This window comes from Oncorhynchus mykiss, chromosome 5, assembly GCF_013265735.2.
Source record: "Oncorhynchus mykiss isolate Arlee chromosome 5, USDA_OmykA_1.1, whole genome shotgun sequence".
In the NCBI taxonomy this organism is placed as follows: domain Eukaryota; kingdom Metazoa; phylum Chordata; class Actinopteri; order Salmoniformes; family Salmonidae; genus Oncorhynchus; species Oncorhynchus mykiss.
The window spans coordinates 75160301-75448658 of NC_048569.1; the positions used below are offsets into that span (position 1 = coordinate 75160301).

General features: G+C 42.7%; 7 protein-coding genes and 1 long non-coding RNA gene across 23 annotated transcripts in view; 2 read left to right on the top strand and 6 right to left on the bottom strand.

Moving 5' to 3' along the window:
- The first annotated feature begins 1016 nt into the window (after positions 1-1016).
- On the top strand, positions 1017-11521 carry LOC110524571 (proteoglycan 4). Of its 2 annotated transcripts, XM_021604362.2 has the most exons (15): positions 1017-1163; positions 1283-1374; positions 1837-1953; positions 2173-2295; positions 4146-4220; positions 4522-4596; positions 5349-5408; positions 5540-5737; positions 6427-7311; positions 8162-8248; positions 8691-8827; positions 9050-9206; positions 9580-9687; positions 10123-10251; positions 10832-11521. In XM_021604362.2, exons 2-15 carry the CDS (start codon positions 1308-1310, stop codon positions 10948-10950), a joined length of 2337 nt encoding a protein of 778 aa, XP_021460037.2. In that variant the 5' UTR covers positions 1017-1163; positions 1283-1307; the 3' UTR covers positions 10951-11521. The 2 variants fall into 2 exon arrangements, with proteins under 2 accessions (XP_021460037.2, XP_021460038.2); XM_021604363.2 differs by lacking the exon at positions 4146-4220 and having other exon boundaries at positions 10832-11044.
- On the bottom strand, positions 10977-48762 carry LOC110524570 (nucleoprotein TPR). 8 transcript variants are annotated; one of them, XM_036978419.1, is made up of 49 exons: positions 48569-48762; positions 47527-47631; positions 47260-47333; positions 45638-45734; positions 45450-45553; positions 45156-45320; positions 44805-44978; positions 44489-44576; positions 44232-44372; positions 43862-43968; positions 43459-43656; positions 39921-40028; positions 39539-39765; positions 39120-39283; positions 38774-38907; positions 38323-38471; positions 37916-38078; positions 37633-37767; positions 37358-37498; positions 36998-37172; positions 31674-31840; positions 31181-31333; positions 30833-30949; positions 30365-30568; positions 29944-30131; positions 29706-29853; positions 29360-29497; positions 28999-29130; positions 28643-28773; positions 28170-28380; positions 27687-27833; positions 27309-27507; positions 21719-21915; positions 21556-21626; positions 21195-21394; positions 20654-20932; positions 20226-20470; positions 19926-20144; positions 18831-18974; positions 18168-18261; positions 17700-17839; positions 17507-17572; positions 16833-16924; positions 16625-16734; positions 16288-16386; positions 13140-13296; positions 12890-13008; positions 11588-11671; positions 10977-11326 (listed from the first exon to the last, which is right to left on the bottom strand). In XM_036978419.1, the coding sequence occupies exons 1-49, from the start codon at positions 48717-48719 to the stop codon at positions 11274-11276; spliced, it is 7104 nt and encodes a 2367-aa protein (XP_036834314.1). In that variant the 5' UTR covers positions 48720-48762; the 3' UTR covers positions 10977-11273. The 8 variants fall into 8 exon arrangements, with proteins under 8 accessions (XP_036834314.1, XP_036834309.1, XP_036834311.1 ...); XM_036978414.1 differs by having other exon boundaries at positions 17489-17572; XM_036978416.1 differs by having other exon boundaries at positions 17694-17839.
- Positions 48763-59905: 11143 nt separating this feature from the next.
- Positions 59906-69737, bottom strand: LOC110524572 (plasminogen activator inhibitor 1 RNA-binding protein). 2 transcript variants are annotated; one of them, XM_021604366.2, is made up of 9 exons: positions 69319-69737; positions 67725-67920; positions 64386-64529; positions 63958-64026; positions 63675-63749; positions 63331-63502; positions 63182-63241; positions 61924-62169; positions 59906-61762 (listed from the first exon to the last, which is right to left on the bottom strand). In XM_021604366.2, exons 1-9 carry the CDS (start codon positions 69572-69574, stop codon positions 61703-61705), a joined length of 1278 nt encoding a protein of 425 aa, XP_021460041.1. In that variant the 5' UTR covers positions 69575-69737; the 3' UTR covers positions 59906-61702. The 2 variants fall into 2 exon arrangements, with proteins under 2 accessions (XP_021460041.1, XP_021460040.1); XM_021604365.2 differs by having other exon boundaries at positions 63958-64029.
- Positions 65163-67718, bottom strand: LOC118964646. Its single transcript, XR_005051861.1, has 2 exons — positions 66142-67718; positions 65163-65859 (listed from the first exon to the last, which is right to left on the bottom strand). It is a non-coding gene; the product is annotated as an uncharacterized LOC118964646 (long non-coding RNA).
- A 7503-nt stretch (positions 69738-77240) lies between the features above and the next one.
- Positions 77241-136308, bottom strand: LOC110524573 (discoidin domain-containing receptor 2). Of its 4 annotated transcripts, none has more exons than XM_036978423.1 (17): positions 136059-136308; positions 108142-108277; positions 94507-94609; positions 89678-89909; positions 89334-89481; positions 89107-89209; positions 87881-88064; positions 87173-87413; positions 86970-87041; positions 86691-86803; positions 86244-86412; positions 85828-86066; positions 85150-85277; positions 84747-84944; positions 84393-84627; positions 80263-80412; positions 77241-80163 (listed from the first exon to the last, which is right to left on the bottom strand). In XM_036978423.1, the coding sequence occupies exons 2-17, from the start codon at positions 108221-108223 to the stop codon at positions 80032-80034; spliced, it is 2529 nt and encodes an 842-aa protein (XP_036834318.1). In that variant the 5' UTR covers positions 108224-108277; positions 136059-136308; the 3' UTR covers positions 77241-80031. The 4 variants fall into 4 exon arrangements, with proteins under 4 accessions (XP_036834318.1, XP_036834316.1, XP_036834315.1 ...); XM_036978421.1 differs by having other exon boundaries at positions 86244-86463; XM_036978420.1 differs by having other exon boundaries at positions 86244-86463; positions 86691-86827.
- Positions 136309-138794: 2486 nt separating this feature from the next.
- On the bottom strand, positions 138795-173176 carry LOC110524574 (UDP-N-acetylhexosamine pyrophosphorylase). Of its 3 annotated transcripts, none has more exons than XM_021604372.2 (11): positions 169101-171292; positions 167492-167829; positions 161732-161936; positions 155455-155630; positions 155197-155369; positions 146163-146356; positions 142007-142147; positions 141279-141467; positions 141048-141089; positions 139772-139838; positions 138795-139576 (listed from the first exon to the last, which is right to left on the bottom strand). In XM_021604372.2, the coding sequence occupies exons 2-11, from the start codon at positions 167772-167774 to the stop codon at positions 139484-139486; spliced, it is 1563 nt and encodes a 520-aa protein (XP_021460047.2). In that variant the 5' UTR covers positions 167775-167829; positions 169101-171292; the 3' UTR covers positions 138795-139483. The 3 variants fall into 3 exon arrangements, with proteins under 3 accessions (XP_021460047.2, XP_021460048.2, XP_021460046.2); XM_021604371.2 differs by lacking the exon at positions 169101-171292 and adding an exon at positions 173002-173176 and having other exon boundaries at positions 139484-139576; XM_021604373.2 differs by lacking the exon at positions 141048-141089 and having other exon boundaries at positions 169101-169894.
- Positions 172153-187596, top strand: LOC110524576 (serine/threonine-protein kinase Kist). The gene is made up of 8 exons (XM_021604374.2): positions 172153-173302; positions 178786-179105; positions 179318-179515; positions 181180-181274; positions 181492-181568; positions 182444-182542; positions 187014-187102; positions 187238-187596. The coding sequence occupies exons 1-8, from the start codon at positions 172993-172995 to the stop codon at positions 187382-187384; spliced, it is 1335 nt and encodes a 444-aa protein (XP_021460049.1). The 5' UTR covers positions 172153-172992; the 3' UTR covers positions 187385-187596.
- A 13739-nt stretch (positions 187597-201335) lies between these two features.
- Positions 201336-288358, bottom strand: part of LOC110524577 (carboxyl-terminal PDZ ligand of neuronal nitric oxide synthase protein) — a 166915-nt gene continuing 79892 nt past the window's right edge. For both annotated transcript variants that reach the window (XM_036978424.1, XM_036978425.1), the window contains 8 exons: positions 268793-268901; positions 255412-255556; positions 254447-254637; positions 239036-239197; positions 226776-226941; positions 222002-222196; positions 208278-208623; positions 201336-207341 (listed from right to left, as the gene is read on the bottom strand). In XM_036978424.1, coding sequence (XP_036834319.1) covers positions 206702-207341; positions 208278-208623; positions 222002-222196; positions 226776-226941; positions 239036-239197; positions 254447-254637; positions 255412-255556; positions 268793-268901 — 1954 coding nt within the window. In that variant the 3' untranslated portion in view covers positions 201336-206701. The remainder of the gene's footprint in view (positions 207342-208277; positions 208624-222001; positions 222197-226775; positions 226942-239035; positions 239198-254446; positions 254638-255411; positions 255557-268792; positions 268902-288358) is intronic.

Below are 288358 nucleotides of genomic sequence, written 5' to 3' on the forward strand. Positions count from 1 at the left end.
CATTAGTATTGAATATCCTGAGAACATGGTAACCACGTTCTGGGTAAGTTCTGTTTGACATTATTAAGGGAATGGCCTCTTGGAAACTGTCCTTGCACATCACTGGAACGTTTTTAAGAAAACATTAGGTAATGTTCTCTGAAGGTATGGGAACATTTGTTGTTAGCTGAGTTTGATGTGATAAGTAACTTGGCTATGCTACTTAAACATTTCAGTGACCGGTCAGCATTGAATCAACATCTGCATTGAATCAGGTAGGCCTAGGTTTTTAGCATTAAGAATAACATTGATCCCATTTGTCATTATGACACATTGTTTTCTTGGCCATGGGGCATGGATATGGTCTGACAGACTTGCCCTGCCTTTCAAAGGCAGTCTCACAGTCAAGTTCACTAAATCACACTTTTATTTATATGTGGCATGAGTAACAACCAGTAACCAGCCTGACCACATAGGCTAAACCACACCAATCATTCTTAGAATAAAAACAAACAGTCTTCTGAGTCCACCAGTCTATTAGTTTCTGGTAAAATATTACCATAATCATTGCATAATCACATAATCATGCAATATCCTAATCAAATTAAATAGGCTACTTCTTCCTGAAAAATACTGGCAAAATATATTTTGGATCTGAACACAAAATATTTATTCAAGCCTCCTTGGTTGAATTTTGAGATGTTATTTCCGAGAACAGAATTTTATTGAATTCAGAAAAAGATATAATAACCCTACCCATTTCACATTGCCACCTTAGCCAATATTCATAGGAATGATCTGAAAAGACTAAATAAATAGCATAAGCCTGTCTTGAGTTAATTTAATACCCTTTTGCTGAACTTCTTTTTGGAATCTTGTTTTGAAAGAAAAGGGTACACCAGTCTGTGTGATGTCATCTGACTGGCACAGTAAACACGTGTTGGAGCAGGTCCAACTCTTACTCAAAATGTGCAGGGAGAAATGTGCAGTCTAGGGTTCCCTCCCTTCATTGCGTAGGAGTCTAGCCTGCGAATCACTTGTGGGTTTTAATTGGACCAGATTCTCCAAATTAACGGGAATCCCTGTCAGAGAAGAAACCGGCAGCCTGCCTCTCTCTCAGTCCTTATAAAAGCAGACACAGTGCAGGACTCAGCAGGATTTGAACGAAGGGTCACTCTTTCAAGGTACAGTAAGACCTTTCACTCTCAAGTCATTGTGCATGGGCTATATGATTTATAATGGAATATAAATTAATTGAGTTGTGATGTTCTTTGTTCTCTCCTTTCTGAATGCTATTGCTCAGGTTGAAACAGAAGACACCTGTGAAGATGACTCCATCAGTTATTTCTGCTCTTCTTCTGCTGGCTTGTGCTCTCCCATTCAATTCTGCTCAGTGTGAGTATTTCTAATCACTGCATATGTAAATTACTTTGATTCGTTTTCTGATGTGTGGTGTTTCTGGGTTTTATTCTAAATTGTTCTAACCTCCGTTAGAGATGATAAGGATGCATGTTGTCACTATGTAAATTACCATGAGCGTACTGAATTTCTTTCTGTAAAAGTATAACAGACTGTATATGCTTTATATACACTGATTTATATTTACTCATTCACAAATGATTAACTAGGAGGGGAAAATAGTTTATTTCTGGCTTTGTAATGTAGGATTCCATCATTATCTTGTCAGTGTGACAAGTGACAAGTCCATGTGACAAGGCCTTATTGTTGGAATGATATTGATGCTGTTGTCATTGCTGGTGACTTGTGACTGTCTTTTTGTGGAAAGATCTCCATGACTGTGTGCTAGACTACTGAATGACACAAAATATTCTTTATGTTGTTGACCTTTCTGTATAGCAAGCTGTAGTGGGAGATGTGGAGGAGAGTATTATAGGGGTTACATGTGCCAGTGTGATTATGACTGTCTCACTCACGAGGAGTGCTGTAAGGACTACGAATCCCAGTGCACCACCAGTAAGGACTTTTCTTATCTATTTATTTGTGGTATCCGAGTGACATTACATTATGATAAACAAGATGTGGATCATAATAACCCATTAGAATGCTTGACATGTTTTTAGATGATATAGACGCACATGGGTGTACAGGTATTAAGCATGGGTTATAACATAACCAGGAGGGGACTGGTGTGATAATGGATGTACTGTATGTCTGACTGTGTCTGTGTACCAGGTGACTCGTGTAAAGGGCGGTGTGGCGAATCCTTTAAGAGAGGCAGGCAGTGTGACTGTGATCCGGACTGCGCTCGCTACAGCAAGTGCTGCCCAGATTACAAGAGCCAGTGTGGTATTGAAGGTTAGTAAAATGTCAAACACACCTAGCATGGTCTTCTGAAGTAAAATTCTACACTGAAACCATGCATGGTTTTTTTGCATGTACGGTACCTTCAGAAAGTATTCATACCCCTTGACTTATTCCATATTTTGTTGCATTACAGCCTGAATTCAAAATGGATTCAATAAATGTATTTTCTCACCCATCTACAAACAATAACCCACAATGACAAAGTGAAAACATGTTTTTAGAAATGTTTGCTAATTTATTGAAATAGAAATATAGAAATCTCTCATTTGCACAAGTATTCACACCCGAGTCAATACTTTGTAGAAGCACCTTTGGCAGTGATTACATCTGTGAGTCTTTCTGGGTAAGCTTTCCACACCTGAATTGTGCAACATTTGCCCATTATTATTTTCAAAATTCTTCAAGCTCTATCAAATTGGTTGTTGATCATTGCTAGACCTAAATTGTCAGGTCTTGCCCTCGAATTTTCAAGTAGATTTAAGTCAAACTGTAAATCGGCCACTCAGGAACAGTCACTGTCTTCTTAGTAAGTGTACAGTAGATTTGGCCTTGTGGTTTAGGTTATTGTCCTGCTGAAAGGGGAATTCATCTCCCAGTGTCTGGTGGAAAGTAGACTGAACCAGGTTTTCCTCTAGAAATATGCCTGTGCTTAGCTCTATTCCGTTTCTTTTTTTATCCTGAAAAACTCCCCAGTCCTGAACTATTACAAGCATACCCATAACATGATACAGCCACCACTATGCTTGAAAATATGAAGAGTGGTACTCAGTAATGTGTTTAATTGGATTTGCCCGAAACATAACACTTGGTACAGGACAAAGGACAAAAACAGGACAAAAAGTGAATTGCTTTGCAACATTGTTTGCAGTATTACTTTAGTGCCTTGTTGCAAACAGGATGCATGTTTTGGAATATTTGTATTCGGTTCAGGCTTCCTTCTTTTCACTCTGTCAATTAGGTTAGTATTATGGAGTAACTACAATGTTGTTGATCCATCCTTAGTTTTCCCCTATCACAGACATTCAACTCTGTAACTGTTTTAAAGTCACCATTGGCCTCATGGTGAAATCCCTGAGCGGTTTCCTTCCTCTCCGGCAACTGAGTTAGGAAGGACACCTGTATCTTTGTAGCGACTGGGTGTATTGATACACCATCTAAAGTGTCATTAATAACTTGACAATGCTCAAAGGGATATTCAATATCTGCTTTAAAAAAAATGTTTACTCATCTACCAATGAGTGTCCTTCTTTGTGAGGCATTGGAAAATCTCCCTGGTCTTTGGGGTTGAATCTGTGTTGGAAATTCACTGTTCCACTGAGGGACCTTACATATAATTGTATGTGTACAGATATGAGGTTGTCATTAAAAAATAATGTTAAATGCTATTAATGTGACTTGTTAAGCACATTTTTACCACTGAACGTATTTAGGCTTGCCATAACAAAGGGGTTGAATACTTATTGATGGAAGATATTTCATTTATTTATATTTTTTATTAATTTGTAAAAAAAAATAAAAATAATTATACTTTGAATTATGGGGTATTTTGTGTAGACCAGTCACAAAAAATCTAAATTGAATCCATTTTAAATTCAGACTGTAACACAACAAATTGTGGAAAAACTTTTCTGTATTGCATCCACAGGTAAAGATAGTATATAATTTAATGTATGAAATAACATTGTATAAATTATAGTATGACTTACAATGAAAAAGTGGTTCGGGTTAGTTGATTTAAAGATAGGCACGTTGGCACTATGCATGTAAATATGCATGTAAATGTTAAACTCATGCAGTAGCCTGCGTCAGTTCATTTTTTTCTCTTTTAATAATTACTACAGACACCAAACAACCAGGCAGCACAACACCACTGAAGACTAGCTCATGTAATAACGTAAATGATGAAACACCAAAAGGTATAGCTTTTATTTAAAGATAGGCATGCTGGCACTATTCATGCAGTATATTCATATCAATATCAATATGCATGTTAAAATGCAGAAGCCTGTCTGTTCATCTTAATTATTTTCTGTCTTAGTATTTACCACTACAAGCACAAAACCAGCCAGTACAACACCAAAGACTAGCTCATGCAATAACGTAATTGATAACAAACCAAAAGGTATATTTCATTAAGTATTAGATTTGAGAGATATTATAGGAAAGTTGGTTGCTTTTGGATACTCTGACTCATTTAGTACTTGGTTGACACACCAGAGCCAGAGCCTCCCCAGATCCAGCCAAATGAGGAGCCAGAGATGACTCCCAATCCACAGGAGGAACTAAATGAAGGTCAGTATCTTCAGAACAACCTTACTGAGGAGATGGATAACCAACACTTCAGCCCCAAATAAGACTGAAAATTGAATTTTCACAATTATTCACTCAGCCCAACATCTTCCAATGACAAAGTCAAAACATTCCCTGTAATAAGAGAGTAATATTGTCTAATGAAAAACACAGATCTTTTGAACCTTTCCTGACCAGTCAAAAATGGCAGAGTGTGTGATTCCAAGATGTTTTGTATTGGCTGCCTGTCCTGCTGCTGTGACATTCTCTCCAGCTGTGACTTGAGCCGGAGCCCGGAGGCCATGTCTCCTCAGAGGTAGCCAGGAGCTCTGTGTCCGGGCCAGCCCCAACGGCCAAGAGAAACATGGGGAAATAATGTCATTATGAGTGGGCCGTGTGGAGGAGGGCAACAGGCACAGTCTCAATCAAAGAGAGAAGTGAGGAATGGAGAGATGAGGCCAGGATGGATGAGGAGATGGAAGTGTTATATGTGGGTTGCAACCCAAAGGTCGATTCGGGATAAAACAGGGTGTTTTTGGATTGATGCACTCTGGCCAGCCCACTACAGACCCGTTGGCACTGTAGAAGTGTATTCCATCCTGGAATGTCATCAGTATCTGTGGTTTGATTCAAGACATGCCAGGATGAACTAGAAAAATAGGAAAATATCAGAGAGACAGAGTTGTGCAATTACACATGCCACCTATAACTCAGTTATGTTAATAAACAATTACATTCCTTTTCAAATTTGTCAGATGACCAGTTCATGCCATTGGTCACTCCAGAACCAGAACTCCAGGATGAACAGGGAGATGGTGAGATAAACTTTTTTCTCGTTTCTCAACATAGCTACAAATTCACTTTTTATTTAGCCTACGCTGAATTGCTAGTTAGAAGTTGTGTGAATGTGAATTTGACATTCATTTGCCCTTATTCCCTTCCACAGATGTAAAGGGTGAGACCTGGCCAGAACTCCCTGTTCCCTCTCCTGAGGCTGAGCAAGAGACCATTTTAGAGGGGAACTACACACCCTTCCCTGAGGAATGGGATCCAGAGGCAACACCTGGCCAAGAGGGGACCCCACCAGCAGAGGCCAACCCCTACCTTGCTGAACCAGCCAAGGAGGTTCCCACTGAGACAGCAGGTAAGGGATTCAATGAAATTCAATCTTTATTGTCTCAGTACGGCAATTAATTATGCAGGAGTTTACAAAAATGCATATATACTGTTAGGATCTTATTTTTCAGAGTAAATAACTCACAGACACTAGAGAATCTTAACTTAAGTTTAATTCTGCCAAAGGGTCTTTACAGCTGTAATTCAGACATTCAAACAAACATTTCTCACCATCACAGATGTATATATCCCACTTAAGACACTCCTCCCTCTTATGGTTCCACAGGAAGAGGGTAACAGGATACTAAACCCTTATTACTCCCTTCAGGGGATCTGACCTCACCTCCTGACCTCAACCCCTCCTTCACCTAGTCCACAGATGTCCATCTGCCTCCTCTATAGCAAACCTTTGATCTCCTCCCGTCCATCCAGCACAATCCACAGCCACTCTGTCTTTCTACAGATCTCACTCCTTAATATACTATGCGTCTGATCTATCATGTCTTTAATATCTCAATGTTCAAAATTTTGAATCCAATACACACCACAGCATTTGGGCACAGTGTGGGAGATGATAGCTGAGCCATATCACACATATCACTATTTCACTGTTCCTGGAAATTGCATTTGACAAGGTGTTTCACAATCTACTTTGAGTCATTTGGAGTCAAATCAAATCTGACACAGACATCAAATCTCATGTTTTTCTAACTCCAGACTCCAGTGTTCCTGAGGGACAGCCTGATTCCAGCAGCAGCCCGTCTGCATTAGACACAACTCCCCCTAGATCCTCCTCTGAGCCCACCCCTGCCTCCCCCCAGCCCTCCGACCAGGTCTTCCCGAGCTCAGAGCCCCAGCCTGGGCCTACTCCTGCAGAGGACACCCTTGAACTCCTATCTGAAGGACAGGGTGAATTGGACCCTGAGGGTCAGGAGGCAGAATCTGAGAACACACTGCCAAAGGACTCTGAACCCACACCCTCAAACCTAGAGAATGCTGCCACCACACCAGCCTCCGACCCAACCTCTACCAGCCCCACACAGGGTACACCCTCAGGCCCAGAGGATCCGGAGGCTACCCCTGCATCTCTAGACAGCACCACCCCCTCCACCAAGCCTGACCAGGCACCCAGTGCCCCTGAAGGAGCTACCCCAAGCTCAGAGCAGGATAGCTCCAAGGAGAATGCCCCAACAACCACCCCTTCAGACCCACAGGATCCCAATGCGGCCTCTGAGGCACCAGCATCTGATAGTGGTCCCGAAGCTAAACCTGGCAGAGTGGACACCCCAGAAAGTTTTGATGACAGCAGTATCCCCCAGACTGGAGATCTGGCAACGCCACCCACCTCAGATCCTCAGGCCACATCCACAGACCCAACGGGACATGAAGAGGAAGGAGACAAGGCCGCACCAGAGGAGACCACTACAGACCCCATGAAGCTCACTCTCGTCCCCACCATCAAACCCACCCCCAACAAAACCACGGAGAAACCCAAGCCCAGCAAACTCACAGGGAAACCCAAGCCCAGTCCTACACGGTCCAGCACCCTCACTGATATCAACAAAGATCTGGGCACAGACAACCCCAGGGACTACCAAGCAGGTAAGGTTAACCATGTTGGATCTTGCTTTGTCTTACTTTAATACTATCGCAACGAAACAGTCAAAGTGGTAGAGCACCTATTACTGGGCAATGGTAGAGTCACCAGCCGTATTACTGGGCAATGGTAGAGTCACCAGCCGTATTACTGGGCAATGGTACAGTCACCAGCCTTATTACTGTACAATGGTAGAGTCACCAGCCTTATTACTAGGTCGATTTGCCAGCCTATCCTTTCCTTAATCTGTAGCATTGGATTGTATTACTTCTCTTGGATGAAATGAGCTTCCTCTTGCCAAGTGTAGCGGCACTATGTTAACTGGTGACAGTCAAAGGTGACAGTTTTCCAATAGCCTAAGAAGACAGTCCAGCACTTTCTGTGGTTTGGAAAAAAGTACTCAGCTCCTTCACAGAGCAAAACAGAAAGAGGTCACATTAAAGCAGCAATCAGCAGTTGAAACAATAACAAAGTGTTTTCCCGCCACTGTTTAAGTAAAAAGCTGAGGGATGGGCCTGGAGAAATATAGACTATGGATACAAGGACTGACCAACCCTGATATCAAAATTATAGTTTTAACCATGTTGAGGCTATTTAGTGTTTGTTTACATTTACTTTGTTTACAAAGATTGGAGTAAAACAAGCTTATATTTTGGGTTCTGATAAAATACGACAGCTGAACTCAGCTCATGAACTGTTATATTCTTCAGGAATCAATGGGTACATGTCATTCATTTATAAGTCAAAAAAATTACTGTAGCAACTGCTGATTGCCCCTTTAGCCAATTAACACTTCAAATGGTCCTGGTTCACTTGTTTTTCTTATTAGTCCTCATGTGCTTCCTTTTTCTCCAGATGAACACAATGACACCAACATCTGCAGCGGTCGTCCCGTCGGCGCGGTGACTACGCTGAGGAATGGGACCGTGGTGGTTTTCAGAGGTCAGTGCCAGACCATAACACTTGGTCTAGATACTGTAATTATATAGTCTATGTACCAGACACACCAGATGTTGGGTTTGCATTCCCAGACTGCACCCTGTCTGCCTTTGTGATGTTGTGACTGGACTGTCCTTCAGCTCTTATCCACATTTTGTAGATGTGACACTGTTTTTCAAACCCAAGAGAACCCCAAACATGTAAATGTTTCACATTCATTTACAAGGGTAAATATGGTTAGCTACAGTAAGACAACCCCTGTATTATAGACTAGAAGATAGATACTAGAGGGTAGGCCATCATTGTAAATAATTTGTTCTTAACTGACTTGCCTAGTTAAATAAAGGTTAAATTAAAAAAATAGGATGAGGATGAAAAGTAATTGAGGACTCGATGCAGATGGACATACCATACCAGTGTTGCTTCCACTGTCCTCCTTCTTTAGGACACTATTTCTGGGTGTTGGACAGCAATAGGGTGCCTGGACCTGCCCGTGGGATCACAGACGTGTGGGGTGTCCCTTCTCCCATCGACACAGTCTTCACCCGCTGCAACTGCCAGGGCAAGACATACTTCTTCAAGGTACACCACCTATGTAACATTAAAACATAAGATACCCAAAGCAAATGGGATAATTTCCATTTTGTCATACAGTATTACTGACTTGAAGTGAAGGGTATCTGTTCAATAGGCCTAGAATGTAACTATCCCAAACATAGTGTTATAATACCTACTTTTATACTACATTAAGTGGAGTTGATAGAGAACAAAATTGTTTATCTATGTGCCTTCTCCCCTCCATAGGGTTCTAACTACTGGAGGTTCGAGAATGGCATGATGGAGCCCGGCTACCCCAAGCTAATCAGGGCGGGCTTCGATGGGCTGCAAGGACAGATCACGGCTGCCCTGTCTGTGCCAGAGTACCGCAAGAGGAGAGAGTCGGTCTACTTCTTCAAAAGAGGTGACTGACTGCTGTACACTACTTACCCAGTGGAGGCTGCTGAGGGGAGGACGGCTTATAATGTCTGGAATGGAGCAAATTAAATGGCATCAAACACATGGAAACCATGTGTTTGTTGTATTTGATACCATTCCACTCCAGCCATTATGAGCCCATCCTCCCCAATTAAGGTGACACCAACCTCCTGTGACTTACACCATAATGTGACAATATTAACTCTGATATAAATACATTAGAATATTTTTTATTGCTAAAGCCAGTGATAATAGATTTACTCATAGGTTTCGGCTGTCTCTGGTAAAGCACAAAAAACAAGCATGCCCATGTCACCCTGAGCTACCACGTCTGATATCTGTATGATTGTCTGTTCCAGGAGGCTTGGTGCAGAAGTATTCCTACCAGTCTGGCATCAGCCCTACATGCGGCAGGAAGGTCCACTACTCTGTTTATACCGTACGCAACCGTGTTGCTAGGCAAGCAGGTAATGAGCTGCCCAACTTGACATTTCAGTCCTTTCACTGAACATTTTATTAGACTGAGGCAGGCAGTGCTGAGAACCTGGAAAACCACTCACGGACAGGTTTTATTTGATCTGAGATCCATTTAGTTCTCTATAAAGACTCAGATGCGGCTCGGAAGGAGGGTAAGAGAAAGAGGAAACGAGGTTCACCGAATGTAAGCAGGTTATTCAGAGAAAACTATCACAATAGTCAGGTTGTGTGGGTGCAGAATCAGATTGTAGTGGAACGTCGCAACAATGTTTTTATTAGAAGTAAACCGACAGATTTAAGAACTACATAATTTCCTCAAACTGGAGTTTGTACTCCAAGACACCTAGACAATTGTTCCAGTTCAAATATCACACTCCTCAAATGACATTTTGTCATTCTCTAAACTGAACGGTCTCTCCTCTCAGTGCCTCTGCTGGGACAGGAGATCAACATCCGTCTGACCTGGAGAGGCTTCCCGTCCACCGTGACCTCCGCCGTGTCCATCCCCACCCACAGGAAACCAGAGGGATACAACTACTACCTCTTCTCACGCTGTAAGTATTTAGCCAAGATACTATTTTTATTACCCAAATTCGAGCCTGTAGCCTGTCTTTGATGAAAAATGGTTTGGTGGAAAACCCTGCACCTGTCAGTCTGCTGTAAAAATCCAGTCCTAGACCTTACACAACGTAATGTCGGACACATCTGAGCCCCATGTGTCTAGGCAGGGTGGGTCAGAGAGGAGGGTGGAGTAGATGGGTCTGCTGGCACGGCTTGGTCCTGACCCTGTCCTAGGAGTTTGTGTCAACAGCAGCCCTTCCTTACTCCATAAGGAGGGAGGTGTTTGTCTAGTCATTGTCATTAAGATACACTAAATTGGGGCTCAGGGTCTGCTGTGGCCAATTAAGAGGCCTCCCACAGGTCATGGTTCATGGTTCATTGTTGGTGGTTCTGTCAGTATCATATTGCTACACAAACTTAAAATTCTTGGACATATATGACGTGATTAACATTTTCCTTTGCCAGTTTTATATTTTGCATGGTTCAGTTCAAAACAAGGAAACTCTGCAAATGAGAGACCAAGTGAGCCCATATTTTCCTCAAATTAACCCACCCTCTTCCCGTGTCTTTCAGCCAAATACTACAACGTCAATATGGGAGATGAGCGACCTTTCATAGCAACTCCCCCGGTGAGCTCTGCTCCCCAGAAGAACTCCGCCAAAGACTTTTTCAACTGTCCAAAGGAAGTTTGAGGAGAAACAGCAGGGACATTCAAAAACAGATTCACTGACACCATTTTCCTAATGGATCTCATACTTTATTAGCATCATTATTCATAAAACCAACACCACAATGTTTTAGCAAGGACTCCACATAACAAATCAAAAAAAAAAGAAAAAGATGATTCATCATAACAATGAAATGATCAGTGATCACCATAACTACAGCAGATACATAATTTAGATTTATGGTAAACGCAGGTGTTCTCTTTGGAACCATGGTGACCAGTCTTGTAGCGGGAATGATGTCTTGTGGAGATGGAAATAATGTTGGGGCAGGAGCTCTGATCGGTTGTTTATCGTGCAAATCTCCTCCCAGTCCCAGTTACACCCCGTGATGGCAACGTCCCTGGTTCCCATCAAACGAGACATATTGGTACGAGACAAAGGTCTGCTTTATTAATGTAAAAACAAATCATTCTGATTCTGTACAGCGCCTGTATAATATATAATGCAAAGATGATGCTAATGTAACAAATCATTTTAGACGAAACATTTCTCTTCTGCATTTTTTGACTATTAAAATCGATTGAACATCAACAATGAATCTCGACTTGGTTTTATATGTTGTATTAAGAGCTGTGTACAATATAAATGTCTGTTCACTCACCTCTCCTCATGCGGTTCTCTGTCCAGCGTTGGAGCTGTCGGCTGTGTCCTGGTCTAGAGGGTTTGGGCTGAGTCCTACTAGTGTCTAAAGCAGAGAGACAAAGGGAGCAGTTACACACGGCTCATTCTAACACTACTACAGCCAAAACTGAAAGCAATACGGCCTACTAGTCAGAGACAATGGACCATTTAATTAAACATTCCAAGGAGGTCAGAGCCAAGCTCCTATAAAACCAGTATAAATACTCAAATTTGAGAGGAATCTCACAACTAGAATGTAGACCAAATACAATTCCAACAACCAGTATGAATGGAGGGGTATTGGTAAGGGTATAGAGTAGGCCTGTTGGCTTGGGTAGGGCACACTAAAGGTATTGAGGGTTAGCTAGTGGAGGTTAGAGGTTAGAGTACTGCAGACCTGTTCAGTAGGCTACCACAAAGGGAATCTGAACGCTGTTCGCTAGAAGAGTCCGCTGTTTCAGCCTATTGCATTTCTTTGCAGTGCATACATAATTTCAGATTTTCAAAATGTATAAAATCTCAACTCTAGTGCAAAGGCATTTTAGAAGCCTCTATAGCCAATACTGAACACTCGTCCATTTTTCATCGAGCAGTCTTCTAACCCCCCCGACTCCATTTAAGGCCAAGATGTTGAGATGTATTTTTTATTATTATTTTGTAATGCTTTTTGTGACGTGGATCATAATTACTGTTAATCAGGTTACATGATCCTCGTAATGTTACGTGGAAAATACAACTAATGGGATGCAGATTTAAACGTATATCACACGCACAAATGCGACCAGTTATTTTTTGTATACGCATTTAATTTCTTTCACTAGCAAACACGAGTGAACTGCTGGCACTTTAGAGCCCACTGAATGTCCATCTTATGTTAGCTTGAAACAATTAGTGTTGACCTTTCCACAATACACGGAGTCGAAAAGGGATTTGTCCATGTGTTTACGTACAGCTGACAGTCGGCAAACTCAGCATCACAACAGCAGACAAGGGGTAGCTATGTCCAATAATGATGTATTAATCTCCATGTCCATTTACACAAACTCCGTACATGTCTGTGTTGCAGCTCGAGAAATCGGGATGTTAAATTTACTCTGGATTTATTTTTTATTATTTTTGTATAAAAATAATAAAAAAAACTGTAAAAAACAGGCCCTATTAATTTCTGCTTACTTTTAACGCGGATCTCATACCTGCATACATCGACAGAGAATTGCATAGTTGGCACGCAAAATGTGTGCATGTTGGCGGGTCTGGTACTGTAGAGAGTTGGGGTCAGTACCTGCAGAGCTGGAGGAGAGTTCCTGGCTGGTAGAAGGCAGGCCGCAGTCATCTGAGGCCTGGGTAGGTTCCTCTATCTCCCCCGCCCGAGACATTACAGGTTCCAGAGACACCTCCACACTGGACACAACACACAGGTCATTCACTATGGAGATCACACTATTATTACTGTTGCGGTTCAAGTTCAGTCAGCTATACAATTTGAAGCTTTACTTTTGATGAATTTCATAGAGTAAGCAAAGTGGTCTCACAGGTCTCCCCCCGGCGCCATGAAGACATCATCCCTCTCGTCCCCAGGACTTGGTCCTTCGCCCACCACCAAGCCTGGGGTTGAGGTGGTTACCATGGGAACAGACTGAGAGGTGTGTTCCGTGCCGCCAGATGGCGGGACCTCTGCAAATATGGACACTGGTGGGAGGGGGAGAGAATTAGCAGACGCTTATCCAGAGTTTGTTGAAATGTCTGTTACTTGAACACAAACATTTATTTGGGATGCAATCTGAGGTGCAGTTAACTCTAATGAACCGAGTCGATTGACACACTGGTTGCATATAAAAAAAATCCCCATCAGTCTGTCAGTTTAAGCTAGAGATCTGTTTTTTTGCATTGGATGCTTCAATGGACTCCATCCACCAGTGTCGCACTTCCGCATCTGCAGTGAAAGGTGGCTAGAGCGGTGTTTGTTAGACCAAGAGGCATCCCGAAAAGTCCTCTCACATTAACGTCTATAGCGTCTGGACCATTTGGGCCACAAACGAATGGGACTCCACTCTACGACCCCCACAAGTGTAACAGGTCTCATCTGAAGGTTAACCAATACCGGTTTTAAGAAACAAATCAAAGTATAAAGTAGTTTTGTGCCTACCCCAGAAAAGGGGTTACATACAGTACCAGTCAAAAGTTTGGACGCCTACTCATTCCAGGGCTTTTCTTTATTTGTACTATTTTCTACATCATATAATATTAGTGAAGACCTCAACTATGAAGTAACACATGGATTAAATTAGTACCTCAAAAAAGTGTTAGAGTAAATATATTTGAGATTCATCAGTAGCCACCCTTTGCCTTGATGACAACTTTGCACACTTTTGGCATTCTCTCAACCCACTTCATGAGGTAGTCTGGAATGTATTTCAATTTATACGTGGAATTTAACCCCAAAGGATTTGACAAATGTGATTGGTTTACCATATAACACTGGCCTACGTCTCGACTTATGCTACGCAGAATATCAAATCTCAACGACTGGAAAAGTGTTCAGCGTCACCACATCCTTATGATATACACTACTGTTTAAAAGTTTGGGGCCACTTAGAAAAGTCCTTGTTTTTGGAAGAAAAGCACATTTTTTGTCCGTTTTAAAACATCAAATTGATCAGAAATACAGTGCACACATGGTTGATGTTGTAAATGACTATTGTAGCTGGAAACGTCTGATTTTTAATGGAATGTCTACATTGGAGTATAGAGGCCCATTATCAGAAACCATCACTCCTGTGTTCGCTAATTCAAGTTTATAATTTTAAAAGGCTAATTGCTCATTAGAAACACTTTTGCAATTATGTTAGCACAGCTGAAAACTGTTGTCATGATTAAAGCAGCAATACAACTGGCCTACTGTAGACTAGGCCAGCATCCCGGAGTCGCCTCTTCACTGTTCACTGAAGTTGAGACTAGCATTTTGCGGGTACTAATTAATGAAGTAGCCAGTTGAGGACTTGTGAGGCGTCTGTTTCTCAAACTAGACACTAACGTCTTATCTGTTGTGCACCGGGGCCTCCCACTCCCCTTTCTATTCTGGTTAAAGTCAGTTTGCGCTGTTCTATGAAGGAGTAGTGCACAGCGTTGTACGAGATCTTCAGTTTCTTTGCAATTTCTCGCATGGAATAGCCTTCATTTCGCAGAACAAGAATAGACTGACGAGTTTTAGAAAAAAGTTATTCGTTTCTGGCCATTTTGAGCCAGTAATCGAACCCACAAATGTTGACGCTCCAGATACTCAACTAGTCTAAAGAAGGCAAGTTTTTTTGCTTTTTTAAATCAGCACAACTGTTTTCAGATGTGCTAACATAATTGCAAAAGGGTTTTCTAATGATCAATTAGCCTTTTAAAATGAATAACCTTGGATTAGCTAACACAACGTGCCATTGGAACACAGGAGTGATGGTTGCTGATAATGGGCCTCTGTACACCTATGTAGATATTCCATAAAAACTCTGCAGTTTCCAGCTACAATAGTCTACAATTTATAACATTAACAATGTCTACACTGTATTTCTGATCAATTTTATGTCATTTTAAAATGGACAAAAATAAGTGCTTTTCTTTCAAAAACAAGGACATATCTAAGCGACACCAAACTTTTGAACGGCAGTGTATATATATTCATTGACCACAAGAGACAGGTTGGAATGTGACAAACACTTGACAAATCAACGTCTTACTTTCTAAATTAGTGCAGCTTGAATTCGTTGATTAAATACAGGACATTGTAAACAATAACGGAAGAATTGTGTCATACAAGTATGCTCAATACAAAATAACCAACTCATTGCAGCTCTGCCACAAAAATGGAAAAGGCAATTACTTAAAGGAGAAGGAAATTAAGTTTGTCATCCACCAATAAAAAAAATCATAAATGGCTTAAAATAACTAATATAAATCATAAAATATAGCAGTTTCACTAAGGGTCAAGAGGGTTGACAATTATGCTGCATAAAATTCAAGATAGTTGGGAACAGATTTTCCATGTCCATACCGTCGGGTTTATGAACTGACATACAATTGAGCATCAATTCATTATTTTCAATTAAAGCCATTATCTAAAATTCTCACTACAAAAACAATGCTCAGTATACGGGGTATTCAACAGTTAGACCGGTGCAGACTGCCATGCGGAAACAGAACAGAGCAGCTCTTTCGGTACTGTCCATCGGTGGCTTGTTTTTGAGTCAAGTCCAGGAATGCTTATTATGATATAATATCTGGGTGTGGTTGGACCTGCAAACTGTATTGCTGGGGGACTTTAAGGACCAGTCAGTCAACAGGAACATTGTGCACTTAGGTAAAAAAAAAAATAATAATAGAAAAAGCAGAAATGTTGCAGATGGGGGCGGATCAAGTCTCTATTGTGACACCATGGGAGAATGGAGGGATGCATTGCAAGAGAAAATGGTAGAATTATGATTTATTGGGAAAAATGGGTTTATCTGTGTCTATCTGAAGGGTGGAATAAGTATATTGACAAATTCACAGTGTAAATGTCTGAGGTCCTCCAATCATGGGTGAGGGTCGGGATTCAGGACACGATTGTTTGGTTGAAGGACAAAAGGGCCAAAATGCAGTACTGTCCCGCACAATCCAGGAACATGTGGTCACCCTAGTGTGTGTGTACCGTACCTGGGGCAGCCACCTGCAGGGGTGTGGTGGGAACACTGAGGCCCCCAGACTCATCCTCATGACCAGGCAGGAACAAAGGACTATCATACATCCCAAGACCTACAACATACACACACACACACACTTGACTTCACCAAAGAGAGATTGACATGGCAAAAGTAAGATCTCTCCTAATCAAATATCTCTAAAAGGTATCTGAGAAAAACAGTGAGAGGAGCATATAACTAACATGTTGATCTCAGTGGTGTGTATGAGGAAAGAGAGAGTGGGTGTGTCTCAATGGTAGGGTATGGAGAAATAGAAAAGAGATGAGGTGTGCCTAAGTACAGTCCAGTACCTCCTTGTGATGCCAGATGTCCCAGGTCAGAGTGGGAGGTGGTGGTCTGGGGCATCAGGTCTTCTGGGGTGCCGAACCTGAACCGGGGTACACCAGCCACCTGGGGAGAACTGGACCATAGAGAGCGAGAAGAGGTTAGAAGTACTATGGGGTTCCTATGGGGACTTTACTAGTGGTGTTTAGCGGCTGATGTGTGTGTGTTTCTCACTGGATAGCTTCTGCAAAGCTGTCAGAGCGGTGTGGCGCCACCAGAGTAGGAGTACTGGGAACCATCCTGTCATCATCGTCAAAAAAGTGCTGCTGTAAGAAGGCAGAGGGAGGAAAGAATATTACACTAGATCCTGAGCGGAATTTATTTTTGGGACCGATACAGTTTTTTTGGGGGGGACAAAACTCACCGATACATCTGCCGATATATTGTTTTACAGCGGGTAAATGAAAGTAATATTTTTACACATCGAATTTTCCTAAATGGCCATACAAAAGAAGAACTGTCCAAGAAGTATTCTTCAAATGGTGATTTATTACATTGTGACAATGACACATGAGAATGGTCACATTTCAGATTTCCTTTTTCCCCCATTTTATTTATTAAATATTGGTATAATTATCGTCCGATACCGATATAGCGCTAAAAGGACAACATCAAACACTGACAACAGAACAAATGAGTTGCAGTTTAAAAGGGATAGCGCGAAATGTTCTACATAACCAGATAAACTCGTGTATACCATTTTATATGTCTGAGGGGCAGTTTAAAGGAAGTTGAAGGACGTTTTCACGAGCCATTGCTAACTAGTGTTAGCCAATGCCTGAAAGTCTATGGGAACAGGTAGCATGCTACCTGTTCCCATAGTGACTTACTCCAATATTGTGACTTACTCCGCCGCTGGCCATCCCAGGGGTGAGCTGAGGGACTCTGCCTACCGACTGGCGAAGCATGGGGCGCTGTAAGGCACACACACAACTCGGTACTACACAGATAACCATACCACAAAAACAGCAGTACAATTGTCTTACGCACAGACACACACAGTGTAACTGGCTATATTGAGTCATAAGCACAAACCTGTACCTGAGCAGGGGGTCCCCGTTCCTGGTTGATGTTGAGGCGGGGGGGCAGCGGATGGGGTGCTCTCCGTGGAGACTGGTGCATTCTGGGAGCAGAGCTGGTTGGGTCACTTGAGAAGGCTTCCATACTGCTGCTGCCCTCGACTGACAGAACAGGAGACGACAACTGTGGTTTAGTTTGGCAGAGTTCCTACATCAAAATCCAACACAAACGTAATCTCTCCATTCAGACAGACACAGTTACATCATTGTCTGTTGAACTAACAGATACCCCAATAATATTGTAAAATAGGCTCATGTCTATCAGTTTCCGACATGTTGAATCTACTGGCTTGGTTAATCTACCAACAGAGCGACTAAAATGTATCTCTCAATCCAGACAGACACCAACATATTACATCTCTCTGTCACTCAAGTGTCAGATGTCTAACCGACTGTGGAAACAAGTGTGTGACAGTTTCCATCGTCTTACAGCTGTGTGTCTGGGAGTCAGCCGGGCGCTGGGTGGAGTCAAATGCTCCTAGACTCTCCTCTGTCTCCGTGCCTGGGTCTGTCCCATCAGGACCCTGGGAGGGAGGGAGGGAGGCACACACAGTGGGAGAGAGAGAAGACGAGGAAAGAGGGCGGAAAGAGATGTTACAGGATGCTTCCCACGCACTACCTACTGCCCTGCAGTGTTGTGATCATGCTGATCATGATTAATTTCCCTTGTACAGGCATTCCCTTAGAGGTCTAGTAACTTTAAAGCTAGCTAGACGGAGAGGGTGTGCCCCGCTTTCTTCTGCATCCACACCCTGACCACAAAGCCCCCACCCACCCACCCACCCACCCTTCTCCCCTGCCAACCTTCCAGGACCTTCAGTTCCCACACAGTCACTCTAGATCACAACACAGACATGAGGTAGCAGAGTGTAGCAAGAGCACTGGTGAGGCACCAATTCGTCACACAGAAAACACAACACAACACAACTTTGGTTACAACATTGCCTGGCTGTAACATCCGAGAGACATGACAGTTGGAAAGAATTAGGGAGTGGGTGCAAGACAGGAAATGAGAGAGAGTGGAATTACAAAACACATGCTGGAAATTACATCGTTAAGTTAGTAACCGCGCATGTGTGTGTGTGGATCTTACCTCTGTGTCGTCGCCTTCATATGCCTCATTGCCATCTCTGCTCCCTTCATTGCTCTCCTCCCCCTCATCCCCCATCCCTCCATCATCTTCATCCTCCTCCTCCTCCTCCTCCTCGTCATCCTCCTCCTCCTCCTCATCATAGTCCTAAAGAGAGGATGTAAAAGGTCTCAATGAACAGTCAAGTTGAATTTCAACATTGAGTATGGGCTGCATATCAACATTTTCATCCCATCAAATAGAGTTCCAGATTTCTAAGTGCCATATACTCTCAGATCATTTTAGGCAAGATTTTTGCTAGGATTTGAGGGAGTTCAATTGACCATTCACTAAGCCCCGTCCCCAAATGTTGGGCAACCAATTACAGAGAGCAAACACCTCAGGCAAGCTCACATTTGAAATGCATGAAAGCCATTGAGGGCATAACAAAAACTGAGTTTTCATCCAAAAACAAATTGTTTAAATGGCTAAACAATTTAACAGTACACCAGGGGTACTTGCTACTGTGATTCTGGAAATGCAGAGCCTGTTGGGAGTATTTTTAGAATACAGAATTATACTTGTGTTATTGTTTGCTAGCTCAGCCGGTAAAGAAGCCTTCACTTTATTGACCACTCAACATTGCTGACGCTAGCTAGCTAAGCTAGCCAGATAATATAACTAGGCTTTTTTCTAAATGTATGTTAGCTAGCTAAGTTATCCATGCTATGAATAGAAATTTCATCTGCTGTCGACATCTGGATAGGATTTGAGAGTGCTTGATAACAACTGACTGCATGCCGACAGTGCATTCAGAGCCATCCAGTGGCTAGCAACACAACAACTTTCATTTTACCAGGTTCCTGTGAAGCAATTGTAATGACAATCCACCATGACACACACGAGAGTCTCCTGATTAGCATGGGGTAGTCAGTTTAATTTCATTGTGTATTAGAAACACACTATGAGATCACTGTGAGGGGATTTCGCCAGTGGTTAGAAGAGGAAATTGGGCTTCCTGGGAAAATGTAACAGTAACCAAGGCTTAGCGAAGGATCAATTAGTGTCTAGCAACTAAAATATTCCAAATCGACAACAGTCGATTCCCTTTGTCCGTACCGGTTCCTCTTCCTCATCCTCCTCCACCTCCTCCTGCTGATCGTCCTCGCTCTCAGAGTCGGTCACTATGACGATGACATCGTGCTGGGGGGGTTCTTCGTTGGCGTCGTACGAAAATGAGATGAACGGGGTCTCAGACAGGAGCAGCTCTACAGGGACAGACTGAGACGCTGCACCCTCTTCAGCCTCCTCTAGTACTGGGTACTCCTCCACCACCTGCTGACACACACACGATTAGACACACAAACCAGACTGAAAGACCATATCAGCCTCTCGAGAGAATGGGTAGTACACACATACCTGGCTGGTCTCTGGGGCTTCCTGGCTCTCTCCAGGCACCAGTCCCTCTGCACTGCCCTCAGCCAGCACCTCCTCCTGGGCCTCTGGCTCCTCTGGGTCGACTCTCTGGATGATGCGTAGCTTCTTGGGGATGGGGGGTTCAGAGGGGTCCTCCTGGGGGGTGTCTGTGTCAGCCACCATAGAGCTGTCCTGCTCCTCCTCACGAGGTCTCTTGGACATGGAAGATGTTCCTGGGGTGGCTGAAACTGGAGAATTGAAAAATACACAACTCTAGCTCAACTTGGTAGATACGCTGTTCATTGAATTTAGAGGACCAGTGGTAATGCAGTGAGAACTTCACTCATTGTCAACCCTTAAGCTTAGTTAGACAACACTACTATACCCCAAATCTATAGAAACTCCTGGTTAGATTTAATCAAGACGCTCACCTGTCCCAAACACGGCTGTTGACGTCGACGGCCTCTCCATTTGCGAACTGGGTGCCGCTTCCATTACTGGGGCCGGGGGCTGCTCCTGATTGGCTGGTTCAGTGTGGGGCAGGCTCTGTTGCTGTGTTGGCTGGACGAAGGCTGTGGTCTGGGTCTGGGTCTGCTGGACCACCAACATTGGGTTGGTGGTCTGAACGTTGGGGCTGGTTGACCGTACTGAACCGCTGGCACTGCCGTAAACAGTCACATGCTCAGGCGGGCCCTCGGATGACTGCATGGCTGGAGGGGTCACAGGTGACAGGGTCAATACTGTTCAGAGATGGAAATACCATGTCTGCGGTCTGATTCTCGATCCTTCCGTCTGAAATGTGCTCGTTCTCCCCCCCCATTGATCTCATCTGATTCAAGTAATAAAGTGCACTTCAACTACCAAAACATTTCACAAACAGCCATCCTGCGCTTTAAAAAAGACCAATACTCAAATATTAATTCTATAACATTCACATCACACCAACAGTGATATTGGTTCCACAGAACTCACCTTCCTGGTTCTCCACCTGTGTGGTTGGCATGACGGTGGCAGTAGGGGTGGGGGTGGGCACGGTGGCGGGGGTGATCATGGGCCTGATGCTTGCCCGGGGGGTGGGCTTGTTCCCAGGGATGGCAGGGGGCTTGCTGGGGCCTTGAGCACCCAGAGGGGTAGGCTTGATGTTGGCAGTAGGGGGCTCAGAGGTACTGGTGCTATGGGGAAGGGGAAATACAGATGAAAACGTCATTGCACAAGTTACCCAAGTGTAGTGAGTGTGTTTGCGGGGGAGAGAGAGAGAGAGAGAGAGAGTGTGTGTGTGTGTGTGTGTGTGTGTGTGTGTGTGTGTGTGTGTGTGTGTGTGTGAATACTTTACCTGCCCCGGTCTGCAGCTTGGGTGGTCTTCAGTGGTCCTCGCTGCTCTGTGGTCCTCTGCTGTTCCTGAGCCTATAGGTAGGAGAGGAAAAATGAAAAGCAATCCAGGCTAGTCAGGTAAAAAGCACAAGTGCTCTATTGAAATCTATGCCTCCATCACTCACCTTGCTGGGACCCTGTTCAGGAGGCTCATCCCTCTGCTCTCCGTGTCTCTCCTGCTGTTCCCTCAGGTCCCGCAGCTCCCTCTCCTGGCGGCTCAGACGGCCCTCGTATTGGGACTTCAGAGCACTGACTCTGACCTCCAGCTCCTCCCTCTGCTGTTTCAGCTCCTCATTTTCCTTCTGCAGCTGGTCCTTGGAGCCTGGGGAGGAGGATGGGAGAGGGTCAAAAGGTCCCCCCCTTTTTTGCTAACATCTCATGACAGAAAATATCAGAGATCAGCATTCACATACCGTTGCAGACAAATAGATTTGCACCCTTGCACTTTTCTTAAAGCTGCAATATGTAACTTTTTGCGTGACCCGACCAAATTCACAGAAATGTGAGTGCACACTATTTCTATGCGTCTTGTTCTTAAGTTTGACTTTTGTACACCAGATTCAAAAAAATTGAGAAAAAAAGGTGATATTTCACAGCAGTTTAGATGTGACAATGATTCTCTACACTATACATTGCTTGTTTTGTCAAACTGAAATTAGGCAAACTATTCGATACCGGTACCCCTTGTACACTGCTCAAAAAAATAAAGGGAACACTTAAACACAATGTAACTCCAAGTCAATCACACTTCTGTGAAATCAAACTGTCCACTTAGGAAGCAACACTGACACATTTCACATGCTGTTGTGCAAATGGAATAGACAACAGGTGGAAATTATAGGCATTTAGCAAGACACCCGCAATAAAGGCCGCTCAGGTAGTGCAGCTCATCCAGGATGGCACATGAATGTGAGATGTGGCAAGAAGGTTTGCTGTGTCTGTCAGCATAGTGTCCAGAGCATGGAGGCGCTACCAGGAGACAGGCCAGTACATCAGGAGACGTGGAGGAGGCCGTAGGAGGGCAACAACCCAGCATCAGGACCACTACCTCCGCCTTTCTGCAAGGAGGATCACTGCCAGAGCCCTGCAAAATGACCTCCAGCAGGCCACAAATGTGCATGTGTCTACTCAAACGGTCAGAAACAGACTCCATGAGGGTGAGGGGCCGAAGTCCACATGAGGGCCCGACGTCCACAGGTGGGGGTTGTGCTTACAGCCCAACACTGTGCAGGACGTTTGGCATTTGCCAGAGAACACCAAGACAAATTCGCCACTGGCGCCCTGTGCTCTTCACAGATGAAAGCAGGTTCACACTGAGCACGTGACAGACATGACAGTCTGGAGACGCCGTGGAGAACGTTCTGCTGCCTGCAACATCCTCCAGCATGACCAGTTTGGCGGTGGGTCAGTCGTGGTGTGGGGTGGCATTTCTTTGGGGGGGGCCGCACAGCCCTCCATGTGTTCGCCAGAGGTAGCCTGACTGCCATTAGGTACCGAGGTAAGATCCTCAGACCCCTTGTGAGACCATATGCTGGTGCGGTTGGCCCTGTGTTCCTCCTAATGCAAGACAATGCTAGACCTCATGTGGCTGGAGTGTGTCAGCAGTTCCTGCAAGAGGAAGGCATTGATGCTATGGACTGGCCCGCTCGTTCCCCAGACCTGAATCCAATTGAGCACATCTGGGACATCATGTCTCGCTCCATCCACCAACACCACACCAGCACCACAGACTGTCCAGGAGTTAGCGGATGCTTTAGTCCAGGTCTGGGAGGAGATCCCTCAGGAGACCATCCGCCACCTCATCAGGAGCATGCCCAGGCGTTGTAGGGAGGTCATACAGGCACGTGGAGGCCACACACACTACTGAGCCAAATTTTTTACTTGTTTTAAGGACATTACATCAAAGTTGGATCAGCCTGTAGTGTGGTTTTCCACTTTAATTTTGAGTGTGACTCCAAATCCAGACCGCCATGGGTTGATACATTTGGTTTCCATTGATAATGTGTGTGATTTTGTTGTCAGCACATTCAACTATGTAAAGAAAAAAGTATTTAATAAGAATATTTCATTCATTCAGATGTAGGATGTGTTATTTTAGTGTTCCCTTTATTTTTTTGAGCAGTGTACACAGCGGATGCCACCCGTTAGATAAAATACAGAACCTAATGACCGAAGGCTCGAATTTCTGTGTGTTATTATGTTATAATTAAGTCTATGATTTGATAGAGCAGTCTGACTGAGCGATGGTAGACAGCAGCAGGCTCGTAAGCATTCATTCAAACAGCACATTCGTGCGTTTGCCAGCAGCTCTACTGTTTATGAATTCAAACCTATCAACTCCCGAGATTAGGCTGGTGTAACGATGCGGTGTGAAATGGCTAGCTAGTTAGTTGGGTACGCGCTAATAGCGTTTCAAACGTTACTCGCTCTGAGACTTGGAGTAGTTGTTCCCCTTGCTCTGCATGGGTAACGCTGCTTCGAGGGTGGCTGTTGTCGATGTGTTCCTGGTTCAAGCCCAGGTAGGAGCGAGGAGAGGGCCGGAAGCTATACTGTTACACTGGCAATACTAAAGTGCCCATAAGAACATCCAATAGTCAAAGGTATATGAAATACAAAGTGGTAGAGAGAAATAGTCCTATAATTCCTATAATAACAACATCCTAAAAACTTTTTACCTGGGAATAATGAAGACTCATGTTAAAAGGAACCACCAGCTTTCATATGTTCTCATGTTCTGAGCAAGGAACTTAAACGTTAGCTTTCTTACATGGCACATATTGCACGTTTACTTTCTTCTCCAACACTTTGTTTTTGCATTATTTAAACCAAATTGAACATGTTTCATTATTTATTTGAGGCTAAATTGATTTTATTGATGTATTATATTAAGTTAAAATAAGTGTTCATTCAGTATTGTTGTAATTGTCATTATTACAAATACGTTTTTAAATTTTTTTTTTTTTTAAATCGACCCATTAAATCGGTATCGGCTTTTTTTGTCCTCCAATAATCAATCAATAATTTGTCCTGAAAAATCATAATCGGTCGACCTCTCGTGGCCATGTACGCCACCAACTCAATCATCCCTGGCAGAGTGGTGCCAGGAAAATAACCTCTCCCTCAACAAAACTAAAGGAGCTGATCGTGGACTTCAGGAGACCGCAGAGAACATGCCCCCATCCACATCGACGGGGCCACAATGGAGAAGGTGAAAAGCTTCAAGTTCCTCTGCGTACACATCATTGATCATCTGAAATGGTCCACCCACACAGACCGTGTGGTGAAGGAGCAACTGTGCCTCTTCAACCTCGGAAGGCTGAAGAAATTCAGCTTGGCCCCTAAGACCACCCCAAACTATTACAGATGCACCATTGAGAGCATCCTGTCGGACTGTATCAACGCCTGGTATGGCAACTGTACCGCCTGCAACCGCAGGGCTCTCCAGAGATTAGTGTGGTCTGCCAAAACACATTACCGTGGGTACAGTGCCTGCCCTCCAGGACACCTACATCATCAGATGTCACAGGAAGGCCAAATAGATCATCAAGGACATAAACCTCCCGAGCCACGGCCTGTTCATCCAGCTATCATCCAGAAGGCGAGTTCAGTTCAGGTGCATCAAAGCTGGGACCAAGAGACTGAAAAACAGCTTCCATCAGACTGTTAACTAGCCATCACTAGCTGGCCTCCACTTAGTACACTGCCCTTAGTCATGGTCGCTAGCCAGCTACCACCCAGTTACTCAATCCTGCACCTTAGAGGCTGCTGCCCCATGCACATAGACATGGAACACTGGTCACTTGAATAATGTTTACATACCGTTTCTCTAATTTCATTTGAATATACTGTATTCTAGCCAATGCCACTCCGACATTTTTCATTCTAATATTTATACATTTCTTAATTCCATTCTTTAGATTGTGTATTGTTAGATACTACTGCACTGTAGCATTTTGCTACACCCGCAATATCATCTGCTAAATATATGTATGCGACCAATAAAATGTTATTTGATTTGACGCACAACCTTTGACAAAGACCACGTTTCTGGACACTGGGTTGAACATTGCACTCCAAAACATCTTGATATTCTGCTGATTCCATGTCTTGCACACGTTCAAGGTCCCCAGTACCATAGGCAGCAAAGCAACCACAGCATTATCAAACCTCCTCATGTTTGGTTGTAGGGAGGGGGTTATTATCTTTGAACGCTTCATTTGGTCATTGGTAAACATAGGAAGGCCCCACTGCTGCAGGAGACAAGGAAGCCTGATTCAACTTCTCTAAAACCCACCCAAACAAGCCTAAATCCTGGGGGAAATGTTCTGTGGACCAATATATCAAACTTACAGCTCTTTTGTAATACAGACCACTGCTGTGGGGATATCAATCACCTCTGGTGAGCCATCGGGGACACCGGCCCCCCCATGTTAGGGTCCTGTTAACTCAGGCTAGCTTGGCATGCTAGCCTGCGACGGAGGCTCTTCACAGTGAAGAGGGCACAGTGTAGACAGGAGCCAGGGGAGGCTAAAGCTTCCTGGAAATGTTGCAGCCCGAGGAAAGCGGAGCACACCGAGTGGGTGTCTTTGGCCGATGCCTTGTTTCCACAGGAGCAGATTCATGTCGGGAGCTTTTCCTCGTTTGGGGTGGGAGATGCTTTTGTCGCCATAGCTTGGATACTATGTTTTTAGCTGTCAGAAAAAAAAACTAGCTCGGTAGGCTAGTCCGATAACCCACTAATCACTAGCTCTCTCTGAAGGCAGCACTCGGTGTGATGGCCGGATACCGTTTCCGAAACAGGTCAGAAAATATAGCTCGGGGTGTAGCTGGTAAACTTTTCTTCTTGAAGTAAAACTACCAAAGCTAGCTACCGGTGGCTAGCTTGCTAACGACTAGTCACTGTTTGGATACAGCTAACTTGGTCGTAAATGAGTTACCCGTGTCACAGCTGTACCCATTCCTCCCTCAAATAATTTCCCTCTAACTATGGTGAAGGAAAATTGTCACTACCGCTCAGTCCTGAGTTGTAAGCTTACGTCTGTAAACAGTTTAGCTAGTTCTGGAAAACGCAGTCGTCGTGTTGAGGTAAGCTTTCTGATGAAAAGCGAGAAGAGGTGTTTGAATGACTCAGGTACTGGGTTGGAGGGACACCCTTCCCAGACTCACACGTCGTCTCGACATCCAGCCAATAATGGCTGGCGTAGTGTAATAAAGGCTGCTGACGAATACGCTGGGGGAATATCCCGTAGGTGAAATACCGAAACTAATACTTGAAAGAAAACAGCAGTTGATGTAGGGCACCTCTCAAAACTGTAAGAATTATAGCAGTTTGCTTCTGAAGAGTGGGCCAAATTGCTAGTGGAAAGGTGCAGCAGGCTCATTTGTCTGCAGTAATCTTGCCCAAAGGCTGTGCAACCAAGTACTAGCTCCAGGATGCCAATTACTTAAAAAATAAAGATAACTGGAATGGACTAAATAAAAACTCTAAACTTAATTTCACAAAAATAAAATTGGTTATGCAATGCTGAAAATACAATAACAAGGTGTGGAGACCAAAAGTGTTTTCAATTTCAACTTATTTTAGAAGAAAAATGGAATCATTTAAGAAAAGTGCAAGTGTGGCAAAATATTTGGCCGCAACTGTATACTTCGATGCAAACCTCAGCCACACTCAAGCTTGAGCCACAGTCAGGTTTGTCTGGCCTGGCCTCTTACCCATAAGCTGGTTGATCCTCTGCTTGGCCCCAACAAAGGCCTTCCTGGTCTTCTCCTCCTTCTCAGCCATCTGCTGTCTGAGGGTGTCCTCCTGGGAGGCCTTCTCCTGCAGCTCCTGTCTCAGCCTGGTCAACTCTGTCTGCAGCCTGGAGGCCTGCTCCTGTGACCCGCGCACCTCCGCCTCACGCTCACCCACCACCTGAGGGGAACACACCAAGGTCTGTGTTGGGAATATGGTTTCATACAACCAGGTACCTTTACCACCCTTTCTGAGCCTGTGTTTATCTTAACCCTCTGCCCAATAGGCATTTACAATTTTGGTGAAAGTCATCCTGGATGTTGCCTGGGAAAAAAGTATAGGGGAAACACTGCTCTGACCTTGTTGAGGTTGTCCACCTGTCCCTCCAGGTCTTTGTTCCGGGTCTCAGCCTGTCCCAGGGAGTCCTTCAGACCCTGGAGCTCCTGGGCTGAGGCCTGCTGGGCCTCCTGCTCCTGGGCTGGGGTGGACGTTGCCTCAAACACCATCTGGAGAGGAGATCAGTCCAACGCTGAATAAATTACGGCAGGATTCACACACTGAGAATGTCTATTTAAATCAAGGACATCAGGTTAGACATTGAGTGTTCAACTTGATCCCACCTGGACCAACACATTTGTTATTCAGTGACAACATGAGTAAGGGTATTATTAGTTTAATGAGAAAACAGTTGAGATGAATCTTGTTCTTGAATCTTGGGAGTCTGAGTGAATTCAAGGCTGGGTTTCATGAAACAGCTTAGTTACAAATCAATATATACACATTTTTTTAAAACTTTGCCCTGTACAAAACCAGAACAGGTACCAGGTGTTTCACCAACTGACCTTGTCATGCTCCACCTTGAGCTCCTCATACTGTGTCTTGTAGCGGCGTCCGATCTTCTTGACCTGAGTGATGGTGCGGAACTTCTCCTGGATGTCCAGGTTCTTGGCCTCCATACTCCTCCTCAGAGCATCCCTGTCAGAGCTCACCTTCCCCAGACCCTCACGCAGCATCTGCACCTGGCTCTGGAGGGACGTCACCAAGCCGCCACTCCTACAGGGAGATCATACATTAATATAAAACATCCCAAAATACTTTTTATAGTACAATCAGCAGATTCTCACTTTTTATGTCTTGCGTTGTTTGCCAATTCATTGTGTAGCATGGTGTTTTTACAAAATAGGTTCCTCATTGAATTCAGCTTCCTTACCGTCCTTGGTACCATGTAATAACAGAAAAGTCCAACTGAGCGGTATTCAGTTTTGGATTCCAGGCTATATATTCTGTTTATATTACAGCCTAGGCTAACTCTCACCTGGCCACCTCAGCCTTGAGTCTGCCCGTCTCCTCAGTGAGCTGCTGGATGCGTTTGAGGTGAGCCTCCTTCTCAGAGTGGAGACGCTTGTACTCCTCTGGGTCTGTGTCCTTCTGCTGGCTCACCAGGTGCTAAAGGGACACACAGGAGTTAAACAGAACACATTACGTTTCAAATCCAAAGTCAATAAACAGGCTTTCGGACCTTAGACAAACTGTGAGTCACAAGGGATCGTACTTTGTGAATGTTTTTATTGTTTTATTTGGGGTGGGGGTATTTGTTTTCTGTCATTGAGTAATATCTCATGGGTATGTTATAATATGATTGGGACAAATGGTGTAAGGAATAACACTAACCTGTGTTCTGGCCTTCCAGCATTTGATGTCCTCTTCCAGAATCCTCTTCTCTGCTTGCAGCATGCCGCTCTTCTCACTCAGTTCAGCGTTGGACTCCTGCATGGGCATTATGTCCGACTCCAGCTTACGCACCTGACAGACAGGGAGAGAGATATGAAGAAAATGTCAATCAAAACAGAAACATTTAAAATAAAAAAATAATAAAAAGTTGGCCTCTTGCCTAAAACAGCCCCCCCCTCCCGCCAAAAACAGGGACCAAATTCACACAAGGTTTCCAGAGAAAAATTACTTAAGATAGGGTTTTGTTATTATAACCAAAGGTTGGTGCTTTGACACTGAGAAAGTAAACCTGCTGTCTTACTTTAGCCTGTGTCTGCTGGAGCTCCTGCTCCATCCTCTCCTTCTCCTCCCTCAGCATCTTGTTGGTCTCCATCAGGACACTCATGGTCTCAGTCTTCTTCATCAGCTCATCGTGCTTAGCCAGGGTCTTAGCTGTCACCTGGGTTCAGGGGTTAAAGATCATAAGCAGCACTGAGCTATTATCATCTTAAACTGCTCTCTCACCCATACCCTCTTCATTTATGAACAAAACTATTTTTCCACTCTCCATTGAACGGGCATTTTAGTCTAGGAAAAGGCTTAACCTGGGTCCAGGTAACTACCCTATGAAGCCATAAATCATTGGCTGTCCATAGTGTCCAGCTCACCTGCATTCGCTCTCTCTCAGCACTAAGGCTCTCCTGTAGTTCTCTCAGCTCTCTCTCCAGGTGCTCCACTCTCAGCCTATGGCGAAGACTCTCTCCTTGGGCCACCTCGAATCGAGACTCCGCTATCTCCTTCTCTCGGCGCACAAACCTGCAGCGTGACAGGGAGGGGACAGAGGCTATGATGAGGAAAAAAGGGTGTTGTAGGAGTGAAGTAATTACGTGGGGGGGGGGGCATTACCTGAGTATCTCAAGGACCTGGTCCTGAGACTTGCCTTCCTCCGTGAGGGAGATGTTCAGAGGGCTCTCGTTGGCCTGGCGCTGCAGGGTGGCGGCCATCTTGCAGCTCATGGTCTGAATCTGTTCATGGAGGAGGCTGTTCTGCCTCTGCAGCTCTTCAGAACGAGACACCACCTTAGACATCTCCTCCTAACAGAGAGAGTTCATGCACATTACAGCCTTGTGGTGCACACCAACTATGTAAACTGTACAACCCTTGCAAAAGTGAGTGGCAGTTTACAATCTCTAGCTTCCAACAAGTATAAAAATATATTTTACACTATCACCATCTACACTTCTAACCATTTGCCACCAACACCATATCTATTATTCATAATATAAGCATCTCCTTTGATTGCAATCAATCAACTGCAAATACATACCTTGAGGATCCTCTCCTGTTCCTCCCAGGAGACTTTGGCCTCCAGCAGCTGAGCAGATGCTCTCTGGGCCCTCTCCTCCAGCTGCTGTCTGAGCGTGGCTGCCTGCAGGGCCTGGGCCTTGGCTGCCTGGAGGGACTCCACGTCTGCAGCGTGGAGCATCATCTCACGCTCATACTTATCTTGTGCCTCTGACGCCAGCTTGGCCTGGGAGGGGGGAGAAGACCAGCATTATAGACAAGCTTTAGCTGACCTTCTAGCTGGAATGCAATACATAATGTAGTTTATATGGATGTATGAACCAGTATCACAGTTTACATGGTTAGCGACAATCAAGCTAGGCAATGCTCTATACCAAGCATGCGGAAAACAAGGTAACAAATAGCTTTGTCAGATATGCCATATGAAAAGTTGGGACACCACTGCAACAAGATAAGGGCCAATTAGCCACGGCCCACTTCTCCATCTCACCTGCTCCTGGCTGTCCAGCATGGCCTGCTGTTCCTGGGCTGCTGCCACCGCCGCCATCTGTAGAGCCTCCTGGTGGTCCGCCTGCACACTGCTCAGACTCCTCCTCAGCACAGCCACCTGACACACACAGGGATAAGGAAAACAGGAATTTAAATATTAAATGTGTGGAACAATGGGGACCCCGGCATTGCGTGAACCCAGCACTTACGTGCGCAATGGATGTGGTTAAATAATACAGAACGCATCAGCTACCATTTGAGCTATACAGTGTGGAAATGTTTCCTTAATAGTCATAATAAAGCACTGTAAGAGAATAGATGTTTAGCAATGGTCCTCTCTGCATCATACCTGCTGCTCCACAGAGGCCAGGGCTTTCATCTTCTCCTCCTGCAGGCCCTGCTTCTCCTTCTCTGCCTCCAGGAGCTTTTTCTCCAACTGACGGTGCTGCTCCTGGGCTTCCTTCACACGCTCCTCAATGGCAGACCGAGCCTGCTCTGTCACCTAGAGAGACAAGGGAGAGAGTGCCAGAGGGATTTAGGACTGTACCGTTTACGATAGGGGTCTGAATAAGGGGTATGAGGGATATGGTTTGAGGACTAAAGTTGGAAGGTCATGTTTTAGTTTTTTTTACATCTCTGCATACATTATGAAGAAGTCAAAGTTTCGTGAGCCAATACTAACAAGCATTAGCGCAATAACTGGAAGTCTACTGGTACGCTAGCATACAGTACAATGGTATCCATGAGTATCCTACTTAGGGGCCAGGGTAGTATCCTACTAAGGGCTTAGGGGCCAGGGTAGTATCCTACTAAGGGCTTAGGGGCCAGGGTGGAGTCCTGACCTGCATTTCCTTGTCCAGGGACTCCTCTAGGCTCTGGGCCATGGCTCTGTACAGCTCCATGCTGGAGGTGGCTGTCCTCAGCTGCTCTGTCAGCTCCTCTGCCCGTGTCTCTGCCTGCTTCAGGCGGCCATGCAGATCCTCAGAGTCCCCTTCTGAAACCTGGAAACCTTAAGGGGTGGGGAGTTAAGAAGTGAGGGGGAAAGATGAGAAGATGAGCTGTTTTACTATAAAATGTCATGAGACAAACTAATGACAGCATAGCTGTAGACACTGACCTATAGCTACATGAAAGACTAGGAATCCCACAGCTTTAATAAGCAAACATGCTAACAAACGTTTCTGCTAGGAAACGAAATAACTGCACTCTGACCCACAACTTATTTTTAGTGAGGCACCGAAATTACATTTTTGGCCGATATGATACTTTCCTTGCCAAAAAACCCGATACTCGATATTTAATTTTAGCTGCCTTTTAAAATCATTCTACTGCAGTTAAATAGGTTACACACACAGGCAGCGGTCCAAGGCACTGCATCTCAGTGCAAGAACCAGTCCTTGGTTCGAATCCAGGCTGTATCACATCCGACTGAGATTGGGAGTCCTATAAGACGGCGCACAATTGGCCCAGCGTCGTCCGGGTTTGGCCGGGGTAGGCCGTCATTGTAAATAAGAATTTGTTCTTAAATGACTTGCCTAGTTTAAAAAAAAGGTTACACACACACACCCACACCAAAACGTAATTTTGTTGGCATGTACGCATGTCCCCATTACCAGTAAAACATAATCAAAACCTATTTCTTTCACTTGTTGTTTCGTTATTCATTTGTTCAGTCGTTTCATTCTCAACCAGGATTTCTATGGAATGCCGTTTGGGTCTTTACATGTCAAAAAAAGACCTTGTTGACTAATCAGGACCTGTCACAATTTAACGCATTCATTAATGTTTTACGTAGTTATTACACAATCACTCGTATTTCAAAAGTCACAACGATTCATCGATACGTATGCTATGATGTTGTCTCGCGCACCTACAGTGCTGGTCATTAAAAAAAAAAAGCTAGCTAGCTCATGGATGCAAACAATGTTCTTCCCCAAAAACGACAATCTGTTTCAGTAGCTATCCTAGCTAACTAGCTAGGTGTCATTTAAAATAACCCTAATTTATAAGACAGTTCTTATTTGATTAATGGTGGTCCGACTCCTCTATGTGAAGCTAGCCACAATAGGGATTAGCCACAACAGGGGAGTTTGCGGTTAGCCTTCAAAATAAAAGTATGTCATTGACAGTGATGCAAATCAATACAGATAGTAGAATTATGACATAACTAAACAGATCATGCTACACAAGTGTCTCAGGTAGTGCAGCTCATCCAGGATGGCACATCAATGCGAGATGTGGCAAGAAGGTTTGCTGTGTCTGTCAGCGTGGTGTCCAGAGCATGGAGGCCCTACAAGGAGACGGGCCAGTACATCAGGAGACGTGGAGGAGGCCGTAGGAGGGCAACAACCCAAAAGCAGGACCGCTACCTCCACCTGTGTGCAAGGAGGAGCACTGCCAGAGCCCTGCAAAATGACCTCCAGCAGGCCACAAATGTGCATGTGTCTGCTCAAACGGTCAGAAACAGACTCCATGAGGGTGGTATGAGGGAGGGCCCCGACGTCCACAGGTGGGGGTTGTGCTTACAGCCCAACACCGTGCAGGATGTTTTTAATTTGCCAGAGAATACCAAGATTGGCAAATTCGCCACTGTGCTCTTTACAGATGAAAGCAGGTTCACACTGAGCACATGTGACAGACATGACAGTCTGGAGACGCCGTGGAGAACGTTCTGCTGCCTGCAACATCCTCCAGCATGTCCGGTTTGGTGGTGGGTCAGTTGTGGTTTGGGGTGGCATTTCTTTGGGGGGGCCGCACAGCCCTCCATGTGCTCGCCAGAGGTAGCCTGACTGCCATTAGGTACCGAGGTAAGATCCTCAGACCCCTTGTGAGATCATATGCTGGTGCGGTTGGCCCTGGGTTCCTCCTAATGAAAGACAATGCCAGACCTCATGTGGCTGGAGTGTGTCAGCAGTTCCTGCAAGAGGAAGGCATTGATGCTATGGACTGGCCCGCCCGTTCCCCAGACCTGAATCCAATTGAGCACATCTGGGACATCATGTCTCGCTCCATCCACCAACGCCACGTTGCACCACAGACTGTCCAGGAGTTGGCGGATGCTTTAGTCCAGATCTGGGAGGAGATCCCTCAGGAGACCATCCGCCACCTCATCAGGAGCATGCCCAGGCGTTGTAGGGAGGTCATACAGGCACGTGGAGGCCACACACACTACTGAGCCAAATTTTTTACTTGTTTTAAGGACATTACATCAAAGTTGGATCAGCTTGTAGTGTGGTTTTCCACTTTAATTTTGAGTGTGACTCCAAATCCAGACCTCCATGGGTTGATACATTTGATTTCCATTGATAATTGTGTGATTTTGTTGTCAGCACATTCAACTATGTAAAGAAAAAATTATTTAATAAGAATATTTCATTAATTCAGATCTAGGATGTGTTATTTTAGTGTTCCCTTTATTTTTTTGACCAGTGTATATTCAACCTTATGTTCCCTGTAATATATATATATATTTATTACACCTGTTGATACAGGGCTCATGTGAAACTATTCTAAATTAACATTTTCTTTCACAGTGACACTGACTCCGAATGGGAGCCCCTAGTGCCAAGGTGTCCATCCCCCACTGAATCTGGTTCATCCAGCTCCTGCCACAAGTGGTGTTCATCTGCCCAAATGTATTTCTGCAGGCATGGATGTGCTATGGCACCTGGCATCAGCAGCATAATATTGTGTAGAGGACAGAGGGTCTTCCAAATATTGAAAGTATTATTTTGTAAATGTGTATATATTTTTTTTCATGTTTTTTCTCCAATTTTTGGGGGTGTGTGTTAGAATACCATTTTGGTATTTTGTATATAGTTATTCCATTCAAAATGTATAACTTCACCCAATTTGGCCACTTTGGTACATTTGGGCTACTTGTGTGGGACACCTGGGTGACTTCATGATAAATGTCATGTAGCACACTCATTTCGGAAGTTATCATTCTGAAACTTTGCACAAGTACTGTTGCCCTCTTATGTTTTTCACTGAAATAGTCCCCATCATCCTATCTGAATGTTTGTTTTGTCTTGTTCATTTTAAAGATGATACAACAATAAACATTTTTAAAAAATATGTTTTTTTCATTGTATTATCTAAACCAGATCTATTGTGTTATATTCTCCTACATTCAATTCACATTTACACAACTTCAGAGTGTTTTCTTTCAAATGGTACCAAGAATATGCATATCCTTGGTTCTGTGCCTAAGCTCCAGGCAGTTAGATTTGGGTATGTCTTCAAGCGGAAATTGAAAAAAGTAGGGGGGCAGCTCTGAGGTTAACGGACTTGCATAAATAAATAAATAAATAAATAAATAAATAAATATATATAAATATATATATATATATATTGTACAGCCTTACCTATGGATTGTGGATCAATGACATGGGGTACCAGTCTACTCAGTGATACACAGAACATTAGCATCATAGCTCTTATTGCGGGACTCTGAAACCACTGTGAATTGAGCCACATTTCTTGTTAACCTGTCTATTGAACACTATTCCTGAGGAAAAACAATACTGTGTGGACGTTTTGGAGTCTGATAACTCTGAGGACGACGTTGGGAAAAAGATATTGGGTATTGAGTAGACTGATACCGCATTTCATTGATCCCCAATCCTTAGGTAAAGCTGTACAGTGCAATATGAATGTCAACACACAATAGGATGACTGGGGAGGTGACTTCACATTCCAACCTTGTTTAACATTATCTAGTCTAAATATGGCATGATTCCACCAATTGTAACCGTCTGCATCACTTTCAAAGAGGTACTTTTATTTTGAAGGTAGCCAGCAAATTATACTATTGTGCCTAATCCTTATTGTGGCTAGCTTCACAAACATAACTTGGTCTGGTCAAGCCTCACTAGCCAGATGAAGCTAGTTGGATGCTTATAATGTTTGGGCTTTGGGCAACAGGGTTAAGTAGCTGGCTTGCTATTTATTTTCATGAACCGAAGTTAAATTTCAATAGGCGAACAACAATACTTACAAGAATTCCTAAATCATTGCTAAGAATAACGAAAATGACTGCAGTTTCAACTGGTCATTGTTTTTCCAGGCTGGTTGTACCAAGCTAAAGCTAGCCAGTCCAGAAGTTGCGGTCAAACAAATAATGAATCATTACAAACGCTGTATTCTTTAAAAAATAGTTTGTAGCCGGTGTTTGCAGACTTTTTTGTATAGCTTTGACAGTGTTACTGATAGCAGTGGTGGGGCTTGGCTTGCACATGCAATTTCAGAACACACATTCTATAATAGATAGAACTGTTTGACGTGTCAAACGAAAATCATATTTAAAAACACATCAAATAGTGTTATTTGCGTCTTTGACACGCAAAGACCCAAACAGCATTCCATAGTATGTTGTGAAGCTAATAGCAATGAAGCTATTACTGTCGTGAAAGCCAACATTACCCACGACAGAGAACGGTTGATTGTCAAGGGCAATGAATTCCATTACCTTGGCGTTAAATGGATTTCGCCTTTGAGCTGTCTCGCTGAAATTTTCTTACTCTTTCAAATGACTGCTCAACTTGTTGACTGCTCGATCCACACAGCAGACATTGTGGGCTAGGTTGGGAATGCTGCGTTGCACGTGTAGCGCAAAATTTTACATGGCGCCATTACGTCATGTACCTACGGTATATAGGTATTCGCGTCAGCTTTGACATCGTTTTTCACATCTGCGTTAAACTAGACATCGGGCCAATACCGATTTTGGCATTTTTAGCTAATATCATCCGATTCAGAAATGTTCACCGATATATCGTGCATCCCCCTACTTATTTGATAGATTCATGAGTGTTAGAAAAAGCAAGGAAATTTAACTTCAAAACATGTTTAATTGGAATGTGCAGCTGTTGTTGATAAGTGATGAATATGCTAGCTTCTGACATGACTGCAAGTCTGACATTTAGCTGGGAAATTTGAAAAATATCAGAGGCTATTTAAAGACAGGATGGCAAACTGGGATTTAAACACTCTTACAAATAGTAATTGTGTAAGTGGCTGTATTGAAGAAAACTCAGTACTATCCACATTCGAGCCATTCCAACATTCAGGCTACAAGAACTTCTATGGGTGGTTCCAAAACATTCTATGATGTCTCAGAAGGCAGTCAACCTGATGTGATTCTGTACGTTGTATGTACTCTTACCTCTGATGCCCATGGGAGTGGGCGGGGAGCTCAGGGACAGACGACCACCCTCTCCACTGCCCTGCTGCAGCCTGAGAGAGCTCACCTCCAGCTGGGCAGCACTCAGCTGATCCCTGGTCTTCTGGAGCAGGGCCGTCTGGGTCTCCAGCTGCCTCTTGGCATCCATCAGCTGCAACTGGATGGGGAAAGGCGAGGAAGGGTTGATTTTGTGTATGGTATGTGACAAAATGCTTGAATTCTGCCTTTTTGAAGCAAGTCTTGGGGGAAAAAGTATAAGTGTTATATTAAAGGAGAAAGAGGGATAGAATCGGTAGAGGTGGGGTTGTAGTTGGACTTGGGATGATCGTTGGTTAGACTTACATCTTGGTTTCTGCTCAGCAGGTGGCGTTGCTCCACCTCGTGCTCCAGTCTCTTCTGCAGCTGGCCGATCTCCCTCTCCTGCTTCTCTATCTGGGCGTTCAGACGCTGCCTGGTGTCTGTCTCGGAGCGCTCCAACGTGGCCTGAATGAGCACACAGGGAGAACAGTTAAAACATGACACGAACGCAGAGAGAACAGTGCCTCAACCAATTTATGAGTGGTTAGTGTGCGATGTATCAATTGTTTTGAGATTGGTGTGTGTGTGTCTGTAGGTACCTCTATGGTCTTGAGATTGGTGAGCAGCATGTTCTGTCCTCGTTGTTGGGTCTGCATGGTCTCCTTCTCCTGGGTCAGTCTGGACTCCACTAGCTTCAGCATCTCTCTCTCCTTCCTGAGGCTCTCAGCACGACCCTGGAGGAGGAAAACACTCAGCTCAACTGTGGCTTAGAAACTAGATGTAATACATGTATAGAAAGACCACTAACACACACATTACGAGAGTGAGACCAAGTATTGTCTTTTTTTCTAATACAATGAACAAAATACTTGGAACACACACCTCTGCCATGTTTAGTTTCTCCTGGGCAACCCTCAGGTCCTGGGTCATGGTGTGAACAGTCTGCTCACACGTCTGGGCTGCAGCAGCCATCTTCTGTCCCTTCTCCATCAGAGAGGCAATCTCCTTCCTGTAGCCCTTAACATTATCCTGAAGCATCTCATACCTGGGGGGGGGGGGTGTCACCAGGTAGGATCAGTAAGTTATCAAGCAAACTTTGCAAAAAAATTGTTGTTCCCACATTGAGAAAGACAAAATGTCCAAAACACTTTGGTAAGTGTAACTTACCCACAAATTCCAAGGATTTTTGAAAAACCAGGGAATTTGGGCAAAGTTCACAGAATTTTACAACCCTAATCATGTGCCATTGTGTTGAATAGTGACCTGAAAGTGATGTGCAATTCTCTTACCTCTTGGAGGTAAACTCCAGTTGGGTGGATATCTTGGCATTCTGGAATCTCTGGTCAGACAACTGCTTCTGTAGCTTCTCACTCTGCTCCATCAGGGCCTTGTCACTCTCAGACCTCTCCCTCTTATAGGAAGAGAACACTTCCTGCAACTAATAAACATACCAAACAAGATGTTCCTTTGGATAAGAGTAATGCAACAATTTTGTATAAAACTAATTGAAGGATATTGTTTGTGATCTACCATAACATGGCGGTTTGGTGGAACAAAAAGGACAGAATGTTTGATGTATCAAGCAATGCTGCATATACATGTACACTGATATGCAGACTTCCATTCTCAATGTTAAATGGTAGACATCCACAGAATTCCTGTAGTTAGTAGGTGTATACTGCCCTCTAGTGACTGACTAAGAAAACGTGTAAAACAGCACAGAAGATTGTGGGAGTTCACCTGTCGGAGGGCTGCCTTGGCCTCTACCACCTCGGTTGACTCGGTTGCCATAGTAATGATTCCAGTGGGTGTGGTGGGGGTGGCGGCTGGGGAGCGGCGGGGGGTGCTAGAGAACTCCTCAGCAGCTGCTGCATCTGAGACAAGAGGTCAATATGTAATTAATATATACACATCTCAAAGTTATCCACTGGGGCTGGGACAAAAATTACTTCTTAAAGAACCAAAAGCCTGCACACGGTATATGCTGCTCCAGTACTTTATTCATGCACCCACATATACATTTCTGCTACACTAGCCTCATCAGGCCCTGAAGAAGGAAATGTTTGTGAATTAATCTGAACCCGACCTTGCTGAGGGAAGCTGACTCCGGTGGCCTGGGCCAGCAGCACTCTGTACATATCTCTCTGCCTAACGATGGACTCAGCCAGCTGCATCTGGTGGCCCCGCTGCTCTCGCAGAGCCTCCAGCTCTGCCTGGGCCTTCTCCAGACTGCGCTCCAGCTCACTGCACCTGGGGGGGGGTTGGAATGACCTTTACTTATCCACAGACAAACATTTTACTGACACGGGGGAACCTAAGGGGAAGGTGGAGCAGGAGCTACTATCATATTGCTTATGCCAATCCAACAATGTCAGATCCACAAATGTATCTAGTGGGTTGTTTCTGGATAGAGAAAAGGACAGTCGGACACTTATCTTGGGGGCTTGGGTTGAAAGCAAAACATAAATGATCTGCAAAAAATATGGACAATTAAGTATATCACACTTGGTGCCAGTGGTCTCTTCCTCCTCCCTCTCCTGTGCCTCGCTGAGCTCTCGGAGGGCCACCAGGAGGCGCTGGTTCTGCTGCTGGAGCTCCTCCACCCCACGAAACGTCACCAGGTGCTGCGTGATGACCTCTGACGTGCTGCTGATGTCAGCAGAGCTCACCTCCTCGTCGTGGGCTACATGGTTACCACGCGCCTCCTCCAGCTCAATGAGTAGGACACGGATCTGGTGGGGGAGGGGGTGAAAAAGTTATGTCCCAAACCTGTATTCTTGAAACCATCACTTTTTGATCGACATTGTTATTGATTTTCCACACCTAATTCTACGACAATAGCGAGGTTTGTGGGGTTATAAGACAGGATGTTCTGTTTAGGCCCTACCTGCTGCCCCATGTCTGCAAGCTGCACATCAGACCTCTGGTTGTCTCTCTCCAGGACAGAAGAGCGCTTGTTGGCCTCGTCAGTCACCTTCTGCAGACGGTGAACCTCCTGAAACACAGTAACTAGTTATAATTCCACTGTATGGGTTCTGCCACACTATAAGTGCACATCATAGAAAAGTGCAGTGCAGTTCACGAATACCAACCAAGGCAAGCGGTACCGGAGCATCAAGTCTGACACCAACAGGCTCATGAAGAGCTTCCATCCCCAAGCCATAAGACTACTAAATAGCTAAAAAAAAAATGTCCACATACACTATCTGCATTGACCATTCCATTTTATATGCATATTCTACACCCACTTGATTTGCTCATGCACACACAATCATATACGCTGCTGCTACTCCATTTATCATATATCCCGTTACCTTACACCTATACATACAGTTGAAATCGGAAGTTTACATACACCTTAACCAAATACTTAAACTCAGTTTCACAATTCCTGACATTTAATCAGATTAAAAATTCCCTGTTTTAGGTCAGTTAAGATCACCACTTTATTTTAAGAATGTGAAATGTCAGAATAATATTAGCCTCAAATAAATAATGAAACGTGTTCAATTTGGTTTAAATAATGCAAAAACAGTGTTGGAGAAGAAAGTAAAAGTGCAATATGTGCCATGTAAGAAAGCTAACGTTTCAGTTCCTTGCTCAGAACATGAGAACATATGAAAGCTGGTGGTTCCTTTTAACATGAGTCTTCAATATTCCCAGGTAAGAAGTTTTAGGTTGTAGTTATTATAGGAATTATAGGACTGTTTCCCTCTATACCATTTGTATTTCATTAACCTTTGACTATTGGATGTTCTTATGGGCACTTTAGTATTGCCAGTGTAACAGTATAGCTTCCGGCCCTCTCCTCGCTCCTCCCTGGGCTCGAACCAGTAACACAACGACAACAGCCACCATCGAAGCAGCGTAACCCATGCAGAGCAAGGGGAACAACCACCCAAAGGCTCAGAGCGAGTGATGCTTGAAACACTATTAGCGTGCACTAACTAGCTAGCCATTTTACTTTGGTTACACCAGCCTCATCTCGGGTGTTGATGGGCTTGAAGTCATAAACAGCGCAATGCTTGACGCACAACGAAGAGCTGCTGGCAAAACGCCCGAAAGTGCTGTTTGAATGAATGTTTACACGCCTGCTTCTGCCTACCACCGCTCAGTCAGATACTTGTATGCTCAGTCAGATTATATGCAATGCAGGACATGCTTGATAATATCGAGTAATATCAACAACCATGTGTAGTTAACTAGTGATTATGATTGATTGCTTGTTTTTTATAAGATACGTTTAATTAGCTAGCAACTTACCTCGGCTTACTGCATTCGCGTAACAGGCAGTCTCCTTGTGGAGTGCAACGAGAGAGGCAGGTCGTTATTGCGTTGGACTAGTTAACTGTAAGGTTGCAAGATAGATCCCCCGAGCTGACAAGGTGAAAATCTGTCGTTCTGCCCCTGAACGAGGCAGTTAACCCACCGTTCCTAGGCCGTCATCGAAAATAAAAATGTGTTCTTAACTGACTTTCCTAGTTAAATAAATATTAAATAAAATGTGTAAAAAAATACCGATTTACGATTGTTATGAAAACTTGAAATCGGCCCTAATTAATCGGTCGACCTCTACTTTATGTACAGTAAGTCAAAAGGTTGGACACGCCTACTTATTCAAGGCTTTTTCTTAAAATGTTGAATATTTTCTAATAGTGAATACATCAACACTATGAAATAACATATGGAATTATGTAGTAACCAAAAAAAGTGTATATTACTTTATATATTTCAACAAAGTAGCCACCCTTTGCCTTGTTGACAGCTTTGCACACTTTTGGCAACCTCTCAACCAGCATCATGAGGTAGTAAGCAAAGAAAAATGACAGCCCATCAGTACTTTAAGACATTAAGTCAATACGGAAAATGAAGAACTTTGAACGTTTCAAGTGCAGTCCCAAAAACCATCAAGCGCTATGATGAAATTGGATCTCATGAGGTCCACCAGAGGAAAGGAAGACCCAGAGTTACCTCCGCTGAAGAGGATAAGTTATTTAGAGTCACCAGCCTCAAATATTGCAGCCCAAATAAATGCTTCAGAGTTCAAGTAACAACTGTTCAGAAGAGACTGTGTGAATCGGGCCTTCATGGTCTAAATGCTGCAAAGAAACTACAACTTTCTTTTATTTAACTAAGCAAGTCAGTTAAGAACAAATTCTTATTCACAATGACGACCTACACTGGCCAAACCCAGATGACGCTGGGCCAATTGTGCGCCACCCTATGGGACTTCCAATCATGGCCAGTAGTGATATAGCCTGGAGTCGAACCAGGGTTCGAACTACTTAAGGACACCAATAAGAAGAAGAGAATTGCTTGGGTCAAGAAACACGAGCAATGGACTGGTGCAAATCTGTCTTTTGGTCTGCTGATTCCAAATTTGAGATTTTTGGTTCCAATCGCCATGTCTTCGTGAGACGCAGAGTAAGTGAACGGATGATCTCCACATGTATGGTTCCCACCGTGAAGCATGGAGGAAGCGTGATGGTGCTTTTCTGGTGACACTGTCAGTGATTAATTTAGAATTCAAGGCACACAACAAGCATGGCTACCACAGCATTCTGCAGCGACATGTCATCCCATCTGGTTTGCGCTTAGCCTTGGTTGGTATTCGTGTTTTAAGAGGACAATGACCCAAAACACACCTCCAAGCTGTGTAAGGGTTATTTGACCAAGAAGCAGAGTGATGGAGTGCTACATCAGATGACCTGCCCTCCACAATCACCTGACCTCAACCCAATCAAGATTGTTTGGGATGAGTTGGACCGCAGTGAAGGAAAAGCAGCCATCAAGTGCTCAGCATGTGTGAAGTCCTTCAACACGGTTGGAAAAGCATTCCAGGTAAAGCTGGTTGAGAGAATGCCAAGTGTGCAAAGCTGTCATCAAGGCAAAGAGTGGCTACTTTGAAGAATCTAAAAAATATTTAGATTTATTTAACACTTTTTTGGTTACTACATGATTCCATGTGTTATTTCATAGTTTATTTCTTCACTATTATTCTATAATGTAGAAAATAATAAAGATAAACCCTTGAATGAGTAGGTGTCCAAACTTTTGACAGGCACTGTATTTTAATTACTTTCTCATGTTCTTATTTTTCGTACTACTTTACTTTTGTTTGATTTTGAAAGAGCAAGCAAGAAAAGGCATTTCACTGTACTAGTGCAGGTGACAAAAAAACTAAAATACATTGCATTGCAGTGCAGTTCACCAATACCATCTCAAATACATTATTTTCACTTACCCTAGACATTCTGGATGATACAGTTTAGTGCAGTTCAAAACCATCCCAAGCCATTGCATTTATCATGAGTTCACTGGATTGGTTTCTAATTATCCTTACATATCCTCAGATGTTTGACTAACAAAAGTCTCTTGGTCCTTTGTATGGCAATAATAAAATACACAAACTAAAACCCACACACCTTAACTGCCTGTTCCAGCTTGGATGAAAGGCTGGCCACAGATTTCTGCATACGCTCATGCTCATCCCTCTGGCGTTTAAGGATGGGACCCTTAGCCTCCACCTCCTGCACTATGTCATCCAAGTACTTATTCACCCGCTTGTTCTCCACACGCTCCAGCTGCAGTGCCTCCTGGGTCTCCACATACGCTGTGTACAACTGGAGAGAAGAGGTCGCTCAAACAGTTATACAGTCCCACCCTCAAACATCAGTACTATGAGCGTAATGTGTTTTAATATAACCGTTTTCTTTGCAAAGTAAATCTCTGTAGATGAATTCTGTAAATGTTAAGTAAATATGTGACATGAAAATGTGTGACATAGAAGAGTCCTCTGTCACCAAAGCAGTGCAACTGTGGCGTTACCTCAGTCAGCTTCATGCCAGGTTTGACTATCTTGGCAACGGCGACTGCGGTCGGGGACATGGTGGTAATCGTTTCCTCTGAAAGCACTGAGGCTGCACCGGCAGAGCCTGGACACACACAACCATGCACAGGGTCAAAGTTCATCCTCCATCTCAAACTGAGTTCTTCAGAGCATGACCAAAGAAGCCACATCAACCTAACACAAATCAGTCAGTGGACAGTTTATATTAGCCATCGAATGCTCATTCAAATAACATCAAACTTACTGGTAAAGAGGTTAATTCTGAGAGACATCGTCCAAAAATGAAGCAATTTCACAGTCCAGTCAACTGTTCAGTAGAATCAGGCAAGATTGTGTCTAAGACCTGACCTCTGAGCTTGGTGTCGGACAGCAGTTCGTTGGCGTTCTCCAGTTCTTTTTCCAAATTGATTATCCTCTCCTTCAGTGCAGCAGCCTCATTGTCCCGACAGTCATCCATCTCCTGCAACCTCACCTCTAGGGCCTTGTTCGCTGTAGAGAGGAAAGGAGAGGATAATGGTAGCCCACTTGTGACAAGCAAACCAAGTGCCCATGTCTGAAGGTTTTGCATTGAGATGGTGTCAGTGTGGTTTCTCTCTCACTCTCACCCTCTCCAGCATCTTTCAGCAGCTTGTGCAGCTCCTCTACAGCCCCACTCAATTCTTCACTCTTGGACTCAGAGTCTGCAGCAGCTCCCTGGGAAGACAAGGTAAAGGGTTGTTGGCCAGTGTTGGGAAAGAAACAATGTATTCAATGCTCCACATCATCCACCACAAAAATGTTGCATGCACCTGTTAACTAAAATGTTCCCCAAAAGCTTACTTACAAAAAAAACCATCAAGGTAGCAATGATGACCACCATTATTAGGGAGCTATGGACTATCCACTGGAATCCAAAACAAATCCAAGACTTGTTCTACATACCTTGTACAAGTTGGAGAGCTTTATGTTGGCATTCAGCTCATTTCTAAACTTCTCCTCCATGCTAGCCTGCTGCTCCTTATCCTCTTTCAGTTTGTTGATTATGTCTTCAGCCTGCTTCTGAAGGCCTTCATTTGAAGTCTTCAAACTGATCACTTGGTCCTGGACTCTGTTCAACTACAAAAAAAAAAAAAAACAGACAACTATAATGTTGACAGAGTACTGGGGGAGAAGCCAGTCAGGTAATAGTTTGTTTTTGATATGTGAATGACTCCATACTCAATAGATGAATATGATAACCAGAATGTACAGCTATAAAAAAAATATATATATTTTAAACTGTCATGTTCTTACCTCATCCTCTTTGTTCTCCAAGCTGCACTTCAGCTCCAGGATCTGGTTGCCCTTCTGGCGTGAAAGAGCCAGCAGCTCCTCACTTTTAGCCTTGAGCTCTGCGTTCAGCCAGGCAGTCTGGCCTCGCAACAGCTCCTTTTCCTGCTCCATACGCTTCTCACGGTACTGAGGGAACCGGCACAACAGCATGGATTACACATGATATATACATGTATTAGATCATTTCAACACCTTCCTTGAGAGGTGGGTCCTATTCAAGTGGCCACGAGCTACAGAGCATTGAAATAGGCTCACCTTGATGTTGACCTCTGAGGATTCAAGCTCATCCAACTTGAACTGCAGCCCCATCTTTGAGGCATTGACTTCCGCCACTTTGTCATTGAGGCGCTGCAGGTCCTCTGATTAAAAAAATGAATCCAATAATACATTAGATCAAGTGTGTGTCTGTGTGTTTGCATCTCTCCACATAGATTCATCCATACCACTCAGATAGGCCACTTCCTGGGATCTCCTCTCCAATGTACGCACAAGCTCCCGCTTCTCTGCCTCCAGTTCATTTTTGGCTTTACAGAGCTGGGCCTAGAATAAAGATGTTAAAGTCAATGTCAAGCTCAAAAAAGGCTGGGTGATAGGGCCTAAAAAATTATCAATGGTTTTAATGTTCTCTAAATAAGCTTTGTTGTAAAATTAAAAGGTCAAACACAGCATTTCAAAACAGTCAGCAATAAATCTAATGAATTCCAGGCTTTTGAAATTATACATTTTTAAAAATATATATTTTTTACCTTTATTTAACTAGGCAAGTCAGTTTTAAGAACAAATTCTTATTTTCAATGACAGCCTAGGAACAGTGGGTTAACTGCCTTGTTCAGGGGTAGAATAACAGATTTTTAGCTTGTCAGCTCTGGGATTCAATCTTGCAACCTTACAGTTACAGGTCTAACGCTCTAACCACTAGGCTACCTGCCGCCCCATATATGCCTTCCACAACCACAAGACCGAGTAATAATGTAATTATTTTATGAAAATAGTCCAGCATGCCTTTTCTTTGCAATAATCACTCTTCTGCCTTTCAAGTCTGTCTATGAAAATACCCTTTGTTGCAAATGTAACCAGAACCATGAATAATGCACATTCAGTAATAATGACTAACTTCTTGCAGCAAACATAGAAAATTAACACAGGTCTCATAAACAATCCCTTAAGCACAAGACCACATGCAAGTGAGTAGCCAGCTAATCTTTATTGTTCAAGTTTAGCCACCTTGGATCCATTTGCTAGCTAACAAGGCAGAAAAGTTTCATTGTTATGAATACACCCTTCTGTCTATCTCTAACTGTTTGAACAGCATGTTAGCCTGTCCACTTTGTTTAGATATTCAAATCAAGTGGCCTACCTTATTTCTCAGAATGAGAACAAGTTGCCAATTCCATATACAATTATGTGTTATGCTTATTTCACATTTAAAAAAACAGACTAGACAGCTAGTCGTCTTTGGTTGAAATGCTGCAATGCCATGCGTAACAGAAAAATAACATTAATTTCCAAAGGGTATCATTAGAAAGCTTAAATTCTCTATTACAGTAAAATAATGTCTCAATGTGTTTCGGCGTCAATATGACTAATTATGTTGTACCAAACTGCAAATAGCAAGTTGAAAATGCTTGTCAGAGAGGAAGAAGTTCTCTCTTATCTTTGTTGTTGTGAGTGGCAGGGTCTTGGTCAGGGTGTGTGCAAACAGTGAGAAAGAGACTAACAGAGGTTTCACTCTCACCAAAATAAGCCCAATGTTATTCTATGGATATAAGCTTGCCGCCTTAACAACGACTCCCATTGTTAGGGCGGAGGCATGCGCATCTCATCATTACATTCAGATCTCTGGTGTAAATGGAAGGTACACACAGCACAGAAGGAGCTTAGGAGACTTGACCAAAAATACATAAGAACATGTGGAGATAAACACTTATAAAAAAACAAAAAGTAGAAGTTGATTCATGTGATAGAGGTATTTGGAATATCGGGCAAAACAAATTTGAATGAATGTTATATATTACCTAGCCCTACACAAAGCGTTAAAGAGGTGACAAGACCATGAGGTTCTCACCTGTTCAGATGTCAACTTCTCTTGGTTGATTTCATACTCTTTATTCTTTTCTAGTACACTCTTGAGTTCTTCATCTATAGAAAAAATTGCAATTTCATAAAATGGTGGATCGTCATCCCCAATGATGGGATGTACTTGACCCAAGGTCAAACTTGGGTCATGGTCAGTAAATTGCAAAGAATCACATACCGGGGTTTACATACTGTACATGTACTGCAGTGGTAAGTAAATAGCCTTTGAGTGGATCAAGAAGCTAGTTCCACTTACCGATCTTGGTGAACTCCTCTCGGAGTTTGTGGTGCTGTTCAGTCTGGGTCACAAACTGTTCCTGACTCTGTTCAAGACGTTGCACTTTCTCAAAGAACTGTTGTTCTACAAGAGTGACAACACATGTTAACGTTGCTGCTATTGTCTCGAAGGCGTAATGATAAATCAGGTAGTTTAATAAAAAGTTATCTGGGAGTATAGAGAAGTTCTTAAACGAACTAGTCATCCACCACGTTGCCAACGTCAGCCAGTAAGCTAAACAATTTAGACATGGCTGATTAACAATGTTGACAAGCTACCCTAGCTAGCTAACGATTTTTTAATCCATCATATCACTATGCCTTGTGAGATAAACAGTTGTCGATGCAGCCGGGAAAGGCCATCCACGTTCTGCGATAACGAACGTACAATGTGAAATATTTGTTTAACTAAACCTCATTGTTCGATCTGTGATAAGATTATTATTTTTTTGTAACTAAACCAAGATAGACCACTGCCCGTCGTTTGAAATGGGAACAAATGTGTCATGGTGGGTAGAACAAGCCTAGAGGTGGGCGGAGCCATGCAAGAGCAAGCGAGATCCTATTGGCGCTTACTAACACGCATATTTCCGTTAGGGAACGCCTACTCTAAAGTGCAAGTGCGCAAAAACTACTCTTACTAAACAACACAATTTAAAAAGAACACTTTGGCAAAGAGAAAAGTCTACAAAACTTAGTCCACTGCGTAACATATAATAGTTTTAGGAACAGAACATTGTATGGAGATCAAATGTTTAATCAATGAGCAAATTAGCACAATGTCGGCTAAAATCCATCTCGTTCCATCTTCTCCCACTGCAGGCAACAGGGCTTCCTCTCACTACCATATTTGGTAGTGAGTGGAAACGCCACGCGGATATTTCAAATGTATACATCCGGTGAAAAAACAACGCGACAGATGTATCTGTGATTCTGTCTTTAGCTAGCTACGTAGCCTAGATAACGTTAGCTAGCGAGCTGGAATTGTACACATTACAATGACTTATTCGGATATAACTTACCGCTATCGACTCTAAATTGCTCCTGGTGTGACTTGAGGGAATCTATTTCATATTGCAGATCAGAAAATAACTTTTCCAGTTTATTTTGAACAGCTTTTGGTAGCTTCGCTATCTCAGCGCGCTCCAACGCTTGAAGTAGCACTGTAGCCATATTTCAGCCACACCAATTCTGCTCTGAGCAGGCGCATTGATGACTTGTTCGCTCACAACGTGGTGTATGATGGGAAAAGTAATGTTTACTCTTTTTTTGTGACTGGGAATGTAACTTTAAAGTCCTGATTGAAAGTGCACTTCAGTCCAGCAAAAGGTCTTATCTGAGTCTTTGAAACCAGCGCTGAATGTTTTCATCTCAGGGTTTAATAACTTTTATTCTCATTAAAAAACAGTTATTATATTACCGGTACAATCGCTAAGTCCAATACAATATACATCTCCTGTTACAATTCCCCCAGTTTACAGTGACTTTAAGCAAGGAGTTGCTCTTTTTTTATTTCACCTTTATTTAACAAAGGTAGGCAAGTCAAGTTCTCATTTATAATTGCGACCTGGCCAAGATAAAGCAAAGCAGTTCGACACATACAACAACACAGAGTTACACATGGAGTAAAACAAACATACAGTCAATAATACAGTACAAAAATAAGTATATACAATGTGAGCAAGTGAGGTTAGATAATGGAGGTAAAGGCAAAAAAGGCCATTGTGGCGATGGTGGACACCAAGGAACTTGAAACTCTTGACATGCTCCACTACAGCCCTGTCGATGTTCCTGTAGTCCACGATAATCTCCTTTGTTTTGCTCACATTGAGGGAGAGGTTGTTGTCCTGGCACCACACTATCAGGTCTCCGACCTCCTCCCTATAGGCTGTCTCATCGTTGTTGATGATCAGGCCTACCACTGTTGTGTTCGTCCGGCAAATTTAATGATGGTGTTGGAGTCGTGCTTGGCCACGCAGTCATCGGTAAACAGGGAGTACAGGAGGGGAATGGTATCCAACACGTGTTTGATACCATTCCATTGACTCGATTCCAGCCATTATTTATCTCTTTTGTGAAAATGTGTCAATTTCAAGATATGAATTCATAGTGCAATTTACATAACTCCCATGGTTTATTTAAGAAATACCTAGGTGTCTGGTTAGACTGTAAACTCTCCTTCCAGACTCACATTAAGCATCTCCAATCCAAAATTAAATTTAAAATCAGCTTCCTATTTCGCAACAAAGCATCCTTCACTTATGCTGCCAAACATACCCTCATAAAACTGACTATCCTACCGATCCTTGACTTCGACGATGTCATTTACAAAATAGCCTTCAACACTCTACACAGCAAATTGGATGCAGTCTATCACAGTGCCATCCGTTTTGTCACCAAAGCCCCATATACTACCCACCACTGCGACCCGTATGCTCTCGTTGGCTGGCCCTCGCTTCATATTCGTCGCCAAACCCACTGGCTCCAGGTCATCTATAAGTCTTTGCTAGGTATAGCAGCACCCACCCGTAGCACGCGCTCCAGCAAGTATATTTCACTGGTCACCCCCAAAGCCAATTCCTCCTTTGGTCGCCTTTCCTTCCAGTTCTATGCTGCCAATGACTGGAACGAATTGCAAAATCACTGAAGTTGGAGACTCATATCTCCCTCACTAACTTTAAGCACCAGATGTCAGAGCAGCTCACAGATCACTGCACCTGTACATAGCCCATTTGTAAATAGCCCATCCAATTACCTCATCCCCATGCTGTTATTTATTTTGCTCCTTTGCACCCGAGTATCTCTACTTCCACATCTATCAATCAAGTGTTTAATTGCTAAATTGTAATTATTTAGCCACTATGGCCTATTTATTGCCTTACCTCTCATATCTTACCTTATTTGCACACACTGTATATACTTTTTTCTATTGTGTTATTGACTGTATGTTTGTTTATTCCATGATTAACTCTGTGTTGTTGTTTGTGTCGCACTGGTTTGCTTTATCTTGGCCAGGTCGCAGTTGTAAATGAGAACTTGTTCTCAACTAGCCTACCTGATTAAATAAAGGTGAAATAAATAAAATCACCAACAAACTATCATGGTCCAAACACACCAAGACAGTCATGAAGAAGGCACAACAAATCCTATTCCCCCTCAGGAGACTAAAAAGATTTGTCATGGGTCCCCAGATCCTCAAAAAGTTCTATAGCCGCACCATCGAGAGCATCCTGACCGGTTGCATCACCGCCTGGTATGGCAACTGCTCGGCATCCGACCGTAAGGCGCTACAGGGGGTGGTGCGAACGGCCCAATACATCACTGGGGCCAATCTTCCTGCCATCTAGGACCTATATACTGGGAGGTGTCAGAGGAAGGACCAAAAAATTGTCAAAGACACCAGTCACCCAAGTCTGCTACCGCACAGCAAGCGGTACCGGAGTGCCAAGTCTTGGTCCAAAAGGCTCCGGAACAGCTTCTACTCCCAAGCTATAAGACTACTTAACAATCAAATAGCCACCCGGACTATTTACATTGACACTGCTGATACCCGCTGTTTATTATCTATGCATAGTCACTTTACCTCAACTTGCATGTACAAACTACCTCGACTAACCTAAAATATTCACTCAATGCACTCTGGGTTTTAATAAAGTGCAGGACAAGTCATTCCACCAGAATGTGCTATCGGACAGCTAATAGATTGCTTTTTAATAAGAGGAGACATAATCATTGCAATCAGAACATAATATTAACATGTAAATATTATTGGTAACATAATAAATAGCAGAAGAATAACTTCAGATTAAATAATGCTGTAATTGAACATTGAAAAGGCTACAGCCCCTTTAAGTGCTAGCATTGATTTAGTTCCCCTTGTGATTTTCACCAAATATACAAAAGTATATGAACACCCCTTCAAATGAGTGGATTCAGCTATTTCTGCCACACCCGTTGCTGACAGGTGAATAAAATCGAGCACACTGCCATGCAATCTCTATAGGACAAGCAATGGCAGTAGAATGGCCTTACTGAAGAGCTCAGTGACTTTCAAAGTGGCACCGTCATAGGATGCCACCTTTCTAAAAAGTCAGTTCAAATTTCTGCCCTGGTCAACTGTCAGTGCTGTTATTGTGAAGTGGAAATGTCTAGGAGCAACAATGGCTCAGCCGCGTACTGGTAGGCCACACAAGCTCACAGAATGGGACCGCAGAGTGCTAAAAAGTCTGTACTCGGTTGTAACACTCACTACCAAGTTCCAAACTGCCTCTGGAAGCAACGTCAGCACAACAACTGACCTCAACCCCATTGAACACCTTTGGGATTAATTGGAACGCAGACTGCGAGCCAACATCAGTGCCCAACCTCAATAATGTCCTTGTGGCTGGAAGCAATGTTACAACATCTAGTGGAAAGCCTTCCCAGAAGAGTGGAGGCTGTTATAGCTGCAAAGGGGGGACCAATGCCCATGTTTTTGGAATTCGATATTCGACATGCAGGTGCCCATATACTTTTGGCAATGTAGTGTATATCCTCATCATTGACAAGTAATTACAGCTTTCAGGCTTTAACAACAGTATCTTCAACTCATGGCACAGCAGAGAGATCATATTTATTCATGACCTATACTCAAACAATGTTCTTTATGTCTTTTACACATATCTAAGCTACATTTGGTATCCCGCAAAAATTACTATTATTGTTTCTTGCAAGTTGAACTGTATATTTAGAGAGACATTACCTCCAGATGCGTCAATGAGCGGTCCAGCTGATAAACGTTTCCCCAATTCACAGACTCAAAGGGTTTTATCTACTATTTTTGAGTCAATTCATACTTGGGATAGACACAATATAGATAATGTAGTAAGAATCTTGGAGGGACCTTGAGATGGATTGACAAGGAGGAATGGGCAGCATGTACATTTCTACTCATGCAACACCACATTCTGCTGTTCCAGTACAACATTTTACACAGACAACATAGAACCCCATACGTTCTTAATAAGTTTGACCCTCAAAGACCCCCAAAATGTTTAAAATGCAAAACAGGAAGTGGCACATACAGTTGAAGTGGGAAGTTTACATACACCTTAGTCAAATACATTTAAACTCAGTTTTTCACAATTCCTGACATTTAATCATAGTAAAAATTCCCTGTTTTAGGTCAGTTGAACACCTTTCTAAAAAGTCAGTTCACCACTTGATTTTAAGAATGTGAAATGTCAGAAAATAATAGAGAATTATTTATTTCAGTTTTATTTATTTAATCACATTCCCAGTGGGTCAGAAGTTTACATACACTCAATTAGTATTTGGTAGCATTGCCTTTAAATTGTTTAACTTGGGTCAAACGTTTCAGGTAGCGTTCCACAAGCTTCCCACAATAAGTTGGGTGAATTTTGGACAATTCCTCCTGACAGAGCTGGTGTAACTGAGTCAGGTTTGTAGGCCTCATTGCTTGCACACGCCTTTTCAGTTCTGCTTGCATATTTTCTATAAGATTGAGGTCAGGGCTTTGTGATGGCCACTCCAATACCTTGACTTTGTTGACCTTAAGACATTTTACCACAACTTTGGAAGTATGCTTGGGGTCATTGTCCATTTGGAAGAACCATTTGTGTCTAAGCTTTAACTTCCTGACTGATATACCCACATAATTTCCCCTCCTCATGATGCCATCTATTTTGTGAAGTGCACCAGTCCGTACTGCAGCAAAGCACCCCACAACATGATGCTGCCACACCCGTGCTTCACGGTTGGGATGGTGTTCTTCGGCTTGCAAGCCTCCCCCTTTTTCCTCCAAACACAACAATGGTCATTATGGCCAAACAGTCCTATTTTTGTTTCATCAGACCAGAGGACATTTCTCCAAAAAGTACAATCTTTGTCCCCATGTGCAGTTGCAAACCAAACTTTTGATGGTGGTTTTGGAGCAGTGGCTTCTTCCTTGCTGAGCGGCCTTTCAGGTTATGTCGATACAGGACTCGTTTTACTGTGGATATAGATGCTTTTGTATCCGTTTCCTCCAGCATCTTCACAAGGTCCTTTGCTGTTGTTCTGGGAGTGATTTGCACTTTTCACACCAAAATATGTTCATCTCTAAGAGACAGAACGCGTCTCCTTCCAGAGCGGTATGACGGCTGCGTGGTTCCATGGTGTTTATACTTGCGTACTATTGTTTGTACAGATGAACGTGGTACCTTCAGGCATTTGGAAATTGCTCCCAAGGATGAACCAGACTTGTGGAGGTCAACAATTTCATTTCTAAGGTCTTGGCTGATTTCTTTTAATTTCCCCACGATGTCAAGCAAAAAGGTACTGAGTTTGAAGGTAGGCCTTGAAATACATCCACAGGTACACCTCCAATTGACTCAAATGATGTCAAATAGCCAATCATTAGCTTCTAAAGCCATTACATAAGTTTCTGGAATTTTCCAAGCTGTTTAAAAGGCAGTCAACTTCGTGTATGTAAACTTTTGCCCCACTGGAATTGTGATAATGAATTATAAGTGATATAATCTGTCTGAAAACAATTGTTGGAAAAATTACTTGTGTCAAAGTAGATTGTGCATGACCTACTTGCCAGAACTATAGTTTGTCAACAAGAAATTTGTGGAGTTTTAATAACTCCAACCTAAGTGTATGTAAACTTCCAGCTTCAACTGTACAGTTCCAGTCAAAAGTTTGGACACACTCATTCAAGGCTTTTTATTTTTTTTATTATTTTCTACTTTGTAAAATAAAAGTGATGACATCAAACTATGAACTAAGTCATATGGAATCATGTCATAACCAAAAAAGGGTTCAATCTAAATATATTATTATATTTTTTTTTACCTCTTTTTTTCTCCCCAATTTCATGGTATCCAATTGTTGTAGTAGCTACTAACTCCCGTACGGGCTCGGGAGAGACGAAGGCTGAATTTCATGCGTCCTCCGATACACAACCCAACCAGCCGTACTGCTTCTTAACACAGCGCGCATCCAACCCGGAAGCCAGCCGCACCAATGTGTCGGAGGCTACACCGTGGACCTGGCAACCTTGGCTAGCGCGCACTGCGCCCGGCCTGCCACAGGAGTCGCTGGTGTGCGATGAGACAAGGAGATCCCTACCGACCAATCCCTCCCTAACCCGGACGACGCTAGGCCAATTGTGCGTCGCCCCACGGACCTCCCGGTCACGGCCGGTTACGACAGGGACTCTGATGGCACAGCTGGCGCTGCAGTACAGCGCCCTTAACCACTGCGCCACCCTTCTCTAAATATATTTTAATTTTTTATTTTTCAAAGTTGCCACCCTTTGCCTTGATGACAGCTTTGAACATGCTTGCCATTCTCTCAACCAGCTTCATGAGGTAGTCACCTGGAATGCTTTTCCACCCGTCCTGAAGGAGTTCCCATATATGCGGAGCACCTGTTGGCTGCTTTCCATTCACTCTGCGGTCCAACTCATCCCAAACCATCTCAATTTGGTTGAGGTCGGTGATTGTGGAGGGCAGGTCATCTGATGCAGCACTCCATCCCTCTCCTTCTTGGTCAAATAGCCCTTACACAGCCTGGAGGTGTGTTTTGGGTCATTATCCTATTATAAAACAAATGATAGTCCCACCAAGCGCAAACCAGATGGGATGGCGTATCGCTGCAGAATGCTATATTAGCCATGCTGGTTAAGTGTGCCTTGAATTCTAAATAATTCACAGACAGTGTCACCAGCAAAGCACCCCCACCTCTATGCTACACTGTGGGCAGCACACCAAAATTCGCAAATTTTACTCATCAGACCAAAGGACAGATTTCCACCGGTCTAAATGTCCATTGCTCGTGTTTGTTGACCCAAGCAAGTCTCTTCTTCTTATTGGTGTCCTGTAGTAGTGGTTTCTTTGCAGCAATTCAACCATGAAGGCCTGATTCACGTAGTCTCCTCTGAACAGTTGATGTTGAGATGTGTCTGTTACTTGAACTCTGTGAAGCATTTATTTGGGCTGCAATCTGAGGTGCCGATTTCCGAGGCTGGTAACTCTAATGAACTTATCCTCTGCAGCAGAGGTAACTCTGGGTCTTCTTTTCCTGTGGCGGTCATCATGAGAGCCAGTTTCATCATAGCGCTTGATGGTATTTGTGACCGCACTTGAAGAAACTTTAAAAGTTCTTGAAATTTTCCATATTGACTCCCCTGCATGTCTTAAAGTAATGATGGACTGTCGTTTCTCTTTGCTTATTTGAGCTGTTCTTGCCATGATATGGACTTGGTATTTTACCAAATAGGGCTAATCTTCTGTATACCACCTCTACCTTGTCACAAAATACCTGATTGGCTCAAAGGCATTAAGAATGAAAGAAATTCCACAAGTGAATGTTTAACGAGGCACACCTGTTAATTGAAATGCATTCCAGGTGACTACCTCTGCCCTTTGGTCTGATGAGTCCAATGAATGCTCTTCAGGAGGTTTTCATCAAGGATCTCTCTGTACTTTGCTCCGTTATTCTTTCCCTTCATCCAAACTAGTCTCTCAGTGCCTCCCACAGCATGATGCTGCCACCACCATGCTTCACCGTAGGGATGTTATTGGCCAGTTAATGGGCTGTGTCTGGTTTCCTCCAGACTTGGCATTCATGCCAAAGAGTTCAATCTTGGTTTCATCAGGCCAGACAATCTTGTTTCTCAAAGCCTGAGAGTCATTTAAGTGCATTTTGGCAAACTCCAAGCAGGCTGTCATGTGCCTTTTACTGAGGAGTGGCTTCCATCTGACCACTCTACCATAAAGGCCTAATTGGTGGAGTGCTGCAGAGATGGTTGTCCTTCTGGAAGATTTTCCCATCTTCACAGAGGATATTCTGGAGCTCTGTCAGAGTGAGGCCCTTCTCCCCCAATAGCTCAGTTTGTCTGGGCGGCCACCTCTAGGAAAAGTATTGGTGGTTCCAAACTTCTTCCATTTAAGAGTGATGGAGGCCACTGTGTTCTTGGGGACCTTCAATGTTGCAGAAACATTTTGGTACCCTTACCCAGTTCTGTGCCTCAACATAATCCTGTTTCGGAGCTCTATGGACAATTCCTTACACCTCATGGCTTGGTTTTTACTTGGACATGCACTGTCAATCAATCACATTTATTTATAAAGCCCTTCTTACATCAGCTGATGGCACAAAGTGCGGTACAGAAACCCAGCCTAAAACCCCAAACAGCAAGCAATGCAGGAGTAGAAGCAAGGTGGCTAGGAAAAAATACCTAGAAAGGCCAGAACCTAGGAAGAAACCTAGAGAGGAACCAGGCTGAGGGGTGGCCAGTCCTCTTCTGGCTGTGTCGGGTGGTGATTATAACAGAACATGGCCAAGATGTTCAAAGATGACCAGCAGGGTCAAATAATAATAATAATCACAGTGGTTGTCAAGGGTGCAACAGGTCAGCACCTCAGGAGTAAATGTCAGTCAACTGTAGGACATCATATAAACAGGTGTGTGCCTTTCCAAATTATGTCCAATCAATTGAATTTACCACAGGTGGACTCCAATCAGGTTGTAGAAACATCAAGGATGATCAATGGAAACAGGATGCACCCGAGCTCAATTTCAAATATCATAGCAAAGGGTCTGAATAAATCAGCAATAATTTATTTTAACCTGTTTTCACTTTGTCAGTATGGGATATTGTGTGTAGATTTGATGATGTAGATCCATTTTAGAATAAGGCTGTAATGTAACAAAATGTGGGAAAAGTGAAGGGGTCAGAATACTTTCAGAATGCATTGTACACGGTTTCTAGGGTTGCCCAACCAGATTCTGGTCATTAATCAAGAAACAAGGTTCTGAACCCTTTTAGACTGATTCTTTTAGAAAATGGAAACTTTTATTAGCAAGAACATGAATGCTATTTAATTGGATTAAGGACAAGCCACTAACGATTTCAGTGGTATGAGATTTTGCCTATGGAAAGACTTAGCGCTGTTGGATGAAAGGAAATTAAAACATTAATACGGAAGTGTGGCAGCCATAAAAGTAAGGACAGGAAGGGGAACTGTGTTTTTTTGCCGATGTGGAAGCTTATTGCATGGTGAAATGTGAGCAGAAAGTTCGGCAACGATGTGGAAACTTCATTTGTATTATTTTCTTCTGTTTTTGTTATTATTATTATAGGTTACTTAGAACATTGTTTGACTATAGGCCTATGGTATATGATTATCATTGTTCGACTATAGGCCTATGGTATATGATTATCATTGTTTGACTATAGGCCTATGGTCTATGATTATCATTGTTTCTTTCTATGTTGATGTAAAAAATATATTCATGACGGATTCACCACTTGAACAAAGGCTTTTGTCTGATATCTATCAATAATATACATATACGGTAGCAACCCATCATACAGGGCTACAAAAATATATACAGTACCCATCTAAAGTTTGGACACCTACTCATTCCAGGGTTTTTCTAAATTTGTACTATTTTCTACATTGTAGAATAATAGTTAAGACATCAAAATAATGAAATAACATTGAATCATGCAGTAACCAAGTGTTAAATCAAAATAGATTTTATATTTGAGATTCTTCAAAGTAGCCACCCTTTGCCTTCATGACAGCTTTGCATTATCTCAACCAGCTTAATAAGGTAGTCACCTGGAATGCATTTCAATTAACAGGTGTGCCTTGTTAAACTGTGGAATTTCGTAATGTGTTTGAGCCAGTCAGTTGTGTTGTGACAAGGTAGGGGTGGTATTCAGAAGGTAGGCCCATTTGGTAAAAGACCAAGTCCATATTATGGCAAGAACAGCTCAAATAAGCAATTTGTTTCTTCAATGCAGTCACAAAACCTTCAAGCCCTATGATGAAACAGTCCCTCATGAGGACCGCCAAAGGAAAGGAAGACCCAGGTGGTTACCTCTACTGCAGAGAAGTTCATTAGTTATAAGCCTCGGAAATCAGCACCTCACATTGCAGCCCAAATAAATGCTTCACAGTTCAAGTAACAGACAAATCTCAACATCAACTGTTCAGATGAGACTGCGTGAATGAGGCCTTCATGGTCGAATTACTGCGAAGAAACCACTACCAAAAGACACCAATAAGAGACTCGCGTGGGCCAAGAAACACAAGCAATGTACATTAGACCGGTAGAAATCTGTCCTTTGGTCTGATGAGTCCAAATTTGAGATTTTTGGTTCTAACCACCATGTCTTTGTGAGATGCAGAGTAGATGAACGGATGATCTCCACATTCGTGGTTCCCACTGTGAAGCATGGAGGTGATGGGGTGCTTTGCTGGTGACATTCAGTGATTTAGAATTCAAGGCACACTTAATCAGCATGGCTACCACAGCGATATGCCATCCCATCTGGTTTGCACTTAGAGGGACAATCACTTGTTTATCAACAGGACAATGACCCAACACACCTACAGGCTGTATAAGGACTATTTTGACAGTGAGTGCACGTCAGATGACCTGGCCTCCACAATCACCTGACTTCAACCCAAATGAGATGGTTTGGGATGAGTTGGACCGCAGAATGAAGGAAAAGCAGCCAACAAGTGCTCAGCATAAGTGGGATGTCCTTCCAGGCTGTTGGAAAATAATTTCAGGTGACGCTGGTTGAGAGAATGCCAAGAGTGTGCAAAGCTGTCATCAAGGCAAAGGGTGGCTATTGATGAATCTCAAATATATTTACTCGAACACTTTTTTGGGTACTAAATTAATCCATGTGTTATTTTATTGTTGAAGTCTTCAAAATTATTCTAAAATGTAGAAAATAGACCCTTAAATGAGTAGGTGTGACCAAAATTGGACTGGTATTTTTATGTAACCATTGCTTAACTAGGCAAGTCAGTTAATAACATTCTTATTTACAATGATGGCCTAGGAACAGTGGGTTAACTGCCTTGTACAGTGGCAGAACAACAGATTTGTATCTTGTCAGTTGGGGGATTCGATCTAGCAACCTTTCAGTTACTGGCCTCAACACTAACCACTAGGCTACCTGCTGTCCCGGTACTGTAGATCTGGAAAAGAAACATCTTAGCTTTCAATTCATACAGCCAAATTACACGGTTAGGGAGCTAAAACCTCTGCTATCAGAATTAAGTGAATCGGCCCCATGTTTAATTTCTTAATTCCACTATACTCAGGAACCAGTGCACCATTAAACTAGCCTGGCTGACGCAACCCACGTGGTACACAGTGAGTCAGGACTTCCAGTTAGGTTTTAGGACTTCATTTTGCATCAGCCAAACTACCATAACAAAGCAGTGGGACATACATTTTCAGATTTCACCATGTCGGTGGCAAGCAACCAACTCACATACTGGCTTCTTGTGTGTGATTCTGTATCGATACATGTGTCGGAATTTAAGTCAACAACGCAAAAATGAATCGACCTTCTTTATTTACCGACAGAGGTCTATAATAGCAGGGTTAGAGTTCACACAGATCTGTAGAGCACTTGGCTGATCCACACACACAACTGTATTTCTTTCAGAGCAATTACGCAGTAGTGCCGCAGTAGGGAACCAGAGGTAAAATCAAAATGGAGGATATTCAACTACCACAGGAAATACTGCAGGAGCAGGTTCACAATTGTATCAGTATACTGGGTCCCGTTCAGCAGGGTGCGATGTACAGTGTTGCAGATAGAAATGCCACAAGTAGAGCTGACATAACTCCTTACTCTACATTTCAGAAGAGCACATCTGTTCTAATTAAGTATATTTATATTTTTAACATTGCATGACACGGTGCCCTGCTGAACACGGCCCTGGAGTGGAGTGTTTAAACAGTGCAAGGCCTGATGGCTTCCAAATGACCAAGGCCACAGCTCAATAGTCTAAAATTGGCTTCCTCTTCTTTCCTTGGACCTGAACTAATATGTTAACTGTGTTTCCAGATCAGTATAGAGGAAACAAGGAGAGGAAGCCACTGTACACCATTGAGACACAGCCCAAGAGTGTGTAAATTAAACAGTACAATGGGACCTATCGATACAGCTCACTAGTCTAAAATTGGCTTCCTCTTCTTTCCTTGGACCTGAACTAATATGTTAACTGTGTTTCCAGATCAGTATAGAGGAAACAAGGAGAGGAAGCCACTGTACACCATTGAGACACAGCCCAAGAGTGTGTAAATTAAACAGTACAATGGGACCTATCGATACAGCTCACTAGTCTAAAATTGGCTTCCTCTTCTTTACTTGGACCTGAACTAATATGTTAACTGTGTTTCCAGATCAGTATAGAGGAAACAAGGAGAGGAAGCCATGGTACACCATTGAGACACAGCCCAAGAGGGTGTACATTGTACTGAAACAGTACAATGTTCACTTTTAGGAGTCACACGATCCAATGTCAGTGATACATTTTAAATAATTGAAGTATTCCTTCCCCCTGCAAGTGATCTATTGAGTCATTTGGAAACTTTTCTATACAAAATACCTTTTAATACATAAGTGAATTAGGCTCTACTCTAACAATTTGGGTGTAGGTACAATCACTAGATCAACGATCAAGGCATGTCCTTATCTGCACCATCAGAAATACAATCTCTTACCATGAAAAAGAGCTCTTACCATGAAAAAAAATGTACTTTTACAGGCCTACATCAGAGGTCTAGGCCTTACTTTAAAAAAAATATATAATACATAAAACCCCAGAACTAAAGCAGCCCTTAAAATCTCACTGAGTGATGATGCAGAAACTTCTTCAGAAATACCCAGTATGGTAAGAGCTAGTTGGCTTGGGTTCCATCCCTCCACAGCTATGGGACACCACAAGCTAAAATGATAACTCTTCTCATACCTTATATTTGGAAATGCATATTTTCAAGCAGCAATACAAAAAAACTATTCATGAAGAACGCATAATCTCTGAAAAAAATACCGTATGAAAACGTCCCTGCTACCTTGTTTCTAAGTACAAAACCTCCGGAAGTAGCAACAAGTCCTTTTCTTTTTTCTTTGTTTTTTTTCTTTTCCGTATTCCCCCCCCCCCCCCTTTTCCAAAATGGGTAAAATTCAGTCCTCAGATGCGAGTGTCATGAGCAATGACGGTCATCTCCATCATACCATTTTTGCTGAAGGATTCAGAAACATGCGAGCCTCGTAGAGTGGCCTAGGGGCCTGCTTGGGGGGACTGCTAAGGGCTCCTGGGGGCCTATGGGGCAGCCGCTCCATTTTAGGCCAGGGCCGGGAAGGCCTCTGGATCATCCACATTGGGCACAATCACCCCGCTCGGCTGAGAGGAGGGTTAGAGGGTTGGGAAAACAAGAGGAAATGAGATCGATCAGACATATACAGTGAAATGACCATGTATGTTGTACTTAATCCAAATTCCTTTTAATCTCAAATCCTTTCCACAGCAGCTGTAACAGACTAGTAGTAATTAGTATTCTTTACCTTGTCAGTGCGTCCTCCACGGGTCGGCCTGGTGGGGGCTCCACCATCACGCTCACGGGGCTCCCTGGGCTCACGCTCACGAAACTCTCCACGGAACTCTCCTCTGCCCTCTCCACGCCCTCGGCTCCCCCTGCCGCCACGGGGCCCACCACGACCACGGCTGGGGCGTCCAAGGTCTCCAAAGTTTATCTCCAGCTGGGCTGTGATGTCATTGGCCGGCTTCCGGAAGTGGTGATCGTCCTCAGCCTGAGAGATCAAGGGAAGAAAGAGAACATCATCAATGACAGAACACACATCTGAGCAACATTGTCATCTTATGGCACAGACAGACCAATAGGATTGTTAAGCATCTGCTGGTTTAAAAGTACTTAGTTGCAAACCAATTCTACATATAGAAATAGGCAAAAATGACAGCCTTCAGTTGCCCACCGGTGGGTAGTCCCTAAAACCACCTAGCCGACAGCAAGCGAACAAACGGCCCCTTACTGTGCACACTGACAATTGTTCTGGCGAGTTCTGCATTAAAGGGATAGTGTAAGATTTTGACAATCAATCTTCTTTATACTTAACCAGACTCGGATGAACTCATGGATACACTTGTAAAGTCACCGTGTGTAAAGTTTCAAATTGAGCGAACAAATGTTAACAATGAAGATGCCAAGGCCCAGCATGACTCGATCACCATTTATGATATTGTTTGGATGGATGACCATCTGTGGGCTATCACAGGGTTCAAGCACACCTTATCTGTGGCTTTCTCTGAGGCTGGATGTTCCCACAAAACCCTGGGAGAAACCCTGGGAGAAACTGTTGGAGGTGTGAAGACAGATTAAAATAATGTTGCTGTGTCAAATAAATCATCAAATTTGGATTGTTTCAAGAGTTCATAAAGAGCCGAGAATCATTTTTACATGTTTTATTGTACTGTAAGTGGTATAGATTTATTGTTACGGGGAAACTATTATTTTGTTGCCAGACGGCAGTCAGTTCAGACGGAGTGAAGCAGATGTGCGCTCATATCATTTAGATAAGAGTTGATGATTAGATCCAAGCATGTTAGCTGTTTCTGTGAACTTCAAGTCATTGTGCTAACGCTAGTTAGCAATAGCTTACAAAACAACCAACTTCCTTCCAAATGCTATCTATGAGTTCAGGGGGGTAGACACAAAAAGAGCCAGAATTGCCAAAATATCACACTCTGCCTTTAATTTTCATGGGGAGAGAGAGTGCGTGCGCTTCTGTCAGATGTGATACTCACCTTAGGGGCAACTGCCTCAGCCTCCACCGCAGCTTCAATAAGAGCATCAGCCTTCTTCTCCTTTATTGGAGAGGGACGAAAACATAGTAGGTCATGTAAAATAAAAAATGGAGGCTAAGTCAGTATTGTGGTTTTGACAGTCTACTCACGTCCTTGGACTTGTGCAGCACGTATCCTTTCTTCCACTGGCTGTCGGCTCCCTCGTTGGCCTTGCGGATGTTGAACTCCACCTTGGTTTTCTCCTTGTCCTGCTGGGCCTTCCATTCATCCAGAGTCATCTCCTTGGGTTCCACTTCCTTAGGTTCACCAACCTCGTTCTCCCTACAACACACAGCAGAAAACAGAACTGTCAGAACACACAACTGGCAGGAAAATATGAGAAATAGGGTGGAGAACCCATCCAGACCGTGCTTTTAAATTCCTGAGAGGTAGTGAACGAATGCACACTAGGCAGAAGAGGGAGAAATGGTTTAAGGCTCAGCCCTCAACTCACTTGTTCTCAGAGTCAGCAGGCCGAGGCTCCTCTCCCTCGGGGGTCTCCTCGGTCACGTTCGATTGGTCGTGCTCGCTGTGGAGAAAAAATAACAAGTTTCTCTCTCATACATTGAGTATGTTGACAGGTGACCAGGACAGTATAGAGACCAGGGGTCTTGGCTCAACACATCAAATTAGTTTACACACAACTGAACAAGGTAACTCAACAACACTTGGTTTGCAGACAGCCTTTGAGAAAGTCGAGAGAAAAAGTGTTGTGCTAGGTCGGCTGTGCTGCTCACCCCATCTCATCCTTGACGGTGCCCCAGTTGTGAGATCCACTTCCTCCACGTTTCTCCTCACCTTTCTGGCTGCTGAAACAACATGGGCTTTAGCGCACAGCTTCACATCAATAGTCTCTCCAGCAAAAAACATAGTTTATCACATTTTTTAAAAACTGGTTCTTATACTTCAAACAAGTAGTTCTTATGCACCAGTTCTCCAGACAAAGATGAAGCCTAGTGCTGGACTACAAATTCATCTCAATGGATAATGACCCTAAAAATTCTTTTTTTGCCCCTCAATCTGGACAAAAAAAATCTAGTTAGGATAGAGATTCTCCATTGAGCATGCCATTTAGATCCGGAGTAGGAAATCTGCCTAATAATGAGATACGACTTATCCAGCCCGGAGTTAATACACAATTCACAACATGACACAGAAGACGTACGATCGATCACTGCCGCTGTGTCTGTCGAATTCACGCTTTCCTCTGGCGTCAAAGCCGTCGCTCCTGCCCATGCCCCGGCCCCTGCCGCCACGGATACCGCCTCGGCTGCCTCCACGTCCTCTCATCTGCCTATCACCAATGGGCCTGGACAGACAAGGAAACCAACCAATCAACAGGCTGCTACAGTTGATGTGTATTCAGTGAGGTGAAACATTGTACATAGAAATGTAACGAATAGAGCAGACATCCTCAGGAACAGACCCCAGTACATAAAGGAAGAAATAACAAACATTAAGTGTTAGAATGAAGACCCCAAAACACTGTGTGAAAAATAACCAATACTGTGAACTACACTGAAACAGTGTTATGCCATAGTCATACAGATCTTACCTTTCCTTAGGCACTGTTTGAATACTTTCAAAATGCACTCTTAATTCCATCCTTCCTTAGAGTAGAGTCCTGCAGGGATCCGTTTTTTTGGAGCAGCATCCGCCCCGGCCACATAAATTCTGAGCCCCACCCAATATCAGGAAAGAGTTCTCTCTGCAACCCGACTCACCCAGATCGAGATGGATAGAATTGTTCCGTGAGCCGATCCGTTACCCCGCCATATAACATCAATATATTTAACTGTTTGTGCTCCATGTGTAACTCTGTGTTGTCTGCTCATACTGCTATGCTTTATCTTGGCCAGGTCGCAGTTGCAAACGAGAACTTGTTCTCAACTAGCCTACCTGGTTAAATAAAGGTGAAATTAAAAAAAAAAAAATTTTTTAAAAAAACTCCAGAGTAGTAGGCATAATTATTTTTAATCCCCTTCCCTGCATTAATTCATTTGTCTGCATGTCTATTCAACATTTGGATAAACAGAAACCATACCATGAATTAAGAAAAATATATTTTCATTTTCACAATGCAACAAGTCACTTAAAATACTGAAAGAGCCTTCTAATTAGCCTTCTTAACTGTGATGAAACCCAATAGCTGTCCTAAAACAATACCTTTAGATTAAATATTGTTTAGATGATCAAATAGTTTAGGCCTAATTAAACCATTCCCAGAACCGACTATAGGTTGCAAAAATAGGCTACATTTACTTAGTAGGCTTATCAAACTTAACAGCCGCATTGGTTTACACGTTATATAGCCTATTCTCACGTGAGGAGAGGGAACATGATCCCTGCATGTGGACAAATTAGAATTTTTTGGCACCACACAAATAAGGGACAGTTCCCAGCTCCACACACACTCAAAGCGTGCATGGCTGAAAGCCTTGTCTCAACCCAATAAGCTCCTGGGTTAAAAAAAAGAAGTGTATTATCTTGATTTAAAATGTTTTCAGCCGACAATGTAATTGTTCTGAACCACGACCCGACCCACGTGTTGACAGAATGTTCATTTCACCCACAAGTTGATATTTTTGCGGCTCACCGATAAGGTAGCCATGGGTATCCGACCCGATGCAGGATTCTACCTTAAGAGAAATCACCGTTGAATTGTGAGTATATAACCCCCCGGCTATTCATGATAGATCAGCAACTCTTTATACAACAGAAAAGGCGTATTTGAAATGTATCATAACAGGGTTTTATATGTTTACCGCCACTCTTTACATACACACCCTGCTGTGTGGTTACAGTTTAATATAAGTGGCAAGGCAAAGGTGAAAAACCATCAGTGAAAGTGGCATGACTTTGTAACTTAACAGTAGAGTGGTGGTGGCGTGGAACCCATAATTAAGGTATGTTTGAGTTACCTCTGACAGCCTGAGGGGGAAATTCCTGTCAAATAGAGAAGGGGGTCACTTTTGTTTACAATAAACGACTGGTAAGTTTACATTTTTTAAGCGAGAACAATACTGTCTTACAGAAGGCCAGTGTGGGTTCTGTCATTTGTATCAGTTATCACTAGAACCGCTAAAGCAGTAATTTGGACTGCCCATGAATTTAAATAAAATTATTACTCTGCCATCATGTCCCCTCCGTACTTGACATTTCCTAAAAGGTTCTACAACACACTGTCGCTAGAATCTTAATATCGCAAACAGAACTGGAGTTATAACCAGATTTAGGAGGGTATGTCATTTAAGTTTGTGGGTTTTTCCCCGTTGCCCCTACTTCTCCCGAGCATTGAAGGTGCTGTGCCCAGTTGGAAGAAGAGTGGATGAGCGCAGGGAAGCGAACAATGCATAATTATGTAATCACCAATTGTCAGTGAAAAACAGGGCAGGCCATTCTACTGTATTTATCTACTATTTATAATCTCTAAATGATATGTCCCCTATATTAGTCCACCAAATCACGCAGTCTTATCAGTCCACTCTGGCCTACTTGGAGTACACAGTGAAAGCGTGCGTAATGGACCAAGACGAATGGATGCACATGCTGCGTTAGCGTTGCTACAAAATCTGAATGAAAATGACTCCGACGGCAGGGAAGAAATTAATCATGACATCTCTGATGATTATTATTCTGGGCCTCAACCTGAACCTACACCCTCGAGGCTTAAGCGTAAAAAAGTCTGAACGGTGCACCCTGAGAAGGTGCCCGAGCCACCACCAAATGAAACTGAGACAGGAGAGGACAGCACCGTTTAGATAAAATAAGACTGTGACAATCTTAGAACAAAATGTCATCAGAAAGCAGACCCTACACAACAAGCAAAAAACAATATCAGCAACGTCTTGTTGTTTATATGACACCATGTAAGCGCGAGCTAACAATTTAGGACTGCGGTCATACTGAGAAAGTTAACATGCTATTATTGCTTTGTGACAATATTCAATATTTATCAATATTTATCAAGCACAAGTATGTTTAGGCTACTGATTATTTAGATTTAGGATGTTATTAAAACAAGTTGTTACCTCGTCCCAACTCATAGGCCTTCCGTTTCATAGTTGTAACATAAGACTACGAATAAAATGGATCGAACACTTAAATTTGTGTTGCGTTTTTACATAGAGCCTAAAACACTAAACTAATGAAAATGATATTGTGTTATAAAAAAAACGTATTCTAATGTTACCTAAGACCTGCATAAACCAAATTATTACTTTTTGATAGCATATATGAAATGTATTAATTACAATGTTAGAATGTGGCAGTCAGAATTACTGCTCATTAGCTTGAGGGGGGTCCTCCTCGAGGCCCAGCGGTTTTAGTGACTAATATCAGTTTGTGAAAACAGATGGGTTACTGCTAGGCTGCAACAAAGGTCTGCACCCACAGGGATCTGAGTCGTATTATTGTGGGGGTTAGTACCTCTTCCTTTCACTCCTTTTCAAAACACCCACGTTTGGTGCCAACTGAACACAGCCTTGCTCTACCCAGAACTCACTTCTCCACAGAGAACTCTCCTCCCTCGGCTGGCTTATCTTCTCCGCCGGGGGGCCTCTCGAAACGGCGTGGCGGCCGCCTGTCTGTCCGGGGGGGTCTGTCTGTAGGGGGGCGGCCCTCGCCCTGGCCCTCACGGGGTGGACCCCCAGCCGGGCCCTGACCCTCACGTCTGGGACCCATTCTCCTGGGACCAGGTCCTGGAGTAGGACAGGACAGAGGAGAGTTAGTAATTGATCCCCCAATAAAACAAGTACAATACTCATTTCCTCCAAAGATTCTTTAGCTAAAATAACTCGAACAGGAATTTAATGGAGACTAACTACAGTTAGAACTTTTCTCAAGACCCAACTCCAAAAGAGAGCAGGACTGATGTGCTGAACTGGAGTGTAAGGGCACACTATTAAAATACGGAGAATAAAAAAAAAATGTTATAAAACAGAGGTTGAGCTTTGTATTATCCACCATGCCAGTACACAGCAGATGAAAACATGCTCTGAGACTGGTCTGACAAGTCCCTCCCACTGTTGACCAAAATAGACTCCCACACCATGCACCACCAGCAGCTGAACGCACGTTGGTGCATGCACCTGTCTCTTCACCTGTCTCTTCCATTTTTTTTTTTTACTTTTGACTGCCGTAACTGGGCTGCTAACAAAATACAGGGGCCTCCTATTTTACACTAACCATGACAATGTATAGGCGAGTAACACTAGTTTACTCACGCAGACGTAAACGACAATTTAATTGTTTGGTCAATATATATCGCCTTCTCTAACCTTGTTCGTTTACCGAGTAGCAGAAAAAGCATACTCGTGAAGCTTCTTTATTTGACACTAACACAAAACGCCCATATTCACATTCACAACCGCGCTACGCAAGATGACATCATTCCCTGCCTTGTCGAGAACAATGTGCGCCACTTACCGAGTGACAGTTAGGTGACTGCCGCTGTTGCACAGTCCAAACCTGGGCCACGAGGTTGGTCACGACACGGGTTAATGCAACCAGGTAGCGAAAGACTAGTGAGCTACCTAGCTAGCCAATTCGTAGGTTAACTAGTTAGAAAACAATCCTCAATTTTAACCTAGCACGATTGCTTCACATGTGAAAGTTGGCTTACACCCCGGTGTGAATACACCGTTAGCTAGGTAAACAATTTATGTTGCAAAAAAAATGAATTCGCCAATCGTGCATTTAACAAGTATGCACAAATCAAACACTGGTCAACAGGTAGTTGGTAGCAAGCTAGCAAATGACTTTGGCTAGCTAACGTTGGCTAATTAACTTGCGGCTAACAATCCTGGCTAAACAAGGCCAGAGGCGTTTTAATATTGGCAGCAAAACAAGTTCGCCTGCAAGTTCGTTTTCAGGGGGCACAATAATGTACCACACCTAGTTACACTGTCGTGACTTTTTTGTGCAACGACTGTGATAAGCGTTTCAACTTTAGTTGACAAAGGGAATCATGTCGACCTCATGGAGGCTTTGAAAGCATTGCTAGCTAAGTTAGCTAACTTAAAGTTAATACTTAACTATCCAGGGCGAACTGCGATTTTGCAGATCAAGAGGACAACTATTGCGGGAAACAGTCTTACCATCTTTCTTCAGAGTCACCGGTGCCAGAGGCTCATCTTTCTTATCTGCAGGGACGACCTTCCTGTCTTTCTGGGACTCCTTTTTCTGGAGCTTGGCAGCTTGCGCCGCGGTCTTAGCGGCACCAGGGACAGGAGCCTCCTTCTTCTTGTTCTCCGCCTCCTTCAACAGCTCGAACGGGTCCGACTCGTCGTCAAATAGTTGGTCGAATCGGTTAGCTATGGCGCAGCCGAAACCTTCTTGCATATGTCCGGGCATGATGGCGCCCCTTCAGCAGGATTTTCCTCCGATTCTACGAGGCTTGGTGCGAACACTTCGCTAGATGTTGCCACAAGATGGCTGGGGAAAGAACCTTCTTCTCTTCCGGCGTGATAGACATCCGGGACAAAAACTTTGGCGCCGGGTGGGGCGTGTAGTTCTTTGATGAGGGAGAGTGTCGGAAAAACGTAAGGGGCGGCTCCCTCAAATAAACTACCATACCCACAACGAGGGACGAGTTAATCATTTAGTTTTTCTCCAGTTGACAAACATGAATGCTCATGCTGTCTGTTGTAGTTTTCAATTTGCATTCAAGCATTTACTTTGTATGAGGCTTGTATGGGAGATCTTCCCCACCCTTTCTATACTCTAAATCCACTGTATTTACACACACACACACACACACACACACACACACACACACACACACACACACACCTAATAGCCATATTCATTCTCAAACATTTTGCAACATTGTTGCTCCATAGAATGCCTCCACAGTTCTTTGCAATGTCAATTAGGCCTAGGCCTGACCAAGTCTGACTTACAAATCTAAAACACTGTTCTGGTAGTGACCTGAGACATCTATGCACAACTCAGAACAGTCAATATTTTGCGATCTTTTAAGTATCAGTATATGCTGGTTCGCTAAACTTGCAATAAGATCTGCTAACCATGTGTATATGACCAATACACTTTGATTTGATTTATAGGCCCTAGGGGCTATTGATAATTTCATTGGATATGGGTAGGAATACTGATCAGCAACTTAATGTGAGTGACACAGAAAGTGTGAGGGTCAGCTGGTATACGGACTCCTTTAGATGGGATGCTGCTAGCTAAAAGAGAACCAGGAGTCATGGTCAAACAGGAAAGGTCTGGAAAGATCATTTAAGGGCAGCAGATGGCAGCAATAGAGGAGTCAGAGGAGAAGAGCCAGCCAGCCACTGCCTAACAGATTTGTGTCTTATTATGTCTCTATCTTATTACAAAGAGGATTAATCAGGGTTCGAATTACTATTTGTAGCCTATGGAGGGTATAAACATTTTATTTGTGTGGAGTGGCCTCTGAAGTGCTGAGATTTGGGCCTATATTTATCAAGTGTCTCAGAGTGCTGATCTAGGATCAGGTCATGTCCATAATAATCTGCTTCATTATAAAAGGCAACATTTATCCTAAATCACCACTCCTACTCTAAGACACTTGGTTAATATGGACGCAGACCTAAATAGGTGTATTTTTCCTGCTAGGAGTGCATAAGGCTGATAACCTGATAACTCCTAAAAAATTAAGGTGAGAAATAATTATGTACAACGTTTCTACAGACAAGCTGTCTTCAACAGGGTATAATGACAAACACTGTGAGATTACTCATTTATATAGTGATAACCTCATAACTCGTACCTGATTGTCTGTCAACATTATTATGTACATTGAGAGACATAGTCTAGCCATGTCTATAGTGCAGGAATCAACCAGACTCTGAGAAATGGTACATATTTGACACCACAGATGAAAGGGGTTCGTTCCAGAGAGGGAAGCTCCATTTTACATCCCATTTTTCCTGTCTGCCTAGCGCCCACCCTAGCCATGACTGGTTCTGTTAAAGGTTTGACCTATCCCAGGATGCTGTCCTCTCTGAAATAAGAATATGATGAATCATGTTTTTGAGCCCTGATAGCAATTGCTCATGATCTCCACCGCTCTACAGACAGGACAGTAGTGACTGTCTTTGTCATTGAGCTGCCAGGACTTCACATCAGACTGCGCAGAGGGAATGCTCCTCCGAGGCTGGATCAAAGCCATTTACTACCTCTCCAAGTCATTTCTGGCGGGATATCAATGTTTGTCTGGATTTCTATAGCTCTCTATATCATTTTATAGCGGCGATTTATCTGCTTGCTTCAGCCTATTGTTGCTGGTGAGAGAGAGAAGTGTTTGTTTGGTGGAAAGTGTATGCACATTAATTACGCACAACACGATTCACATGAACAATGACATCTGCAGTTACGAAGGCGATGATCGAATCTTACGCTCTCATGGTCTTCGTCATGGGGTCGTTTTTCGTGTATTTCTGCGGCATGGTTTGGGCATTCTGCAACCCAAAACTCAGCGGTGTCGAGGAGGAGATGCTGACAGAGGCTCCGGCAGAGGACGACAGCTGCTGGGTGTGCGCCCAGCCACCCCCGGAGCAGATACACTACCACACATGTGCGCACCCCGGCGGGACACCACAGAGGACAGGGGACTGGATCACACAGACCACATATGTGAACTTTATGGGGGATAGTAGACCTACTGCTGACAGCCTCCTAACAATGGACCGCACAGGATTTGCATGTGGAGACAACAGTCAATCGTGGCGCAATTTGGATTGATTGACACTTTGCATTTATTTAGACAGTGATGCCACGTCATGTGAATATTTCTGTTTTTGTGTAGCCTATGTTGTGAGTAAGCTATGTGCATATTTGCTTTTATTTCAATGTCTGGTGAAACCTTTTTATTGATTGTTATCACAGCACTAAAAAACAAGCAAGCCAGAGAAACAATTATGTGAAGTGGATCATGCATTTACAGTAGTAGGCCCTATATGCTGGTTAAAATGAACAAAATCAATACAGTTAGCGTAGGTCTACCACTTTGAATCCACAAAGTCATTCAGGGCATCAGTGGGGCAGACATCATTAATAAAAGTCATATGGTTTATTGGAATGTTATAACATTATTTGATACATTAAATAATACACATACTTTAAAATGTGTTTGTGACAATACATGCAATACAAATACAATACATTAGTAGCAGCAGCAATGAGTGACATGGTGGCAATCAAATTAGAACATAATACCAGCACTCATTGTCTTTGAGGCCTCCCAATGTAGAAAAATAAGGCAAACAGTATTCATCACTTCCATCAATGACATAGTGTCAATCAGATTCGTTTTTTTATCGCCTCAGTCATCTGCAGCACATGATAGGAGTGTCTGTCCATTAGATAGGAGTTCTCTCTTGTCCAGTGTTCCTTCATTCAGGCTACTGTGGAGTTGCTCTCATACCCTTCTATTCCTACTTCAGTTTCCTGTGCACTTTGTCTTCCAGTTGCAGTAGTTTATCATACAAGGCATCTGACATGTCCTGTCAATATCCATCTGAGAAGGGAACAGAGAGGCGATCAGACACAGCAGGGGACTGATGCTAAACAACTAGCTGATACTGATAGTATGGTCTGGCAAATGGCTTTCTGGAGTGGATTTGACAAGGATAGAAACGCAAGTCATGACACCCAACAGATAGAACAATTACTTAATATTTATTCATTTGTACGGATGCAATGTTAATCTACAGTTACAATCCACCACTTCAAAATTATCTAACGAGTAATATAATCAGGCAAATTAATATCAATACTTGCCAAGCTGATATGACTGAAATTGAGATCTTGCTTGGTTGGTAGATTGGTACTCAAAAATAGTTAGACTGGTACTGTATTTAAAAAACAACAATAGAAATATGTGATGTTCATGTCGCAGATTCAGATAACCTGAGGTTGTTGTGAAAATGGCTTACAACTTTTAATGTGTACAGTATCTGTCACGTTCTGACCTTTATTTCCGTTTTTCTGTTTTGTATTTATTTAGTATGGTCAGGGCGTGAGTTGGGTGGGCAGTCTATGTTTGTTTTTCTATGTTTTGGGGCATTTCTATGTTTTCGGCCTAGTATGGTTCTCAATCAGAGGCAGGTGTCATTAGTTGTCTCTGATTGAGAATCATACTTAGGTAGCCTGGGTTGCACTGTTTGTTTGTGGGTGATTGTCTATGTTAGTGGCTTGTTTCAGCACAGGTCTCATTTTGTAGCGTCACGGTCGAATTTGGGTTATTGTTTTTGTTACTCTCTTGTATAGTGTTCAGTCTTTCTTTATTAAAGATTTTACCATGGACACTTACCACGCCGCATATTGGTCCTCTGATCCATCTCGCCTCTCCTCTTCGAACGAAGAGGAGGACGACCGTGACAGTATCACACACTTGAATTGACTTGGGTTTGTATAGCTATAGCCTAGCTAGTTAGTTTGGATTAACTGGATATCTGTTGTTTGTACAGCTATAGCCTAACCAGGTATCCAGTCAATCCAAGCTAACTGGCTAGGCTATAGCTATACAAACCACAGATATCCAGTCATGGATATCTGTGGTTTGTATAGCCTACCTTGTGAGGGTGTGTGTAGTTGTTTCCCGGGCTTGAGGTTAGACTTTGGTATTTAGCACAAGGATCCAGAATCAGGTGTTTGCATAAACAGCCAGAACTGCACAATTAAAATAGGTATAGATGAATCAAACCCTTAAATCACAGCATTAAAATACAAACAGAGATGAGCGCTAATATTGTGTGCGATATAAATACAGAAAGGTCATCTGTATCAATAGTTCACTGTGAGAGGTAGAAGTGCTATTGGTGCTTGTACACACCAGTGAGGGCATGTTATGTGTGGTAAATTCCAGAGCCTCTGATACATTTTGTGTGTGTGTGTGTTTGTGTGTGTACATACCAGAGCCTCCGCTCCATTTTTACAGAGTCAAGGTGAATATGTTGGTAAAGATTCTAATCTATCAAAATAAGCCAGAGAGATCAGACTCATCATCATGATGAAAGCAATACAGTGCATTCGGAAGTATTCAGACCCCCTCCCCTTTTCCACATTTTGTTACCTTAGAGCCTTATTCTTATTCTAAAATGGATGACATATTTTTCCCATCATCAATCTACACACAATACCCCATAATGACAAAGAGAAATCAGGCTTTTAGACATTTTGCAAATGTATATATATATATAAAAAAAAAAACAGAAATACCTTTTTACATAACTATTCAGAACCTTTGCTATGAGACTCAAAATTAAGCTCAGGTGCATCCTTTTTCCATTGATCATCCTTGAGATGTTTCTACAACTTGATTGGAGTCCACCTGTGGTAAATTCAATTGATTAGATATGATTTGGAAATGCACACACCTGTCTATATAAGGTCCCTCAGATGACAGTGCATGTCAGAGCAAAAACCAAGCCATCGAGCTCCGAGACAGGATTGTGTTGAACCACAGATCTGTGGAAGGGTACCAAAAACTTGCTGCAGCACTGAAGGTCCCCAAGAACACAGTGGCCTCCATCATTCTTAAATGGAAGAAGTTTAGAACCACCAAGACTGTTCCTAGAGCTGGCCACCAGGCCAAACTGAGCAATCGGGGGAGAAGGGCCTTGGTCAGGGAGGTGACCAAGAACCCGATGGTCACTCTGACAGAGCTCCAGAATATCCTCTGTGGAGATGGGAGAACCTTCCAAAAGGACAACCATCTCTGCAGCACTCCACCAATCAGGCATTTATGGTAGAGTGGCCAGAAGTAAGCCACTCCTCAGTAAAAGACACATGACAGCCCACTTGGAGTTTGCCAAAAGGCACCTAAAGGACTCTCAGACCATGAGAAACAAGATTGTCTGGTCTGATGAAACCAAGATTGAACTCTTTGGCCTGAATGCCAAGTGTCACGTCTGGAGGAAACCTGGCACCATCCCTACAGTGAAGCATGGTGGTGGCAGCATCACGCTGTGGGGATGTTTTAAAGTGGCAGGGACAGGGAGACTAGTCAGGAGCGAGGGAAAGATGAACAGAGCAAAGTACAGAGAGATCCTTGAGCTCCAGAGAGCTCAGGACCTCAGACTGGGGCAAAGGTTCACCTTCCAACAGGACAACGACCCTAAGCACACAGCCAAGACAACACAGTAGTGGCATTGGGACAAGTTTCTGAATGTCCTTGAGTGGCCCAGCCAGAGCCCAGACTTGAACCTGATCGAAAATCTTTGGTGAGACCTGAAAATAGCTGTGTAGCGACTCTCCCCATCCAACCTGACAGAGATTGAGAGGATCTGCAGAGAAGAATTGGAGAAGCTCCCCAAATACAGGTGTGCCTGTAATCGCTGCCAACGGTGCTTCAACAAAGTACTGAGTGAAGGGTCTGAATACTTATGTAAATGTGATATTTCAGTTGAAATGTTTTATACATTTGCAAAAATGTATAAATAAACCGTTTTTGCTTTGTCATTATGGGGTATTGTGTGTGGATTGATGAATAAAAAATATATATTTTTAGCAATTTAAGAATAAGTCTGTAATGTAACAAAATGTGGAAAAAGTTAAGGTCTGAATACTTTCCAAATGCACCATATATCTTGGAAACTGAAAGCATCTTGGAAACTGAAAGCATCTTGGAAACTGAATACATCTTGAAAACTTGAGCGTTGACATGCACAGTTTTGTGGAATAAATGATTTGAGTAAAATTCCCCTTTAACAAATACTATTATCACGCATGTACACACACACACACCAGCCAGAGAATGTGCATGAGCAGGTTCCAGAGGAGGGTAGGGAAAGAGTGCAGGATGCTTTAAGTCAGGTTGGTCATCAATACAGAAGTGATAAGAGACACCACCACAGTCAACTGGGCTCTCCAATACAGAGCCCTGAGGTCAGAAGAACCCTGAGGTAAGCAGAATAGTAGAGGTGACTCTGGAATCAGCAGTGAGCAACAAAAAAAAATATCCAGGGAAGAGGAGGACAGAACTACTGTCATAGAAACTGTGGTGTTAATTTTTTATGAAGAGTGTTGCTATGAAAAGGCAGTTGGTGAAGGGCAGATGGATCCAGTGTCCTCAATGTCTTTACAAAAACGACTATCTCAGGTGATGTATAAAACGTTCATGAAATAAGATTACATGACCCAAACAGATGTCTTTATGATTATCTATCTATACACTACATGACCAAAAGAATGTGAACACCTGCTCGTTGAACATCTCATTACAAAATCATGGGCATTAACATGGAGTTGGTCCTCGTTTGCCTCTACTCTTTTGGGAAGGTGTGCTGTAAACCTGCAGGAAGGTTTCAGGAAGGTTTCGCTCCAGGAAAAGGGTTGGTTTCACTAGCTACCACAGCCGCAGCCATAGCCACAAAGTCAATGTTGTATATATAAAATCAGCTTTTTGGTCTTAATTTAAGGTCAGGGTTAGGCACAAGGTTAAGGATACGGTTAGGTTTAAAATCACACTTTAAAGAAAATAAATTGTAGAAATAGGCGGGGGGGGGCTCTGGTAACTAGTGACGACGCTAATCTATTTACAGTAACAGCGCTGTCCACTAGTCTAGCAGAGAAAGAGAAAGTTGCAATAAACGTGTTTCCTTCACCGATAGGGTAAAAAAAACCAAGACGTGTATATTTACGTGTTCGCTCCGGTAACTAACACGTCCTTGGTAATTATCGCTTGTTTAAATCAATAGAATTATATATAAATACAGCAACAATTTGTCCACAAACTGTAGAGTACGACGACGTTGAAATCAGACTACTGCCCCTTGCTAACACCGCATCCTATGGTATGATTGGGCGACATTCTAGCCCCAGCCAATAGCGTTTAGACTACTGTCAGCCCAGATATAGGAAAATAAGAGTATATAGAGTAGAAAATCCTGTCTTTGTCTGGTTGAGTAGAAAATCCTGTCGAAGTCTGTCACATAGTCATATCCTGAACTCTGTGATTCACATAAACCTATATTCATTGGTCACATGAATGTAGTATTTATTGTAAATCAAAACAACAGACAATGCCTAATTTAGGTGATTTGTTTAATTTCGTCTGTAACAAATTATCTCCATGACAAATCAGACAAAATTCAATGTTTTAATTGATTAAAAAAACAAACATTTGAGTACAAAGATCTTATAAAACTCAACCACTATTTAATTTCCTTGTGCACTGACACACTAATAACCTCTATACAACTTCATTACTATACAATAAGTATGCCCTCATTTGCTTTATAGATGGAAATCTGTAATAATACAATAATAAAGCATTCAAACAAGCTGAAACATTGAGATGCTGTGAACGGGTCCCATTTTGGTCTTAAGGATATATATCAATGCATGCCTCATCCATATTACTGACTATCAAACCATTACTATGGACTACAATATATGTACAAATATACTTCCCACAGGGCAATATATCATCAGTTCGTGGTCAGGAGAGAACCTGAAAATGATAAATGAAATACAGAAATAAAACATTAACTGACTTTTTAAATATTTCCTGTATATAGTACGCTTACTAACTTGATCGTGTAGTTCATAATTCCTATTCTTATTTCTCGTGTTTTTTTTCTATTATACATTGTTATTGAAAGCCCCTTGTTGGGTTTTGAGTTTGCAAGAAAAGCATTTCACTGTGCTTGTGCATGTGACATTAAAACTTGAATAGTGTTTGATTTGGGTCTCAGCCTATAACTGAACAACCTATAAAGATGGCCCATAATGACACCAGAATGTGAATAATAAGGTCCAGGGGCGAAGGTTGCTGAGAAGAAGGAGAAGGCCCCTGAGTAAAGTTGCATCTGTGTGTGATTGTAGGAAGCAGGACATCAAAACTAAGCCTGTAGACCATGAAGACAGGAGACAGGTTGATAACATATTGAAGTCATTTAGGGTTCAAACCTAAAGCTAATGGTGAAAGAATTGCATAATCATAATAGCTACTATAGTAACGGTCTTGTTGTACAACAACTGTCCTTGTGTGCAGTTGAGATTGTCTGAAATCATTCTGACTGATTATCATCCTCACCTTAACTCTATTCAGAAACCCTCTAATCACCGTTCAGCTCTCACTCTCTTTCAACAGAGATACATCATAAACAGTTGTCCTGTTCAGAACAACTGTGCATTTTAACAAGTTCAATACAACACAATGATAGCTTAGAACATTTGTTGTATCAAGGTAGCAAACACACTAACCATTTAAAAAATCTTTCTTTCTAGAAGCATCGTTTCCTACAATTCCCTTTCCAAAGACCCATCAGAACTTAGTTAGCACATCATCTCCCCTCCAGTCTGGATCCTGATTAGCACCATAATCTGCTCAGTGTGGACTGAACATGAACCATGCAGTTTATTTATAATCTGCTCAGTATGGACTGAACATGGACCACCAGTAATGCAGTTTATTTATAATCTGCTCAGTATGGACTGAACATGGACCATAAGTAATGCATTTTATTTATAATCTGCTCAGTATGGACTGAACATGGACCACCAGTAATGCAGTTTATTTATAATCTGCTCAGTATGGACTGAACATGGACCAGCACTAATGCAGTTTATTTATAATCTGCTCAGTATGGACTGAACATGGACCACCAGTAATGCAGTTTATTTATAATCTGCTCAGTATGGACTGAACATGGACCATAAGTAATGCAGTTTATTTATAATCTGCTCAGTATGGACTGAACATGGACCAGCACTAATGCAGTTTATTTATAATCTGCTCAGTATGGACTGAACATGGACCATAAGTAATGCAGCTGATCTACGATCTGATTTGGACAGTTATTTGGTCACAAATATGAATGAGAACCAACATTTGTACACCCCACATTCCACAAAGCCTACTGTCATTTTCTGAAACTACTCTCGACTGAGATGTTTAACGAAATACAAAACTGAATCTAGAAAATTGCACAACGTACAACTTTGTACAAATTTTCCCATGCAAAAAGAAGCTGATCAGTACCCAAATATATAAACAGAAAGCAAACTGAAATATAAACAATACATAAATATCAATACAAAATATTACTATTTGAGATTTAACAAGATCTATTGAAGTACATAGACACCAATGTCTTTGAGCACTCTTGGTCAAATATCACTGGCAGACAATGTGGCAAAGTGTACTGCCAGAGAGTACTATAGCTGAGATATGGTCGAATGATGGTTATTGCCTGTTATGAATTTGTTCATCACTTGTAACTCTTTACTCAAAGCCAACAGATTAGATATGTGATATCTATATGACACATTGTCAACAGATTCAAAATGGATGATAGTAAGTCAGGATCATGTAAAGAGTCATATAATGCATTGACTACATTACCATTATCCCTGTTAGCTCTAAACAAAGTGTACAAAGAAACGATCAGTGACTGAGATGAATAACCTTGCAAAATAAAAATTAATGTATCAAAATTCTCCAAACTGAACACTGATGGTTTGCTTAATGAAGACATCTGATTTACATTCAAGTAGTCTTCTTAAAGAAAACACAATTGAATTCATAGACGTGGCATTACATTACACTGCACTAAACAAGGTGGAAACGTCATACTTATTTCTAGCACCATTTGGAATAAATGATACATTTTCAAAAGGGCAGAACTTTCATTGCTAGATTTCACTTTTACTTCTCTAGCTGAGACAACGGACAGCCATTTGTAATTTTTCTGTGCATCAAAAGTTGAATTGAGTTGACCCTTTGACTTATAGACCGATGCTTAATGTGTTGTTGATGCGTTTCATCCGTCTGTCTGTCTGTGTGTGTGTGTGCTGGCCCAGGGGTTCGGGCCCTAAGCTTGGCTTTCCAGCAGCACTCGGTGAATCTCCTGGAAGGAAGGCCTCTCCTTGGTGTTCCTTCTCCAACAACACAGCATGATCTCATACAAAGAGTCAGGACACAGCACTGGCTGGGGCAGGTAGATCTACAACATATTGACAAGACAATCAGGTACAATACAGTAGAACATAGGCAGGTACATCTGCAGCAAAAGAGAGTGAGTCAGTTTGAGTGTGTCTCTCACCTGTCGTTTCTGGTCCCTGAAGAACTCCCCAGTGTTCTCTATGACCTGTTCATCAGTCAGCTGGGAGTAAGGCTGCTCCTTACAGAAGGTCAGGGTCTCCCACAGCGTCACCCCAAACGCCCACACGTCACTGGCTGTGGTGAACTTACCCTGGGAGTGAAGAGGCAGAACAACAGACATTAGGCTACATAAGTTATTGAGTTTAGATGATTTGTAGGGGCTTAAAAAGGGGATAGTTCCTGTTAACCAAAGCCCTCATTCAAAGGCCCATTACAGTACACATACACTGAGTATACCATAGATTAGGAACACCCCCCCCCCCTCCCCCCTATGCCCTCAGAAACGCCTCAATTTGTCAGAGCATGGACTCTACAATGTGTCAAAAGCATTCTACAGGGATGCTGGCCCATGTTGACTCCAATGCTTCCCACAGTTGTGTCAAGTTGGCTGGATGTCCTTTGGGTGGTGGACTATTCTTGATACACACAGGAAACTGTTAAGTGTGAAAAACCCAGAAGCGTTGCAGTTCTTGACACAAACCGGTGCACCTGACACCGACTACCATACCCCGTTCAAAAGCACTCAAATCTTTTGTCTTGCCCATTCACCTTCTGAATGTCACACATACACAATCCATGTCTCAATTGTCTCAAGGCTTAAAATGTCTTCTTCAACATGTCTCCTCCCTTCATCTACACTGATTGAAGTGGAAAAAACATTATGAACAGACTATGTTTGATCCCACACTTGGGACTCTGACTCTATTGGTTACACAGACTTTTGACCTCCCATCCTATTCTAACCACCTCTTGTCGGGTTAGTATTCATGTTACCTGATGAAATTGCTGTACAATATGAATCTTGTTGCCATCTAATGCACATTCAAAAGTCATAAATCAGCACTGCAGAGCTCTTCCTGTCCTATGCCGTGATTCATGTCTGGAAATGTGCATGTACACCGTGGCCCATCTACTGTTGCTAGCCTCAATTCTGACTTGTGGTCTGATATCTGCTTCACTTATTTCTGCTCTCGTAAAAGCCTGGGTTTTCTGCACGTTAACACTAGAAGTTTATTACCTAAAATGTATCATTTGAAAGTGTGGGTTCACAGCTCCAATCAAGATGTGTTGATCATTACGGAGACGTGGTTAAGGAAGAATGTTTTGAATACTGATGTTAACCTTTCTGGTTCGAACCTTTTCCGGCAAGACAGATCTTCCAAAGGTGGGGGAGTGGCAATCTTAACCAAGGATCACCTTCAGTGCTCGGTTGTCTCCACCAAGTCTGTCCCCAAACAATTTGATATGCTGGTTTTAAGCATTAAACTTTCAAATAGCTCTTTGTTGACTGTTGCTGGGTGCTTTCGTCCTCCATCAGCACCAGCCTGTACACTACCTGCCCTAAGCTCTCTCCTGGCCCCTTACACTAAGTATGAATTTGTCCTGCTAGGTGACCTAAACTGGGACATGCTTAAACCACCTGACCAAGTCCTAAAGCAATGGGACTCCCTAAATCTTTCTTTAATGAGCAAGCGTTCCTTCATGACCTGGCCTCTGTAAATGGGTATAGAATCAGCTTGATCCCCTCTGTTTAAGACACTTGGACCTTCTTTTTAAAAATATTTTCAGCAGTATTATTAACAAACACACCCCCATAAAGAAAATGAGAATTAAAAACAGGTTCAGCCCCTGGTTCGACCGGGATCTTGCAGAGTTACTCCACCTCAAGAATTGCATTTGGCGAAAGGCTCGGCACACACATACTCAGGCTGACTGGCTATCGTTCAGGCAAATGAGAAATAAGTGCACTCAGGCTATCCGGAAGGCCAAAGTTAGTTACTTTAAAGGAGCAGTTCTCTCTCTGTGGGTCTAACCCCAAGAAGTTCTGGAAAACGGTTAAAGACCTGGAGAATAAACCCTCCTCCTCACAGCTGCCCATGTCCCTTAATGTTGATGATGTGGTTGTTACTGACAATAAGCATAAGGCTGAGCTCTTTAATCACCACTGACCACATTAAGTCAGGATTACTATTTGACTCAGCCATGCCTCCTTGCAGGTCCAACATTTCCTCATCTCCCACCCCTTCTAACGCGACTAGCCCCGATGCTGCTCCCTCTTTTTCCCCTGCCCCGCTACAAACTTTTTCCCCACAGGCGGTCACTGAGTCCGATATGCTAAAGGAGCTCCTTAAACTTGACCCCAAAAAAACATCTGGGTCAGATGGTTTAGACCCTTTCTTCTTTAAGGTTGGTGCCCCTGTCATCACCAAGCCTGTCTCTCCTCTCTGGGGAGGTTCCCATTGCTTGGAAGGCAGCCACGTTTCATCCTTTATTTAAAAGGGGGAGATCAAGCTGATCCTACCTGTTATATGCCTAATTCTATTTGCCCGGTTATCAAGTGTTGGAAAAACTTGTCAATAATCAACTGACTCGCTTTCTTGATGTCTATAGTATTCTCTCGGGTATGCAATCTGGTTTCCGCTCAGGTGATGGATGTGTCACTGCAACCTTAAAGGTCCTCAATGATGTCACCATTTCCCTTGAATCTAAGCAATGTTGTGCTGCTATTTTTATTGACTTGGCCAAAGATTTTGATACGGTAGACCATTCCATTCTTGTGGGCCGGCTATGGAGTATTGGGGTCTCCGAGGGGTCTTTGGCCTGGTTTGCTAACTACCTCTCTCAAAGAGTGCAGTGTATAAAGTCAGAACATCTGCTGTCTCAGCCAGTGGCTGTCACCAAGGGAGTACCACAAGGCTCGATCCTAGGCCCTAAGCTCTTCTCAATTTACATCAACAACATAGCTCAGGCACTAGGGAGCTCTCTCATCCATTTATATGCAGATGATACAGTCTTATACTCAGCTGACCCTTCCCCGGATTTTGTGTTAAATGCACTACAACAAAGCTTTCTTAGTGTCCAACAAGTGTTGGACACTAGTGTTCTCTGCCATTGACCTTGTTCTGAACACCTCTAAAACAAAGGTCATGTGGTTTGGTAAGAAGAATGCCCCTCTCCCCACCGGTGTGATTACTACCTCTGAGGGTTTAGAGCTTGAGGTAGTCACTTCACACAAGTACTTGGGAGTATGGCTAGACAGTGCACTGTCCCTCTGTCAGCACATATCAAAGCTGCTGGCTAAAGTTAAATCTAGACTTGATTTCCTCTATCGTAATCGCTCCTCTTTCACCCCAGCTGCCAAACTAATCCTGATTCAGATGACCATCCTAACCATGCTAGATTACGGAGACGTAATTTATAAATCGGCAGGTAAGGGTGCTCTCGTGAGGCTAGATGTTCTTTACCATTCGGCCATCAGATTTGCCACCAATGCTCCTTATAGGACACCTCACTGCACTCTATACTCCTCTGTAAACTGGTCATCTCTGTATACCCGTCTCTGTAGACTCACTGGTCGATGTTTATTTATAAAACCCTCTTAGATAGGGGGAGGCCTGAGATATTTACTGCAGCCCTCATCCTTCACATACAACACCCGTTCTGCCAGTCGCATCCCTGGGTCGCTCCTCTTTTCAGTTCGCTGCAGCTAGCGACTGGAACGAGCTGCAACAAACACTCAAACTCGACAGTTTTATCTCAATCTCTTCATTCAAAGACTCAATCATGGACACTTACTGACAGTTGTGGCTGCTTTGCGTGATGTATTGTTGTCTCTACCTTCTTCCCCTTGTGCTGTTGTCTGTGCCAAATAATGCTTGTACCATGTTTTGTGCTGCTACCATGTTGTGTTGCTGCCATGTTGTTGTCATGTTGCCTACCATGTTGTTGTCATGTTGCTACCATACTGTGATGTCATGTGTTGCTGCCATGCTATGTTCTTGTCTTTAGGTCTCTTTTCTGTAGTGTTGTGTTGTCTCTTGTCGTGATGTGTGTTTTGTCCTATATTTTTTTAAATGTTTAATCCCAGCCCCCGTCCCTGCAGGAATCTTTTTGCTTTTTGCTAGGCCGTCATTGTAAATAAGAATTTGTTCTTAAATGACTTTTCTAGTTAAATAAAGGTAAAAAAAAAGTGAACTAAGGTATCCATATTCCATATAAGACCACCAGGGGGCCACCACGTCTCACCAGCTTCTCCCTCCCTCCCTCTCTCCCTCCCTCCCTCAGTCCTACCAGCAGTATGCTCTCCCAGGACATCCATCGTATGGGCAGCACGGCCCGACCCTGGATGCGGTAGTAGTCTCCACTGTACAGGTTCCTGCTCATGCCAAAGTCAGCAATCTTGATGGTGTAGTTCTTCCCCACCAGACAGTTCCTCGTAGCCAGGTCTCTGTGGACAAAGTTAAGCGAGGAGAGGTACCTCATCCCTGAGGCAATCTGAGTGGCCATGTAGCGCAGGTCACTGTAGCTGGAGCAGAGGAGAGGCAGAGATGGAGAGAGAGAGAGTCAGCACCAGGAGAGGTGAAGAGATATACAGGATTACACACACACACACCCCTGCCCCAGCCTCCATCCCCTTTTCCCTACCCGACAGTGGTTACGTTGCTGATGAGTGCTATCTGTCCCTCAGGTTCATGGCGGGACAGGAACTGGTTGAGGTCACCGTTCTCCATGTACTCTGTGATCATGCAGAGGGGGTCGCTGCAGATACACACGGCCAGCAGACGGATGATGTTGGGGTCCTTCAGACGTGACATGATCTTAATCTCCTTCAGGAAGTCATTCCTGATTATAACACAGAGGTCAGCGGTTAGAGGTCATTAGGGAGACTGAGAGCTTTGAATGATAAATAGGAATTAATCCCAAAACACACACATAAAACATGTGCTGGAAAAATCACTCAAAACATGTCTACGTTGTCAATACATTTGGGAGCAGCAGAGGCAGACATTCACTGTGTTCTCTAATCAGGAGTGTGCTTCCCCCTCACCTGGCGTTTTTGTTAGCATCTGCTCTGAGCATCTTAACAGCAACCAGTACTGGCTGGTTGTCACTGATGTTGAAGGAGAAATCCTCATCTATAAACTCCTTCATGCCCTCTGCCTCACACAAGTGGACCTGTAGGGAGACGGAACATGGAGACTCTGATCAACGCACTACATCTAGTGGTCACTAACGATGGTTCTAAAGAGCCTGGAGACTCTGATCAACACAAGACATCTAGTGGTCACTAACGATGGTTCTGACGATGGTTCTGAAGAGCCTGGAGACTCTGATCAACACACAACATCTAGTGGTCACTAACGATGGTTCTGACGATGGTTCTGAAGAGCCTGGAGACTCTGATCAACACACGGCATCTAGTGCTCACTAACAATGGTTCTGAAGAGCCTGGAGACTCTGATCAACACACGACATCTAGTGGTCACTAATGATGGTTCTAACGATGGTTCTGAAGAGCCTGGAGACTCTGATCAACACACGACATCTAGTGGTCACTAACGATGGTTCTGAAGAGCCACAAAGGTTGTGCAAGCTTTTTCTTCAGCCTAAATCACCAGAATAATCTAATTAATGACCCTGATCAATATTGTGCATAAGAAATGAGTTGAATTAATGTAAATCAAACATGGCATTGATTACTATGTAATGTCCAGAGAGCACAAACCTCTCCAAACTGTCCCTCGCCCAGCTTCTCTTTGAAGGTGAGCAGTTTCCTGGGGAACTCTTCCACTGCCACGTCCTTCCCTGACAGCAGGTCCATGGTTAAAGCAGGGACCGCGTACGTGTTGCCCCCGGTTACGCCCTGCAGGTTGACGATGTCTGCCTCGGCATAGTGAGGGACTCCGTCCTGGGCAACTGTTGCAATGGGAGCCTTGGAGGCTGTCACTGCTGTGCTGGTCAAAACTGATGCCAGAGAAAAAAGTTGAAGGTAGATTCAGCAATATGACATCATCATACACAATGGGGTGACTTCATGCTTCCAGAATGAGCAGACATGATAATTTTTCAACCTCCTTAATTCAACTCTCTCATGTCTTTTCTGGTCATTTAAACTCTGCCTTATGTGTCTGGTCTACTCACCGGCATCCTTGGAGGTGTGGGAGAACTCAGGTAGCATGCGTATGAGTCGTGAGGGTTCCTGGTAGTCAGGGCCCAGGGGGAAGATACGCTCGTAGGTGGAGCTAGACTCCTGCTCGCTGGGTGCTGACGATGATGTCGGGTTGTTGTGGCTGTAGGCGAACGTCTCGCTCTGTAGTGACAGACTAGCAGTTAGTTCATCGTCCAGCATCCGCCGCGAGGCCTAGAATAAAGGATGCTGGGGTAAAGAGACACATCTGACCAGCCTTGATTGATCAACACGTGGTAGTATTTATTTACCCAACTTTTAATCGTATTTTACATTTCCGGATTGTAACAAACAGTCACAATAACTAACGTTCACAATTCAGAGAAATGGAGCATCAAAATGCTTTTTTGACTCAGGAAAAACTCATTTGTATGTATGTGTGACCAGGTGGCATCTCTCACCTTCTCCAGCATCTTCTGCCAGACCTGCCTCCAGAGGATGATGACAATGATGGCGACAAGGATAAGAATGATGGCCACCAGGCAGACAATCAGAATTCTGGTGTTGCTGTCATCTATTTTGTGGGTGGGGTCATCCCCTGGGGAGGGGATAGAGGAAGACATAATTTGATTGGATTACATAATTAAAGCAGGAAATGCTTTGCATGAAATGCATTGCTCACGGGTGGGAGTATGTGTTACAGCTTGTGTTTGTGTGATGCATGTGGAGTGGGCACTGACCTGGTTGAGTGCTAGTGGGGGGGCTGCTGCCGGTCTTGGGGGGTGCCAGGGTAGTGTTGTACATGGCTGTGTCTGGAAGAGCAGAGACAGATGTGAATCACAACAAAGAACAGATAATAGTTTACAGATTCATATTGAAAGGGGTGTTCTCTATACATGAGCTGGAGGTGATCTGAGGTGTGTGTACCGGTACACATGTTTACCTGACTGGAAGGTGATTTCGCTAAACATCATCCAGGCTTCAGCAAAGTAGAACTGGCACTTGATTGCACTGGCCATATGATTGGCCAGAGAGATGGTGACGAAGCGGGCGCTGAGATTGACGTCATCCACCACGGGACTAAAGGAAAGGGGCGTGGCCTCCCAGTCAGCCTCAGAACGGAAGTAACACACCACCTGGCGGAATGCCTTGACATGCTTCATGAACATGTTGTTACAGTGCACCTAGAAACAGAGAAAGAGAGAGACAGAAAGAGAGAGGGGAGAGCAAGAGGGGTATTTGTTGTTACAGTGAAACAGGTTATTACAGTCAACCTGCAGGAAAAACGTTTTAGGGCGATGGAAATAGGGTCAAGCTGAAAGATTTGGAAATGCAATGCCTGTTATTTGGGAGGTGGTGAACACTTGAAATACCAGCTGGAGTAGCAAGAAATGGGACTGCCGAGTGGCGCAGCGGTCTAAGGCACTGCATCTCAATGCTAGAGGTGTCACTACAGACCCTGGTTCGATTCCAGTCTGTACCACAACAGGCACAATTGGCCCAGTGTCGTCCGGTTTAGGGTTTGGCTGGGGTAGGCTGTCATTTTAAATAAGAATTTGTTCTTAACTGACTTACCTAGTTAAATAAATAAATAAAGGTTAAATAAAAAAAAAAGAGGTTGTCTGCCTCCCACCAATCCTTTCACACACACCTTCATGGTGGTGAAATTGCGAGTGCGGTCAAACTCGAACATGATCTCCACGTATCCATTGGGAAAGCTCTCATTAGTCCATCCCACATAGTCGTAACCAGGCCACACATTGTAGACGTGGCTGTGGGTGAAGTCATCTAATCCACACATTCCATCAGTCAGCTGGCCTAGCCCCTCCGTCATACTGGGGATGGAGAAGGAAAAGGAGAGAGGAGATGAAGATAGAGCTCAGCGTTGGAGTATTTTGAGGTAGTCAAAATACAAAGTAAAAATCTCTAGAAAACTTTGTTTCTGTGGTGAACAAGAGAGTCTGTGGCTGAACTATCCTTTTAAGGAGACCTGGCGACATGTAAACAACTACTTGACAACCTTGCTTGGCACACAATAATGACTAGTTTCATGTTTAATTACAAATATTTATTTACAATGCTAAATATTTATTTTGTGAGGAGCAAGGTGGAGAGAAACTATTTCACTATGCGTTTGTTCAACCTCCCTCCACCCACCACTAGGTGGTAGCATCATATTATCCACCACCCTCAATATCTCATCTTGGCTGTGGTATCAAAACAGCCATTTTCTCTTCTTGGATTACTTTAACAGACTCAAACTCAGAGAGCGAGAGGAGAAAGAAAGAGAGAGGGAGAGCGACTTCCTGACTACTATAGCAGAGACAAACTGATGGCAGTGTCATGGAGGATATTGTTCAGCACACAGTGACTCAAACACTAACACAGAACGGAAGGATACCCAAATAGTCATTTATGCTCCCAAGAAGTCAGGTTTAATTCCAAAGACACTTAATCAAACTCTCCCACGCGTTCATGGATCAGAAGCCATCCGTGGGTGTAATTGTTTGTGTGTGTGTGCTCCTAACACTCCATTGCATAACTGCACAGAGAAAAATGACGTGTGTGTGTGTGTGTGTGTGTGCGTGGCATAACCACAGTGATCCATGCCACGGTCTACATCCTGCCAGAACTATGGCAACCAGGCAACAACAGGGCCAGTGTGGAACCAAGGCTCAGAGGTTGGTGAAGGAAAGACAAAAGGAGGAGGAGGAATAACAGAGAATGAGGTTGGATGAACCGAGAGAGGAGGGATATATTGAGAGGCGGAATGAGAAGGAGGAAAAAAACAAGGACAAGGAGAGAAAGGAAAAGAGAAAAGAGGAGCAGCAAGATGACGAGGGAGGACGAGAAGGAAAAGGAGTTATGCACACCTACCTGTAGATGACGGCTCCATCATACACAGAGTCATTGAGGTGGACAGGCTGGCCCTCCAGACTCATCTGTTCTCCTGCTGGGGCGTTGTAGGACACCAGACCATCTGACATAGAGAGAGACTGCATTAGCCCACTGAGCTAAAGCCTAGGCAGCGAGTTTGCCCAACTCTGTCTACCTATGGCTGAGAGCTCCTCCTCATATCCCTTTCTCCTCTCCATCTGTCTTACCAAGCCACTCACAGCCGTAGAGCTCTACCCTCATGCAGACGTTCATGGAGTGGTCTGAGACGGGCATGAATCTCACGAAGCGGGCGATGATCGGAGGCTCCAGGTCCTTCAGCACAATGTCATATGCATTCCTGTTTCCCTCTATCACCTACAGCCATGAATCAATCAACCAATTAGCGTAAATAATAAGAAATAAATCACACATTCCAGTTCCCCTTAACCACCGGAGAGTGACGTCACAAATCACCAAAATTACCATTATCAATGTATTAACATTTTTATATCCCTGTCCTCCTTGTCGATCATTAATCATGTAAATCAATAATCAAAAACGGACTGATTACCTGTTTGCCCTGTCTGTTCCTCCAGGAAATCCAGCGGCTGCTGTCACGGCTATATTTAATCTTGTACATCTGGGCGAACTCGTTGCCGATGCCCCCTGCGTGGCGGCCCTGGGTGCCCACCAGGGTGATGAAGTGGAGGGAACGCAGGTCTATCTGGAGGAACTCCTTTAGACTGTCTGGTTCAACCGTTATCTCTGGACACCACGCACCATCACCCTCCTCAAAGTCTAACCTGAGGGTGGGAGATAAAGGGGTGGAGAGGATGGGACAGAAAGGAAGGGGTGAAGAGGGTGGGAGAGAGAGGAGGGGGTGGAGAGGTGAGGAGAGAGGGCAGGAGAGGGAGAGAACATGAATAAAAAGGAGAGTAGAGAGAAAGGGAGGCGGTGAACACAGATAGAGAGAAAGGGAGGAGGGAACAGAGAGAGAGAGATGGAGGGAAAGGGAAGAGAAAAGGGAGAGAGAGGTCAGTGGAAATTGTGGTGGGTGGATGTCAGTTCATACAGTCTGTTAAACAAACACATTTGTCGTAAATTAATGTGAAAGTGTTCATGTAGGGTTGAGCTGGCAGGGGAGAGGGGAGGCTAGCCAGAATAAAACTATGCTGTCCAGAACAGAACCTAGATTACATCAGTCTAAAAATGAGAGCAGGCCACCCATTCTCCAACAAGCACACATGTATATGCAATCACTCTCTCTCTGTTTCTTATTTTTCTCTCTCGCTCTTTCCAGGCTTAACCATGTGTTGTTTACACACAGGGAGCAGAAACTGATACCCAGTAAACTGAAAACACACACACACACAATCTTGAAAACTGTTTGTGAGTGTATATGAATGTGCATGAGTGTTTGTGTGTGTAGTTGTGGGGGAGCCTGCATGTGTCCAGTCCACAATCGAAATTGAGAGGTATTTATAGATGTATATGTGTGTTTGTGTGTGTCATTGGCGGCCGGTGCCACTTAAGATGAGGGAGGATGATAATTGTTGTTATGAGCATGGCCTTATTTCTATTACAGCATAATGGATGACTGTCATTCATATTCCATTCACCCAGATCAATGTAACATCAATAGGTTTAGGCTATTACATGATACTCTAATTTCCCCTATACACATTGTCGTGTCTCTGGCATCATTAAAGTGAAGACTGTTATTTTATCAAATCAATTCTCTGTAATTATTATTACGTGATTAAACTAATCATGTAAATCAAATTAACTACGAAGTTGGGGCACCAAGGAAAATCTTCAGATTAAAAGATATAATTTTCCTAATATAATTCTTCAGATATTTTAATATCTGAACAATTGGTCTTGTAATTAATAAATAATTATATAAATAATTATTACTTTAAAGGGAATACAATTATCTTTCATTGAAGGTTTAAAAATCACCTTACATCATTTCACAAATAGTTTCAGCTTTCCTCTTTCATTTTATACAAGAGACAGAGATATAGTCATGTCACAGCTTTTTTCCATCTACGTAACATTGCAAAAATCAGAAACTTTCTGTCCAAAAATGATGCAGAAAAATGAATCCATGCTTTTGTCACTTCTAGGTTAGACTACTGCAATGCTCTACTTTCCGGCTACCCGGATAAAGCACTAAATAAACTTCAGTTAGTGCTAAATACGGCTGCTAGAATCCTGACTAGAACCAAAACAATTGATCATATTACTCCAGTGCTAGCCTCTCTACACTGGCTTCCTGTCAAAGCAAGGGCTGATTTCAAGGCTTTACTGCTAACCTACAAAGCATTACATGGGCTTGCTCCTACCTATCTCTCTGATTTGGTCCTGCCGTACATACCTACACGTACGCTACGGTCACAAGACGCAGGCCTCCTAATTGTCCCTAGAATGTCTAAGCAAACAGCTGGAGGCAGGGCTTTCTCCTATAGAGCTCAATTTTTATGGAACGGTCTGCCGACCCATGTCAGAGACGCAAACTCGGTCTCAACCTTTAAGTCTTTACTGAAGACTCATCTCTTCAGTGGGTCATATGATTGAGTGTAGTCTGGCCCAGGAGTGGGAAGGTGAACGGAAAGGCTCTGGAGCAACGAACCGCCCTTGCTGTCTCTGCCTGGCCGGTTCCCCTCTTTCCACTGGGATTCTCTGCCTCTAACCCTATTACAGTGGCTGAGTCACTGGCTTACTGGGGCTCTCTCATGCTGTCCCTGGAGGGGGTGCGTCACCTGAGTGGGTTGATTCACTGATGTGGTCATCCTGTCTGGGTTGGCGCCCCCCCCCCCCCCCCCCCACCCACCTTGGGTTGTGCCGTGGCGGAGGTCTTTGTGGGCTATACTCAGCCTTGTCTCAGGATGGTAAGTTGGTGGTTGAAGATATCCCTCTAGTGGTGTGGGGGCTGTGCTTTGGCAAAGTGGGTGGGGTTATATCCTTCCTGTTTGGCCCTGTCCGGGGGTGTCCTCGGATGGGGCCACAGTGTCTCCTGACCCCTCCTGTCTCAGCCTCCAGTATTTATGCTGCAGTAGTTTATGTGTCGGGGGGGCTAGGGTCAGTTTGTTATATCTGGAGTACTTCTCCTGTCCTATTCGGTGTCATGTGTGAATCTAAGTGTGCGTTCTCTAATTCTCTCCTTCTATCCTTCTTTCTCTCTCTCGGAGGACCTGAGCCCTAGGACCATGCCCCAGGACTACCTGACATGATGACTCCTTGCTGTCCCCAGTCCACCTGGCCGTGCTGCTGCTCCAGTTTCAACTGACCTGAGCACTAGGACCATAACCCAGGACTACCTGACATGATGACTCCTTGCTGTCCCCAGTCCACCTGACCGTGCTGCTGCTCCAGTTTCAACTGTACTGCCTTATTATTATTCGACCATGCTGGTCATTTATGAACATTTGAACATCTTGGCCATGTTCTGTTATAATCTCCACCCGGCACAGCCAGAAGAGGACTGGCCACCCCACATAGCCTGGTTCCTCTCTAGGTTTCTTCCTAGGTTTTGGCCTTTCTAGGGAGTTTTTCCTAGCCACCGTGCTTCTACACCTGCATTGCTTGCTGTTTGGGGTTTTAGGCTGGGTTTCTGTACAGCACTTTGAGATATCAGCTGATGTACGAAGGGCTATATAAATAAATTTGATTTGATTTGATGTGTGTTTCTTGTCCTCTTGGAGGTCACCAAATGAAACACACTCGTCATACCCATCCCTTAAGTGTCCACGGACCATTCCCACAAGTGGACATTTTGTATCAAATCCTCATTTTGGGGATTTATGAGTTCGCCATGTGAAATCCTTTGTTCTCTCTGTGTCTCTTTCTGCATGGCCAGGGGGAGAGAGTCTCCTCCAGGAATGTACAACCTGAGATAACAGAACCTGGGTTTAGGAGAGAGAGGGGCCACTAGCTAAACCCAAAAAGGGCCACGTCATGACACCATCATGAGGTTGCTACAACCTAGCCTATGAATGAAAGTTTACAATGTAGCTGGGTGCACAGGTAGAGAGTAATCAAGGTGACAGACAGTGACACATTCAATACCGCCTTGCACACTCTTGCCTGCATCTAGACGATTTTGGGAGTAATCATTTGTCCAACAGTTGAAAATATGAATTTCTATTGGACAAATGCAGGTATTTTTTTATTCATTAAAAATCCTACAATGTGATTTTCTGGATTTTGTTTTCTCATTCTGTCTGTCATAGTTGAAGTGTACCTATGATGAAAATTACAGGCCTCTCTCATCTTTATAAGTGGGAGAACTTACACAATTGGTGGCTGACTAAATACTTTTTTGCCCCACTGTATATATAATTCCTTCCCACAACCATCTATGTGCTCTCCTCTCACCTTGTCTCTTTGCTTGTGGACTTGTGCACAACACATCAGTTGTCTGTAACCAGGCAAAAAAATACATTTCCAACGAAACCCTCATATCATGATCGCTACACAAATCCTACATCGTTGTCACATCATAGTAAGCATAGCTACTAGAACTAACTCATTAGTAAACCCACTACAATCATGCAGTACAGTGTACTGTCAGAAAGCAGATTAGCAGTTACACCGGTGGGCCGGTGGCAATTAATTAATAAAACCAAAAGCTTACCTTGACTTACAAGAGTTCCCGTGTTGGATAGCCATTGCCTGCTAGCTAACATAGCATACCTCTCTTTTTGAGCCAGGTGTTTGAGTAGGCTAAACTAGCTTGCTGCATATGCTAGCTAAATGAAAGTTTAAAAAAATACAACCAAATATAGTTAGCTCTATCTCTCTCTCTCTTGCTTCTCCTTAAATTTAGGAATAAAATAATTTGTTCAAAACTGTTCAACTATTGTCTTCCTCTCTCTTTGAGTCAACTACTCACCACATTTTATGCACTGCACTGCAGTGCTAGCTAGCTTTAGTTGATGCTTTCAGCATTAGATTAATTATCTGATCTTTTGATTGGATGGACAGCATGTCAGTTCATGCAGCAAGAGCTCTGATAGGTTGGAGGACGTCCTCTGGAAGTTTACATAATTACTGTGCAAGTCGATAGAAAGGGGTGAGAACCATGAGCCTCGTAGGTTTTATATTGAGGTCAATGTACCTAGAGGAAGACAGAAGCTAGCTGTCCACCGGCTACACCATGGTGTTACCCTACAGAGTGCTGTTGAGGATACTGTAGACCTTCAATGCAAAACAGTGTGTTTTAATCAGTTATTTGGTGATGTGAATATATTTAGCATAGTCTTATCTAAAAAGGATAACTTTAATGTTTCACTATTTTATTTGTATGAAATTCACTGAGGAGGATGGTACTCCCCTTCCTCCTCTGAGGAGCCTCCACTGTGGGTGTGTGTCCGCGCACATGTGTGTATACAGTACCTGCCGTATCTAGCAGCTGTAGACTCAGACCACTGACTGGAGGCAGAGATGTCTTCATCCTGAATTTGTCCTCCGGACATCCCCAGAGGGTACCGACACACACCTACAACACAACTCAGCTTTTAGTACAAGCATGCATGTGCGCACCCATGCAAATCCACACATATATGCAAAGCATATACAGTTGAAGTCGGAAGTTTACATACACCTTAGCCAAACACATTTAAACTCTGTTTTTCACAAACCCTGACATTTAATCCTAGTAATAATTCCGTCTTAGGTCAGTTAGGATCAGCACTTTATTTTAAGAATGTGGAATGTCAGAATAATAGTAGAGAGAAAGAGCTATTTCAGCTTTTATTTCTTTCATCACATTCCCAGTGGGTTCAGAAGCTTACACTCAATTAGTATTTGGTAGCATTGTCTTTAAATTGTTTAACTTGGGTTTCAGGTAGCCTTCCACAAGCTTCCCACAATAGGTTGGGTGAATTTTGGCACATTCCTCCTGACAGAGCTGGTGTAACTGAGTCAGGTTTGTAGGCCTCCTTGCTTGCATATGCTTTTTTAGTTCTGCCCAACATTTTCTATAGGATTGAGGTCAGGGCTTTGTGATGGCCACTCCAATACCTTGACTTTGTTGTCCTTAAGCCATTTTGCCAAAACTTTGGAAGTATGCTTGGGGTCATTGTCCATTTGAAAGACCCATTTGTGACCAAGATTTAACTTCCCGACTGATTTCTTGAGATGTTGCTTCAATCTATCCACATATTTTTCCTTTCCTATTGATGCCATCTATTTTGTGAAGAGCACCAGTTCCTCCTGCAGCAAAGCACCGCCACAACTTGATGCTGCCACCCCCGTCCTTCATGGTTGGGATGGTGTTCTTCGGCTTGCAAGACTCCCCCCTTTTCCTCCAAACATAACGATGGTCATTACGGCCAAACAGTTCTATTTTTGCTTCATCAGACCAGAGGACATTTCTCCAAAAAGTACAATGTTTGTCCCCATGTGCAGTTGATAACCAGTCTGGCTTTTTTATGGCGGTTTTGGAGTAGTAGCTTCTTCCTTGCTGAGCGGCCTTTTAGGTTATGTCGATATAGGACTTGTTTTACTATGGACATAGATACTTTTGTACCCGTTTCCTCCAGCATCTTCACAAGGTCCTTTGCTATTGTTCTTTTCGCACCAAAGTACATTCATCTCTAGGAGACAGAACGCGTCGCCTTCCTGAGCTGTATGACAGCTGCGTGGTCCCATGGTGTTTATACTTGCGTATTATTGTTTGTACAGATGAACGTGGTACCTTCAGGCGCTTGGCAATTGCTCCCAAGGATGAACCAGACATGTGGAGGTCTTCCATTTTTTTTCTGAGGTCTTGGCTGATTTCTTTTGATTTTCCTTTTGATGTCAAGCAAAGATGCACTGAGTTTGAAGGTAGGCCTTGAAATACATCCACAGGTACACCTCCAATTGACTCAAATGATGTAAATCAGAAGCTTATAAAGCCATGTCATTGTTTTCTGGAATTTTCCAAGCTGTTTAAAGGCAAGGCACAGACAACTTATTGTATGTAAACCTCTGACCTACTGGAATTGTGATCAAGTGAATTATACGCAAAATAATTTGTCTGTAAACAATTGTTGGAAAAATTACTTGTGTCATGCACAAAGTAGATGTCCTAACCTACTTGCCAAAACTATAGATTGTTAACAAGAAACTTGTGGAGTGGTTGAAAAATGAATTTCAATGACTCCAACCTAAGTGTATGTAAACTTCCGATTTCATCTGTAAGCCAGGAATCAACTACTATATTCAGCTGCGGGGCAATTTCTTTGGTCGGGGTGCCAGAACATAATTACAAATAATTTGTTGACTGCAAATTGACCACAAGAAGCCCAAACATATGTAATATTTGATTAAAACATATTAATTTCAAACCTTGCTTACATTTGTATATGATCACGTCTCTATTATGCATGGAAATACTTGGGAACAGATTCCCCAAATGAAAATCACTTGGAGCTAATTTCCTGGTGTTTTTACAGTTTATGTCCAACAATGAAAATGTAACCCCTCCAAAAAACGTTCTTTGGGGAGCCAAATAAAACCACACACAACCAAATTCGGCCCGCGGGCCGCAGGTTGGGATCCCTAATATAGGCAATAGCTCAAGAAATATTCAGGTCTGGACCACCTCCGCTACACCAAGTTGTGTGGTAGTAACTTTTACAGGCTGACTACACTGCTCGCATTGCGTGTGCGAGCGTTGCAAAATAAATGTAGAAATCTATATTATTCAATTATTGCACCCACACTGCTCGGGCTCGCCAACGAGCGTCTGCGTTGCCAAGGGCTAAAAGAGAAGTCAGTTCTATTTGTGACGCAGATCACGCTGCAAGTCCTGCCTCTCCCATCTCCTCATTGGTTTATAGAAGCAGGTACCCACGTGCCATCTCCTCATTGGTTATACCCACGTGGGTGACTGAAAGACGAACGAGGTCGTGGCGGTAATGCACCTAATTTATGAATGTTGCCAATCGCAATATAAAGTCAAAAAAAGAAAAGGCCTAGGAGGAGAGATGACTAGAAATGATTCGGATGACCATTTTATGTGTGGAATAATTGTCGGAGTAGAGGACCTTGTGTATTTCAACTCAATGTTTATATCCCAGGGCAAATTATCTAGTGACAGCAAGCTAGCTAAATTGGACAAATTAGCTAGCAACTGCAAGCTAGCTAGCTAAATTGCAATAAATGTTTAATGCTTTTCGACCTGTCCCCAAATTAATGTAATTGGTTAAGAGTTTGTTTTGATATTTTAACCTGCGTGTCGTGATCGCGTTTGGTGTGGGGGGTACATTAATACATATATGCACAATGGCGCACGGGCGCTGCCGGTTTGGGTTCTGTGTTACTGGTGGGAGTGCTGAGCTCTCAGACAAACCCATAGTCTGTATTGACCAGGCTTATCTGTCTAATCACAGACCCGCCTACTACTTTCTTCTACAATAAAAAAACTTTTATGTTTTGTCTTGCCTATTCACCGTCTGAATGGCACACATACACAGTCTCTGTCACAATTGTCTGAAGGTTTTATAAACATTTTTTAACCTGTCTCCTCCCCTGTCTCCCCATATACACTGATTCAAGTGGATTTAACAAGTGGCATCAGTAAGGGATCATAGCTTTCACCTGGTCAGTCTGTCATGAAAAGATCAGGGGTTCTTAATGTTTTGTACTCAGTGTAGATGGTATCTATTCACTTTTACAAGCCTGAAATAGAATATCCTTTACTTTTGTTGCTGTTTCTAAGAGTAAAAATAAAAGGTGATTTTCCATCAATATAATCCCAGCAGGGCTGAGTGTATATGGAGTATTTATTGAGGTTTATGGTTTATAATCACTGCTTCAACTGTCTTCTCTACTCAGTAGAAAACTGATGTTAACAATTAACAATTAATACAACCCAACCAATGTCTTAGATGATTTATGCAGAACATTTCAGCAAACTGTATAGATGTCCTGTTTGAGTGTGAGTGTGTGGGTGTACAGTGTGTGCGCACAGGGTTGACTGGTCAGTAGGAGAGGCAGAGGAAATGCAAGGGGACACTTGGTGAGAGAGATAGAGTGTTTCTGTAGTGTACAGTATGATGGATGTCACAGGGAGTAGAGGAGGTGGTGCAGGCCAGGGGGAATCTCCCTTCAGCATGGCCCCTCAGCTCAGCTCTGTCTGAGACACAGGAAAGTCTTTGTGAAACTGCCAGAAACAGCACACAGAACACACAACGCTCAAGGCCCTTTCTGTCCTCCCTCGCTTTTTATCCTTCCTTTCTGTCCTCCCTCTCTCTAACAAATATTTGCTTAAAAGTCAAGATATTGGGAAACCTTGCAGAGTTCATCCTGGCAGTGATGGTGAGATTCAATTCAGAAAGAGATCAGTCCCAAAACAAAAAATTATTCCTGATGTGACTGCCTTTTTTCTCCTCTGCAGATCCCTGATCCTGCCTTCCATCCTCCCCCTTTCTTTAACTTCCCCTGACCTCCTCCATCCCTCCCCTCCCTCATGCCCCAACAAACATCAGCCATAATCATCACACACTTCTCATATTTCCAGTCTATTAGTGGTAATCTTGGTAATATAATTGCAATCAAATGTGATAACATCTGCAATTGTATTTGGAAACATTTAATTGGCTCTCCAGGCAGTTCAGATACTCGATCCTGGCCCCCCAGCCTTGGGAAACCCTTCCATAAGTGAGAAAAACATCCATAACAATTTTACTGCAGTTTACTCACATCTGGTAAAATAATGTTTCAAATAAAACCACACTGCAGATTATAGTATATTTGATAATTTTTCACAGATCTGGTCTCTTTTGCGTGTTGAAAATATTTCCCTAATGAGTGGTGGAGGTTGGGCTAGTTGACCATGGTATTTCACCACTGGTCTGAGTGAACGAAGAGAAACATGAGTCCATTCACATACAGGTGTCTACTGCAAACAGAGGCAGGGAGAAAGAGAACCAGAGAGAGAAAGAGAGAAATAGGGGAAGACGAGTCCTGAATTTGCAGGCATTGATAGTTTATTGATTTCAGACTAAGAGTAACTGAAAAATCACACCATTTACATGTCTTATTACTTAATACTGCGTGAATGAAGCTCATGATATTATTGTCACAGCAGGACACAAATACAACAGAATGAAACTCTGAACAACAACATTATCTGCGATTCACTTGGTAAAAATAAGTAAACTGATCCATAATAAATATAACGTTCCATCAACTACAGCCAGACAGATCCAAATGCTCAGCCCACAGACAAAGGAGGAGAAGGCAGAGAAAGTGTTTGATATTTCCTGGGATGTAGTTGGTGAAAATAAGAGTCATTACCAGTGGCTAAGTCAGACTCCATCCTAAACTAAAGCATGCATATATATATATATATATATATATATATATAGGGAGGAGAACAACTATTTGATACACTGCTGATTTTGCAGGTTTTCCTACTTACAAAGCATGTAGAGGTCTGTAATTTTTATCATATGTACACTTCAACTGTGAGAGACGGAGTCTAAAACAAAAATACAGAAAATCACATTGTATGATTTTTAAGTAATTAATTTGCATTTTATTGCATGACATAAGTATTTGATCACCTACCAACCAGTAAGAATTCCAGCTCTCACAGACCTGTTTTTCTTTAAGAAGCCCCCCTGTTCTCCACTCATTACCTGTATTGACTGCACCTGTTTGAACTCGTTACCTGTATAAAAGACACCTGTCCACACACTCAATCAAACAGACTCCAACCTCTCCACAATGGCCAAGACCAGAGGGTGTTAGGACATCAGGGATAAAATTGTAGACCTGCACAAGGCTGGGATGGGCTACAGGACAATAGGCAAGCAGCTTGGTGAAAAGGCAACAACTGTTGGCACAATTATTAGAAAATGGAAGAAGTTCAAGATGACGGTCAATCAGCCTCGGTCTGGGGCTCCATGCAAGATCTCACCTTGTGGGGCATCAATGATCATGAGGAAGGTGAGGGATCAGCCCAGAACTACACGGCAGGACCTGGTCAATGACCTGAAGAGAGCTGGGACCACAGTCTCAAAGAAAACTATTAGTAACACACTACGCCGTCATGGATTAAAATCCTGCAGTGCACGCAAGGTCCTCCTGCTTAAGCCAGCGCATGTCCAGGCCCATCTGAAGTTTGCTCTGGATGATCCAGAGGAGGAATGGGAGAAGGTCATGTGGTCTGATGAGACAAAAAATATAGCTTTTTGGTCTAAACTCCACTCGCCGTGTTTGGAGGAAAAATAAGGATGAGTACAACCCCAAGAACACCATCCCAACCGTGAAGCATGGAGGTGGAAACATCATTCTTTGTGGATGCTTTTCTGCAAAGGGGACAGGACGACTGCACCGTATTGAGGGGAGGATGGATGGGGCCATGTATCGCGTATCGCGAGATCTTGGCCAACAACCTCCTTCCCTCAGTAAGAGCATTGATAATGGGTCGTGGCTGGGTCTTCCAGCATGACAACGACCCGAAACACACAGCCAGGGCAACTAAGGAGTGGCTCCGTAAGAAGCATCTCAAGGTCCTGGAGTGGCCTAGCCAGTCTCCAGACCTGAACCCAATAGAAAATGTTTGGAGGGAGCTGAAAGTCAGTATTGCCCAGCTGCAGCCCTGAAACCTGAAGGATCTGGAGAAGGTCTGTATGGAGGAGTGGGCCAAAATCCTTGCTGCAGTGTGTGCAAACCTGGTCAAGAACTACAGGAAACGTATGATCTCTGTAATTGCAAACAAAGGTTTCTATAACAAATATTAAGTTCTGCTTTTCTGATGTATCAAATACTTATGTCATGTAATAAAATGCAAATGAATTACTTAAAAACCATACAATACACAGTTGAAGTGTACCTATGATAAAAATTACAGACCTCTACATGCTTTGTAAGTAGGAAAACTTGCAAAATCGGCATTGTATCAAATACTTGTTCTCCTCACTCAATATATAGAGAGGGGGGGGGGGAGGGGGAGAGGAGAGGAGAGGAGCGAGAGAGGACCCCTGTAATGTCACCATTGGCTAATACACTCTTACAGGTCACATGCACGCACACAGCATACACACACCGATCCAGCTCCAAGTGGCTTCTTTCCCTCTCTCACCACTTATTTTTTTTCTATGTGCCCTGGCCAGTGAAAGGCAGGCTTGTTCCATCGTGTTTGCTGTCTAACCACAGGCTCCAGGCTCTGATATTATAGTAAATTTAGTTTGTGACCGTCTCGTGTAAACTCTCATAACCTTTCTATTGTATTAATATGAGAGCAATATCGCAGAGGCTCAAGATAGGCTAAAACAACTGGATGACCTGACCTTGGTGGGAGTTGAAGATGTATGTGTGTATGTGTGTGTGTGTGCGCGCATGTGTGTGCATGCAGATGATCCAGCTATCCCACTGGAGTCTGTGGTTAATGCATTCCAGACATTCTGACAGCAGGAATGTACATGGAAAGGGGCTTGCCATGTGTATTTGCTGGGATTGTTGTTCACCACTTAGAAGTGGTGGAGTGCAGAGTTCCAATGGATCGGAACATGGCCAAAGTTACTTTAAATTCATTCAACAAAATGTTCTAAATCCCAAATATGCCCCATTGTGGGACAATCATTTTGAAGACAAGTGAGGGAGAAATCATCATTATTTCAAATCCTCTAGACTAGACAAAGACTTCCTAAACGCAAGAGAATGGATGAGGGAATTGTGTGTCTGTCCAATAAGCTATATCTTTATGTCCTTTGTCACTCAACAAATTTGCTATGAGTCTTGTTGACTCCAGTACAGGTCTTACTGTGTCTAACTACCATTCTGTTGCATGGATGAAGAAAAATAAATATCAGAATGCCGAAAATTTGCATGGCTGCATTTAGTAGCACTGAGAGGCAAGGTGATGCCAACTTTCCCCTTTTTAAATTCCTTGAACAGTGCTGTTATACCATCTCTGTCTTTCCTATTTCCACTCTGAGTGGGCGACAAGCTTTTCGCTGTAGACTGGGAGCAATATAGAGACTCTGGAATAAGGCTTTAGTAGAGATAGATGGAGGAGAAATAGAGAGGGACTATGAGGCTGGAGTAGAGATGGAGCAAGAGAGAAAAACTGTATAACGCTGGACTATACATCGAGTAATAGAGATAGGTGAAAGCTTGACACTGTCAAGATGATCCACTCTGCTGTATATCTGGTAAACCAGATCAGAGACGTATATCAACTGTCATAACGAGATGTAGAGAGGCCTAAAAACAACCACAGCACCCACCACTGCCCTGTCCCTTTGGAGAGAACACCCTCTTCTTAAAACCTACTCTCTCGCTCAGCCTGCCATTATAGCAACATGCTAGTCTTAAAGATCAGCCACATTGTAGGCTGTAAAATACACACATGAATGGAGAGAAGGGCGTGTCAAGTGTGTGTGTCACTCCACTGAAAAATATGTTAAAGTTGTTATGTATGATCATGAAAGTCCACGAAAACAAATTGTCATTTTGCTGCACCAAGCTACAGATAAATACAAGTTTACAGCATATGAAACATAGCCTCTGTTTACTTTTAGGCGCCCCAGACGAGTTAGTGAAAAATGTTCTGGTGTGTTTGTAGTTTGCCTTGAGCAGGATGTAATTAAACAGCAATGTTAATGTGGAGGACTGACTGTACAATTATCTCCCTCAGAGTATAGACTGCCACGCCACAGCTGTAAAAGACCTCAAAGCACACACACACGTGCAGACGCGCAAGATCTCGTGTGCACACACACACACTCCTAGGTCATTGCTTGGCCCTGTGCCCTGCTCTTTTATACAATTCTAAACGTATATTTAATGAAAAAGCAGCTCTATGATGTTGTGACACATACTACAGTCCAAGGTCATTGCATTTCTCAGGACTTGATGATGGCTGTTGCCAAGGTGTTAGTGCTCCATCTCTGCACACCAAATGTTGCCACTGGGTATCCTAGTAAAATATAATTGGTCGTCTCATTGACATCACACTTTCCCTCAGTGAACCACCCCTAGAGTGGGAACAGAACAGTGGAGAGACCCATGGACAACAGAACAGTGAAGAGACCCATGGACAACAGAACAGTGAAGAGACCCATGGACAACAGAACAGTGAAGAGACCCATGAACAACAGAACAGTGAAGATACCCATGGACAACAGAACAGTGAAGAGACCCATGGACAACAGAACAGTGAAGAGACCCATGGACAACAGAACAGTGAAGAGACCCATGGACAAGAGAACAGTGGAGAGACCCATGGACAAGAGAACAGTGGAGAGACCCATGAACAACAGAACAGTGAAGAGACCCATGGACAACAGAACAGTGGAGATACCCATGGACAACAGAACAGTGAAGAGACCCATGGACAACAGAACAGTGAAGAGACCCATGGACAACAGAACAGTGGAGAGACCCATGAACAACAGAACAGTGGAGAGACCCATGGACAACAGAACAGTGAAGATACCCATGGACAACAGAACAGTGAAGAGACCCATGGACAACAGAACAGTGAAGAGACCCATGGACAACAGAACAGCGGAGAGACCCATGAACAACAGAACAGTGAAGATACCCATGGACAACAGAACAGTGAAGAGACCCATGGACAACAGAACAGTGAAGAGACCCATGGACAACAGAACAGTGAAGAGACCCATGGACAACAGAACAGTGAAGAGACCCATGGACAACAGAACAGTGAAGAGACCCATGGACAACAGAACAGTGAAGACCCATGGACAACAGAACAGTGGAGAGACCCATGGACAACAGAACAGTGAAGAGCAATGGACAACAGAACAGTGGAGAGACGCATGGACAACAGAACAGTGAAGACCCATGGACAGCAGAACAGTGGAGACCCATGGACAACACAACAGTGGAGACCCATGGACAACACAACAGTGGAGACCCATGGACAACACAACAGTGGAGACCCATGGACACCACAACAGTGAAGAGACCCATGGACAACACAACAGTGGAGAGACCCATGGACAACAGAACAGAGAAGAGCAATGGACAACAGAACAGTGAAGAGACCCATGGACAACAGAACAGTGAAGAGACCCATGGACAACAGAACAGTGAAGACCCATGGACAACAGAACAGTGGAGAGACCCATGGACAACAGAACAGTGAAGAGCAATGGACAACAGAACAGTGGAGAGACGCATGGACAACAGAACAGTGAAGACCCATGGACAGCAGAACAGTGGAGACCCATGGACAACACAACAGTGGAGACCCATGGACAACACAACAGTGGAGACCCATGGACAACACAACAGTGGAGACCCATGGACACCACAACAGTGAAGAGACCCATGGACAACACAACAGTGGAGAGACCCATGGACAACAGAACAGTGAAGAGCAATGGACAACAGAACAGTGAAGAGACCCATGGACAACAGAACAGTGAAGAGACCCATGGACAACAGAACAGTGAAGACCCATGGACAACAGAACAGTGGAGAGACCCATGGACAACAGAACAGTGAAGAGCAATGGACAACAGAACAGTGGAGAGACGCATGGACAACAGAACAGTGAAGACCCATGGACAGCAGAACAGTGGAGACTCATGGACAACACAACAGTGGAGACCCATGGACAACACAACAGTGGAGACCCATGGACAACACAACAGTGGAGACCCATGGACACCACAACAGTAGAGAGACCCATGGACAACAGATCAGTGGAGAGACCCATGGACAACAGAACAGTGAAGAGACCCATGGACAACAGAACAGTGGAGACCCATGGACAACAGAACAGTGAAGAGACCCATGGACAACAGAACAGTGGAGACCCATGGACAACAGAACAGTGGAGAGACCCATGGACAACAGAACAGTGGAGAGACCCATGGACAACAGAACAGTGAAGAGACCCATGGACAACAGAACAGTGAAGAGACCCATGGACAACAGAACAGTGGAGAGACCCATGGACAACAGAACAGTGAAGAGACTCATGGGCAACAGAACAGTGAAGAGACCCATGGACAACAGAACAGTGGAGAGACCCATGGACAACAGAACAGTGAAGAGCAATGGACAACAGAACAGTGGAGAGACGCATGGACAACAGAACAGTGAAGACCCATGGACAGCAGAACAGTGGAGACCCATGGACAACAGATCAGTGGAGAGACCCATGGACAACAGAACAGTGGAGACCCATGGACAACAGAACAGTGAAGAGACCCATGAACAACAGAACAGTGGAGACCCATGGACAACAGATCAGTGGAGAGACCCATGGACAACAGAACAGTGGAGACCCATGGACAACAGAACAGTGAAGAGACCCATGGACAACAGAACAGTGAAGAGACCCATGGACAACAGAACAGTGGAGAGACCCATGGACAACAGAACAGTGGAGAGACCCATGGACAACAGAACAGTGAAGACCCATGGACAACAGAACAGTGGGAGAGACCCATGGACAACAGAACAGTGGAGACCCATGGACAACAGAACAGTGAAGAGACCCATGGACAACAGAACAGTGAAAAGACCCATGGACAACAGAACAGTGGAGACCCATGGACAACAGATCAGTGGAGAGACCCATGGACAACAGAACAGTGGAGAGACCCATGGACAACAGAACAGTGGAGACCCATGGACAACAGAACAGTGAAGACCCATGGACAACAGAACAGTGGAGACCCATGGACAACATAACAGTGGAGACCCATGGACAACAGAACAGTGGAGACCCATGGACAACAGAACAGTGGAGAGACCCATGGACAACAGAACAGTGAAGACCCATGGACAACAGCACAGTGGAGACCCATGGACAACAGAACAGTGGAGAGACCCATGGACAACAGAACAGTGAAGAGACCCATGGACAACAGAACAGTGGAGACCCATGGACAACAGAACAGTGAAGAGACCCATGGACAACAGAACAGTGAAGAGACCCATGGACAACAGAATAGTGGAGAGACCCATGGACAACAGAAAAGTGGAGAGACCCATGGACAACAGAAAAGTGGAGAGACCCATGGACAACAGAACAGTGGAGAGACCCATGGACAACAGAACAGTGGAGACCCATGGACAACAGAACAGTGGAGACCCATGGACAACAGAACAGTGGAGACCCATGGACAACAGAACAGTGGAGACCCATGGACAACAGAACAGTGTAGAGACCCATGAACAACAGAACAGTGGAGACCCATGGACAACAGATCAGTGGAGAGACCCATGGACAACACAACAGTGGAGACCCATGGACAACAGATCAGTGGAGAGACCCATGGACAACAGAACAGTGAAGATACCCATGGACAACAGAACAGTGAAGAGACCCATGGACAACAGAACAGTGGAGACCCATGGACAACAGATCAGTGGAGAGACCCATGGACAACAGAACAGTGGAGACCCATGGACAACATAACAGTGAAGACCCATGGACAACAGAACAGTGGAGAACCATGGACAACAGAACAGTGGAGACCCATGGACAACAGAACAGTGGAGAGACCCATGGACAACAGAACAGTGGAGACCCATGGACAACAGAACAGTGGAGACCCATGGACAACAGAACAGTGGAGACCCACTGAAAACATAACAGTGGAGACCCATGGACAACAGAACAGTGGAGAGACCCATGGACAGCAGAACAGTGGAGACCCATGGACAACAGAACAGTGGAGAGACCCATGAACAGCAGAACAGTGGAGACCCATGGACAACAGAACAGTAGAGAGAACCATGGACAACATAACAGTGGAGACCCATGGACAACAGAACAGTGGAGAGACCCATGGACAGCAGAACAGTGGAGACCCATGGACAACAGAACAGTGGAGAGACCCATGGACAGCAGAACAGTGGAGAGACCCATGGACAGCAGAACAGTGGAGACCCATGGACAACAGAACAGTGGAGAGACCCATGAACAGCAGAACAGTGGAGACCCATGGACAACAGAACAGTAGAGAGAACCATGGACAACATAACAGTGGAGACCCATGGACAACAGAACAGTGGAGAGACCCATGGACAGCAGAACAGTGGAGACCCATGGACAACAGAACAGTGGAGAGACCCATGGACAGCAGAACAGTGGAGAGACCCATGGACAGCAGAACAGTGGAGATCCATGGACAGCAGAACAGTGGAGACCCATGGACAGCAGAACAGTGGAGATCCATGGACAGCAGAACAGTGGAGACCCATGGACAGCAGAACAGTGGAGAGACCCATGGACAGCAGAACAGTGGAGATACCCATGGACAACAGAACAGTGGAGACCCATGGACAGCAGAACAGTGGAGACCAATGGACAACAGAAAAGTGGAGACCCATGGATAACAGAACAGTGGAGAGACCCATGGACAGCAGAACAGTGGAGACCCATGGACAACAGAACAGTCCCACTCACATCAAAGAGACAGCAGTAGCAGTTAAGGCCTCCAAATGGAAACTGATAAGAGAATTATGTTCTCCAGGTACATAACCCAATTTAATTATATTACTCTCAGTCTGCAAACCAGAATGTGTAAGATCCTGGTCGAATGAAACAGACGGAGGCCCAGCTAAATAGTCAAAAAGGTTTATTCACGGAACGTTCTAAAGTCAAGAATACAAAACATTTATGTTATACTGACTTCCCACGCCCACACACAAACATACACACAAACATACGTACACACATACACACAGACATACACACAAACATGTCCTGCTACGCACACACTGTCTGTCTCACTACCCAGCCGACAGAGATAGTGACCTTGTCCTTGACGTACTCCCCTCTCTCTCCCAAATCTCTAGTCAGGACGGCACCAAGCTCAGACAGTCTGTGTTTAAAATACCATAAAGACATATTGTTTTACCCTAATTCTGACTAGGACTGCACATTTATTGATTATGATTTGATACATTCTAATCAATTCCATACAATAATATGGTCCAGGGCGGAATATTCTATTAATTCAATTAACAGACAATTCTCACCTATCAGAAACACACACACACACACACTCTCCATACCATTCCCATGCCAACACTCACCTGGGTTAACCTGTGAGGTGACGTCTCCTAACAGGTAGAGCAGGATGATCAGCGGAAAGTGGCCCCCCCACAGGCACTTCATCCCAAACACACACACACACACACACACACTTTCACACACAGCGGGTCTTCAAACCTGAAATCAATGAGAAAACAACCGTCAGAATATGTCATACAAGTTTAAGTATTTGGACTGTGGTGAAATGAAACAGAAGTTTTAGGGTCTGTATTTGGATCCATGTGGTATATTCAGGCAGTTGGTGCAGTTTCATGTCTTTCCTCCAGGGAACCAGATCATCTGAGAGGTTCAAGGGAAAGCTGCAGCTTTTACTGGAGGAATGTTTTTCATTTGCTCAATAAAGACAATAATTGCTGTCTGAAAGTGGAATTTCCATTCATTCATTATCTTACCACGAGTGAAGAGTGAAAGCATATTAAAATGGTGGGGATAATTTAACATTACAGTAGCCAGCTCTGAGTAATAAAACTGTACATAAAACTATATCCATACATCTAAATGTAAATACTTTAACATTCTTTAGTAGTTCTCCATCCCCTGGCCGTGTGTGTGTGTGTGTGTGAAACATTCTTTAGTAGTTCTCCATCCCCTGGCTGTGTGTGTGTGTGTGTGTGAAACATTCTTTAGTAGTTCTCCATCCCCTGGCTGTGTGTGTAACATTCTTTAGTAGTTCTCCATCCCCTGGCTGTGTGTTGTAACATTCTTTAGTAGTTCTCCATCCCCTGGCTGTGTGTGTGTGTGTGTAACATTCTTTAGTAGTTCTCCATCCCCTGGCTGTGTGTGTGTGTGTTGTAACATTCTTTAGTAGTTCTCCATCCCCTGGCTGTGTGTGTGTGTGTGTGTAACATTCTTTAGTAGTTCTCCATCCCCTGGCTGTGTGTGTGTATGTGTAACATTCTTTAGTAGTTCTCCATCCCCTGGCTGTGTGTGTAACATTCTTTAGTAGTTCTCCATCCCCTGGCTGTGTGTGTGTGTGTAACATTCTTTAGTAGTTATCCATCCCCTGGCTGTGTGTGAAACATTCTTTAGTAGTTCTCCATCCCCTGGCTGTGTGTGTGTGTAACATTCTTTAGTAGTTCTCCATCCCCTGGCTGTGTGTGTGTGTGTAACATTCTTTAGTAGTTATCCATCCCCTGGCTGTGTGTGTGTGTGTGAAACATTCTTTAGTAGTTCTCCATCCCCTGGCTGTGTGTGTGTGTGTGAAACATTCTTTAGTAGTTCTCCATCCCCTGGCTGTGTGTGTAACATTCTTTAGTAGTTCTCCATCCCCTGGCTGTGTGTGTGTGTGTGTGTGTGTGTAACATTCTTTAGTAGTTCTCCATCCCCTGGCTGTGTGTGAAACATTCTTTAGTAGTTCTCCATCCCCTGGCTGTGTGTGTGTGTGTGAAACATTCTTTAGTAGTTCTCCATCCCCTGGCTGTGTGTGTGTGTGTGTGAAACATTCTTTAGTAGTTCTCCATCCCCTGGCTGTGTGTGTGTGTGTGTGTGTGTGTGAAACATTCTTTAGTAGTTCTCCATCCCCTGGCTGTGTGTGTGTGTAACATTCTTTAGTAGTTCTCCATCCCCTGGCTGTGTGTGTGTGTGTGTGTGTGTGTGTGTAACATTCTTTAGTAGTTCTCCATCCCCTGGCTGTGTGTGAAACATTCTTTAGTAGTTCTCCATCCCCTGGCTGTGTGTGTAACATTCTTTAGTAGTTCTCCATCCGCTGGCTGTGTGTGTAACATTCTTTAGTAGTTCTCCATCCCCTGGCTGTGTGTGTGTGTGTGTGTAACATTCTTTAGTAGTTCTCCATCCCCTGGTTGTGTGTGTAACATTCTTTAGTAGTTCTCCATTCCCTGGCTGTGTGTGTGTGTGTGTGTGTGTAACATTCTTTAGTAGTTCTCCATCCCCTGGCTGTGTGTGAAACATTCTTTAGTAGTTATCCATCCCCTGGCTGTGTGTGTGTGTGTGAAACATTCTTTAGTAGTTCTCCATCCCCTGGCTGTGTGTGTGTGTAACATTCTTTAGTAGTTCTCCATCCCCTGGCTGTGTGTGTGTGTGTGTGTGTGTGTGAAACATTCTTTAGTAGTTCTCCATCCCCTGGCTGTGTGTGTAACATTCTTTAGTAGTTCTCCATCCCCTGGCTGTGTGTGTGTGTGTGAAACATTCTTTAGTAGTTCTCCATCCCCTGGCTGTGTGTGTGTGTGTGTGAAACATTCTTTAGTAGTTCTCCATCCCCTGGCTGTGTGTGTGTAACATTCTTTAGTAGTTCTCCATCCCCTGGCTGTGTGTGTGTGTGTGTAACATTCTTTAGTAGTTCTCCATCCCCTGGCTGTGTGTGAAACATTCTTTAGTAGTTCTCCATCCCCTGGCTGTGTGTGTAACATTCTTTAGTAGTTCTCCATCCCCTGGCTGTGTGTGTAACATTCTTTAGTAGTTCTCCATCCCCTGGCTGTGTGTGTGTGTGTGTGTAACATTCTTTAGTAGTTCTCCATCCCCTGGCTGTGTGTGTAACATTCTTTAGTAGTTCTCCATCCCCTGGTTGTGTGTGTGTGTGTGTGTGTAACATTCTTTAGTAGTTCTCCATCCCCTGGCTGTGTGTGTAACATTCTTTAGTAGTTATCCATCCCCTGGCTGTGTGTGTAACATTCTTTAGTAGTTCTCCATCCCCTGGCTGTGTGTGTGTGTAACATTCTTTAGTAGTTCTCCATCCCCTGGCTGTGTGTGTGTGTGTGTGTGTGTGTGTAACATTCTTTAGTAGTTCTCCATCCCCTGGCTGTGTGTGAAACATTCTTTAGTAGTTATCCATCCCCTGGCTGTGTGTGTGTGTAACATTCTTTAGTAGTTCTCCATCCCCTGGCTGTGTGTGTGTGTGAAACATTCTTTAGTAGTTCTCCATCCCCTGACTGTGTGTGTAACATTCTTTAGTAGTTCTCCATCCCCTGGCTGTGTGTGTAACATTCTTTAGTAGTTCTCCATCCCCTGGCTGTGTGTGTAACATTCTTTAGTAGTTCTCCATCCCCTGGCTGTGTGTGTGTGTGTGAAACATTCTTTAGTAGTTCTCCATCCCCTGGCTGTGTGTGTAACATTCTTTAGTAGTTCTCCATCCCCTGGCTGTGTGTGTGTGTGTGAAATATTCTTTAGTTGTTCTCCATCCCCTGGCTGTGTGTGTAACATTCTTTAGTAGTTCTCCATCCCCTGGCTGTGTGTGTGAGTGTGAAACATTCTTTAGTAGTTATCCATCCCCTGGCTGTGTGTGTGTGTGTGTAACATTCTTTAGTAGTTCTCCATCCCCTGGCTGTGTGTGAAACATTCTTTAGTAGTTCTCCATCCCCTGGCTGTGTGTGTGTGTGAAACATTCTTTAGTAGTTCTCCATCCCCTGGCTGTGTGTGTGTGTGTGTGTGAAACATTCTTTAGTAGTTCTCCATCCCCTGGCTGTGTGTGTGTGTAACATTCTTTAGTAGTTCTCCATCCCCTGGCTGTGTGTGTGTGTGTGTGTGTGTAACATTCTTTAGTAGTTCTCCATCCCCTGGCTGTGTGTGAAACATTCTTTAGTAGTTCTCCATCCCCTGGCTGTGTGTGTAACATTCTTTAGTAGTTCTCCATCCGCTGGCTGTGTGTGTAACATTCTTTAGTAGTTCTCCATCCCCTGGCTGTGTGTGTGTGTGTGTGTAACATTCTTTAGTAGTTCTCCATCCCCTGGCTGTGTGTGTAACATTCTTTAGTAGTTCTCCATCCCCTGGTTGTGTGTGTGTGTGTGTGTAACATTCTTTAGTAGTTCTCCATCCCCTGGCTGTGTGTGGAACATTCTTTAGTAGTTATCCATCCCCTGGCTGTGTGTGTAACATTCTTTAGTAGTTCTCCATCCCCTGGTTGTGTGTGTGTGTAACATTCTTTAGTAGTTCTCCATTCCCTGGCTGTGTGTGTGTGTGTGTGTGTGTGTGTGTGTGTGTGTAACATTCTTTAGTAGTTCTCCATCCCCTGGCTGTGTGTGAAACATTCTTTAGTAGTTATCCATCCCCTGGCTGTGTGTGTGTGTGTGAAACATTCTTTAGTAGTTCTCCATCCCCTGGCTGTGTGTGTGTGTAACATTCTTTAGTAGTTCTCCATCCCCTGGCTGTGTGTGTGTGTGTGTGTGTGTGTGTGTGAAACATTCTTTAGTAGTTCTCCATCCCCTGGCTGTGTGTGTAACATTCTTTAGTAGTTCTCCATCCCCTGGCTGTGTGTGTGTGTGTGAAACATTCTTTAGTAGTTCTCCATCCCCTGGCTGTGTGTGTGTGTGTGTGTGTGAAACATTCTTTAGTAGTTCTCCATCCCCTGGCTGTGTGTGTGTAACATTCTTTAGTAGTTCTCCATCCCCTGGCTGTGTGTGTGTGTGTGTAACATTCTTTAGTAGTTCTCCATCCCCTGGCTGTGTGTGAAACATTCTTTAGTAGTTCTCCATCCCCTGGCTGTGTGTGTAACATTCTTTAGTAGTTCTCCATCCCCTGGCTGTGTGTGTAACATTCTTTAGTAGTTCTCCATCCCCTGGTTGTGTGTGTGTGTGTGTGTAACATTCTTTAGTAGTTCTCCATCCCCTGGCTGTGTGTGTAACATTCTTTAGTAGTTATCCATCCCCTGGCTGTGTGTGTAACATTCTTTAGTAGTTCTCCATCCCCTGGCTGTGTGTGTGTGTAACATTCTTTAGTAGTTCTCCATCCCCTGGCTGTGTGTGTGTGTGTGTGTGTGTGTAACATTCTTTAGTAGTTCTCCATCCCCTGGCTGTGTGTGAAACATTCTTTAGTAGTTATCCATCCCCTGGCTGTGTGTGTGTGTAACATTCTTTAGTAGTTCTCCATCCCCTGGCTGTGTGTGTGTGTGAAACATTCTTTAGTAGTTCTCCATCCCCTGACTGTGTGTGTAACATTCTTTAGTAGTTCTCCATCCCCTGGCTGTGTGTGTAACATTCTTTAGTAGTTCTCCATCCCCTGGCTGTGTGTGTAACATTCTTTAGTAGTTCTCCATCCCCTGGCTGTGTGTGTGTGTGTGAAACATTCTTTAGTAGTTCTCCATCCCCTGGCTGTGTGTGTAACATTCTTTAGTAGTTCTCCATCCCCTGGCTGTGTGTGTGTGTGTGAAATATTCTTTAGTAGTTCTCCATCCCCTGGCTGTGTGTGTAACATTCTTTAGTAGTTCTCCATCCCCTGGCTGTGTGTGTGTGTGTGAAACATTCTTTAGTAGTTATCCATCCCCTGGCTGTGTGTGTGTGTGTGTAACATTCTTTAGTAGTTCTCCATCCCCTGGCTGTGTGTGAAACATTCTTTAGTAGTTCTCCATCCCCTGGCTGTGTGTGTGTGTGAAACATTCTTTAGTAGTTCTCCATCCCCTGGCTGTGTGTGTAACATTCTTTAGTAGTTCTCCATCCCCTGGCTGTGTGTGTGTGTGTGTGTAACATTCTTTAGTAGTTCTCCATCCCCTGGCTGTGTGTGTGTGTGTGTTGTAACATTCTTTAGTAGTTCTCCATCCCCTGGCTGTGTGTGTGTGTGTGAAACATTCTTTAGTAGTTCTCCTTCCCCTGGCTGTGTGTGTGTGTGTGAAACATTCTTTAGTAGTTCTCCATCCCCTGGCTGTGTGTGTGTGTGTGTGTGTAACATTCTTTAGTAGTTCTCCATCCCCTGGCTGTGTGTGTGTGTGTGTGTGTGTGTGTGTGTGTGTGTGTGTGCTAGAGAGGACTTCAGACAGGACGAGGCAGGAATCAATTAAGGCAGCATTTCAGAGAGGGAGACAGAGAGAAACAGAGAAAGACAGAGGGACAGACAGACACAGAGTGAGCGAGAGAGAAAGAAAGAGAGACAGATCGAGGGACAGAGAGAGAGAGAGGGAGAGAGAGACACACAGAGAGAGGTCCAGCACGCCTCCTCTCTTCAACAGACCCAAACAGCCAATGGTCTAATCTTCTCTTACCTTAGAGGAAATGTCGATGTCCACTCACAGCGATCTTTTAGTGATTTACTCTGGTCTCATGTGGTTGTCTGACCTACCACTATTAATGATCCAGTAAAAGGTGTGGGGGGAGAGAGTTGGGGTTGCACATGTAAATGCTTTACTGTCATTCTAACTGATTATTACATAATTACAAACAGTCTACAGATGTGGCAATCTCACTGTGTTAATAGCTTCTTATGTAACAAACACTATTTAAAGAAGGAGAACAACTGGAGCAGAATCATTAGTGGTTGTTCTATCTTTGTTAATATAAAAGTGAACATTTCTCTAGTAAGATTGTAATCTTTGGACAGCAATAGTTGGAAGTACCATGTAACAATGTGGAAATGCAATGTCAATACACTGCACCTATGCAACTACCATGGAAATTCATAGGGTTTCGGAACCTTAGGTAAAGTGGCAGTGTGGTTTTGAAGAGAAAGGCAGAGGGGTGAAGAGTGTACTATGGACTGTATAGAGTTAAGCTGGAGAGATCAGAAAGCCAAAGGGGAGGTTCCCTGGTCGTCATCCTAGGCCAAAGGGGCACGTGTGTGTGTGTGTTTGTTTGTGTGTGGGACATTTCCGGCTGTTCATCCCTGGCCAAACAACTTTCTATTGGCAGTGCGAGGCTGCGTAGGAGTGGCTTATAGATCAACATGTCAGGGTCAAGCAGCACAGCACTCCTCACAACCACACACACACACATACGCACACATGCACAGGCACACACACACACACAGTCTTGTATAACTGACCTTGTGGGGACACTCAATTCAGTCCCATTCAAAATCCGATTTTCACTACTTCCCTTACTCCAAACCTTACCCTAAACCTTACCCTAAATCTAGCTCCTATCCCTAACACTAATTCTAACCAGAACCCTAAACCCTCTAGAAATAGCATTATAACTTGTGGAGACTAACAAAATGTCCCCAGTTCTTAAAATGTTTTGTTTGTTTACTATACTTGTTGGGACTTCTGGTCTCCACAAGTATAGTTAAACATGACCACCCACCCACCCCCACACACACACTAAACCTCGCTGTGCCCTCTGCAGTAAACATTTACACATACTAACCATCCTCCACACACTCACATAGCTCTACACCCAGAGACCACACTTTCACACTCACACACCCTAGGAACCTCACAATAACCAGGCCACTGCCATATATCAGTGTTAAAACCTGGAGTTTCATACAATATAACAGAGTTGTATTCTGGCTGTGGGATACATATTCAGATCTGCTGCCCAATACCACTGCCAAGAATGAACTCTGATGACACCCGATGTTACAGAACGACTTCTTTATCTATATACAGTTCCTGTAAATCAAGACATTTATGATATCTTAAATTCCAGAATATAAGGAATCCTGCTTTCATGCAAGTCGTCAGACATTCGGCATACGATTTTTAAACCATCCTTACTTTCACAAATACAATAACATCACTGTAATTGTGTTTTTGTAATCAGCTAATCACAGAACAAAACAGCTGTAAAACTGTACAAACTCTCAACAGCTCCCCTTCACCAACACCCATCAACCTCTGAATGGCCTCATTGTGCATTCACCATCATCAACAAAATCATCTAGTTAGTTTCTCCTTCAGAAGTGCTCCATTTCCTGTTATATCAGATTACAGCCATATCACACTAAGACACTGGCCTCCTTATAAGGGTAAATATATAGGTGTTAATGCTGGGCTTAAACAGTTAATGAAACACAAACAGCTGGTGGCTTGTGTCATGTGTTGGGGAGGGAGAGTCAGAGAGGTATTTACCATGTGGCCAGAGAGAACAGCTCTCATGTATAAAAGTGGACATAGAGTTAGCATGAAAAAAACCCAACAGATTTTCCATTTACCAAGGCCATGTTCTGTGACTTTCAACACCGCACTGTCATAAGATTCCACCTTTCCAACAAGTCAGTTGGTCAAATGTCTGCCCTGCTAGAGCTGCCCCGGTCAACTGTTACTGCTGTTAAGTGCTGTTATTGTGAAGTGGAAACATCTAGGAGCAATAACGGATTGGCAGCAAAGTGGTAGGCCACACAAGCTCACTGAACGAGACCAACAAGTGCTGAAGGGCGTAGCACGTAAAAATGGTCTGTCATCGGATGCGACACTCACTACTGAGTTCCAAACTGCCTCTGGAAGCAACGTCAGCACAAGAACTGTTCGTCAGGAGCTTCATGAAATGGGTTTCCATGGCCGAGCAGCCGTACACAAGTCTAGGATAAAAATGTGCAAAGCCAAGCGTCGGCTGGTGTGGTGTAAAGCTTGCCGCCATTGGACTCTGGAGCAGTGGAAACACGTTCTCTGGAGTGGTGAATCACGCCTCACCATCTGGCAGGACAAATCGGACAAATCTGGGTTTGGTGGATGCCAGGAGAACGCTACCTGCCTGAATGCATAGTGCCAACTGTAAAATTTGGTAGAGGGGGAATAATGGTCTGATAGTGGGACTAAGCGCAAACCAGATGGGATGGCGTATCGCTGCAGAATGCTGTGGTAGCCATACTGGTTAAGTGTGCCTTGAATTCTAAAGAAAGCACTGACAGTGTCACCAGCAAAGCACCCCCACACCATCACACCTCCTTCTCCATGCTTTACAGTGGGAAATACACATTCAGAGATCATCCGTTCACCAACACCGTGTCTTTTGGTTGGTACCAAAAGGACACATTTTCACCGGTCTAATGTCCATTGCTTGAGTTTCTTGGCACAATCAAGTCTCTTCTTATTATTGGTGCCCTTTAGTAGTGATTTCTTTTCAGCATTTAGACCATGACGGCCTGATTCACACAGTCTCCCCTGAACAGTTGATGTGGAGATGTGTCTGTTTCTTGAACTCTGTGAAGCATTTATTTGGGCTGCAATTTCTGAGGCTGCTAACTCGAATGAACGTATCCTCTACAGTAGAGGTAACTCTGGGTCTTCCATTCATGTGGCAGTCCTCATGAGAGCCAGTTTCATCATAGCACTTGATGGTTTTTGTGATTGCACAAGAAGAAACGTTCAAAGTTCTTGAAATTCTCCATATTGACTGACCCTTCATGTCTTAAATGAATTATGGACTGCAGTTTCTCTTTGCTTATTTGACCTGTTCTTGCCATAATATGGACTTGGTATTTTACCAAATAGGGATATCTTCTGTATACCACCCCTACCTTGCAACAACACAACTAATTGTCTCAAACAAATCCACAAATTAACTTAAGGCACACCTCTTAATTGAAATGCATTCCAGGTGACTCCACCCACTCACGAAGCTGGTTGAGAGAATACCAAGAGTGTGCAAAGCTGTCATCAAGTCAAAGGGTGGCTACTTTGAAGAATCTCAAATATAAAACATATTTTGATTTGTGTAACACGTCTTCTACATGATTCCATATGTGTAATTTCATAGTTTTGATGTCTTCACTATTATTCTACAATGTAGAATACTAGTAAAAATAAAGAAAATCCTTGAATGAGTAGGTGTTCTAAAACTTTTGACGGGTAGTGTAAGTACAGTGGTGGAAAAAGTACTCAACTGTCATACTTCAAATTCCTTAAATAAAGCCAACCAGATGGCACGATTGAATTATTTTTAAAAAATGTACCGACTACCAAGGGCACACCAATACTCAAACATAATTTACAGACACATTATTTGTGTTTAGTCAGTTCAGAGGCAGCAGTAATGACAACACGTTATATTGATGTGTGTGTGAATTTGACCAGATTGCTGTTCTACTTGACCATTCCAAAAGTACTTTTGGGTGTCAGGAAAAATGGATGCGAGTAAAAAGTACATATTTTCTTTAGGAATGTAGTAGAGTAAAAGTTACAAAAAAGTCAAAAATACAAATAGTAAAGTACAGATACGCAGAAAAACGAATTAAGTAGTACTTCAAAAGTACTTTTACTTAGTAAGAGCTGTATTCTCCATCCAGGTAGGTATCTGCATGGAGCGTAGGGCTGTTGTCTCATAACAAGGCTTTGCTATGGTAACATCAGAGCAGGCTCTGACACACAGGACACAGGGTTATGGGCTGTCTCACGTTCACCATTATGGAAAACTTCTGCTCATTCTCATTTCATAGCAGCATGGAACACTTATCCACTCGCCAGTATCGTTTTAAACTCAAATTCCTTTTTCATGTGAAAAGTTACGATAGTTATCAAGTCCAAATGTAAATGTTTTTGCAATGTCTGTAAAAGTTTGCTGACATGTTAGGAGCTGAGATCAAGCTTTCAGTAATGATCAGTGAGTAACTCCTCTTGACAATGTTTTATTCTGATGCAGCAAACTATTGAGAGTAGTGTTTATACAGTCCAATGGTTGAGCTACTGTTCAGTTTCACTCACCTCTCACTGACAGGCTGTCAGGACTGGAGAGAGAGGGAGGTAGACAGGGAGGGGGGAGAGAAGAAAAAACGAGAGCACAGGTGCATAAGCCCAACCACTCACCTCACTGATTAAAATACTTCCTGACTAAAATGAGACTATTGATCAGACTATTCACCCCCAGCTCTTCAGGGTCCAACTAACTCTATCATTCTGCAGCTATACTAGAGGACCTATAGACAGCAGAGAGATTTGTTGGATCTTCTGATCTGGAGGTAAATTCAGGGGAGTAGAGGGAGACAGGGGAGGAACAGGAAGAGAGGCGGAGGTAGCTGGACAGAACGGGGTACATGAGGAGGCACAGGGGGAGTTAGGGGCCCTCCTAGGCTAAAGGTGAGGGGCCGGAGTGGGGCAGAGTGGACAGACAGGACCTGTGTCTTGCCATACACTGTCCCTCACATTCCTCCTCACACAGCCTGCTCAAGTAGGCTTGCTGCTAGGGGTCTACTGTTGTGTGTTAGTACACAGCCCGCTCTATGGGGCTGCTGGGGCCAACTATAGGGCTAATTTTACCCAGGAATGGGTTTCATACACTCCTATAGCTCCTGCAGGAATCAACCTAGACGTACTAAGTAGGGTCTCCCCAAAACCAGCTCTCAAAGTCTATATTACTCACTGGGCTCTGGTTGGAGTTGAATGTACCATACTGTGCCTAGTGTGCACATATGCAACCTAAGTTATACAGTTGACTTCTGATACATGCAATGGGCTTGACAGTGTGCACTGGAGCATGCAGGGAATAGAAGTCATGGGTAGAGGATAGGGTATAGGGTTAGAGGCTGGGGATTGATATTTAACAAAGCAAAGTGAACGGTTGTGCTTTGGTCCACTGCTGTCTGTCCCTCATTACTGCTGTCAAATAAACTGACATCATGAGACAGGGGCAAACTAAATGCTTGATCCTATTTCTGTACTAAATCCTGAAGGGGAATTCAACCTTATGGTCCACCCTACCATATATGCATTAATAACAGATGAAGCTGGGAGTCTCAGAGCATGGCTGTCTGACAAAGTCAAACAGTCAACAGAAAACTCAGATCAAAGTCAGCTTTAGAATAACAAACTAATGTCAGACAGCAAAGCACTTCTCAATGCTTTCACGGAGGCCACAAAGGAAAACAATCAGGCTTGAACCGGTCGGAGAGAAGTCAAACAAAGGGGGGAGGGCCATATCTGATACCTCGAGAGTCTGAGGTGTGGAGGTCAAATCACTGATGGGGTTTCAGAGAGAAAGAGTGAGACAGAGAGAGAGATTAAAAACAATTGAGAGACCACAGTTCTTTTTTATGAACTCCAAACTGCCAAATAAAATCCAAACGGGATCCTAAAGAATAAGTACAGATATAATAATTGTCTAAAATGGTTTAACCATTGAAGAGAAAAAAAGAACACAATATTTATTGACCTCTTAACTATTTTGAAAAAAAAATGTCAACACTACATGCTCATTTTTTATGATTTTACTGTGTTACAGTTCATAAGGAAATGGCTCAATTGAAGTACATTTATTAGGTCCTAATCTATGGATTTCACATGACTAGACAGGAGCGCAGCCATGGTTGGGCCTGGGAAGGCATAGGGCCCACCCACTGGGGAGCCAGGCCCAGCCAATCAGAAAGAGTTTTTCCCCACAAAAAGGCTTAATTGCAGACAGAAATACTCCTCAGTTTCATCAGCTATCCAGGATGCTGGTCTCAGACAATCCCGCAGTTGGAAGAAGCCGGATGTGGAGGTCCTGGGCTGTCATGGTTACAGGTGGTATGTGGTTGTAAGGCCAAATTCTCTAAAACAAATTTGGAGGCGGCTTATGGTAGAGAAATTAACACTCAATTCTCTGTCACCAGCTCTGGTGGACATTCCTGCACTCAGCATGCCAATTGCACACTCCGTCAAAACTTGAGACATCTGTGCCATTGTGTTGTGTGACAAACTGCACATTTTAGAGTGGCCTTTTATTGTCCCCAGCACAAGCTGTACCTGTGTAATGATCATGAGGTCTAAATCAGCTTCTTGGTAAATCACACCTGTCAAGTGAATGGATTATCTTGGCAAAGTAGAAATGCTCACTAACAGGGATATAAACACTTTCATGCACAACATTTGAGGGAAATAAGCTTTTTGTGCATATGAAACATTTCTGGGATCTTTTATTTTAGCTCATGAAATATTGGACCAACACTTTACATGTTGCGTTTATATTTTTGTTCAGTATAGTTCTATCTGCCCACAGTGCCCTGTCTTGTGCTCCCAGAGTAATACATTATGTCAAAAGGCTCATAAACTAAAGTTTTCCTTGTATATTTTTCTACCACAGAAGAGTCTACTCTCCCTGTATAAAATATGGACGTATTCCCCTTCAATGGACTCTTTGTTGAAGTGACACATCTGGATAATTAAAGGGACGTGAGACGTGGCAGTGTGTGTGTGTGTGTGTGTGTGGACTGTGTGTGTAGGCTGGTGGATAATTCCTACTGATGAATAGGCTGATGTGACTGAGAAGTCTGTCTGACTGACTCTCCCTCACACACACACACACAGCTGGTCAAAGCACTGCATAAGTATTCCTGTTAAAAACAAATATTTAGACCAATCATGGGAATTAGCAGTAGAATACACAATGGTACAATTTGGTAAGTTGTTTAAGGTTTGGACATTACAATGTGTGTAAAACAAAAATGGCTGTGAAACACCACAGGAACCCTCAATCCCACATCCCCATACAGCTTAACTTCCCATCCACTTCTTCCCAGCTTCACCTCATCCCACCTGCCAGGAAGACAGTGAGACCTCTCCTAGATGTCCCACCAGTCCCAACCACTCCCCAGTACTGGAAGTCCTCAGCCTCCGCCAGCCACCCCCTTTGCCCACCATGATCAGGTTCCCCTTCCTCCCACCCCTCCTCCCCGGACCTAACCCCACCGCTCCCCTGCCACCAGAACCCGACCAGTCAGAAATATTAACTTATCACACAGGTTCACAGTGGTAAAACCTATGGGATAGAAATATTACTTTGCTTCAAAGCTTTCATGAATGTTTTTACTTTTCATGAATTTTTTATTTTGAAGATTGGATCAGAAATGTTCTCACTATCATCATGCTCTGTCACTCCCTCTTGCTTTTATTTAACTCCAAATGTATGTTCATGTAAAGTGAAGTTAGTGGGTTGAAGTTGTACAGAGCAGCAACTTAGTATGCTGTTCCTAAATATGAAGACCAGAACGTTGCTTCTGGTGCTGGGAAAAAGAACGTTCTGCAAAACTATTGGTTCCCCCCAGGCTCAGAACAGGAAGTGGCCAAGGACAGATACTCCCGTCAGAAAACCACAGACTGGGCTTTGTGGGGCTGGAATTGGGAAATGGTTATTCAGCTACAGATATCATGAACTGGCTGCACTGGACAGAAACTTTTATGTTGACTGTGTGGAGACAGACACATATCAAGACGTGAGCACTGTCAGTGAACTGAAACGGTCTGCTACTACTGATCAAACCGTGCACACTGTATTTAGTACAAGGTGGGACTGAAAAGAGAGGGGATGTGGGTTTTATGCTGTTTGCACAGGGGTTTTGGATGTGCAGAAACAAATCATCTTCTCCTGGAAAGACTTCCTCTCCTTCCCTCGTCCTCTCACGGTCATACAGAGGGCTGATGGTCCTTGCACCATGGGGGAACCGGTAGAGTCAACACACAGAGGTGCCCTGCTCTGGTCCCCTCCTCTGCTCGTCTGCCTTGGTCCCCTGGCCCTCTGACCTGGCCCTCTGACCTGGCTCTACTGTCAGCAGCACTCACATGCTATGCCATGAGCAAGAGGAGTAGTGGAGAGAGGAGAGTGGCTGTGGAACAAGCCCAGGCTCAGAGTAAAAGTGAACTGCGATGTGAATAACATTTGCTCCAGACTTTTCATGGGGTGATCAGCTCAATAACGGCAAAGGACGACAGCAAAATGGAAGCAAAGTGAAAAATGTTTATGCAACTAAGATCATTTGATGGTGTAGGAACAACTGTTGAATATACTTGTAAGTCTATGCACAGTATTCTGTGCATGGAGGAGAGCTTAATGACAGTAAAGGAAGAGGAATGGAGAGGTTTGATTTACTGTGGAACCAACTGGGCTCTACAGCACAACCTGAGACCATTGAGTAAAGTCTGCAATGTGTGTAATTCTGTCTCTGTGTGTGTGTGTGTGTATGTGTGTGTGTGTGCGCGCGTGCATGCTTGCCTGTGTGTGTAGGGTCTGCCTTCCCTCAGCCCGACTGTGTAGTGCGCCAGGCAGGGTAGTTATCTTTTATAGTGGCCAATTACAGTGAAGTAAAGCTGTACAGACCAATGATAGCAGCATGAAATCACCAGTCAGCCTTGATTAAAGGGGCATCCCTACAACTTACCCATAACCTGCTCTGAAACACACTACCTGTCACTATACACAGCCTGCTTTGAAACACAGTCAACCACTAGGATGTGAGGTCCTGAATGTGCCTAGTTACACATGAACGAGGAGAAGGCTCAATTAATAAATACAGAATAATATAAACTGTGACCCCTTATTGTTTCTCCTTCCGCACCCCCCTCTTCCTCTTGTATTCAGGTTGTGTAAACCAATTTTTTTTTTTATACAGAATCTAACCTTTCCTAACCTATCATATGATGTGGCTTCAGGAAGTGATTGTGCATATCGGAGCTGAGATCTTTACCTCTTTCCCTGTACATTAATATACCATAGAGCTTGACTGAAAGATATCTGCCTCTGAAACAGACTGTTAGACAGAGAAGAGAAAAAGCAGAGAGATTATCTGAAAGCTATAATTTACTCCCAACTTCAGTCAGTGTTGAGATCTGGTAGTGATTAATGGGCTAAGAGGGTGACACCCACACACACACACACGACCGGGGGCAAACTACCTGCTCTCCAGGATACCTACAGCACCCGACGTCACAGGAAGGCCAAAAATATCATCAAGGACAACAACCACCCGAGCCAATGCCCGTTCACACCGCTATCATCCAGAAGGCGAGGTCAGTACAGGTGCATCAAAGCTGGGAAAGAGAGACTGAAAAACAGCTTCTATCTCAAGGCCATCAAACTGTTAAAAATCCATCACTAGCCGGCTTCCCCCAAGTTACGTAACCCTGCACCTTAGACGCTGCTGCCCTATATAAATAGACTTGAAATCACTGGCCACTTTAATAAATGGAACACTAGTCACTTCAATAATGTTTACATATCTTGCAGTACCCATCTCAAATGTATATACTGTATCCTATACTATTCTACTGTATCTTATTCTATGCCGCTGACATTGCATGTCCATATATTTTTATATTCTTAATTCCATTCCTTTACTAGATTTGTGTGTATTGGGTATATGTTGTGTAATTGTTATTTCTTACTTGTTAGATATTACTGCACTGTCGGAGCATTATGCTACAACCGCAATAACATCTGCTAAACATGTGTATGTGACCAATAAAATTTGATTTGACACACACACGCAGGCCACACAAGCACACACATGCGTGTACACTGCACACACGCACATGCAAACATACAATTATATCCACAAACTATTTTTCTCTGGAAAACATAAAAATCGAAACATTTGATTAATTCAAGGGTATGAAAGTACAAGCTATGGCTGGTAAGAGCAATGCAACCTGGGCAGACAGGCGGGGCAAATTAACAGAAAGTAAAACAATGCAGAGAGCATTTTATTGGCCATGCGTTCATTAGCTGGAGCTGTGTATGTGTGTGTATGCAGCCTTACGCTAGACAAGCTACCATGACCAGCCACATCAGCTTCTGATTACAGCCTCTCTAGTTTCCCCTTAAGCCCATAACATAACATGCCATAGCAGAGATTTCATTTTGATGGGAATGCATGAAATCCTAATCAAATGTAGTTGTTTTTTTATCCAAAACCAGAGCCAGGTGTAGGCATATAAAAAAATAGGCTGTAAAGTTTCAGACTGTGACACAAGCGTGCCACGCATGCACGCCACACACACGAGAGGTGGGAGGGAGAGGAAACACTGGAGAGCACAAGACTCCATTATGTGCATTTATGTGTAATGCTAATGTGTGACACATGGCAGGGAGGGGGAGAAGGGAAGATTATATACAATGGTGGCTGGTCCATGTGCTACCTAGGATGAATTCCAAATCAACAAGACAATTGTAGGGTTCTGTGTGACACACACTCAAACACTATACACTCTCATTTGGTGTCACTCCCAGCCCTGATACTAGTGACCCTCTCCCTGACTGTCTGGCTGGTAAGACTATCTGGACTGTATTCAGCGTTAATGATACCCAGCTGGGCTTAACGAGACCTGAGAGAGAGAGCGAGAGACTGAGGGGAAGCGTCAGAGAGGAAAAGAGAGAAAGTAGAGAGAGAAAGACAAAGCAAGAAAGAGAGAGAGGTTTTAAACTGAACAGTATTGGATGGAGTTTTTAGAGTTAAATGAAGCCCTGTGGAAACTCAACGGTCAGGTCCAAGAAGTTATTTTCCATTTCCCCCCATAACAGCAGCAGTCAGTCTGCCGGACCATGGTGCTTAAATCCTCTCAGAGCCCCAGACCCACTCTCACTCTGCCTTTCCCCATCCATCTCAATTCTTTACTACTCAACTAAATCTGTTCATGTCAATATTACCACTTAAAGTACAACTTCTTCTACTTCAATAAATTACCCAACTACTGCTGCTTCAATAAATTACCCAACTACTGCTGCTTCAATAAATTACCCAACTACTGCTGCTTCAATAAATTACCCAACTACTGCTGCTTCAATAAATTACCCAACTACTGCTGCTTCAATAAATTACCCAACTACTGCTGCTTCAATAAATTACCCAACTACTGCTGCTTCAATAAATTACCCAACTACTGCTTGCTTCAATAAATTACCCAACTACTGCTGCTTCAATAAATTACCCAACTACTGCTTGCTTCAATACATTACCCAACTACTGCTGCTTCAATAAATTACCCAACTACTGCTGCTTCAATAAATTACCCAACTACTGCTGCTTCAATAAATTACCCAACTACTGCTGCTTCAATAAATTACCCAACTACTGCTGCTTCAATAAATTACCCAACTACTGCTTGCATCAATACATTACCCAAATACTGCTTGCTTCAATACATTACCCAACTACTGCTGCTTCAATACATTACCCAACTACTGCTGCTTCAATAAATTACCCAACTACTGCTGCTTCAATAAATTACCCAACTACTGCTGCTTCAATAAATTACCCAACTACTGCTGCTTCAATAAATTACCCAACTACTGCTGCTTCAATAAATTACCCAACTACTGCTGCTTCAATAAATTACCCAACTACTGCTGCTTCAATAAATTACCCAACTACTGCTGCTTCAATAAATTACCCAACTACTGCTGCTTCAATAAATTACCCAACTACTGCTGCTTCAATAAATTACCCAACTACTGCTGCTTCAATACATTACCCAAATACTGCTTGCTTCAATACATTACCCAACTACTGCTGCTTCAATACATTACCCAACTACTGCTGCTTCAATAAATTACCCAACTACTGCTGCTTCAATAAATTACCCAACTACTGCTGCTTCAATAAATTACCCAACTACTGCTGCTTCAATAAATTACACAACTACTGCTGCTTCAATACATTACCCAACTACTGCTGCTTCAATAAATTACCCAACTACTGCTGCTTCAATAAATTACCCAACTACTGCTGCTTCAATAAATTACCCAACTACTGCTGCTTCAATAAATTACCCAACTACTGCTGCTTCAATAAATTACCCAACTACTGCTGCTTCAATACATTACCCAACTACTGCTGCTTCAATAAATTACCCAACTACTGCTGCTTCAATACATTACCCAACTACTGCTGCTTCAATAAATTACCCAACTACTGCTGCTTCAATAAATTACCCAACTACTGCTGCTTCAATAAATTACCCAACTACTGCTGCTTCAATAAATTACCCAACTACTGCTTGCTTCAATACATTACCCAAATACTGCTGCTTCAATAAATTACCCAACTACTGCTTGCTTCAATAAATTACCCAACTACTGCTGCTTCAATAAATTACCCAACTACTGCTGCTTCAATACATTACCCAACTACTGCTGCTTCAATAAATTACCCAACTACTGCTGCTTCAATACATTACCCAACTACTGCTGCTTCAATAAATTACCCAACTACTGCTGCTTCAATACATTACCCAACTACTGCTGCTTCAATAAATTACCCAACTACTGCTGCTTCAATAAAATACCCAACTACTGCTGCTTCAATAAATTACCCAACTACTGCTGCTTCAATAAATTACCCAACTACTGCTTGCTTCAATAAATTACCCAACTACTGCTGCTTCAATAAATTACCCAACTACTGCTGCTTCAATAAACTACCCAACTACTGCTGCTTCAATAAATTACCCAACTACTGCTGCTTCAATACATTACCCAACTACTGCTGCTTCAATACATTACCCAACTACTGCTGCTTCAATAAATTACCCAACTACTGCTGCTTCAATACATTACCCAAATACTGCTTGCTTCAATACATTACCCAACTACTGCTGCTTCAATACATTACCCAACTACTGCTGCTTCAATAAATTACCCAACTACTGCTGCTTCAATAAATTACCCAACTACTGCTGCTTCAATAAATTACCCAACTACTGCTGCTTCAATAAATTACACAACTACTGCTGCTTCAATACATTACCCAACTACTGCTGCTTCAATAAATTACCCAACTACTGCTGCTTCAATAAATTACCCAACTACTGCTGCTTCAATAAATTACCCAACTACTGCTGCTTCAATAAATTACCCAACTACTGCTGCTTCAATAAATTACCCAACTACTGCTGCTTCAATAAATTACCCAACTACTGCTGCTTCAATACATTACCCAACTACTGCTGCTTCAATAAATTACCCAACTACTGCTGCTTCAATACATTACCCAACTACTGCTGCTTCAATAAATTACCCAACTACTGCTGCTTCAATAAATTACCCAACTACTGCTGCTTCAATAAATTACCCAACTACTGCTGCTTCAATAAATTACCCAACTACTGCTTGCTTCAATACATTACCCAAATACTGCTGCTTCAATAAATTACCCAACTACTGCTTGCTTCAATAAATTACCCAACTACTGCTGCTTCAATAAATTACCCAACTACTGCTGCTTCAATAAATTACCCAACTACTGCTGCTTCAATAAATTACCCAACTACTGCTGCTTCAATAAATTACCCAACTACTGCTGCTTCAATAAATTACCCAACTACTGCTGCTTCAATACATTACCCAACTACTGCTGCTTCAATAAATTACCCAACTACTGCTGCTTCAATAAATTACCCAACTACTGCTGCTTCAATAAATTACCCAACTACTGCTGCTTCAATACATTACCCAACTACTGCTGCTTCAATAAATTACCCAACTACTGCTGCTTCAATACATTACCCAACTACTGCTGCTTCAATAAATTACCCAACTACTGCTGCTTCAATAAATTACCCAACTACTGCTGCTTCAATAAATTACCCAACTACTGCTTGCTTCAATACATTACCCAAATACTGCTGCTTCAATAAATTACCCAACTACTGCTTGCTTCAATAAATTACCCAACTACTGCTGCTTCAATAAATTACCCAACTACTGCTGCTTCAATAAATTACCCAACTACTGCTGCTTCAATAAATTACCCAACTACTGCTGCTTCAATAAATTACCCAACTACTGCTGCTTCAATACATTACCCAACTACTGCTGCTTCAATAAATTACCCAACTACTGCTGCTTCAATACATTACCCAACTACTGCTGCTTCAATAAATTACCCAACTACTGCTGCTTCAATAAATTACCCAACTACTGCTGCTTCAATAAATTACCCAACTACTGCTGCTTCAATAAATTACCCAACTACTGCTTGCTTCAATAAATTACCCAACTACTGCTGCTTCAATAAATTACCCAACTACTGCTGCTTCAATAAATTACCCAACTACTGCTGCTTCAATAAATTACCCAACTACTGCTGCTTCAATAAATTACCCAACTACTGCTGCTTCAATACATTACCCAACTACTGCTGCTTCAATAAATTACCCAACTACTGCTGCTTCAATAAATTACCCAACTACTGCTGCTTCAATAAATTACCCAACTACTGCTGCTTCAATAAATTACCCAACTACTGCTGCTTCAATACATTACCCAACTACTGCTGCTTCAATAAATTACCCAACTACTGCTGCTTCAATACATTACCCAACTACTGCTGCTTCAATAAATTACCCAACTACTGCTGCTTCAATAAATTACCCAACTACTGCTGCTTCAATAAATTACCCAACTACTGCTGCTTCAATAAATTACCCAACTACTGCGTGCTTCAATACATTACCCAAATACTGCTGCTTCAATAAATTACCCAACTACTGCTTGCTTCAATAAATTACCCAACTACTGCTGCTTCAATAAATTACCCACTACTGCTGCTTCAATAAATTACCCAACTACTGCTGCTTCAATAAATTACCCAACTACTGCTGCTTCAATAAATTACCCAACTACTGCTGCTTCAATACATTACCAAACTACTGCTGCTTCAATAAATTACCCAACTACTGCTGCTTCAATAAATTACCCAACTACTGCTGCTTCAATAAATTACCCAACTACTGCTGCTTCAATAAATTACCCAACTACTGCTTGCTTCAATACATTACCCAAATACTGCTGCTTCAATAAATTACCCAACTACTGCTTGCTTCAATAAATTACCCAACTACTGCTGCTTCAATAAATTACCCAACTACTGCTGCTTCAATAAATTACCCAACTACTGCTGCTTCAATAAATTACCCAACTACTGCTGCTTCAATAAATTACCCAACTACTGCTGCTTCAATACATTACCCAACTACTGCTGCTTCAATAAATTACCCAACTACTGCTGCTTCAATAAATTACCCAACTACTGCTGCTTCAATAAATTACACAACTACTGCTTGCAAATGTAACACTACTACTGCTACTACAAATATCTCCATGGACACACTTTATTTGGATCGTCCCATACAGATGGTCATACTATACAAACAAACTCTCCGTTGATAAGCAACTGGTTTAGAATTAGGGTTAACGTAAAGATTTAGTTTACAGTTAGTGTAAGGGTTAAGTTTAAGGTTAGGATAAAGGTTCATGTTAGGGCTAGGGTTAGTGGAGTTAGTTGAAATGTTGTTGACAGTTATTGAACGTCTACTGAACATCTACAAACATCTCCTTGGGACTATCCAAATAATGTGTTACTGCTCCACTTCTACTTCTAAAAACACCACCATGAGTACTGTTCTATTACTACGCAATGTCTGAGTGGTTTCAAGCTGTCAAGACATTTCTCCCAAGACACTCCAGTACACTCAGAGACAGTTTGGATCATTATGTTTCCCTGAATATCGTACTGCTTATTCATGATACTCAACAAAATGTTCCATTCTAAAGTAGTAGTCGAGAGAGAGAGAGAGAGAGAGAGAGAGAGAGAGAGGGAGAGGGAGAGAGAGAGCGAGCCGAGATATTTCTCTCTAACGTTTTCCTGTTGTTTTCAGGTTCTTGCCAATCCATCCATCTGTGTGAGGCGTTAAGAGACCAGCTCCGTCTCATCGGTCTTCCCTCTGTTTTTCTCTTTCCTCTCTCTCCATCCACTCAAGGCATTTTCCCACTCAAAGCAAAGTCATTATGTTTTATTCATCTCTTTCTTCACTATGTTCTCATCATGTGGACCTCAAAACGGAACCAGCAAGAGACAAACAACTTCAGCCTAGTTTGCTAAGCATTGATCACAAACCAGTTTAGACCTTTGGGTGGTTGTGATATTCATGTACACTGGTACTTAGAGTAGGACAAGACTGAGTGTGACTGTGCATACTAACCAGTAGTTCACCCTGTCTTTAAATATAACACTTTATTTGTATAGTCCATCTGTAAACGCTCTACAGACTATCAGTAACATTTTAACCAACTATCTACCAACCCTAACCTTAAGCCTTACCCTATCCTCCGCCGAGTCCCCAACAACCGGATGTTCCGGTTCTCAGGGGAAATGGAAATAGAGCCGGTGACACTACTTCTGCTTTTGGACATTAACAAGGGTCTCGTTTGAGTGGTAAGGTGAAAACAAACCAAGTTTGTCTTTGTAATGTAAAGATAAACATGTCTCCAACCCCCATATCACACACTCATGAAGTGAAAATATATGTGTGTACATTGTACAATAAATTGGTGTGAGAGACCATCAAACATCACATTAATTTGCTCATATCCATGTATACACGAATTGGGGAAAGTTGGTTCCTTTTTCAGTCACATTTTGGGTCACGTTTGCATGGGTCAAACAAAATCACCTCCAACAATGCAGGCGATGGCAGCAGGATAAGGTTGGTGAAGAGTCATGGCCTTTGATCTGCAGTCAAAACGTCATGGCCTTTGATCACATGATTTATGTAAAGCTCATGCAGTTGACATGTAGGCGCACGCCGGACAATTTTGAAAAAAAAATAAAAAAATTCTCCCCAATTTTGTGGTATCCAATTGGTAGTAGTTACAGTCTTGTCTCATCGCTGCAACTCCCGTACAGACAGGAGAGGCGAAGGTCGAGAGCCATGCATCCTCCAAAACACAACCCAACCAAGCTGCACTGCTTCTTGACACAATGCCCATCCAACCCTGAAGCCAGCCGCACCGATGTGTCGGAGGAAACACCGTACACCTGGCGACCGTGTCAGCGTGCACTGCGCCCAGCCCGCCACAAGAGTCGCTAGTGCGCGATGAGACTAGGATATCCCTGCCGGACGACGCTGGGCCAACTGTGCGCCGCCCCATGGGCCTCCAGGTTGCGGCCAGTTGTGACAGAGCCTGGACTTGAACCCAGAATCTCTAGTGGCACAGCTAGCAGTGCCTTAGACCTCTGCGCCACTCGGGAGGCCCTATAATGGACAATTTTTATCCCCATAATGCAACACACTTTGAAAAGGCGGTGACCACTGACTTGACAAAAGTGATCCGCTCGAACTCACCCAAGGCGACACTCAACTCCTCCTCCACATTTACTGGATTGGTTGAATAGTGCAGAAGAGAACCTCCCAGACATTTTTTTCCTAATTATTTGTAAGACCAGTATGTAGGGGATCTATACTGAACACAAATATAAACTCCCCAGTGGGTTGGCCTGGCTCCCAAGTGAGTGGGCCTATTCCCTCCCAGCCCCCCCATGACCTATTCCCTCCAAGCCCCCCCCCCCCCATGGCCTATTCCCTCCCAGCCCCCCCATGACCTATTCCCTCCAAGCCCCCCCCCCCCATGGCCTATTCCCTCCCAGCCCCCCCATGACCTATTCCCTCCAAGCCCCCCCCCCCATGGCCTATTCCCTCCCAGCCCCCCCATGGCCTATTCCCTCCCAGGCCCCCCCCCCCCCCCCCCATGACCTATTCCATCCCAGGCCCACCCGCGAAATCCATAGATTAGGGCCTAATGAATTTATTTAAAATGACTGTTTTCCTTCTATGAACTGTAACTCAGTCAAATCTTTGAAATTGTTGCATTTATATTTATGCTCAGTATAGTTTCAGTTGTTTCTTTTACCCCTGCTAGGTTAGGTTACCTATACCCTAACCCTAGTTTACCTATACCCTAACCCTAGTTTACCTATACCCTAACCCTAGTTTACCTATACCCTAACCCTAGTTTACCTATACCCTAACCCTAGTTTACCTATACCCTAACCCTACTTTACCTATACCCTAACCCTAGTTTACCTATACCCTAACCCTAGTTTACCTATACCCTAACCCTACTTTACCTATACCCTAACCCTAGTTTACCTATACCCTAACCCTAGTTTACCTATACCCTAACCCTACTTTACCTATACCCTAACCCTAGTTTACCTATACCCTAACCCTAGTTTAGCGATACCCTAACCCTAGTTTACCTATACCCTAACCCTAGTTTACCTATACCCTAATCCTAGTTTACCTATACCCTAACCCTAGTTTACCTATACCCTAACCCTACTTTACCTATACCCTAACCCTAGTTTACCTATACCCTAACCCTAGTTTACCTATACCCTAACCCTAGTTTACCTATACCCTAACCCTAGTTTACCTATACCCTAACCCTAGTTTAGCGATACCCTAACCCTAGTTTACCTATACCCTAACCCTAACCCTAGTTTACCCATACCCTAACCCTAACACAAGCCCCTAACCCTAAACCTTATTCAAAGGGTGTTTTCACACATGGTCCCTTTCGGCCAATTTTAGTGAACTACGTGTGGTTTGCTTAATTTTTTTGTGCAGTGTGAACACTCAAAAGGAACTACGGACTAGAGGTCGACCGATTAATCGGAATGGCCGATTAATTAGAGCCGATTTCAAGTTTTCATAACAATCGGCAACCGGCATTTTTGGACACCGATATTGGCCGATTACATTTCACTCCACGAGGAGACTGCGTGGCAAGCTGACTACCTGTTATGCGAGTGCAACAAGGAGCCAAGGTAAGGTGCTAGCTAGCATTAAACGTATCTTATAAAAAACAATCAATATTAACATAATCACTAGTTAACTACCCATGGCTGATGATATTACTAGTTTATCTAGCTTGTCCTGAGTTGCATATAATGAATGCGGTGCCTGTTAATTTATCATTGAATCATAGCCTACTTCGCCAAACGGGTGATTTGACAAGCGCATTCACGAAAGAAGCACTGTTGTTGCACCAATGTGTACCTAATCATAAACATCAATGCCTTTCTTAAAATCCTACACAACTATATATTTTTAAACCTGCATATTTTGTTAATATTGCCTGCTAACATGAATTTCTTTTAACTAGGAAAAGTGTGTCAATTTTCTTGCATTCTGTGTAAGCAGAGTCAGGGTATGTGCAGCAGTCTGAGCCTCCTGGCTAGTTGCGAACTGTGTGAAGACCATTTCTTCCTAACAAAGACCGTAATTAATTTTCCAGAATTGTACATAATTATGACATAACATTGAAGGTTGTGCAATGTGACAGCAATATTTAGACTGATGGATGCCACCTGTTAGATAAAATACAGAACGGTTCCGTATTTCACTGAAAGAATAAACGTTTTGTTTTCAAAATGATAGGTCATTAATATGGTCAAATCTGGAAACTACGGCTTGTATTTCTGTGTGTTATTATATTATAATCAAGTCTATGATTTGATAGAGCAGTCTGACTGAGCGGTGGTAGGCAGCAGCAGGCTCGTAAGCATTCATTCAAACAGCACTTTCGTGCATTTGCCAGCAGCTCTTCGCTGTGCTTCAAGCATTGTGCTGTTTATGACTTAAAGCCTATCAACTCCCGAGATTAGGCTGGCAATATTAAAGTACCTATTAGAACATCCAATGCCCATATGAATAACCCTTATGATGTAACTGGAATGAGATAGATGTTCTTCTCTGTTTTTGTTTTATTATTTCACTGCCGTACTGTGTTTGTTCTTGTCTAGCCATCTTGTCTCAAGAGGACCACAATGAAAATAAGTCCCAGACTATGTGTGTTATCCTCGATGATTTTATTAATGTGCATGTATGGCTTTTACATTTTATGTGTACTTGTTTTTTTTTTTAATTGTCAAATTAATAAACTAAACTAAAAGGTATATGAAATACAAATGGTATAGAGAGAAATAGTCCTATAATAACTACAACCTAAATCTTCTTACCTGGGAATATTGAAGACTCAAGTTAAAGGGAACCACCAGCTTTCATATGTTCTCATGTTCTGAGTACATTTGCTTTTTAAATTATTTTTTTTTAAAAGAGGACTGAGATCAGTTATTTTAAAGAGGAAAATATGTGAAAACACCCTTTAAGCCTAACCCTAACTTTAGCAAGCAGTTTGTTATCAACAGATAGTTTGTTAATAGTATGGCCATCTGTAGAGCACCTACAGATGAACTTTCCGGACTATCCAAATAAAATGTGACCCACAATAATACATAGAATACTTTTTCTATGGAATATCCAAACTAGCCAAATAAAGTTTGACCCATAAGAGTACATCAAAATGGTACACTATGGAATATGCTGCCAGCGAGGGGCCTGATCTGTATGGGCTCAGTCAGACATGGACCTACGGCAGGCAGGCAAGTACATCTAAGCACTGGGTGCCTCTGCTGTGTTTTGAAAGGAGTTGAAATTACACCCTGACCCTGCTGGTTCAGTAGTGTGTCATTACATCTCTACCTCTGTATCTGGACAGACTCTGAGGCCCCAGGGGGAAGGAGGGAGAGAGGGAGGCAGGGATGGAGAGATAAAGAGAGCGAGGGAGGAGTTGCTAATTGAAATGATATGTCTATTCCTCTGATAACTTAAAGCACATGTTGAGAGCTGGAAGAGAGATGTCAAGGCTGGCTATTACCATCAGTGAGGTCATGAACCTGGCTCAACACACTCTCACATACCCACTCACACCCTGCCAGGAATGGCTAAGGGGTCACACCACATGCCTCACCACCTTGACCTCCTCAGAACAACTGTCCTTTATGACACTGTGGTCATCTACACTAACCTGGTTCTGATGGCTCAGCCCGGCTGGAGTAAGGTGTCGGCAACACCAGACCAGTGACTATTAGATCCTGCATGAGTCATGACTATGTATATATTGATATTTATTTGGGATAAAACTGCCTGCTAAGTGATTGTGTTACGTCCCCACATCAAAATGGCTGAATTTAGCCTCTGTTTGGATTGGATCTGTCACCCACATACCACCTACGTAATACCTATATCCTGCCTGCATGACACAAGAGGACAAGGATAGACACACAAAGATGCATGGTATGTATGATAATACCGAGCCAAAATAACGTATCAAGCCAGGAACTTAAGTGGTCTACAGTTGCTCAGCTTTTCCATAACACAGTAAACAAATGTCCAGAAAAACAAAGCACAACAAATTCTCTCTGGGGTTTGAACTCGATGCACGAAAGTGAAAAAGCCTCAAGCTATTTCTGCATTAGTTCCACTGCTGCTTCTCCAGACAATAAAACAAGACTTACAATATTCCTCTATCAATGGGGAAGCACAACATATTTTTGCAGTCAACATTTATAAAGAGATGTCGTTTTAAATCAAACTAGACACAGTTAATACAGTATGAGTGTAAATGGCCTCTGTGTATAGCAGCTGGATTGCAGCGGTGCTTTGAGTGGATCTGAGAAAGGCTGCATCTCATCTCTCTGCTATCCTCTATTCTAGTCTGCCATATAAACAGTAGCTCTCTCTCACTCAAGAAAAACCGGGATATTGGGTTCAAAACTAGACTATAAACACGCTGAGACACCTAGACTAGTGTGAGGTACTGACACAATTCTAAGAAAGAAAAAGTATCACTATAGCTTCCAGTGGAACCCAAACCCTTCACCCTTGAAACACATTTAAAAAATTGTTATTTTTGAGAAAAAGTTTGAAACGTACTTTTAAAGAGTTTTGCCCTTTCAAACCATTTGTTCAGAGGAAGCGGTGGAGTATTCCAGTGAGTGTCCGTGTCCCCAGTTCTGTCAGAATCCAAGCCTTTTCGATCTTTTCTTCCTCGCTCCGCTCAGTTCCCTCTCATACTCACTGGGCTGATGCAAGACACCCTTGAAAAAAATAATAAAACGGAGCTTGGAGCGGAGGCAGAGAAAGAGGGGAATCACATTCTGAGAATTCTTGGGGGCATGCCAAAGTCCCAGAATTTCACATGCTACAAATAAGGTTTCAATTAAGTCAGAGCCCAGTACCCAATCAGAATGCCTTTTTCTCCTGGAGGAGAAAGTTATTTTGATAGCCTGAGGGAGCGATGAAACCACTTTAATTCACGGCAGCAATAATTCAGAAAGCAAAAAAACGTCAATTCAACGTTGCATTTTCTTGTTGTGTGGAAGAAATTACATTTGATACTGTTGACAAATACAGTGCCTTCAGAAATGGTTCATACCCCTTGAATAATTCCACATTTTGTTGTGTTAAAGCCTGAATTCAAAATGGCTTAAATATGGTCTCACCCATCTACACACAATACCTCATAATGACAAAGTGAAAACATGTTTTTGGAAATGTTTGCACATTTTTTGAAAATTAAATACAGAAATATCTCGTTAACGTAAGTACTCATACCCCTGAGTCAATACTTTGTTGAAGGACCTTTGGCAACAATTAGAGCTGTGAGTCTTTCTGGGATTGTCTCTATGAGCTTTTCAACCCTGGATTGTGCAACATTTGACCATTATTCTATTCAAAATCCTTCAAGCTCTGTCAAAGTGGTTGTTGATCATGGCTAGACAACCATTTTAAGGTCTTGCCATAGATTTTCAGTCAAAACTGTAACTCGGCCACTCAGGAACATTCACTGTCTGTCTTCTTGGTAAGCAACTCCAGTGTAGATTTTGCCTTGTGTTTTAGTGTGAATTAATCTCCCAGTGTCTGGTGAAAAGCTTACTGAACCAAGTTTTCTAGGATCCTGGCTATGCTTGACTACATTCTTTCTTTTTTTATCCTGAAAAACGTTCTAGTGCTGAACGATTACAATCATACCCATAACACAAACAAGCCACCACTATGCTTGAAAATATGGAGAGTGGTACTTAGTAATGTGTTTTATTGGATTTGCCCAAAACATAACACTTTGTATTCAGGACAAAAAGTGAATTGCTTTGCCAATTTTTTTGCAGTATTAATTTAGTGCCTTGTTGCAAACAGGATGCACAGGCTTTCTTCTTTTCACGCTGTCAACTAGATTAGTATTGCGGAGTAACTACAATGTTGTTGATCCATCCTCAGTTCTCTCTTATCACAGCCATTAAACTCTTTAAAGTCCCCATTGGCCTCATATTGAAATCCCTGAGCAGTTTCCTTCCTCTCCTGCAACTGAGTTAGAAAGGACAACTGTATCTTTGTAGTGACTGGGTGTATCGATACACTATCCAAAGTGTAATTAATAACTTGTTTTACAAAAACATTTTTGACCGATTTACCAATAGGTGACCTTCTTTGCAAGGCATAGGAAAATCTCCCTGGTCTTTGTGGATCAATCGGTGTTGAAATTCACTGCTCGACTGAGGGACCTTACAGATAATTGTATGTGTGGGGTACATAGATGATGTAGTCATTAAAGTAAAAAACGCTATTATTGCACACAGTGAGTAAATGCAACATGAGACTTGTTAAGCAAACTCATTCATTTATTTAGACTTGCAATAACAAAGGGCTTGAATACTTATTGACTCAAGACATTTCAGCTTTTCATTATTATGGGGTACTGTGTGTAGGCCAGTGAGTACACACTGCAAGTACACAGATACTTACAATTCATGAAGCACTTTTATACATTGATAACACTAGGACCACAGAATGAGCTCACCTTAGTGATGAGTAAGGACAGTCACCACCTGATGACAATATCACCGCCAGTGTTCCATAGCTGATGTGGACTAAAACACCAGACTCAGGAAATAAAAGGGATAATGAGGATTAAGGTGGTAAGGATCAACGTATCAAATTATGATAAGGGGGTGGAATTACCCTTTAAATGCACCCCTTCCTTCATGATGGAAAATCATGGTGTGGCTTAGTGAGGAAAGCATGCTCTACAGTAGTCCAGTTAAGGACAGTCCAGTGTGCTAAAACTCTATCGATGCACATGGTCATGTTTCATATCTGCCTGAAGAAATATAACATTCTACAAAATACATCAAGGTAATTTACCTCAGTAAATTCAGCATTTACACTTTACATTGAGGTATCCTTTATAAGTGTTACGTAAGCATATCCCTCGGTCACTGCAATACCTTCTGTCAGAGATAGAAGCGGGAGTGAGAGCAAATGAAAGGGAAATGAGAAGAAAAAAGGAGAAAGTCAGCAATAGAAAGTGAGAGGATTGTTTGTGTGTGAGAGACAGAGACAGACAGAGGGAGAGAGACAGTTAGCAGCCACAGAGTAGATTTCCTGAGTGGCTGCAGCAGTAAGTGTAGCATGCTCACTATGGCCCGTCTTAAAACACAAACCATGTGCTGCTTGTTGGAAACTCTGATTCAACACACCAGGACTTCTAATGCAAAAGACACACCCATCACACAAAGGACCGACCAATCTACACACAGGGTGCGCACGTGCAGACAACTACGCACACACACCATGCTAACCTTATGTTTAATCAAAGAAGACCCATACCTCTTCAAATTGGATATTTCTTTAATAAAGAAAATGGAAAACAATTCTTATGTGAACAGCTTCATTTGGAAGCCAATCAGGCAGAAGACTAGCAGTAGTGTGCTATGCAACCCAGTTATCATTAAAAACTCTTTCCATGAACCAACATTACATGTTAATAATAAATCAATCATTTATATTAGGTTCATCTGACTACAATTGCTATACCTATCTCTATTTGTATCGGTATGTACAAATCACTTGGTAAAATGCATAGGTGGTAATTTCCATCTACAAGACAGATAAAAAATATTGGACTTAAGCAAAATAAATAGCTTGATCTTCAGACTGCTTCATCCAGCCCCACAAGGCTTCTGTCCTTCATCCTGTGCTGCGGCCACGTGCTCCTCAGAAGAAAAAAAAACATTTGGAAAACATTCCAACTGGGGGTTGGATCTCATGGTACTGAGTTATAGTACGGGTTTCCCACTTATAATTCCAATTAAGAAGCTTTTTTTGTTTTGTTTTGGGATGTTGGAAATGCATTGTGTTTAAATTATTTAGGAAAGCAAATGAACGCAGCATTATTGCACGGAAACAAACATCACAGTTTCTTCCAGTTGTAGGGAGGAGGAGAGGGAGTGGAATAGGTCTTTGGCTCATCTCTGGTTTTTGCTCACTCGCTCTCTCTCCCTCCCTCCATTTTCCATCCCTCACAAGCCATTCTTCACCAGTTCGTGGGCTCCACTTTCATCGATGACCAGGGTAGGGCGGAACTCTCGCCCACTCACCAGCTCCTCCAAACCCTGCAACACAACAGGAAGTGACATCAGGCTATTATATCAACAACACTGGTAAAACTGAATTAAGTAACTATAACAAAGAATCACTTTTTAATATTTATTTATATTTGAACTGAATTAAGTAACTATAACAGGAATCACTTTTTAATATTTATTTCTATTTGAACAGGTCCCTACTGTTAAGTCCCTCCCCCTTACCTCTCCGCCATAGGACACCAGTGGGGAGATCTCACATTTGATTGGCAGGTCTGTTCCATCCTTCAGACTGTGGGGAAAAGAAGAGGAGGAAGGAATGAGAGAAGGAAAGGTTGAGTGCTTTTGTCTTGTGTATGGAGTAAGAAAAGAGGCAGCTGGATGTGTGATTCTCTGCTCCAGCTGTTCTTAGATGATTAGATGTTTGGAGCAAAGCATTAAAGCGTTCACATCAAAGAGACTCCTAGACCTTTTTCCTGGACCCAGATAAACCCTATTCCTGGGCTAAAAAGCACTTTCCGAGATTCCATTTAGTCCAGGAGTAGGCTTCATCTGGGTCCAGGAAGACTAAGTAGGCAGTTTGAAGTGGAAGTGAATGAAGTCTATATTGATTGGGAGAGAGCATATATCATACAGAAAGAGCCATTACACCTTATTGCAATCTAATGACACCACTAAGTAGCATTTATGAACATTTATGAATGTAATAAATATTTTTAAAAGGCTGTTGAATACACTACTTTAAATCATAATCTTTGAACAATGATTTAAATGTATTTAGTGTTGCCGTCACAATCACAGGTAACTGGCCAACATCAGATCTGAAATGGCCCCTCAAAATCAATTGCAAAGCATGCCCAGTGCCCATTACCCATGACCCAGCATGCTCCACATTCCATGGGTTAGTAGCTACTGTCCCAGTTAGCAAAAGGGCCTGCACCAATATCTTATCCTTCCCTCCTTCCTTCCCTCCTTCCTTCCCTCCCTCCTTCCCTCCCTCCTTCCTTCCTTCCCTCCTTCCTTCCCTCCCTCCCTCCTTCCTTCCTTCCCTCCCTCCCTCCCTCCCTCCCTCCTTCCTTCCTTCCCTCCCTCCCTCCCTCCCTCCCTCCTTCCTTCCTTGAGATAATCACTGCTCTAGGATGGTTTGATTGGTGAAAGCAACAGGATGATAAACTGGCCTACACTTACCTAATCACATGCAGACCATGTCAGTGGGCAGGTCAGGTACCCTGTGACCTCACTATGACTTTTGACCAGGGCCCTAGTACAGCTAAACCCCAGGCTGCATCTCAACACACTAGTCCCTTCCTCTCCTTCCCTTCACCCACACTGATAATAAACTGACCAGGTGAAAGTAGGACAGGAGACAGAGGAAGCCAGTATACAGAATTGAGACACAGCCCAGGTGTGTGTGTGACAGTGGGTTACAGTGAGCAACTGTGTGAAAGCCAAAGCCCCGTCACCATGCAGTAACTCAGTCAGTAGCACAGAAAATAGTTACTTCTGGTTGACATCAGCTGTGCCACATCCTGCAGGTCCATCTCTGGAAACATTTAAACATTACACAGGACACACAGGGTTAAGGGGAACCGTGAGAGGGATACTGTGAGAAAAAGTGCGATTGTGGAAAAGGTGTGACAGGGAGACTATATGGTGATGAACGTGACAAAAGTTGGAGAGATAAATAGAATGTATATTCACCGTGAGTGTGTTTGGTGTGTGTGTCTCTCACCTGGGTATAGCAGGCACACGTGTCCCGTTCTCGTCTATAAAGTGTCCTGCAGCATTGAGGACCCAGCGGTGATGCAGGGACATGAGGGCGTGTTTCACCGTGGTGGGCGTGTCTTTACCGTCCTGGCTGTCGGCGTTCTTCAGGGCAGAAAACTCGTCTTCACGAAGAACCTCATACACCACAAAGGCCCTGAGACACACAAAACACAGTGTGAAAATGCATCTTTTGTGCTACCGTTTCCAAGGTAACCCACCCTTGAACAACAAAACATATTTATCATCTTTATCAAAACAACCTGAGAATAGCAGAGTTCTAAAATAGAGCCACATAGAATTGCATCCTCATTGCAATGAGGAATCATTTGACTCCATGTAAAGTTCTAAAAGCAGCAACATGACACAGAGGTGATGTCATGAATCAACCGCTGAGAAAGAGACTGGAGCAGCTCGTAAAACCTACATCTTACAGGCCCCAGCAGCCGGAGGAGGAGGGCTGGGCTGGTTCTGGGACAGTGGCTATGGAGCTGGGGTTTGGGCTAGGTGTCTGAGGTCCTGGAACCTGCCAAGGAGATGGGGGATGGAAGCTGGGGCTCCAGAGATCTGGGTGTCAGGACCTGGGTCTTAGTAACGGATGCCTGGCTGTGTCTCCCCCTTCCTTCTCCACAGGTTAAGGGGAAATGCAGCCAGCTCCACACATGCTAAAGTCAGCTGGAAAATCACTGCACTTACTTGGCAAACTGGAATATGTCAAAGACAAATTTTTCCATTTTAATCCCGTTGGGTTTGTCGGGTTTGATTAGCCGTCCCTGCGTGTCCACATACAGGATTTTCTTCTGGGCCACGTGATGCTGCAGCTGAGGCTCAAACGTCCTGAGAGAGAGTTTCAAGTTTCAATGTCACATGCACAAGTAATGGCTTTTTTTGCGAGCTCTAACGCCAACAGTGCAGTAATTAATAACAATGTAATACAAAAAACAACAAGGTAGAACAAAAACACATGAGAAATAAAAACAAGAACAAGTAAGCGCACGTACACACACACACACACACATATATTAAAAGTCAGTTCCTGTACCATATTTACAATGTGCAGGGATACTGGATTGATAAAAGGTAGATCGTATTCATACCCCTTAAATGATTCCACATTTTGTCATGTTAAAGCCTGAATATGAAATGGATTACATTTTTACCCATCTACACACCCCATAACGACAAAGTGAAAACAGGTTTTTTGACAATTTGGAAAATGTATTGAAAATGAAATACAGAAATATCAAATTTACAAAAGTATTCACACCCCTGGATACCTGGATTGTACAATATTTAGCCATTATTTTCCAAATTCTTCAAGCTCTGTCAAATTGGTTGTTTATCATTAATACACAACCATTTTCAAGTCTTGCCATAGATTTTAAAGACGATTTAATTCAAAACTGTAGGTTGGCCACTTAGGAACATTCACGGTCTTCTTGGTAAGCAACTCCATTTTAGATTTGGCCTTGTGTTTTAGGTTATTGTCCTGTTGAATTTATTTCCCAGTGTCTGGTGGAAAGCAGAATAATCCAGGTTTTTCTCTAGGATTTTGCCTGTGCTTAGCTCCACTCCATTTATTTGTTATCATGAAAAACTCCCCAGTCCTTAATGATTACAAGCATACCCATAACATGATGCAACCACCACTATGCTTGAAAATATGGAGAGTGGTAGTGTGTTGTATTGGATTTGCACAAAACACAACACTTCATATTAAGGACAGAAATGTAATTGCTTTACCCCTATTTAGTGCCTTGATGAATGTTTTGGAATATTTTTATTCTGTATACAGAATAGGCTCCCTTCTATTCACTCTGTCAACTAGGTTAGTATTGTGCAGTAACTACAATGTTGTTGATCCATCCATCAAGCACTTGCGGTGGTATTATCACTCGAGGGAAGAAAGAGAGATGCAGCACTGGAAATATCCCTGGAGGATTTGAACAAGGATGACGGTATGGGAACTTTGATCAGAGCACTGGATTCTGTATTTCTTAAAGAAGAGAAAGACCGTGCCTATGAGGCATATTCAAACTTTGACAGTGTTACGAGAGATATTTCGGTTGCAATGACCGACTGTTCGAAATCAATGATGTAGAGGTACAATAAGATGCGCAAGTACGACATGGTTCTCCCGGATGCAGTGTTAGCTTTCAAGTTGGCTAGATACTGCCTGTCTAGATGGTAGGGAGAAACAGTTGGCTTTGCATCCATGAAGTCGGCACTAAAAATACTTTTTGATTATTTTTACAATTTTTTAAGTTAAACTGGAACCTTATCGTTGTGTCATTTCGAGTTAACAGGAATTACAGAAAGAGCCCAGGCCAGATGAATAGAAGTCAGAATTGAGGTAAGTAACTGCCGATCTGATGTTCAAAAGTTATTGTCGGTTGTAGGAAATTATAGCAGATACATTCCCTGCAAATAAAGTCAAAAATAAACAAAATAATCACAAAATAGCAAAATTGGATCGAGCTTCGAGCTTGCAAAACCACGGCCAACCACGGCGGAGAGAGAGAAAGGGGGTAAGAGAAAGACGGGGATGCAGAGAGCGAGAGAGAGCGAGAACAACAAAGACCCCACTGAGAGTACACAGTGGCTGACCACTGACTGACCCAAAAATAAGAAAATCCTTGACTGTACAGACTCTGTGGGCATAGCCTTGCTAATGAGAGAGGCAGACCTGGTTCTCAAGAGAAGACAGGAGGTGCCCACTGTCCACAAAATGAGGTGGAAACTGATCTGCACTTGCTAATCTCCTGCCAAATATATGACCATATTAGAGACCCACAAAGAATTTGAAAACAAATCCAACATTGATAAACTCCCATATCCAGGGCATACAATTAACACCTGCCAAATGCGGGTAGATTTAGGTATTGCAGGTAAGAATGTCTATATTACCAGCCACGTTGGCGGTTGGTCAAGTTGCAGGGCTCTACAGTGCGAGCCCCAAATTGAATAAAAATAGTAAAAAGTCAAGTATGAGTACATGCTGGGGTTAGAAAAAGGCTGCAGTAGCTGTTTTCAAAGTATTTCTGCTGTTTTGGTTCATAGCTGCTAAATTGCAAAAAGAAATAGAAATCCTAGACTGAACAAAAACGTAAATGCAAAAGTGTTAGTCCCATGTTTCATGAGCTGAAATAAAATATCCCAGAAATGTTCCATACGCACAAAAAAACATTTCTCTCAACTTGTGCACAAATGTGTTTACTTCCCTGTTAGTGAGCATTTCTCATTTGCCGAGATAATCCATCCATCTGACAGGTGGCATATCAAGAAGCTGATTAAAAAGCAATATCATTCCACAGGTGCAGCTTGTGCTGGGGACAGTAAAAGGCCATCGTAGATTGTTTGGTCGACCGAGATTTCTTTAGTCGAGCAGTAGCAAAAGAATGAAATACAAATATTGTGGTGTACAAGACACCTGTCTGATTCACATCTGTTTGAGTGGACTAATACATTGTGGAGGCCCTGGGGATGGTACAGTTCATCACTCTAAGACGTGCTACTGAAATTGTATATGGTTATATTACATAAGAACAATGGTAAAACAAAAGCGCTTTCTCCCGTGTTGGATAGTGATAGCCGTCTACGGTTCGGAAACACATCAGTGCATTGTTGAATTGGCGCCTTTTCTTAGACAATGTTGCTATGTGCATAATAGCAAAGTTAACCAGCACATTGGTCTTGAGAACAATAGAGCGTAGGCAGAAGCAGAATGTGGAGATGAGAAAACTGCCATAGCCTTTTCTACATAAAGTAAGGAGAGAGGAAATCACAACTTAATTAGGTCTATAATCAATAGCCTAACTGTTAAATGTGCCTGGCTTTATAAATCAATATACTGTATCTACAGAAATAAGACAGATCCTGCTTCTGTTGCCTGTTTGAGTTTTTAATAGCCTACTCATTCCATGAGCATCAAGCCTCACAACGACATGTCAAGTAAACATTTTCACAAATTTGTCTGTTTTAAATTTTTTCTTTGCTGTAATGAAGGCTTTACACTTTTTGTCCCTCAGAACAGCCTCCCTGGTATTATTTATGTAGTGTTGTTTACACTGTTTCAAATTGTCAGAAAAATATTACAATAATAATGCTCCTTTTTCTTGATCTACTTATTGTTATTACTATTATTACGGCACAATCAAATCAATTGCTGTCGGACTCCCGCTAACCATTTGTGTGTTAATTATTTAATCAAACAGTGTGCTTAAAGCATCAGACAAGCTCCGTGAATATGGTTGATTTGATTAAAACACATCAAATGTAAAAATATACACGTTTTAAAATTTTGACCAATTGATTGGTCAAAAGAACAGACGACTCCTGGTCAACTAAGATTTTTTTTAGTCGAGGACAGCCCTACTTTTGTTTAATGATTATTTCACTTGCTTTGGCAATGTAAACATATGTTTCCCATGTCAAATCAAGCCCATTTGAATTGAACTGAAAGGGGGGGGGATGCAGAGAGAGAGTGAGATCAGGAAATTTGAAACACGCACTTGGTTTTAACTGTTAAAAGTGAAGAGGAAAAAAAAACAACTTCCAAACTAAACTTCAGCTTTTTCTCCTTTCATTTACTTCACCTTAGATTCTGGATATTCATTAAAGTCACTGCGATGTTTCCAGGGATATATCAGCTGACAGACACTGTTCATTAGAAACCAGCTAGGTCCAAAGCCACTACTAAGCTCTCAGGTTATGAGACTCCCACTAGGCAGGTAATGATCTCAAATACCTGCTTAATGAGGGATACACATTCACCATGTAATTACTCACTTACTGTATGGAGGTGTGTGTGGCTGTGTGTTTGCATAAATGTTTGTGTGTGTTTGAGACTCACTGGACGATGTCTCTGAGGAAGGCTAGGGTGAAGAAGTGATTGGCCACGTTTCCTGCATTGAACATCAGCCGTCCGTCCGCGCTGCGCTTCTCAGCCGTAGCCAAGGTGATCTCGCTGTACTCTACCACCTGGTAACGTCCGTCGACCTTACAGACCACGCCCACCGCCTCCGTTGGATTGGTCTTCTCCACCACCTGGAAGTGATGCCACAGGAAGGGATTTAACCTGGGTAAAAACGTCTCAGAAATGTAGATATGGATGGGATTCTTAAAAATAGCATTTGACTCTACATTTGTCTGAATCAGAAATCCAGCCCTTAGCCCATCTGGTTGGTATTCAAAATGACAGAGCTGGGCTTGATGAGGGGGCTAGTATTGGGGCAAGAATCCACATCAACTGTAATGTTTGTCAGTTAATGACACGAGGGTGGGTCCCTGCATTCCTCTGATCCAAGCAGAACCGCCACACCACAGCTCTTAATCTGACACACAACAGGAATGGGTTTACTACAGCTCTCAACTTGGAGTTAAATACACTATATATACACACAAAAGTATGTGGACATCAATGCTCCCTCTAAACTGTGTGGTGCACGGGGCGAGACTGCTGTGCAGAAATACAGTATCCGCCCACGGAGAAGCACGAGATTAGAAAGTTGAGTGAAGTTCAGAGTTTTTCCTGTTCGTTAACAATATCAACATTTCCCTTTACTGTGGCAATTGTGATAGAATCAATGCAATATTAGCTACTTTCAAAGCAACATACGAACACAAAATTAACTATCCAAGACTTATTAGTATGCAAAACAAATGACACAAGACTTAGTTGTCGGCAGAACACATCAGAGTAGGTTTCTATTGCATTGACACGCATGCCTCAGCCCTACTCCACACAGACCGGTGCGGCATAACCAATAAGAGCTGCAGTAGGTTTATATGCAAATAGACCATTGCCATATATGGATCTGTGCCATTTACTTTGAAATGGACTGTGTTTACATTATGAGCGGTCTTGAGTAGATGCGCTTGTTTTGAGAACAAAGCGAGAGCTGCATGAAACAACCATGTGTGCACATTCTGTTAATATCCTTTGCTAGTTAGTGAGGAGTGGGGAGTGATTTATTCCTACAAGAGCACAAAACATGTACATTTCTAGAAATCTTTGAAAAGCAAGGTCAGGTAAAGATTTGTTTTAGTCTTAAAGGGAGAATTTTGTATTTTGAGACAGGCTTGAATAAGCAAAGTAGCCAATAGACAGAGGGTAGCATAATTTGTCTGATTCTCTGTAATAATAGTATGCGAATAATAATGCATTTAACTTTGTAATGTGTTTTCTTGAATCAAACAACACAGAACATTTTCAGTCACCTCCTTGACTGAAAGACAAGGGGATACACAGGTTAATGTCAAGCCCTGCATTTTTTTTTTTTAAGTCTCATGGAATGTAGGCCTACACAAACACTACACTTTGGCCTCGATTGTAAGCTGAACTACAAAACAGAAAGTTCCACGTTAAAATGTTATGGGATGCATTTTCTCCCTTGTTTTTGATGGTAGGCCACTCTGGTAGGCTTATATTATGATTAAATAGCCACAGTAGCCTACTTGGACACAGTTAAAACTAACCTAAAGCAGGTACAGCCTCAGTGTTCACAGTAAGCGCGCGCTGGAAGTTGCACAGAATATTCACAACTTTCAAGTTTGCGCTCAGCGAACATGAAATTTGCTCAGTACCCCCAAAAATTAGAGGGAACATAAGTGTACACCCCTTCAAATTTGTGGATTAGGCTATTTCAGCCACATCCGTTGCTGACGGGTGTATAAAATCGAGAAAACAGCCATGCAATCTCCATAGCCAAACAAGGCAGTAGAATGGCCTTAATGAAGAGCTCAATGTATTTCAAAGTGTCAGTCATAGAACACCGCCTTTCCAACAAGTCAGATTGTCAAATTTCTGCCCTGCTAAATCTGCCCCGGTCAACTCTAAGTGCTGTTATTGTGAAGAGGAAACTTCTAGGAGCAGTTCTCGGCTCAGCAGCGAAGTGGTAGGCCACACAAGCTCACAGAATGGGACTGCCGAGCGATGAAGCATGTAAAAATCATCTGTCCTCGATTGCAACACTCACTACCGAGTTCCAAACTGCCTCTGGAAGCAACGTCCGTGCAAGGGCTGTTCGTTAGGAGCTTCAGGAAATCGGTTTCCATGGCCGAGGAGCCGCACGAAAGCCTAAGATCAACATGTGCAATGCCAAGCATCGGATGGAGAGGTGTGAAGCTCGCCGCCATTGGACTATAGAGCGGTGGAAACGGAATCGCTGGAGTGATGAATCAAGCTTCACCACCTGGCAGTCTGGGTTTGGCAGATTCCAGGAGAACGCTACCTGCCCCAATGCATAGTGCCAACTGTAAAGTTTGGTGGAGAAGGAATAATGGTCGGGGGCTGTTTTTCATGGTTCGGGCTAGGCCTCTTAGTCCCAGTGAGGGGAAATCTTAACGCAACGGCATACCATGGAATTCTAGACGATTCTGTGCTTTGTGGCAAGAGTTTGGGGAAGGTCCTTTACTGTTTCAGCATGACAATGACCCTGCGCACAAAGTGAGGTCCATACAGAAATGGTTTGTCGACATCGGTGTGGAAGACCTTGACTGGCCTGCACAGAGCCCGGACCTCAACCCTATCGAACACATTTGGGATTAATTGGAATGCCGACTGCGAGCCAGGCCTAATCGCCCAACATCAGTGCCCCACTTCACTAATGCTCGTGGGACATTCTCATGGTCTGTCAAGTGACTGAGAAGAACCCAAGCCAATAACGCAGAACTAAAGCCTAAAATGTCAATTTAACAATCTGCTGAAGGTCTTGCAGAACATTGGTGTGTGTGTGTGTGTGCGTGTTAACTGCTAACTGTTTGTTCCTACAGGAGCAGGCCTGTCAGTAATAACTAACTAAAGGAGATAGGAAGGAGTTTAGGGGGAATACAGAGGGTGAGGGAGGAGTGTCCACTCATGTGAAGAAAGCACACTAATGAAGAGTAATAGCAGCGTCTAGTGTCAAACTGGGACCAGCCAGCCAAAATATTTCTGAGTGTATGCACGCGTGTTCCTGTCCTGAGACAGTGATGAGAGGATGTTAGACGTCACAAAGCTGCCATCAGGAGGAAATGGATGATAGAACAGCTAGCGCCCCATCTCTGCTCGTATTTCTCACGCCTCACCCAAGTCCGAGTCTTACTACTTCTATTCTCTTCACATTACTCATGAACTGGCCTCACGGTGTATGTGTGTGTGCGCGCGTGCATGGTGGGGATGCTGTACTGCTGAATTTGAGCCAGATCTCTCCAACATTAAGGTAAAATAAATACAAAAATACAAAAAGAAAAGTAGTTTAATAGTTAGACTGCCACGCTAGTTAAACAAGTCGTAAAAACTGTTGCTTTCCTGAGAAAAAAGAAGGAGTTACGTTTTGTATTTAACTTGAAAATTAAAAGAGAGCCGCACACTCTAGGAGCTCAGGTGCAAAAATGTAATTACCAACATTTCGACAGCCAAGCTGTCTCCATCAGGGTATAATCAAACACTGCGGGATGACTCGTTTATGTAGTGTCAAAAGACACAGGTGTCTGTAATCATGGCCAAGAGTGGCCTAATATCATTGGTTAATTATCAAATATTAAAATGGCATACAAAGAACAGCATAGAAACAACAAATGGATAGCATACGATCATAAATTCATTTGACAACTAAAGCTTACAAACAATTACAATGGCAAAGTCACAATAAATCACAATAATGGCTTCAGATCAAAGTCTACGTTGAGACGGAAGGGAGCAAGGGTCTAATAAATTACCAAGGTCACCCCCTCTCCTAGGGAGGGTGACGTGTTCGATGCCAATATAACGCAGAGACGAAATCGAGTGGCCTGCCTCCAAGAACGGGGCAGCAACTGGGTAAGTAAAGTTTTTGCACCTAATGGTGCTACGATGCTCTGAGATACGTACATTTAATTCGCTTTGTTTTACCCACATCATTTTTACCACAAGGACAAGTTATAAGATAAATAACTGCCTTAGTGGAGCACGTAATAACACCTTCGATTGGGATCAATTTTCCTGTTTGTGGGTGTTTGAAGGATCTACATTTAGAAGTGCCATTGCATTGAGCACAGCCATTACATTTGTAATTTCCATCCAGTAGGGGCGCAAATAGACGTTGTTCAGGAATATCTTGGGGTGGTAAATCAGAGTGTACCAATTGGTCTCTGAGATTTCTGCCCCGCGAGAATACGACCAAGGGAAGGTCCGAAAACACATTACTGAGACTATCATCGGATTTTAGAATGTGCCAATGTTTGTGAACAATCCCTTCATTTGTTCAGGGCACTTTGAATAGCGGGTAGTTAGAACACAAGAATGTGTATTTTTGAGAGACTGACCTTGAAAAAGGTCATGTCTCGTTTTGCTTTGAATTTTGTCAATGCCCCTCTCCTTGGACTTTCTTTGCGTCTCAGACATATCTGTCGAAATCGGATTGTTTTTTGCAAATTATTTTGATTCGACAGAAATAGCTGTAGGGCAAACTATTTTTCAAGGGAAGTGGGTGACAACTATCAGCCCTCAACAAACTGTTACGATCAGTAGGCTTCCTGTAAAGATCAGTGTATAGAACATTATCTTCACACAAGATCAGAAGATCAAGAAAACTGATTTGACATGTATCAGATTGCATAGTAAATCTCAAATGATCAGAACAGGAGTTAAGAATAGCATGGAACGCCTGGAGCTGTTTTGCATCACCCCTCCATAGAACAAAAATATCATCAATATACCGTTTCCAAATAATGATGTGAGGCAAGAAAACATTTGAGAGGATTGAAAACCCACATACAAATTAGCATAGTTAGGAGCCATGGGGGATCCCATAGCAGTACCCTTCTTCTGAATAAAGAAATAATTTAGAAACATGAAATAGTTGTGTGAGTACGACTTCAACCAATGTTATAATGCAGGCACTGGAAGGTAGTTCATTAGGGTCACGTTGCAGAAGAAAATGTTCCATAGCTTCAATACCGCCCTCGTGTGGAATATTTGTGTATAATGACTCAACATCAAAAGTAACTAACAAGGTATTCTCAGGGAGAGGATCAAGAGATTCAATGATAGAGATCATACTGCTGGTGTCCTTTTCAAAGGAGGGGAGCTGGTCTGCAAGTGGTCTAATAACAAAGTCAACAAAAGTAGATAGAGGGGTCGTTACTGCATCAACGCCCGCTACAATAGGGCACTCTGGAGGTTTTGTAACATTCTTGTGTAATTTCGGCAAAGTATAGAAAGTGGCAATTTTAGGGTGTTGAATAGCCAAAAATCATGTTCTTTTTTGGTTATCTGACCAGAACTTAAATACCCATCTAGGACAGTAAAGATAGTATTCTGAAATTGGGAAGTAGGGTCACTTCTGAGTTTCTTGTAAAAAAGGTGTTGTCAAGCAGCTGTCTATGACACTCATGTACATAAACAGTCCTATCCATGAGTACAACCGACCCACCTTTATCAGCAGGACATATTGGATTGTAAATCAAGCAAAGCTGGTTTTTCATCCTTGGGTAGATTATGGAAAGATTTGGACCCCTGTTTATTCTTAAGGAGATGTCCAACATCTTTTTCCACAAGTCTGCAATATGTCTCGATAGAGTGATTGCGATCGGCTGGAGGTATAAAATAACTATTGCTTCTAAAAGGAGTCGAAGTATGTGCAGGAGAGCAACCTACTGGTTCAATTGAAGTGTCAGAATTAGGGGAGCTAAAGTATTCCCTTAAACCAAGGGTTCTAAAAAACTTAAACATGTCTACCGTATCATCAAAATCGTTGCATTGGGTTGTAGGCACAAAATATAACCCTTTATTAAGCAAAGAGACATGGGCAGGGCTCAATATCTTGCTTGATAAATTAAAGACACTCAGTCCCGTGGGTTCTGGGACCGTGTGAACCGTCTCCTCTGCCTCCGATAGTCGTTTCTTCTTACCCCGTCGGGTGTGGCATCTCGTCGATGCGCGTGCCTGCGGCCACCTCCGCCCTTCCGTCCGTTCAGTCTCTCGTTGAATAAAACAACCACTGGAAGCCGATGAGGCGCTGGTTGTAGAGCGTTGATCAGACGGGGGTGGATCGAAGTAAGCGGCATCCCTCCTGCGTCTGCCATGGAAAGGGGGAGCAGGACCTCCCTTGTCAGGGTTTCTCCAGATGTAGACTATCCTCGGCCTTGTCTTTTTTGTCTTGGTTGATTTTCTTCGTAGACTTTGATCTGAAGCCATTATTGTGATTGTGACTTTGCCATTGTAATTGTTTGTAAGCTTTTGTAGTCAAATTAATTTATGATCATATGCTATCCATTTGTTGTTTGTATGCTGTTGTTTGTATGCCATTTTAATATTTGATAATTAACCAATGATATTAGGCCACTCTTGGCCAAGTTTTCTACTCCGCTAGCCAGCACCTCGCCTAAATAGGTGTGCGTTTATTTTTCTTCTAGAAAGTTTCGTATTTAACCACTGTTCCCTGTACATTTTTCTTCCCTCTCAAAAATAGTACACTGTGCCCAAACTCATTGTCTAGAAAAAACATCATATATCAGAGGCGAGTTCAACAAGGCTTCTGTTTGCGGCGAACACGTTGCCAGAGTAACAATTTCAGTTGAACATTTCAAATACCTCATTTTTTGTACGGATTACTGTAGCTTTGTAGCAACAATATTCAAACTGGGAATGACTTAATTATTCCTGCTAAATTCATTCTACTAAATGATTGAGGGGTTGGGTTAAATGCGGAAGACACATTTCAGTTGAATGCATTCAGTTGTGCTGGCAACTGACTAGGTATTCGCATTCACTTTCCCTAAAATTTGTAGAAAGTTTACAGTGGCCACTATTTTTAGAGGCAGTTTAGATCCGAAATAGACACCTGCGTTCGCTGCACACTAGCTTCTCAGACTGTTAGCTAACACAAAACAAATGGAATATGTTAACGTTCGTGAACTAGTTCCTTTGTTGAACGCACCTAAGAGGCTTGTGATACTATAGGCTGAGTGGGCCAAGCCTTGTCTGTGTTGGAGGGCTATGTGGTTCCCTCACTGTCCATAATGAGGCAGTAAAACCAGGCCACTCACTTCATATAGTTGCAGCAGTTATTTACACTGAACAAAATATAAAACACAACATGTAAAGTGTTGGTCCCATGTTCCATGAGCTGAAATAAAAATCTCAGAAATGTTCCATACACACAAAAAGCTTATCTAAAATTGTACACAAATTGTTTTACATCCCTGTTAGTGAGCATTTCTGCTTTGCCAAGATAATCCATCCACCTGAAAGGTATGGCATATTAAAAAGCATGACCATTACATAGGTGCACCTTGTGCGTGGGACAGTAAAAGGCCATTTTATAACGTGTAGTTTTGTCACCCAACACAATGCCACATTCTACTAAAGTTGAGGGAGTGTGTAATTGGCATGCTGACTGCAGGAATGTTCACCAGAGCTGTTACCAGATAATTTAATGTCAGTTTTTCTACCATAAGCTGCCTCCAATGTCGTTTTAGAGAATTTGTCAGTACGTCCAACAGGCCTCACAACTGCAGAACACGTAACCAGGCCAGCCCGGGACCTCCACATCCTGCAGGATCATCTGAGGGGGGGTGGGGTGGTGCAGAGGAGTATTTTTGTCTGTAATAAAGCTAATTTGTGGGGAAAAAACTATTCTGATTGGCTGGGCCTGGCTGTCAAGTGGGTGGGCCTATGCCCTTCAGGGCCACACATGGCTGCACACCTGCCCAGTCATTTGAAATCCCTAGACTTGGGCCTAATGAATTTATTTAAATTGACTGATAACCTTATATGAACTGTAACTCAGTAACATTTTTTAATTGTTGCGCTTATATTTTGTTCAGTATAGGTTTGTGTCCTATATAATCTCAGTAGCAATGAATGCGCATCCCTGGATGTGTTTTAAATGGAATAGTCCATCATATAGTTCCTTACATTGTCTGGCTAAAAACTCCACTGTTCAGACCTGAGCTCTCTGCTACTGAAATCCTGAATGATAGCAGACTACACCCCCACCTAGTGGTGAATTAGAAGTGCAGGTCTTTATAGAGGAAGTCGTGCCAGGGCAGTTTTCACTGTTTCAATAAGGGGATTCTGTTAAACTGGCCCAGGTTGCACTGGGGTATGGTCCATCATGTGACCAAGCAAAAGACTGGGGGAGGTGTATCTCACTTAAATGGTACAGTAATCTGAGCTGCTCTGTAATATTGTCAACAAGGTAGCCTGATGCATCGTACAGAAACATTCAACATTTATTTTCCATAAAATATACGTTTGAATTTCTAACTAGTTTTCATTGGGAAGGCAGGCAAAGCATTTTAATCACAAGCAATTACTTTTGCATGTGAAAGTACAGAATCCTACTCATCACTCCACATGCTTAACCTAAGTCACTTTTGTTTGAGTCTACTTCACCATCGGCCAGGGGGGCGCCAGGCTCACACCCAGGAGGCAGCCCGTTTCCAAAACAAATGCATTTTTACTAGTTGCAAACTCCGCCTACCCGGGCCAGTTTAATAGGATCCCCTCAATCACACTCTTATCGAAACACAATCAAAACACACCTTCACTGAACACATAGAACAAAGACTACTTCCTGGTCTGGTATTGTATAACAGGAGATGAATAAGAAGGAAGAAATGAAAATGAATTTAGACCAATCCTTGATCTCCTGGTTGTTCAAAAGTGACCAACCACATTGCTTTCAATTCAAAGCCTTTGTGAACATTGGCTTAGAGGGAGCAGGGAACAGGAGAGGAAACCAATTTAGGATATACTGAGAAAAGGAAGGAAGTCATTTAAGAGTATTGGATCAGATTTGGTGAGTCACCTTTGGCCCCCAGTTGAGAGAGAGACACAGACGAGGGCAGAGAGAGACAGCTAGAGAGAGAAAGAAAGAAAAAAAAAACTTCCAGTGAGAAAGAGACGGAGGGCTACTAACCTTAGCCCCACAATCTCCTCCTTTCTGGACACAGAAGCCAACAAAGGCAGGGTCTGCTACTTTAACCAGGATGTTGTCCACACAGTAGACATGGATGAACTTGACCCCCCTCTGATCCATGTCCTCCACGATCCCCTGGGTACCCAGAGCTCTGTAAAGACCCCCGTTACCATCTGAAACACACACACACACACGAGACCTCTGTTATCATCTAAAATACACAGACATACACGCACTGACACACGTTAGGTTATGTACCTGGGGCCATGGCCAGCTTGTTTTTGCTCTCCAGGATGATCTTGCCATTGTAGTCCATGGCAGGCAGCATGCCCTGCTGGAAGAATATCACGTTGTCTTTGCACAACCCAAAGTAGCTGTGGCGCGAAAAAAACGTTTTAGTTGACTCCATGGTCCGGCCGCTCGTCATGATGTACCTAGGGGGAAATCAGGAGGCACAATTCAGTTCATGATTAATTCATTCACTGGTCATTATGCACAGGGAGAAAGGGGTGATACATTGGGTTTGATTGAAGACTAATACAACTCTAAAGACAGTGCTTCAATTGTTTTTTTTTAATCAAAAGTTTGACTTTTCACTGTATCAGTGACATAAGTCCCATAAAATAACTTTGCCAGAAAGTTATTCATAATCCACATTGCCAGATTAGGCTAACATTTTCATGACTTTTAACATCTGAATGCTCTGATCTGACAAAAGCTAAAAATACATGTTGGCAATGTGGTTAAAAACCCACAAAAATAGAATGAATAGAAAGGGTTTCTCAATTCAAGTCAATGATGGAATAATGGTTGTACTGGCAGACATCTTGAGTGTACCCACACCTAGGCTGAAGGTGAAAGGTTAAGACAATGGGATTCTAATAACGCATAACGCTTTGCAAAAATGGGACCAGCTATGCTAGTTAAAAACAGCGCGGGTAGTTAATGCCGCTGATCCCAGATTTGTGAGGACGTTATCGTAACCGGTATATTTTTGACCTAGACCCATGCCAGGAAGTAAAAGCAGGATGTGTACCCTTCAATCTGTATTGTGATTGGTTGAATCAACTCAACTGACATTACTAAAACTACATTACATGAGCCACATCAATTAGCATCATTTGAATTAACATTCTACATTACCATGGCAATCCAGCATCAGTTGATAGACGATTCCAAAAAAGCATGCATATGATTGTATCACAATACAAGGCAGCCATAGCGAGTGTACCCATGAGTTTACCAGTCAAATTGGCAGGGTAACACGGAACCCAAACCGGTTGCGCTATCGTGCATAACTTTATTTTGCCCCCCCCATGAAACAGATGTGAAATGGCTAGCTTAGTTAGCGGTGGTGCGCGCTAAATAGTGTTTCAATCGGTGACGTCACTTGCTCTGAGACCTTGAAGTAGTGGTTCCCCTTGCTCTGCAAGGGCCGTGGCTTTTGTGGAGCGATGCTTCGTGGGTGACTGTTGTTGATGTGTGCAGAGGCTCCCTGGTTCGCGCCCGGGTATGGGCGAGGGGACGGTCTAAAGTTATACTGTTACACCCACACCAAACGCGATCACGACAGGCAGGTTAAAATATCCAAACAAACTCTGAACCAATGACATTAATTTTGGGACAGGTCGAAAAGCATTAAACATGTATGGCTAGTTAGCTTACACTTGCTAGCTAAGGTTAATTTGTCCTATTTTGCTAGCTTGCTGTTGCTAGCTAATTTGTCCTGGGATATAAACATTGAGTTGTTATTTTACCTGAAATGCACAAGAACATCTACTCCCGACAATTAATCGACACATAAAACGGCCAACCTAATCGTTTCTAGTCATCTCTCCTCCTTCCAGGCCTTTTCATAGTTTAACTTATATGGTGATCTAAACTTTAACTGAATTACCAGGACTACCGGCAAAACAGTTCGTCTTTCAATTCTTATTATTTTTTTTACCTTTATTTAACAAGTCAGTTAAGAACAAATTCTAATTTTCAATGATGGCATAGGAACAGTGGGTTAACTGCCTGTTCAGGGGCAGAACGACAGATTTGTACCTTGCCAGCTCTGGGATTTGAACTTGCAACCTTCCGGTTACTAGTCCAGCACTCTTACCACTAGGCTACCCTGCAGCAGGTATCACATGGGTACATGTGAACCAGAGAGGCAGGACTTGCAGCACGATCTGCGTCAGAAATAGGAATGAGTTCTATTTTAGCCCTTGGCAACGCAGACGCTCGTTGGCACGCGCGAGCAGTGTGGGTGCAATAATTGAATAACATGGATTTCTACATTTATTTTGCGATGCTCGCGCACGCAACGTGTCTGGTCAGTATGTTAGAGCATTCAAGCCTGTTCTATTGATGGTTTGCGTCACAATATTGTTTTAAAACAGTTCGTTTCAGGACTGAGCACTCTACTCAATGCACCCACAATGGTCTAAAGTGCAATACTGTGGCTTGAAAACACAGACATTTAAGAAAAAAAATCATTAGTAGGAAAACCTTTTGTCATCATTTTATGTCGCCAGATTGACTTTAGATGCAGTACAACTTTAGCTAGCTAAGATTAAGGGGAGGCCTCCAGATTTTAGCTAGCTAACGTTAGCATTTGTAGCTATTTTGTACAAACTTTGCTAGCTAATGACATAATTGCCATTTGTCTAAAAGTTTGACATGATGGGAAAGTTGATTCCTACTAAATGTGTCTACTTCACTAATGTCATCGTATTCCCAAGCCCCTATAGTGTAATTTAGACCAAACAGTCCTTAGCCCCCAAGCATCAACATGGCAATGACGTGATGGAGGTGCAACCCATGAATTCATTTTATTTCTATGAACATTAACTGAAATGTCTGTTTATTTTTGGTTTTTAAATAACCAATTTTAAAATAACCAATTACCAATAACCAATTAACAACGTGCTAATTAACTACAATGACCAGAATCCATTGCTCCCTACTCGGTTCTTGGGGCAAGCCTGTGGGGCCGGTAGAGAGCGATAGAGAGACACTGCTTAGGCATCTTTACCTGACAACTTGATTGAATATTTTATTTAAGTAAATAAGATGGTTATAGCCTAATAAGCTACAGTAATGAGCAGTCACTCACCATCAATTGTTTTATTCTGTGTTACAGCATTGAACCCACAATGCATTTATTATTGTTTTTTTTCTTCTAAAACTCAATCAAAACCAAACCCAAAAAGCACTAATGAACAACAGTTGATGTTCATCCTCCTCAGTGTATTTCATAAAATAAAAAAAACAGTTAAAGTTATCCTTTTTTGATAAACTATACTAAATATAAATCACGTCACCAAATAATTTATTACAACTATTTTGCCATGAAGATCTACAGCTAGCTTCCGTCCTCCTCTGGGTAAATTGATTTCAATACAAAACCTAGGAGGCTCATTGTTCTCACCCTCATTCCAAAGACTTACACTAATTATGACAACTTCCGGAGGACGTCCTCCAACCTATCAGCGCTCTTGCAGCATGAACTGACATGTTGTCCACCCAATCAAAGGATGAGAGAATAAATCTAGTACTGAAAGCATAAGCTACAGCTAGCTAGCACTACAATGCATACAATGTGGTGAGTAGTTGACTCAAAGAGAGCGAAAGACCATAGTTGAACAGTTTTGAAAAAATATTTATTCCAAAATGGAGACGCAAGAGATTATTTTTTAAACTTTCAGTTTCACTTATTTAGCTAGCAAATGCAGCTAGCTAGTTTAGCCTACTTAAAAAGATGGATGCCATGTTAGCAAGCTGGCTATGACTATCTAACAACACTGGAACTCCTCCAATTCAAGGTAGGATTTTGGTTTTAAGAATGTATTGCCACTGGGGCCCACCAGTATAAACTGCTTAATGACCAAAAACTTACCTTGACACTAACGTTACTGCATGATTTTAGCGGGTTTACTAACGCGATAGTTCTATTAGCTATGTTGACTATAACATTACTTTAGCTAATATTGTGACAATGATGTTGGCTGTATGTAACGGTTATGATATGGTTTGCCTTGGCAAGGTTTTTCACCTGGTCACATACAGCTGATGTATTGTGCATTGAAGTACACAAACAAAGAAAAAAAGTGAGGAGGAGAGCTCGAGAAGGTATACAATGTGGCTGCTATGAAAGTGAACTGTGTTTAAGCATGATCGGATATGTATTCATTCCGCCAACTCTTGTTGAAAAACGTTTCTTAAAACAGAAGCAAACAGAACAAAAACGGGGATAAACATAGCTGAATTTGTCCAATAGAAACTCTCATTTGCAACTGTTGGACTAATGATTACACCCTATATCAGCTAGATGCAGGCAAGAGCGTGCAAGCCGGCATTGTATGTGCCACTGTCTCACCTCAAAAACATTTCTCGAACTGTGTGCACATACGTTGGTAACTTTCATTCATAGGCTAGGTTGTAGAAACTTCATGATGGGTATAGGGAACATTAAGAGTATCATGTAGTAGCCTAATCATATCAATGTTACATTGAACTGGGTGAATGGAATATGAATGACATGACAATATGCTGTAATAGAAATAATGCCATGCTGATGAGAAAAAAAGGCCTCATCTTAAACGACACTGACCATCCATGACTAGACAAAACCAGAAGTACTTCCTTATGACTGGAATGAATGTCACCTGGCATCTCATGGTGAGCTATTAGTCCTGACCCCTGACCTTAATTACAGACAGAGCCCAGCCCAACCCTGGACGCCAGCAAGACGTCTCCTTTCGTCAACCCACTTCTGAATCGTCTTAATGACTTCCTTCATCTACTCCACAGGGAATTATAATCCTGCTCCTTTCCGGGATCAAACCACTTCCTTGATAGATTCAGGTGAGCGCCTTCAGAAAGTATTCATACCCCTTATCTTTTTCCACATTTCGTTGTTTCAGCACGAATTTAAAATTGATTCAATTTAGATTTTGTCACTGGCCTACACACACACACACACACAATACCCCATAATGTCAAAGTAGAATTATGGTTTTTGAAATGTTTACAAATTAATAAAAAAATGTAAAGATGAAATGTCTTGAGTCAATAGGTATTCAACCCCTTTGTTATGGCAAGCCTAAATAAGTTCAGGAGGTTTTTCCAATGCCTCGCAAAGGCACCTATTGGTAGATGGGTAAAAAAATTAAGATCACCATGCTCAAAGGGATATTGAATGTTTGGTTAAGTTATTAATTAATTAGTTATTAATTACACTTGGGATGGTGTATCAATACACCCAGTCACTACAAAGATACAGGTGTCCTTCTTAACTCAGTTGTAGGAGAGTAAGGAAACTGCTCAGGGATTTTACAATGAGGCCAATGGTGACTTTTAAAACAGTTACAGAGTTGAATGGCTGTGATAAGAGAGAACTGAGGATGGATCAACAACATTGTAGTTACTCCGCAATACTAACCTAGTTGACAGTGAAATGAGGAAATCCTGTACAGAATTGGGGCGGCAGGGTAGCCACGTACCCACGTGATACCTGCTGCAGGGTAGCCTAGTGGTTAGAGTGTTGGACTAGTAACCGAAAGGTTGCAAGTTCAAATCCCCGAGCTGACAAGGTACAAATCTGTCGTTCTTCCCCTGAATAGGCAGTTAACCCACTGTTCCTAGGGCGTCATTGAAAATAAGAATTTGTTCTTAACTGACTTGCCTAGTTAAATAAAAAGGTAAAAAATTAAAAAAATTATTCCAAAACAGGCATCCTGTTTGCAGCAAGGCACTAAATACTGCAAAACAGGCAAAAATCCTCGCAAAAAACCTGGTCCAGTCTGCTTTCCACCAAATTCACCTTTAAGCAGGACAATAACCTAAAGCCAAATCTACACTGGAGTTGCTTACCACTGGAGTTGGCCAATTTACAGTTTTGACTTAAATCTGCTCAAAAATGTATGGCAAGACCTGAATGGTTGTCTTGCAATGATCCACCACCAATTTGGCAGAGCTTGAAGAATTTTGAAAATAATAAATTAGCAAATGTTGCACAATCCAGGTGTGGAAAGCTCTTAGAGACTTACCCAGAAAGACTCAGAGCTGTAATCACTGCCGAAGGGAATTCTAACATGTATCGAATCAGGGGGTTGAATACTTAGCTAATCAAGATAAATTAGTATTTTACAAATATTCGAAATTTCCGTCCACTTTGACCGAGTATTTTGTGTACACAGGTGACAAAAAAAATGACAATTAAATCAATTTAATCCCACTGTGTAACAACAAAATGTGGAAAAAGACAATTGGTGTGAATACTTTTTGAAGGCTCCTTATCTAGGTCTAGTAAATAAATCAGACAGATGAAACTGGAGAACAGAGGGGGAACATAACTTATTTTTGATACAATAACATTGTATGGCTTGTTTGTGATTTCACAAATGGGGCTATAACAAAAATGGGCTCCTCAGGAGTGGATTGAGAAATAGTGCTTTGTGGTCAGTTTGCTGTGGTGCTGTATGTTCTATACAGTATATCCCCCATAGTGTATCATTATGCCCTTATCTGCCAGTCCCACTCTCACCAGGGGATGCAGCACTTGGCTCCATGTCTCTGTTCTGCCAGCTGTTGCAGCCTCAGTATCCTCTCTGCCTGGATCTGGAACAGGGTCTTGTGGGAAGGCAGGCCCACGTCGTACATGCCTTTAGGGTAGGAAACCCCCAGCCTGGTCCCCTGGCCGCCCGCTAGCAGGAGAACAGCCACGCTGCTCTGGGAGATACACCGCATACCTGGGAGAGACAATAGAACAACAGTTAATGTACAAAACTATCATTTATTTTACATCATGTAAAGATAATAATAAATTCAAATTTCAGAATCTCAATGCGCTTCAAAGGACAAAAAAACATATTTAGAAAAACCACATGAGATGGACTGTTATTACAAAGTTCATGGCTTGAATGTTGATCTGAGAGAGAAAGTCCAGAGGCAGGCAGGAAGCGCTGTCTCAAAGGTGTCCCACTGTCTTTTCCATAGTAGAACTCAGTCAGTTTAAGTTTGAGCTAAGCCACTGCAGCCCATGTACTTTGTAGTAGGTACAGTTGAAGTCTGAAGTTTACATACACATTAGCCAAATACATTTAAACTCAGTTTTTCAAAATTCCTGACATTTAATCAGAGTAAGAATTCCCTGTTTTAGGTCAGTTAGGATCAGGATCACCACTTTATTTTAAGAACGTGAAATGTCAGAATAATAGTAGAGAGAATTATTTATTTCAGCTTTTATTTTTTTCATCACATTCCCAGTGGGTCAGAAGTTTACATACACTCAATTAGTATTTGGTAGCATTGCCTTTAAATAGTTTTACTTGGGTCAAATGTTTAGAGTAGCCCTCCACAAGCTTCCCACAATAAGTTGGGTGGATTTTAGCCCATTCCTCCTGACAGAGCTGGTGTAACTGAGTCAGGTTTGTAGGCCTCCTTGCTCACACATGCTTTTTCAGCTCTGCACACACATTTTCTATAGGATTGAGGTCAGGGCTTTGTGATGGCCTCTCCAATACCTTGACTTTGTTGTCCTTAAGCCATTTTGCCACAATTTTGGGGTCATTGTCCATTTGGAACAATGATGTCTTGAGATGTTGCGTCAATATATCCACATAATTTTCCTTCCTCATGATGTTCTATTTTGTGAAGTGCACCAGTCCCTCCTGCAGCAAAGAACCCCAACAACATGATGCTGCTACCCCTGTGCTTCATGGTTGGGATGGTGTACTTCAGCTTGTAAGCCTCCCCCTTTATCCTCTAAACATAACGATGGTCATTATGGCCAAACAGTTCTATTTTTGTTTCATCAGACCAGAGGACATTTCTCCAAAAAGTATGATCTTAGTCCCCATGTGCAGTTGCAAACCGTAGTCTGGCTTTTTTAATGGAGGTTTTGGAGCAGTGGCTTCTTCCTTGCAGAGCGGCCTTTCAGGTTATGACGATACAGGACTCGTTTTATTGTGGATATAGATACTTTTGTACCCGTTTCCTCCAGCATCTTCACAAGGTCCTTTGCTGTTGTTCTGAGATTGATTGGCACTTTTCACACCAAAGTACGTTCATCTCTAGGAGACAGAACTCGTCTCCTTCCTGAGCGGTATGACGGCTGCACGGTCCCATGGTGTTCATAATTGCGTACTATTGTTTGTACAGATGAACGTGGTACTTTCAGGCATTTGGAAATTGCTCCCAAGGATAAACCAGACTTGTGGAGGTCCACAATTTTTTCCCCTGAAGTCTTGGCTGATTTCATTTTCCTATGATGTCAAGCAAAGAGTCATTGAGTTTGAAGGTAGGCCTTGATATGCATCCACAGGTACATCTCAAATTGACTCAAATGATGTCAATTAGCCTATCAGAAGCTTCTAAAGCCATGTCATCATTTTCTGGAAGTTGTTTAAAAAAGCACAGTCAACTTAGTGCATGTAAACTTCTGACCCACTGGAATTGTGATAGTGAATTATAAGTGAAATAATCTGTCTGTAAACAATTGTTGGAAAAATTATTTGTGTCATGCACAAAGTAGATGTCCTAACCGACTAGCCAAAACTAGTTTGTTAACAAGAAGTGTGGAGTCGTCGAAAAACGAGTTTTAATGACTCCAACTTAAGTGTATGTAAACTTCCGACTTCAACTGTAGCTAGCTAGCTACTCCTTCGCGACAAACAAAATTAAGCACCCACTTGGATGATGCTACGGCAGTTACATGGTGCCAGAAATCACTCCACATTTCAATAATAATTAAAGAGCAGCCTTGTAATTATGCCCTCCCCACGATCCACATCACACCTCTACCACAGAACAACGAGACAGATATTTCACTGGATATATAAATATGAAGCATCCGCTTGATGTTTCCACTCACGAGCAAATACGGTAGTGAAATGAAGCCCACTGACGGGCAGTGATTAGAAGATGCAATGAGATGGATTTTGGCCTACATTGTGCAAATTTTCTCATCGATGAAAATTTGATCTCAGAGTTTTCTGTTCCCAAAACTAGAATATGTTATGAACAGAGTGGACTAGGTTTTATAGCCTTTACCAAATAATTTAAAAATTGCGTTGTTTAGAAGGAGTGCAAAGTCGAATCGAGTTATTGCACATTGCATTTCACAGAGTAAGCATTCCCTAACGTAAATATGCAGATGTATGCTAGAACGGGCCAATAGGATCTCACTAGGGAGTGCTTGGCTCTGCCCACCTCCTTGCTTGTTCTGCCCCGTGACTCATCTGTTCCCGCTGGAAACGACCGACCACAGCCTATCTTTGCCTCATTTGTTACTAGAAATGTGTTCATTTGCCAGTAGAAATGTATTCAACAGTAGTTGCCTTGGAAACCAAACAAACAGACCTGCTAGTTTAGCTAACCAAAAAAAAGCTTACCATTTGGAAAATGGAACTCAACAATTTAATAACGGTTTTCAATTCGACTTCTGCTTTCAAAAGCAGCTCGGACATAGAACATGTAAGAATGAACTATGGCCATTGAATTCTACCGTGCAAATACGTTACACGGAACTAATGCACACTCTAGAATGGTTCCTACTGGTGCAGTCATGACGCAAGTGGCACTATGGTGTCAATTCCTCCCACATTTAGTTTGACCAGCTGTTTTCAGCAACTGATATTTGTTTTATTCAGGTTTGCTAGTAACAAATTAATTATTTAGCTTCTAATAATGCAAGCTCCTCGTAATGAACAGTTTTGAGTGTCCTGATGAGAAGGCAAACTTTTCTAGCTATGCAGGGGCAAAAATTGGGCATTATCAGCTCATAGTTATGGATGTATCCAAATGAATATCAATAAAAAACAGCAACTTTTCTGTTATTCTGGCTGTCGTGATTGTGTTAGCCGTAGCTAGCTGGCTAGCAAGCAAGGGATAAGAACTTTACCAGCGAGTATGGCAACGGAACATAAAGAATGAACGACTGGGTAGCGTCTCTAGCAACCAAAAGATAAGAAAGTAGGAATTTGCTTATAAAAATGCATAGATTTACAAAAAAAAAGTATTTATACTGGTAAATGTGTGCTTTCATATTGTTTTATTTGGCAATTGTGGTATAAGCGGGATAAATGCCTACATTCTGTACATTACCTTGGAAAAAATGAACTCCGAAAAGGCATAAGGTAATGTACAGAACGTCGCCATTTATCCCTTACATATTAAATATTCATTCTTAAAAAAACACAAGTTAAAAAAAATGCCATAAATTAAAAACATTCACAAAAATGTACAGGAGCCCTCTGCTTAGGCTCCTGCTAGGGAACCATGGCAACTATAGAACTATGAAATATGGTACAAACAATAGGCCTGTAGCTTATTCAAGCAATATAACTCAAACTAAACGTACTTGTGATGGTTGCCAAAACTCAAGAACACTATGGAATTTTTATGGCTAAAGTATAATCTACCTTGGCAAGGAGTTTTGATAATCATTGCAGGCGAAACAGCAAGATAAACTCAGAATAACCCATAGTTCAATTACAGTCAGTCAATCTCTATCTAAACATACCAGGTCAACAACACCCTTATTATACAGCTCTACTTTATCTTACAATAAACTGTTGCTATGGGAGTCAGTGATTAGCCCACATATACGCACACACCACGTACACACTCAAGGGTCCTAAGTGTAACGGATGTGAAACGCTAGCTTAGTTAGCGGTGGTGCGCGCTAAATAGTGTTTCAATCGGTGACGTCATTTGCTCTGAGACCTTGAAGTAGTGGTGAGAGTTGACTGGGAGGTGCTATTGTAGGCTTTGGCTATCCTGACTCATACATACATCTGGGATGCATGTATCCTTAGCTTGCTGCTGTAGATGCTGGATGACCTCATGAGTGAGGGCACAGTGAGCAGCAGCCCATTTACGTCCCAAGCAGAACCAGAAGCTCTCGCTTTTCTCCTCCTTCATCCCCCAGGCTGGACATCCCTGGCTACAGGTCAGGCCTGATAAACATTTAGAGGTTTTACTCCAAGGAAGTAGTCTATTTCACAAGGCTACGCCGGTTAAATTTCTCAAACAAACTCCATATTTCGTAGATCATGAAGAATGAGAAACTGGACAAGGGAATGGTGTGACTGAATTGATGTTCTCAATAATTCCACAGGGCTGACGTCACTGGTTCAAATGTCAGTCGTGAATCTAATAGCAGTGACGCCCAAAGCAAGTAGCTCAGGGATGTGCGTTTCAACAATACTGTGTAACTCTGGTAGGGCAACATTCGAAACGTAGCGCCTACTTGGTATTGTGTACCGGGGCTTGAGGTGCTCAACCAGTCGACGAATGCCAACATCATCCACGACAGAGAACGATTATCTTGGAGTTAATGGATTTCGCCTTTGAGTTGTCTCGCTGAAAATATTCTTACTCTTTCAAATGACTGCTGGACTTGAACTTGTTTAGTTGTTCGAAATGAGCCTAGTATTTTTCTGCTTTTGTTCTGTGTAGCACTGTATTTTGTGGTGTCATTACATCATCTAACTACGTTATATAGGTATGCACGTCAGCTTTGACATCGATTTTGCACATCAGCTTGTTTTGCTAATATTGGCCGATTCCGTATGCTTACCGATTTATCGTGAATATGCTTTATCTTGAAGCCGATATATCGTGCATCTAGTCGTTAGATGGCACTGACGGTGCTTTGTGAAATAAAATCTAGGACCCCACTTAGCCATTTCAACATCACAAGCCATCATGGTTTACCCCCTTTAGCCTAAGGGTTGCCAGGTCACGTAACGGCTGCCACAGTCTTGTTTAACCTCAGGATTGGCATTATCTGATCCCAGTAAATCCTCCATGCTGCTGCCTGTCACTGTGCTGGTTTGAAGTGGTTTACCAGAGACATGTTAGATGGGTTAGTTTCAGTAGCCCTGCAGAAATGATCATCCCACCACCTGGGAGTGTTGCATAAGATTTGACCTCAGTTTATGCCCTTGTGTAACTGAGAAGACACACACACATTATATAAATCATATTGCACACCATAAAACCTGATACGATTTCCCCGTCTGCCTGTTTCACTTCCTGGTAGCATATAAAATAATTGAGGTTGTTGTAAATCGGTGGAACTCAATCCCTTGAATGAAATAAGCTCCTGTTTATAAAGCTAAATAGAAACTGCTTCAGGCTTTGCTAAAGCAATGCATCATTATGACTGAGTCACAAAAGTGTCAACTCCAAGCTAAATTAAGATTGGAGTTTTCATGTATTTGACATACAGTACTTGATCCTGGTCTTGTCCCAACAACTCCCCCCAAAAAAATGGGAACCCCTGTACCAGCCAACTCACCCTTCTCTTCCCAGTCCTTGAGGCAGTCTCTGTCCCTGGTCACGCTGCCCAACACCTCCCTGGGCACTGGCTCCATGCGGGCATCCATCTTCTCCTGCTTGCTGCTGTGCGACACCTCCATGGCGCTGCGGAAGAACTTGTTGATCTCCTGGAAGTCCATAGCTTCTAAGTCAGAGGTCATCTCAGCTTGCTGCTCGGGGGTCAGCTCGTCCCAGAACTGCACAAGGTGAGACTGGCCGGCTTCAGCTAGCCTATGGGCCAGTCTGCTTCTGGTGCTCTCCATGACAATGATCACACTGCTGGGTTAGGGCTAAAATAAAATCCTCTAGGGAATCTACCTACCACACCCAGAACAGAATAGGAAAGTGTTGTGAGTGTCAGGAATATGTAACTAGCCTACACAGTCATGACGGTTGACCACATTACTGGGCACAACTCCTCTGACAACTACCACATCCAAAACAATGGAAACGTATTGTGAGATTCAGTCACACCAGATATAAAAACACGTATACAGCGTCATTTCAATACACTTGTTCTAAATAGAAACATAGATGTTGGTAGCTCTCTGGTTCAACAATGGCCATATTTATGACTACAAAGATTGTACAATGTATTATCTGAATTTTAGTCATACAACAATTTGTCTTGCTGCTTTTTGTTCTATGTTGCTATGTCTGTATGCTAAGTCTTGCTTGTCCTATGTTGCTCTGTCTGTATGCTAAGTCTTGCTTGTCCTATGTTGCTCTGTCTGTATGCTATGACTTGCTTGTCCTATGTTGCTATTCTCTATATTGTAATTGTTTTTAATAACCTGCCCAGGGACTGAGGTTGAAAATGAGCAGCTGGCTAAAACCGGCACTTTTACTGAAACGTTGATTAATGTGCACTGTCCCTGTAAAAATAAAATAAACTCAAACACGTATATCATTGATCTCTGTGGTACCATAATGACACAGGTGTGCCTGTCATGTTTCTTCAAGCAAATCATTAGCTAGGTGACTTCATTAGGTACATATATGAGGACATTCCAGTAGGGGACTTGTTACAAACTAGATTACATGGCCATCTGACCATTTTCCCAGAAACCGAGCAGTCAATTTGCCACCCCAATACTGGCGTAAATGTGCTTTATCTTGAAGCCTAGTCTACTGCAATAAGCAGGCCAGAACCATATCCTCGGGACACCAAGTGGTGTTTACTTATGTTGACACTAAACAGAACATTTCCCCTGTTAGACAATCCAAGAGATAGGAAGTGTTCTAAAATGCAATAAATACACAAGTCCCTCTTTGATGCACCAAATCTATTTCCAGGCAGGATATGTCTGTTACCTAACTAATGTAATACTACACATTTAACACTATCATATAGAACAATAATTCCGCGGTTATGTTAACTAATAAAAACGGATATTAGCTAGCAACCTAACTAAATGATGACTATCATCATCATACCATTTGTGGTCCTAAACGGCAAGCTAGGGGGCGAATGATGATAATTGAAACCTCGTATTCTACAAACCTGGTTTATATATTTTTGGGGCTAACTATATTATTCGATGTAAATGTAGCTAAGATTATAGAAATGTGAGTTCATATAAACTTACCTTCAACGCTGTGTCTATGAATCAATTTGACCGGACAGCGTCGAACAGCAGATTATTGTATTGGCCACCGTGCCCCCCGCCCCCTCGAGTACACCTCCTACATCGCTTTGACGTGGCACACGAGTCGAATGGGAACGCCCTGCTTACGCTTACATTTTGCCTTTACAGTATTGAAGAAAAAGTCAGCAAACTGAGAAAGATCAGATTAACGATAAAGATGAACCATGAACAGACTATGGGAAGTAAAATAGTTATGAGACCATCCAACGAGAAAAATAGCCGTCGTTATAATTATTTGTCATTTTTTAACTGTAGACTGATCCCCTATCTGTAGGGGATAACAACTATCCATCCAATCAGGTACGATAAGAAGTAGAAACGTGACGTTTGACTTTAATTATGGAGAAGTCTAAATGAGATCCTTGGGACGTAACAACTCTGATACCCGGTTGAAGTTCACGTTTAAAAGTTTAAACCAACTTCTTATTTCGAAAACACCCCATGTGCATCGATATGAGTCAGAAACATTTATTCTACGGTCAAAATTGACTACAAAGTGTAAATAGGATAATTTTGGTCATAAAGTTAGTCTTGTCCAAAACTGAGTTTTGTGAGACTTCTGGTCATGACAGCATTACAATTGGCGAATTCCTTTGCCCAGGTGTTGCTGACGCCTGTCAGATCTTACAACGCATGGAAAGGTATTTTAAGTATCAGCTAACCACATCATATGTTATAGCAATCTGTCAGTCGATGACGTGAATATTACACGTTCAAAACAACTGGGAACTCGAAACTCTAAAATCTCTAACTTCAGTGCGTTCAAGACAACTGGAAAATCGGATTGAACAAGTCATCCAACTCGGAATTCCAAGTCGAAAAATTGGGCATCTTTCGAGAACTCTGACTTTCCGACCTGAAGATCAGTTGTTTCTAAATTCCATAATTTTACTTTCTAGATTAGTGTGTCTTGTTGTATATTGTTAGATATTACTGCACTGTTGGAGCTAGGAACACAAACATTCGCTACACCCGCCATAACATATTCTAAACATGTGTATGCAACCAATAACATTTTATTTAATTTGTCTCTAAAGCACCAATAACGGATTAGCTGACAACATCACAAAGACGATGCACACACTTCAATTGGGCAGAAGTCTCTGTGTTACTGTGATTCTGGATGGCCAGATCGCTATCAACAATGACAAAAACAACCATTATGGAAATTGGAGGTGGCTCGTTTAGTTTTATCTGGTTCTTGATACTATGTCTTGCTTTGAGGTGTTTGACTGATGTCACAGCTATGGTAATATGGCTCGAATTCACTAGCCAGCTAACCAACAACTATAATGATGCATTTAAGACAAGTGCTCATTGTGCAAATGTATTTATGTTTTCAATAAACATTGGAGACTAAATATAGTTGACATGTTGTCAATAATCTAAGCCAACCCTGTCTGTTTTGTCCCATAGTTGCGCATGTGTCTACAACAACTAACCTGTATATGCAAAGTCTGAGCAGGGGAACACGACCAACGTAAATGAAGGTTGCGTTTGTTTCAAACCTTCCCACAGCTTGCAGCACACAAGTAATCGGGCGTGTTCCTCTGCCCAGGTGTGGCTGACGCCTGTTAGATTTTTACAATGTATGGATAGGTATTTTGTGTATCAGCAAGTCACATATGTTATAGCAACCTGTTAGATAGTGACACAGTCGATGATGTGGGAGCAACCATTGGTTGATGCATGCAGCGTCTGAGTAGTGGAACGTGACCATAATCAGTTCGGAATGCAGCTGCATGCGACCCAATCATAATGTCCATGGTAAATTTGGGTTTACTTTGAATATCCCTATGGGGTTGGTCAGGAACCATTGGTAAATTAGACAATATGTTAAAATTCCAATAGCTCCACATTTCAATTGCTTAACTTCAAACCAACTTTAAATTGTATAAATTCATATACAAATATTGAACGCATTAAATTAGAAAAATAAAAGGTGTGTAAAATGAAAATATTGTCTAATTTATATTGTGCAATTTATTGACAGTCCCTAACTAGCCCCGAAGCTAGGCTATCCAAAGGCAAACCAACTTTTCCACAGTTGCATACCAGCCGGCAGAAGCTACACTAAGCAAAAATATAAACACAACATACAACAATTTCATGCGGTCTGGCCAGAAAAAGCATGACATGCCATACTCCCTTTATCCAGACAGCATCAGAGGGGCGCTGTTTCACTCGCTCGGGTGCGTCTTTCTGTCGGCTCGTGTCTTGGTCCAATAAATTATCAATATTTTATTTGGATGGGTACGGTGGGCCAGGCCACGTCTAAGATGTTGGTTGCTTTTATAGGAGACCAGAATTCATATACTTCATGTAACGCCTACAAGAGGACAGCATGGACTTTCAAAAACCATGTGATCAAAGGTAATTTAGTCGACTGTACATTTCTAGTTACAAGCTACAGCCGTTACCTGCATTATGGGAGGCTCCATTGTCAACCAATCATTAGGGAGTTTTTGTTTGACTCACGTGAATGTGATGGAAGACCTGACTGAAACAGGAACCAACTTTGCCGCAATTCATGTAACAGTGGATATGTACAATTGAATATGGTATGAGGCTCTCTCACTGATTGATAGTACAATGTACACACATACGCTAAGTGTAGGAAACATTAGGAATAACTTCCTAATATTGAGTTGCACCACCTTTTACACTCTGAACAGCCTCAATTCGTCAGGCCATGGACTACAAGGTGTTGAAAGCATTCCACAGGGTTGCTGGCCCATGTCGATTCCAATGCTTACAACAGTTGTGTCAAGTTGGCTGGATGTCCTTTGGGTGGTCAACCGTTCTTGATACGTGGGAAACTGTTGAGCATGAAAAACCCAGCAGCATTGCAGTTCTCGACATACTCAAACAGGTGTGCCTGGCACCTACTACCATACTCCATTCAAAGACGCTTAAATACTTTGTCTTGCCCATTCACTCTCTGAATGGCATACATGCACAATCCATGTCTCAATTATCTCAAGGTTTAAAAATGATTCTTTAAACTATATCCTCCCCTTCATCTACACTGATTGAAGTGGATTTAACTGTTGATATCAATAAGGATTATAATTTTCACCTGGTCAGTCTGCCGTTAGAGTTGGTGTTCCTAATGTTTTGTACACAGTGTATATTTAGTTTGTGAGTGTGTGATATGGGGGTTGGAGACATGTTTATTTTTACATTACAAAGACAAACTTGTATAAACAATGTCAACACCGCCATGTTGCACTGAGCCTTGCTGTTGGAAAACCACATCAGTGTCTGACTCCACTCTTCGACTTTTGTCTACAGCAGTTTGCTTTCGCGTGACTACTCAAACGAGCTCAAGGTTAGGGGGTAGGGACGTCCCAATAATCCCAATAGCACTAACCATTTAATGACGGCTGCTGCTTCCGGGAAGATGGCCGGCTAAACAATGACAAAATATACCATTCTACAAATCAAGAAGGGATCATCTTTCGCTTTTGCAAACTACTTGGATTAACCAAAGTGTTCGGAATAAATGCTTGCATTTAGGTAGTTTATTTGGTAACCGTGTGCATGCATGTTAAATTACTGTTTGAGTTAGCTAAATTAGTTAGCACATGCGAAGTAGCTAACATGTCAGCTATTGGTAGCTAAAGTTGAAACCCGCAACTGACGTATTATTGAGTTCCATGATCGAGAAATGGAGAGGAGACAGACACGTTTACATTGCTGGCTAGTGTCGAAACGTGCGATATTTTTTTTTATCGGTGTGTCTCGTTGGTCGATTGCTATGTTCCCGCAGCTGCATACAACTGTCTAAAACTTAACTAGCTAGCTAATTTTCATTGATTCACTCATTTCAATGGCTCACTGTAGTTCATCGGATCCAAGTGGGAAGATACCCCGTCCAGATAGTAGCGCAGTATTGATGGCAGGATCTCCCGGAACCGTTGATCAGGCAATGAAGCCGGTGTTGTTTGAAATATTTGGAGAAATTTGGAACGTCCAGGCCCGACTCGGGCAAGGCGTCTCGGCCTCGGTATACCGGGTGAGCTCGGGAAGGACGAGTACGGCCGCCGTTAAGGAGTTCCTGGCGGACGCTCAGGGCGGAGATTACGGGTACCACAAGGAGAGGTCCGTGCTGGAAGACATCCAAGGACACAAAAACATCGGTACGGAACTTTTTATTGTAATATGGTTGTAACGTTACTGTGCACAATCTATGGAATCACAGAGCTCGTCTTCTAGTGTTCCTGGTCATCGATGAGGTAATCTGAGAATCAAATTATTAATCGCATTACAAAGGGTTTAGCCTCGTACTTGAAATCTGTGTTTTTATCAAGCTAATTGCCTGTCCGCCATTACAACCAAGTTACAAATCTCAATCTAGTCTCTGATCTGTCATAGTGAGCTGTTTTTCTGGCAACGCTGGTTTTTAAAGCCTTCATTGGCATGTCGTAAAGCCCTTCTTAGCCACGTCAAACGAACACCTGATGATGATGACCCTGACTGACGCATCGTAATAACTAGAGAACGACCGATATGGATTTTTTTAGCTGATATTTTAGGCTGATATTCAGTATACATAATGCATAGATTTGAAAACCAAACAATACATTTGTTTTTACCAATCTACCTACATAACAACATAAAGGTAATACTTTATTTTGAATGGTAAATCTCTTGATAAAGTGGGTTAATTAAGATGGTATAGGTGTAACCGATGTGAAATGGCTAGCTAGTTAGCGGTGGTGCGCGCTAGCGGCGTTTTAATCAGTGACGTCACTTGCTCTGAGACCTTGAAGTAGTGGTTACTGAATACTGAATGAACACTTATGAACACTTAACACTGAATACTGAATGAACACTTATTTTAACATAATATAATACACCAATAAAAGTCAATTTAGCCTCAAATAAATAATGAAACATGTTCAATTTGGTTTAAATAATGCAAAAACAAAGTGTTGGAGAAGTAAAAGTGCAATATGTGCCATGTAAAAAAGCTAACGTTTGAGTTCCTTGCTCAGAACATGAGAACATATGAAAGCTGGTGGTTCCTTTTAACATGAGACTTCAATATTCCAAGGTAAGAGGTTTTAAGTTGTAGTTAATATAGTATTTATAGGACTATTTCTCCCTATAACATTTGCATTTCATATACAGTGCCTTGCGAAAGTATTCGGCCCCCTTGAACTTTGCGACCTTTTGCCACATTTCAGGCTTCAAACATAAAGATATAAAACTGTATTTTTGTGAAGAATCAACAACAAGTGGGAGATAATCATGAAGTGGAACGACATTTATTGGATATTTCAAACTTTTTTAACAAATCAAAAACTGAAAAATTGGGCGTGCAAAATTATTCAGCCCCCTTAAGTTAATACTTTGTAGCGCCACCTTTTGCTGCGATTACAGCTGTAAGTCGCTTGGGGTATGTCTCTATCAGTTTTGCACATCGAGAGACTGACATTTTTTCCCATTCCTCCTTGCAAAACAGCTCGAGCTCAGTGAGGTTGGATGGAGAGCATTTGTGAACAGCAGTTTTCAGTTCTTTCCACAGATTCTCGATTGGATTCAGGTCTGGACTTTGACTTGGCCATTCTAACACCTGGATATGTTTATTTTTGAACCATTCCATTGTAGATTTTGCTTTATGTTTTGGATCATTGTCTTGTTGGAAGACAAATCTCCGTCCCAGTCTTAGGTCTTTTGCAGACTCCATCAGGTTTTCTTCCAGAATGGTCCTGTATTTGGCTCCATCCATCTTCCCATCAATTTTAACCATCTTCCCTGTCCCTGCTGAAGAAAAGCAGGCCCAAACCATGATGCTGCCACCACCATGTTTGACAGTGGGGATGGTGTGTTCAGCTGTGTTGCTTTTACGCCAAACATAACGTTTTGCATTGTTACCAAAAAGTTCAATTTTGGTTTCATCTGACCAGAGCACCTTCTTCCACATGTTTGGTGTGTCTCCCAGGTGGCTTGTGGCAAACTTTAAACAACACTTGTTATGGATATCTTTAAGAAATGGCTTTCTTCTTGCCACTCTTCCATAAAGGCCAGATTTGTGCAATATACGACTGATTGTTGTCCTATGGACAGAGTCTCCCACCTCAGCTGTAGATCTCTGCAGTTCATCCAGAGTGATCATGGGCCTCTTGGCTGCATCTCTGATCAGTCTTCTCCTTGTATGAGCTGAAAGTTTAGAGGGACGGCCAGGTCTTGGTAGATTTGCAGTGGTCTGATACTCCTTCCATTTCAATATTATCGCTTGCACAGTGCTCCTTGGGATGTTTAAAGCTTGGGAAATCTTTTTGTATCCAAATCCGGCTTTAAACTTCTTCACAGCAGTATCTCGGACCTGCCTGGTGTGTTCCTTGTTCTTCATGATGCTCTCTGCGCTTTTAACGGACCTCTGAGACTATCACAGTGCAGGTGCATTTATACGGAGACTTGATTACACACAGGTGGATTGTATTTATCATCATTAGTCATTTAGGTCAACATTGGATCATTCAGAGATCCTCACTGAACTTCTGGAGAGAGTTTGCTGCACTGAAAGTAAAGCGGCTGAATAATTTTGCACGCCCAATTTTTCAGTTTTTGATTTGTTAAAAAAGTTTGAAATATCCAATAAATGTCGTTCCACTTCATGATTGTGTCCCACTTGTTGTTGATTCTTCACAAAAAAATACAGTTTTATATCTTTATGTTTGAAGCCTGAAATGTGGCAAAAGGTCGCAAAGTTCAAGGGGGCCGAATACTTTCGCAAGGCACTGTACCTTTGACTATTGGATGTTCTTATAGGCACTTCAGTATTGCCAGTGTAACAGTATATCTTCTGTCCCTCTCCTCGCCCCTACCTGGGCTCGAACCAGGAACACATTGACAACAGCCACACTCGAAGCAGTAGTAACGACCCATGCAGAGCAAGGGGAACAACTACTCCAAGTTTCAGAGCGAGTGACGTTTGAAACACTATTAGCGCGCACCCCGCTAACTAGCTAGCCATTTCACATCGGTTACACCAGCCATTAGGCTGATAGTCTTGAAGTCATAAACAGCGCTGTGGTTGCGAAGAGCTGCATGCAAAACACATAAAAGTGCTGTTTGAATGAATGCTTACGAGCCTGCTGCTGCCTACCATCGCTCAGTCAGACTGCTCTATCAAATATCAAATCATAGACTTAATTATAATATAATAACACACAGAAATACGAGCATTTGGTCATTAATATGGTCGAATCCGGAAACTATCATTTCGAAAACAAAACGTTTATTATTTCAGTGAAATACGGAACCATTCGTTATTTTATCTAATGGGTGGTATCCCTAAGTCTAAATATTCTTGTTACATTGTACAACCTTCAATGTTATGTCATAATTACGTAAAATTCTGGCAAATTAGTTCGCAATGAGCCAGGCTGCTCAAACTGTTGCATATACCCTCACTCTGCGTGCAATGAACGCAAGAGAAGTGACACAATTTCACCTGCTTAATATTGCTTGCTAACCTGGATTTATTTTAGCTAAATATGCAGGTTTAAAAATATATACTTCTGTGTATTGATTTTAAGAAAGACATTGGTGTTTATGATTAGGTACAGTCGTGCAACGATTGTGCTTTTTTCGCAAATGCGCTTTTGTTCAATCATCCCCCAGTGTTGCTTCGATTATATGCAACGCAGGACATGCTTGATAAACAAGTAATATCATCAACCATGTGTAGTTAACTAGTGATTATGATTGATTGATTGATTGTTTTTTTACAAGGTAAGTTTAATGCTAGCTAGCAACTTACCTTGGCTTCTACTGCATTCGCCTAACAGGCAGTCTCCTTGTGGAGTGCAATGAGAGGCAGTTGGTTAGAGCGTTGGACTAGTTAACTGTAAGGTTGCAAGATTGAATCCCAGAGCTGACATGGTAAAAATCTGTCATTCTGCCCCTGAACATGGCAGTTAACCCACCGTTCCTAGGCCATCATTGAAAATAAGAATGTGTTCTTAACTGACTTGCCTAGTTAAATAAAGGTGTACATTTTTTTTTTAAATATGCAAAATCGGCGTCCAAAAATACAGATTTCCGGTTGTTATGAAAACTTGAAATCGGGCCTAATTAATCGGCCATCCCGATTAATCGGTCACTCTCTAGCTGTAACTTGATCCTACTGCTATGACCTGATAGAGCGAGGCTGTAACTCCGCTCCCTTTCACTCCGCTCCCTTTCACATCTCTGCATCGCTCATGTCTCTTGGTGAGGTTTATGGCCACTATGAGAACTAGCTCAATGGCGATGACATTAGCTACCAAGTCATAATGTGCACAATATCTATCAAGGAGAGCGAGGTTAGGAAAAAAAGATGAAACAACGATGCACGTTCTGCCTGAATGACTCAAACCTGCTCATAGTTTGAGAATTTGGAGCGCGCGCGCACACCCGCTGATCTACACCGTTTCATAAACATGCAGGAAGATTCCTCCTTTCCCTATTACGACAATCAATTTAATCTGACTGTCACCACAAGTCAGATGGCTCCTTGCGGAACATGTTGCATGTTCATCGGGCTCCTTGTGGAACATGTTGCATGTTCATCGGGCTCCTTTGCGGATCATGTTGCATGTTTATCGGGCTTTTGAAATTCAACAGCGGGCTGCATTTTTTTGGGGAACCTATTGTTTGTTAAAATCCATTTGCGGGGCCTCCTGGGTGGCGCAGCAGTCTAAGTTTGAGGTGTCCCTAAAGACCCGGGTTCGATTCCAGGCTGTGTCACAGCTGGCTGTGACTGGGAGACCCATGAGGCGGCTCACAATTGGCCTAGCGTCGTCCGGGTTAGGAGAGGGTTTGGCAGGCCGAGATTTCCTTGACCGATCGTGCTCTAGCGACTCCTGTGGTGGGCCTGGGCATCATGCACGCTGACACTGTCACCAGGTGTACGGTGTTTCCTCTGACACAATGGTGAGGCTGGCTTACGGGTTAAGCGGGCAGTGCGGCTTGGCTGGTTTGTGTTTCGGAGGACGCACGGATCTCGACCTCTGTACGGAAGTTGCCGCGATGGGACAAGACTGTAACTGCCAATTGGATACCACTAAATTTTTTTTGGTCTCGCGGGCTGGACTGAAGTGCCCGGTGGGCCAGATGTGGTCTCTACTTTGCCCCCCCCCTGTAGGTTGACCATCGGCGAAGGGTCGATAAACTACTAAAAGCCAATATCTACCTGATATATCGGCTCAACAGATTATTGGTAGTACTCTACTAATAACCCAACCTTGTTCTGCAACAATTAAATGAAAGATAAGATATTGGAGAGTTTACTTTGCCCCTATATAAAACAATTCAATGTTGTCTATATTTATTGATCATCACCACGTTTACAAGTGGACTTTGGAATTGTTGCTGGAGTGGGCTTTAAAATAATATGGTTTTGATTATTAAATCGATATCGCCATACACTTACTTTACATTCATGATATGTGAATACTCAGACAAGTCTTCTATGTTTTTATAACAGGGTGATAACCTTGCTTTACAGATCACATCAGTGTAACCTCAAGGGAGGGATGCATTTTTTGAGTATTTAAACAGAGCCCCCAACTTTACCACCGAAACAAATCTGTGCTTATGCTGACTGTTCCATTCCTGTATGTCTCCATAGTAACGCTATATGGGGTGTTCACCAACCACAGCCATGTGGGTGTGGCCACACGCTGCCTGCTGCTAGAGCTGCTGGATGTTAGTGTGTCTGAGCTGCTGGTTAGTACCCAGGGCCAGGTGGGCAGTGGTGGTGCCCAGCAGCAGGGCCACTCCATGTGGCTGGTGCAGCACTGCGCAAGAGACATCCTGGAGGCCCTGGCCTTCCTCCACCGAGAGGGCTACGTCCACGCAGATCTCAAGCCCCGCAACGTGCTCTGGAGCGCAGACGACGAGTGCTTCAAACTCATCGACTTTGGACTCAGCTTCAAGGAGGGTAACCAGGTGAAGTGGAGTTGAGAACAGGGATTGGTGTGGGCTACATACCTCTAAGGAAGGGTTTTCAAGTTTGTTTTAGCATCTTTGTACGTTGATCAGTTATGCATAAAATTAGTTGACATACAACAAGGAAACAATTATATGGACCAGGCTAAACTTTGGTGTGTGTGGTTTTCTGCCCGTACAATAGTGTCCGTTCTTTCCTTGTGTGCTCCAAGGATGTGAAGTACATCCAGACGGATGGGTACCGTGCGCCGGAGGCTGAGCTTCAGAACTCGCTGGCCCAGGCGGGGCTGGAGGCGGAGGGTAACTCTGGCTGCTCGGCCACTGTGGACCTCTGGAGCCTGGGTATCATCCTGCTGGAGATGTACTCCGGCATCAAACTCAAAGACATTGTCAGGTCACCCAAGTGGAAGGTACGTCCACAGCACGGCACTCCGTCTCTGGGCCTGTATTGCCACTATACTGACTGTATAGGCTTTTGTTCCACCCCAGCACAAACACACCTATTTAAATGACTGTTCTTTACCACATTATTGTCATATACAATGCAGTGGACTCTGATCCACCTGTAGCTAATAGATCAATATGTTCTTCACATACAGTGCTTTCAGAAAGTATTCAGACCCCTTCACTTTTCCACATTTTCTTACATTACAGCCTTATTCTAAAATTGATTTAAATAGTTTTCACCCCATCAATCTACAAACGTAACCCATAATGACAAAGCAAAAACAGGCACATTTATTAAAAAGGAAAACTGAAATATCACATTTACATTAGTATTCAGACCCTTTGGCAGCGATTACTGCCTTGAGTCTTGGGTATGACACTACAAGCTTGGCACACCTGTATTTGGGGTGTTTCTCCCATTCTTCTCTGCAGATCTCTCAAGCTCTGTCAGGTTGGATGGGGAGCGTCAATGCACAGCTATTTTCAGGTCTCTCCAGAGATGTTCAATCGGGTTCAAGTCCGGGCTCTGGCTTGGCCACGCAAAGACAAAGCCACTCCTGTGTTGTCTTGGCTGTGTGCTTAGGGTCGTTGTCCTGTTGGAAGGTGAACATTCAACCCAGCCTGAGGTCCTGAGCACTCTGGAGCAGGGTTTCATCAAGGATCTCTCTCTACTTTGCTCCTTTCATCTTTCTCTCAATCCTGACTAGTCTCCCAGCCCTTGAAAAACACCCCCAGAGCATGATGCTGCCACTCATGCTTCACCATAGATTTGGTATGTGCCTTCTACTGAGGAGTGGCTTCCATCTGACCACTTTACAATTAAAGCCTGATTGGTGGAGTGCTGAGGAGATGGTTGTCATTTTGGAAGGTTCTCTCATCTCCACAGAGGAACTCTGGAGCTCTTTCAGAGTGACCATTGGGTTCTTGGCCACCTCCCTGACCAAGGCCCTTCTCCCCCGATTGCTCAGTTTGACTGGGCGGCCAGCTCTAGGAAGAGTCCTGGTGGTTTCAAACTTCTTCCATTTAAGAATGATGGAGACCACTGTTCTTGGGGACCTTCAATGCTGCAGACATTTTTTGGTACCCTTCCCCTAATTTGTGCCCCAACACTATTCTGTTTGAGCTTTACGGACAATTCCTTCAACCTCATGGCTCGGTTTTTGTTCTGACATGCACTGTCAACTGTGGGGCCTTATATAGATTGGTGTGAGCGTTTCCATATCATGTCCAATCAATTGAATTTACCACAGGTGGACTCCCAAGTTGGAGAAACAGCTCAAGGATGATCAATGGAAACAGGATGTACCTGAGCTCAATTTCAAGTCTCATAGTAAAGGGTCTGAATAATTATGTAAATAAGTTATTTCTGTTAATTTTTTGTAAAAATGTCTAAACCTGTTTTTCCTTCGTCATTATGGGTTATTGTGTGTAGATTGATGAGGAACATGATCTAATCCATTTTAGAATAAGGCTGTAAGGTAACAAAATGTGGAAAAAGTGAATGGGTCTGCACTTTCTGAATGCACTGTACACAGATAAATCATTTAGATAATATACATTTATTAGACAGATATGGGTGTGTTGTCCAACCTGCTGTTATGTTGCCTACTGTTCTTTGCTCCTGCAGGACAACAGTGCAGCGATAGTCGACCATATCTTTGCCAGTAACAGTGTGGTGTGTCCTGCTATCCCTGTCTATCACCTCAGAGACCTGATCAAGAGGTAACAACATTCATTCATTCATTCATTCATTCATTCATATGCATTTTGTTTTAGTTTGTGCATAAATGCAGACATTTGATCCATTGTGGCAAATTGACTTTGCTCCCTTAAACATAAGTTGTCATTTTCAAAATTGTAAACTTATTGAAATGCATGTGATGATTTTCCTGAGAGAGGGGTTCCTAACGTTGACATTATTGTTTGTGTGCACCTGCAGCATGCTTCACAATGACCCCAAGCACAGAGGCACAGCTGAGACGGCCCTGCTTAGCCCTTTCTTCAGTATTCCCTTTGGTAAGTCAGAAACACCAATACAAAGTCCACAGCAGACATTTTGTTGTGTTACAAACTGGATTTTAAATGGATTTAATAGTTTTTATTTGTCATTGATCTACACAAACTACTCCATAATGTCAACGTGAGAAAAAAAATCTACAAATGCTTACAAATGTAATAAAAATATAGTCGTTGCACAAGTATTCACCCCATTTTGTTTAGGCAAGGCTAAAATAGTTCAGGAGTCAAATTTGGCTTAACAAATCACATAAATGAAATAATAGCGGTTGACAGAATTTTTGAATGACGATCCCTTCCTCTGTCCACATACATACAACATTTGTAAGGTCCCTCAGTCAAGTATTGCATTTAAAGCACAGATTCATCAACAAAGACCCGGGAGCTTTTCGAAAGTCAGGGCAGTGATTAGTTTTGTTTTTCATAAAAATACAAACATTTTTCTAACACGTTTTAAAAAATGTTTTATTTCACCTTTATTTAACCAGGTAGGCTAGTTGAGAACAAGTTCTCATTTGCAACTGCGACCTGGCTTTGACTTTGACATGTATTAGAATTTTGTGTGGATATTTGACAAAAAAAAGTACAAATTAATTTTAATCCCACTTTGTAACCCAATAAAATAAGAAATCCAAGGGGGGTGGAGTCTTATGATAGGCACTGTACCTCATGCTCAGCCAGCTCATATGATAGCTTGCATTATAGCATAATCTTATCTCTCTCTGCACCTGATCCCAACCTTTTTTTTCCTCTATGCTTGTACTCTACCTCTTTATGATATGCATATAGAATTTTCATAGTAGGGAGGTTGGGTGGAGCTGTATAAACCATAGAGAAGGCTTCTTAAACCTATTGATTGAAGAAATGTGTGACAGCTCCTCACATAGAAGACTTGGTTCTGCTGCCCTCGCCTGTTCTGCGCCTGCTCAACCTGATTGACGACAGCCACCTACACAATGAGGAGGAGTATGAAGGTAGGGAACAGCCTTTTCAAAACAACCTTCTCCACTGACGATACATTTTAAGAACACATTTCTCCTACAGTTGGTCATTTTGAAGATCGGAGATTTTTATTTTTAATTTTTTTTTATTTCACCTTTATTTAACCAGGTAGGCTAGTTGAGAACAAGTTCTCATTTGCAACTGCGACCTGGCCAAGATAAAGCATAGCAGTGTGAACAGACAACACAGAGTTACACATGGAGTAAACAATTAACAAGTCAATAACACAGTAGAAAAAAAGGAGAGTCTATATACATTGTGTGCAAAAGGTATGAAGAGGTAGGCGAATAATTACAATTTTGCAGATTAACACTGGAGTGATAAATGATCAGATGGTCATGTACAGGTAGAGATACTGGTGTGCAAAAGAGCAGAAAAGTAAATAAATAAAAACAGTATGGGGATGAGGTAGGTAAAAATGGGTGGGCTATTTACCGATAGACTATGTACAGCTGCAGCGATCGGTTAGCTGCTCAGATAGCAGATGTTTGAAGTTGGTGAGGGAGATAAAAGTCTCCAACTTCAGCGATTTTTGCAATTCGTTCCAGTCACAGGCAGCAGAGAACTGGAACGAAAGGCTGCCAAATGAGGTGTTGGCTTTAGGGATGATCAGTGAGATACACCTGCTGGAGCGCGTGTTACAGGTGGGTGTTGCCATCGTGACCAGTGAACTGAGATAAGGCGGAGCTTTACCTAGCATGGACTTGTAGATAACCTGGAGCCAGTGGGTCTGGCGACGAATATGTAGCGAGGGCCAGCCGACTAGAGCATACAGGTCGCAGTGGTGGGTGGTATAAGGTGCTTTAGTGACAAAACGGATGGCACTGTGATAAACTGCATCCAGTTTGCTGAGTAGAGTGTTGGAGGCAATTTTGTAGATGACATCGCCGAAGTCGAGGATCGGTAGGATAGTCAGTTTTACTAGGGTAAGTTTGGCGGCGTGAGTGAAGGAGGCTTTGTTGCGGAATAGAAAGCCGACTCTAGATTTGATTTTCGATTGGAGATGTTTGATATGAGTCTGGAAGGAGAGTTTACAGTCTAGCCAGACACCTAGGTACTTATAGATGTCCACATATTCAAGGTCGGAACCATCCAGGGCTGGTGATGCTAGTCAGGCGTGCGGGTGCAGGCAGCAAACGGTTGAAAAGCATGCATTTGGTTTTACTAGCGTTTAAGAGCAGTTGGAGGCCAAGGAAGGAGTGTTGTATGGCATTGAAGCTCGTTTGGAGGTTAGATAGCACAGTGTCCGGGCCGGAAGTATGTAGAATGGTGTCGTCTGCGTAGAGGTGGATCAGGGAATCGCCCGCAGCAAGAGCAACATCATTGATATATACAGAGAAAAGAGTCGGCCCGAGAATTGAACCCTGTGGCACCCCCATAGATACTGCCAGAGGACCGGACAGCATGCCCTCCGATTTGACACACTGAACTCTGTCTGCAAAGTAGTTGGTGAACCAGGCAAGGCAGTCATCAGAAAAACCGAAGCTACTGAGTCTGCCGATAAGAATATGGTGATTGACAGAGTCGAAAGCCTTGGCAAGGTCGATGAAGACGGCTGCACAGTACTGTCTTTTATCGATGGCGGTTATGATATCGTTTAGTACCTTGAGCGTGGCTGAGGTGCACCCGTGACCGGCTCGGAAATCAGATTGCACAGCGGAGAAGGTACGGTGGGATTCGAGATGGTCAGTGATCTGTTTGTTGACTTGGATTTCGAAGACCTTAGATATGCAGAGCAGGATGGATATAGGTCTGTAACAGTTTGGGTCCAGGGTGTCTCCCCCTTTGAAGAGGGGGATGACTGCGGCAGCTTTCCAATCCTTTCCAATCTCAGACGATATGAAAGAGAGGTTGAACAGGCTGGTAATGGGGGTTGCGACAATGGCGGCGGATAGTTTCAGAAATAGGGGGTCCAGATTGTCAAGCCCAGCTGATTTGTACGGGTCCAGGTTTTGCAGCTCTTTCAGAACATCTGCTATCTGGATTTGGGTAAAGGAGAACCTGGCGATGGAAATACACTGGGGCTCGTGGTACCACAAGTCAGTGCCACAAGTCATTGGTGAACTAAACCATATGATGAGGCTATATATAGACTGTGATATGACGTTGCTACGAGCAGCAGCAAGACTATGCACTAACAGAGTATCTGTACATGTGGGACCAAAACAGCTGAGAAGTTTGTCTGCGCTCTTAGTTGTTGCGGAAGTCTGCACAATTCTGCTGTGCACTTTATGTGTCGCTGACTCTAGCTTTTAAAGGGACACTGCAATATTCTGTCAATTAAGACATGTTTCTACTTACCCAGAGTCAGGTTAACTTGTGGTTAAAATGTTTGTCTCTGCATGCAGTATGAAGGAAGTTAGAGGTAGTTTTGCGAGTGTACCGGTAGACTTCCAGTCAGTTAACACTAGTTAGCATTGGCTTGCAAAACTACACTGCCTACAGAAAGTATTCATACCCCTTGACTTATTCCACATTTTGTTGCGTTACAGCCGGAATTCAAAATTTATGAAATAGATTTTTTTCTCTCACCCATCTACATACAATACCCCATAATGACAAAGTGAAAACATGTTTTTAGAAATGTTGGCTAATTTATTTAAAATGAAATGCATAAATATCTCATTTACATAAGTATTCATATCCCTGAGTCAATACATGTTAGAATCACCTTTGGCAACGATTACAGTTGTAAGTCTCTAAGAGCATTGCACACCTGGATTGTACAATATTTGCAGTTTTTTATTTTATTCTTCAAGCTCTGTCAAGTTGGTTGTTGATCATTGCTAGACAGCCATTTTCAAGTTTTGCCATAGATCTTCAAGGTGATTTACATTCAAACTGTAATTAGGCCACTCGGGAACATTCAAGGTCGTCTTGGTAAGTGTAACCGATGTGAAATGGCTAGCTAGTTAAGGGTGGTGCGCGCTAATAGTGTTTCAATCGGTGACGTCACTTGCTCTGAGACCTTGAAGTAGTGGTTCCCCTTGCTCTGCAAGGGCCGCGGGCTTTTGTGGAGCGATGGGTAACGATGCTTCATGGGTGTCAGTTGTCTATGTGTGCAGAGGGCCCCTGGTTCGGGCCCGGGTAGGGGCGAGGGGACGGACTAAAGTTAAACTCTTACATAAGCAACTCGTGTAAATATGGCCTTGTGTTTTAGGTTATTGTCCTGCTGAAAGGTACATTTGTCTGCCTGTGTCTGGTGGAAAGCAGACTGAACCAGGTTTTCCTCTAGGATTCTGTCTGTGCTTAACTCTATTCCGTTTCTTTTTATCCTAAATAAAAACTCCCTTGCCGATGACGAGCATACCCATAACATGTTGCAGCCACTACCATGCTTGAAAACATGAGTGGTACTCTGTGATGTGTTATGTTGGATTTGTCCCAAACGCAACACTTTGTATTCAGGAAATAAAGTTAATTTCTTTGCCATTTTTCTTTGCAGTTTCACTTTAGTGCAATATTGCATAAAGGATGCATTTTCAGGACAGGCTGCCGCCTTTTCACTCTGTAATTTAGGTTAGTGTTGTGGAGTAACTACAATGTTGTTGAACCATCCTCAGTGTTCTCATATTACAGCCATTAAACACCCTCTAACTGTTTTAAAGTCACCATTGTCCTCATGGTGAAATCCCTGAGCGGTTTATTTCCTCTCCGACAACAGAGTTAAAAAGGACACCTGTATCTTTGTAGTGACTGTGGGTATTGCTACACCATCTAAAGTGTAATTAATAATTTCACCATGCTCAAAGGGTTATTCAATGTCTGCTTTTTATTTTTACCCATCTACCAATAGGTGCCTTTCTTTGAGAGGTATTAGAAAACCTCTCTGGTCTTTGTGGTTGAATCTATTTGATATTCACTGCTTGACTTCGGGACCTTTCAGATAATTGTATGTGTGGGATACAGAGATGGGGTAGTCATTAAAAAATGATGTCAAACACGTTGATTGCAGACAGTGAGTCTATGCAACTTTATTATGTGACCTGTTAAGCACATTTTTACTTCTGAACTTATTTAGGCTTGCCATAACAAAGGGGTTGAATACTTATTGACTCAACCTGAAATGTTGATTTTTAATGACTTAACAATATCATTCCACTTTGACATTGTGTGTAGGCCAGAGACGAAGTCAAACTGGAATACATTTTAAATAGGGGCTGTCACACAGCAACATTTGGAAAAAGTCAACGGGTGTGAATCATTTCTGAAGGCACTGTACATCTAACTTCCTTCATACTGTGAGCAAAAACATTTTTATCTGCTTCTGGGTAAGTAGAAAAATATAATAATTGCCAGAATCGTGCAGTATCCTTTTAAAACATATGATCAGATGCTACATTGTGAATAAAAAAAACACATGGAAATGACACCATTTGTTTTGTGTCAAAAATGCCTCTGAAAATGTGACTTTCGATCAAAATTATGCTGTTGTGTTGTCAGACATCTTGGAGGACATGAAGGAGGAGTGCCAGAAGTACGGCTCTGTGGTCTCTCTTCTCATTCCCAAGGAGAACCCAGGCAAAGGACAGGTAAGACACACACTATCCCCATAACCAGGGGTCTATTGTCATTTAAATACTTCCATACAAATTAGAGATTTGTACATATTGTAGATCTGCATTTTTACTGCCTTGTCTTAATCTGTGTGTGTGTGTTTCCCCCAGGTGTTTGTAGAATATGCTAACGCAGGCGACTCCAAAGAGGCCCAGAGACTGCTGACAGGACGGACCTTTGACAGGAAGTTTGTCGTTGCCACATTCTACCCCCTGAGTGCTTACAAGAGAGGCTACTTGTACCAGACCGTGCAGTGAACACACACACACACGCGCACTGAGAGCTCACACACCGTTAGTTGAAGCGCCTAGGCCCCATTCAGTCAGTCTCTGTCATGGTGTGTATACTTACAGTTGAAGTTGGAAGTTTACATACACTTAGGTTGGAGTCATTAAAACTCATTTTTCAACCACTCCACACATTTCTTGTTAACAAACTATAGTTTTGGCAAGTCAGTTAGGACATCTACTTTGTGCATGACACAAGTCATTTTTCCAACAATTGTTTACAGAGATTATTTCACTTATTACTTGTGTCACTGTGTCACAATTCCATTGGGTCAGAAGTTTACATGCACTAAGTTGACTGTGCCTTGAAACAGCTTGAAAAATTCCAGAAAGCTTCTGATAGGCTAATTGACATAATTTGAGTCCATTGGATGTGTAGCTGTGGATGTATTTCAAGGCCTACCTTCAAAATCAGTGCCTCTTTGCTTGACATCATGGGAAAATCTAAAGATATCAGCCAAGACCTCAGAAAAATATTGTAGACCTCCACAAGTCTGGTTCATCATTGGGAGCAATTTCCAAACGCCTGAAGATACCACATTCACCTGTACAAACAATAGTACGCAAGTATAAACACCCTTGGACCAGCCGTCATACCGCTCAGGAAGGAGATGTGTTCTGTCTCCTAGAGATGAATGTACTTTGGTTCGAAAAGTGCAAATCAATCCCAGAACAACAGCAAAGGACCCTGTGAAGATGCTGGAAGAAACTGGTACAAATGTATCTATATCCACAGTGAAACGAGTCCTATATCGACATAACCTGAAGGGCCGCTCTGCAAGGAAGAAGCCACTGCTCCAAAACCGCCATAAAAAAGCCAGACTACCATTTGCAACTGCACATGGGGACAAAGATAGTACTTTATGGAGAAATGTCCTCTGATCCACTGGGAATGTGATGAAATAAAAGCTGAAATCATTCTCTTTACTATTATTCTGACATTTCACATTCTTAAAATAAAGTGGTGATCCTAACTGACCTAAGACAAGGAATTTTTACGACTATTAAATGTCAGGAATTGTGAAAAACTGAGTTTAAATGTATTTGGCTAAGGTGTATGTAAACTTACAACTTCAACTGTATATCAGATCACCACTCTGCTTTCTGCAGCCTCTAGGGCCAGGGTTAACTTAATATGCCCTGTAGCTTTAATTACTGTATGTAGCTACAGTATGGATTATACAAATCTGTCCTGTCCAAATTTCCATATCCTCCTATTGGGATGTATACTGCTGGAGTCTGCTTTTAACATTGATCCAGATTGGTCATATGTTTATCAGAGGGAGATGGCTTGACTCTCAGTAGATGGATAAATCCATACTTTCCCACTCCACACTGGGCTGATGTCAAACCCCGAACAAGAGAATGACTTTATGTCTACCTACCTTTTTATAGAGCACAAAGAGTACAGTACCAAGTGCCCTATGGGTTTCTCTCGTAAACCTAGCAGGCTGTTTAGCTTGGGGCCCTAGTTTTATTTTCATACTACTTGAATATGTTATCTTTAAGTAATTGAAACCGTTCCTACTGATTGATCTTGGGCCTCTTGTTGAAGGCTGAGCCACAATTTCATCTTATCCAAAGTTACCTTCCTATGACTTATTTTGTCTATGAGATGTTGTTTGTTTTGAGACTTGAATTCTGAAGGTACAACTCAAACATCAGTAGAATCACGTTCTGAGACTAAAAATCACGTTCTGAGACTAAAAATCACGTTCTGAGACTAAAAGTCCAACAATTCAACTGTGGCACTTTTCTATGGTACATAAAAAAATATATATATTTTTTTTGTAATTTCTATCATATGTTTTTATATAATAATTTCTACCATATATAGTGTTATTCAATTTTGTCCAAATTGCCACATATACTATGTTTACTCCTAATTGGTTGGGCTGATGTGAATGGAAGTTAAGTTTTCGATACGTTATGAAAGGGATGGGTCATTCCCTAGCTCTGTACAGTACATAGCAACAAGCCTACTGTACGCTCAGAAACCACGAATAGGGTTTTCACAGTTGAATATTTCAGTTGGAGAGCATTACAGCTGTGTCAGTGTTGTAGCCGACTATTCCAGTTTTGTCTGTCTGAGTTATATAGTCTGCATGACAAATCGATGTGTGAGAACAGCTAGTTTAGGCGTGACTATGGTGAGATTATAGGCTACAACATTCTTGAATTATTCTATGTCGTGTGTTGAAGATGTTGAAATTAACAACAAATTGTTGCATGCACTGAACTGAAATGTTAGAGGCAGTATTTATTCTGCATTTTTGACTCTCCCCCTTGTTTGTCTGCTGCTCTTATTCAGTCCAATGACCCTGTGAATCTTAGGCGGGGCACAGGGGCTTCTGAATCAGTAGGCCGGCATTGAAACTAGAACGGTTTCAGGCAGGGGGCTAGTGGCATCCTGCCCATCTATATAAATACTGCAGCACCCCTTAGCGGTCATGCTGGAGAAAGGCTTCGTCTTCCTCTCCTATACTATACCTACAGTAGCTGATCTTCCAAAGCTCCGTCCTGCCTGTCCAACCTTTCCAGATGCTTTTATAAGTTGTTTGAAAAGGAGACCATATTAACATGAGCAACAATAACTACTATTTAAAGCACATTATTGTTGATACACTGCGATTTACTCCATTTGTAACTCACACTTCCATTCAACTGGCATCATGCGACAAGTGTGGATGCTGATTGAGACATCGTTGACGACATCCTGCCTATGTGAAGTACTGACTCTAGGACCTCTGGGTGATGTACCACCAATATGTGAGGTGATCCATCCACTGCCTTAGCTACAATACCTTCTATGTGTTTATAATCTAGAGTCTACCACTATAATGTTCCCATTTAGTATATTTGTTGATGTTTTGGCACACTGTTTCTTCAGTGTGTTATTCAAAATAGATCTCAATGATTCCTTTCCAATCCCCACAACCATTGAGCATGATGGCATTTCTTCATGGACAAATGTTCATGAAGGTTAGAGATTTAAGGTTAGAGATTAGTGTGTGTGTTTACATGTATATTAATTTATAGGTTTGTATGTGGGGAGGCTTCCTGCATCCTCCCAGTTTGTTGATAGGCATTATGTTTCATTCAGGTTTATTAGTTAGTGGAGTTATGCTGTTACAGAACTGCTGTTGTCAGAGATTGCACAAATTGGCGATTTCCTGAACTGAATTGAATCAACTCTGCTTTACAGCACTGATCAAATGAAAGAAAAATCTAAGTCAGCAATGATGTAGACCAATCCCCTGTTGCCATATGGTATTAAAAAAACCCAAAGATGACAGGATTGAAATGAGGTGTTTTATTGTCAATGTTTTGTCTGCTAGGCAATATTGAAGGAGTCTCCAAAGACTACAGCACTGATACCAATGTGTTATATAAATCATTTCCCTTCCCCACTCAAAAGACAATCATGATAGTTTTTTAGCAACATGTCTCCTTTGGGTTTTGTGAAAGCCCGCCTCATTGAGCAGCTGTCAGCCCCCCTGTTACAAAGAACAACTGTCTCCAACAGAATTAAAACTGACTTGAATGTGAATCACTCACACTATCTGATCTGTGTGATCAGGATTACCGAAGGCACATATGAGTATAAAACAAGTGTGTGTATGTATGATGGAACAACCGTGTGTGAGAGTCCATGCATTGCCACACAGAAAGAACCCTGTGATTGTAAGTCTGTGATTATATATGTTCGTATTGTTTGCATATCTCAAAATAAAGAAAGGTACTTGACTATGTGTCAACAATATATGTTAGTCCTATATGTCTCTTTTTATGGGCTGGACCAGCTAAATCAATATAGAGTAAAACTACACATGATGTAATAGCATAGTACTGCCACTAGGGATCAGCACAGCTATACTTTACAACAAACTGCTACCACTAATAGATTTTTTTTACTACGTCTCCCACTTTCTTTAATTTAACTAGACATATTCTTATTTACAATGACGGCCTACCCCGGCCAAACCCTAATCCGGGCGATGCTGGGCCAATTGTACGCCACCCTATGGGGACTCCCAATCAATACCGATTGTGATCCAGCCTGGAATCTAACCAGGGTCTGTAGTGACGCCTCTAGCACTGAGATGCAGTGCCTTAGACTGCTGCGCCACTCGGGAGCCCATTGATCCCCACAGTTGTCTCGCTGCTGGGTAGAACAGACCTCACATCCACACAAATTAATAATCTAACCAGGCCTATTGATCTCTGTTATACTCTGATCGACTGCCCTGCCATGCTGTTTTTACCAAGAAGCAAACAAATAATTGCTTTTCACAACTCTTTTGGGGTGGCAGGAGCTGTGCTGACAGAGAATTATTAAAGGAATAGAAGTCAAGAGAACTCTCTCCCATAGTGGGAAAGCCTGGAGCTCAGGCTAACTTGCCATAGTTAAGTACAAAGCCAAGTGGTTAACACTATGATGCCTTGAATACATATGAACCCATGAAAGATGTAGTGTTGTATCAAGACCAAGTTTATTTACAATTGTAGGTATTAAAATACATAGTAGGCCTACATTAGAACTTGGATAGACCTCTCAAACAAGTATGAATACAGTGTGAGGAGTCAAGCTATAAGAGCAGACCCCCTGTAGCACTCTGCATTCCACAGCCCCCAACACATTGTCCTGCTGCTTCCTGTTACTGTGAATAGTGGGACTTTCAGCCCATTTATGGGCTCTCTGTTTACAGCCTGCCCCATAAAGAGGGCCTTGTCTGACCTGGGCTCAGCCACACTGGGCCCCTGGAGGACAGACCAACGCATGGATGACGGAAGTAAGAGACTTACCCATATTCTCTTTCTCTCGTACCAGTTTGAAGGGTCAAACTTTGGGTCAAACAAAATCCTCTGTCTGCAGTGATTCATGGCTCTCAGCCTGGAGTTGGTCCTTGGTCTGCTGATGAAAAGAGGGGTAGAACTAGAACAAGGAATAGTCTGTCCTAGAGGGCCTGTCAGACAGGGATGTAATTAATCACTGTCTGTCGCAGGCATGTTCCCTGGAGAGAGGGGAAGCGAGGGAGATAGAGAAATAAGCTGAGAGCAGGGGAGTGAGGGACCCGCAGGGACCTAGTCCAGAGAGGATCAGCATAGCACCCTCATCATATCTGAGAGGATGGAGGATAGAGTGGGACTACAAACTGACACACACACACACACACACACCCTTGCTGAGACGAACATCCATTGAGTGTAATAATAAAATATAGTAAGTACAATACAAGTAAGTGCATCATAAAATAAGAGGGTTGTACTAACAAAGAAACAAAAACCATAGGAAGGTTAAATGAAAAATGTAAAGTGTGTCTTCAGCAGGGATTTATAAAGAGTCACTGAATCTGCAAGCTTGATCTCCTCTGGCAGACCATACCAAAGTCCAGGGGCCCTAATGGAAAATACTGGTCTCCTTTGTTTTCAAACTAGATTTTGGAATGGTTGACAGTGCCCTGCCAGAGGATCTCAGGCTGCGTCCTGGTTCATAGGGAGGTTAAAGATCAAGATATAGGATGGGGCTAAATCAAGCCTAGCCTTAAACGTGATTAATACAATTTTAAAATCTATTCTAAAAGTGACTGGTAGCCAGGGTAGCTAAAATAGGTGTGATATAGTTACATTGTCCTGTGCCTGTTAAAAGCATAGCTGCAGCATTTTGAACTAACTGTAGATGATGGAGGGCTCCTGAGTGGCACAGCTCTCAGTGCTAGAAGCGTCACTACAGACCTTGTTTGATTCCAGGCTGTATCACAACCGGCCGTGATTGGGAGTCCCATAGGCGGTGCACAATTATCCCAGCGTCGTTTGGGTTAGGGTTTGGCCGTCATTGTAAATAAGAATCTGTTCTTAACTGACTTGCCTAGTTAAATAAAGGTTAAACAAAAAATAAATGGAGTTATTTCTGACTGAGACAGATATACAAACAGTTACAATCTAGTTGTGAGGAAATAAAAGCATGCGTATGTTTCTCCAGATCAGAACTGAAATAAAAGACTTGACCTTAGCAACAGTATACAGTAAAAGCAGGACTGGACAACATTTTGTTCATGCAGCTCGAGATTTAGGTCAGGTTCAAAGAAGACACCAAGATTTCTGGCCTTAGGCTTTACCTTTGTGGACAAATGACCAGCCAGCCACACCAACGTGTCGGAGGAAACACCGTACACCTGGTGACCGTGTCAGCGTGCATGCACCCAGACCCCCACAGGAGTCGCTAGAGCGCGATGGGACAAGGATATCCCTGCCGGCCAAACCCTCCCCTAACCCAGATGACGCTGGGCCAATTGTGCGTCGCCCCATTGATCTCCCAGTCGCAGCCGGCTGTACTCTGAGTTCTATCAAGGTGGGGACCAGATATAACCTCAGATTGTCAGACATCCAACAGTTAGCAAGTCACTTATGAAGGGTAGCTACGCTAGATTGGTCACTGGGTCTGATTGGTAAATAGAGCTGCGTGTCATTAGCATAGTGAAAGTAAATGTTCTGATTGGGGAAGTTCCAAAGTTCTTCCCCAATCAGAACATTTACTTTCACTATGCTAATGACACGCAGCTCTCTAATCAGTTCCAAAACTTGGTTCACATTTTGGTTTTTGCCCTAGCACTACACAGCTGATTCAAATGATCAACTAATCATCAAGGTTTGATCATTTGAATCAGCTGAAACTTTTTTGGGGTTGGGGACCCTTTTTGTGATAGCAAATTCATCAGGGACCCCCCCTCTTAGTCAGAACACAACTCGAGTGAGATAAAAAGAGTTACAGGCAGTTTTACTATGATGTCTGCAGTGCATGGCTGGATGAACCAAGTCTCAGGTCCAGGGAAAGAACATTTAAAAGGCCCACCTCTTGGCATTGGAAAGAAAATGTTGCAGTTTTGAAGCTAATATCCTGGAATTCTACACATTTTGCCATGAGGGAGAGATCACTTTTCAGTTTTCAAGCCCCAGTGCAGTCAAAACACAAAACATTTCTATGACATAGACTGACCAGGTGAATCCAGGTGAAAGCTATGATCCCTTATTGATGTCACTTCTATCAGTGTAGATGAAGGGGGGGAGACAGGTTAAAGAATGACTTTTAAGCCTTGAGACAATTAAGACATGGATTGTGTATGTGTGCCATTCAGAGGGTGAATGGGCAAGACTAAAGATTGAAGTGCCTTTGAACATTGTATGGTAGTAGGTGCCAGGTGCACCGGTTTGAGTGTGTCAAGAACTGCAAAGCTGCTGGGTTTTTCACTCTCAACAGTTTCCCGTGTGTATCAAGAATGGGCCAGCATCCCCGTGGAACGCTTTAGACACCTTGTAGTCCATGCCCTGATGAATTGAGGCTGTTCTGAGGGCAAAAGTTGGTGCAACTCAATATTAGGGAGATGTTCCTAATGTTTTATACACTCAGTGTATATTTCCACACTGAAGTTGGCATAATACTGACAAATTCTGAAAATTATGATAATGCCTTTTTAGTGTAAGAGCTGTTTGAAAAGCCCGCTTGAAATTTCAGCCTGTTTGGGTGGGAAGGAGTTTTGGCCTGCCTGGTGAGTTCCAAACTCTGCCAATAACAGCTACTTTTTCCCTCCCCACTCATACCACTCCCAGACAGTCCTAACAAAATTCTTGCTCATGAAATTGCTATTTTGCTAATAATATATCTTTGTATCTTTTTTGACCATTTTAATTTAAAACAATCACGGTAAGGTACTTCATTGTTACCTAGAAATTATTTTATATTGAGATGAAAATGGCTGCATTTGACCTTTACAGCTTAAATTACAGTGCATTTATGTAAAAAATAGTAATAATAGGAATAGTATTGAGTTTAAAAATGTATAATTGGTGGAATGCTGTGGAATTAAAAATATGTATATATTTTGAGATCTGGCAGCCGACTCCCGTAGTACTTCCACGGACGGCACTTTGAGAACCCTTGCCATAGTGAATAGGCCCTGGGGACGATACTGAACCACCCATGCTCACTGAGAAATGTCTGCCACAAAGATATGACCTGAACCACCCATGCTCACTGAGAAATGTCTGCCACAAAGATATGACCTGAACCACCCATGCTCACTGAGAAATGTCTGCCACAAAGATATGACCTGAACCACCCATGCTCACTGAGAAATGTCTGCCACAAAGATATGACCTGAACCACCCATGCTCACTGAGAAATGTCTGCCACAAAGATATGACCTGAACCACCCATGCTCACTGAGAAATGTCTGCCACAAAGATATGACCTGAACCACCCATGCTCACTGAGAAATGTCTGCCACAAAGATATGACCTGAACCACCCATGCTCACTGAGAAATGTCTGCCACAAAGATATGACCTGAACCACCCATGCTCACTGAGAAATGTCTGCCACAAAGATATGACCTGAACCACCCATGCTCACTGAGAAATGTCTGCCACAAAGATATGACCTGAACCACCCATGCTCACTGAGAAATGTCTGCCACAAAGATATGACCTGAACCACCCATGCTCACTGAGAAATGTCTGCCACAAAGATATGACCTGAACCACCCATGCTCACTGAGAAATGTCTGCCACAAAGATATGACCTGAACCACCCATGCTCACTGAGAAATGTCTGCCACAAAGATATGACCTGAACCACCCATGCTCACTGAGAAATGTCTGCCACAAAGATATGACCTGAACCACCCATGCTCACTGAGAAATGTCTGCCACAAAGATATGACCTGAACCACCCATGCTCACTGAGAAATGTCTGCCACAAAGATATGACCTGAACCACCCATGCTCACTGAGAAATGTCTGCCACAAAGATATGACCTGAACCAGACGTGCGTCGCCGGAGATTCCCACCTAGTGGGAAGCGTCACTGAGAACCAAAATAACTAGAATAGAGCATTGCCCAATAATGTCGCTACCATGGTGTTGTCATGTTGTGTTGCTACCATGCTGTGTTGTCATGTGTTGCTGCCTTGCTATATTGTTGTCTTAGGTCTCTCTTTATGTAGTGTTGTGTTGTCTCTTGTTGTGATATGTGTTTTGTCCTATATTGATATTGTATTTATTTATTTATTTTAATCCCAGCCCCCGTCTCCGCAGGACGCCTTTTGGTTGGCCGTCATTGTAAATACGAATTTGTTCTTAACTGACTTGCTTAGTTAAATAAAGGTTAAATAAAAATTAAAAATTAAATTCACCGGCTTCGGCAGCCAATAGAAGGTCATTACTGTCTTTCAATAAAGCCGTTTCCATGCTGTGAAGTGAGTGGAAGAACGACTGGAATTTTTCAAATAAGTTGTTCATACTCAAACGAGCCAACAATTGCTTGAAAACAACGTTTCTAAAATCTTGGATAAAAAAGGAAGCTTAGGATAGGTCTAGAATTATTCAGTGAGGAGGGGTCTAGAAAGAGATTTTTAAGGAGGTTGGACCAGAGCAGTTTTCAAATAGGCTGGAACAGAGCCAGAGGTCAGGGAACTATTTACTATAGACATAATGTTGGGGATGACAGTAGGCATAACATCTTTTAGTAGTCTAGTGTAGTGTGTATTGGAGTTCAGACTATCCTATCAGAGTGAGAGGAAGGGAGTGAGAGAGAAAGAGGGAGATACAGACAGAAGAAGAGAAAGGATACTCACTAGTGTCTCAGGCAAACTTGTCACCTGTTTTTCTACCTATGTTTAGTGCCATTTAACCTGTGAAGTCTACCTGTCTGCCTGGGCCTGTGTCTGTCTAAATCAAATCAAATCAAATCAAATGTATTTATATAGCCCTTCGTACATCAGCTGATATCTCAAAGTGCTGTACAGAAACCCAGCCTAAAACCCCAAACAGCAAGCAATGCAGGTGTAGAAGCACGGTCTAGTTTGTGTATGAGACCAGGAGCTCCTTTAGACTTTTGACTAGCAGACTTTCTAATCAAATGAGATGCATTCACTCACTCTGATTATTGAGTTCTTCCGACTGACTCCCCACTCTTCCACTGGCTCTATTAAAAGTGTGTGTTTACTCTTGTGTTTTGGCCTGTGGGCTTTTACCTCCTCAACAAACAGAGTCTGCCAGTCTGTTTTAGGAGAGCTAGGAAGGAGTGTAAACAGCCAGCTTGTCATGTGAAAATTCATGACTGTGTGTGTGTAGACACATTGTGTGGTCCTGGTCCAGACCCAATTACTCACACACACACACACACACACACACACACACACACACACACACACACACACACACACACACACACACACACACACACACCAGTACCAGAACCAGCTGTTGAATTATGAATGGACTGATGGGACAGAGCTCTATCACAATACTGAAACAGCAGACAGGTCACATTAGGACATAGAGGATGATACTCACACACTGTCACACCCTGGCCATAGTTTGCTTTGTATGTTTCTATGTTTTGTTTGGTCAGGGTGTGATCTGAGTGGGCATTCTATGTTGTGTGTCTAGTTTGTCTGTTTCTGTGTTTGGCCTGATATGGTTCTCAATCAGAGGCAGGTGTTAGTTATTGTCTCTGATTGGGAACCATATTTAGGTAGCCTGTTTTGTGTTGGGTTTTGTGGGTGATTGTTCCTGTATTTGTGTTTGCACCAGATAGGGCTGTGGTTTTTCTTTCTTTCTTTCTCCCACATTTCTTGGTTTTGTTAGTCTATTCATGTATAGTTTCTTTATTAAAGAACCATGAATAGTAACCACGCTGGGTTTTGGTCCGCCTCTCCTTCGACACAAGAAAACCGTTACACACACTCAGGCCAGGATTCAATCAAAGGCACATTATAGGCCAGCGCACTGCACTGCAGGCAATTTCCCTGACGTCCGCAGAGATCACATACAAGGTAAACACTGCAGAAGTCGGATGAAGTGTAAAGTACTTTTTAAAGTCAAGTACCATGCACGTGTCTACAACACACATTTGATTGAATCCCCGCGCCAGTCAATACAGTATCTTTGTCAGGACAGTGTTAAATGGGCAGTGCAGTGAAAAACGTGATTATGATATGTCCTCACTATGAGGTTGAAATAACTCTCTGAAAAGTATGATTATAGCAGAGCTTAATTGTGTCCTATTGTTATTTCGTATCAGTGTAACATTCTGTCCTTCAGTTCATAAGGACATCACACTGTGTCACTTGGCTAAGCAGGACTTTTCTAATCCTTCTCATGTTTTTTTGAAGAGGACAACTGATATTTATTGATAAAGAAAATGCAGTGGCTGCCTGCCTGCTGCTGGCTCAAATTAAAGAATAGATTAAATATACAATAAAACAGATGATTAACTTCAGTCAGTGGAATTACCTCCCTCTCACTACAGAAGATGTGTTACAATCAAAAAGCAGATAATACATCGACTTTCATCCTTCTCAGAGGAAGTTATCAAAAAACAAATGTGTTCTCTTCCTCTTCTCTTAGTCTGGTTGATAGATAGGATAGCTAGGTAAACCGGTTTATTCTTTGGTTCACTTCATTATTCCCTTTGAAGGACATAAAATACAATAACGTCAACAAAGGGAAGATGACCACAGAGGCTTTGAGATGGTTACACCAAATGTATTACGTATTAAGACCTAGATTCCCTTACAGAGAAAAACACTTGAATAAATAAGTGTTTCAATTAGTAATGACGTCTGTATGTCTTGATCTGATTAACTGTTTACATACGTGGGCCTGGATTCAATCAGATCAAGTGTAAAACAGCATTGACCGACATACGCAGGGCAGATGTGTAACTGCGGTATGAGCTGATATATCGGTGGGTGGCTGTTCGTGTGTCACAAACCACTCCCTTCCTTATTAGCTTCTCCCTACTGCGTTAGAAGTTCAAAACAGAGCAAGAAAGTGTAGGCTCTATCCATGTTAGAAATAATGACTCTCAAACATCAAACCATTGATGTTAGGTTAATGCAATGGTTTCATGTTCATTTGGAAGGGGGATTTATGCCTATCAGTCTAATTCGGCTGCATTAACTTCTATGCAGCTACATAGAATTTGTTGGATTATAGTCGGGTGTGGTTTAGTTGCATCTAGTGTATTGTCCGCGATAAGGCAATTTTGTATTATTATTTAACTAGGCAAGTCAGTTAAGAACAAAATCTTATTTATAATCACAGCCTACCCCAGCCAATTGTGCACCACCCTATGGGACTACCAATCACACCCAGATGTGATACAGCTTGGATTTGAACCAAGGACTGTAGTGACACCTCTTGTGCTGAAATGCAGTGTTTTAGACTGCTGCACCACTTGGGAGCCCAATGCAATGAGCCACTTGTGGATTTGACAGCTCTAGCCAATGGTTGGAACCGGTTCAGGGAACAGAACCGAAAACTGGAAAATAATGACATTATTTGAAGAACCGAACCCAAACCGAAAACGAAAGTGATCTATACTGTTTCGGAACAGAACAGTATTTTGAACCAATTAATGTTATATTACGTCCCAGGAATTTTTTTCAGACCCACAAAAATCCCAAAAAAGTGCTCTGTCAATGAGAAACTTATTCCAGCATCTGCCTACCAGCTGGAAATCTTTGCCAGTGGGTGTGCGTGTGTGTGTAGACTAATTGCCCCTCTATTTTGCTTCTCGTACTGTAGCCTACTGATGACATTACAAGCGTAATACTGAAATTAGGGAGAGATGTTTAATTAGAGAAGAATGGATACTTTATTTTGCTGGTCGGAAGAGTGGAATGGACCAATTTTATGTCGTTGATTCTAATCAAAACGAAACGGTTGGAAAATAATTTTGGTTCCAACCCCTGGCGCTAACGCAGTTTCACCTCCGACAACACCAAAATAACGCTATGCAGATGTCAATCTGATTGAATCTAGCGCCAAGATCCGCATAAAGTGACTGTAAATAAATCACTTAATCTAATTGACATATTAATTAGTGTTGTTACACAGGTCGCACATGGCTGCCAGAGGATGTTAGACCCTCACACATGCATGCACGTATGCACACAGACACACACGCTGGTGCTGCATTCCATTTTTGAGATACACTACCAGATCCTATCAGAAAAGGTATGCAGCATTTGAAGGCAATAGAAAAATGACACAAATGCCATTTATGACACTTTGTGCAAGAGAGGATGTATGCAAATTCATGGACATCAAATGAGGTCTGACAATATTGTAATGGCTGTTGGTGGAAGAAGGTGAGGACCAAGGTGCAGCGTGGTACATGTTCATCTTTTATTAATGGAACTGAACACTGATTAACAAAACAACAAAGAGAACAACCAAAACAGTTCTGTCAGGTGCAGACACAAAAACAGAAAGCAACTACCTACAAAACTCAGGTGGGAAAAGGCTACCTAAGTATGGTTCTCAATCAGAGACAACGATAGACAGCTGCCTCTGATTGAGAACCACACCCGGCCAAACAACAAAGAAATCCAAAACATAGAAAATGAACATAGAATGCCCACCCTAGTCACACCCTGGCCTAACCAAAATAGAGAATAAAAAACTCTCTATGGCCAGGGCGTGACAAATATACATAATTTATTGTAGCCTCTTTATTTTGCTTTTCCATAGAACTTTCAGAGAACAGGGACAGGAGATAGATATTAGGTTCAAGCCAGGGTCCTGATTAGATTTGGTAGTATAGCTTTCACCAGTTCCTCCGCATACAAGAAACATGTGCCAAACAGTACAGCACAGAAAGGGTATACAAGAAAATAAGCCACATTTTGCAATATGTGGGAACCATGGTGTGTGTGAATGGAATGTATTTTTTAGCCCAATAAATCTCCTCTAGCAAAATGCATTAAAAAGGCAGAGCCATAAAAAGACAAAGACAAATGACTGCTCCCTTGAAAACAATCTTAAGATTTGATCAAAGTATTTGTGACTCATTTCAGGAAACTAGGTGTATGTTGTGCATCACTACTTCACAGAAGACGCATTTGAACGTAACCTTTTTTTTTAACAAAATGTGTTTTTTGGCATAAATGCCTTCAGGAACATGTCAACTTTCACGTGCCTTAATAATACATTTGTATGCCATCTGTAAATACGAATACAGTTGTTCAATTATGAACAGCCATGATTGGCTGAGATAATGAGATAATGGATGGGCTGGACATGCCAAGAGAGGAGTTTGGATTGGTCTGCCATGTAGCACACTTCTGTCTATAACATGAGCTGGTCAGTATGTGTAGGCAATCATTTCTAACGCTGCTTTTTTGAAAGATATCACATAGTAGAATTACAAAAGTGTTGCTCTCCACTTTCCGGAGGACTGAGTTTTGAAATCAGTGGAATGCCCGATGGAATTAGAATATGATAGCTAAGGATATGGAGAAAATTCAGCCGTTTGATTGTAAATATGCAGAGGGAGTCAAAAACAGAACACACAGAAGGCTGTTGTGTAAAACACCTGTCTCTTGATTACATCTTCAAACTAAGGGAAACCATGGCATCAGTGGCAAAGAGGGAGAAGAGTCCATCCATGTATACGGACGGGTAAGATAGTCTAGTTAGTTACATTTTCAGATTTGATCAGAAAGTCATTTTAATTTCAAGTTAGCTAGCTAACGTTAGCTGACTGGCTCGCTAGCTAACGTTACGTGTATTATCTGTGTGGTAATATTATTAGTGTCTCAGAGCCATTTGCATTGCTAGTTATAGCCTATTGTTAGCTAGCTAACATTGAACCTGGTTGGTTAGCTACTTGCAGATTCATGAAGGGTAGTAATGTTATGAGTTGGAATTATAGTTCATTGTTTAGCTAGCTAGCTAGATGTATAAACAAAATACTTTACAATCCAAGTAACCATTTCACAACACCTTCTGTATCCTGTGCATGTGACAAATAAACGTTTATTTTATATAGTATATATTTACCAGAGACGGTAAAGTGAAGAACATGACCTGCACAAATGTCAAATTAGGCTATAACGTATCCAAGTTCTAAAATGCTCTGGTAGAGTGCTGCTTTTATTTCCTCACACTCACAATCGTAAGCTATTTTTCTGTAATTGGCTTGCTATTAACTTGGAAATAATGATATTGTCGTGAGTTTATTTTCCTGTAATAATGAAGACAAATGAGCTAAAGCGAAGACGTTGTCATCTTTATGATATGGTCATTACTTGAACTGGCTAGCCAGCTAACTTAACATTAGCTAGCTAGCGAACAAGCTAATAAACAAAACAAAACATTATTTAAAAAGTTGCTTTTAGTTCCCTGGTTTGCTAGATTGACATATACTAAATTCATTTTTAAACAGGTGGGTTAATTGGTGTTAAAATACACTAGTTATGCTATTTTGGACCACCAGGCTGCTGATGTCATGCAGCCTGTATTTTTCTGTTTATACTTTTTCATAACAACAATGAGGATATGAACAATGCTGAAGGGCTCTCCAATAGGTTAACCAAAACATTCAAGGGCCATTTTCTCAAAAGTGAGGTTACAAGTTTATCAAGTTTCAAAGCAGAATTACTTTCCCATTGCTCCTTAACTGTAGTGTAAGATATACCATTTTCTAGCTCTGTCTTTACTTTTATCCAATGTAAAAACACAAGACAGACTCGAGCCAGTCGGTCACATTTGCCATGTAATTTCTGCCTCTGCTCTTAATCGTCATTCTGCATGAAGGGAAACATAAACATGGGTGATTGCAAAGAAAAATCAAATTATATTTGATGGACGTCTCTAAACTTTCCAGTGTCCTAAATTCAGCAGAACAGGCTGTCACAGTGGCACTTTTGAATGTGACACAAGTTGCCATGGTTATGTGTGAGGGTAAGAGACAGATGTAGGATCTTAATCTGAGCCAGTTTGATACAGCAGGAAAATATTCCTGCAGCAACAAGAAATGTGAAATATTATGTGGATTATAATTACAGTTGCAATATTTTTTGGGGGTACCATACCAAATTCACATAGAAATGTGAGTTACAGATCTGTCATTCTCATTGAAAGCAATCTAGGAAGTGGTAGATCTGTTCAATATGCGTTATTTCTATGCTTCCCATTCTTAAGTTTAGTTTTTAAGTCTTTTACTTTCATTTTGGTAGACCAGCTTCAAACAGCGGAAAATAATCTATTTTTGGTTATTGAAAATGGTACAATAATTCTCTACACTGTACTTGCTTGTTGTTACGTCCGTCGTTCGAATGAGACCAAGGTGCAGCGTGGTAGGCGTACATTTTAAATTTATTAAATGAACACCAACAAAAAAACAAGAAAGATAAACGACACGTTAAGTAATGTAGCGCTCACACAGCAACTAACAAAAAAAAGGTCCCTCAACAAAAATGGCTGCCTAAGTATGATTCCCAATCAGAGACAACGATAGACAGCTGCCTCTGATTGGGAACCATACTCGGCCAAAAACAAAGAAATAGACAACATAGAATGCCCACCCCAGATCACACCCTGACCTAACCAAATAGAGAAATAAAGGTCAGGGCGTGACGCTTGTTTTGTCACATAAACTGAAATTTGAATTTTGCAACCAGGAAATGGTGAAGCGATTTCTGCATAGTGCATCTTTAATGTACATTTTTGTAGGGGTTGCTATATTTTTGGTTAGGGCAAATCAAGGCTGACATTTTAAAGTGGAAATTACAAATGTTAGAAGCATTTTTAAACCTCGAAAACATTACAAGTTTGTATTTCCTGCCATGCAGCAACATTTTTCAGCAATAAAAAAAGTGATCAAATTAAGATCCTACATATGTATGGCCCGATATAGACAGGAAAGCTTCTGGAAAGAGAGAAGAGCGCTAAGTTCTCTCCGTTTCGTCCATAAGTTACAGGCACAAGGAGTCATATTTCATTTTTTAAAACTTTATATTTTCCAGTAGCAAGAGTAACTATTTCCCCAATGTTAAAAAACAGAGAATCATAAAACAATAAAATCTAAATAAATCAAAAACAACCATTTAAATCACAGATTTGTTGTAACACATGGTGACCCAAATGTATTACAAATAATGAATAGAAAAACTGTTCCAGTGAAAGGTCTTCATCAGAACGGTCCATATCTCTCAAAATACACCACAAAGCTTCTTTCTCTCTCTTACAGTCACACACATCCACATCATTGTTGCTCATTATAGCTTTCCTTCATTCAACAGCGGAGTAGTGAAATTATATTGACCATCTTGTAGAATACAAAACTTAAAACAATAACTACAATTATGAATAAATCAATCATAACAAATCAAATGCACAGTATGTGATATCATTCCATTTCAATCAAATATCTTTACAACTAGCTAAATAGAAACATTTTCTACGAGATTTATGACTAAATTGTATTTCAAAATAAATCACTTTCATTCATTTCTTAATAAGATGTGAAACGATTTTCATATACAGAGACGTTATAAAGGTGTAGTAAAAATATTTCCACAAATGTACAGTATTTTCCTTCACATTTCAAGATCTGATATAACTTAAGTGGTCAGCATAGTATTGATACAGATAAGCTATGTGTTGATGCTGTAAAATGTAGCTTTATAAGCAACTGTCCTCTTTAGTGTTCTCATTTAGAAATAACAATATAACGCCAACACCCGTCTAGACTCTACAAACAATGATTGATTCATTTAAAAATATATCAATTATTGCTTTAGTTTACATCATGATTAGGTTGCCTTATCAAACAGATGATCTAATAACACATTGACATACATATAGCCTTTCCAACATCCAATCACACAAATCCATGTTTTTAGTCACAGACGTTTTCAGCCAGGTCCCATGACCCACGGTTTGGAAAACACTCGGTTGATACAATAGGCTAAGAACAATCTGGATGTAAATACTCCCAATGGTATCAAACTTCATGTTGTCCCCCCCCCCCCCCCTCTCTCTCTCTCTCTCTCTCTCTCTCTCTCTCTCTCTCTCTCTCTCTCCAGTCTCAGTGTCTGGCTACTACATTCCAGAAATACTGGGTCCAGACTAATATTCTGTGTGCTGACTGACGGAAGCACAGATCCACATACACCCCACCCAGGATAACTAAGCATTGTCTATTAGAGTAGTAGTTCCCCTGACACACTGATCTACGGTCAGTTTTGTGAAACACTGGTTAAAGTCTCATTAATCTCAATCTGTGATAGGAGCATAAAAGGGCTGTGATAGTGGATTCTATCTGTTTGTTCATCTCAGGAAGGAGTGGATGAGAGGGGAAGAGAAGGGGTAGATGAGTACAGTGGTGAGGAGCCTGTAAGTGAGAATAGCAGCCCCAGACAAAACCTCCTTTCTCTGGGAGAGACATGCCTTACATTCCCCTCATTCTGTCCTACTATGTGTGTTTGTGATATATTTTTTACAACTTTTTTTGTTGCAGAATGACCATTACTTCTAATCAAATTACAAATTTAAGATGACACATAAAAAGGAAATAAAACAACAGGACTGTGAGTGGCACTACTAAAACAATGACCGTCGATCAACAAACATAAACCAGACACATACACAGGCGAAACAAACCCAATCGCACGTCTCCCACAATACATGTCTCCACTTGAAGGGTGAGAATGAGGATCACAACAGTGGGCGTATAAAAACAGAGAAAGAGCTTGTGGTGTTGAATCATATTAATCAGTGTTTATGTCGTGTTCACTGGCGTACCAGACACCCCCGTAATCCACACAAGACCTTGCGAGGTGGCCCCGCAAAACTGTGTTATGCTACTGGTTATGTTCACTTTTGTTTTCATATTTAGCGCTGACGGTTTGACATTTTCTGAGGGGCAACAATTATAAAAGATCATAAAAAATACATTCTGTCTCAGCATGAAAGGGTACTATGACATTCCAAATTATTTATTTGAAATCTAGATATCTAGAATCCTTGGGTATAAATCTTCCTTCAGCATTATCTTCTAAGATGAACACTATAAAACATGACTTAAAACAAGGTTATAAAACAATGTTTGGCAGACCAGGAGGTTTTGGTTCTCTTGAAAAGATTCTAAGCCACTGTGGTCTGTCCCTTCATGATGCTAAAATAGATACTCCTTCCCGGTCTGTCTTGTTCTCTCTACCTATCTCACACATACCCTTCCTTAATACACTCCTCTACCACTATATCCAACTCCCACTCACATACAAACACACAACATCACAATCTATTTCCCTGTGCCCTAACCCAAGTCTAGGGTCTAGTCAAAAACATCCTCTCTCCCTCTTATTTTCTCGCACACACAATTTCTGTCTTCTCTCCCTCTGCCAAGTCCTCACCACATCACTGTCTGTGTGTATGTATCCATGTATGTGTGTATGTTTGTATGTATGTGGTGTGTGTGTGTTTATGTGTGTCTCTACTCAAAGGAGAGCAGGTCGGGGTGTTGTTCAAGCTCCTCTGTGTCTGTAACTGATGATCCTCTCATACAGAGGGAGCCATTCTCCATCAGCCCATCCTCACTCACACTCAGACTGATCCTGTATGGAGCCTTCAGAGGGGTGGAGGCCAGCCTCGTGTCCACTCCCGGTGCCTTCTGCCTGGGCTCTGACGTCTTCGACCTGTGGGGGTCCGGGTGGTCCTTATGGATGAGGTCTGGGACAGAGAGCTGGAGCTGAATCTGGGTCTTCTCTGGCTCTCTCCTCTCTTCCGTCTCATCCCCTTCCACTCCATCCATCTTACTACTTCCATTTCTCTCCATCTCCACCACCTCATCCTCCTCTTTCCTCTCGCTGTCCAGAGGGCCAGTCAGTCCGGTGAATCCATCTCTCCCTCCATCATTCTCTCCATCCCTCTCTCCCTGGGGTGGGGTATGCTCCTTGCTAATGAGGGGGGTCTTGTCAGGGGAGGAGAGGGAGTGATCAGGGGTCTCAGGGGGAGTGGTGACGACAGGGTCAGATGAGATCATCATGTCCTGGGTGGTCTTCAGGGCGCGAGGAAGACGCTTCTTACCGGGGGGAGGAGGGTCCAGACGAGGGAAGGAGTCCAGAGAGGTATGACTGGAGGGATAGAGAAGAGAACTGTGTCAATCTTTGTGTGTTTCTGTGTCTGTTTAGTAGACAGGGGAGAGAGAAGATGCACATACTGTACATCCGTTTTAGCTTTGCAGTTTAGCTATAAACAAAGCCTAATACGTTGCCTGAACCTGAAATGAATGACTCATTTGTTCAATCCCTCCCCGTCACCCCCTTACTTGCCCCCCCCCCCCCCCCCCCCCCCCTCATGCTGTGAGATTGTGTGTGTTTGTTGACTGTGTGTTTATATTATCAGTGGAATATTTCTCTATCTGTCCCCCATAAATGAGCATATTGCCATGGTGATGACTTATCATTGCCATAGTAATAAGAAGTAAGTCACAGCAAAGAATACCAGTCATTTATGACTAGTCTGTCTGTACGTGACTTACCACTCACTGTCGCTGACACACACACACACACACACACACACACACACACACACACACACACACACACACACACACACACACACACACACACACACACACACACACACACACACACACACACACACAATCCATATTTCTCAACACATCAGTGTCCAAACACACATCACGGTTTTACCAATTATATGATGAGGATGTGAGTTCGGCAACGAGTTCAGTCAAGAGACAGACAGATCAATGATCAGCTACAGTATATAGACAGACAGCTCATTCTGTCTCTTTAGACAGAGGGAGACCCAGGGCTGTATGTGTGTGTATGTGTATGGTTTAATCTCTGTCTTCAGTCTAACTAACCCTCCTCTTACTCTGATGAATCATTTAAACATCTTAGACTCTGTGGTTATGATTTTAATATGGAGTGAAAAGTTGCTTTTTGAAATAACTAGCTACAGTTTGACTCAGAATAAAACCAATATTGGAGTGATTCTCCAGAGCACAGTGTCTAAAAGTGTCTGTGTGTATCCCTCCTTACCTATTGGCAGTAGTCCCCAGGGTCATCTCCTCCATATTGCTCCAGACTGCTCCTACGTTCTTGTTGACCTCTGTGACCCCGATGTCTCCTAGAAGACTGGGCTCCTTCCTCCGCAGCAGGTCATTGACCTTTGCCCCCACCACCTTTCCCAGGTTTAGGGCGTTCTTCAGCCTCTGCGGACCTCCAGCGACAGTGGTGGAGGAGGGGGCCTCGGCAGGGCTGCTACCCAGGGCAGGGTTAGCAGTGACCAGGGAGCGGCGAGCCGAGGCCTGGGTCAACCTGGAGGCCTGGAGCCCCTGGGCTGGAGCTCTGGAGGCGTTGGAGTTCTCAAACATACTCTGGTCAACTGGAGGGAGAGAGGGAGGGAGAGGGATCGTGTAAGATAAAAGTGAGGCATTTCTAGTTAAATGCAAGGTTTCAGATACATAGAACATTACAGGCATCAATGGAATGGAACAGATATAAATGGAATGTATAGACGACATTAAATCTCATGACCTGGAGCAAAAGAACACTCCTGACATTCCAATACTTACTGCATCTTTTATGCTACATTGCAGAATGTTGCAAAATCAAAAACATGTTTAAGTATGGCTTAGTATTAGAATGAGCAAATGGGGTGCCACAAGGCACAGTGTTACAACCACTCCATATGGATGCAACACATTACACAACCATCAACAAGTCAGAATGCAAGCAAGGGGCATGACACATGCACATAGCCACATCCACCAATCACAATGAAGCAGAAAAAGGGACCACAATGCATTACAGGATGGGTAAATGCACAAAGAAGCGGGTTGTTGTCAGTCCACAGTACAATAATAGATTTTCTTACCTCGTGGAGAAAATAATTTCTCAGAAGGCATTAGTAAGACACAACAAGTGCTTAGAATGAATAAAAATTGTATTTGTAAAGCGGGTTCCAAACATTGCGTACAAAGTGTTATATAAATACATTTTAAGTTCTAAGTTAAATCATTTAGCAGATGGTCTTATGCAGAGTTCTTTCTAATAACCTCCAGTACATATGCTAGAGAACATGTAGAGTTCAGAATACTGAGCACATTCCAATGGAACACAATTTACTGCCTGATTCTTTCTCGCTGATCAGACAATCGCTCGGGGAGCCCTAACGGGCTCATCATAGGGACAAATAGGGACTTCACGGCTAAAAAAACGGGTTGGATTGTAACTCTAAACACCACATCTCATCTCTCGACAGATATATGGAAAGAAACAGTGAGAGCAGTGAGACAGCACAGCACAGGTGCCCTTGACTTCACTTTGTGTTGCGGCTGCAATTCAGATGATTTCAAAGACACTGGCAGCTCCAGAGATCTTAGAATATATTAGTGTGTCTTTGGAGAGTGAGCTAATATGAATCAGCAGTGAACGAAGGGTGTTTGAAGGAGGAAGAGAGAGGGAGAGCAGAGATCCAGGTGGTTATTCACACAAACACTGATATCTCTTTTCACTGTTAGAGGCTTGCCAGGGGGATGGATGCTCTGTAGCCTGACTAAAGAGAAGTGCTGTTAGAAAAATTATATTTGATAAAAAAAACAAACATGAGCTGGCGCACACCCAGAAAATAGTTTGTGTGGGTGGAGGTGCTGACTAACGGCGAATAAACTATAAACTATCAAAATAAAACAGTTGCACACATATAATCTCCCAGCAATTTAATGGTATTTACCAACGTTTCGGCATCACTTCGGCAAAAAGGATATATATATATATTTTTTTACCCCTTTTTCTCCCCAATTTCGTGGTGTCCAATTGTTGTGGTAGCTACTATATTGTCTCATCGCTACAACTCCCGTACGGGCTCGGGTGAGACGAAGGTTGAAAGTCATGCGTCCTCCGATACACAACCCAACCTAGCCGCACTGCTTCTTAACACAGCGCGCATCCGACCCGGAAGCCAGCCGCACCAATGTGTCGGAGGAAACACCGTGCACCTGGCAACCTTGGTTAGCGTGCACTGCGCCCAGCCCGCCACAGGAGTCGCTGGTGCACGATGAGACAAGGACATCCCTACCGACCAAGCCCTCCCTAACCTGGACAACGCTAGGCCAATTGTGTGTCGCCCCATGGACCTCCCGGTCGGTTACGACAGAGCCTGGGCGCGAACCCAGAGTCTCTTATGGCACAGCTGGCGCTGCAGTACAGCGCCCTTAACCACTGCGCCACCCGGGAGGCGGCAAAAATGATATTTAACAGAAAATCAATCTGTTTATCTCTGTGTGTCTGTGCGCGTGTGTTTGTGTGACAGCTCTCAGCCACTCTTTATGCTAGAAAAGCAGTTCCCACACTTTTCTTAGCTACAATCCCTATCAGAAGGCTGCATAATGATAGAACGAGGATGGTGTTTTAAGTATGGGCCGGCATGATAATAAATAGCACAAACATAGTCAGCTCCATTACACATTAACTCCCCGTGTGAAGACGCTGGAGCTTGTTTGTCTACACCCGAGGCTGAGACTGGCCCTGTACTATAATACATACTGGTGTCCCTCTCCTGTCTCTACCCCCCTCTCTCTCTTGTTTCCCCCCTCTCTCTTATTTTCCCTCTCTCAACCCCCCTCCCTCCTGAGGGGTATGTACTACTGGGGTGAATCTGGGGGGAATATATATATATATATATTTTTTTTTTTACAGCCTACCCTTAGGGATTGTTGCCATGTTAATTCTTAATTAACACAAAAGTTTTGTTTTTTCTGCTCAAGTGCAGAGGTGTCACGTGTGCTCCCTCTCCGGCCTCTAGGTCACCAGGCTGCTCTTTATGGCGCACACCTGTCACCAGCGTTACAATCACCTGAACTCCATCACCTCCTTGATTACCTGCCCTTTACATGTCACTCCCTTTGGTTTCTTCCCCAGTCGTCATTGTTCCTGTTTCATGTTGGTACGCTGTTCGTGTTTCTTGTTTTGTTCATTTATTTATGAAATGTATTCACTCCATGAACTTGCTTCCCGACTCTCAGCGTACATCGTTACAAGAGGAGAATAAACATATAGGAATGAAGTACAGAAAACATAAAAGAAAGATAATTAAATGAAAAAAAAGACAATTAAATGAAAGAGACAGAATTCTAGAAAGGCAATCAACTGTTATGATAGTACGGTACAGTGTGGCACAGCAATTTAAGTAGAGGAGTACGGAAAGAGAGAAAGTAAGAAAGGAGACATTTATTGAGCAAAAGCAAGGTCAGGGACAGAATGAGATGCAGGGTAAGTGCATTTTCACGCCCACACATATACAGTACAGTATACTGGGTTTCTCTTTATACAACAGGCCAGCGAAGGACCTGATGGAATGAAACGTTTTGTACCAGAGAAAAAAGACCCAGGTTAACAGAACAGAGGGAGAAAGGTCACACTATTGAGATGCTCCCACAGCCCAATGAAGCCTTAGTCACAGGAATAGGAAACAAAGTTTAGCCACAACTTTGGAACTAAGAATCATAAGGTCCAGTCTTGTTGGGAGATACTGGAATGCAATGTAACGTTCCAATTGGTTTATTTATAATTTAAAGTTTTATCTCATGTGTTATTAAAAGTTTTATCTCCTGTCACATAATTGGCTGTATTACTAACATATACCCTTAGAGAGAATGTCCATGACGATAACAACTTCTACAGAGTCAGTCAGAGCCTTATATCAGTCTTACAGGCTGCTGTTTCTTTATGGACTCAACTTTACTCTTCATCTGAAGAAAAACTTTAGACTTTGTTCTCAGCTGTGAGTAACCCACTTCTGTCACAGTGACTACACACACACACACACACACACACACACACACACACACACACACACACACACACACACACACACACACACACACACAGTGGTGAGACTTGGGCTGTTAGTCAAACAACAGCAGCCTTCCTCACAGAGATGTTATCATAGTTTGAGAAAGGAGGAGAGTAGGAGACAATCACAGGCTGATCACCTGTTACGCGAGTGCAGCAAGGGACCAAGGTAAGTAGCTATCTACCATTAAACTTATCTTATAAAAAACAGTCAATCTTCACATAATCACTAGTTAACTACACATGTTTGGGGATATTACTAGGTTAACTAGCTTGTCCTGCATTGCATATAATCAATGCGGTGCCTGTTAATTTATCATCGAATCACAGCCTACTTCGCCAAATGGGTGATGATTTAACAAAAGCGCGAAAAAAGCACAATCGTTGCATGAATGTCCCTAATCATAAACATCAATGTCTTTCTTAAAATCAATACACAGAATTATATTTTTTGGGATCTGCATATTTAGTTAAAATAAATTCATGTTAGCAGGCAATATTAAGTAGGGGAATTGTGTCACTCTCTTGCGTTCAGTGTAAGCAGAGTCAGGGTATACGCAACAGTTTGGGCCGTTGCAAACTAATTTGCCAGAACTTTACATAATTATGACATAACATTGAAGGATGTGCAATGTAACAGAAATATTTAAACTTAGGGTTGCCACTTGTTCGATAAAATACTGAACGGTTCCGTATTTCACTGAAAGAATAAACGTTTTGTTTTCGAAATTATAGTTTCCGTATTTGACCATATTAATGACCAAAGGCTCGTATTTCTGTGTTTATTATATTATAATTAAGTCTATGATTTAATATTTGATAGAGCAGTCTGACAGAGCGGTGGTAGGCAGCAACAGGCTCGTAAGCATTCATTCAAACTTTACTGCGTTTGCCAGCAGCTCTTAGCAATGCTTGAAACACAGAGCTGTTTATGACTTCAACTCCTGAGATTAGGCTGTGTGTGTTGTTAGTGCCTGTTAGAACATCCAATAGTCAAAGGTATATGAAATACAAATGGTATAGATAGAAATAGTTGATGCGTCAGATTCCTATAATAACTACAACCTAAAACTTCTTAACTGGGTATATTGAAGAACTGGGAATATTGAACCACCAGCTTTCATATGTTCTGAGCAAGGAACTTAAACGTTAGCTTTTTTACATGGCACATATTGCACTTTTACTTTCTTCTCCAACACTGTGTTTTTGCATTATTTAAACCAAATTGAGCATGATTCATTATTTATTTGAGACTAAATATATTTTAGAGTAGGAGAAGTAGTAGGAGAGTAGGAGACAACGTACCACAGGAATGAGTAGAGGAGAGTAGGAGACAACGTACCACAGGACTGAGTGGAGGAGAGTAGGAGACAACGTACCACAGGGCTGAGTGGAGGAGAGTAGGAGACAACGTACCACAGGGCTGAGTGGAGGAGAGTAGGAGACAACGTACCACAGGGCTGAGTGAAGGAGAGTAGGAGACAACGTACCACAGGGCTGAGTGAAGGAGAGTAGGAGACAACGTACCACATGGCTGAGTGGAGGAGAGTAGGAGACAACGTACCACAGGGCTGAGTGAAGGAGAGTAGGAGACAACGTACCACAGGGCTGAGTGGAGGAGAGTAGGAGACAACTTACCACAGGGCTGAGTGAAGGAGAGTAGGAGACAACGTACCACAGGGCTAAGTGTATCAGCGTTCTGACAAAGGGAGAGCAGAGAACCTAGCCAAGACCTAACGCTCAACACTTACCGTATAACACCTAGCCAAGCGCACCACGACAAGACCCTTTAATGTGTGTGTGTGTGTGTGTGTGTGTGTGGTGAGAGAAACAGCATTAGGGACTAGTAGACCAACTAGTCTTAAGTGGCCGTGTGGCTATTTAGCATGTTAGAAAGAGCATCTGTGTGATGACAGATTATCTTGTAATCTACATGAGTGAGGCTTGTCCAAAGAGGGCTAAAAGCATCACAGTGTTTTTTTTTTGAGTCAGATGAACTCATGGATATCATTTTTATATCTCTGCATGCAGTTTGAAGAAAGTTGAAGGTACACTATGTACAAAAGTATGTGGATACCCTTGAAATTAGTGGATTTGGCTATTTCAGCCACACCTGTTGCTGACAGGTGTATAAAATCTAGCACACAACCATGTGATCTCCATAAACAAACATTATTAGTAGAATGACCTTACTGAAGAGCTCAATGACTTTCAACATGGCCCCGTCATAGGATGCCACCTTTCCAACAAGTCAGTTTGTCAAATTTTTGCCCTGCTAGAGCTGCCCAGCTCAACTGTAAGTGCTTTTATTATTAAGTCGAAACGTCTAGGAGCAACAACGGCTCAGCCGCAAAGTGGTAGGCAACAAAAGCTCACAGAACGGGACTGCCGAGTGCTGAAGCACCGAGTCTGTCCTCAGTTGCAAAACTCACTACCAAGTTGTAAACTGCCACTGGAAGCAACGTCAACACAATAACTGTTTGTCGAGAGATTCATGAAATGGGTTTTCATGGCTGAGCAACTGCACAAAATCCTAAGATCACCATGCGCAATGCCAAGTGCCGGCTGGAGTGCTGTAAACCTCGCCGCCATTGGACTCTGGAGTGTTTTCTGGAGTGATGAATCATGCTTCACCATCTGGCAGTCTGACAGATTAATCTGGGTTTGGCAGATGCCAGGAGAACGCTACCTGCCCCAATGCATAGTGCCAACCGTAAAGTTTTTGTCGGACGAGGAATAATGGTCTGGAGCTGTTTTTCATGGTTCGGGGCTAAGCCCCTTAGTTCCAGTGAAGGGAAAGCTTAACGCTACAGCATACAATTACATTCTGGACGATTCCGTGCTTACAACTTTGTGCCAACAGTTTGGGAAGGCCCTTTCCTGTTTCAGCATGACAATACCCCGTGCACAAAGTGAGGTCCATATAGAAATGGTTTGTCAAGATCGTGTGGAAGAACTTGACTTGCCTGCACAGAGCCCCAACCTCAAAGCCATTAAACACCTTTAGGATGAATTGGAACGCAGACTGTGAGCCAGGCCTAATCGCCCAACATCAGTGGCAGGCCTCACTAATGCTCTTGTGGTTGAATGGAAGCAAGTCCCCGCAGAAATGTTACTTTTGATCATGTAGTGTAGTTGCTGTCTACAGGAGGAGCTAGCAGCTGCTCCCCTAGACTTCCAGTCATGCGCTAACACTAGTAAACCAATGGCTCCAGAAACTACCTTCAAATTGCATGCAGAGACAAACATGGTATTCATGAGTTCATCTGACTCTTGCCAAAATGTCAAACTGTCCCTCTAAGTCACTGAACGAGACTGAATGCTGGGTAGTAAATTAAATTTAACACGCTCATTTGTGGCGATGAATTAATTTAATTGACTGTTCCAAAGTAAAGTAGTGTCTGCACTAACCGGAGATGAAAATGAAGCACTTCAAATAAAACAGGCTAATTATTTTAGATAAGTTATGTCTAACTTTGGAGCCAGACATGACCCAGAGAGCTAGACTTCCTGTTCCCCTGACCCACAGTACAGTAGCCCAGCCACACACTATGCACACCCAGAGCACAGCTATTGTAGGCCAAACATCTATAATTCACACACCCTCGTTTTTTAATATGAATAATTGAAATTAGTGGGTGTTGGGGATGAATAATTTAAGTGCTGTACACTATAGAGCTAGAGGGATACGAGGGGGTCTGTTCATTCTGTAACCTCCCGTTGAGTTGTACACTGTCCTGCTTCCTGTCTCTTGTGGCTTGGACAGGGAGGTCAGAGGTATAAGGTTAGACCTACAGCTACAGCGGCCGATGGGATTATGAGTTCCCCCCCACAGTAAAGTGCTTCTCAATGAGGGGCCAGTGTGTTACTGTGTGTGTTACCCCCCTCCCTGTCTTTCTCCCTCCCCAACCCTCTCTCTCGGCCTCTGTCTCTCTACCCAGAATTAGCTCAGTCCATAGGCTGTCTCTCCGTGTGTCTGGATGTATGTGTGTTGTGTTGCATCTCATTGATTCCCACTTGCACAGCCATTTTAAATATTACACTGAGGTTAACTCAAAGGTCTGATCAAGTCCTTCACAAGTTCACCAATAACATCCAATACATACTGTTGTGGTTAGCAGAGATCAACTAGAATGTGTTGGAGATGACAGGAGCGAGTAGAATCAGTGGTTCCCAGATCATGACAAGCGCCCCCCCCCCCCCCATTTATGGACATGTCTGCACCCAAACAACAGCAGAAAAACCTCAGGAACAATAATTAATATTCTAACCTCCAGATTAATGAACATATCAAATCCTGTTACAGCAACACACTCTCAACAAAGAAACTCTCCTCGAACCCTGTTACAGCAACACACTCTCAACAAAGAAACTCTCCTCGAACCCTGTTACAGCAACACACTCTCAACAAAGAAACTCTCCTCAAACCCTGTTACAGCAACACACTCTCAACAAAGAAACTCTCCTCGAACCCTGTTACAGCATCACACTCAACAAAGAAACTCTCCTCAAACCCTGTTACAGCAACACACTCTCAACAAAGAAACTCTCCTCAAACCCTGTTACAGCAACACACTCTCAACAAAGAAACTCTCCTCAAACCCTGTTACAGCAACACACTCTCAACAAAGAAACTCTCCTCGAACCCTGTTACAGCAACACACTCTCAACAAAGAAACTCTCCTCGAACCCTGTTACAGCAACACACTCTCAACAAAGAAACTCTCCTCAAACCCTGTTACAGCAACACACTCTCAACAAAGAAACTCTCCTCGAACCCTGTTACAGCAACACACTCTCAACAAAGAAACTCTCCTCGAACCCTGTTACAGCAACACACTCTCAACAAAGAAACTCTCCTCGAACCCTGTTACAGCAACACACTCTCAACAAAGAAACTCTCCTCAAACCCTGTTACAGCAACACACTCTCAACAAAGAAACTCTCCTCGAACCCTGTTACAGCAACACACTCAACAAAGAAACTCTCCTCGAACACTGTTACAGCAACACTCTCAACAAAGAAACTCTCCTCGAACCCTGTTACAGCAACACACTCTCAACAAAGAAACTCTCCTTGAACCCTGTTTCAGCAACACTCTCAACAAAGAAACTCTCCTCAAACCCCGCTACAGCAACTCCACTGATATTCCACAAATCCCCGCAGCCCACTGGAGGTCGGGCCCCCCCTCCACAGATAGCATTCAAACACGTCATAAGCATGACAAAAAATGTTTAGAACTACAGGAAAAAATATATAATAATCTCAGTTGTATTGCAAAATGTGTAGAATAGCATGAGATTAGCTATAACATTTCTCTCTACCACATGGCAATACATATACAGTGAGGGAAAAAAGTATTTGATCCCCTGTTGATTTTTCACGTTTGCCCACTGACAAAGAAATGATCAGTCTATAATTTGAATGGTAGGTTTATTTGAACAGTGAGACACAGAATAAGGCTGGAATAGGCTACAAGACCATCGCCAAGCAGCTTGGTGAGAAGGTGACAACATTTGGTGTGATTATTCGCAAATGGAAGAAATACAAAAGAACTGTCAATCTCCCTCGGCCTGGGGCTCCGTGCAAGATCTCACCTCGTGGAGTTGCAATGGTCATGAGAACGGTGAGGAATCAGCCCAGAACTACACGGGAGGATCTTGTCAATGATCTCAAGGCAGCTTGGACCATAGTCACCAAGAAAACAATTGGTTACACACTACGCCGTGAAGGACTGAAATCCTGCAGTGCCCGCAAGGTCCCCGTGCTCAAGAAAGCACATATACATGCCCATCTGAAGTTTGCCAATGAACATCTGAATGATTCAGAGGACAACTGGGACAACAGAGGACAACAGCTTTTGGCAACAACTCAACTCGCCGTGTTTGGAGGAGGAGGAATGCTGCCTATGACCCCAAGAACACCATCCCCACCGTTAAACATGGAGGTGGAAACATTATGCTTTGGGGGTGTTTTTCTGCTAAGGGGACAGGACAACTTCACCGCATCAAAGGGACGGTGGACGGGGCCATGTACCGTCAAATCTTGGGTGAGAACCTCCTTCCCTCAGCCAGGGCATTGAAAATGGGTCGCAGATGGGTATTCCAGCATGACAATGACCCAAAACACACGGCCAAGGCAACAAAGGAGTGGCTCAAGAAGAAGCACATTAAGGTCCTGGAGTGGCCTAGCCAGTCTCCAGACCTTAATCCCATAGAAAATCTGTGGAGGGAGCTTTTTTTTTACCTTTATTTAACTAGGCAAGTCAGTTAAGAACAAATTCTTAATTACAATGACAGCCTACCCTGGCCAAACCCTAACCCGGGCCAATTGGGCCAATTGTGCACCCCCCTATCGGACACCGAATCACGCCCGGTTGTGATACAGCCTGGAATCGAACCCCTTCCAACAATGAAAGGCTGCACTGCTTTCAGACCCTAGTCTTTGAGCTGACGAGGGAGGACGGCTTATGTACCCTATCACCACAGATAGAGGTGAATAGCTTTTTGTTTTCATGCGTAGGCTCACACACACGCATGTGCGTAAACAAGCACAAATAAACACAAACCCCACACAAACAGACCCACCAGATAACCTCTTTATATGCAGACAAAATGGTTGGGATAAAGCATGCACTGATATTTTCACTCAATTTCAATTATGATGTGAGAAGACGCAGGGAGCTCAGAAGAACATGGTAAACATCTCCTCTGTAAACAGTAAACACCAACAGCAGCAAAATATCAGAACTGAAGAACAAAATCCTGTTAGTCTCATCTTTCTCTCCATCCCTCTCCTCTGTCTCTCCTTCTCTGTTGATCTGTCTCTCTCTCACTCCCTCATCTTTCTCTCAGCGTGGGTTCTTGTTTCTTTTGAGGCTGCAGTGACAGCCTCAGCCTGTTACCTCTGCTACGCTTCTCTGGAAGGTCTTCAATGCTGCCACATAGTGTGTGTGTGTGTGTGTGTGAGAGAGAGAGTGGCAATGTAAACATTTGTTTTCCATGCTAATAAAGTCCCTTTGAATTTAATTAAGATGGAATCTCTTTCATCATTCCAGAAATAACAAGTTAGAGTCTCTAAACTCCTACACAAAGTTAGGACAGATGGGATGGACACCCCATCCGCCTGCCAATAAAGCCGCACAGCTGTGTGTGTGTGAGTGTGTGTGTCTATGTGGGTCTATGTGCATGCGTGTGTGCGCTGTCTGGTCAATTCCACAGCAGCTTTCCCATTCTCCCTGGGTGATCCACACTCCATTAACCACAGAGCTGTGAATCTGGGAGCGTGGCTTTAATTAACATTGCCACTAGGCCACTGGGTGTGACAATGACAGTGACGTTGATGACTGTGGTGCTGTTATGTTGGCTGGGTGTGCATGGACAGAGAGACAGGTCTGAACATTTCAAAGTCCGCTCGGTGTCACTGTGACCTCTGGGATCTGCCACCACCCCTGCAGCATCATGTGGCGTTTCCCAGGACCCTGTTATCTCTGCTGTCACTAGGAGAAACCATCATATGTCAGAGGGGTAGGTAGTCAGCAGAACTGTCAATATATACTTTTCTAACCGACTGACTTTGCAAGACTTTCCACAGTGGCAGAGCTGTGTGTGTGTGTGTTTGATAGGGCGTGTGAGTGTGTGTGGCATTTTACACAGTGTATGTACAACTTTAGAAGAGCATTTGTCTAAATATTAAACAAATAATCATTATCAACTCCAGTGATGTGTGTTGTCTGTGTGTGCCTTTGTGTGTTAGTCAGGGTGAGTGATGAGTCTTTATTGGTAGATTAAGTGTTGGGGTGTGACTAGGTTCAAGACTGGGGATCATTGATTCAGGTCTGGAGCCAAACGCTCCTATTAATCATCAACACGTCCTTCAGCAGGAGAGGAGTGCAAAGGAGAGGAGATTGGAGAGGAGAAGATAGGAGAGGGGAGCTGGTGTGGATAAGAGGAGAGGAAGAGAGGAAAAGAGGAGGATAAAAAGAGTATACATGGGGAGTGTTTATCCCAGAGGGTTGTGTGTGGGTGACTGGAGAGGAGAGAGGAAGAGAGGTGAGGGAGAGGCCAGAGGCTGTTGTGTGGGTGACTGAGGACACTAGAGATTGAGGAAGGTGAACAGCTGGACCTTAGCCTCTAGACCTGGAGGCCTTCTGAGACCATCACCATGCTTCACCAACTAACTACTCGATGAGTACAACCTAGAAACCTTCCTCGCTAATCCACTCAAGGAGATCACAAAAGGGGTTGATTGGAGGTGGTATAACTATTCCCACACACATGAACGCACACACACACACACGCACACACACACACACACACCGCACTCTGGGTCAGGTGGGTTATACATACAGGAGAACAGAGACTTCAGAGATCAAAGTTTGATCAAAGGTTGAATTATTTTAAATAACTGTAAACTTCAATTCTCTGCTCTCTACTCTACTGAATCTGATGCAAGAGATGAGCTGAGGATAACTGACTGATGTAAACTGACTTGACCCGCTTTGGGCATTTTACTGTATATGATTACTTCTGTAACCTCTATACTACCCACACACAGTGTTGTCCTATGACCATGCGGTGAATAGGGTTTAATAGGAGGAACATTTGGCAGGTGTTCTTAGTCACTGTTAGTGCACAAGATCTTAAAGGGGAACAGTTTCTGGCGGGCGTTCTAGTCACTGATACGACACAAAGTCCTATAAATGAATTACATTCCTAGAGGTCTGAATAATCCAAGGTTTACATAAATTTGTGCACAAGGTCTTAAAGGGGAACAGTCCACATATGATTCCAAAAAATGGGTTATTCAGAAACAAAAAGAGTTGGAATAATACGTTCTCAACCAACATAATACATATTATAGAGCATCACAATGGCCATGTAGAAAATGTAATGTTCTGATGCAGATATCATCATAATCTTACTAAAAATAGTCTTTGCTTACGAATTGTGGAGAGGGAGAAGAGGCTCCCTCTGTAACAGACACCAACAGTCCTGTACACTTTAGAACACGTGTCAAACTCGTTCCATGGAGGGCCGAGTGTCTGAAGGTGTTCGCTCCTCCCTTGTACTTGATTGATCAATAAGGTCACTGATTAGTTAGGAACTCCCATCACCTGGTTGTCTAGGTCTAAACTGAACACAAATAGAAAGGAAATAATAAACCAGTACACACTCGGCCCTCCATGGAATGACTTTGACACCCATGTTTTAGGGCCTGCACAGTGCCTATACCATTACACTGTGTAGACAGACAGTTTGAGTCATAACCTGTAGACTGGGGTACACACACAGAAGTGCAGTAAAGGAATCTGTTCCGATAATTCTGACAAAAATGTCTGTGAGCAGAGGGAGAGGAGCAGTGGTGGTCAGGTTATTATGGCTGTTCAGATGTTTTCACCTGGTGGGGTGTGTGTGTGTCAATCTGGGTTGAGCAGGGTGGTATGTGCTGGTGTGTGTTTATGAGTGCATGTGTGAATGTGTGTGTGTTGTCGTGCTACACTGCTATCTCATCCCCCAGGCAGTCTGGTGGTCCCTGTCTGTTAAGCACATTTAGTAGACGGAGGGTCTCCTCATCAGACCCCCAGCTGTATATGATATCCCTCTCCTCTCTCTCCTCCCTCTCTTCTCTCTCATGTCTCTCATCCCTCTCATCCCTCTCATCACTATCATCACTATCGTCAGTGTTGGACTCATACTCAGACGCAATGCCAGACTCCCGGAACCTCAGCAGCTCCAGACTGTCAAGCACCTCGTCGCGGGTTGATGACATCACCAAACCTGACCTGTCCTGACCTTTGACCCCATTCTGACCCCTCCGCTGTGGAGGAGTAGGAGGGCGAGGTTCAGGTGTTGGGGGTCCGGGCAGGAAGCGGAAACATTCTAGCTTGAGGAGACACTGATCCCTACCTAGGTGGTTGCCTAGGGGCAGGGAGGAGGAGGAGAGTGGGGCGGCCGTCCCATCCTGGCCCATGCCCATGTTGATGCCCAGCGCTGGCAGGGTGAGGTTGACATGGTCCTGGGGTCGCGGGGTCGTAGGGTCACACAAAACTGGGGGGACGGTGGAACGGAAAGTGATCTCCAACAGACTATCCTGGGAACCCACTGAAGGAGTGAAGGAGGGAAAGAGAAAATAAAAATGTCATTAAAGATAAGCATCCTTCCACACATTGAGCTTACATTCATCTGTTTTACATGGCTAATGCTAACAGGAGCCTCATTCTCATCTACTCCTGGATGTATGAGCAGATTGGGCAACCTGGTCTCAGAGCATTTAGTATTATTCTGTATGTAAAACCGAGCACACCATTTAGTATGATATGTTACATTTAGTATGGTATGTATTACTTTGTAATGTCCACCCATTTCCTATCATATGTTATGCATTTCACATCGTATTATATGTTAAGAAATTGCTAATGTTCGAATTTTCTAAAAGTATGATATGTTACGAATTCTAGTTAGGTGGCTAAAGTTAGCTAAGCTAAGGGTAAGGGTTTAGGTTAGGGTTAAGTCTAGGAGTTAGGTTAAAGAGTTAAGGTTAGAGTTAGGGGAAGGGTTAGCTAAAAGGGTTAAGGTTAGGAAAAGGGGTTAGCTAACATGCTAAGTAGTTGCAAAGTAGAAAAAAGTGGTATGTAGTTGAAAAGTTGCTAATTAGCTAAAATGCTAAAGTTGTCCATGATAAGATTCGAAATCGCGAACCTGTGGGTTACTACACGCTCGTGTTATACACCTACCCATCTGTGTTATATGTTATGTTTCATATGATATGTATTCATTTGTGGATGTCCATTACCCATTTCGTCTGATATATTTTGAATTACAATTCATATTTTTTATTACGAATTTGCAAACGTACAATGTGTTATGAATTTCTAAAATGTATGATATGTTACGAATTCTAGGTAAGTGGCTAGGTGGCTAATGATAGCTAGCTGGCTAATGTTAGCTAGACTAGGGGTTAGGGTTTAGGTTAGGGTTAAGTTTAGGAGTTAGGTTAAAGGGTTACAGTTAGGGTTAAGGTTAGGGTTAGGCCAAAGTATTAGCTAACATGCTAAGTAGTTAGAAAGTAGCAAAAAGTAGTAAGTATTTGAAAAGTTGCTAATTTGCTCAAATGCTAAAGTTGTACGTGATGAAATTCGATCTTGCAAACTATGTGTTGCTAGACGTTCGTGTTATTGGTCCATCCATCCGCGTTGTTAAGATTCGTGTGGTATGTATTCATTTTCCCACCCATCCACCCACCCCGACCAAACGTCTTACTTTTGTCTTATGTAACCATACCAAACGCATTATACAGTATCATACTAATTTGAGTGTTCCAGATTTACGTTTATTATGTTACGTCCAGTCTACGAGACCATGCTGGACTGGGGCATGGTAGGGATTGAGAAACGGTGTCAAACACTATATTAGGAGGAGGTGAGGTGCGGAGTGTGAGCTCAGGAGGAGAGGAGAGGGCTGAGTTGGCTGAGGTGTAGAGCAGGTTGGTCCTTTGAGGTGTAACATGATAAATTATGTATAATGATGCAGCTGAGAAAGGGGTGGTAAAGTAACAGGTTACATGATAACATGCTGGTTGGTCTGTTGGAGTCTATGCTTGGCCAGAGAGCTTAAAGAGGTGTGAAATGGTCTGTGATGAGAGAGAAATGGGAAGAGAGAGTCACCAGGAAGAAAATAAATATGAAAGAGGGGAGGAGTCGATAAACAGGGTTTGATAAGATAAGGAGATGGAGGGAGGAGAGAGAGAAAAAACGTCTCTATTTCCGTCTGCCGTTAACTTCTTATGGCTGCAGGGGCAGTATTGAGTAGCTTGGATGAAAGGTGCACAGAGGTGCCCAGAGTAAACGGCCTGCTCCTCAGTCATAGTGGCTAATATATGCATATTGGATAAATTGGATAGAAAACACTCTGAAGTTTCTAAAACTGTTTGAATTATGTCTGTGAGTATAACAGAACTCATATGGCAGGCAAAAACCTGAGAAGAAATCAAACCAGGAAGTGAGAAATCTGAGGTTGGTCGATTTTCAACTCATCGCCTATGAAAACACAGTAGGATATGGATCAGTTTGCACTTCCTACGGCTTCCACTAGATGTCAACAGTCTGTAGAACCTTGAATGAAGCTTCTTCTGTGATGTGGAGCCGGATGGGAGCTGTTTGAGTCAGTGGTCTGGCAGAGAGCCAGGTCCTGGTCACGCGCATACCACATGATATCTTCCTGCGTTCCGTTCCTCCTCAAGACACAAAGGAATTCTCCGGTTGGAACTTTATTGAAGATTTATGATAAAAACATCCTAATGATTGATTCTGTACTTAATTTGAAATGTTTCTTCGACCTGTAATATAACTTTTTGAAGTTTTTGTCCAAAGAAAATGTCGACCAGCACCAGCGTTTGGATAGGTTTACCAAACGCGCTAACAAAAGTAGCTAATTGGACATAAATAACGGACATTATCGAACAAATCAAGCATTTATTGTGGACCTGGTTCCTGGGAGTGCATTCTGATGAAGATCATCAAAGGTAAGGGAATATTTATCATGTCATTTCTGGTTTATGTTGACTCCAAAATGGCGGATAATTTTATTATATTTCTGAGCGCCGTCTCAGATTATTGCATGGTTTGCTTTTTCCGTAAAGTTAAAAAAAAAAAAATCTGACACAGCGGTTGCATTAAGGAGAGGTATATCTATAATTCCATGTGTATAACTTGTATTATCATCTCCATTTATGATGAGTATTTCTGTTGAATCGATGTGGCTATGCAAAATCACTGGATGTTTTTGGAACTAGTGAACTTAACGCGCCAATGTAAACTCAGATTTTTTTATATAAATTTGAACCTTATCAAACAAAACATCCATGTATTGTGTAACATCAAGTCCTATGAGTGCCATCTGATGAAGATCATCAAAGTTTAGTGATTAATTTTATCTCTATTTGTGCTTTTTGTGACTCTCTTTGGCTGGAAAAATGGCTGTGTTTTTCTGTGGCTTGGTGGTGACCTAACATAATCGTTTGTGGTGCTTTCGCTGAAAAGCATATTTGAAATCGGACACTGTGGTGGGATTAACAACAATATTACCTTTAAAACGGTATAAGATACATGTATGTTTGAGGAATTGTAATTATGAGATTTCTGTTGTTTTGAATTTGGCGCCCTGCACTTTCACTGGCGGTTCATCTCATCCCGTTAACGGGATTGCAGCCCAAAGAGGTTGCTAGTGTCAAACACACGTTAGTTTGCAATTTTGTCATGTACAAACTAGCACACTGGCATTTTCCAGCCCTAACACCAGGTTCGGCAATTTACCTGTTTTATATCAGCTCGCTTGCGCTCAGATGGGCAGGGTTTAAATATTTGACGTGTGTTCTTAAAAACATGATCCAAAGTGCTAAGTTCAGGAGGCGCTGATGGGGATATTTAAGACGAGTAGCCCAATGTGATTTTGGTACCTGTATACTTCGTACTTAGAAACATAAAAACAAATGTTTTTTCCCCATTTAGTTTTATTTGATTAAAAACCAAAGCATAGCATCCCCTTCTATCAACGTAGTCAAGGGTTTGACTCCTGACAAAGCTTGGAAATATACTGAACAAAAATATAAACGCAGCATGTAAAGTGTTGGTCCCATGTTTCATGAGCTGAAAAATAAAAGATCCCAGAAATGTTTCAGATACCAGAAAGCTTATTTCTCACAAATTTTGTGCACAAATTTGTTTACATCCTTGTTGGTCAGCATTTATCCTTTGCTTAGATAATCCATCCACCTAACAGATGTGGCATATCAAGAAGCTGACTAAACATCATGATCATTACAGAGGTGCACCTTGTGCTCCGGACAATAAAAGGCCACTCTAAAATGTGCAGTTTGCCACAGTTTGCCACCTGCCTCCCAAGTGGGTGTCCCTATACCCTCCCAGGCCCCCCCACAAGGCTTCGCCCCTGCCCAATCATGTGAGATCCATAGATTAGGGCCTAATGTTTCGAATATGATTCCAATTATTTGTTTTCTTTTTAGGCCTTATTAATAATGAATTGAATCTTGCTTATTGACAATGTTTGGCATGTCCATGCTCAGCCATAATGTAATTTACAGTAGGCCTAGCCCCTATATCAGTGGGAATGCTATTGAAACCAGACAATTACTTAGAACAATGTGGACTGCAAATGGGTTCAAGTTAATGTTTTCAGCAAAGATAGGTTTACATTTTGTTATTTTGTTTCTGTAAGCCATTTAACAAACTATAACATACTAACATTGGAGTTGGAGTTGATTCCAAAGGCAATACATAAACGACCGTAAATACACAACTTGAAGCAACCACATATTTTGCCATGGAGCACGTTCTGATTGGCCAGTGAGAGGCCAAGTCTCGACACACCCACAACTTGTTTATTCATCAAAACCCAGCCCTTTCGCACCAACGCCAGCAAGTGCGCCAATAATTGTGATAGTGAAAATAGCAAAAATATTTCTGACACACCCCTGCACTTATAGCCCTACTGCCTGTGCTTAGATTAACCATTGCATTAGGTTTGCTAATATAGAGCCCCAAGACTGTCTCCATGCTTGTGTGTGTGTGTGTGTGTGTGTGTGTGTGTGTGTGTGTGTGTGTGTGTGTGTGTGTGTTTGTGTGTGTGTGTGTGTGTGTGGTAATGCATCCATGAGTGTACTCACTAGAGCAGGGTCCTGACATTTTGACCTCCAGCTCCTGGATCTGTTTGACCAGTAGGGAGATGTGCTGCAGCAGGTCCTTGTTCTGGAGCAGCAGCTGGTGCACTCTGGCCTGGGCCTCCAGTCTGGCTGTAGCCTCCGCACTCAGTTGGTCCTTCAACAGGTGCACCTAGAGGGAGAGAACACACACATACTGTACGTCTGAGATAAGGACACATTTGGGAGAGAGAGAACACACACGTTCCAATTGGTTTATTTATAATTTAAAGTTTTATCTCAAGTGTTATTAAAAGTTTTATCTCCTGTCACATAATTGGCTGTATTACTAACATATACCCTTAGAGAGAATGTCCATGACGATAACAACTTCTACAGAGTCAGTCAGAGCCTTATATCAGTCTTACAGGCTGCTGTTTCTTTATGGACTCAACTTTACTCTTCATCTGAAGAAAAACTTTAGACTTTGTTCTCAGCTGTGAGTAACCCACTTCTGTCACAGTGACTACACACACACACACACACACACACACACACACACACACACACACACACACACACTGCAGTATGTGCATACACCTGAGAGAGAGTACCAACACTCCTGAGATATGCATTTACATAAACAAACACTCAACAGCGACTTCATGCTATTGAGAGTGTCAGTGTGTCTGTCTCACCAAAACCCATAACATGAAGTACAAGACGTGGACTGTCAGACTCCAAGCTCAAGCTCATGCAAACTTAATGCCATGTATGGTCTGTAGCAGGATTAGACCAAAAGAAGAAGAAAGACCGTTTCCATTAAAGGAGCAGCCTGCAGTGGCATTAGTCACTAAATCATTTAAACCAGAGAAGAAGATACCCTATTTCTTCTCTATCCCAGGTTTCAACACCAGGCTCAGGACACAGACAACCCTGGGGATTAATCAGGTCTTCTCAGAAACAAGTGGAGAGACACTGATGATGGCCAGAGCAGTAGCTGAGTGATTCCTTCAATATCAAGGGACATGCATGTGCATTAGTCTACAGCGTATTACTAGCCAGAGCTGAGATTCAACCTCTTTTATAAAGCTTCATTCCAATGGGAGGCAGAGTGGCATTGGCTGTAGGGCTGGCACAATTACTCGTGTAACTGCCAATTAAGGATAAAGAAAAATGGTGTGTGTGTGGATCGCGGTTAAGTGCGTTTCCGGTGTAACATGGACTCTATACAACGTGATGAAACTATGTTGCTCCTTGTTAAAACAAGCAAGGTGTTCTAGCAAACAAGTCTTTGGTTGCATAGGCAACCCTGCAGCAGCAGCACATGCAGTCAGAAAATGTGAGTCTTTAAAAAATGTTTTACAAAATAATTGCTAATTAAACGATTATAATGGTGACTGGGGTCATTTGGCTGACCAATAACCGTCATCCAAAATAGTCACAGACCTAATTGGATGTGCTGTATATTTCACCACATAAGTTGACCGAGAACAGATTCTCATTTACAGCAACAACCTGGGAAACAGTTACGGAGGAGAGGAATGCGCCAATTGGAAGCTGGGAATGATTAGGTGGCAATGATGGTATGATAGGAAATTTAGCCAGGACACCAGGGTTAACACCCCTACTCTTACAATTAGTGTCATGGGATCTTGAGTGACATCCCATCCGATCCAAAAGACAGCACCCTACACAGGGCAATGTCCCCTATCACTGCTGGGGAATTGGGATCTTTTTTTAGACCAGATAAAAGAGTGCCTCCTACTGGCCCTCCAACACCACCTCCAGCAGCATCTGGTCTCCCATCCAGGGACCAGCCACACCCAATCCTGCTTAGCTCCACGGGCAAGCCTGCAGTGGGATGCAGGGTGGTATGCCGCTGGCATATATTCTGACAAGAGAAGCAATGAAGACTCAGCAAAGAAAAAGGCTCATCGATTTGTGAATGGTTGACAATGAGTGCTACTGTGGTATTTCTAACTTGACATTGAGCGAGCGCTTCTACTTAAAACTTTGTGATGGTTTCTATAGGAACACTTCTGCTGTGGTTTTCTGACTTCAAGGAGCATTATGAATACAAAGGGCTATTTCTGGCTTGGCATACAGCCCATGTCTCTAAAGCACTGCATTCATTTCTCACTTCAAGGAAAATGGAGCATGAATTGAGTCATGAGTCATGCTGTACATTTCAATGAAACATGGTGAAGCCCCAAAATTGCCCTCGCTAGAAGCCTGTGTTTCAGACATAAGGAAGTGGATGGCTGCAAACTTTCTACTTTTAAACTCGGACAAAACAGAGATGCTTGTTCTAGGTCCCAAGAAACAAAGAGATCTTCTGTTGAATCTGACAATTAATCTTGATAGTTGTACAGTCGTCTCAAATAAAACTGTGAATGACCTAAGCGTTACTCTGGACCCTGATCTCTCTTTTGACAAACATATCAAGACTGTTTCAAGGACAGCTTTTTTCCATCTAAGTAACATTGCAGAAATCAGAAACTTTCTGTCCAAAAATGATGCAGAAAAATGTATCCATGCTTTTGTTACTTCTAGGTTAGACTACTGCAATGCTCTGCTTTCCGGATAAAGCACTAAATAAACGTCAGTTAGGATTCTAGCATCCGTATTTAGCACTGACTAGAACCAAAACATTTGATCATATTACTCCAGTGCTAGCCTCCCTACACTGGCTTCCTGTTAAGGCAAGGGCTGATTTCAAGGTTTTACTGCTAACCTACAAAGCATTACATGGGCTTGCTCCTACCTATCTTTCCGATTTGGTCCTGCCGTACATACCTACACATACGCTACGGTCACAAGACGCAGGCCTCCTAATTTGCCCTAGAATTTCTAAGCAAACAGCTGGAGGCAGGGCTTTCTCCTATAGAGCTCCATTTTTATGAAATGGTCTGCCTACCCATGTGAGAGACGTAGACTCGGTCTCACCCTTTAAGTCTTTACTGAAGACTCATCTCTTCAGTGGGTCATTTGATTGAGTGTAGTCTGGCCCAGGAGTGTGAAGGTGGGCCAGACTACACTGTGGCACAACCCCCCCCCCCCTCCTAGCCACCTTGCTTCTACACCTGCATTACTTGCTGTTTGGGGTTTTAGGCTGGGTTTCTGTACAGCACTTTGAGATATCAGCTGATATAAGAAGGGCTATATAAATACATTTGATTTGATGAGTCTGTAGCTAGAGAGTCTGAAGCTCTCTAATTCTGTCTTTCAATATAACAAGATGACATTATTCTGATTTATTCATACATGTACCATAGCTACAAAAACTCTAACCAAGGTAAAGTGAACATGAACATGTACAAACAGACCAGTTATGACAAATCAGAGGCAAAACGACAGTACAGTGGAGTCGCAATTCAATGGCTCAGACACGAGACACATGTGGTAGGGACTCCAGACAATCAAGAGTTATAAAGGGAAAGCCAGCCATGTCGTGGACACTGACGCCTTGCTCCCAAACAACTTAAACACCTTTTCGCCCATTTCGAGGAAAACAACACAGAGCTGGCAACATAGGCCCCCTTCGCTCACATGGACTGTGTGCTCCTGATCTCCGTGGCAGACGTGAGTAAGACATTCAAGAGTGCTAAGGATCATATCACCTCCACTTTATCAGACACCCTATACCGACTACAATTTGCATACCGTCCCAACAGCTCGACGGACGACGCAATCGCAATTGCACTGCACACTGCCCTTTCTCACAAATATGAGAAAAATACCTACGTGACAATGCTGTTAATCGACTACAGCTCAGCCTTCAACACCATAGTGCCCTCCAAGCTTATTACTAAGCTCAGGGTCCTGGGTCTGAACCCTTCCCTGTGCAACTGGGTCCTAAACTCCTGATGAAGGTAGGCAACAACACCTCCGCCACACTGATCTTCAACGTGGGGGCCCCACAGGGGTGCATGCTCAGCCCCCCTCCTGTACTCCCTGTTCAACCATGACTGCGCGGCCACGCACTTCTCCAACTCAATCATCAAGTTTGCTGATGGCACAACAGTGGTAGACCTGAGTACAGTGGTAGACCTGAGCCATCAGGGAGGAGGTGAGAGCCCTGGCAGAGTGATGCCAGGGAAATAACCTCAATGTCAACAAAACAAAGGAGCTGATCGTGGACTACAGTAGACAGCAGAGAGAGCACACCCCCATCCACATCAACAGAACCGCAGTGGAGAGGGCCAAAAGCGTCAAGTTCCTGAAATGGTCCCTTCACGCTGATAGCGTGGTGATGAAGGCGCAACAATACATTAGGCTTGGCTCCTACGACCCTCATGAACTTCTACAGATGCAGCATCGAGAGCATTCTGTCAGGATGTATCACCGCCTGGTACTGCACCTGCCCCGCACGCAACTGCAGGGCTCTTCAGAGGGTGGTGCGGTCAGCCCAAAGCATTATTGAGGGCATACTGCCTGCTCTCCAGGACATCTACAGCACCCGGTGTCACAGGACTGCCAAGATGTTCATCAAGGACCTCAGCCACCCGAGCCACGGCCTGTACACCCCATTATCATCTAGAAAGTGGAGACAGTACAGGTGCATCAAGAGTAGTGCTACAGAGGGTAGTGCGTACGACCCAGTACGTCACTGGGGCCAAGCTTCCTGCAATCCAGGACCTATATATTAGGCGGTGTCAAAGAAAGGCCCAAAAAATTGTCAAAGACCCCAGTCACCCAAGTCAGAGACTGTTCTCTCTGCTACAGCACGGCAAGCGGAATCGGAGCAACAAGTCTAGATCCAAAAGGCTCCTTAACAGCTTCTACCTCCAAACCATAATACTGCTGAACAATTCATCAAATGCCCACCCAGACTATTTACATTGACTGACCCCCCCCCCCCCCCCCCCCCCTTTATTTTTACACTGCTGCAACTCGCTGTTTATTATCTATGCATAGTCACTTTACCCCTTCCTACATCTACAAATTACCTTGACTAATCTGTACCTCTGCACATTGACTCGGTATGTGATTTTATTGTGTTACTTTAACAAAAAAATTTTTTTTTACTTTAGTTTATTTAGTAAATAAACTATTTATTGGACTGCCTTGTTGGTTAAAGGCTTGCAAGTAAGGAAAGGAAAGTAAGTATTCTGCACGTGACATATAAAAGTTGATTAGATTTTTGATTTATCTCCAGGCCATCAGACTGTTAAACAGTCATCACTAGTCGGCCTCCGCCCAGTACCCTGCCCTGAACCTTAGACACAGTCACTAGCCGGCTACCAGTCACTTTAATAATGTTTACATACTGTTTTAACTACCTTATATACTGTATTCTATTCATGACTCATCCTAGATAACTACTGCTTCTGTACACACCTTTTCTGTTCATATACAGTATTTATTGTCTGGACTCTGACATGATCGTTCTGATATTGTCATTATTTTTTTAGTTTAGGATTATGTGTGTATTGTTATTGTATTGCTAGATATTGCTGCACTGTTGGAAACATAAGCATTTCACTGCCATAACACCTGCAAAATATCTGTGTACGCAACCAATAAATGTTGATGTAAGAACTGTAAAGACAAACAGTTGATGGTGATGGAATGGGAAAAACACCTGAAGGACTTTGTGTCTAATAAGAAGCCTCTAAACCATACAGACACAAGATGGAACCACTCTTCAACCCCACACCCTCCCCTCTTCCCCTTACTGTACACTCCCCTTCGCCCCCTTCACTCTCCTCTTTCCCCCTAGCTCTTCTCATCCTCTCCCCTCTTCCCCATTCCACCCCTGGACGGTAAAGAGGGTTAAAGACAGATCAGATTCCATCATCACTCCACAGCGACAAATTGGCAGTGATCTAGCCTACATTAGTGCAGGCCATCACCCTCAGAGTTCATCTGTAAATCCAGTCAGTCTAACTATGCGGTCAGGGTAATATACCGCAGTACAACACCTCAAGCACCGCCAGGACACAGCATGCGATATGGGGGCTGAGGTACGTGACTCTGAGGAGAAGACATGCTGTACTGATCAAAGTGTGAAAGATAAACTGAGTTTAGTCCGAAAGGTCTTGGGAGAAGGAAGGTGTCACATTTGTCTAAGACGTGACTTCTGAAGTTCTGTGAGACGTGCTACAAAAACGCTGCTCTGTGGTGATGGGGAACGCAGCCTGAATAATAACATAGAGCACAGAAAGACTAAATGTGTCTCTGTATGAGAGAGACAGAGAGAAAGAGAAAGAAAGAAAAAGTTAAAGAATTTGTTCTTAACTGACTTGCCTAGTTAAATAAAGGTTAAATAATAATTTAAAAAATAAAGTAATATAGATGGCTCAATAATGACCATCTCTAATGAACTGTAACAGGCTGAAACATAGTTTTAGGGGGGTCCCTCTCAATCAACGACTTAGTGTTGAGGTGATGTTCCTACAAGAACCAGAGGATGTACAACTCTATTACCACCCAGTTCAGGATAATCCTCATGTAGCTTACGCAGCCAGGCAGAGAGAGACAGAGTGTGTGTGTGTGTGTGTGTGTGTGTGTGTGTGTGTGTGTGTGAGAGATAGCTTCCAGTAGTGTATGAATTTTAAACTGAACAAAAATATACAGTTGAAGCTGGAAGTTCAAATACACTTTAGCCAAATACATTTAAATTCAGTTTCACAATTCCTGACACTTAATCCTAGTAAAAATTCCCTGTCTTAGGTCAGTCAGGATCACCACCTTATTTTATGAATGTGAAATGTCAGAATAATAGTAGAGAGAATTATTTATTTCTTTCATCACATTCCCAGTGGGTCAGAAGTTTACAAACACTCAATTAGTTTTTGGTAGCATTGCCTTTAAATTGTTTGACTTGGGTCAAATGTTTAGAGTAGCCCTCCACAAGCTTCCCACAATAAGTTGGGTGAATTTTGGCACATTCCTCATGACAGAGCTGGTGTAACTGAGTCAGGTTTATAGGCTCCCTTGCTCGCACACGCTCTGCCCACAAATGTTCTATAGGATTGAGGTCAGGGCTTTGTGATGGCCACTCCAATACCTTGACTTTGTTGTCCTTAAGCCATTTTGCCACAACTTTGGAAGTATGCTTGGGGTCATTGTTCATTTGGAAGACCCATTTGTGACCAAGCTTTAACTTGGTGTTGCTTCAATACATCCACACAATTTTTCCCCTCACGATGCCATCTATTTTGTGAAGTGCACCAGTCCTTCCTGCAGCAAAGCATCCCCACAACATGATGCTGCCACCCCACAACATGATGCTGCCACCCCTGTGCTTCACGGTTGGGATGGAGTACTTCACCCTTTTTCCTCCAAACATAACAATGGTCATTATGGCCAAACAGTTCTATTTTTGTTTCATCAGACCGTACATTTTGGAGAAATATCCTCTGATCTTTGTCCCCATGTGCAGTTGCAAACTGTAATCTGGCTTTTTTATGACGGTTTTGGAGCAGTGGCTTCTTCCTTGCTGAGCGGCCTTTCAGGTTGTGTCGATGTAGGGCTTATTTTACTGTGGTATAGATAATTTTTTTACCTGTTTCCTCAAGCAAGGTGGAAGGTCCTTTGCTGTTGTTCTGGGATTGATTTGCACTTTTCTCAACAAAGCACATTCATCTCTAGGAGACAGAACGCGTCTCCTTCCTGAGCGGTATGAGGGCTGCGTGGTCCCATGGTGTGTATACTTGCGTACTATTGTTTGTACAGATGAACATTGCACCTTCAGGCGTTTGGAAATTGCTCCCAAGGATGAACCAGACTTGTGTGGGTCTACAATATTTTATCTGAAGTCTTGGCTGATTTCTTTTGATTTTCCCATGATGTCAAGCAAAGAGGCACTAATTTTGAAGGTAGGCCTTGAAATACATCCATAGGTACACCTCTAATTGACTCAAATTATGTCAATTAGCCTATCAGAAGCTTCTAAAGCCATGACATAATATTCTGGAATTTTCCAAGCTGTTTAAAGGCACAGTCAATTTAGTTTATGTAAACTTCTGACCCAATGGAATTTGGATACAGTGAATTAAATATTAAGTGAAATAATCTGTTTGTAAACAATTGTTGGACAAATGACTTGTGTCATGCACAAAGTAATGTCCTAACCAACTTGCCAAAATTATAGTTTGTTAACAAGAAATGTGTGGAGTGGTTGAAAAACTAGTTTTAAGCACACCAACCTAAGTGTTTTTGAATTTTACTGAGTTACAGTTCATATAAGGGAATCAGTCAATTGAAATAAATTCATTAGGCCCTAATCTATGGATTACACGACTGGGAATACAGATATGCATCTGTTGGTCACAGATATCTTTAAAAAAGTAGGGCCTTGCATTATCATACTGAAACATGAGGTGATGGTGGCGGATGAATGGCACGACAATGGGCTTCAGGATCTCGTCACAGTATCTCTGTGCATTCAAATTACCATCGATAACATGCAATTGCGTTCGTTGTCCGTCGTTTATGCCTGCCTATACCATAACCCCACCGCCACCATGGAGAACTCTATTCACAACGCTGGCATTAGTAAATGGCTCACCCACACGACACCATACATGTGGTCTGCATTAATTAACATTAAATGCTCTAGCAACAGCTCAGGTGGCCATTCCTGCAGTCAGCATGCCATTTGAACGCTCCCTCAAAACTTGAGACATCTGTGGCATCCTGTTGTGTGACAAAACTGCACATTTTAGAGTGGCCATTTATTGTTGTCAGCACAAGGTGCTCCTGTGTAATTATCATGCTGGTTTATCAGCTTCTTGATAGGTCACACCTGTCATGTGGAAGGATTTTATAGGCAAAGGAGAAATGACAACCAACAGGGATGTAAACACATTTGTGAACAAAATCTGCAAGAAATAAGTGTTTTGTGCGTATGGAACATTTCTGGGATCTTTTATTTCCTCTCATAACATATGGGACCAACACTTTACACTTTGCCTTTACATTTTCATTCAGTGTGTAGATTAAATCTCATTAGCCACCAAAACTAAAAAGGTTCTGCTCTGCAGTGTGAGAGTCTCATCAAACACAAGTATTCACACTTCACTGATTATGTTAATGATTCTTCTCTCCACTCCCGCTCTCATCCTTTCCTCTTTTTCTCTCTTTTCAACTCTCAATGATTGTGAGCTTTCATGGAGCAGCTAACTTCAAACTTCTCAGCTATTGTCAGCACTTTGGTTAGAAGTCCTTTCAGTCTCAGAGATTTGGCACTGTCCCAACCTAACTGGGCCGATCGGTATCCAGTCCTGGCCCTCCCTCTGAGGCTAAATGGAAGTGATATACTTGACCCACCTTGACACCTGATTGGCGGAGATAAAATATAATATTTTCTTCCTTACAGTCTGTTGCACAAAGTCAGTCGTGACATCATCACCCTCTCAGGGCGATCAACTGACTGGACTGGCAGACAGGGGTTAGAAGGGTGCTTTCAATCAGGTCCAGCTACCCGGGCACCCTGTCTCACACACACGCAAGAAAGTACAAACACACACACACGCAAGAAAGCACAAACACAGCCACGCACACGCACATACACAGGCCTTCAGAACTAGACTTCCACAAGGCAGTCACGTCTTCCTCTGCTTCACTTATTTTCCAAATGTTGTGTTTTATAATCAGCTTATTATTGTCTTCTTTTTAACCTCAGAGTGGGTTTTTAATTCCCCTTACTCATCAAGTGCCAGTTGAAACTAGCTATGGGCAAAGTCTTAATGCCGCAGGGCAGGCAGCAGAACTGATGGGTTTATCCATGCCTGTGCAGTGAGCTGGGGTTTGGACAGAGATAAGCAGGATAAGAGCCAAGACTCCTAAGCTCCGTTGGCTGCATCTAATGCGCTGATGGCCCACAAGTGTAAAGCCTTACACTTTCAACAGCAAGACAATACAAACAGCAATTAGCCAATAACAACAGGAGGAGGCCGGACTAATCTTTACTTAATAGGCCTACATTGGCTGGAAGGGAGGAGATGAATGGAGGGAGGAAGAGGAGGTTAGAATGTAAATATTGAGGTTGGTTATTCCCCTGTCCCCATCTAGCGTTGAGCTTGAGCTGTGTGAAGTGTGTGTTTGGGTTATTCCCATGTCCATGTCTGGAATTTGTAGAAGGAAAATTCTCTCTTTCAACACCAAAAACACTGTGTCTGTGGTTTGATCTGACGAGGCAGGGCTTTCCTCGGGGAACCACGGCCAAACACGCTGCTGGAGAGATAAATAAACGAACATCACAACATCACAGCCTCAGATGTATGGAACGCCGTTTGGGTCTTTGCGTGTCAAAAAAGATACACCTCAAATAACACTATTAGACACGTCATAAGCTTTTAATTTGACAAGTCAAATAACACAGTTCCATTATAGAATGTTGTGTGCCGAATTTGCAAGCCCAGCACCACCATTACAATCACTGTCAAAGCTGGACATTACCATGTTGGTAATAAGGCATTATTTGTTCGACCGAATGTGAAAACGTCTGTGAGCATTTGAAATTAGATCAGGATCAAACGAGCAGGATCAAAAATGTTTGCAAATATATCTTTGATACAGATGTTATCAGCAACTTTTGGAGTAACTAGCTAGCTTTAGCTTGGTACCTAGCTAGCGCTAATGCAACCAGCCTGAAAACCATGAACAGTAGAAACTGCAGTCATTTTCAATATTCTTAGCAATGATTTAGGAACCCAGGTGTTGGTTTCTGAGAATAGGAAATATACTTATTCATGTCACTGATGGAGTGCTGGGGTTTATAGGGTCTACACCAGAAGTTATTGGTTATTGGAGGAAGGTATATAGTGTGTGCAACTAAGCTTGGAATGTGTTGAGTGCAGGGAAGCGATTACGTGGGGCAGGCATTGATAAGGGGAGAGAGCCATGGATTGGTGATGGGGGGGTTGAGGTCGGGTCAGGTCACCTTAAGGGAGAAATATACGTTTATGGCCCATATGACTAGTGTCCTGCCTAGCAGTAAAGAACAACGTTTGTACAGATGGGTAGGAGGAGACTCAGCCTATGAGGAAGGGTTAAATATCAGTGTTTGTGTGAAAATGTTTTTGTCTGAATGCAGCTGTATTGACCCTCTAGGCAGAATAAACTTGGTTTAAGCTTTCACAATGTCTGTTGAGTGTTTTACTCTGAGAACCTAACACATGTGAGTAAGTATTAGCTAGGTAGCCACTTGTTGTTCTCCTATTGAAATAACTAGCTTTTTCCCCAAAGTCCTCCTCAGGAGTTTTCAGGCTCCAAAACATCCACATTGTATTGTTTTTCCTCTGGAATAGTGTTCAATACACATAGTAGGTTGACTGGTACAATAAATGTGCCTCAATTCACAGTGGTTTCTGAGTCCTGCAATAAGAGCTACGATGCTAATGTTCTCTGGGTGTCAATGAGTAGACTGATACCCCATGTCATTGATCCACAATCCATAGGTAAGGCTGTACAGTGAAATAAGTATGCCCCCAATGCAATTCTAAAGTCTAATACATCCAGTATGATTTCAGATTTTTGTCAAATTAATAAATTATTGTCTTGTGTGTGTGTGTTCAAGCAGTTTGAGTTAAATAAAGGGAGCTCAGTTGTGAAATTGCGGCCATTGGACTCCAGGGTTGTTGCTAACTCGCTGACAGTGTGTGGGTTTTGTGTTGTGTAAGTGTGCGTGTGTTCATGGAGTTGCGTGTAAATAGAGGGAAAATAGGGGGAGCTTCGCCAACTGGCTGACAGTGTGAACCTGTGTGTGTGTGTGTGTCTGTGTGTGTGAGTGAGTGAGTGAGTGAGTGAGTGAGTGAGAGTTAATTCCGCACAGATGGAGTGTGAGGGAGTGTATGACCTAAGCGTCCTGACTAGGTCACTGAAAACAATTCTTACTTTATACAATAGTAACCCAACTGTAACCTTTCTATTCTCCTGTATCTACAGTGATACACTGTAAAGGTGACAGTGGTTCAACATGCATGTTGTATTAATCGTGTTTTGTCAATACTGATGTACAGTACATACATTAATCCTCTTTTCTGCTGTGAATAATTGGTCATATGTGTAGTGTGTGTGTGTGTTTGTGTAGAAGAGCTGGTGTTAAGGTCACACAAGGTAAGGTTGACATGATTCATAAAGGTTAATATTAGTAAAGTTAAACAAGATGGTAGCTAGCAGGGAACCACACACAAACACACAGTACACCGGGGACAAGGTTAAAACACCATTTGTTATGGTAATGACCATATCACTGTAGTTCAAACAACAAGACCCACCACAGTACTACAAACACCATCTGTTAACATACACAAACGTGTGTGTCTCAGTCCTACCTGTGCCACGGCTACATGTGTCTGTTGCTGTTGTTGCTGTAGTTGTTGCTGTAGCAGTTGGATCTGGTGGTGGACTGACAGGGGGGTGGTGGGAGGCAGAGTACCCGATGACGGCAGCAGCATCCTGGGGGACGCAAGCAGCAGAGAGGCCTCCTCTGGAACCTGCCATGGAGGAGAGGAGAGGGTTAATGGTGGATTGATAGATTGAGAGAGGGAGACATCAATACAAGGAGAAAGAGGATGGAAGACAAAGAAAGAGACATATTGATGTTCATATTCAGAATGTGTCCTTTGGCAGTGCGAGTGTACCTTTCCCCTGGTGATAAGCAGAGCTTGAGGTAAAACAGAGGCATGGCTGAACAGGCCCTAAGAGAAAAGGAAAACTCATGCTCACTCACGCATCCACCCAGACAACCCAATATGTCACTACTGGAATAGCATTCACACAATAATGAATTGAAAAGATGAACAATAGCAGCTTGTATCTGTCAAAGGACTGGAGGACTATATTGTTTTTCCTTGAAGAGCAAATTCAATCTGTCAGTGTGTCAGAGAGAGATAGTTGCATTTGTGTATGTGTGTGTCAGACAAAGATAATTGCATTGACTGAGAAGATGCTTTTGCTGAGAAGAATTCATAAGATATACTTTATTAGTATAGATAGACGCAAGATAGAAATGTGTCTTCTGCTTTCATCCAACCCCCCCTGATACAAAGACACATATTAGGTTGGAGCACAGGCCAGTCACAGAGCAGCGCCCAATGAGCAATTTTTTTAGGGTGTTAAGCTCCTTGCTCAAGCGAACATCAGCGGTTGGTTGCAACTGAGATATTGATGCCAGCAACCCTCCGGTTGCCAGCTCACTCCCCGCCAGCACTGGGATTCGATCCGGCAATCGCTGGGGTTCAGAGAGAGATTGATTGATAGAGATTGATTAGTGTGGGAAATAAAGAAAGACAACTCAAGGTTTGTACCCCCACTGGGCCAGTGGATGAGTGATGGTGTGTCGCTGTCTGATCTACAGCTTAATGGGAACATTACCAGACAGGCTGTTTACGCTCATGACTTAATGATGAACAGTGAAACTAGTACGCTGTGTGTGTGTGTGTATGTGTGTGTGTGTAGATACATGTGTATGTCTGTTTGTGTGTGTGTGTGTATGTGCGTGTAGTGATTTCATCAAGTGAAGTACACATCTTTGTACTGTTTATAATAATAACAAATTATGGTTTCTTTCAGACAGACATTGTCAAAGCGACACTACAACATGATTCACAATACACAGCTTGGTGGAAAATATCTCCTTTAAAGAGACCAGGTCTCCCATATCTGTAACCATGGTGACTAAAACAGTCGTTTCAGAGAGTGGTAGACCTGCCATCTCATCAGAATAATTGCAGTAGTTTGAAGATGAAAAGAATACCTTGGCTGTCAGCTCCAAGACAGACTAGTTTATGTATTTTATCTGCTAAGTACCTTTGCATAGAGAACTGTCAGTGGTATAATGGGAGTAGGAGTAAAGAGGAAAGTTAAGAGGTTAATATAATACATGTGTAATGGTTAGGGGCGCTGGGAAGTAGAGAGAGAGAGAAAACGGCTGTATTGGTCGGAAGAACTACACTGAGACATTACGTTGGTAGAGAATATGAAGGGGAGATGGAGAGAGGGAGAAAGAGAGAGAGAGTGATAGGGAGAGAGAGAGATTGAAAGAGAGAGTGAGACAGAAGAGAGAAAAAGAGGGAGAATGGTAAGGAGAGAAACAGAGAGAATGGTAGAGAGACAGACACTTCCTGTCAGTTCCCATAAAGGTGTCCATCCATCCCTCTCAGTCAAGCAGAGCTTTGTGACGAGTCATGTACACATATAGTACGATGAGTAGTTGAAAAGCTACACTAACAAAGACACAGTAGAGGTTATTCAATACCCTTGTTGTCAGATATAGCGCCTTTACTCTTTCCTATGAAGAAACAGTCAGTAGATTTGTACTGTATATTTGAAGAAAGCAGATGGGTAGCGAGTGAATTGTTGTTATTCATCGGGATTTCAGGGTGTGTTGACTTGGGGAGAAATGTATTTCGCCTTGGGGAGAAATACATGAAACCTGTGGTTTTTGAACAATGGCCCTCTGGCCTCTGTTGGTTAATAGTGAAATACCAACACATTCAGTCAAAGCACTCTGAACCACACACACTGAGGGCAGCAGAGAGACCAATGTGTTGAATACAACCCAGCTTAATTTTGCCTGAGGCTGTACTATGCACCGCAGGCACCAAGAGACAGACAGACACGCACGTACAGACACATTCACCAAGCAGTTCTAACAAGACAACACACTAACAGGCATACTGAATAAAGATTAGATTCTCAAACAGTGTCTGATCCACAGCCTTCCAAGTGTGTTTAACTCAACAGACAGCGAAAACAACAATCCGTATGCAGTGAATGCCAAATGTGTTTACAGCAATCTGGTCCCAATTTGGATGGAAACAGCATTTGCATTTTTTTATTCAGACAAGTAAACAAACGAGGAGAAGAAAATGGGGTCTGAAGTTCGTGTTCTGAGCCGATTTACAACTACAAAACACGTCCCAAATATTTTTTGACATGACAAATGTCTCTAAGTTCACACTTCAATGTCAAAACAATATCAAGGCAATATCTACTAAGAATTCAACATGCTGTAGATGCTACCCACTCTCTCCCTGCTCCCTTCCACCCTATCTGCAACACATGTAGGGCACTTCTGCCCCATCAAAGGGGAGATCAGATGTCCTGATACGAGACAGTCATGCCCTTCACAGTAGACATTGAAGCAAACTACATGTTCCCTTCCACTCCCTCCTTTCAGAGAACACTGAAGTGCACTCATCTCCTTCCCTTCAGAGGTCGAACTACATGTTCCCTTCCACTCCCTCCTTTCAGAGAACACTGAAGTGCACTCATCTCCTTCCCTTCAGAGGTCAAACTACATGTTCCCTTCCACTCCCTCCTTTCAGAGAACACTGAAGTGCACTCATCTCCTTCCCTTCAGAGGTCGAACTGCATGTTCCATTGCTCCCGAGTGGTACAGCAGTCTAAGGCACTGCATCTCAGTGCTAGAGGTGTCACTACAGACCCTGATTCGATCCCGGGCAATATCACAACCGGTCGTGATAGGGAGTCCCATAGGGTGGTACACATTTGGCCCAACGTCGCGACGGTTTGGCCGGGGTAGACCGTCATTGTAAATAAGAATTGGTCCTTAACTGACTTGCCTAGTTAAATAAAGGTTAAATAAAAACAAAAACAAAAATGTTCCATTCCAAGTCTCCCTCCCTGACTATGGATGTCCTGAGAGCCCTTAAGTGCTATGGCCCTCTGTCTTTCAGTACACACACACGCACCCGTCAAGGGTCTGGGGCTAGTGTTGTAACAGCAGCTGTGAATAAGGCAGTGTGTGTGTGTGTGTGTATGTGTGTGTGTGTGTGTGTGTGTTTACTCCACCCAGTCCCCTCATATGTCCTTTGTAGCCGCAGTAATCTGCCCATCCATCTCTCTGCCACCCCATCCACTCAGCAACACAGCCCAACGAAGGGAGGGAGGAGAAGAACGAGAGATGAAGCAATGGACCCCTGAGACAGAGAAGGAAGACTGGCTCCCTGGTCCCTTAGCAGTGATTACACTAGCTGCTCTCTGCTATCTACCATGGATCCACCCACATAACTGTGAGAGAGCTGTGTGAGAGAGAGTGTGTGTGTGAATGCATATGGCAGAGTAGCAGGGGCTAGGGGGTAATGGAGTGGGGCTAGGTAGGATTGGATAAGGGGTTGGGTGAGGGATGCCAGTGGTGTGTGTGTGTGTGTGTGTGTGTGTGTGATAGGGGATAAGAGAAGCTCATCCACACAGAGCGCTAGGAGCTACAGGCTATTTTGGAACAGGGAGGAACGGGGGAGGAAGTTAACAACAAAGGACCTCTGAAGTGTCACTCCCTCCTGTATCCTGGCAACCATCCAGGACAGGAAGAAACCTCTGGATACAGGAAATATTTTCCAACATGCAAAATAACCATGCCTTGTACCAGTTTAGGCACACTCAGCTCCAGCCATCTATCTCTCTCCCCACAAGTTTGTGACCGACTAGTTTTAAACCTGGTCGCCTGAATGTGTTAGCCTACCGAACTAAAGACTAGTGAAACACGAACCATCAGCACTGTTGCCAACTAACTACAGTTGCTCTCTGGAGGCACAATCTAGACAGGATTGGAAATATCTGTGTGCGCGCGCGTGTAGGGTTGTTGTGATGGAGAGCACCAAGCTGAGAGCCCTGCACGTGGATTGAGAAGGCAGGAGCACAGATTATGTAATACAGCCGAGATGACAGGCAGAGCAGCCCCCCCACCCACACACACACACACACATTTGCTTCACTATCCTTGTGGGGACACAAAAATGTATTGCCATTCAAAATCTAACCCTAACCCCTAATTCTAACCCTAACCCCTAATTCTAACCCTAACCCCTAATTCTAACCCTAACCCCTAATTCTAACCATAAACCTAACCCTTAAGCCTAAAGTAGCCTTTTTCCTTGTGGGGGCCTGCGAAATGTCCCCACTTGTTTGAATTGTCCTCATTTACTACCCACAAGGATAGTAAAACCAAACCACACACACAATGAAACTCAAACAGTCACTGCCATAATAGGACTACCCTAAGTGCATTATAGTGTATTATAGAATTACTGCAGTATCTTTAATCATTTCGTCTGAGTGTACCAAACATTAAGAACACCTTCCTAATATTGAGTTGCACCCCCCTTTTGCCACCAGAACAGCCTCAATTTGTCAGGGCATGGACTCCATAAGGTATCGAAGCATTCCACAGGGATGCTGGCCCATGTTGACTCCAATGCTTCCCACAGTTGTGTCAAAATGGCTGGATGTCATTTGGGTGATGGACCATTCTTGATACACTCTTGAAATGGTCGAGGGTGAAAAACTCAGCATATACAGTGGTGTGATATTCAGGTTTTTATCTGTATTCTGTCCTCATAAATAAAGAACCGTGTCTATCTGTGTCTGTGACATCAAATCAAATCAAATTTTATTTGTCACATACACATGGACATTACTATTGATGACTGATATTAATGGCCTGTTCAGTACGACTAAGCACAGACAGGTCAATGCCTCTAGACCTGGGGTAATGGAGGAAGGGGAGAGTTGTGTGTGTGCACGTGCGTGCAGCAGAGGAGTATATATTCTTAATCTTAATACTAAGGGGTCTCTTCCCTCAGAACTGTCTATGCCTGTGGCCATGTTTATATACGGTAGCTGATACAGTGAGCCTCCAAGGACAGTGTTTCAATGAGCAGACTGAATGGCTCTAGTGTTACTATAGTAAATCTATGCGGCGCAACAGGGAGAGAGAGTTTGTCAGTGAAGAGCTGATCCAATCAGTGAAGACATTATTCATGACAGATGATTTCTATGACAGGATTTGGCAAATGCCAACTATTTGGAAAGGTGAGGCTAAAACAGCATTTTAGCAGTTAGCAGCACATTTAAACTATTGCTACACATATACAGTTTATGTTTCAGTGTTGTGTTTGTGTAGTTAATGGATATCAGGCTAAGTGGTTGTTTTTCTGAAGTTGTTCAGGTTAGACACTGGTGAAAAACACACGACCATCATTTATTCACACATACACACACCACTGAACACTTAACACCTCACCTTCCTGATTCTTCAGTTATGAGGTGAAAACAATAATAGTCTTTGGAAAGTTGGCACTTTGAATTATTTACTGATACAGCGAAGAGAGAGAGCGAAACAGAGAGAGAGTGAGTGAGTAAGAGACTTCACTTGCTTTGGCAATGTTAACATATGTTTCCCATGCCAATAAAGCCCCTTGATTTGAGAGAGAGCATGTTAGAGAGTGAGAGTGTGAGAGTGAATGTTAGAGAGCGAGAGAGAGAGAGAATGTTAGAGAGCGAGAGCGAGAGAGAAAGAGAGAGAGAGAGAGAGAGAGAGAGAAAGAGAGAGAGAGAAAGAGAGAGAGACAGCAAGCAGTAGCATCCCAATCTCCTGCTGTAGATAGTTTCCGAGGCCATCTGTTGAGCAGTGTAAGCAGTATGCGCCACTAAAACACACTTTTGCTTTCAAACACACCTGCAGGCATCCAAACAGGAGAGGGGAGGATAAGAGTTGAGTAGAAACAGACTGCACGCCTCGAAGCTGTTTGTTCTACAACTCACATCTAGATCACAGCAGAGCAAAGCAGAACAGAGTTCAGGGACACCAGTAGTATAATCTAAACAACCCAACAAAACTGAGTCCAATAGTTCTCAAACTGGACCATGTTGTTTCTCTCTGTCACCCACGCACATTCAACATTTAGATAATAAAGCATTTGACCTTTCCATTGTGTTGATTGGTTTATTTCCAGTTTTGAAGTATACGTTTTCTCAAGATGATTGATGAGAAAAGTTTCATCCAACCCATTGGGTATCTCTCTGCACCCTCATATGCCATGTGTTGAAATACGCAGGCAGACGGATTAAAAGTACATTTTACGGTGCATTCGGGAAAGTATTAAGACCCATTGACTTTTTCCACATTTTGTTCCGTTAAAGCCGTATACTAAAATGTATTTAATTGTTTTTTTTGCTCATCAAACTCAAATCAAATCGTATTTGTCACATGCGCCAATACAGTGAAATGATTACTTACAAGCCCTTAACCAACAATGCTTTAAGAAGTTAAGAAAAAAAAGATAAAACATTAAAAATAAAAGTAACAAATAATTAAACAGCAGCAGTAAAATTGTTATGCCCTGATCTGTTTCACCTGTTCCTGTGATTGTCTCCACCCCCTCCAGATGTCGCTTATTTATCCCTGTGTTTCCTTTCTCTCTGTGCCAGTTCATCTTGTGTGTTAGTCAAGTCAACCAGCTTTCCCGCCTGCCTGATCATCCTGCCTGCCCTGACCTTGATTCTGCCTGCCCTTCGGTACCTTTTGGACTCTGAACTGGTTTTGACCTCTGCCTGACTCTGGACTCTAAACTGGTTTTGACCTCTGCCTGACTCTGGACTCTGAACTGGTTTTGACCTCTGCCTGACTCTGGACTCTGAACTGGTTTTGACCTCTGCCTGACTCTGGACTCTGAACTGGTTTTGACCCTTTTGCCTGTCCACGACCATTCTCTCGCCTTACCCTATTGGGATTAATTAATATTGTAAGACCCCAACCACCTGCCTCCTGTGTCTGCATCTGGGTTTCGCCTTGTGTCATGATAAAAATAACAATAGGGAGGCTATATACAGGGGGTACCGGTACAGAGTCAATGTCTGGGGGCACCGTTTAGTAGAGGTAATTGAGGTGATATGTACATGTAGGTAGAGTTAAAGTGACTATGCATAGATAATAAACAGAGAGCAGCAGCGTAAAAGAGGGGTCTGGGTATCCCTTTGATTAGCTGTTCAGAAGTCTTATGGCTTGGGGGTAGATGCTGTTTAGAAACCTCTTGGGCCTAGACTTGGTTCTCCGGTACCGCTTGCGTGTGGTAGCAGAGAGAACAGTCCATGACTAGGGTGGCTGGAGTTTTTTAGGGCCTTCCTCTGACACCACCTGGTATAGAGGTCCTGGATGGCAGAAAGCTTGGCCCCGATGATGTACTGGGCCGTACTCACTACCCTTTGTAGTGCCTTGTGGTCAGAGGCTGAGAAGTTGCCATACAAGGCAGTGATGCAACCAGTGCTCTCGATGGTGCAGCTGTAGAACCTTTTGATGATCTGAGGATCCATGCCCTATCTTTTCAGTCTCCTGAGGGGGAATAGGCTTTGTCGTGCCCTCTTCATAACTATCTTAGTGTGTTTGGACCATGATAGTTTGTTGGTGATGTGGACACCAAGGAACTTGACACTCAACCTGCTCCACTACAGCCCCGTCGATGAGAATGGGGGCGTGCTCGGTCCTCCTTTTCCTGTAGTCCACAATCATCTCCTTTGCCTTGATCATGTTGAGGGAGAGGTTGTTGTCCTGGCACCACACATCTCATCATTGTTGGTGATCAGGCCTACCACTTTTGTGTCATTGGCAAACTTGATGATGTTGTTGGAGTCATGCCTGGCCATGCAGTCATGAGTGAACAGGGAGTACAGTAGAGGACTGAGCAGTAGTCAATGAATAGTCAATGAATAGCATGCTCACATAGGTGTTAATTTTGTCCAGGTGGGAAAGGGCAGTGTGGAGTGCGATTGCGTGATCTGTTGGGGTGGAATGCAAATTGGAGTGGGTCTAAGGTTTCTGGGATAATGGTGTTGATGTGAGCCACGACCAGCCTTTCAAAGTACTTCATGGCTACAGACATGAGGGCTACGGGTTGGTAGTCATTTAGTCAGGTTACCTTAGTGTTATTGGGCACAGGGACTATGGTGGTCTGCTTGAAACCTGTTAATATTACATACTCAGCCAGGGACAGGTTGAAAATGTCAGTGAAGACACTTGCCAGTTGGTCAGCAAATGCTCAGAGTACACGTCCTGGTAATCAGTCTGTCCCTGCAGCCTTGTGAATGTTGACCGGTCTTACGCACAGAGAGCGTGATCACACAGTCATCCGGAACAGCTGATGCTCTAATGCATGCTTCAGTGTTGCCTCGAAATGAGAATAGAAGTAATTTAGCTCGTTTGGTAGGCTCGTGTCACTGGGCAGCTTGCGGATGTGCTTCCCTTTGTAGTCTGTAATAGTTTGCAAGCCCTGACACATCCGACGAGTGTTGGAGCCGGTGTAGTACAATTAAATATTAGTCCTGTATTGATGCTTTGCCTGTTTGATGGTTCGTCAGAGGGCATAGCAGGATTTCTTATAAGCTCCCGCTCCTTGAAAGCGGCAGCTCTACCCTTTAGCTCAGTGCGGATGTTGCCTGTAATCCATGGCTTTTGGTTGCGGTATGTACGTACGGTCACTGTGGGGATGACGTCATCGATGCACTTATTGATGAAGCCAGTGACTGATGTGGTGTACTCCTCAATGCCATTGGAAGAATCCCAGAAACATATTCCAGTCTGTGCTAGCAAAACAGTCCTGTAGCTTAGCATCTGCTTTCTGACCACTTTCTTATTGACTGAGTCACTGGTGCTTCCTGCTTTAGTTTTTGCTTGTAAGGAGGAATCAGGAGGATAGAATTGTGGTTATGGTCTCTGTGTGTGGAGTAAAGGTGGTCTAGAGTTTTTTCCCTCTGGTTGCACATTTAACATGCTGGTAGAAATTAGGTAAAACGAATGAGTTTCCCGGCATTAAAGTCCCCGGCCAATAGGAGCGCCGCCTCTGGATGAGCATTTTCCTGTTTGCTTAAGGCCGTATACAGCTCATTGGGTGCGGTCTTAGTGCCAGGATTGGTTTGGGGTGGTACATAGACAGCTACGAGGAATACAGATGAACATTCTCTTCATAAATAGTGTGGTCTACAGCTTATCATGAGATACTCTACCTCAGGCGAGCAAAACCTTGAGGCTTCCTTAGATTTCATGCTGTTGTTTACAAATATACACAGACCGCCACCCCTTGTCTTACCAGAGGCCGCTGTTCTATCCTGCCGAAAAAAATTAAAACCTGCCAGCTGTACGTTATTCATGTCATTGTTCAGCCACGACTTGGTGAAACATAAGATATTACAGTTTTTAATGTCCCATTGGTAGGATATAGGTGATCGTAGTTTGTCTATTTTATTATCGTTTGTACGTTGGCTAATAAAACCAATGGTAAAGGTAGATTGCCCTCTCGGCGACAGATCCTTACAAGGCCCCTGGACCTTCGTCCTCGATACCGCCATCTCTTTTACATCACTTTTACAAGGCACCTCCATCTCTCATCTCGTCTGAAGTAAATCCTTCCCTTCTGACCCGTTGAAGAGAAAGTATTCTTCAGTACGGGGTGAGTAATCGCTGTCCTTATATCTAGAAGCTCTTTTCGGTCATAAGTCACGGTGGCAGAAACATTATGTACAAAATAAGTTACAAATAACGCGAAAAAACATACACAATAGCACAATGGACTATTGAGTCATTGTTAGTTTTACACTTAAGACATGACTCTGCCATTGTGCTGTAGCATTTGTGAATTTTGTCTCTTGTGTAATACATTCAATACATTAGTTTATACTGGATTAACAGTATGACCTCCATCTTGTGCCAATATCAGTTATTTTTAAGTCTTGGTTCCAGTAGTTTACAAGAGATTGTCTGTTAGACAGGCTCTCTGCAAGGTTTTGTATATCTTACCTATCATATGAATATCCTTTTTTGACTCAAATGTAGGTTTCCATTTCACAGAACCTACGGACTGTGCCTTTAGTCCACAACACTAGCCTTGGTGTCTTTCAAGTTGTTCACATGATGTCGTTGGACTGATTTGTGGCTGCGACCAAGGAGCGGTTGGAAGTAAAAGGCTTCGTCAAATGAATGAGACCTGACAGGAGAAAATAGACCTTAAGCTCTTTGGCTCATTTCCTTTCATGAGCTTCCAGAAAACCCACAGTGGATGAAGTACACCCCCTCCCCCACCCACACACACCTCTACTACCAATGTCACACACTCCCGTCCCAATCCATCTCTGTGTAATCCATCATGTGCGCACACACACACACACACACACACACACACACACACACACACACACACACACACACACACACACACATAAAGGGGGTGAGCAAAGGCCTTTCCTAACCCTCTGTTGCTGTAGCGATTTCACACCGTGTTGTTTCCAATCTGATCCATTTTGAACACGCCGTTGACATAACTCTATCTTTAACCATTTGATGCGTACGATTACATATTTGTAATCATTGTTGAGTGGTCCCTGCTGTGTACCATCGCAAATACAGTACCAGTCAAAAGTTTGGACACACCTACTCATTCAAGGGTTTTTATTTTTACTATTTTCTACATTGTGGAATAATAGTGAAGACATCAACACTATGAAATAACACCTATGGAATCATGTAGTAACCTCCACAATCACTCAACCTCAACCCAATTGAGATGGTTTGGGATGAGTTGGAGCGCAGAGTGAAGGAAAAGCAGCATATTTGAAATCTTTGATGTATTTGTTACAGTGTGTACAAGTACCGGAGCACATGACTTGACAAGTCGTTTACAGTTCTTGACAAATCACAAAGCAAATAAAAATGTTATCATCACCTCAAATACAAGCCTACTGCCTAGCCTAACTGTAGCGTGAAAGCTAAACAGGGTTGCCAGATATGGTTGAAACCATTTCAGAGGGGTTTTGGGGGGGATTTCAAGTCCATGGAGGATAGAAATGGGGGAAGGTATCTTAGGGTCATACGATGCAGGAAATATTACTATGATGGGGGATTTAACAATAAATGGGGGGCAAACACAGGAGAAGTTGATAAGCTAAATCAAAATACAACTCATGGAAAGGGGGTCTGAGCTGGCAACCCTGAGGTACCATAGTTACAATCTGATGCTGCGTTCAAATCAACTGGGAACTCAGAAATCTACAACTTCCGATTTCAGTATGTTCACGACAACTGGAAACTCTGGAGAAAAAAAAGAGCTCAGACTGGGAAAAATTGTTTTGAAAGGTCATACAACTCAGTCTCTTTCTAGAGCTCCGACTTTCCAACCTAAAGATCACTGACATCATGATTTGACCTCGTATTCTTTTCAGAGTTCCCAGTTGTATTGAAAGCACCATAAGTCAGTCGAGTGAACCATCCCTTCACCTCATTTTGTTATAACATCTTTGGTCTGACAGCCAAAACGCATTGTATTATGTCAACAAACATGGCGCCACACATAGCTGGCAAATAGCTTAGCATTAGCTCATCATAATCAGTACAACCTCCAACATTTTTTTTAATATGTGTCCATTACGAGCTAAACAAGAAATTGGAATGCATGATTTGTCACCAGCACTTGAAAAACCTGAATAAAACAGTAAATGCTCCATATATACAGTCGTGGCCAAAAGTTGAGAATGACACAAATATTAGTTTGCTGCTTCATTGTCTTTAGATATTTTGTCAGGTGTTACTATGGAATACTGAAGTATAATTACAAGCATTTCATATGTGTCAAAGGCTTTTATTGACAATTACATGAAGTTGATGTAAAGAGTCAATATTTGCAGTGTTGACCCTTCTTTTTCAAGACCTCTGCAATCCACCCTGGCATGCTGTCAATTAACTTCTGGGCCACATCCTGACTGATGGCAGCCCATTCTTGCAAAATCAATGCTTGGAGTATGTCAGAATTTGTGGGTTTTTGTTTGTACACCCGCCTCTTGAGGATTGACCACACGTTCTCAATGGGATCAAGGTCTGGGGAGTTTCCTGGCCATGGACTCAAAATATTGATGCTTTGTTCCCCGAGCCACTTAGTTATCATTTTTGCCTTATGACAAGGTGCTCCATCATGCTGAAAAGAGGCATTGTTTGTCACCAAACTGTTCCTGGATGGTTGGGAGAAGATGCTCGGAGGACGTGTTGGTACCATTCTTTATTCAAGGCTGTGTTCATGTGAGTGAGCCCACACCCTTGGCTGAGTAGCAACCCCACACATGAATGGTCTCAGGATGCTTTTTTCCGGATGACCCAAACAATGGGAAACGGGATTCATCAGGCAAAATGACTTTACCCCACACTTCAGCAGTCCAATCTCTGTACCTTTTGCAGAATATCAGTCTGTCCCTGATGTTTTTCCTGGAGAGAAGAGGCTTCTTTGCTGCCCTTCTTGACACCAGGCCATCCTCCAAAGGTCTTGGCCTCACTGTGCGTGCAGATGCACTCACACCTGCCTGCTGCCATTCCTGAGCAAGCTCTGTACTGGTGGTGCCTCTATCCCGCAGCTGAATCAACTTCAGGAGACGTCCTGGCGCATGCTGGACTTTCTTGGGCGCCCTGAAGCCTTCTTCACAACAATTGAACCGCTCTCCTTGAAGTTCTTGATGATCCGATAAATGGTTGATTTAGGTGCAATCTTACTGGCAGCAATATCCTTGCCTGTAAAAGCCCTTTTTGTGGAAAGCAATAATGACGGCACGTGTTTCCTTGCAGGTAACCATGGTTGACAGAGGAAAAACAATGATTCCAAGCACCACCCAACTTTTGAAGCTTGCAGTCTGTTATTCGAACTCAATCCGCATGACAGAGTGATCTCCAGCCTTGTCCTCGTCAACACTCACACCTGTGTTAACAAGAGAATCACTGACATGATGTCAGCTGGTCCTTTTGTGGCAGGGCTGAAATGCAATGAAAATGTGTTTTGGGGATTCAGATCATTTGCATGGCAAAGAGGGACTTTGCAATTCATTGCAGTTCATCTGATCACTCTTCATAACATTCTGGAGTATATGCAAATTGCCATCATACAAACTGAGGCAGCAGACTTTGTGAAAATTAACATTTGTGTCATTCTCAAAACTTTTGGCCACGACTGTACACTATATATACAAAAGTATGTGGACACCACTTCAAATAAATTTGATTTGGCTATTTCAGCCACGCCCGTTGCTGACAGGTGTATCAAATCAAGCACACAGCCATGCAATCTCCATAGCCAAACATTGGCAGTAGAATGGCCTTACAGAAGGGCTCAGTGACTTTCAACGTGACACCGTCATAGAATGCCACCTTTCCAACAAGTCAGTTCATCAAATTTCTGCCCTGCTAAAGCTGCCCCGGTCAACTGTAAGTTCTGTTATTGTGAAGTGTAAACATCTAGGAGCAACAACAGCTCAGCCGCGGAGTGGTAGGCCTCACAAGCTCACAGAACGGGAAGTACGTAGCGTGTAAAAATCCTCTGTCCTCGGTTGGCACACTCACTACCGAGTTCCAAACTGCCTCTGTAAGCAACCTCAGCACAATAACTGTTCTTCGGGAGCTTCAATAAATGGGTTTCCATGGCCGAGCAGTCACACACAAGCCTAAAATCACCATGCGCAATGCCAAGAGTCGGCTAGAGTTGGGTAAAGCTCGCCGCCAGGACTCTGGAGCTGTGGAAACGCGTTCCCTGGAGTGATGAATCATGCACCATATGGCAGTCCGACGGACTAATATTGGTTTGGCAGATGCCAGAAAAAACGCTACCTTCCCCAATGCATGGTGCCAACTAGAGGTCGACCAAGTATGATTTTTCAACGCTAATACCAATAATGATTATTGGAGGACCAAAAAAAGCTGATGCTGATTAATCGAACGATTTGTATACATATATTTGTAATAATGACAATTACAACAATACTGAATGAACAATGAACACTAACTTAAAATAATAAGTAAAATAATAAAATCAATTTAGTCTCAAATAAATAATGAATCATGTTCAATTTGGTTTAAATAATGCAAAAACAGTGTTGGAGAAGAAAGTAAAAGTACAATATGTGCCATGTAAAAAAGCTAACGTTTAAGTTCCCTGCTCAGAACATATGAAAGCTGGTGGTTCCTTTTACATGAGTCTTCAATATTCCCAGTTAAGAAGTTTTAGGTTGTAGTTAATATAGTATTTATAGGACTTTCTCTCTATACCATTTGTATTTCATAGACCTTTGACTATTGGATGTTCTTATAGGCACTATAGTATTGCCAGGCTAATCTCAGGAGTTGATAGGCTTGAAGTCATAAACAGTGCTGTGCTTCAAGCATTGCGAAAAGCTGCTGACAAACGGAGGAAAGTGCGGTTTGAACGAATACTTACGAGCCTGTTGCTGCCTACCACCGCTCAGTCAGACTGCTCTATCAAATATCAAATCATAGACTTAATTATAATATAATAAACACACAGAAATACGAGCCTTAGGTCATTAATATGGTCAAATCCGGAAACTATCATTTCAAAAAACAAAACGTTTATTCTTTCAGTGAAATACGGAACTGCTCTGTATTTTATCAAACGGGTGGCAACCCTAAGTCTAAATATTGCTGTTACATTGCACAACCTTCAATGTTATATCATAATTATGTAAAATTCTGGCAAATTAATTACGGTCTTTGTTAGGAAGAAATGGAGAGAAGTGTTAACTAATGTGTGTGTGGGTTCTCCCTGACTCACAAAAACAGTGTCACAGTACATATCAACCTATACATAGGCCACACAACATTGTTTTCCGCCTCCTCAAGCCATCTTTAGAGAAGCCACAATATATAGTATTCTCTGGTCCAAGAAATCTATAGATTGACCAATTGTATTATATTCCCTGGTGTAAGCAATCAATAGGGTAGATAGACCAATGATATTGTATTAACTGGTCTAACAAGCAATTACTGTGTTCTCTCATTCCAGCACTTTGTTAGAATACTCTATTTATGGAACTTTCATCTTGCTTTGCTTGCACCACACTCCTCTCTTTCCCCCTCAAACACGCCCCAACCTCACCCCCCAAAACACATACACACACCCCCATACCTTCTTGTCGTTGTCAATATTGTTGAAGTGTGTGTGGTCAGTCTTGGCGGTAGCATCCACTCCGTCCAGGTCAGTGACGCCGCGGTTAAACTCCTCAACAGTACTGTCCGGTAATGGTAAGGGAGCCTCCTCCGCATCGATGTCTGTCTCCACAGCAACCGCCGACTTCTCCGCTCCCGTTAACTCCCGGGCTGAGTGAACGAACACACCAACACATTGTCAGAAGGAGGGCCAATGGCGTAACAGACTTCGTTGCTAGAAAAAAAGTTGCTACACCACAAGAGGTGGAGAAACATAAAAAGATGAGAGGAGGGGAGAGGACTCAGAGGTATTTTGTTGAAAGTTGCTACACCAAAAGATGAGGAAGGATGACAAAAAAAAGAGGGGGCAGGAGGGGAGGAGCTTCATTAAGGTGTTCTCCAGTGGTTCTCTTGTTCTCTCAGCTCTGACAATTAACACTCCAGATAAGCCCATTGGCTGTGCTCAGAGGCTCCTGAGGCTTACACTAGTGGGACAGACAGAGAGAGCTGGGATCAGCTCTCATGTGCGTGTGTGTGTCAAATCAAATTGTATTAGTCACATGCTTCGTAAACAACAGGTGTAGAATTACAGTGAAATGCTGACTTACAGGCTCTTCCCAACAATGCAGAGAGAAACATCGAAAAATAATAGAAAGATAATAACACAAGGAATAAATGTGATGAGTCAAAAGATTTGGTGCAAAGGGGGGTCAATGCAGATGTGTGTGTGTGGGTGTGTTTGTGTGTATGTGTGAGCGTGGTGCGTGGGTGCTGTGGGCTCATCTGCCTATAAAAGGACGCAGCAGTCACTAGAGCCAGTCCTCCCACCACTGTTCTGTTCTACAGGCACAGTCTCTCTCTATAGACTGACTCATCTGTGATGCTATCCTCTCAAATGGTCTCTTACACTCAATCAGGAGTGTGTTTGTGTGTGTGTATATTCACCTGAGAGCGTGGACTCCTCGTTGCAGGTCTTGTCATTGTTTGCGTCCTCCTGTCCATCTGCGTTCTGGTGTGTGTGTTGCAAGCTGAGTTTATGACACACCTCGAACGCCTGGCCCACCGTCCGCACGATACGCATGGCCTGGGACTGGAGAGGATAGACGAAGGAGAGGGAGGAGAGGGAGGAGGGGATGGAGGAAAGAGACAGAGGGAGAGAGAGAGAGTGGTTATTCAATGTTCTTTGAGCTACTGTGGATGACTTCTCTCTGTCCTTCAATTAAATATACTGTTCTCGGACCAGAGAAAGAGATAGGGAGAGTAAAGGGGAGAGACAGGTAGAAGAAATCAATAGCATTCCTATTCTTATAAAATAGTTGGAGGACGACTGGGAGGTAATAAGAGGTTGTCAAAGAGTAGCCAAGAACACTTCATCACACCACAATCAGAATGACTGGACAGGATGAGTGTGTGTGTGTGTGTGTGTGTGTGTGTGTGTGTGTGTGTGTGTGACAGGTAAAAGGAAATACTCATAGCCTGTTATACATTAAAAAGTATTAGTAAGTTCAAAGTATGTGAGGATCTTAAAACATCTAAGGTTAAAAAGATCATGCATTCAGTATTAGTTGATAGAGATTGATAACATTCATATAATTGTGTTAAAGTAAAAATCCATCAAGCGTATAAAGGGTACGAATTGTGAGAGGAATGTGTAAACGTTATATTGATTACTTTATTTTGTGGTGCCTAATGGAAGGAAAGAATGTTTAAATCTGTGATCTACTAAATGGTCTTAATCTATGAGTCTAAGATCGATTGCTCTGGTCTCCACCCAAGTTCCCGGGGAAATCGCGGTCTTTTCTCATTGCACTAAAAGTTCTCATTGAGAAAACAAGATCGTATCACTCTCATGATTATTTCTCCCCTTTTTCCGGGTACGTTATTGATGAACAAAAAGAGTCATTTAAATGTAATAACTCGCTAGCATGTCAAGAGTGTTTAAGATGTGTCTTAGTAACATCTTGAGGAAGTTAGAGTTAAGTTGGCAGAGAGCAATAAGAGCCCTTTTTTTATATATTTTTTTATTTCAGTTCTCATTTACAATTGCGACCTGGCCAAGATAAAGCAAAGCAGTTCGACACATACAACGACACAGAGTTACACATGGAGTAAAACAAACATACAGTCAATAATACAGTATAAACAAGTCTATATACGATGTGAGCAAATGAGGCGAGATAAGGGAGGTAAAGGCAAAAAAAGGCCATGGTGGCAAAGTAAATACAATATAGCAAGTAAAACACTGGAATGGTACATTTGCAGTGGAAGAATGTGCAAAGTAGAAATAAAAATAATGGGGTGCAAAGGAGCAAAATAAATAAATAAATAAAATAAATACAGTAGGGAAAGAGGTAGTTGTTTGGGCTAAATTATAGGTGGCTATGTACAGGTGCAGTAATCTGTGAGCTGCTCTGACAGTTGGTGCTTAAAGCTAGTGAGGGAGATAAGTGTTTCCAGTTTCAGAGATTTTTGTAGTTCGTTCCAGTCATTGGCAGCAGAGAACTGGAAGGACAGGTGGCCAAAGAAAGAATAGATTTTGGGGGTGACCAGAGAGATACACCTGCTGGAGCGCGTGCTACAGGTGGGTGATGCTATGGTGACCAGCGAGCTGAGATAAGGGGGGGACTTTACCTAGCAGGGTCTTGTAGATGACATGGAGCCAGTGGGTTTGGCGACGAGTATGAAGCGAGGGCCAGCCTATGAGAGCGTACAGGTCGCAATGGTGGGTAGTATATGGTGCTTTGTTGACAAAACGGATTGCACTGTGATAGACTGCATCCAATTTGTTGAGTAGGGTATTGGAAGCTATTTTGTAAATTACATCCCCGAAGTCGAGGATTGGTAGGATGATCATTTTTACAAGGGTATGTTTGGCAGCATGAGTGAAGGATGCTTTGTTGCGAAATAGGAAGCCAATTCTAGATTTAACTTTGGATTGGAGATGTGGGTCTGGAAGGAGAGTTTACAGTCTAACCAGACACCTAGGTATTTGTAGTTGTCCACGTATTCTAAGTCAGAGCCGTCCAGAGTAGTGATGTTGGACAGGCGGGTAGGTGCAGGCAGCGATCGGTTGAAGAGCATACATTTAGTTTTACTTGCGTTTAAGAGCAATTGGAGGCCATGGAAGGAGAGTTGTATGGCATTGAAGCTTGCCTGGAGGGTTGTTAACACAGTGTCCAAAGAAGGGCCAGAAGTATACAGAATGGTGTCGTCTGCGTAGAGGTGGATCAGAGACTCACCAGCAGCAAGAGCGACATCATTGATGTATACAGAGAAGAGTCGGTCCAAGAATTTAACCCTGTGGCATCCCCATAGAGACTGCCAGAGGTCCGGACAGCAGACTCTCCGATTTGACACACTGAACTCTATCAGAGAAGTAGTTGGTGAACCAGGCGAGGCAATCATTTGAGAAACCAAGGCTGTCGAGTCTGCCGATGAGTATGTGGTGATTGACAGAGTCGAAAGAGTCAGAGTCGAAAGCCTTGGCCAGATCAATGAATACAGCTGCCCTGCTCGGTTGCAGCAAAGAATAGCATCGTACTGAGAGTAGCTGCCATTTTATGTCGATTGTGAATAAACATGTGCGTTGTTAATAAGATATTTTGCGGTGTTATTTGTATAATGGTTTTTCAAACACTTTATTGCCTGTTGATAAATTGAGTTATGGTTTACTGAGTTAAAGCTTTGTGCTTGACAGTTATATTGAAATTAGTATCTGTTTCAGTGAATTACAGTGTATACTGTTGTGACTTGAATAAGCCTTGTACCCTAAAAACTATCTATTTCCTGTAGATCTGTTGTTCTGTAAAACGTGTTACTTTTGTAAAATATTTGCACTAAAAGTTCTCATTGAGAAAACAAGATCGTATCCCTCTCGTGATTATTTCTCCCCTTTTTCAGGGGCGTAACATGTGCGTACATGTGTGGTGCATGTGCGTCTGTGGTCCCGTGTGGCTCAGTTGGTAGAGCATGGTGCTTGCAATGCCACGGTTCGATTCCCACGGGGAACCAGTATGAAAATGCATGCACTCACTACCGTAAGTCGCTCTGGATAAGAGCGTCTACTAAATTACATAAATGAACATGATGGATTAGGCCAGGGGTGTCAAACTCATATTGCACCGGGGGCCGCACCTGGTCTTCAAAGAGGTCCGGAGGACCGCGCTGAAAATGTGTTACATTTCCTCACCGTCAAAATGTGCAAATAATAGTCCTCTATCCATAGTCTAGCTTTGTTTTCAGTGGTTATAAGTGAGCTGTACAAAGTCAAGAAACTGTATAATTTCTACACAGTTTTGATTATTTTTTTTGTCATTTTAAAGTATATTGCGTCCACCCCTGTATGTTTGAGACCCTTAGATTAGACAGAGATGGATTGTGACAAGAGTGTGTGACATTGGTAGCATTGCAGTCTGAACGATTGGCTCTCTATTCGGCCGAGCAGAGAGAGGCAGAGGACATTTCCATTCACACACTGCCTTGCGCTCGCACACTCCCCACACACACAATTTCATTCACACGACCTTGTCCTTGCACCAGGATTACATTCACAACCGTGTATAATCAATAGCAGGTACAGCACTAGCATTGTTAGCCTTGTTAGAGTCTATACACAGAAAAAAGATGAGATTAAAGAACCATTTACTAAAAAAGGTTATATACGGTGCATTCGGCAAGTACTCAGACGCCTTGTCTTTTTCCACATTTTGTTACATTACCGCCTTATTCAAAAATGTATTCAATTGTTTTTTCCCCCTCATCAATCTACACACAATACCCCATAATGACAAAGCAAAACAGGTTGAAATTTTTGCAAATGTATTAAAAATAAAAATATAAAATGTGCATAAGTATTCAGACATTTTACTCAGTACTTTGTTGAAGCACCTTTGGCAGCGATTACAGCCTCAAGTCTATGACCCTACAAGCTTGGCACACCTGTATTTGGGGAGTTTCCATTTTTCTCTGCAGATCCTCTCAAACTCTGTCAGGTTGGATTAGGAGCGTCGCTGCACAGCTATTTTCAGGTCTCTCCAGAGATGTTTGATCGGGTTCAAGTCTGGGCTCTGGCTGGGCCACTCAAGGTCATTGAGACTTGCCCCGAAGCCACTCCTGCGTTGTCTTGGATTTGTGTTTAGGTTCGTTGTCCTGTTGGAAGGTGAACCATCGCCCCAGTCTGAGGTCCTGATCGCACTGGAGCAGGTTTTTATCAAGGATCTCTCTGTACTTTGCTCCATTCATCTTACCTTCAATCCTGACTAGTCTCCCAGTCCCTGCTGCTGAAAAACGTCCCCACAGCATGATGTTGCATTTAGGTGCCTTTTGGCAAACTCCAAGCAGGCTGTCATGTGCCTTTAACTGAGGAGTGGCTTCCGTCTGGCCACTCTACCATAGACGCCTTATAGGTGGAGTGCTGCAGAGATGGTTGTCCTTCTGGAAGGTTCTCCCATCCACACAGAGAAACTCTGTAGCTCTGTCAAAGTGGCCATCGGGTTCTTGGTCACCTCCCTGACCAAGGCCCTTCTCCCCCGAGTGCTCAGTTTGGCCGGGCGGACAGCTCTATGAAGAGTCTTGGTGGTTCCAAACTTCTTCCATTTAAGAATGATGGAGGCCACTTTATTCTTTGGGAGCTTCAAAACCACACACATTTTTTGGTACCCTTCCCCAAATCTGTGCCTCGACACAATCCTGTCGCGGAGCTCTACGGACAATTCCTTCGACCTCATGGCTTGGATTTTGCTCTGACATGCACTGTCAACTGTGGGACCTTATAAAGACAGGTGTGTGCCTTTCCAAATCATATCTAATCAATTGGATTTACCACAGATGGACTCCAATAAAGTTGTAGAAACATCTCAAGGATGATCAATGGAAACAGGATGCACCTGAGCTAAATTTCTAGTCTCATAGCAAAGAGTCTGAATACTGTAAATAAGGTATTTCTGTTTTTTATTTTTAATACATTTGCAAAAATTTCTAAAAACATGTTTTTACTTTGTCATTATGGGATATTGTGTATTGATAATGGAAAACAATAATTTAATCAATTTTAGAATAAGGCTGTAACGTAAGAAAATGAAAATGTATATATACAGTTGAAGTCGGAAGTTTACATACACTTAGGTTGGAGTCATTAAAACTCATTTTTCAACCACTCCACAAATTTCTTGTTAACAAACTATAGTTTTGGCAAGTCGGTTAGGACATCTACTTTGTGCATGACACAAAGTTATTTCACTTATAATTCACTGTATCACAATTCCAGTGGGTGAGAAGTTTACATTTACTAAGTTGACTGTGCTTATAAACAGCTTGGAAAAGTCCAGAAAATTATGTCATGGCTTTAGAAGCTCCGGATAGGCTAATTTTTTCATAATTTGAGTCAATTGGAGGAGTACCTGTGGATGGATTTCAAGGCCTACCTTCAAACTCAGTGCCTCTTTGCTTGACATCATGGGAAAATCAAAAGAAATCAGCCAAGACCTTAGAAAATAAATGGTAGACCTCCACAAGTCTGGTTCACCCTTGGGAGCAATTTCCAAATGCCTGAAGGTACCATGTTCGTCTGTACAAACAATAGTACGCAAGTATAAACACCACGGGACCATGCAGTCGTCATACCGCTCAGGAAGGAGACGCGTTCTGTCTCCTAGAGATGAACGTAATTTGGTGCGAAAAGTGCAAATCAATCCCAGAACAACAGCAAAAGTACAAAAGTATCTATATCCACAGTAAAACAAGTCCTATATCGACATAACCTGAAAGGCTGCTCAGCAAGGAAAAAGCCACTGCACCAAAACCTCAATAAAACAGCCAGATTACGGTTTGCAACTGCACATGGGGACAAAGAACGTACTTTTTGGATTGATGTCCTCTGGTCTGATGAAACAAAAATATAACAATTTGGCCATAATGACCATTGTTATGTTTGGAAGAAAAAGGGGGAGGCTTGCAAGCCAAAGAACACCATCCCAACCATGAAGAACAGGGGTGGCAGCATCATGTTGTGGGGGTGCTTTGCTGCAGGAGGGACTGGTGCACTTCACAAAATAGATGGCTTCATGAGGGAAAAAATGATGTGGATACATTGAAGCAACATCTCAAGACATCAGTCAGGAAGTTAAATCTTCGTCGCAAATGGGCCTTCCAAATGGACAATGACCCCATACTTCAAAAGTTGTGGCAAAATGGCTTAAGAACAACAAAGTCAAGGTATTGGAGTGGTCATCACAAAGTCCTGACCTCAATCCTATAGAAAATTTTTGGGCAGAACTGAAAAAGCGCGTGCGAGCAAGGAGGCCTACAAACCTGACTCATTTACACCAGCTCTGACAGGAGGAATGGGACAAAATTCACCCAACGTTTTGTCGGAAGCTTGTGGAGGGCTACTCTAAACGTTTGACCCAAGTAAAACAATTTAAAGGCAATGCTACCAAATACTAATTGAGTGTATGTAAACTTCTGACCCACAGGGAATGTGATGAAAAAAATAAAAGCTGAAATAAATTATTCTCTCTTACTATTATTCTGACATTTCACATTCTTAAAATGACGTGGTGATCCTGACTGACCTAAGAAAGGGAATTTGTACTCTGATTAAATGTCAGGAATTGTGAAAAACTGAGTTTAACCTTTCTGATCTCCCCATCCCGGATCCGGGTTCGTGAATACAGACTCAAGCTCATTACCATAACGCAACGTTAACTATTCATGAAAATCGCAAATGAAATGAAATAAATATGCTAGCTCTCAAGCTTAGCCTTTTGTTAACAACACTGTCATCTCAGATTTTCAAAATATGCTTCTCAACCATTGCAAAACAAGCATTTGTGTAACAGTATTGATGGCTAACGTAGCATTTAGCATTAGCATTCAGCTGGCAACATTTACACAAAAAAACAGAAAAGCATTCAAATAAAATCATTTACCTTTGAAGAACTTCAGATGTTTTCAATGAGGAGACTCTCAGATAGCAAATGTTCAGTTTTTCCTGAAAGATTATTTGTTTAGGACAAATCGCTCCGTTTTCTGCGTCACGTTTAGCTATGAAAAAACCCCTGTATCCAGGATTGTGTAAATCTATCAGCAAGCTCATTAGCATAACACAACGTTAACTATTTATGAAAATCGCAAATGAAATGAAATAAATATGCCATCTCTCAAGCTTAGCCTTTTGTAAACAACACTGTCATCTCAGATTTTCAAAATATGCTTCTCAACCATAGGAAAACAATAATTTGTGTAAAAGTAGCTAGCTAGAGTTAGCATTTCGCGTTAGCATTTAGCGTTAGCATTAGCGTTAGCATCCAGCACGCAACATTAACAAAAACATAAAAGCCTTCAAATAAAATAATTTACCTTTGAAGAACTTCTGATGTTTTCAATGAGGATACTCTCAGTTAGATAGCAGATGCTCAGTTTTTCCAAAAAGATTCCTTGTGTATTAGAAATAGCTCCGTTTTATACATCACATTTGGCTACCAAAAAAAATCCATAAATTCAGTCCTCAAAACGCAAACTTTTTTCCAAATTAACTCCATAATATCGACTGAAAACATGGCAAACGTTGTTTAGAATCAATCATCAAGGTGTTTTTCACATATCTCTTCATTGATACATCGTTCTTGGACACATGCTTTCTCCCCTGAATCAAATGGTAAAGTAGAAGCAGCTGGCAATTGCGCACCGAATTCGACGCAGGACACCAGGCGGACACTTGGAAAATGTAGTCTCTTATGGTCAATCTTCCAATGATATGCCTACAAATACGTCACAATGCTGCTAAGACCTTGGGCGAACGACAGAAAGTGTAGGCTCATTCGTTGCGCAATCACAGCCATATAAGGAGAGAATGGAAAACAGAGCTTCAGAAATTCTGCTAATTCCTGGGTGATGCATCATCTTGGTTTCGCCTGTAGAATGAGTTCTGGGGCACTTACAGACAAAATCTTTGCAGATTCTGAAACTTCAGAGTGTTTTCTTTCCAAAACTGTCAAGAATATGCATAGTCGAGCATCTTTTCGTGACAAAATATCGCGCTTAAAACGGGAACGTTTTTTATCCAAAAATGAAATAGCGCCCCTAGAGCTCTAACTGGTTAAATGTATTTCGCTAGGGTGTATGTAAACTTCCGCCAACCAACAGTCGGTGTGGCAGGTAGCCTAGTGGTTAGAGTGTTGAATTAGTAACCAGAAGGTTGTAAGATCAAATCCCTGAGTTGACAAGGTAAAACAAAAAGGTTATTTTCCCCTTGAACAAGGCAGTTAACCCAATGTTCCTCAGCCGTCTTTGAAAATAACAATTTGTTCTTAACCTACTTGTCTAGTTAAATAAACATTAAAAATATATATAATAGTTATGTTTTTTTTATGTATAGTTTTTCACAATTCCTGACATTTAGCTTCTTCCAAAATCAAGCATTCACTTGGCAACAGCAGAGAATCCCGTTCTGGATTAAGAGCCTTGCTGCCTAATATTTGTTTTGTACAAGCACCAAACTGAGTAGCATTTTTGAGTTACTTCTACACTTGTATCTATTAGATAAGAAACTGTACAAAATGTTTGCAATGTGCTTAACATTTAGTTAGCATTCTCTATGGGATTTTACATGTACTTGTTAGCATTACTAACCTTTGGATTACAGAGTATCAGTGGGGTTTGAAAACAGAGCCAGTACCGGTATTACAGAATATCCCGGAGAGAATGGAGCAGAAGACACATTTTTGTTATTCTCTATAACTAATGGACAAAGATGTATTGTATTGAAGTCAGCCAGAGTTGATGTGGGCCACCAGTGCATATTTACAAACTATGCTTGCATATAATGACAATACAGTCCAAAAACCTATGCTGGTATTATTAGTCCATTATTTAATTGTTTATGAAATTATATTCTTAGCTAAAAATGCCATAACAAATGGCAACATTCAGTGTTCTACATGGAACCATTTTGGTTCAGTGAAGAACTTTAAGGGTTACCATATGTGAAGCAAGCGACAGAACCCTTTTTGGTTCTATAAGGATTTTATTTTTTGGAAGAGTGTAGCCCAGATTAAGGACCAGCAGCACTAACATTGTTAGCACCATTTGCCTTGTTAGTCATTAGCCCATATTAAGTACCAGCAGTACTACCATCGTTAGCATTGTTAGAGTTGTAAACCCAGATAAAGGATCAGCAGTAGAACAACCCCCTAAAGTTAGTGTGTCATAATGACTCTCTCAGTCTCTCTAACTGCCGCGCCTTTGTTCTGAGTCAAGGTGTTTTCCCTCCAATTCAGCCTGCCAATTAACAGCCATTATGGCTCAACAGTTTCTCAGACAGTCATTAAAACAGACGGGGCTGGGGTGCAACTGTGACTGCTCTGAACAATGGCAGGGGGAATGAATAAGAGGATGTCTTTGAAGATGAATTATCAGATTCATTAATTTAAAAAATGTAGCCAGATTGGTGAGTATTTGCATGGTCAAATAATGTTAGCCACCTGCTGGCTCTGTATCCTGGGTGATGGACGCCCAAAGCTATGCCAGGGCCCGTGTCTGAGACTGGCAGAGAGTGGCAACTGGCAATGGATAGGAAGGACACACACAAGTCAGTCAGTCTCCCATTAGTCCAGGCCTCTGGTCTCTAATGGGTTCTCCCTGCAGGTCTCCCCCTCGTTTAACTGTCTGTGATGGAGACAGCCTCGTTAATTACACTGCTTTAAACTGTCCACAGGAGGACAGCTTGAGAGGAGGGAGGGAGGAATTTATTTGTATTTATTAAAATGTATTTAAAAAGGGAAATCCCATTGAGACCAAGGCCTCTTTTACAAGGGAGCCCTGCACATAATCATACAAATTCCCAATATTTACAATTCCAATGCAATAAAGCATTTATGAAAAGTAACTTACAAAAGTTATGAAGTCATGAAAAACAAACATTCCTTAATAAAATAAGTAATCAACCAGCTGTCTGAACTGCCCTAGCGGCACCAAAACATCCAACTTTAGAGAGTCCAGGAGAGGGAGGAATGGAGAGAGAGACAATAACAGAAAAAGGGATAGGGATCAGTGTTGCCAACTCATTTTCAGGGGAAGTTGCTAGGGGCCTGTCAATTTGTTGCTAAAAGTAGCTAAATTACATTGTGATGTCATTGCGTGACGCCGTCATTACGTAGAATACACAATAACGTTACTCAAATTGACTGGCCATCTCGGTGAAAAATATGATTTGACATTTGTTTGTTTATTATCACATATTTTTATTTGTAAAAGTAATATAAACACAACACATTTTATATGATCCGATGTTTTTATTTTTAAACACAAGACATTGAATTATTGAACATTTACACATTACCCATTATTGAACAATTACATTTGATTTATTTTCTTTTTGACTAGTAAACCTACACATTCTGAACAATTATAGTTTGAAGCAGAGTATTGGTAGTTAGTTAACATGCTACCTAACTGATCAACAATAGGTACAAGCTAATAACAAGGTATATATGCTATCTTATTGACTAGGCAGCTCTCTCCAGGTTGTTGTGCTGCTTGGCTGGCTAGCTGCTCAATGGTTTCCTCCAGATATTGCCACTGTTCTCGTTGACACTGCAGTGCACACTGCCACCGTCAGCTGTGTGTCCCCGCCAGTTCCAGAAAGTCCACTCCTTGCATACGTACTGTAAATATGATGAATCATAGATTGGCAAGGAAATCCTCTTCATCTTCACTGTCCAACTGCATTGTCACGGAGCTGGAAACAGCAGTAGAGGATGGAGTGGCCTTAAAGCTGTACGCTGCTGTGGTGCCAAACTGCTGCAAAACTTCACTTGGTAGTTTATGCTGGTAACAGGTATCACAAGCCAGCTTACTTCCATACTGCACCAGGAGTATGGATTTGAGAGTGTGCAGTGACATTCAATTTCTTAACCACACTCATTTGGCTGAACAGCCGTTCGAACTTCGCATTTGAGTGTGGCAAGGAGAGGGCAGCGAGTGCAGCTTTGCACAGTTGTTAAAATGGATTTGACCCGGAAGAGTCCGTGTAGTCACACACTTCACTCCAAAACTCGACTGTATTTTCAGTGAATCCCACCTAAACAGAAAAGGTACCCAAGGTATAGAGATGGACGGAGATGTCCATCAATGGAATCCTTCAGGACATCAATTGTTGCCATAGAGTTGACTGCTGCAAATTGATGTTAAGAAGTGTACCAGATTGTCAAAAAGCTTGACAGCATCCGTTTGCTCTCCCTCAAATGACTTCACTGCAACTTGTAAGTCGGACAGGATTGATTTCAAGAATGTCAGGTAGACATAGTTGGTCTTGTCCATGTACATGGTGTGGAGCACATCCGCCATGTATCAATGCTCACTGGCCTTTGTCAACTCAAAGTGGAGCTTCAATTCTTCCCACTGGCTCAATATACGAGTTACCGCAGGCTCAATCGATAGCCAACGTGTGGCACACACTTTGGTGATCCGCAGGAGTTTCTGGCCACAATTAATGGTGGCATACACTGCTTTGTACGCCTCGTGCCGTTTTGGGGAAATCAAAAACCAGTTGTAGGTTTTCCTGATTAAGTACTCAACGCTCCTAGGGATGGTTTCTTTGGATGCTGGACTGACAGCCAATTGTAAAAAATAGCACACACAGCAGATGAGTACCAAATTGGGCAATGCACATTCTTCCTTTAAAATCTTGTGCACCCCGGTCATCACGGACGCATTATCAGTGCCAATACCCTGAAGATTCTCTTTTTTAAGGTTACACTTCTGAAGAAACTCAACTTCCGCCTTTGCTATTGATCTGGCATTACGCCGCTCCAATTCAACCAGCCCGAGAAATATGGACACAATGGTTCTTTTTTTTAGCACAAATAGCGAATCACCACACCCAGGTATTTCCAGACACTGACATCAATGGACTCATCCAAAAGGAGACTGAACTTCTCATCCCCCACATCTGATGTTACACTTTTCAGAAAATAAGGAGCCAGTACTCCCCTAATCATTTCTATGCACTTGGTGCATTTGGAAGTTTGTTGCTGCCACAGAATCTGAAAAGGCAGCTTTGCAAGCCATACCTAAATGGTTGCATGCTAGCAGCGAACAATGCTCCGCAATGGCCATTGCCATAGTAGCTTCTGCACTTTTGCAGTTCTCCACTTTCTTAACCAACTGTGGTAATGTAGACTGCGTTGTGGGGTTGTACGGTTTTGATTTATTTATATGCTTTGCTGTTGCACAATGTTTTTTGATGTCATACATTTTTGCAAGCATATCTGATTTGAAGTACGCACAGTATGCCCGACAATCATCCCCAATTACTGGCTTCAGCCACAATTTTAATTCAGGTACAGACTCCCACTCTTTTCTGTACAATTTTGATTGAGACATGTTAATTGATGTTGTAAGTTCTGTTCAAGATCAAACAGTCGTGACCAACTACATTCATTGGGTTTATCTCGTTGAACGCATACTACTGCTGCTGCAGTCAGCCAACAATGATTTGCAATTTGCTGAAATTGCTGCTGGCCTGCTGTTGCCTGTGCACGAGCTTAGCACAGGCAACAGCAGGGAAATGCGTGCATTTGAATCTGAGTCACTTTTCAAAAGTTGCTAAATGTTCCAAATACATTTTTTTTTAAAGTGTCTACATTTGTTGCTAGGTGCTGTTTGAAATACGAAGTTACCAGGGTTGTCTGAAAAGTTGCTAAATCTAGCAACAAAATTGCTAAGTTGGCATCACTGATAGGGATAGAGAGAGAGAGATATCTTAATGGGCTAACTGGACCAAACGTGGAGAGGTGTGTCTGTGTGCAATGGTAATGGAAATTCTCTAAGGATTTACAGGTTCCCAATCTCAATGTTCTACCATGCTGTTTGACTTGTGGTGTCTGGCCTTTTTCACTGTTGATCTGTGAATTCCTTTAAGAGACAAATAACTTGAAACCAAAAGTACTCCCTATTCTCTCTGTCTCTAATACGAGCAGGTCTTGTAGAGGTAGAATACAGTACAGCCATGGGCCTATAACACTTCATCACTGTGAATATCAGTGTAAAAGCTGTGAGTGTGTGTGTGTGTGTGTGTGTGTGTGTGTGTGTGTGTGCACATGCTTGGCATAGTTGATAGGGGGGGGCAACGAGTGAAAGTGTGTGAGAGCGAGTGTGTGTGTGTGTGAGAGGGTAAGATAGAGTGAGTGTAAATGTGTGAATTCCTTTGCTACATTTAGCACACATTACTGGACTTGGCTTAGTAATGTCAATGGGACTGTGGATAACCTTAACCTGCAAGAGAGGCGAGAGAGAGCAAAAGAGAAAGTGTGTTTAGGTTTCTCACCTTCTTCTTGGACTTGAAGACGTTACAACGGAAGATGTTACTCTGTCCGTCTCTGGCGATGTAGCTGAAGATCTTCAGGTCCTGGGAGTCATGAGACACATAGAAGATCCTACAGGACAGAAACAGAGGAAAAAGATTCACAACCAAAAGTAACCATAGAGGAGGGACACTCAGGGCTGAACAATAACTCAATCTGTTTGTGTAACTCAACCTCTCACGCAAACATCTGATTAACGCCAATGGATGACAGCTGACTAATTCAAAACAGAACTACTATGCCAAAAAGAAGTGTACTATATTGTTTCGTATTGAGACTATAGGCCGTTTACATCATGGCATTTATTTGTTTTATTCAACAAAGCTAGCCCAGTCAAATAATGCCTTTCTCTGCTTTGAGGTTCCTATTAAACTCTGTGTAACACTGACCCGTAATGCTGTCGTGTAAGCTACAATTCAAGCGGAAAATTGTTCTAATTGCTCTTTAAATGCTAGACGTCAATAAGCTCCGAGGTAGGAGACATCACACACACACACACACACATTATTACACAAGAACACACACACTAACACAAACTAAAAGACAAATCAGAGGTCAGCTACTGCGGTGAGAGAAAATAAAAACAACCTTTAATTAAGAACTGTGTGTGTGTGTCACGCCAGGGGCCTAGCTGACGTCCAATGACCTCTTGGTGGCTGCAGTGCGTTATTTCCCTGCCTACTCTACACTATGAGGTTCTTCACACTTACCCTCCCCTACACAATCACGGCAGGGTGACCTAGTGGTTAGGGGGCGGCAGGGTAGCCTAGTGGTTAGAGTGTTGGACTAGTAACCGGAACGTTGCAGATTGAATCCCTAAGCTGACAAGGTAAAAATATGTTGTTCTGCAGTTAACCCACTGTGCCTGGGCCGTTATTGAAAGTAAGAATTTGTCTGGTTAAATAAAAATACACTGAGTGTACAAAACATTACTAGAGGTCGAACGATTAATCGTAATGGCCGATTAATTAGGGCCGAGTTCAAGTTTTCATATCAATCGGAAATTGGTATTTTTGGGCGCCGATTTTCCGTTTTTTTAGTTTTATTTTTTACATGTATTTTTATACCTTTTATTTAACTAGGCAAGTCAGTTAAGAACACATTCTTATTTTTAATGACAGCCTAGGAACGGTGGGTTAACTGCCTTGTTCAGGGGCAGAACGACAGATTTTCACCTTGTCAGCTCAGGGGTTCCAATCTTGCAACCGCACAGTTAATTAGTCCAACGCTCTAACCATTGCACTCCACGAGTAGCCTGCCTATTACGCGAATGCAGTAGAAGCCAAGGTAAATTGCTAGCTAGCATTAAACTTATCTTATAAAAAACAATCAATCATAATCAATAGTTATAACTACTAATCCAGTTTAGCAGGCAATATTAACCAGGTGAAATTGTGTCATTTCTCTTGCCTTCATTGCACGCAGAGTCAGGGTAGATGCAACAGTTTGGGCCGCCTAGCTCATTGTGAACTAATTTGCCAGAATTTTACGTAATTATGACATACATTGAAGGTTGTGCAATGTAACAAGAATATTAAGACTTAGGGATGCCACCCGTTAGATAAAATACCGAACGGTTCCATATTTCACTAAAATAATAAACGTTTTGTTTTCGAAATGATAGTTTCCGGATTCAATCATATTAATGACCAAAGGCTCGTATTTCTGTGTGTTATAATGTTATAATTAAGTCTGATTTGATAGAGCAGTGACTGAGCAGCAGCAGGCCCGTAATCATTCATTTAAAAAGCAGCTCTTCGCAAACACAGAGCTGTTTATGACTTCAAGCCTATCAGCCTAATGGCTGGTGTAACCAATGTGAAATGGCTAGCTAGTTAGCTGGGTGTGCGCTAATACTGTTTCAAACGTCACTCGCTTTTAGATTTGGAGTAGTTATTCCCCTTGCGCTGCAAGGGCCGCGGCTTTTGTGGAGCGATGGGTAACGATGCTTCATCTACACTGACTGTGGTGGATTTAGAAAGTGACATCAATAAGGGATCATAGCTTTCACCTGGATTCACCAGGTCAGTCTATGTCAGGGAAAGAGCAGGTGTTCCTAATGTTTTGTACACTCAGTGTATTACCGCAATTTAAAACTTGCGAACTTGTCACTTCCCGACCGCTATCTCCGGAGGTAGAGCACAAAACTCTCCTGACAGTTGCTAAGCAGGACAGTGTAAACAGAATTGTCTTGTTGAGCCAACACTCTTTCAGTACATTTTTTAAAAAAAATAGCAGAGTAATGTTTTTGAAACAGTTGAAATGTACATACATTTTCCTTATTTTTGAGACTTGATTTATTGAGTTTTTTACCTGAAACTGTAGTAACAGCCTGTAACATTCTGAAATTGTCGCCGTAGCTTTAAATCTTGACAGTGATTTTTTGTTTTTGCTTCACTGCACTGAGCCACTGATGTCCAGGCAAGATGCAACTCCCCTGGGAATGATCCAACATTTTCAGTCGCAATTTGCTTTATATAACGACTTCCATCATTGTCTTGCATCAGATAGCGTCTCGATTTCTGCTTTGTATCTCGCAAAGAGTAATGGGATAGACCACATATGTCAGAGTCAAGGCCCGCGGGCCACATCCGGCCCGCAAGAAGGTTTTTTACGGCCCCTGGGATGATCTTGATTTATTATTAGAACCGGCCCGCAGCAAGCCGGCAGCCCGCAGATCTTTTACACGCACCAATACTACATTTCCCACAATGCAAAGGTGACGCACCGAGCAGTAGGCTGCTTCATTTCAATATTTATTGGCACAGCAGTCGTCAGCATCACAGTAAAATTAACTTTCAGATACCCATCAAAAATGGCAAAACGGAAGGTGGATACTGAGAACCGGGGGTTTCAAACAAGGTGGGAGTCGGAGTATATGTTCACGAAGGTAGCTGGAAAACCTGTGTGTCTTCTGTGTGGAGAAAGTGTGGCGGTACTGAAAGAGTATAATCTGAGACGACATTATGAAACGAAACACGCGGACACACACGCGGACGCAACTGTCAAGGCCAGTTTTATTTTGGCAGAAGAGATCGCTAAATCAGCCCGGCCATTTACGGAGGGGGATTTCATCAAAAACTGCATGATTAAAGTTTGTGACGAAGTTTGCCCAGAAAAAAGGCAACTCTTTTTAAATGTGAGTCTGAGCAGAAACACCATTGCCGAGAGAGTAGACCAGTTGTCCATCAATCTAAAAGAGCAGCTTGTGAAAAAGGGAAAAGATTTTATTGCATATTCCTTGGCTGTGGATGAGAGCACCGACATTTCTGACATTGCCCAGTTGTCAATTTTCATCCGCGGAGTGGACTCCAACCTAAGCGTGACAGAGGAGTTTTGGGCTTTACGTCCTATGCATGGCACAACTACGGGGCATGATTTGTATGAAGAGGTGTCAAGATGTGTAAATGAGATGGAGCTGCCTTGGGAAAAACTCGTGGGTTTGACAACCGACGGAGCACCTGCGATGTGTGGACACAGGAGCGGACTGGTGGCGAAGATACGGGAAAAGATGCAAGAGGAAAACGCGACAGGTGAGCTGACAGCTTATCATTGTATCATACACCAGGAAGCGTTGTGCGGTAAAGCCTTGAAAATGGAGCATGTAATGAGCATCATCACGCGCACAGTTAACTTTATCAGAGCCAAAGGTTTGAATCACCGCCAGTTCAAGGCATTTCTGACGGAGTTAGAAACGGAGCATGGTGATTTGCCTTATCACACAGAGGTGCGATGGCTAAGCCAGGGAAAGGTGCTTCAAAGATGTTTCGAGCTTCGTGAGGAGATTTGTCTGTTCTTGGACAGCAAAGGGAAAGACACAACACAACTCCGAGACGAAATGTTTCTGTGTGAAATGGCTTTTCTGTGTGACATTACGAGTCATCTGAATGCAATAAACTTGCAGCTGCAGGGTCGGGATCGTGTCATCTCTGATATGTACAGTACAGTGAAGGCATTTAAAACCAAACTGACTCTGTGGGAGACGCAGATGCGGAAAGAAAATTTGAGCCACTTTCCCAGCTGCCAGACCATGAAAGAGAAGCTCTCTACCAGTGCGTTCCCGAGCACACAGTTGGCTGATAAAATAGGTATGCTTGCCGCTGACTTTCGACGCCGATTTGCTGACTTTGAAGCACAAAAAAGCAGGTTGGAACTGCTCGGTAACCCATTTGCTGTTGACGTGGAAAGCTCACCACCAAACCTCCAAATGGAGTTGATTGACCTCCAATGCAATGATGCACTGAGGGCAAAATATGCGGCAGTGGGTGCTGCGGAGTTCGCCCGTTTCCTCCCCGGCACAATGCCCCAGCTGCGCATCCAGGCTGCTCAAACGTTGTCTATGTTTGGCAGCACATACCTGTGTGAACAACTGTTTTCTTTGATGAACCTGAACAAAACATCACACAGAAGTCGACTTACTGCTGAACACCTCCACTCAATTCTGAGGATTTCTTCAGCTCAGAGCCTTACCCCGAACATTGATGAACTTGTGGAAAAGATGGGACACCACCAAGTATCACCCTCAACCTCAAACAAGTGAACATTACTGTGCAATCACATATTTAGAGTTTTTACTCAGTTCAAGTTTAAAAGTTAAAATTTAATATTTGTTTTCACTACATGTTACTTCTCCTTAAACAAAGTGTTGTTTTTGATTAATAGATTTTTGCACTTTATTTTTTTGTATTTCAATCCAATTATATTTTAAAAATATTTCAGTTGAGTGGATGATAGAAAATTGCTATTATTGTTTTTTCTTTGAAGTAAATTTAGCCCACTTTTGCTAAAATAGAAAATATAGTCTACTGATGGTGCCTTGAATACCGGTTTCTTTCATTTAATGTTCATGTTATGGGGATATTTATATAAAGGAAATTTGTCTTTTGTGTCTGTTGAAAATTAAAGATTACTGACAGAGCCATAAGAAAATATTGCTTTATTTATCTGATCATATTGTAATATATTTGTTAGGTTTTCAGTAGGTTCAATTAGGTTCACTAGACTATATGCGTCATTTAAAAATTTTTCAATGAACATTCGAACAGTCCGGCCCTCGTCTTGTAGCTGATTTTTTTATTTGGCCCTCCGTCCATTTGACTTTGACACCCCTGGGATAGACCAAAAGTAGTCCTGCTACAATAGGCTGCCATAACATTAAAAAATATTACCTTTTTATTTCTATTTAACCTTTATTTTAACAGGGAAGACATATTGAGACCTAGGTCTCATTTCCAAATAAACCCTTGTATAATACAATATACACTGAACAAAAATATAAATGTAACATGCAACAACTTCAATGATTTTACTGAGTAACAGTTCATATGAGGAAATCAGTCAATTTAAATAAATTCATTAGGCCCTTATCTATGGATTTCACATGACTGGGAATACATATATGCATCTATTTGTCACAGATACTTTAAAAACAGATAGAGAGAGGCCACTCAGTACCTGGTGTGACCACCATTTGCCTCATGCAGTGTGAAATCCTGTTTCTGAGCTCTACAGACAATTCCTTCCACCTCATCGCTTGGTTTTTGCTCTGACATGCACTGGCAACTGTGGGACCTTATATAGACAGGTGTGTGCCTTTCCAAATAATTTCCAATCAATTGAATATACCTCAGGTGGACTCCAGTCAAGTTGTAGAAATTTCTCAAGGATGATTAATGGAAACAGGATGCACCTGAGCTTAATTTCGAGTCTCATACTTATGTCTGAATACTTATGTAAATAAGGTATAAAAAATAAATACAAATACAATTATTTCGCTTTGTCATAATGGGTTATTGTGTGTAGATTGATGAGGAAAACAATGAATTGAATCCATTTTAGAACGTAACAAAATGTGGAAAAAGTCAAGGGGTCTGAATACTTTCACTCTATGGTGTCATTTCATGGGCTGTGAATAATACGGAGTGATGCTGGCCTTTTACTCCAAACATTCCATTGGCGCCCGAATCACATCATATGCTCTTACTGCATTGCAGAAAACCCGCTAACCAAACAACAATGCAGGGCATGCTCACTGAATTAATGGGCAACTACACCATTGAAAAAAAAAAGTTTAAGATTTTTCCCAGACCTCAAAAGTCATCCCCTGATGTAGTGTAAGAATGGTTGTGAACACATAACATCTAATTGTTGTTTTTCTACTAAAAAAGTGTACAAAAAATGGGTAAACCAGAAAACAATGGGGGAAATCAGAAACCTGGAAACGAAATTAGGAAGAAAACAGAAGTAGGCAAAACATTGTAATTGATTTTAAAAGGCCCAACGTTTTTTCTGTGCATGACTACACTTTAGAGTGTGTGTCATCCTGCAACACAGCATTTTGGCTATTTTGGCTATATTGACTATGCACCCAAGAGGGAAAGAGGTTGGGCCATCCTAGAAATGTTTTAGTGAAATATAATATATAACATTTAGCAGACTTCCACAGTCATGCGTGAATACATTTTTACGTAAGGGTGGTTCCGGGAATCAAACCCAATATCCTGGCATTGCAATGCTCTACCAAGATGAAGGACAGGGTTATGAATGATTTGTGAAGCCTCAACTTAATATGATTTATAAGGCCTTTATTAAGGGGTGCTTATGCAACCCTTTATAAAGCACAGGTTTATGTCATATTTGACATACTGGGTTATGTCACATTTGACATGGTGGGTGGTTATATGTAACACAGTTATGCCACATTTATGAACCCTTTATAAAGCATGACATACGTTATAGATAATTTGTAACACATAGATAGTGCTTACTGGCTAGCTAGTGGCTACTGTGATATGTATGGTCAATTTGAGCAGTGGACCAAGAATGTTGTGTTGCTAGCCACAATAAAAAGTAAGGCAAGGATGTAATGTGAAAAGTAGAAATCTCCTCAGACTCTCCTTCATCTCTCGTAGTGGGAATTGGGCCTATGCCTCGCCATGCCCATGGTGATGTAGGTAGATGGTGTGGTGATTAGCACAGAGTGTGTGACAAAGACAGAGAGGATACACACACACACACATTTTGAATTGTTTAACAATTTTCTGGTTACTACATGATTCCTTTTGTGTTATTTCATAGTTTTGATGTCTTCAATATTATTCTACAATGTAGAAAATAGTAAAGATAAAGATGAAACCCTTGAATGAGTAGGTGTGTCCAAACTTTTGACCAGTTCTGTATATTTCCACACTATGAGGTTGGATTAATACTGTGCAATTGTGAAAAGGATGATAATGCCCTTTTATTGTAAGAGCAATTTGAAAGAAATTCATGAAATTTCAGCCTGTTTTGGTGGGATGGAGTTTTGGCTTGCCTTGCGACATCACCAGGTAGGTTATAAGTTAATAGACCAATAACAAAGAGAGTTTCAAACCGCTCTGCCTGCCAATAACAGCTCATTTTTAGGTTACATATGCATCCCATTAGGCTCATCCAATTAGGCCCCTCAGACCACTCCCAGACAGCTAGTGAAATTCTTGCTTGAGAAATTCCTCTTTGCTAAAGAGCAATTTGTTTCTTTCTGACCATATTAATTTACAAACAATCACAGCAACGTACTTAATTGTTACCCAGAATTTATTTGATATTAAGATTTAAACAGCTGCATTGGACCTTTAAAGATAAAATTGTTCATTATCTGTCTTCTTCAGTTGATCTGATACACATCGATCTCCCACCAAGACACTGGCTTTCATGTAGAGGTGGAGAGGAGAGGATGGAAAAAGTGCCTGCCCAGAAGCTTTAAGGAAGGTGGGCTAAGACTAAGATTTTATCTGCTGCCAGAAAATGTGAGCTCGCTGTTCTGAGAAATCTCCGGGATCAATTTAAACGACAGACAGATACATGTACATCAACACCAAACAACAGATATATCAACACTGTGCCAAACTCTGCCTCAAAAACCTCTACAGTCTACACACCAATACCAACAGCAGCAGATGGATCTAAATTTAACACCTGTCACCAGACAAAGGAACACTAGATTTGTCTATATAAAGCATAGAAAGACACCAGCCTTACTGTGTGTGTGTGTGTGTGTGTGTGTGTGTGTGTGTGTGTGTGTGTGTGTGTGTGTGTGTGTGTGTATATATGTGTGTGTGTATGTGTGTGTGTTAGATAGGGATGCACTGGAGCCTGACAGGTAAATTAAAACTTGTGTCTCAGTGGGGGGTGTGTCAACAAGAGAGACGGAGGGAGAGATGGTGGGAGGGAAGAGGAGATGGACGGAGAGAGAACATTGGATAGGGTACTCCCCTGTCCACCTAATGAAAGCAGTCATTGTCTTCAACCCCCCCCCCCCCTTCACACCTTAAAAGCATTTAGTAATTAGTTCAAGGCCCTTTTAACTTTTGAAACCTTCTTTGCTCGACCCAGTGCTTTGTAGAGGATGAAAAAAACAAAATTTGCTGAGGCAACATCACTTTTAATACACATACGCACACACGCACGCAGCCACCCACCCACATGCGCAAATACAAACACACACACACACCACTTTTAATACCGTGATAGCCCAGTAGGAGACAGGTTGATATAATGTCACAGCAATTTATGTGATGCGTTTTAGCTTGGCTTTGTTTACTCTGATTAATATCTGCTATGAAATGTGCTGCCGATATATCAGATGCTAAGAGGCCACAGCATTCTGTCATCACACACATACACATACACACACACACACCCCCACGCATGCTCTGAGAGAAAGAAAGGAGAGAGAGCGAAAGAGAGAGTAAGAAAAATACAGTAAGTTAGTGACGACATTTGATCAAGAGTAGCAGCAGCGTAAAAAGAGGGGTTGGGGGGACACACACTTTGCATATATGATAAACAGAGAGTAGCAGCAGCGTAAAAAGAGGGGTTGGGACACACACACACACGCAATGCAAATAGTCCGGGTAGCCATTTGATTACCTGTTCAGGAGTCTTATGGTTTGGGGGTAAAAACTGTTGAGAAGCCTTTTTGTCCTAGACTTGGCACTCCGGTACTGCTTGTCACGCGGTAGTAGAGAGAACAGTCTCTGACTGGGGTGGCTGGGGTCTTTGACAATTTTTAGGGCCTTCCATGCAACAATGACAACAATGTTGTTTCCACTTTGCTTGTTAATATAAATTCACAAATGTTCTATAAATATACTGTTAGTTTGTGTTTCTTACATTGTTAACAGCTAGTTTGTCTTTTCTTCAAGTTCTTTAAATCGTGTTAATGCTAATCTCTATTTAGCTGGCTAGTTGACATTTTCATTCGTTGTGATGTCAAACACTGTATCCAAAGCGCCCACTATTACTTATCATTTAACTATAGAATTAAAATAAACATTCTATTTCCATGATTCCAACAGTTCATCCAAGTGTTTTGATCTAAATCGCAATTGTGATGTTTGATTAAAAATAAGGCCTACGTGGTAGTGTGAAAATTATCTTAAATGAGAGCAGAAAATGCAGGAAATAATTTTTGATTGAAGTTGAATTGAACAATAAAACAATCTGAATGGAGAAAGCCCTGAATTAAATCATTTAGAATGTTAGTGTTGCCACCCTAGGGTGGCGCACTACTCATGAAGTAAAACGTAAAACTTGTATTACTCAATAACATCAAATACAGTCAAATACCATCATGCCGTAAATAAATAGAAAAATACAGTGATATATTTTGGCTATTTCGCCTAGCCTTACAACAACATCATAAAAGATGAGTGTGAACTAAAGTTGAAGACTGTTGTTTTAGCTTTGTTTCCGTCTCTTTTGTCCCCTGTGAAGATAAGAGGTGAAAGTACATAAGTATGTGGAGTACATCTGGCCATGGAGTCCAAGTGTCAGCCCAAAATCTGACTCCATACGCTGTCAGTGGAGCGTAAGCGTCAACTATATATTATCGATTGATGGTACGTTGGCTAATAGGACCGATGGTAAAGGTAGATTACCCTCACGGACAAGGCAACCGGACCGCCGTCAAAGATACCTCTGTCTTTTCCTCCTGCGAATGACGATGATGTGGGCCTTGTCGGGTGTCTGGAGTAAATCCTTCCCGTCCGACTCGTTGAAGAAGAAGCAGAATTCCTCCAGTACGGGGTGAGTAATCGCTGCCCTAATATCAAGAAGCTCTTTTCGGTCATAAGACAGTGGCAGAAACTAAATGTACAAAATCAGTTACAAATAGCGCCAAAAAACATGCACGTGGGCATTGTCATCAAATCAAATATTAATGGTCAAATACAGGTGTTCAGCAGATGTTATTGCGGGTGTTGCGAAATGCTTGTGTTTCTAGCTCTGACAGTGCAGTAATATCTAACAAGTAATATTTAACAACTTCAAAACATATACCCAGTACACACAAAGTAAAGGAATGAAATTAAGAATATATAAATATATGGACGAGCAATGTCAGAGCGGCGTAGAATAGTATAGAATACAGAATATACATTTGAGATGAGTAATGCAAGATATGTAAACATTATTAAAGTGACTAGAGTTCCAATTATTAAAGTGGCTAATGATTTCAAGTCTATGTATATAGGTAGCAGCCTCTATGTGCAATTGATGGCTATTTAACAGTCTGATGGCCTTGAGATTGAAAAACAGCTTCGGTCTCTCGGTCCCAGCTTTGCTGCACCTGTACTGATCTCGCCTTCTGGGTGATAGCGGGGTGGGGTGAACAGGTAGTGGCTCGGGTGATTGTTGTCCTTGACAATCTTTTTGGCCTTCTGTGATATTGGGTGCTGTAGGTGTCCTGGAGGGCAAGGGCAGGCAGTTTGCCCCCGGTGATGCGTTGGGCAGACCGCACCACCCTCTGGACATTCCTGCGGTTGCCGGCGGTGCAGTAGCCGTATCAAGAGGTGATAAAGCCCGATAGGATGCTCTCAATTGTGCATCTGTAAAAGTTTGTGAGGGTTAAATTTAATTCATCCTCCTGAGGTTGAAGAGGCGCTGTTGCGCCATTTCAGTTTGTCAGGAATGTGTATGCTGAGGAACTTGAAGCTTTCCACCTTCTCCACGGTGGTCCCGTTGGTGCTTTGTTTTGTTGACGTTGAATGAGAGGTTATTGTCTGGCACCATACTCCCAGAGCCATCACCTCCTCCCTGTAAGCGGTCTCGTCATTGTTGGGAATCAAGCCTTCTACTGTTGTGTCATCTGCAAACTTGATGATTGAGTTGGAGGTGTGCTTAGCCACACAGTCATGGGTGAACAGGGATTACAGGAGGGGGCTGGGCACGCCCCTTGTGGGGCCCCAGTGTTAAGGATCAGCGAAGTGGAGGTGTTGTTTTCTACCTTCACCACCTGGGTTGGCCCATCAAGAAGTCCAGGACTCAGTTGCACAGGGTGGGGTTCAGATCCAGGGCCTCTAGCTTAATGATGAGCTTGGAGGGTACAATGGTGTTGAATGTTGAGATATAGACAATGAACAGCATTCTTACATAGGTATTCCTCTTGTCCAGATGGGATAGGGCAGTGTGCAGTGTAATGGCGATTGCATTGTCTGTGGATCTACTGGGGCGGTAGGCAAATTGAAGTGGGTCTAGAGTGACAGGTAAGGTAGAGGTGATAAGGTAGAGGTGATATCCTTGACTAGTCTCTCCAAGCACTTCATGATGACAAAAGTGAGTGCTACGGGGCGGGGCGATAGTCATTTAGTTCAGTTACCTTTGCTTTCTTGGGTACAGGAACAATGGTGGCCATCTTGAAGCATTTTGGGACAGCAGGCTGGGATATGGAGAGATTGAATATGTCCGTAAACACACCAGCTAGCTGGTCTGCGCATGCTTTGAGGACGCGGCTAGGGATGCCGTCTGGGCCGGCAGCCTTGCGAGGTTTAACACGCTTAAATGTTATAGTCACGCCACAGAGAAGGAGATCCCACAGTCCTTGGTCGCGGGCAGCATCATTGGCACTGTGTTGTCTTCAAAGCGGGCAAAGAAGGTGTTTAGCTTATCATGAAGCAAGACGGTGTCCACGACATGGCTGGTTTTCCTTTTTTAGTCTGTGCTTGTCTGTAGACCCTGCCACATACGTCTCGTGTCTGAGCCGTTGAATTGCGACTCCACTTTGTCTCTATACTGACGTTTTGCCTTTTTGATTGCCTTGCGGAGGGAATAACTACACTGTTTGTATTCTGCCATATTCCCAGTCACCTTGCCATTTTTAAAATGCGGTGGTTCGCAATTTCAGTTTTGCGCGAATGCTGCCATCTATCCATGGTTTCTGGTTAGGGTACAACATCTCCTATGCACTTTACCGATAAACTCAGTAACCGAATCAGTTTATACGTCAATGTTATTCTCTGAGGCTACCCGGAACTTATCCCAGTCCGCGTGATCAAAACAATCTTGATGTGTGGATTCCGATTGGTCAGACCTGTGTTGGATTGTCCTTAGCACAGGTACTTCCTGTTTGAGTTTCTGCCTATAGGAAGGGAGGAGCAAATGGAGTCATGGTCAGATTTGCCAAAAGGACGGCCGGGGAGGGCCTTTTATGCATCCCCGAAGTTGGAGTAACAGTGGTCCAGTGTTTTAGCAGCGCGAGTACTACAGTTGATATGTTGGTAGAATTTAGGTAGCCTGTCCTCAAATTTGCTTTGTTAAAATCCCCAGATATAATAAACGCAGCCTAAGGATATGTGGTTTCCAGTTTGCATAAAGTCCAGTGTTCCTTGAGGGCCGTCGTGGTATCGGCTTAAGGGGGGATATACACGGTCGTGACTATCTCAGAAGAAAATTCTCTTAGAAGATAATATGGTTGGCATTTGATTGTGAGGTATTCTAGGTTGGGTGAACAAAAGGACTTGAGTTCCAGTATGGTATCACAATTACACCATGAGTCGTATACGCAATACGCTTCAGCACTCGGCGGTACTGTTCTGTTAGCATGTGTGGCCTACCACTTTGCGGCTGAGCCAATGTTGCTCCTAGATGTTTCCACTTCACAATAACAGCACTTAAAGTTGACCAGGGCAGCTCTGGCAGGGCAGAAATGTGATGAACTGACTTGTTGGAAAGGTGGCATCCTATTATGGTGCCACGTTGAAAGTCACAAGCTCTTCAGTAAGGCCATTCTACTGCCAATGTTTGTCTATGGATATCGCATGGCTGTGTGCTCAATTTTATACACTTGTCAGCAATGGGTGTGGCTAAAATAGCCGAATCCACTAATTTGAAGGGGTGTCCACACACACTATTTATACAAAAGTATCTGTATCCATTCATCATCACCTATAGTGTCTCCCAGGTCTTCCTAACATTTTTCTTTGGCATGTTTTGTCATTGGGAAAAGCCTCTATCAACCCTTGATACAGTTTAGAAATCAACTTTAGAGGTTTGTCAGACTCCCTTAAAATAGTTTATATCTTGTTTGCTGCATAGAGAGAATAAAGTGTCCTATCTGCAAAAGTTCACCTCTACGCCGTCACAGACTTGTCTTCCCTGGTTGCCTGACCCGGTTGAGACCCCTGTCACCATCTGATCCTGCTCAGATGAGGCATGACAAAGAATGACCTTGGTGTACATTTATACATGATATTATCCAAGAATAGAATCAATGTTTAAATAATTGAAATTCCCATTATTCCCATATCCCAGACTGTAGCCTACCCATCAACTCAAGATGGAACTTTGTATCTATTCACTGATTGTTATCAGTGGTTTAAAGTACTTAAGTTCCCGAGTGGCACAGCGGTCTAAGGCACTACATCTCAGTCCTCGAGGTGTCACTACAGACCCTAGTTTGATTCCAGGCTGTATTACAACCGGCTATGATTGGGAGTCCCATAGGGTGGAGCACAATTGGCCCAGTGTTGTCTGGGTTTGGCTGGGGTAGGCCGTCATTGTAAATAAGAATTTGTTCTTAACTGACTTGTCTGGTAAAAATACTTGAAAGTACTACTTAAATAGTTTTTGGGGTTTATTTATATTTTTGACAACTTTTTGTTTTACTTCACTACATTCCTAAAGAAAATGATGTAATTTTTACTCCATACATTTTCCCTGACACCCAAAAGTACTTGTTACATTTTGAATGCTTAGCAGAACAGGAAATGGTCTAATTCACACACTTATCAGGAAAACATCTCTGGTCATCCCTACTAACCACTAGCCTACCCTGCCGCTCCAGTGTTGGACTAGTAACCGGAAGGTTGTAAGTTCAAATCCCTAAGCTGACAAGGTACAAATCTGTCGTTCTGCCCCTGAACAGGCAGTTAACCCACTGTTCCTAGGCCGTCATTGAAAATAAGAATTTGTACTTAACTGACTTGCCTAGTTAAATAAAGGTAAAAATATACATATAATAAAATGTGAAAGCAGTAAGCCAAGGTAAGTTGCTAGCTAGCATTACACTTATCTTATAAAAAACAATCAATCATAATCACTAGTTAACTACACATGGTTGATGATATTACTAGATATTATCTATCATGTCCTGCTGTATAATCTGACTGAGCATACAAGTATCTAAGTATCTGACTGAGCGGTGGTAAACATTCATTCAAACAGCACTTTTGTGCGTTTTGCCAGCAGCTCTTCGTTGTGCTTCAAGCATTGCGCTGTTTATGACTTCAAGCCTATCAACTCCCGAGAGGAGGCTGGTGTAACCGAAGTGAAATGGCTGGCTAGTTAGAGTGCGCTAATAGTGTTTCAAACGTGACTCGCTCTGAGGTTGTTTCCCTTGCTCTGCATGGGTAACGCTGTTTCGAGGGTGGCTGTTGTCATTGTGTTCCTGGTTCGAGCCCAGGGAGGAGCGAGGAGAGGGACGGAAGTTACACTGTTACACTGGCAATACTAAAGTGCCTATAAGAACATCCAATAGTCAAAGGTATATGAAATACAAATGGTATAGAGGGAAATAGTTCTATAATAACTACAACCTAAAACTTCTTACCTGGGAATATTGAAGACTCATGTTAAAAGGAACCACCAGCTTTCATATGTTCTCATGTTCTGAGCAGGGAACTTAAACGTTAGCTTTCTTACATATTGCACTTTTACTTTCTCCTCCAACACTTTGTTTTTGCATTAATTCAACCAAATTGAACATGTTTCATTATTTATTTGAGGCTAAATTTATTGTATTGATGTATTATATTAAGTTAAAATAAGTGTTCATTCAGTATTGTTGTAATTGTCATTATTACAAATTTAAAAAAATAAAAAAATGTCAGATTAATCGGTATCTGCTTTTTTGGTCCGCCAATAATCGGTATCGGCGTTGAAAAATCATAATCGGTTGACCTCGAGTTCAAGTCCAGGCTCTGGCTCGGCCACTCAAGGAAATTCAGACCTGTCCCGAAGCCACTCCTGTGTTGTCTTGGCTGTGTGCTTAGTGTTGTTCTCCTGTTGGAATGTGAACCTTGGCCCCAGTCTGAGGTCCTGAGCACTCTGGAGTAGATGTTCCTCAAGGATCTCGCTCTATTTTGCTCTGTTCATCTTTCCCTCCAGCCTGACTAGTCTCCCAGTCCCTGCCACTGAAAAACATCCCTGCAGCATGATGCTGCCACAACGCCTCACAGTAGGGATGTTGCCAGGTTTCCTCCGGACGTGATGCTTGGTATTCAGGACAAAGAGTTCAATCTTGGGTTCATCAGACAAGAGAATCTTGTTTCTCATGGTCTGAGAGTATTTAGCTGCCTTTTGGCAAACTCCAATCAGGCTGTCATGTGCCATTTACTGAGGAGTGGCTTCCTTCTGGCCACTCTACCATAAAGGCCTGATTGGTGGAGTGCTGCAGAGATAGTTTTCTTTCTGGAAGGTTCTCCCATCTCCACAAAGAAACTCTGGAGCTCATTCAGAGTGACCATCGGGTTCTTGGTCACCTCCCTGACCAAGGCCGTTCTCCCCTGAGTGCTCAGTTTGGCCGGGCGGCCAGCTCTATGAAGAGTCTTGGTGGTTCCAAATTTCTTCCAATTAAGAATGATGGAGGCCACTGTGTTCTTGGGGACCTTCAACGCTGCAGACATTTTTTGGTACTCTTCCCCAGATCTGTGCCTCAACACAATCCTGTCTTGGAGCTCTAGGGACAATTCCTTCGTCCTTATAGCTTGGTTTTTGCTCTGACATGCACTGTCAACTGTGGGACCTTAAATAGACAGGTGTGTGCCTTTACAAATTATGTCCAATCAATTTAAATTACCACAGGTGGACTCAAGGACGATCAACGGAAACAGCATGCACCTGAATTCAATTTCGCATCCCATAGCAAAGGGTACTTATGTATTTCTGTTTTTAATTTTTAATACATTAGTAAGAATTTCAAAAAACCTGGTTTTGCTTTGTCATTATGGGGTATTGTGTGTAGATTGATGAGTGGGGGAAAAGTATTTAATCCATTTTAGAATAAGGCTGTAATGTAAAATGTGGAAAAAGTCGAGGGGTCTGAATACTTTTCGAATGCACTAGGTAATAGGCTTTGTGGCCACTGTGGAAAAAATAAGCTAATTCTCTCATCTTTTAATGGTCAGATACTTCAGTTGTAACTGGTTCTGTTACGCTCAGATTTTACAGTTGATTGACAACTTCAGCATCATTACAAACTTAGACTATTTTTTTAAACAATAGCCTATTTAGAAACCAAAATGTCTCCGGTGATGCTGCATTCATTGTCTTCCGTCAACTACACAGGCTGTTTTACCTATTTCTTGGTCAACTCATATCAACATCACATGTACAGTATGTCATACAGCAAACACTCTTACTGTAGTGAGTGCATACATTTCATACTTTTCTTTCGCCATACTGGTCCCCTGTGGGAACCCACAACCCTGGCGTTGCAAGTGCCATACTCTACCAACTGAGCCTCACGGGACCATTAGTGGTGGTGTTGCCTAAATACATACAACAGAATAGGCCTAATTAAGAGAACAGTAAAGAATAAAAAAAATTTAAAAAATGCTGGGCAGAGCATGGCCAGAGCTCGTGGCTGAGCAGTACCAGAGCGAAGTTGGAGCAGGGGAGAAGGCTAACTCTCCTAAATTCTTTGAATCTGCTCCACACTCCAGACAATTGATGCACGCTCTGCTCCTCGCTCAAAACCAGCTCCACTCCGCTCATATCCTCTGTAGTACACATAACAATGTACAGACCAGAGGTGGCCAGTCTTATCATATCCTATTACATAGCTCTTCCTTTATCTCTTCTTACATTTACTGATATCAGATTTTTTATTTTTTATTTTTATTTCACCTTTATTTAACCAGGTAGGCTAGTTGAGAACAAGTTCTCATTTGCAACTGCGACCAGGCCAAGATAAAGCATAGCAGTATGAGCAGACAACACAGAGTTACACATGGAGTATGATGAAGGTCACATGGTCTCTAGAGATCCCGCAAAGCACCACGACTTACAGTAAATTGTGTGTGTGTTTCTGTTGGTGAATGTGTGGAGCTCCATTTTCCCCTGCTGCTCAACCACATTTTCTCTCTCTCTCTCTCTCTCTCTCTCTCTCTCTCTCTCTCTCTCTCTCTCTCACTCTCTCGTAAAAGAGTCAGATAAAAAGTAAAGGGCCCGTGTGTCAGACATGACATCCTCTAGTCCCAAACCCCCAGACAGCTTCTGTAGATGAGACTGGCTGGCTGTAGAGTAGTCAGTGCTTTGAGAGCAACCCCAAGGTCATCCATGGAGCCCTGCTGATGCAGAGGGGGGAGGGAGAGAGGGAATCCAACTACACTAAACAACTAACTGGCTATTCCATTCGGTATAACAGAGATACCATAAACTATGTTAGGTAAGTGAAACCGGGCTGTTATGTTTATGGACTAGTGGCCCTTTTACAGTTTATCAGTTATAGTGATTTTTAGATATAATCACAGCCATATTTCACAGCTCTCTTTTACTGCTCCAAATGATACTCTAGTGCAGAAAGAGAGCAACAGTTTATGAAACACATGGTACTCTCCTCTAAACAACAATACTTTTTAAAACTAACCGAGGATCAATATGCTGTATGATTGGATGATATGACTGGCCCGTGTCTGCCAATAGCTACACCTGATTGACGATGTTACTAGAGTCCTCCGTTAACCTCACTAGGGTAGGGGGCACTATTTTCACCTCCGGATGAAAAGCGTGCCCAAAGTAAACTGCCTGTTACTCAGGCCCAGAAGCTAGGATATGCATATCATTTGGATTTGGATAGAAAACACTCTAAAGTTTCCAAAACTGTCAAGAATAATGTATGTGGGTATAACAGAACTGATATGGCAGGCGAAAACCTGAGAAAAATCCATCCAGGAAGTGGGATTTTTTTATGTTTGTAATTTACATTGACTGCCTTTACAGTATCCAATGACTTAGGACTCAGATTGTACTTCCTATGGCTTCCAACAGTCTTTAGAAATAGTTTCAGGCTTGTATTCTGAAAAATGAGAGAGTAAGACCACTCTGAATGAGTGGACCCTGCAGTGTCCCAGAGCTGTTTACTGCGCACGACAGAGAGCACGCCTTTCTTGTTTTTCTTTTATATTGATGAAGCTATTGTCCTGTTGAAATATTGTTCATTATTGTCTGCCTGTTTTGACCGCCTTGGAGCCATTGGATTACTGAACAAAACGCACCAACAAAATTGAGGTTTTTGGATATAAAGAGGGACTTTATCGAGCAAAACAAAAATGTTTTGGGTAACTGGGAGTCTTGTGAGTGCAACCATATGAAGATCATCCAAGGTAAGTAAATCATTTTATCGCTATTTCTGACCTTTGTTACACCTCTGCTTGGTTGGTAACTGTTTGTAATGTTTTGTGTGCTGGTCTCTGTCCTCTGATAATCTAATGGTAAGCCTTTTTTAAATCTGACACAACGGTTAGATTAACAAGAAGTTAATCTTTAAACTGATGTGCAACACTTGTATGTTTTTTTAATTTGTATTATGAGTATTTCTGTTTTTGAATTTGGCGCTCTGCAATTTCACTGGATGTTGGCCAGGTGGGACCACACCCCCTAGGGAGGTTAACACCCTCTGACATCATTTGTGGTCCCTGGGGGTGAAAGTCTGGACATTTTACCCTGATACTGTACTGTAAGGCTCTGAGCTGGGATAAGAGAGAGAGTGTATGTAAATGTAGCAGACAGAGTTTGTTTATATACTGTTAACAAGATTAAACGGTGAGATTATCTTGATTAAATAATCACGGTGGAATTAATAGCACTGGAGCATGCTGTACGCACACTATTTACGAGTATTTATACACACACATCTCATTTCAGCAAAGTTCTTTGTGAAAGGTTTCAGTTTATTTACCTTTATTGATTTACTCTGACCTAATAATGTATGAATATGAATGAACATGTGGAATGTTCACTTGTTTGCAAACATGCTTACTACTGTAAACAGCATACCAAGTTACTCTTCACACACTGTTTTTTCAGCAGACTAGGTCAGTGTGAGAATAATCAAAGCTTTAATGAGATTTTCCATCTACACTGCCCTTCCCACCGTTATCAGGGTGTGTTCACGCCACTTCTACAATAACAAAACCATATGCGTGTGTGTACACACTCATCAGTGTAATTGCTGAGGACGTATTGCCAGATATAACCATTGGGAGAGGTAC

Coding starts and splice junctions, on each gene's coding strand:
- LOC110524573 (XM_036978420.1), bottom strand. CDS start 108,223: ATGAAGTGCCTGTGGGGGGGCCACTTTCCGCTGATCATCCTGCTCTAC. Junction 86,067..86,243: donor CCACACCTCCAAGGATGCCG/GTGAGTAGACCA, acceptor CTCTGGCATCAG/TTTTGACCAGCACAGCAGTG. Junction 80,164..80,262: donor TCAGGGACCAGAAACGACAG/GTGAGAGACACA, acceptor AATATGTTGTAG/ATCTACCTGCCCCAGCCAGT.
- LOC110524576 (XM_021604374.2), top strand. CDS start 172,993: ATGGCTCACTGTAGTTCATCGGATCCAAGTGGGAAGATACCCCGTCCA. Junction 181,275..181,491: donor CTCAGAGACCTGATCAAGAG/GTAACAACATTC, acceptor GTGCACCTGCAG/CATGCTTCACAATGACCCCA. Junction 187,103..187,237: donor AGAACCCAGGCAAAGGACAG/GTAAGACACACA, acceptor TGTTTCCCCCAG/GTGTTTGTAGAATATGCTAA.
- LOC110524574 (XM_021604372.2), bottom strand. CDS start 167,774: ATGGAGAGCACCAGAAGCAGACTGGCCCATAGGCTAGCTGAAGCCGGC. Junction 155,370..155,454: donor CAAGCTGGCCATGGCCCCAG/GTACATAACCTA, acceptor TGTGTGTTTCAG/ATGGTAACGGGGGTCTTTAC. Junction 142,148..146,162: donor TTCCTCAGAGACATCGTCCA/GTGAGTCTCAAA, acceptor ACTCTCTCTCAG/GACGTTTGAGCCTCAGCTGC.
- LOC110524572 (XM_021604365.2), bottom strand. CDS start 69,574: ATGCCCGGACATATGCAAGAAGGTTTCGGCTGCGCCATAGCTAACCGA. Junction 63,503..63,674: donor CCTGCTGACTCTGAGAACAA/GTGAGTTGAGGG, acceptor TGTGTGTTGTAG/GGAGAACGAGGTTGGTGAAC. Junction 62,170..63,181: donor CTGAGGCAGTTGCCCCTAAG/GTGAGTATCACA, acceptor TTGATCTCTCAG/GCTGAGGACGATCACCACTT.
- LOC110524571 (XM_021604362.2), top strand. CDS start 1,308: ATGACTCCATCAGTTATTTCTGCTCTTCTTCTGCTGGCTTGTGCTCTC. Junction 5,738..6,426: donor GGTTCCCACTGAGACAGCAG/GTAAGGGATTCA, acceptor TTCTAACTCCAG/ACTCCAGTGTTCCTGAGGGA. Junction 8,828..9,049: donor GCAAGACATACTTCTTCAAG/GTACACCACCTA, acceptor TCCCCTCCATAG/GGTTCTAACTACTGGAGGTT.
- LOC110524570 (XM_036978412.1), bottom strand. CDS start 48,719: ATGGCTACAGTGCTACTTCAAGCGTTGGAGCGCGCTGAGATAGCGAAG. Junction 29,854..29,943: donor CAGGTCCTTGAGATACTCAG/GTAATGCCCCCC, acceptor GTCACGCTGCAG/GTTTGTGCGCCGAGAGAAGG. Junction 20,471..20,653: donor AACAGCCGTGTTTGGGACAG/GTGAGCGTCTTG, acceptor TCAATTCTCCAG/TTTCAGCCACCCCAGGAACA.